Consider the following 247,164-nt stretch of genomic DNA (forward strand, 5'->3'; position numbering starts at 1 on the left):
TTTAGTTCAGAAAGACTGACCTGCTCAGAAAGGGGGAAAGGCTGGAAATAAAATGACATTAAAACTTTGTCTCACATCTCATTGAGGAATGCCTTTTGATTGCAAGCTTGCTTGAGCTCTTGAGAATTGTGGTGTTCATGATACATCTTACCGGGACCTCAAAACTGTGGCATATACTTCACTGAATTTCCAAATTCAGACCAAGTTTCTTTTCCATCCGTGTGCTATTTTGAATGCTTGGTTCAGCTGCATGTAGCTATTTTCTGTTTTCTGCCTGTGTGGGTTTATCCACGAGAAAGTCATCTTAGGCCTTGAATTTGTGACAGATTACCTACACTTCACTAACAAATCAAGCAAGTAAAGAATGGGAATAGTCTGTAAGCTTTGCACAAATACACTTCCAAGAAGCTTACCAAAATGTCCATGTGCCTCATTTTGCAGGAAAAGAAGGAATTTGGCACATATGAGACAAAGTGGGGGGCTTTTTCTTATTTTTTTATTATAATCAATCAAGAAGGGAGCAGGTAAGTGAATCCTGTGCTTGCTTTGAAAGTATTCTGAGAATTCTAGAAGCCTTCTACTAACTGAAAAAAATATTTTTAACATTGAAATTAATTATATCACTTTAATTCATAGGCCAGTCTGTCTATAGCTATGGTAGAACACATGGCTCATCTGATGGAGTCACACAGGGAATATCCTATCACCTTGATACCACACAAAATGCAGTGAAATGCAGAAAATCTTTTCTAGAAAACATATCTCCACAAGGTTTCACATTGGTGATAACGAGAGCGGGTTATGTAAGTTAGCTGTTGCCCCAGTTGCAGTGTCTTCCTCCTGCTTCCCTTTACTGATAGCCTAATTTAATTTCCTTGGTAACGAAACTGAGTGACTCATTCACTACAAATCATTTACAACAACTACCTCATCTTCACTTACTCACTATCACTTTAGATTTGTTCAGTTTTCAAAATTACCTGGGTCTTTGCTTTTGGTGTTTGGGACTTGGTTGTTCAGAAAATAAGGACAGTAACTTTCCAGTTTAGGCAACTGCAGTTTTCTGCACATATTTAACATACCATTACTATGCAATCTATTCTAATTAATAATGACTGACACTTATAATAGTGTTTTCCTAGTCCTGAACCAGGACTGAACTGCAGAAAATACAACACAGACAAATGCAACAAAATGATTCTTACCTGTATCAACTCGCTGATTTCTACCAGCTGTCATTATCAACTCTGTTAAAGACTTTCAGATTCAGTGGGAAAAAAAGGAAGACTTCAAAAGAGTTCAAGATCCACAGCCAGTTACTTAAAAGTTAACTGTACATCTTTATAAAAGCTAGTCTCGAAGTCATTGGTTCTTATTAAAGGTAAATCAATATGTTTGCATTGCAAGTAAAATATCCATTATAGGAAATCAGTACTTCTGGATATTTTAAGGGATTTTCACGTGGCTTGATTTGGTGCACACCAAAGAGTTAATTTCTAGCAGAAAGCAATGAACAGGCTCAGGAGAATGAAAGTAGATGTTTACTGTATGTGTAAGCTTTCACACATTGCAATCATTTGTATTATCACTCATATATTCCACCATAAAAATAATCTGAGTCCATGTATTGTCATAGTACATGCGTAGAAAGACAGGAAGGAAGCATAAGCCATCCTGAAAGAAAAGAGCAGAAGTTCCCATTGAAGTAGTTTCAGTGTGAAGAGCTCTTTACTATTCCAACTTGCAGACACTAAGCTGTTTACCTAGCTGTAAATCACCAGTTTTCTTTTATTCATAGACAAATATTTGATCCATGCTTGACAATACCTAGTTAGAAAAGAAACATTTCTCTTCAGATTATGTGGCATTTTTACATGTCATTTAATGCTCTGACATCTTGAAGTGCCCCTGCCAAATGTAATAGAAAACATTTACAGTCTTAAAAGTAAGTGGCCTTGATGGTTTAATGAGTCACAGCCTTGTGTGTACAGATATCAGGGTCATCAGCATGCTAGAAGGGAAAAACAGAAATGCCAAGCTAAATTTCTGGTTTATTTCCAAACTCTAATTTGAAACAAGGCAACTCTACCAGATAAACCAGCCAAACAGCTTTAATTGTGAAACTTTTTCCTGACATGTCCCTGTACAAGTGACAAATGCATGCTATTTCTGCCACTTCACTCTGAAAGCCAAAGGACAAGTCTGGAAATGCCACAGCAGCTCAACATCTTTACTACGAATTTTGCAATACAGGATGTTCTCTCAAAACCCCACCTTTTGGAGTCACGTGAATAGGTTTCCAGACAGGAAGAAGACATCAAAATCTGAATTTAAAAGAAAACAAAACCATCAGAAGCAAAGAAGGATGGGGAGAATTAAGCCATCACTCCATGTTTTTGTTTAAGGCATTCATGGTGTTTCTTTCTCTGCCTACATTGATGATAAGGACACAACAGTCAAAAGCAAAAGGAAGACATGAGATGTGATGCTTCTCTCTTGGATATGGAATGAAAGATAAATTTCATTTCTATATGGCAAAAATGTATTGCCTGGAAGGCAACCAGGGAGCACCTCCTACTCTTCCCCCTAAGGGGCTGAATGGGAGCAGCAAGCCCCTTCCCTTGTATGTGTAAGAATCTGGTCCCTTGACTGTATGAAATTCTTAAATGCTTTGTTCTCCCCATTTAAATCCCCTTCCTGCAGACTTTGTATAGCTATTGTAGGTAAGCTCTCAGTTTAAAAGGAGTGAGGTTCTCTCTTCCGCCTAAGAGAGATGGGGGAATGAGCTCACAATCAGCATCACTTGGTTTGATATTTGACAAAAACTTGACAAAAAAACAGTACAGTGACAAGAAAGTCAAGGAAAAGCAGCATAAAATGAGGAGGGAGTCACATATCTCCACATCTAGGCAGATGCTTCACAGAATTGAACCTACCTGGCCCAAAATGAGTGCATTTAACCTCATTTAACCAAATATTCTGATAAACTTCTTTAATCACAAACCTGGGCTGAATGTGTCAACTACACCTGGATGCCTCTGTGATAGAAGTTTGAGTCTCTAACACTTCAGCCAAAGGGAGAAAGTTTAACTAGTTTGAAGTATGCTGAGCTTCCTGAAGATCAGTTCTTATAAAAGAAGAATGTTTCATGGGTTGCAATGCTCCCAATACACATTTCGGTCTAAGTAACAAACTGAAAATAACGAGAAACATCCACATAGAGGAACTCCACATTCCATAAAGGAAAGGCTTTGAAATTTCCATTCCCCTTCACCATCTGTTACCTTTGAGGAAACAGGAACCTGCATGAAAATACATCAAATAAATTCTCGATTGAAATGGAAACTTGAAACTGTGATAACAAGCTGTAATTTCCAGCTACTGCAAATGTTCCCCTCCCCTTTCTCAAAAAGACCTTATTCCATCCAGTAATTCAATCTTATATGCAAAGAGAGGCGTGAAAGAGAAACTGTGTAGTGCAAATATTTTCCTTCAAATAAGCTTCAAAAAAAATGCACAGTGTTAAAAAAAAAGAGCAATATCATAAACTCATCTAATTTCTCCTTCTCTGTCTGTAGAGCTTTTGCATTCATGCTTTTTTTCCAGATACCGCTCAGAGCAGTGTTGTCAGTTTAGAAATTCTGGAGGTCTTACAGAAAGAAAGAAGACCCAGAAAACAAAATCTCAGTTATGATTTGATCTTTTCTAAAAGGATTTAGTAGTTCTGTATTCTAGCTCCGGGGATTTTGAAAGAGATAGACATCTACTGCTTCACTAAGGTCATTAGCTTGCTTATAGCTCTAAGGCTGTTGTCACACTACTGTGAGCAATAGTAGCCTTCATACCCACAAATAGATAGGAGAGACTAAGCCACTGCCTACTGTACCTACTCATATTTAGCTTCCAGAAACTGGTAGCAAACACAAACCCAAAATGCAACTATTTATAAAAGAATAACATTTTTTTAATCTACATAACACTAGCAAGGCAAAGCAAACTGCCTGGACAAGAATAACCTTGCAAAGCATTATCCTCCTGGTGTGCTTGTGCTGACAAATCTGAGAGACTAGATTTCAAAAAAGAAAAAACCCAAACAACAACCCCCCCTTCCTAGCATGTCAATATGCTCTAGGTTTATCAAGACTTACATGGTAAATATTTAGCAAGGCAAGCAATCCTACATTGCCTAGACAGAGGAACAAATAGTTGCAAATCCTACCAATACTACATCTACTCATAGGGGTGTGACAGTCCTAGAAACCACACAATTCTTGCTCACTGAGAGAATTCCTATTCTATATAAGAAGCTTTTCTTAAGGGCAGAAGAAGAAAGTTTGATCTTGCCATCGATGAAATATTTCCTGGATATATTTAACTAATTATCCTATCCACAAAACTCACGGCAAACAACCCTTCATCTTCTTATATAAATATCTATATACATATAAACAAATGCAAATTTTGGTTTTATACCATATGGGATGGAACTGTGCCCTAGACATGTTCTGATAAAGCTAATCAGATCAACTATGCCCTTTAAAAAAAAAAGATTTGAGAAGCTCCTGGCTCAGTGGTAGAGACAGTTCTTTGGGCACAACAAGTACTAGTCCCATGTTCTCTTGAAATTAGAGGTTCCTATCCATCCCACAGGAATGACCAGCTGATGAATCACTGCTGTCTTAATTATCTGTATCTCTTCTCCTCTTGGTTACAAAAACACTGAAAACACCAGAATCACAGAAACCAACCAAGGAAAGTACCTCCTAGCTAGCAGCTCCTACCCTTCTTTGATTTGCCATTTTCTTTAAAAATACTCCAAAAAAACCCATTAAAGTGTGGTAAAATAGGCTTTCTTGTTTTAGTCCTTCTTTACAAATCCCTGAGAAATTAATAATGGATTCTCATTGTTCCCTGGTTCTGAGGCTAAACATCATTCTGTTTCCAGTCAAATTCTCCAACATTCAACTTCTGAACTAGATGCCAAGTGCTTGCTGATAACCAATAAAGAATTGGAGAGTGCTCCTTTTATTGCATTACTTTAAACAAAGTCTAAAAAAACAATTAACTGTTTTCTCCTAACTTTTTTTCTAACACTTTGCTGTGGAATACCAGTCCTAAAAGTGAAGCAAAAGCCTGGGAAAGATGTTCCCCACCGAGGTAGAGCTAATCCTTAGGACCCTGGCCTAGCCCATCATCTGAGAAACAAGAGAGTACTTCACATTCACCATACCATTTTCTGCAATTTGATTCACTGAAGTCCTACCCAAATTAAACATTTGTTATGTTATTGCTTCACATGGTGGAAACTCACTAATAGACCCCTCTTTTCTGTGCCAGTAGAATGAGGATAATCTGCTATTTTTCTTCTTTTTTCTAGCCAAATAATTTCATACATTTATTTAGTCTCTCTCTCCCCCTCATAGTATTAGGTGGTGAAATGCCAGCATCAAAAATATTTTTAACTGTACATAATACCAAATTATTCATCAACATAATTGCACTAATTACAAGCACTATTCTTGTGTTCCAATGTAGCTCACTGTCATGTCAGATGAATATCTTTACTCTATATCCACCAATAATGCCTGATCAGTTAAGATGACCCAATATCAGAAGATTAATAAAGTGGTATTCAACACACTGAAATTGCTCACTGTGGGCCAAAAAATCCACAGTCTTGCAAACATACAAATGAGTCATTTCGTTTGGCAGAGTATAGCATGGCTGAATGAGACCTTTCCTTCATCGACTTCATCTTACATAGCCAGTGACTAGATAAATGTAGCCATTCCCTGCAGTCTTAGCTGGTGTAGTGATTGATCAGCTTCCTCGTGATATGAATAATAAAGCTTTGCTAGCTGAGATTAACGGCCTAGAAATCGGCAAAGTTGGGTATTTTGTAACCACCTTTAAAAGACAATGTAGGTTACAAGTGAGACAAACTAGCTAATGATTATCGCTCGGACTAATTTGGCGCCTTCATTCTGTACCAAGAGAATTGTATGTTAATTCAAACAACTTAATCTGAAAACAACTGGTGTTTGATAGAGTTATCAAGATTCATATGCATTTATTATCTATGAGTTTGTGATAATAACATAAAAGAAGCATCTATAAGTGGGGTAGTGAAATATTAATGGTGTTTTCAGTGGTATCTTAGGTGAAGGTTTTCATCCAAGCCCTTCCAGATACATTTAACTAATTCCCCAAATACATTTTTGATTCTCTAGTAATGTTTCTTTTTTCCATCTCGGATGAGACTATCTCCTCAGTATTTGGGAAGGAAATTCAAGTAGACAAAGACTTTCACAAGCTGAGCATGAAAGAGACTTGTCTAAATGTTTTTTAATCTTCCCTTTGTCTACACCTGCAGCTGTAAACAAAGGTAAGCACTAATTCAGTTAGAAAAACAAACAGCTGATAACCAATTGCCAGAAGGAACCTAGCTGCTAATGTCAACATGGCTGAAATCTAAGCATATTACCTAAGAACTTATTGAGGAAAGTTCTTGGGCATCCCTTCTTATCAGCTTTCCTTAGACTCAGGTCAAAGATTTCTCTTCTGTCATAAATTAACATCTTCAATGTACATTGTAGGTGTTTTACTTAATTGCACACCCTCTATTGTCCATATTACCATTTCTTCCATCCTTAATAAACTGTAATTTTTTTAAGGCTAGATTGCCATAATTGTGGATGAATCAGTGCTGATGTATTATCTATTTCTCCATCAACAGTTTCTTTAGCACGTAAGTCACATTCTCTGTCTACAATCCTTCATATGTTGGCATGGTTTCCAATTTTAAGAACATAAGCATTTGATATCAGGAAAGATAGCACACGATGCTATTTTTCTGACCACTTGTAACAGTAACTTGCTTCTGGATGGGTTTTTTTGTGTGTTTTGTTGTTTTGGCTTTTTTTTTTTTAAATGTATGACCTATAAGAAATTCTTTCATCTGGGCACCACTTTGTCTCATATTCTTATAGTTTGTCCACTTTGTGTCCCAGTGTGCACTTTAAGCTATACAAATTTCCCATAAATGCTAACATTCAGATTAAATATTAAGATAATGCATATCAGGTTAGTTTATAACTCTTATAACAAGATAACTTTGTTTAAATATACTTTATTGCAGGTTATCTGCATTATTTTCTATTTTTCAGGACCTAAGAGCCCCCACAAACTTTCTGCAGTTCAGCTCACAAGTTGCAACCTGCATCCAAATCCCGATCAACATTTTGCAGACAAAGAAACTTAACCTTCATTAAATGTATTCCAAACAGCTACTACTGTGTACTGATTTCTTGAAGTTGCCTGAGCAACTTGCTTTCTGAATAATTAATGGTCAATGTGAGCAAAGTTGGGCAATTTCATAGCTCATGTCCTACATAAAGGAAAGCACAAAACTTCTTGACTTTCATATAAACGTTTCACTCACACTCCCAAAGTTTTGCAATTTTTACTCTTAAAAACATAGAACCAATGCAATCTGAACAATATGCTCACACCTTTCAGCTTCTGGTTCAGACTCCAATTCTCCATTTCACTAACTTGAAACAATAAAATGTTAAAAGCAGATCTTATCCTGAAACTGGGCAAATATTCTCTAGCAGTTATTTATCCCTTCAACACTTCCTTCCAAAATCCATGACTCCAGCCTACCTTTTATCTGAGTGAAGTGGGCTGTTTCAGTGAGTTTACACTTCAATTTAACTGTTTTCCAACTAGATAAACACATGGCAGCAAACAAAATATTTCAAACACTGACAAGATTGGCACAATACCCTTTAAATGTGGTCAAAAGACTTGATGTTTGCTGCAAGGAAGGACTGAAATTCACAATGGTGCCTGAAACAGGAAGAACGTCCCCCTCAATTTTATTTCCTGTAGTCTTTACTCTTATCTCACCTAGATGGTAATTGTTTCAGAGTAGGCACTGTCTTTATTCTGAATTTTGCATGATAATAGCTAGAGTGTAGAAGCTCAATGATTAACGGACTCTGTTAAAGAGAACTCTCAGCAGAAGGCATGCAGGGCTGCAAAGGCTGGACTTTAATGAGGCCTACATGAAACTTTGGACATACTCTACCACTTGTTACCTACAAATTCCCATTTTAAGCAAGAACATACAAAAGATGAACACAAATGTAGCACATTTACACATACGAAGTGTAAGAGTCCTTGTCAAACGAGTATAACAAAACTCCTCTATCTTTAAGAAGCTGTAGTAAGTACACTGCTTATAGCTATATGGGTTTTTTCCCCCACAGATGCATAACGATAGATTTTTCCTAAGGAACCCTATAAAGGCAGCGCCACCTCGTGGTACCAAAACCCCAGTGGAGAGTTTTCAGTTGTTTCCTTGGAGAAAATGACTGTTGAAAACCACGGAAGAAACTCTCGGATGAAATTCAAATACTCAAAATCTACATGTTTTCTTTTTTAATTCAGCACAAACGTGAATAAATATTTGCAAGCTCTGGGTATACATTTACGTATTACTTTATTAATACCCTTTGAAAAGGAAAAAGGTATGTGAATGTATGTATTAATCACAGAACAGTTTAGGCTTGAAAAGAGCTTTAACATCATCAAGCCCAACTGTTAATCTAGCACTTCCAAAACACTGCTAAGCCAAGTCTCCAAGTGCCACATCTACATGTGTTTTAAATACCCCCTGCGATGGTGACTCAATCCCTTCATTGGGCAGCCTGTGTAATGCTTGACAACTCTTTGGTAAAGGAATTTTTCCTAATATCTAATCTAAACCTCCCCTGGCACAGCTTGATGCTGTTTCCTCTTGTCCTATTGCTGGCAGCCTGGGAGAAGACAGACATAATCATAGAGGATAAAATATGTTTCTATTTTTGTGCATGGCTACATATAGACATAATTTTTTAGAAATTGCATTAAAATAGTTACTACTCACACCTTCCCATCTAACTTTATTATTTACTACTTCTAGTGTAAAATTTCGATTAAAATCTAGATATGAACAGGAAATATCAGCAACTTCTGTCTTCTTCCCTAATATTTTACAACACCCATTCCACTGAACCACAGACTGTGACACAGAGGACCACTTCAAAAAAATCAGAAGAGTCCAATGTGTTGGACTGGTCTTCTCTAGTGACTATGTTGGCATATATATTTATATCTGTCCTAAGCAGCTATACAGTGCTATGACTACAACTTGGTGGCATTTTAAATCTTAGCATATGCTTTTCCTATGACTCCGTAAATCCTCTGCTGACAATTCAGGAAGTGAAAAAAACCCCAATGCACCTGCCTCCATAGGAGCCTGCTAGTGCAAATGAACATTGTCCTGGAACACTGAAAATTAGTGAGTCATTATATCCCTTCAGAGTCTTTCTCTGAGCACACATAGGGGAAGTCTGGCATTACCAAAGATGTAAATCTTCACTAATTATATGATAGTATTTTTCTAAGTTATGAACATTATGTGGCAACATAATATAGGAAGGAAAAACCTCAATGGTCAAAACCAGTAGTAGCCTTTTTCTTTGATCTATGGTACAAATAGTACACACCAAGTGCCCAAACTGCTCTTGCCTTATCCCATTTCTCTCATCCTCCCTCATCCTACAACACAGACCACAGTTCACATCCCCAGTTCCTTAACCTTGATCTCAAGTGTGCTTCTGCAGATTATCTGATATACTGTGTAGCTCTCTTACTCCCTTTCCCTAGTCCTGTGTATGACAGCACAACTCTTTAGTTTCTAGCTCCAAAACACACCTCCAGTGCCTACTTCTCTCACATTTACAGCTGCCAGGCACGCTACTCTCCATCTCTGCAGCCACATCTATACTAGAGAATTTAAGGAGCTCCTAAGTTGCATCCACCACTGGTATACAATTTTGCTGGAGTTGTGACTGCTTCCCCATTGATCTCGTAGATTCCTCCCATGTCCATGTACCTACAACAGAGTAAGAAAAACAGAGAATGGATTGACTGAATACAGTGATTACAGCTAAACAATCCCTTTCTAGAATTCAAGTATTGCCCTTTACCTTAAGGAGTAAACAGCTTAACTTGAAGGTAGTTTTAGAAAACATTTATCTCCTCTCAATATTCACTTTTCTAGACTATGTGAATATTTTTGAGGATACATTTAGTCTCTTGCAGACATCTATGTCTCCACTACCTGCTACCTAATGTAACTGGAATGAGCATAATCAAGTCAGCACAGTTTTGGGTCCAAAGAAACAAGTTCTCCTAAGCACATGGTTACATAGCTTCCAGATATGTCAGGGCTAGATCTGCAAACTTGTGGTCTTCTTCAACCACAGGGAGGCAAAGCAAAATGTACTGTAGTTCAAACTTTTCTCCACTCACTGAAACTTTATTAACTGGATAATCTTAGTAGCTGCCTTACCTGTTCAAATCAAACTCCACCTTCCTTGAACACATAACCACACCGTATGTAGCACTACAGATGCAGTCTCATGTATTCTTCCCCAGTCTCTACCAAAGATTCTTTTTCTCATACATTTTAGACTCGTTTTTCATTATTTCAACACACATGCAATTTCTAGTCATCTGTGACTACCTGTGATTACATATTCCATTTCCAGCTGGTGATCTCTTAAAACAAATTCCTTTTATTCCCTAGATACATGTATCTTCCTATTAAGTTCCATCTCACTTCTACTACATTTCCAGCTCTGTTTTTTCATGTTCGGGGTATTTTTTTAATACTTTACCCCTTCAGTTTTTATATCATCAATACTATATATTAAACAATTATCATTAATAAAAACATTATATTAGGATCAGCCCTAGGGTGTTTCTTGAGTAACTTCGCCAGTAACTTTCCTCCAGAATGACAGTACTGTTAAAATAATATTCTCTCTCCTTCAGCCACACCTAAAATTCTCGTACAAGTCCCCATCATCTCTAGCTGAACTAGTAACTTCCCATGCAGCTGCGGATCTTCTAGTTCTACCCAGTAAGTTAAAAACTTTAAGACACTAAAGAAAAATGAATTATAAATAACAATTAAAATGAGAGCCAGGTCTTGCAAATTATGTATAAATATTTTATTATGTATAAAAGACAACATACATGGATAGATGCTCTATTAAAACAAATCCCAGGCTTTCTGTTTTCCTGAAAAAGATTCAAATGCTTTAAAGAGCACTTTAGAATCTCTCTTCTACAGCGATGTCTTTCTTAGGGACTGACACCACGTAGCAAATGCACTGCAACATATCAATGGCTGGTGTTTCCAATGATTCTAAGACAATGCAAAAGGAGGTCGCCATCCAGAATCCAAATTTGGATTTAAGGCTTGTCCATTTTGGTCCCCATGTCAACAAAAACAGGCAGAGTTATGGAATTAAATACTCAGTCCACAGACTTTTAAACAGACCTTTGCGAAACATCTCCTTTGGGATGTCAGCTGGCTCTGGCAAATATGACTTTCTTCATTCTATTTAAGATCGAGACAACTGGAAATCATAGTGGGAAAGGAGAAAAAAGGGAGTAATGTGAAGCCTTGGAAAAGAGTGCCAGAGGGCAAGCCCACTCAAGGAAAAAACTCTCAAGAGGTTACCTGTTTTTCTTGTAGTACATACATATGCTCGATACAGGATTAACACTTTAAAGTAAAAACATTTAATGTAAACATTTAATCTTCTCACAGATCAGATCATTTTTTTTAGTGTTGTTATTTTATATATGAGGTCCACACAAAGGAGATAAGTCTCTCCCTTCTGTCAAAACCTTGACAAGGCACTACAAAAAGTAGCCAAAATACTACAGTGTGGCAGTAGTAGTTAGCTATACAGAATGACATGTACACCAACCCCATTTGGACTTTTCATAGCTGGTTGTGCAAAGAAAACATCATTTTAAAACTGAGGTGCACAACTTTTTTCTAGTTGCATATGTCTGAAAAGTTTACAATTATCAGTGTGTAAACCACCGCACAAACAATAGTCACAGCCTGACATGTAAACAGACAGCTACATATAATTACACAGTTAATTTTCTATTAGGATATGCAGGTTTGAGCATGGTTCAAGGCATAGCACGATCCCAAGGTTTACAAGTTTTCTCTCAAAAGTGAGAACACAAGGTTAGTGCAGTGGTACTACAGTTACCTAAATTCTATAGTCTCCTGCAAGAGAGACTTTTCTGTTAGGAAAAATAAAACAACAATAAAAAAAACCTCCTTTCAGGTGTCCACTCTTTGCACTAAACACTAGATAGTAAAATAATCTCCAAATACTACAGTAGTCACGTTTCCATCCTACAGAAGGCAACTGTGCACCCTGCCTATGGGTCCAGCATGTTACAATGGGAAGTTTCCAGTTTTTACTATTGGAGAGCTGTGCAGACAGTCAAGAGTAGCATTTTAATTAACAGATAAAAATGTACCAGCAACTTCATTTTTATTGTTTACATTTGGTTTTGGCATAATATTAGCTAGAATAGTGAAAGTGGCTTGTGCTATTCCACTCGGGTTATGCTTTGGTGAAGAGGACAATGTTTTGGGTCAGAACTATACAATGTGACATCTAAACTTTTAAGGTTTTTGGATTTTTTTTTACAACTATATAGAAATGTTTTCTGGGAATTATTTTTGGGGTTTTTTTCTCTATTTCAAATCTAAAAAAAGTGATGTAAATTGGGGTTTTTCTTTGCTTACTGTATTCATTTTTTAACACATGTAGAGTGAATGTTTTTACAGACAAGACAAAAATTATCTCATAATTTCAATGTTAGTTGGAAACTTACAAAAAAACACTGTAAGACAAGAAACAGGAAAACACAAACTCATAAATGCAGCTTATTTTCACGTATTATCTAGTAATCCCCTTGTTCTCAAATAGACTCACTGAGTAGTTGACTTTTATGACAAAGCAGCGTAATGAAACCACTGAATAATACCAACATGTCTGAAGTTAATTTGGGTTTTTTTATAATGCATGTGTTGTTATTACTGGAAATCTTTCCAGCTAAAGGGAGATTCCCAGTACAAGAAGGAACTTTTGTGGTATATATTTTCATATATTTAATTATCTATTATAGGAGAGGTAATTTCTCTTATGTACCAGTAGAATAAAGGCATAATACTTGGTTGTTTTGCCAAATACCCACAAACCAGAGAAGCATGATTAAACATCCATAAGATGCAAGTCTGTTCCCATGAAAACCACATAAGTATTTAAAAAAATACTTCAGTCAGAAGTATTTTTCTGTCTTCTGTCAGAAGATCTTCCTGTCAGAAAATCTCACATTGATGGAGTTCCCAGGAGTCAAAAGTCCATGGGTTTTGGCATGAACTGGTTCAGTTTTGGGAGAAACTTTGATCTCAAAACTCTGAAGTAACTGTGAAGAAAAACAGGGCAAGTATTAGAAAAGCTGCAAAATTACAGATGAAGATTAGACTCTGGAAAAAAGAACGCAACAGCCTGTCAAACACAACAATTTCTGTTGCAAATTTTATGGAGTCTAAGTGATATGATGCCCACACAGGAAAGTAAAAATAGTTGTTACAAGGTGAAGATTGTAGTTAAAAATCTTTCTCCTCTGACTGAGTGAAGACTGAGCCAGTACTTTCTGAAGAAATTTCCATGCAGTTAGATTAAACAGTATGATTTAACAAAGAAACTAAGGTATCTTTCAAAACTTTCTACGTGTTTTTTATTTCACTTCCTTTAATAAAAATCAATATGTGCAATTATAAAACAAAGCAATAAAAGTGGCTCAATCTCATCACACACATTCCTCTTCCTGGGCAGAAGGAAAGGAAACAAAACAAACATGAGACAGTAGCTGTCCAGTGCTAAACTGAAGAGATTTCTCTGACTTATTTTGAAGCTGAACATAGAATAACTCAGCCATGTATTTTAAACTTTCTAGAAGGAAATACTGCAACATTCTCAACTTTTCCCAGTATTAAATCTCAAATGCTTTTTCCTATAAACCAAGAAAATCTCTCTTATACTTCTCCTAATAAGCATGATGAACAATGCATTGTTTTCCTACATTTAACTACCATTTCAGTGTTAGATGTTTGATCAAATTTTCACCTCAACTCTTTTTCAAACCTCTCCTTGGTGCTCTCCCTGTCACTCGAATTTCCTCCAGTTTGACTATACTGTCACATGGAGTCAGTTGTGTATCCTTGTCTAGCTGAGGATTTGCCAGTGTTTGGTAAGACTGAATGATTTAGCTCTTCTTCCTAATATACAACACACTTGTTAATTCACCCAAGAATTACACTACCTTGTCAGAATTAGCATCATTATTACTGTTGACTGACTTTTTTACTATACCCCTTCGGTCTGTTTCTAGAGTGGTAACTACTCAGCCAGTTGCTCAGCAATTTCTATGTATGCATTTGATTTCTTCTCAAGAGCAGTTAACTTGCAACTGTCTTTGGTGGACAATTTTGTGTTGACTGTGGAACATTTCTCCATATTTTCACAGTGCTATGCTCACATTCTCTGATTTTAACTTAATTCATACCAGCTTGCTATCTTATGCAAACCCTAAAGGTATTCTGTAATCCAGCATTTACACTGTTAATGAAAATACCAACCTAAATCAAATGCAGGACAGACTCTTATAGAATTTTAATGAAATGTTTTCCCAGTTCAACAGCAAACATTTGACAGCTATTGCCTCCAGCTATTTCTTTTTTCCAACAAGTTGTGCATGCATTTTATAGGTACCTCCATCTGGAACAAGCTTTATTCATTTAATTGTGGGAACAATGTATAGGACACGAAAATACTTCTTGAAGTCAGAATATATGATTTATTTTATATCCATCACATGAGCTAAGTGATTGAGTCAAAGAAAGAAATCAAGCTGTTCTGATACGATTTCTCATTGGTCAGCTATATGCTTCATATGTTTTTATTTCCAAATCACTTAAATACCATCTTGATTCTTGTAAATAGGTTGTGTGCTATTTTGTTCTAGTTTGTTTCCAGAAAACAAAAGCAGGCTCTCTATTACTTCCCTTATCCTCCTTTTTAAAAAGTTGCAAATGTGTGTGTTTGTTTTATCCAGCCTTTTAAGAGTCATCTCACTCTTTGAGACAGATGCTAATTGTTCAGAGATTGCTCTAGGAGTTTACTTAAGGAAATTCTAAGGCAAATGTAATCAAGCTTTGCTCTGAATACATATAATGGGTCTAAACATTTTTATAGTTAAGTAACTATAAATAGTTTCCAAACCTTTGAGTTTCCATTGCACAATCTGATCTCAGTATTTGAGTTAAAGAGTGTCTGGTAAATGACAACAACGGTAGCAGCTGTTGGAAAAGCTTTCTTTACAAAATAAAGCAATAGAAAACAATATAATGTCAATATGTACTAACTACTTGTGTAACTATAAACTACGTATAAGTGATAATAAAGATAGAAGAAAGAGCAAAGCAGGATGGAAAACCACAGAACACAGAAAAATCCTACTATTTGTTGTAACACTATGGACAGTATAAAACCTATTTTAACTCTTTGCAAGTACTGAACTCCGAAGTACCATAACTGAGCAAGTAACTAATCTAACATACATTAAGAAAGACTTCTAATTGGCTTACAAAAGCCTTCTGTACTAAATCCATATATTTCCTTAACAATCTTACCTTTAATTTTACTTCATTTGTACTATAAAGATCTTTTTCTTCTGCATTGTAGTTTAACTGGTATGGTACTATTCAAGCATGATTATTTTAAATTTTTTAAGCCATTACAGGATGAGTATGCTGGACAACATTCCAAAACAGAGGGTTTGAGCACTGAAAAGTATCCAGAAATGGTATACATAGGAAAGAATCATATCAATATATTTTTCTTCTTGTAATGTTGTCACATATTTCTAACCTGAATCAGTGCAAGATGAATTTCCAGCTCAGCAATTCTTTTTCCTATACAACTTCGAATGCCATAACCAAAGGGGATGGAACCAAAATTGTCTACTCTGTCCAAATTATCTTTCCTCAGCCAGCGTTCAGGTCGGAACTCATTTGCCATGGAGAAATTTTCTTCACTGTATGAAGTAGTATAATGACAGAGTGCCAGCTGAGTCTGAGGAAACAAATCACATTTATATTTATCTAACTCCATAAAAAAGCATTTGTAATTACTGTAGTTTCTGCAATATGAAGCGATAAAGATTAGTTTTCTTTGAATAACTCTAGAAGAAAAAAGGATACCTAGAATGTCAGATCCTTTCCTCAACTGGTCAAATGAAACAATCTTCAATTTGTTTTAAATGTTGCTGGATATATTAGAGAAGATGCAGTGGGGAAGGAGATAAAAACAAAAGTCACAAGTATTTGGACCTGTCTCAAAAAGATAGTGTGAGAGGCAGGGAGAAGAGAGATAGAAGACAACGGGAGAGGAGAAAATGAGGATGGGAAGGGAAAAACAAACCAGCAATTATCAATGTGATGATATTTCCAAATAAATGCAGGGCAGGGTTGGGCGGGAGGGTCACAGAGAAAGTGTGTGGAATAATATTTAAATAAGTGTATTAAGAATTAAGCATTCTGACTGTTTTAAAGCTACATTGCTCTAACACAGAAGAGCTGTAATTTAAGAGAGAGCTATACAGATCTACCATGATGTCTGGGTAATCTGGGCATAGTATAAAGAAAAGGTTCATAATTTTTAAAGGAAATTAAAATTCTTTCTATAAAGGAAATTAACAGGTAAAGAATTAGGAAATTGCAAGAATGATGAAATTCATGCTTTTAAAAATTGAACTGTAACACCATGCAAAGGCTCTATCCTCAAGAATATTAAGAACAAGTCATGATTGTGAATTTGATTGGCAGATGAGGAACTAAATCTAAAAACCAAAACAGCAACAAGTCAATTACAAAATCCGGTTTTGTCATATAAATGGGTATTATTGAAATACTTTCTTCTTAATGCTCTAACTCAGTGAAAACTCTCAAAGCAAAAGTTAAACTGTGTTCTCTGCAAGAACTGCAATAGAACCTACCCCTTTAGGTATCAAGTATCCTCCAACGATCAAGTCTTTTTGTGTCACTCTTCCATTTCCTGGCAATACTGGATATAACCTAGAGACAAATATTTGTGAGAAGTTCAGTGGAGATAACTGATACAACTTAAAAAATTTCGATTCCAGTTTGTATTCACAAGTACACAATATGAATGCAATATGCATTCTGAGCAAAAAGGAGTTTCAAAAGCACAGAACACCCGGGAGAACCGCAAACCGTGAATCATCTGTCAGAATATCATTAATACCTATAAAAGTTTCTTACTAGTAACTGGAGATTGAGCTATATGGTCTACATGTTCATTTGTTTTATACATGTACAAACATGCATTCATTTGGTCAAGCTGCAGATGTATTGGTACTACTGGAATCTGGAAAAGCTTTGTTGATGCCTTCTCTAAAATCCTCTTACTTCTCTCACCTCACTATGAATGTTTGGTATAAACACATAAAAAAAGCATGTCACGTGCCTTCAATTCAAAAATGATTGTAGTGGCACTGCAAAGTACCAGCGTGAGACAGAAGGTTGTTACAGTCCATCATATAGACTAAAACTGTATGGGTAAAAGCCAAGCTTTCAATTACCTACCTTAACAGACAAGTCCTATCTATATATGTGATACTACTTCAACCACACTTAAAAATATTAAATGTTTTATATTGTATCATATTTCATTGCTTAGGCATCCTTGGACATAATACTACTACAATACATAAAAGCAGAAGCAGCAAGCAGCAGTGACAACAACTAAATATAAATGTTAGCATGGACTCAAAATCCATTACAACTACACAGAATTAATTATTTTAATCAATAATTGCATTTATCTGCTACTTGCCTCAAAGTTTCTTTAAGCACAGCTCTAATCAAAGGCAATTTCGGGACATCGTGAGCACCAGGAATTTGGTCTTTCCCCAGCTTATTGACAATTTCCTCATAAACACGTTGCTGAACCTCAGGGTGCCTTGCCAACAAGTATGTTGCCCAGGACAAAGTAAAAGAAGTCTAAGGAAGAAACCACAACCATCATCAAAGTCTGACAAGATTAGATCAAAACCAGTTTCAAGCCAAGAAGAACAATTGGTTTTCACCTATGTGTTTTATATGATTAAAGTTAAAAAACAGAATGGCAACAGTTCACGTCAGGATTTAATGGGATATTGTCAGACTTCTCCATCCCTTTTCCATCTGAAAATCTCCCAGCTACATAAAAAAACATGCTGATATTTTCCCAGTGAATTATAAAAAGCAATTAAAAACCCAAAAGCAAATAAAACTACATAAACAATGTTGAAACATAATTCATTCCTGTTTAGAATGTTTAAGTTAACAATTAAGTTTTCAATATGTGTTTGACCTTTCTTCCCAACAAAAATATTTCACAGGAAACAAGAGAATACTACTCATTATCAACCTCACCAACCCCTTTTAAGCATATGGTAGTCTCCTCATAGCATCAACACAACAGAACTGATATTATCACTGCTGAAATTCTACTTTATCCTTTGGTAAAGAAACACAGCATAATTGGCACTTTCTACTTTGTAAAAATTCCCACTTGACTGCAATTCAAGATCCTATTGAAAGCTCTCTTAAGGAAGCTTGAAGAGGCACTTACATATTTCAGGTGGGTATCATATTTCATCAAAGACCCCAGAAAAAAGGTACTGTATGAAAAATCATTAAGAAATGTTTTGTACAATGCAACAAAAGGAACACAAGGCAGGAGACAGTTCAACTTGGAGCCTAAGATGATTTAAAGGAATCCATCATCTAATCTTCTTTCACCTCAGTTGGAAAAATTGCATTTCAATGCACATTTGTGTTGAGCGCACGCTCTGAGAGAACAAACTCACTCCATCAGTACTAACATAGAACTAAGTAGATTATTTCAACTCTTTAAGGTTTTATAATCCGATATTTGTCATTCATTCAATTAACAACGAATCCCTTCACTTAAACTACCTGGATTTTAAGACCTATCCCATTCGGATGCTAGACAGACTCAGCCGATTTGGTTGTACTGTCAGCTCTACCCAAGACATTAATGTCAAGCAAATGGCCTTACCTGGGCCCTTTTCTCTCACAATCATCACTGAAGACAGAAAGTTTACCATGAAAAACATATTTTAAGTGTTCCCGAGTAAGAATGACAGAGAAAGTGGCAACACAATCGTTCTGTTCCTTACCTGTGTTGTTCTTAGTACCTCACGGTATTTAAGAGAGAAAAAATGTAAGCCCTACCCTAATTTTCTTGAATTATTTTAAAATATTTTACTTTCAACTTATATAATGAAGACAGACAACCTGTTTCACTTTCTATGCAGGAAACAGTTTTGTTTTCAGCTTCTCACTCATCATCACAACAAAGCTTAAGGTTATAAGCAATGTATGGGTAAAAAACACAGCTTCTGGAAGCGTCTTTTCTTGGGCATACATTTAAGTTCGATTTAGATTGCAAATCCATCATTATGGTGGCCTTTTATGTTTTGTCCTCAAACTGGGGTATAAGACTAAAAGTATAATTCTCAGAACCTTTCTTTTTTGATTCCTGTAATATTGAGTGGCTGTCCCTTGCTAAAATGCAACTCTGTTCTATCTCTCTCAGAGTTCAGAGGAGCTGGCAACTGTGCCAGCTGTATACAGAACTACTCTGATATAAACAGCTTTTTCCCAGCTTCCCAGCTCCTTCATAACCTCTTAAAAATTTAGCACTGTTCCAGGGACAGCCAAAATGCTTTGTAGCCAAAAACTGCCTTAGAATTTTGTTGAAAGCTTTTATAGTCCTCTAAACCTCTTTTGGTTTCTATAACAAAATGAAATCTGAAGTGAAAGCTGTAAGAGGGAAAAAATTTCCCTCAATTTCTGTCTTTTATTTGGAAATGAAGAAATCAGAAGTACCATCCTCTTGAAAAAAGACTGTGGCTGAGAAAGCTGAGTCAGAAAGAGAAACCCTTGTTGGCATGAACTTGAACATTGCCATTTTAGTTTAATGAAAACTCTGTCACACACTAAAAATGGAAAATTAATGTTCTGAATGGTCAGAAAATGAATGGTGTGAATAACTGTGCTGTAGTTAAGAATCAAACATCAAAAAGCTCTCCAAATGCATATGCCCTTGGGATGTTTAACCCAATGGCAAAATCTTCATTCCATAAATAATCTTTACATATGCTCCTTATTTTAGAATTGAAAACTATTATTGTTGGGGTTTTTTTTTTTTTTGTCTTTAGAAACCATGCAAACTTCCTTAAATTAAAAAAAAAAAAAAATTCAATTATCCAGAGAAGGGGTTTTTTTATAGTTTTTTTTTACTTATTTCAGTCTTCTCCACCGCAAGGCAATCGCAAAGCACAGCCCTACTTAGCACTTCCTTCATCAAATTCATACAGTTTTCTTCTCAAAAAATCCATGCAGTTACAATCATTTACAATAATGGTGTGTGTGGGTATTCTAAATAACTCCACATATGTTGTATATACAATACAAAATGTCATTTATATATTTTCTTATTCTTCTGATTGTCATGCTGCGGTCGATACTGAGCTACACTGATTTCATATACTAACAATGAGGGGAGGGGAAGATATATGCATGACCTTAATGTTTCTTCAAATGCTCCAAATAACAATTCAGAAGAATTAGGAAAGATGGTCACTTAAAAACACTTCACTAGGTGTTAAATTGTTGTACGTGCTAGCCTCAATACTATTGAGCCCCACTGCTACAGCTCTTGGCCTCAGACTGACTGTATGTTGCCAGCACAAGTGTGGGTAGAGTGAATTTATGCCTTACCCAGATTAGTGTTGGCATAACAGATTTCTCCTTCAGCAGAAACCAAGTATCTGATTCAGAATGCATGTCCCTGTTGATTTAACTAGTCATATGTGAAAAACCTTTATTAAATTCTACGTATCAATTTATTGATCAAATTTTTTAACACCAACTTTCACAGCAGCCTTTTCTATTATGATCTACCTAAAGAAGTAAAAATAACAACCTGCTATTCAAAATGATGGGTTCCTCTAAACCACAGCTAGAACAGAACACTGACTTCATTCCAGTAGAGAGATTACACAGGGCTGTAAGTATTTTCTATTGCTTTAAAAATGTCATGACTTAAATGTGCCAGAAACTACGTCCTTATAAACACCACAATCCCCCTGAACGTAACTGCAATTGGTACTAGTTTACAGAAATAACTGTACACAAGAAAAATGATAACAAGCTTACTGTGTCCACTCCTGCCAGAAGCATTTCAGTCATATTGGCATAGATCTCTTCCAAAGTAAGTTCCTTACTGACTAGGAGGTATGTAAGTAGCCCACCATTCACTTCTTCTCCTTGGTCCATCTGAGACTGAATAGCCTTCAATTTGTTGTCAACGTGGATTTGACCTTTTGGATTCAAAAAACATTGTTGAGCTTCCATTATTATTTTTTCTGATGGTTCCATTCAGAAATGACTTTTCTCCCTTACACTGCACTACATAGTAAAAAGCCCCAAACCTGAGTCTATTTTCTTAGGGAAAAGATAATTATGTGTTGGTGGATGTCCTCAGGTACTCAAGGTATGGAAAGACTGAGCTGGCTGAGCTTTGAGAGCTCATGGCATAAGAATGCTGAGTATAAAGAAAGGCCACAAGAAACTATGGTTTCTCACAGGCAGCAGAGGAAGCTCAAGGTCAAGTTTTTACGCCCACCTGGCATGTTTTCTGATGACTCCGCAAGAAATTGTGAACTCTGCAGAGCATGCTGCAACTCAGCAAACAAATGCTGCTACTAGATGTTAGCAGCAACCAGGAGGTGGAAGTCACAGAGGAGGAGCATCAAGTGATAACAATAACTGAAAAATTTCAGTGACATTTTGAGCAGTTCCACCCCTAGTCCCATTTATACTTTAGTGACAACAAACAGCATCTTTAGCAAAACAAGGGCTTTAAAAAGGAGAAAACTCCTCAGCAAATTAATGCCTCACAGAATGACCTTACAAAAAATGAACTGGAATCAATATGAAACCTACATGTCCTTCATGAAACCTACATTCTATCATGGGAAATACTTTAAAATTAGTAGTGTAAAAAAGTATGTGTTTCAGAGAAAACATACTTGTATCAACATTATATGGATTCCCTAATGCCTGCTACAGGTACAGATCAATATAGATGAAAAATCAAGCATATTAGGTGTATTAAAAGTTAAGAACTTAAGGGATCTACCTTCAAGAAGACATGCACAGACCTACCTAGACAAGCAGTGCTAATAAATTAAATTTTAAAATGCATGCATCTCTCCCATTAGAGAGGAAAAGAATATTAAATATATATATATATATATTGCAAAGACAAGTCCTCCCTCTTACTGACATGAAAACCGATTCATAAAGGAGCCTAGAATGGTTTATTTACCAAAAAAAAAAAGTAGTACAGCAGTGTACTTCTAAGTCAATTTATCTGCTTGTATGTGTATGTAAAAACTTCACAAAGAGTTTAATTAATTGCTAGAGTCTATTTTTTTTAACTTTCTAGTCAGTTTTAGTGGTATTTGTCAGAGTGCCTGACTGAAAACTTGCTGAATTCAACAAAAGCACCCTCATTAAAATTTAAGTGGCTTAAGACAGCCTTGGCAAAGAACTTGGACCTGAAATGAGGACTGGGTGCTGAAACAGATGCAGACTAACAAAGAAACAACGGTATAAAACAGAGGAATATTTAAAGTGTACTGGTAAAATTCTTCTTCAATAAGACTATTTTTTAAAACAGTTCCCTTGGCCAGTCTGTGTGTTATACAAAACTTACTTCTGCCACAATGTCTTTTCATTTCAGAAGGGAGAAGTTGCAAATCCTATCCAAGCACACACAGAATCTGCAGAAATACAGGTGAACTTTTCTACTACTGAATCTTACTAAATTTGAAGAGTCCATCCCAGGATCTGCAGAACTCTCTCCAGGGTTTTGGAATAAGTGGACGAAGCCATTTGGGAATAGCACCTGCATACATAGTGGTCTTAAACATACTAAACATCAACTCCAGAGCCTCAATATATTCAACAGTCTGTTGTGGGATGTTGTTTTCCAGGCAGCCCAACCGGCATTCATACAGAATAGTTGCCACACCTGCACATAGGAAATAAAAGAATTTGCAGTACACATGGATATACACATATTAATAATGTAAGGAATTAAAATGCTAACATAATGGAACTACCTTCCAAAAGTGTTCAGTTATTGCTACTGCAGTTGAGAGAAAATAGACATTTAAAACACAGTAAAAAAACCCAGCTAAACGTTGTTGTGAGACAGGAGGAGAAGACAGACAGGAACTGCAACAGCAGCAGAGCAGCTCTCCAGCACGTTTTGCTGTATTTTGTGTTGCATCAGAAATCCTCGGTCTGTTATGTATGTCCCTCTGGTCACACAGGGACATACAAGTCCAAAGACACTTCTGGTAACTGGTGTTAACACTGGAGTTTCTAGCAGTGGCTATGCCTTTCTTCATCATAAGCTGGTAGCAAATGAATAATGACTATATATAAATGGATAAAGAGTTGGAACTCTAACCAGGGATTTTACTGCACACAATATACTCCATGTGACCCTGAAAAAGAGTAAGTGTATGACACTGTTGCAAGTGACAATATTGACTGGTCTCTTGTTCTTGGCTTGCTATAATTTACTCAGATGGTTTGTTTCAGTACTGCAGTGATCCCTACCAGAAATATAATTCCCTTATATCTCAAAGAACACGACATTATATATGTTTCTATTAAATTCTTATTATTCTTCTCGGGACCATTTCTTCCATTTATCAAGTTAATTCTTACCCATGTGTTAGCACTCCTGCAATATCTCAGCTTGGTTTTTATACACATACCCAAATTAGTAAATACCTAAGACAGAACTCAGCAGAAACTGTTCTCCTGGAATTAGCCAAAATATTCTTCCAGTTTGGCAGAAAAGCATTTTTTAATTACTTCCTGAACATAGGTTTTTAGAAATTTTTCCTCCCAATTTGCAAAATCTAGACCATATTACACAGTTTATTTATGAAAATCTCGCATTGCATGGTCTAAAAAGTACTCCTGTTACCAAAATAATCTTATTTAATGATTTACCTACAATCCAGTGGGGCAGTTAGGCAATTTAAAAAGGCATTTAGATAATTTGATTTGATGCAAGTGGCTTTGAGAATTGTTTAAAATAAATCTTGTGCTTTTAAAATCATTCCTGAATCGTTTGTCTACATCTTTCCAGGAAATATTAGAACAATTGTTAACTAGATAATTAGAGTAACGGGTCTATTAACATTCCAGTCTCTTTTTTATCTGCTTTTTGTACTAAAACCAGATATAACAGATAACAATGTTTAACCTTGATCTTGCCATCAAACACTCAAAAAATTCTCAAGTACATATTTTTGTCAGAATATTTTCTTTTTTCTTGTTCTTTGCTTTATATTTCTTCTTTATTGACAAAACAATTTTAATATCTGCCTATTTTCAACTTTTTCTTCTTTCCCTGATTTTCCTCCCTGGGAAGATATTTTCCAGTGCCTTTTATTTCTCTTGTGTCTGTTTTGGCAACTGCTAGTTCTTAAGCATTCTTTTGCTCATTACATGGTCCTTTCAAAAGTCTTACACGTTGGTTCCTTGAACAGTTGACAGTGTAAATTAATTAAAACTGCAATTCATAAAGGAAACAAGTGTGTGCCAGGCACAAGTTATAAATGAAAAGCTAAAAGAATGTGAGGAATCTAAACTAACTCACCAGTTTAAGTGAACCTGTAAGCTCAGAGTTTAAAATTCCATAAAATGGGTAACTCTTGGTTTAATGTCATTTTTAGATACTATTAATGTAGAACAGACTCAGACTAGTTTACCAAACCAGGCAGCCAGCAATTTGATACAGCATCTTCAGAGGTGAGCAATTTGGAAGATCTTGCAAAACTCCAATGATTCAGCTGCCCATCAACAAAGCGTAGCAGTGTTTTTAAAAGGCACTACATAGAACAAGAGCAGGTTGTGTGCTGTCACTGAGAGGAATGCATGAAATATGAATCACCATCAGGTTTCTGTAAGAATAACACAGGAAATGCCATACTAGCTCAGGCTGCAGGTCCATTCAGTGTTTCCTTGCTAAAGGTAGCCAGTGGCAGATGATTTTAAGGTAAGCATAACAATCCCACATTTGGCATATGTAGGCAGGGGAAAGCTGTCGCTTTCCCATGTGAAGCTATGAACAGGATTTAGGTACATCACAGAGTGATTCCCCACCTAGAATTTGGTCAGTAGTATTTTTGAACTAACAGGTCTTAGAAGGTTGACATCCTTACTCTTGAGAAATTAATACAGAAATACGGAATTAATACCAAAACTGCTCAGGGTCTTGACTACACATTTTACCCACACAAATTGTCTCTTAATACATGATATCATCTCTTTGGACTCTACAAAGGAATTCTACTGATACCTACTGCACTAAGAAGGAAGACACACAAATACAGAATATCAAACTTCCCATTTCAGATTAATCACCCTGGGGCACTAGCCATTAGACAAAAACTCCTAAAAACAGGCACACTGCTTTACATCCATATTCTTTACAGGTGTTATACAGCCTGGGCTTACCTTCCATTGAATACTTGAAGAAAAGGTTGTTAACATTGGTCACCGTTTCCCCATCATTCTCTTGACTTCTGAGGGTGTAGATCCTTTTAATTAAGTCTGTGATAACTTCATTGACTCCTTCAGAGTAAATAGCCACATCTTTGGGTTTCAGAATTTTTTGCCTCAGGACGCTTCTCATTTTTAGCCATTGTTCTCCCTCCCTAAAAGAAATCATTAATAATATCTATAGACAAGTTTCCTTAACAATCATCAGCCTGGTGAGATCTCCACAATGAAACTGTTTATGATTTTTCATGTCAGATGGAAGCAAGTGGTGAAATGAAAATTATGATAATGTGTATTTGGTATTATGCTCCTGCATTTTTATTCTGCATTTCTTTCATATCCTCATTAAATTTCAGTGTTGCAACATGCATAAGTCAATCTCTGGTTTGACTGACAGAACTTGTTCACTCACTGTTCTGTCAAGTGCCTCTATATTAGTATTTTAGTAGTAGCTAACAGAAGATACTAGCAAAACTCTCTCATTAAAACTACTTTAAATAATTGGTCTTAAAAATTGCTTTTACTTAGAATTGCTGCCTAATTACCAAAGGTATTACATGCAGACCTGACAAATCAATAATCTGAACAAGTACCATAATTCCACTAGCAATAAATCACTTGCAGTTACCCTAATTCTAAACCTACAAAGTAACAGGATAGCAGACCTAGCTATAGAGCAACAGCTTACAGATAGATTCTGTTTTAACTGAGCTATGTTTGTAAATCTTTGTGCTGAAGACTAAAAACCTGAATTGTAGCATCTGCATGAGCAGAGTATTTGAGAACAGGGGTTCCAGGGATACCTTTCAATTCCTTCTGAAGACAATTGTCTTTTATGGATTTGTTGAAAATGTATTGCCCATCATATTTCTCACCTACAGCAATGCTGCCGTAAGCAAGGTACAGAAACTTAATTGGCCAGCAAAGAATTTAATGTCTTTAACAGACATTTTCTGGCTATCTCTTAAGATCTCATTCCACAAAATATCAAGAAACTGATAGTTTGACTCTGAACTGCAGTTTGTTTTGAGTCTGCAGTGCAACACACAACGCCTTTTGCCATCACAACAGAAATAGTCTGTCCACGACTCAGGAAATGAGTTTCCCTCTAAATAAACATCCTATGTCAGTTGGGACTGTGAGTGGTTCCCAGTGGTAATTAACCACACCCACGTGCAGTGCCAGTTTATGCAAGCTTTTAAGAAGGATAACTCTTCTAGAATCAGCCACTCACAAAAATATCTGCATCGGGGATGCACTACGCTGTGAATTTGTCACACACTGACTTCTTTGCGTTAGTCTACTGAGGGGGCATTTTGGTGAACAGCAAAGCTCAAACCAACCTGAGCCAACAAAGTCCACACAGTATGCTGCCAACTGGACGCCACAGTCCAGATCTGAAGCAATAAAACCACATTTGCACAGTGCTTCGCCGAAGTCACTAAGCCTTACTCTGCAACACTGTGCTTCCAGGTGCGCCAGTCAGCTCAGACAACTCTAGCTGATACACATTCCCCAAGAATGCTTTTACACAAGTTAGCTTACTGCACATTCAAACTCTGCATCATTACTATCCCTTAGAAAATCTGCAGAACAGATAATTCACCATGAATTCCCACCATCTTCCCCTCCCAGACACGTGAATATCCACATACAGAAAAATCTGAACTCCCAGATGACTAATACAATCCTGCAGAAAATCACTGAACTTTTACGAAAGCAAATGAAGGAGCAACAACACTTACGCAGAAATAAGTCCCGTGGCTCTCCCTCGTAAGTCTCTGTACTCCTGCCAGGATTCCATGTTAGCTCTTTGTGGTGCTCTACCTTCTGCTCTGAGGACTTGAGCAACCATATCTCGATCTGCAATGGATACAACAAACTGGGGACCAAAGTGAGACTTGAAGATCTTTCCGTATTCCTGAGTGTGTTTTTGCTACAATATCATCAACCAAGAGAAAGAGAAGTAAAGTATTACTAAGGAAGAATATCACAAAAGGAAACTGACAATTTATCATACAGTGAATCAATGTATCACATCCAGAACTCAGTTCCCAGCCTTCCAGTCAAGGAATGCTTTGAAATGTCAGGAGAAAGCATCTAAGCACTACTGTGAAATATTCACAAGGAAAACAGAGAGGTCACACTGTTCAGGACCTCTGACTGAAAAGACACACAAAGTGTGAATGAAACCAAATACTGGGAAGATGAAAGGAAATGGAGCACTTAAAAACACATCCCTTCTGATCAAACAGGTTAGAAAGAATTTCTGAAAAGATGAAAAACATAGAGGTAAAAAAGGTGAAATCCACAGTGTAATACAAAGATTAAATAATTTACTTTTGATGTCTTTTGTAAATACTTTCTCTAACATTTTATTATTTACAAAAAACTACTGATAATTGTCTTACACCTGAGATGACCACAGTATAGCAGTCTAGTGAAAAAGTGCACTTTGGGACAGCCTCATCAGCAGTGAACTTTAGAAAGACATGCAGTAATTCTGCAAAAGGAAGGAAAAGCTGAAGTCTTCCTGCAGCAGTGTTTATTTAGTGGTTGATCCACAAGTTGTATGATTCAAGCTGGATTGGAAAACATTAAATTATGTACGGAAAAAAACCCCAAAAGTTTTCCAGTAAGATTACATTGTCACTATACTATGAAATTTTACTGATTATTTCAAAATTTCATTCTGACATGGTCATGGAACACCCAACTCCCACAAATTCACTTGAAGTAGAGGTATGTCATCATTTCAGGGAAAAAAAAAAAAATCCCAAAAATACTAAAACCAAAACTGCAAAGGAGTTGGTAAATATTGGGACTTTAAACTTAAAAATTTAAGACTTTAAATTTAAAAGCTTTTATTTCAGGTTTAAATAGCAACACAAGTTAAACTGACCTGCATCTAATTCAGACGTGCTTGCAGAGTTACGTTCATAATAAATCAAAGATGTTTGATACAACTGCACTAGTGAAAGTCTAGCATGGACCCATGAGTAACTCATAAGAAATATTTTTTTTCATCAGTCTTGGCTACAGAGATGAATTGTTTAATTGCCAACAATAAGTTTACAACACATGAATCATTCTTCAGCATATGGTACCAAGTGCTTATAAAAAAAAAAGTAACTCTTTTTGCCTGGCTTCCAAGTAAAACAAGAGTTATGCAACTGCGGTCTCTGCCAGTCTCCTCTTAACTACTTTTGGAACACAATGACCGATTTTGGTCAAGTTTAACAGAGACTTAAAGGTCTCCTATATTCTTACCATTTTCAAAACTCAGCATCTGGATTCAAAGAAGACACACACATTAGTCAAGCTGATGAGAGAACTCAATTGTTGTCATTTCTGCTTGGTCTACTGCTAACCAAACACCACATGCAGACCAGGTAGGAAGATGCACTCCCAAAACCCAAAGTATCTCTTCTTGCCTTGGAGGTATTTTAGGGATATTGAAACTGAACTTGGAGACAACGGAGAGCATGAGTCTTTAAAAGAAAGCCTCGGTTGGGAGATAAGTGCTGCAAGGAAAAGGTAGTGGAGGGAGGGAGATACAGGTCACCAGTCACAGAAAAACAGGTACAAGAGATGTTGCTATTTATGGATCAGCTTGCTTTTATCACCAATGGTGAGGTTTACATGGCAGGATAAACTTCAACAGAAAATAAATCAAGTGTCAAACCATCTAATCAAATAAATTAAATAGTAGTTTTAAACCACAATCAGGCAATGACAAAGTATTTGGACATCTCCTGCCTTCAACAGAATGATGTTCAGAGCATCAATTTCATGTTTAAAGAAATGCTCTGAATTTCTTTTCCATATTTTCTGTCACAACATAGGATTTTTCCCTTGTTGAAAACCTTGAAAATATTACACTTTAATGTCTTCCATATCACTCTCACATCAGACATTCTTTCACACATCATAAATTTGATCTGCCAACATCCAAGTCTCCCCCTTTACCTTTCTTTTTGTTATACTTGCATAGAGATCTAACTCCATCAAATTAAAAATACTTTCCCTTTGTCATAATTGCTGTAGGCATTACTGCTTTGGCCAAGACTAACTGGAATCATGTTACTGAGAACAAAACTTCCTTTGTGACAAAGTGCTCAGCTTCCCCACCCCTTCTGCATATAGCAAAGAAATATTTGTGTGCGCTGAAGGACATCGTTTTAGTAGCTGTGCTGGTTACCAAAGGGTTTCTGATTAATTCATTCCTGATGTTCACTGTATTGCTAAATTTAACAGACTGTTGTTGATCCAGTTAATGCCTATTTGCATCCAGCATGTACGCAAACAGGGCATCCATGACTTGTAAAGCGATTTTTGAGATTCAGCATAAAAACTAGAATCATCTTACAACCCCTTATTCTTCCTCATGCTTTCCTTTCTACGAATAACATTAAAGACAAAAGTATCTGTATCAGCTAGAGACAGGGAAAAGCCTATACTATTTAGATTGTCTCATATCCCTGTTAACACTTCGAACAATTTTTCACTGTTTTGACAGCAAAAGAACTTGAATTCGATGGTAGTATTTATGTGTGTGTGTGGGGTACAAGAACCTCTCAAATTCTATACACCATTGTGGAGAAAGAGAAAAAATGAAATATAATGCAACAAAAAGCTTTAGCTATCACGAAGGTTCATCTGCTTGTGTCTTGGTTAGCAAGCAACCCAGTTGAATAATTCATCCTTAGCAGTCGAGTTTGACTGACATTAAACACAGCATACACTGAGGAGTCTAACATCTCCTTTTAGAAACGGTAAATACAACAAAGCTAGACAAAGCCAAGCAACTTAAGTGTTTAGGGTTTCTTTCCCCCCCTGTTCTTGCCTCTTCCTGATGTTTTTAGGTACTTTGTAAATCCTAACTTTTGAATTTTGATCCTCATTTAAAGTTCAGTCCAGTTCTGTTTGGTTTCCCTTTTTTGGTTTTACTTCCTATTTATTTATTTATTTATTTCAGGGATTTTTCAGGCAGTGAACCTCTTGGGGTTGTCTGTGAATCTCTTCCTAAAAGCACAATAATGAATGCCACATTTCAGGTAATCCCAAAGAAATCTGTACATGAAGCATCATGAATACACAATCACAAAAGAGTGAAAACCACCGCCGTACTCCCTCAGACACAAGTGCTCACTTTAGAATCACTTGGACTACACGGGGAAAGGGCCCCTGAAGATGCACTGTGACTTTTTAGGAATGAAACCCACATGTTTGGCCAAGCAACCAAAACAATTCCTCTTTGGGTAGAGACAGCCGTACAGCGAGACGGTTGCCCACATCAACACCACAGCAGAGGAAGGATATTCCTTCACCCGAGCCCTGCTGTCCCAAGCACAGATAACTGTGCTTCACCCACCTTCGCCGCGTGCGACAGAGGAACGGGACACCCCGCAGACTGCGGAGCACCACAGAAGCGGAGCTGCCTGAACCGGAGAAGGCAGTTCTCGACACCCCCCTCCCCCGGATTCGGATTTATTTCAGCACCTCCCACCCCGCCGCGTACTCCAGAGCTGCCAGACGCCAGGTGACAGGAGCCGCTCACCGCCCCCTCCCTCCTCTCGCTCCGCCGCCATCAGGCCCCGCTTCCCGCCGCCTGCCTCCCCTCCCCCTCAGCCGCGAGCCAGCGGGGCGGGCAGGGCCGGGCGGGCGCGAAGGAGACCCGCGCGGGCAGCGCCCGCCGCCCCCCCGCCCGGGGAAGGTTTCAAACCGCCCGCCTCCGGCTGAGGGGAGCGCGGTGGCAGCCGTGGGCCGGCCGGCGCTGACGGCAGCGGGGCCTGGCGCAACTACCGCCCCCTCAGGGGACCTATATAGACGAAGCGTGTTTATGTAAGAGGAGGCCAGGGTGGACGCGAGGATTGGCGAGACAAAATGGTCTCTGCCCAGAGGCGCGGGGCGGCGGGCTGAGCTCTGAAGGCAGGAGGGCGGCGGGAGTGGCTCCGCACCGCAGCCGGCCGTAGCTGAGGAGGCTTCGCGAGTGCCGGCGCGGCCTCACCTTGAGGCTGGGTGCGGCGGTGAGGGATGCGAGGAAAGCCCACGTTTTCCCAGCCCTGCCCGCCAAAATACACCCTCCCCAAGTTCGCGGAACAGCCCGCTTCAAAAAGATGGGATTTTTTATCAGCCTAAAGGCATCTACCTAAAAGTTCAAAACACGCACCAGGATGAAAAGGGGGAGAGCTCAAGGAGCCGGGGGTGCCGGCGAGGCGGCCGCCGCGCGTCCCGGGGCCGGGGCAGCCGCGGGAGCAGGCTGCCCGACCGCGGAGCGTAGGCTCGTCACCGAAACTAAACTGCTAAAACCTTCGAAAGGGCTGCGGGAGACGGAGATTGAATGAGGGGAACCTCTGACCCCCGGCTCCTCAAAACAGCGGGAAGGCGGCGGCCAGCTGCGGTGCCGGTAGCGCGGTGGGTGAGCAAGGCGCTTTGTGAGGGGCGAAAAGGAAAGGTTTTCAGTAATCCTGGCGTGAATAAAACACTGAATAGCCGAGTAAGCTGTACCTGGATTTCATGAATACGGCCGAAGCCGTCCTTCCAGAAGAACTCGTAGAGGTTGTAGAGGGTGTTGGGTCCAGGCATTTCTTGGAGGCTCTTCACCCTGCCCAGATGGTGTGGGGTGGGCTTCAGCAGGTCCCCTGCGCGCCCCGGATCTCCCACCATCTCCTCGCCTTTGTTCTCTGCCGCTGCTGACGAGTTATTCTGCACCTCCAGAGACTGGCTGCTGGAAAGTTTGGGTAGTTGGTGAAACCTGACAAAAATCGCTTGGTAAAAGTAAGTTCTCTCCGATTCAAGCGTTTGCTTGCATTTCATTGCCAAAACTCTCGTGAAGAAAGACATGTCTTAATTTCAGAAAGGTCCACTTTGCTCTTGTGGCTGCTTTTTATTTGGTTGCTCTTTCTTCACTGCCTGCTTTAACTTGTACAAGCAGCACTTCTCCAAACTCTTACTGCATGAGCATCAGTTTACACAGACCATTATTTAACGCTCCCTCCCCTAGGGCTGGAAAAGGGGGGTGGGTCTGGGATGAGACTTGAGTAGAAGGAACCTATTATTTTGTATAATTCAAATCAGATAAATTTACCCATTAAGCATGCAACCAAAGTTTACTTTTTCCCCCACTTTCCCCCATTGGTTTGGCAAAAAAGCTCAAGTAAGGATTATCCCGTCTTTCATTACAAAGGTGGGTTTAGGGCCACTTCTTCTGTGGCATTAGTTAATTTCTGTAAGTTAGAAAAGAATTTATTTTCTGCAAGCAGTTCTCTGAGTACCTATCTCCTGTAACATATGTGGAAAACATTTCTACATCTACACACAAATAGCAATGGTTTTACAACAGTAACCTTATAAACAGCAGTAATAAACAATTGTAATTGTCAATTACAATATCCAGAGATGTTGATTTGTACAGCAAAATGATTTCTCCTACTCCATAAGCAGCTTGTGTCAACTTCTGTAGAAAATAACCAGCATCCTGTAAACTCCACAGCATTCCACCACGTTTTTCCTCAATTCAGTGGCATTGATTTATAATGGCACACAGAGAACTTGAGGTCCAGCCTGTATATCAGTTTGTTTTCAGCAGTTTCAGAAGTGTTTGTGCTGTCTTCGTGTTTATTTCTGTATAATTCCAAAGATGTTAGTGATAATCTGTAAAATGTTGATTAGTTTCACAAATTACAGGGAAGACAGGCATCACCTTGGTTTCAACTGAATCAGAAGCTGGGGTGAAACTTGAGGACAGGGGAAATGCTCAAGGAAGAGCCATACTTCCAGAACTTAGTTATGAATAAACTGTTGGAAAAGTAAGTCTTGTAAGAGTGTGAAAATTATTTGCTTTTGTTTCCCTTCCATTTATTTTTCTATATGTATAGTTGAGGCCACAGTCCAACTAAGATTTGTGTACATTTGTGCTAACTCTTACTGCTGATTATCTCCACTGAAATAAATTTACCTCTGAAGCAGACATGTGCATCAGTCTCTGTAGCTGTAGCAGTAAATAATCACAGGAATAAAAGGCAGATGGTAAACAGTCTTAGAATCTATAAAGTACATACTGATTTAAGCAAATGTTTTGAAAATCGGCTTCTTCATACTTGAAATGGTCCCCAGAACAGCAACAGGAAACAAAATAGAAGTTTTTAAAAAATGTCATAAGCAGAAGGTTGAATTATTTCATCTGAGAAAGATGACTGCCAGGAGCATGACAACAGCCTACAGATCTATGCATCTTCTGTTACAAAAAGAGATGCCAACAAAAAGAAGAAAATAATGGGCTTAGTTTGCAACAACAATTTTCTTGGTTAGATTTTCAGGTAGTCTTGTTATCTCAGATCCTTTGGGGAAATCTCAGATAGCTAAGGAATCTCAGGAGGTTATGTAACTGCTATCACTGAACTTTATAACAACAGGTTTGAGAAACACCTGTCAGGCACATCTGGGTATATCATGGTCTAAGTCACCTCTGGAATTTCCCTCTTCCTCCTACATGGTTTAGCTATGTTATTGCTTTAATATTTATCTGAAGATAATTCAAGAGATGCAGTTACTCACAAAATAAATACTTACAGGGGCAAACATTAAAACCAGCTAGTGAGTGTGAAATTCAGAACAAGTTTATCACCATAAGTAAATGAAAGGCTAATTTCATACCTCTCTCTGGGACAGTGGAGGACAAAAACAAGGGATATCTCCCAGAGCAAGTAGATGCACTATGAGATGGCTGCAGGAAGGTTTAAAAGCAGAACATTTCTTTCTTTGACAGGAAAGACAGACACAAGTCCTAGAACATGCAAAGAACAACCCAAACTATTTAAATTATGCACAGTCTAGATCTGCCATATTCTACAAATGATAACCACACAAATTTAGAAGTGTTGAACAACAGATGTCTCTACATCAAAGTTAACAAATAAAATGGAGAGAACAGGAATTCCATTTACAATGAACACCAATATAATCCCTCAGCTATAAATAGTAAAGATATATTTTAAAAAATACATATTACTCTCAGTACTAATACTTTGAAAACTACTTTTTCCTCAAAATTTATGCAGCTTTAAAAGTGCATAAAGTGCTTCTCCAGCTTTAAAAGTGATTCACACTATAATTTCTAGGTTGACAGAGGGAATATATGCACCCTTCCTAAAAAGAGCTGCTCACAGTTATCAACATGGTAGTGTTTTAAAAATCAATTTAAAGTCATACACCATTAAGATACTGTAAAGCATCACCGTCTGCCTCTGTTAATATGAAAGGCTATTAGTTTTGCAGCTGGCAGTAGCTTTCTCAGTTTGTACATTGTTGTAGTTCATGCCACATTTGGACAGTCACACTTTTCCCACCATTACCTCTTTTCTATTAAAATCATTGCAGGACATTGCCCCGCTACTTGACAAAGGGTTTCAGAAGTTTTGCCTTGTAAATTCTTCACCAAACAGTACCTGTTTTCCCTCTGAGGAATTTCTGGAGGTGGCAGTATTCCCAGCATAGGAACTGTGTTGTATAACCCCACTTTCCCTCAGTCCTGCAGGCAGTTCACTTGTTATACTTTTCCTTGTTTGTTTGTGCTAAAATGGTCTGAAAACCAGATTCCATTTAAAATGAGGAGACAAATACCCAGAGAACATGCAATTTCAGTAAAACTGGGAGCTAAAGGCAGCACTAATTATGCTATTTACTTGAAGAGACACTAAGCCAGATCTTATGCACAACATGCAAGGCAGAATACAGGACAGAGCCGGTGCTGTGTTGGGATTTTATTATTGTAAGAGAGACACGCTTTGCCTGTAATTGCAGCCAAGGCAGTCTTGCTTCTTCCCATCCATAGTGTCTCTGGAGGATTATTCATTACAGAATTCCTACCTTGCCAAGCTGTTATTAAATGATTACCTTCCTCACTGATGCACCATCCCATGAAACAGCTACCTGTACACATTTATAGATATTCTCTACTAGCTCACCTGGTGTGGCATCTAAAACAGCTGCAGACATTCAGATCTCATTATTGGCAGTCCTCAGCAAATCTTTAATATTAGTCAAACATTCTGTAATTACCAGATATCAAGTTAATATGTGCAGCTTACACAATCACAGTCAAGCCAAGTTCAGGGGGGAAAAAAAAAAAGCCTAGCTATCCATTGTGCTAAGTCTCTTGATGAATTCGATGCTGTCTGGGCAGACTTTGTTCTTGTTTTTTAAGACAGCACTCACCAATGGAAAGCCTAAGATAGTTTCTCCCATTATTCACATTTATTAACATTAATATATTTTAAATTATCTACAATCATTTATTACTGAAAAATAAAACCCCACAAAAATTACAGGAGGACCTCAAAGGGCACCATTGTCTTTGAGTAATGCTTTAGACTTACCGTCTGTCTGCTTTTAAAGAAAAGGTGTAATATGTGTGCCATTTGAGAAGAGTCCTAACAAGGCAGTTCCTATGAGATCCCTCCGTTACTGCTTACCATCTTACATTTTTATCAAAGTGCCAGCAGTGTTTTACAGACAAAACCAAAGTCATCCTATCCTGAAGAATTCCCAGAGTAGGTTAGGGGCAAAGCTGAGTGTAACAGGAAAATAAACGAAGAAAGCACAACATAGCAACACAATAATGATGAAAATCGCCGAAGTTGTTGGATGTTACAGAAGGATTTTAAGGGGATTAAGGAAGCCATTCTGCAAATCTTTACAAAATCCAGTATACCCCTTGTACAAAAGGAGATATCGATGGATTGACATCCACAGAAACAATTTTTATGTAGTCCAGGTGGTAGCCCAGTAGCAGATCTGAGGACCAGTGAGCCTTAAAGGCTGACATACTGTAGTTGCTTAGAAGTAAATAACAAATGACAGAAGGGTCACAAAGTAAGTTATCAAGTAAGCCTGTTTTAACACTCCAAAATATCGATAAATAACAGGTATTTCTAGGTTAGAGGAGGTAAAATGCAGAGCCACTAATAGATGCAGGCTCAGGTACACTAATATACCATAATTATCAGTAATACTGAAGCAACCTGTCAGTGCAGATGCAAGTTTGCTTTGCTATGTACAATATAGAAAAAGAATACTCCAGACAATAGCCAAATTGTATGGTGGTTAATAGCCAAATACAGGAAGGGAACATTTATGAATGTAAATGAATACATGTGGGCTACCACAACACAGAACATGTAATTAAAGTATTTGCTTCTCTTTGCTGTGCCATAATTGCGTGGTTCTGTTTGAGATTCAACTAAGAATTTTTAATGGCTGTATGTGCCACTAATGTTGCTGCTTTACTGACACACTGAGCAGCCATGGAATCTGAATTGGAGATCAAACCTGCAAACTGCAGCACATTAAGTAATCAGCATTATGAGTAAACCCCCAAATTTATGCTACAAGACAGAGATGAAACTGAAGTAACAGTTTCCTGGAGTAGACTTGAACAAGAGTAAGGAGATTGAAGGAAAGAAACTGACAAACGTTCGAAAGAGTAGCAGTGGGTTTTACATAGTGAAAGGTTTAACTGAAACTGGTAAAGGGATCAGCATTGCCATTGTCCTCCCAAATATCACAGAATCACAGACTTCTTTCAGTCCAGTGGCATTGCCATGGAATTCCCAGGAATAATGGTGAGTTTAGTAGCCATGATATAAAACCTCCTTCCAATCCACATAAATCCACCAAACCCTAAAGAAGGGAGAAGTTATGCCATCTGCACTAGCCAACTAAAACATTGGATGGGACTTGAAAGATAAATATTTTCTCCCACTTGTACAATCTTCCAGCATGTGTATTTATCAGATGTCTTAACACCGACTCAAAAACCACACTCGCAGTTCTTTAAACAAAGACGTTTGTCCCAGCCTGTCAGCCTGCCGAGTTTGAAAAATTGTTTTATGTAACTAGTCAGTTTGGACCTTTGTTATTTCAAACAAGTCAGAACACATGCCTCTTCAGAGTAGAAGCACTGCAGTTTTAGTTACCTTGTGGCCAGTAACGGGATCACAATATAAACTACACTTGGCTATCGATAATTTAGGTGATGTGGGTTTTTTTGGATGAGAATTTGTCTCCAAATCCACAGGCATACCATTCTCTCAGCCCAGATCCCCTAATGCGGTCATATTAACTGTACCTTGTTACCTTCACTTACTTGTTTCTAAATCCAATTTAAACTTGCCCTCCTCTTTGCGTGAAATCTGACAAAGTTCAAGTGAAGCTTGCTTTGTGGCCTAATAACATCAGAGGCAATGGTTACATTATCATCTTACCAGGAATTCTGTTTCCTTAGAATTATTCTCACTTTTTATAGTCTTGGTTCTATCTGGCTTGTAATTACTTGAATATTATTTTATGCTATACAGTGCAATAAATGTTATACTGTATGTTTTACATAGTTAATACATCTACAAGTACAACTTGTGAAAGCAAAACAGATTTGAACAGAGGCATTTAACTTTGCCCAAGTAGTGCTTTGAGCTAAGACTGAACAGGTAAGATGAAAAACTGTTGAAATGTTACAAATATAAACAAAAATGTGCAGTTTGAAACACTTCTTCACTGGAAAAGCCACACAGTTAAGACACAGTTTTTCCCTTTTCTAACTGTCCTTAAACCCATCTTACAAAAGATTTTGACAAGTTGTAAAGTTACTTGAGTTTTAAATTCTTTCTAAATTGCCACGCTTCTTCCTGAGAAAGGGACAAATTTGAACTTCACAGGCTACGAGGTGAGAATAGAGCTTACAGGTAATGTACTACCGAAGCAGCTTTAGTTTACAAGAAAAATGAAAACTGCTGCTTTCATTTTCTGGTTGAATCTACCATGTAACAATTAAAATCCTCACTAAATATTGTATAAAAAGAATATATTTCAATCAGAACAAGCCAGTCCCAGGTGTTGGTAGCATTGTGCACAATTTACTGGCCAGTGCTTAACAAAATCCCCATGGATCAACTGCAAGAAATAAAGAATTCAGCTCTGCTTGTAGATTTTTTGTAACAGGTTTAGATCCTTTCCTGTGCTTCTTATTGTGTGCCATATAAAATTACCTTCAGAACCACTTGCTTTGAAGTCTCAAGATTTAAAACATACTAGCAGAAAAAGGTGCTACTAAAAATTTTGACCATCAGGAGGACATAAGGAACCAGAGAAGTAGAAATTGGGTGTAGTTTAGTGCTTTGCTGAGCTGTAATACTGCTGAAATTGCCACTCCAATGTCACTGTGCTCTCTTAGTCTAGAAGGTCATCTTAATGAATAACAATACCCTTCAAGCATTAATCCCTTCACAGCTAGTTGCTGGTTTGCCATGATGATATGGAACACATAATCACAAGCTTCACTATTGCAGCCTATCATAAACACAAAGAACTATTAAAAAAATGTCATTTTCGCAAGAAGATTAAGTCTCCTCAGTACAGAATTCAGCCTAACTTGGATGCAGCCAGGGAGCAGAGTAAAAAATTTCAGCAAAGAAACCTGAATTATGTTTGAGAAAATTGCCCCTCCTCTGTCCGTGAGGTTCCAAGAACTAATGTACTTACCCCAAAGTTCACCTGCCTCAGACCACTTGTGGGCTGAAACAGTTTTGCCACACCAATCTGTTGTTTTGGTCCCAGTTTAGTGAGAGCCCTCCAGCAAACAAATCCTTTCATCAACTGGCTCTCACTGTTCATTCACAAGTCACTTGGGTCCATGACCTGTGCTGCACCTTGCTGCTGCCAGGAAAGTGCTCCCGCAGAGATACAAGCAGTATCTCGAGGTACTTGTGCAGCAGTCCCACGACAGACAGCAACAAATTATTCACATGCACCATTTTCAAAGCAAACATGGAGCTCTCAGCCATTCTGTTTTCCACAGCCTCCTTACCAAGGGATCTCATTAGCCCTTAAGAGAAGCAGTGGCCAACTGTGATAAACCACATGAGGATCTGACTGCACTCCAAGAGAGCCAAGGTCCCGTGTTCTTGGGATGTGGGCCACAGGGCAGTGAGAGCCCAGCACAGCAGTCTGGTGCCAGTGAGGTATTAGGTTGCAGTCTACAGTGCTGCTTCAAGGCAACACACCCACCTGACAAAACACAGCGCTTGGTTTTGTGGCTGAACAAGACAATTTAGTTTCCTAGAGAGCTGGGATTCCAGAGCAGCCTACTGTGACTGCTGCTGGACTGTTGGAGCACCTTTGAGCACTGCTGGACTGTGAGAGTAGTAAAAGTCCAGTATAGCAAGAGCCCCAGGAATAACTAGCATCACTCAGCAACTGATCCCTGCTTGGAAAGAACTGACTGAGCATGTTCCAGTACAGATGCTACCATGCACAGCAGCAACTGCCTTGTAGTGAGTAAATGCCACTCACAGTTACAGTCTGGAGTAATAACAGGCAGTAATTACTGCAGCAATCATATCAAAGTAATTAAATCTCAAGTTTGAATGCCAACAAACTATTATTGAAGCATGAAGTCATTATTTTCTCGTAAAATTACACTTTACTTGGTACTGAAAGTACTGCATTCTGTACAGACCCATTTCTTAGGAGAGCAATATCATTAGTCATCAGTCAAGATTTACTATGTTAAGACCTAGAGCACTGCCCTAAATCCAGCTACTACTAGTGCCACAGTTACAAAACTCAGTGCTACTATGAAGCCATTTCCACATTTAGTAGGTTTTTTTTCCAAGTTTATGAAGTGTGGAGAATAGTTCCAAAGCAATTCCTAAAGCATGTTAACAGAGAATTGTGCAAAGGGACACACGCTGACTTGCTCAGTTATTCCATTGTCACAGACTCCTCGCATGACACTAAATTAGCACTTTTCTACTAACTGTTGCCACAAAAGCTGTTCCAAACTACTATTAGGAGTAAATAATGCTTTAAAACTGGGGAAAGGAAATGGGCACCAGAATACTGCACGTTAATCTCTTCCATATTAGCCACCCCAGCACTGCCATGGTTGGTGCCAGTTTGTGAGGCACACAACTCAGAACCATGTGTTCCAGGGTACGGCTCAGAGACTGAACAAAGTTTAAACTGAACCAGATCACTTCCACTTTCAAAATTACCTGAGTTTCATACCGAAAACAAGCACTGTGTGTCCTGAAGTAGGCTTCCAATATTTTTACACTTGCAATTTATGCTTGTAAAAAACAGAATCAATATTTTTCGGGAGCACTTTTGTCATATAACCAGGACAGCTCTACCATACAAACTCCTTCCAGTATGGTAAAGATTTTCACTAACCTACTTTGAAGCAGCAGATTAAGATGAATGTTATTTCACTGATTGTTCCTAAAGCTCTACAAACTCTCAACAAAAAAAAGAGGTCTCATAATACCAATAAATACAATAACAAGCAACATAATTGTTACAATATTAAGCATTGTTTAAAAAATTGGTTTTCTGACAGAAACCACCACCACCTCTCCTCACATTTTCCAGAAATATGCTGCAGTCTTTACTAAGAAAAAAACCTCCAAACTCGGGGATCTCTCCTCAACACCTCTGCTTGCAACTCACCTTATGACAAGTTAAAAGACTTTTTGATTCAGTAACTTCTGTAGTGATATTGCACTGTTTAGCAGTTACAATGGTTAATAAATAGAGCGCAAATGATGGGAAATAACTTTTATTTCAGCAACTTCTCAAGAGTAACAAGACAAATGAGGAAAACAGAGCACAGAATTCATTTATAGTTACTAATGCCTTCCTTGAGTTTACTTTGAAGACGGGGTCATCTTCAAACATCAAAATATTTCCAGACAATTTTTTAGAATTCTAAGACAGGCCAAGATGCAAGTATAAATTAGCTCCCAGTTCAAAAATATTATGTAAAGTGCTCCTAGGATCTGTGACTAAAAAAAAAAAAAATTAATGAATGATTTTTATTTAAGGATTTAAAAAAAACGGTATTTTGTTGAGCAGACACAATAATTTGATAAATAATATTTCAAACATCAGTAGAAACTTCATTTACAAAACCTTTCCAGAATTCTTCTGAAAAAGGGTCTTCAGCTGACAAAAATAAATTCTATTAATTACCCTGAAAACTAGACAGGTATAACCAGAATCCAGTCACTGGATAATATCTTTCCTGTGGTAGGACTTAGCTCCATTTTTCCTTTCACGTTCACCCACGAAAGCACAAACATTGTAAAGTAAATATGTGGCTATACAGATGCATACAAAAAAAAGTCTTCTAAAGGATCTGTCAAGACATTTCAACTCCATACTTTCGGTTATGAACGCAGGTACATGGATCCATGGCTGTAACAAGCTGCAGAGATGAAGGGCATCATTTCCGGAAGCGTTTGAACAGGGGGTGGATGTGTTTATTTGCAGATGCCTTACTCCGTGAAGTGTGGTATTCCATGTAAACCGTATCATCTGCCCCTGACATGGAGCTCATGGTGCCCGTACGACGTGACACCTGCAAGTAAGAGCAGAAAAAACCCCATGTGTTTTCTGTGTGATTAGACAGATCCAACTGTAACCTACTGATGCACACCTGCCACTGAGCAGCACTGTTCCTTTATTGACCTTGATGCCAAAACCTCTTTCAAGTTTTTTTCTCTTAAGAATTTCTATGAATAAAGTCATGGTAAGTATATAAACATATCTCAGGTTTAATATGGAGAGATATCTTAAAATGGAAATTCCTAATGGATTTCAGTACATTGCCATTTAGCTAAAAATTAACCCTAAAAAAATAATTACCACATTGTAGCTTGATTTTAACTTATTGATCAATAAATGTTTCAGGCTATTTATCTTTCTTACATCTGGTGCTGAAAATGTCAAACTACTTCCAACACCAACAGCACAGCACTTCTCTTGAAAATGAACAGAAGTGTCTCATGCTTTTGCCCTCTGGTTGGAAAAGACCTTTAAGATCAAGTCCAACCACAAAAAAGGATCATTTCCTGTAGCATACCCATGTTCCTCAGAAAATTCCCACCCAAATATTATTGCAGTTTCAAGCCTTGTGTTTGAAAGATTCAGAGTGTAAGACAGGATACCAATAGCTTACTAATTAGCCTTTTTGAAAAAGCCATCCTGTAGCCAAGAGGTTGTACATAAAACATAGATAACCCCCTTCTTTATGCTACATTGAGTGTAGCTGTCTGGAAGGGCGGCTAATGGGAAGCAATTAGGAATTTTACTAGATTGAAAGAGAAGTAAAAATTCTTCACTTACAGCAGTGATTATCTGGGTTCTGTTGTGAGCGATTTCATAGAGAATAGTAACAGGGAAGGAATCAAAAGGGCATGCTGGGCAAGCCTCTACTTTCCATTTACTTTGATTCCCATAATGAATTCCATACATAAACCCAGTTAAGTTGGGACATGGGGCATTCCCTGACCTAACAGGACTTCCACCTGTACAGAAGAAAGGGGCCTTTTCAAGACATTTGTTAGAACTCAGTACAAAGCTGGATACACTCATGTTTCAGTACACAGTAGTACTGCCAAAAATATTTTTCAGGGAATTTTGCAAAAAGATAACAGAAATCACACTTGTTCCAAGATTAACTTGGCATGAATCAAGGAGTACAGTGCCACCACAAAAGAATATGTGCTGTGACATATGTGAATCTTAAAAATGTTTAAAAATATTTTCATTCCTTGCGACTTGGAAGATTTACTTCAAAATCTGTAACAATAGATCTGTTGTCATCTCCCTCAAACCCAATGGAGAAGGATATGAATTCCATGTCTCACTTCTCCACTAGCTAGGTGCTAATGCAGCTTAAAAAAAATATACCTCTTCTCCAATGTTTCACAAAGATACTAAGGTATCAATGATGGCATCACATTTGGAATTAAAATGCAATGGTCCAGTCCTGACACATCTGTGGTCACACTTTTCAAAGTATTCTTCATTACCTGAGCTGACTTTGAACCATATTCTCCAGCAACTACTTCCTCCTCAGCATCCAGGTCAGATGCTTGCAGGACTTTCTGGAGAAGCTGCTGCTGCTCTTCTTTGGTTGAAAATGAAAGTTCTTCTTCTTCCATGCCTGCAAGCTTCGTTATTACCTAAGAGATAGAGCACAGTACAAGATAAGGGCTCTTGCTCCCTTCCATCAGCTATTTAAAACCAAGACAAGACTATTCCATACCCTGTTGGAACTGCCTTCAACTTTTATTAACTATCTGGACAGCTTAACACTACAGACAGCACAGATACATAAAAACACTCTTGCTAAGTGCTTTATATATAGACATGCATACTCTCCCCTCCTTGTATCCTAGCTGAAAATGCAAACTTTATGGGAGAAAAAAAGAAGAGAGAAGGAAAGAAGAGGGAAAGTGTTTTGGACAGACCATGTCAGCCAGACCCTGCCCATACAAGCTTGACCAAGACACTGAGAAAGCGTGCAATAAAAATGGAGGGGAAAAAAAATCCTAACAAATCGAAATGTATGATTAGTTGTTGAGAATCAGTGCAGCAACCTGCAACAAAGCATTTCAACGTTTGTGTACTTGGACACAAGGTAACCACGGATGCGGGGCACATGCCATCTACTGGCAAGGTACTGCCAATACTCCATCAACTGACAAACCTCTTCCCAAGACTGGAAAAGTGCTCAAAGTTCTGTTACAGAGCTTTGCAAAACTTCTGTTATACAGCTTTGCAATAGGCAGTTTACTTTCTTGGAGATATTTTGAAAAGTTCACCCTAATTTTTCCTGCAGTTAAATACATTCTGGTAAACAAGTCTATACATGAGAATCTCAGTTCTCATACTATGTTTTGAACCACGAATGTAGCGTTTCCCCTCATCAACTTCCTTTTGCAGCTCATCTCTTGAGTCCACGCAATTAGACACTAACTACCTCAATAATCTGGGCTGGATCTGATCGCAAAAACTGATAAAGAAAGATGGATCCAACAGAAGGTAAACCAAATCCACATTAGACACAAAGTAGCAACTTTGAAAACACCAGAGAACACAGTGAAAGACTAGAACCAATAATCCTTGTTGTGGGCTGTAGTCAATGGCAATTTCTAATTAGAAATAGGTGTCCGAGAAACATCCTAGTGTTAAGAATCCATTCAGTGAAGCAACCTGCCCTGCTGTATGGCTCAGCAATACTATGATGCCTCTCCCTATTTATTTAGAATGGCATGTGCTACAATCATCTCAAAAATAAAGACAAAGGAGTCAAGAAAAGCACTTTACATTAGCCTGCTTCCAGTTGTGGTTGTGCTAACGTGACTCACAGAATGGAAAGAATTCCTACTGCATCATCCCTATTTTTTTTAAGCTGTTCAATAGATGTCAAGTTTAAAGTTATCCCCAGTTCTTTGATATTGTGAGTTCCTCCATTATTGGTTTAAAATTTATATTCAGCCTATAAATAACTAACTGAACTATGGTTAGCTAACAAAAAAAACTTAACTTTACTAACTAATTTTCACGACAAGACTCTTATTTAAGAAGGAAAGACAAAATATGTGATGTAGAAAAAAAAATGTTATTCCAGTCCTGTTTTTGATGAAAGGTAAAGAAGTGAGCTACTGAGAGGTGGCAAGCAGTCCTAGAAAAGAAAGTAAAAATTATTGCCCTTTTAAAGGAGTGATTAATTTTTACTAATTAGGAACAAAAATTCTGAAGGAGAGGACATCAGCACTGAAATAATTACATAAACATGAGGCAGAGTCTCTATATTTGGAAGAGTAAGAAGGCAAACATCTGCTAAGGGTGACATACACATAGCTGATCCTGGCTTGAAATGAAGAAACACAATAGGTTGTTTCTTGGAAGTTTCTTCCAGTCCCATTACTCTTTGATGCCAGCTATGTCCAAGGCTTAAAGCTTGGCAAACGAAGAAAATATATATTCTAATATTCTTCTCCTAAACTGCAAATAAAGAACATTCCAGTACTGGTCAGCTAAAATGTTGCTCTACATACTGGGCTGTGACTTGAGCTGCTTTTCTTTCTGTATTACACCAAAGCTCCCAGGACTTGGCCTTCCTTGCAAAATAAAATCCCTCTAATTTAACCTCTTCCATAGTTCTAACATCCAAGGCATTCAGATATAAGTAAAGGGATTTCTCTAATCTTCTTGGCTACAGCCACACAGATGATTTGCTGTAATTAGTTGCAGCTTAGTACTGATCTACAATTTTATCCAAATCCATTGACTACAAAGCAAAACAAGGATATTACATATAAAGACTGTGGCATGTCTTTCGGTGCAAGAACTCCCTTAAAACTCTCTTTAATGGGCCACTGATTACAGAGCAATTGCTTCCTTCTGCACAGCTACAACTGAGAGAGGCTGGGGATAGGGATGCCCTGTACTGTAGGTAAAGCTCTGAAACAGCCACACTAAAGCCCAATCCAGCAGTGGCCGCTTGCCCACGCACCTCATGCCACCCTTGCATGATTCTCAAGGCCATAACCTTGTTCCCTAGAGGCAGATAAATGAGCCTTACCTTTAGTCTTTCTAGTAATGTTTCTTACTGGGAAGGCTTCTAACCACAGCAGTAAACTCCAGTTTTGTAAAAGAATAATCTACCTAAAAGCAAGAGCTATCATGACACTGTTACCTTTAACAGTGTATGGGGCAGCCCATGGATTACAATAAATGAGACACACCATGAAATCAATAAAGTAGAGGGGCTTTGGTGAAACAAGATCTTAGGTTTGGAAGAAGGTAACATATACAGATACATAAAAGCATGATTAATTTTCAAGTATGTCTGAAGAAGTGAGATGGCATTCAGTCCTTCATCAAAGGGACTGTAGTGGAAACTTCTTTCACATCATGGCCCTTACACTGACAACACTGAAAATGTTCTCTGTTTTGAGGTGTATGTTTTAGTTGTAGGTAGGAAGATTTCTGCTCTGAAGTGACAGTCTTTTCCTGCAGTAAATTCCATCATTTTTAACATTCAAAGTGGTGACTTTCGGGACATACTTCATTTCAGGCAGAGAAAATCTCAAGAGGAAGGTCAGACTGTTGGTGGAAGCTAAATGAGCACAGTGTGAAGACCTCCATTAGCCAGAACAGTTTCTGCTAACACAGAGCCAACCATATCAACATGTTTGCATCCTGACTGATTTTCTGTGCCACTGCAGGCTTTGGACAGCACTGTGCAAATGGTGTACAAGATTAGTGTGTGGACAAAGATCCCTGAAAGGTACTTATTTTCAAGTGGGTTGCTAGACACTTGTGACAGCTAACTTCATGATTCCCAGAGTTAGATGTATGAATATAGGATGGATGAATCCTGCCCACAGTATGCTGTCTTTAGTCACACAAAAACATTTTCTCTCCACGGTGAAATACTGGTCTGAGACCGGAGTTCTTTGGTAATTACTTATGATGCTCTGGAAGTTTTCTGTATTGCTGCTGGCCACTACAACACAAACACCTCCCAACAATGCACAACCAGTATGATAACACATAACAGGAGGCCTGCATGGATGGGCAATTGAAGAGCGTGAACATAAACCCACCAAGCAAGTAACATTCTGCTTCACTCCTTGATGCGAGCTTGGTTTGAAGTTACATTACTTATGTGTCCAGAAGCTGCACTAAGCTACTTTTATCTGCTCTCACAACAATACAGATAATAAAACAATACTGGAACAGCTCTTGCTTGGGAGCAAACCCTTCATTAATACATTCCACAACTGGAGTTCTCAAGTGTTTGACACAAGACTAACATGAAAGGATATGACAGTTATATGCTTAGGCCACAAGTATAATAATTAGAAGGGACAAGTTACCTTGAAGCTATAACCTTGATCTACAAGAAACCGTTGTCGCTTTGTTGAATATGCCATTTCCTGAGTGTCTTGGGATACAAGAGAATAAAAAAAGGCATTGTATTCCTCTGCAACCATCCCTAGGAGACAAAGACACCAAGTGATTAGTTCCACTTGGAACACTGAAAGGGAGAACAAAACAGGTGTTTAAATAAGATGTCTCTCTACAAACGCAATCTGCAAAGTTTAGATGTACCCAGATCTCTCACAAACTGACTGACCAAGTACAGAGCATGGAAATTCCTACTCCTCTTCTTAATAACTTAAGAATGGGTGAAAAGGAAAAAAAATGAAAGGAAACTCAGACTAACACAATTACACTGGTGCTCTTAAAAGAAGCTGCTGCTCTATTATGGAAGAGCAAGGTGAAAGATAAAATTTATTTTTGAGTCTATCATGTAGAGAAGTCAAGAGCAAGGACCGCAGCACACATCACATCCAAAAAGTCCCATGGAAACAGATAAAAGGAAACTTTTGTCAACAGAAACCAGAGCTTGCAGTTAAAGGTGAGACAAAGATTGTTAGTTAGTAATTCATAGGGCTACTTGAAGCTCAGGATGTACCAGAATGTATACAATTTATTATTTTAAACTTGCAGTCCTTGATATCTATTGCCCAAAAAGTACTGGGTTCTCTTTTAAAACCCAAAGTGTTGCTAAGACTTTGTTAATTCAGTAACATAGGGTTTGTATGCATTTTCAAACAAAGCCTCACCTGTCACAAGCACAAACTGCACGTAAGTATACGCAGAACTGAAGTGCCAATAGAACATGTTTTAATAATCATTCTTCTAAACAAAAGGCTCATCAGTTACGTGTTTTTTGCAAAAAACACAACTAGTTGGAAATGAAATCCCATTTTTAAAACAGAGTCATCTGCACTATCAAAACTGTGCTTCCTAGAGACTTGACTTTTAGACTTATACTGTGATTTTAAAAAAAAATTACTTCACATTGAGGAAATTATCAAGGAACGAGAAAATGAAAGAATCACCAAAGATCAAAAGATTTATTTTCTTTCAGCTTTTTTGTCTTTTGGAATTTTCCTCAACAGAAAGCTTTACTGAGCCAGAAAACACTTTGTTTTCATTCACTGGTACAGGACTAAAACATAATCCAAGGACAATATAAAGAAGTATCACGAACGCCCAGTTTCTCTGTGGTTCTACAATACTAAGGCTCAAGGCCCAGAGCCTAACCACCATCTCATTTACCTTTTTTGGCTCTCAGCACTCGTCCCAGCCTCTGAGCCTCCTGTCTTCGAGACCCACCGTGGGACGAAATCTGAATCAGAACATTGGCTTCTGGCAGATCGAAGGACGTGTCACCTACCTACAACACAGAATCAGCCTCTGAGTAGCATCTTATTTTCATGTACCATCAACAAAGGCTTAATACAAAGTACATCTCTGAGCCAAGATGCAAAGATGCCCAACGCACACATGTGCAAACGCTTGTTGTATGACTCAACTCTTTGAAAAGTTCACTTTGCAGGTACAAGGACACACTAAATGCCCTCATTTACCTTGGAAATGAAAATAGTGTTGATTTTTGGATTGTGCTTGAAGTTTTGCAGAATTTGCATTCTTTCTCCTTGTGCAGTAGGACCATATATGTAGGGTCTGAAAAGAAATGGACAAATTGAATCAATTCAAGACTTCTCACTCATTTCTTACAAAGTACTAAGATATCATGTCAGGGAGTGCAGTACCCATTTGAACTGATATAAAACCAAAACAGAATTGGTGCAGCTTGTTTGGCTTGTTATGGCAGCTACCCAGTTGTTTGTGGAACCTTCTGCAGCAACCCAGTCTGCCAGAAATAAATTCTGACAGTTAAGTGTTTTGCAGTTATATGCACCAATGAAGCAGTCTGTCAACAGAATGAATACATTTGCTAAGCCTACATGAAAGATTGAAGGCAGCTGTTAAAATAAGAGATTTTTTCCCCCCCCCTCAGATCTACTGAGTTTGCACATTGACAGCTGCAACCTTTGCTTCCTATATAAACACTTGAAAATCCAGGCTCCTCAATCAACAATATGCTGAGTGTCACGAGCTGGCTGCTGGATATTCTTCTGGGAAAATTAGTTCTTTGCTTTTGAAGCAAGACCTCTTGCCCTTCCCTAATGCTTTTAGGATATGCTGAAATGAGAACAAGGTCCCAAACATTCCATGGCCATTAACAGCTCACAGAGGCATTTCACCTAAGATTTCTAATGTTAGATGATGAATCACCTGCAACATTTAACACCTCAGTCCAAAGAAGTCTCACATAAACCCACAGATTTCATGAGTAACCTGTGATGCTAGGAATTTTCCAAGATTCTCTTTAGAGTCTGGCTGTTTTCTTCCTTCTAAGTAAATTAGAAAAAAACAGAAAACAGAAAAAGCTAGAAACAGCAAAGCTCACCTGAAAAAAACCAGAGGCATGCAGGAGTGCATAGCCACTGCCTTTTCATCTGCTGCATTACTTCTCCAAATGCTCATTAACAACCATCTCCAAGTAACAGGAAACCAGTTCTAAAAACACACACGTAATCTCAAGGGTTGGAAGGGACCTCAAAAGATCATCCAGTCCAATCCCCCTGCCAGAGCAGCACTACCTAGAGTAGGTCACATAGAAGCTTGTCCAGGTAGGTTCTGAATATCCACAGGAGACTCCACAACCCATCTCGGCAGCCTGTGCCAGTGCTCCCTCACCCTCAGAGTAGAGAAATTCTTCCTTGTATTCTTTGGAACCTCTTATGTTCCAGTTTGTACCCACTGCCCCTTGTCCTATCGTTGGACATCACTGAGAACAGCCTGGCTCCACTCTCCTGACACTTTACGTATTTGTAAACATTAATGAGGTCACCCCTCAGTCTCCCCTTCTCCAAGCTGAAGAGCCCCAACTCCCTCAGTCTTTCATCATAAGAGAGATGCTCCACTCTATCATCTTTGTGGCCCTGCACTGAACTCTCTCCAGCAGCTCCCTGTCCTTCTTGAACTGAGGGGCCCAGAACTGGACACAATATTCCAGATGTGGTCTCACGAGGGCAGAGTAGAGGAAGGAGGAGAACCTCTCTTGACCTACTGCCCACAGCCCTTCTAATACATTACAGGATGCCATTGGACTTCTTGGCCAAGACTGCACATTGCTGGCTCATGGTCATCCTGCTGCCCACCAAGACCCCCAGATTCCTTTTCCCTACACTGCTCTCTATGACTTCATTCCCCAACGTACATGGGGTTATTCTTCCCCAGATGCAAGACTCTGCACTTGCCCTTGTTGAATTTCATTAGATTTCTCCCCACTCAACATTCTGTAGACTGGTTTCTTGTATAAGAAATAATCTCCAAAGTTTCATTTCACTTTTAACATTTAACATTCCACAGGGATGATAGTTGAACATAAAGATGCAGTGCACACTACTAAGATTTTCTATTGTTACCAACCAATTCCTGTGCATTGGCTCCTCTTGCTTTCTGTACTACAAATTTTACTCTAGCTTATCTCTTGCCAAACAATTCTAGTCATTACTAATCTAATTGTTCTATTTAGTGTATTTAACCACATTTTTAGAAAAACACAGCTAAAAAATGAATGTGGAAAATGAGTCAACTTTGAAATAACGCTGTTATTATTCAATTAGTAGCATTCAGTAATATTTCAAGTCTTACTTGAAATATCATCTAATATTTAAATTGCAATTATTTTTGGATTATTTTCCTGTTTAAGGCCACCAAGAAGGGATTCAAACATATTTTTTTATTAAGAATAGAATAATCTAGAACACCAGCCTATCAATCCTCCATTTTAATGCTCTCCAGTTCCTACTCGACGATTCATTAACACAAATCTGAGCACCTTCCCGAACCTGGAAGAATATCCAACTGCCTTTTCCCCATTGCAAAAAGATATTTCAAGGATTTGCAAAAACACACCTCTCTCAGTAATTGATATAACCATCAAAACCACAGAGGCACAGCCCTTCAGAAACAGTGATTTAAACACACTGATAACACTAGTAAAAACCAGTCAGCACACGAGCTGTACAGCACTGGGGGAGAGTCTCCTATCAGAATCTAAGCTGGCTAAGCAAATCTGAATTCTCTGGCGCCAAAAATTGTTGTCAAAATAATTCCTGTCATGTGCACCGTCTTTCCCTGCCAGGGGCAAGGGAAAGGGGAGCAAGGGAGGACCCAGCACAACAGACAGACGCTGGCTGTCTCCCTGCAGCCAGAAGCCTATTCTGCCTATGTGCTTGAGTCGGGTCAGGAGAACTGGAGTGGGCACTATGCTGCTGGGCCAGCACAGGCCAGGCAAGCAACCTCAGCCACTATTGCCACTGTTGTGCTGTTCTCTCCTCCTCACACATACAATTCCTGCTGCATCCATTCCAATAGATCCCATTATTTCAGCATGTGCACAGCAAACCCTGGTAGGAGATCCTCTGGTTACCTTTACCAGCACCACAAGCCTCCTTTCTTTTGGACACTCATGTAACCTGGAGCTCTGTACATAATGTGAAGAATCCACTCAAGAACATGAAAAGCAAGCACCGAATATTTCTTTAGCTGGCTTTCCTGCCATGCTTCTATTCCACTTAACAACTGCTGTGCTACTAATTTAGCAAAAGCAGCATTGACTTTTTCTGTGGTGCAGTGACTACTAGAGACATTCCAGAGGCATCATTACAGCTAATCTCTCTGTCCAGACAGATTACAAAAAAAGAAGAAAGAGACCATGGGTGCTGGAATTCATCCAGCATCTCTAGCTCAGTTTAATATTTGATGTCACAGCAAGCCAGCACAACATGGCTGTTAAACTACAGTCAAAACTGATCTCAAATTCTGAAAAGCATTAAGGCTTGTTTGCAGTTCTGCTAAGAAGCACTGCTGAAATTGCTTGTCATGAAATTATACACAGACAGAACACCCCACAGCTTCCGGCGTGCAAGCTGTTATACTAGCTTGTCAAAGAAAGGATGAGGACAGCTTCTATCCTTATTTTCCCTAATAACTGCTCTAGGCCTGATCTTGGCAAGCACTATCCCTGACCATCCCTCTCCAAACCCCACAAGCACACTGATGCTAACCCCTCATTACACTATTTGTACAACATTCTGTTACTGCACTCAAGAGTTATTTAAGACAGCAAAGGAGCTCATGGCAGCAATATCCTTTTGCTTTATGAAATGATTACGGTAGTTCTAGGCAGCGCATTGGTACAACATAGATCCTCAAAAAGCTCATCTTCAATTTTTTAGACAAGGTTAAGACCTTTCGAGAATGTGAAGAGGAATGCCCTGGGGCCCAACCAATCTTGAAAGATGCAGAGAGTATATATTTCAAAACCCTTTGTCTTAAAAGAGATAGGGGAAGCTACCATCCATTGTTCTACTGATATTTTTAAAAGCCCCTCATTTTTCCACCGGCTTTTAATAATAAAATGGATGGACAAATACTAATAGTCTTTCATGGAAATCTTGGATGAAAAGTTCTCTGAGGCAAGTGCTAAACAGATTCTTTTCAAACAGTTCTACACTGAAATAATGTTGCAGTGCCAATGAAATTCAGCTTTTTTATATGGGAGGATTGGTGTTAAATCAAAGTGTTACGAGAAATATCTAAAGACTACTGAAAGCTGCAATATTACAAGGCTATTTTCCAGAAAGGAGGGAAAAAAAACCAGTGCCATTGTTGGTTGTGAACACTTACTTCCCAAGTCTAACTGCATACTCCTTCAGTGCAAACACGTTGTCAGCAAATACAATGATTTTATCATTCCGCCGCTCATGAAACTTAATCAGGAACTGGCAGGCTCTGAATTTATTTGGGTTCATGGTGTACAGCAGTATCCGTTTCTTTGTTTTGATGGCTACGTATTCTCTATAAAATTCAGGTGACATTGGGCACCAAACCTAGAATTGGAAAACATACACACACACACAGATACACACAAAGATTAACTCTCCATTATTCATTTTATTCCAGTGAGAACTCAAAACTTCTTGGGGGGATGTTAATGCATTATGACTTTCTGTATAGCACAGGCCATAGATTTTAACACAGCTGTTTCTGTACCAAAATTAAAGCTACTGGTTAGTGCAGTTTCCAGCACTGGCAAACTCTGCTTCATCTCATTAATATCCTGGCCTTCCAAAATGATTGGGCAGTGAGATCCATGACACAAATAGGCAGCCGGATTAGAAAGGACTAGAAGATATCTCCTTTAACTTTCATATTTAATAATTTTACTGACTGCTGCTACTACTTTTTACAGAGCAATAATTAAAGGAATGAACTGTGTAATCTCCCTGTCACAGCAGCCAAAGCTTTTTCCATAAAAAATAATTTTCACCCGTATTCTGAATGCGAGGAGACCCATTTAGTCTTCACTAGAGAACAAATTTACCGCTCCTTCTTTCATATACTCACAAAGGAGTATATGAACAAAGGACCTTTATTTTAACAGTTATTAAGTCTACAACTCTAAAAACACTAGGACTAATTAGAAGTTTTCAATGTTCCCCACAACAATTATTTTATTATCTAAATACATGTCATTGTTCAGCTAAGGAAGTTATGTGACAATTTACAGGAATTTATTTAAACAACCTGAGTTGTTCTGTACACTTAAAAACTATCATATTGTTTCAAAATATTTTTTTTTCCAGTGAGTTAAATGCTAGATGAAGCTTTTTTTAATCCCTGACTATATTAACACTAAATTTCTGCATTGAATAGGCTCTGTTGTTACTGTATCTTGTCTATATAAAAGTTTTAAACTTCTCAAATCAGAAGAGGATATTTCAAAGTGAGAATGAGATATGAATCCTGATAGTAGTGAACTAACTCACCTATTGCTCAGTGCCTCTGACTGCATGACAAACTGAATAGATTTTGGTATGTATTTTCACTCTGTACTGGAGTTGGAAATGGATAATATCTACTTCTCTCCTCAATGATCTTTTTTCATTTTTTATATTTTACAAAATATGCAACCCAAGCCAAAAACTTAGGGTGGCAGCTGGGAAAGGTATTATTTGTTACCTATTTTTTCAGAGTCTTGTAGTTTAAGAACAGGCTTATTATCTTCTTTTTTTTTAATATTGAACTTTTAAAACTTTTCTAAGTGTGCTGCTCGTTCTGTTTTAGAGCAGTGAAAGAGTGATACCTGCAGTACTATGGTCTGCCTTATTGGACAGCAGCACTGCTCTCTCTTGAACCAGACGTCTTTCTTGGCTATGAAGAATACAGGAAGTTCATTAAAGATGCTACTTCTCAACAACACGTCAAGAAAATCCCAACAAATATGCAGTGGAATTGGGTAAGTATTAGACTTGTTATCTATCAGCCCTCAACACCGATTCTTTTGATTCTTTGCTTTTGGTAGTCCTATCAACTGTTATTTCAAAACACTAGCCTGAAGAATGTGAAGTTGCAGAGTTTTCACATCATACAGAACAAAGGTAACCCATGCTTCACTTTTCAAAGTCTAAAGGGCAGTTCAAGGACTGAGAAGAATTATGCTCCTGAGGCAGAATAAACCACAGTGTCAAATAGTCAAATTTGAATTACAAGCTGCTTACTCTCCTTTCTACTTGGTTATTTCCTAGGTGCTCTTTATTTGCATTCTATTACTTCAAAATAGTTATGGGGTTTTTTTCCTTCTACAGCCTCCAGTTTGCACAAAGTTCAAAAGGAGAACAGCTGAGCTACCTGAATCTGCATTTTTCATTCTAGTGGCAGAGCTAGAAAGAACTGTATGAAACTAACAAGGTAGGTTAAAAAAAAACCACCCCACAACAACCAACAACAAAAAATAACACAAAACACCCCACAAACAACAACAACAAAGCAAAAAAGCCCCCCCGGAAATAGAGACAGCTGAGTTATGCAACTCTACCACAGCACACTGTAGCTACTAAAACTTTACTTCCATTCCGTGGGAGTCTGGACAAGTCCATGAAAAAGATACCCATTAATGGTTACACACAGAAACCATGTACAGCTCAAACAACTGAGGGCTTGGAGAAGCACCAGGAGAAATAACAGATGTATCAGCCCATTTTTTTATATGCTTCCCCAAGTATCTTCCCTGACAACTATCAGACAATATATCAAGGTATATTATATCTCCTTCAGTCTGACCCAGAAAGGTTACTTCAACATTCTATATGTGTAAAAGTGTTTCACTTCTCTGATACCAGGTATTCCTCTCATCCATATGCTGGAAAGAAGACAGGTCACACCATCATTTTGGGAAGAAACAGTAAGACCCAGTCCTATGTTTTCAGTTTTCACCCTTGTGCATTCAGGTTTGAAATAATCAGGTGTTTTCTTATGTTCTTTTTTTTTTTTTTTACAGCTTTCTACTATCCTCCTCTGATTTAAGAGTTACAAGAATTTTCCTCAAACTACAAACTGTCTAGCAGGTGAAGTCTCTAAAAAGTAGCTTCTAGCATACCACCTGATGTTATGCTGCTTATCACAGCATGATGTTATACTACAGTACAGAACTGAGCTTAAGACACAAGTTGAGTCAGTAACATGAATGTCAACTGCACCAAACTGGGTGTGCAATACTGCAGCCACTGTTCACGCTGCAAATGCTGACTGGGAGACAGCTCATCAAGCACCATGATCCAAAAGAGAAAATGCTAAAAGCACTCTCTAGAACATGTGGCTACTGGATTTGCCACATATTCACAATGAAAAGACACATCTCTGACTAAGTAAGTGAAACCATCTTAAGGGCACCTGTTTTTCCCCAGGTAAATGTTTTCAATTTTATATATCTTCCTTAAAAAAACAAGTTACAAGCATAACAGAGCATCACCTCAGCACACTGGACTTTAGCAATGTAGCCACTGTTCTGTAGCTCCATCCAGTTGGCTTCATAGAGCTTTGGTCCGATTAGGAAGTTCAGGTCAACAATTTTATCATCTTCTCTGACCAGGGTAGCAGTCAGTCCCAGTTTACAATGAGCTTGTACAATAGTGAGCACACGTCTGAACATTTTTGCTAAGAAATGCAAAACAAATTTTCTGTTTACTTTCCTGAATGGATTTAGAAGACAAATAATGCAAACTAAAAAAACATTTTAATCAACTCCTGAACACAAAAAGTAAGTAGCGGGAAACTTTATCTCACTTCACATACACTTCTAAGAAATCTGTGTTATAACTAAACCTCACACTGATTGCAGCCTCAGTTTACATCTGCAGTGTACTCTGAAAATCTCCCAGCATCTTTATTATTTTCCATTTACCAAGAGAAAATTAATATATTCAGAGTTTACTTGGCCTGTTAGGTCACATACTATTTCATAAAAAGAACTTTGATACAAGGAATCCTTGCTGACTGCCACATTCTGGACTTAGAGCATATGGCAGAATTACCCATCTTTAGTATTGCTAAAGGACATTCTATGCCCTATTTTTTAATTATGAAACCAAGAAAGAATGAAAGTGAAAGCACAGTGGCAGCAACAGGCTATTTTGATAAAATGGCAGTTAATTATCAAGGTCTACTTCTGAAATCCATAATTTCTGTCAATGCTAAACTATATTAAAACAAAATCATGACAACTAGGTAGAGCACCTAACAGAATCCTGGGTGGTATTTTTAGCCAGGATTATTCCACAGACACTTTAAAGCTACATTACTGGTTTCCAATAGTATAGATCTCAAATACACAGTAATTCCAAAGAAATAGCTGCTTCTAGAAAATAATTTCTATCAATCATTATGATTATTCATAGTTTGTTGAGTAGAAATAGATATTAACATGTGGCCTATAGTGCTATCACACCTCAAAAGAAAAGAAGACAAATAAACTCCTTTCCCATTCAAATTTGTCTACATCAAAATTACACAAATGTAATTCAGGTATCTTAAGAGCACTTCATCAATCTACATAGTGGGAGAATACACTTGTACGTTACACTGCTGTTACAGAAAACTAAAGGTCAGCTAAACTCTGTAGTATCAGGAGAAAAAAGAAGAAAAAACGTACAGAGTAGTTGACTTATCTGAAAACTCTAAGCCACCAGTCTTCAAAATGATCTCAAAACCCTACAGCCACTCACCATATTCATCATGAGCAAGACAGCAAAACCCTACCACTTCTAAAATATCAGAGTAACATTACCAGTATATATAACATGAAAGGTTTGCACACTGTTTCCTTACCAGGGATAGTATGCACTTCATCGAGTATCATAAGCCCCCACTCTTGACTTTTCAGCCACTCCATTACTCTTTCTGCTTCCCAGGATCTTTTTGTCGTGTGTCCCAACATGGAGTATGTGCTGATAGCAATGGAACAGCCAATGGGCTTGTCTTTGGCATCAGAAGTGAAGCGACAGATCTGACTGTCGTCGATGGTGGACCACATCTTGAACTGGGCTTTCCACTGCTCTACAGACACTGCAGAGTTACCAAGGACCAGACAACGCTTGCGCACGGTACAGGCGGCTGTCACTCCAACCAGAGACTTGCCAGCACCTGCAGGGAAGAAGAGTGATGTTCAGCTGTCATCTTAGACATGACTCCAGTAGGAGAGGGGAAATAAAAAGAATAAAGAGCAAAAAGAAAACAGAAACTCTGTGAGATGATACAAAACAATTTAAGAGAAAATTCTTGGTTCCTTTACTGCAGTAGTCTTAAGCAAACAGAGTGTTCACTTCTAAAAAACCATCTGGATTGTCTACTGGACACTTAACTATTTTCTGAAGAAAATGACTGGAAACAATGGCTTTAATAAATATAAGCATTTATTTTAATGCTTTCTCAATTTCAAAAGAATGTTAAATGCCATGTGGCTACAGAAAGCTTCCCCTAGAGGTGCTCCACCCCACTGCCCCCGCCAGCTATGTTCATTACCCAACATACCAAGCCCTTAAATGCTTCCAGTCCTCCTTCATGTTTCTTCCAGCATCCCTTACACAGTCTCAGGCACCCACTGCACCTTCCATGTGCCTCCTCCATTAACCAGGCTTTCCCTCACCATAGTCTTGCCATCCATTTGCCAGAAACCAACAGGACTCTGCAGACTGCTACCCAGAACAGTCCCTGTTACTATTTGAAATCTAAGCAGGTGTCATATTTGGAAGTTGCTTTACTACAGGTGAATCATAGAATGATAGGGACTTTTAGAGGTCATCTAGTCCAATCCCCCTGCAGAAGCAGGGTCATCTAGATCAGGTTGCATAGGAACATGTCCAGACGGGTCTTGAAGACCTCCAAGGAAGGAGACTCCACAACCCCTCTGGGAAGCCTGTTCCACTGCTCCCTCACCTGAACAGTCAAATAGTTTTTTCTTATATAAAGAATAAAGAACAAAACCTCTACATACCAATCCAGAAACTTACCACATGGCAAGACAATAACACCAGATCTGGCTCGTCCATTTCCAAACATCTTCCTTAGGCTCTTCTCTTGATAGGGTCTGAGGACTGCAGTAGGTTTCAGATCGATGTTAATATCAGGATTCACAGAATCATTTCTGAAATCATATTCTGCCAACAAGGGATACTCCAAATGGATACAACGCTTCTGAAGTTCTTCAATCATCTCCTGAACAGGAAACAAAGCTTCAGATGGTAAATTCTCCATGTCTGAATTAATTCTTTCTTTTTTTTTGCAGCCAACCAGATTATATACTACCATGTGAACGTACATTTAATTTTTATCCTCCTGAAGTCTGCAAGAGTTACAAGTTTATTCTCCCTTCGAACATTGTTAATGGCAGTTGATGTTGGGGAGGGTTATTTAGACAGACAGAACGTGAGGCATTTATTTCAGATGTGCTGTTTATCTAGTAGTGATTGAACAACACCCTGAAGTCCTGCAACTAAGCTCTTAGTAGCGGACAAAAGATTCTGTATGTTACTCAGAAGAAGCCCCCAAAGCTGCACATCTGTTGCCTGGAAAATCTCCATAGCCTGGTAACACAGTTATTCCACCACAACGACAGCCTGATTCAATTACCAAGAGGTTATTGCTTCAGTTGTTTTTTTTCAAATAAACAAAATAGCTATTAAGTTATCTTCTAATAATATTTTTTTCCCCAGTAAGACATCATTAGAATCAGAGAATCCAAAAACAACTAAAGAGATGCTACAAAAACCTCTCTGAATGTCAAGCTAAGACTGTGCGCCAACCTCCAGCTACCCTTCTCAAGCTACTAAGTCAGAAACACCAAGGAACATGAATCACAAAACAATAAAAAGCAAGAGCAAAACAAAACAAAAAAGCTCTGAAACCAACAGCAGATTTTCCCTCTACTGTCTTGCACAAAGCAACACTCAGCCACATGTGATGGGAAGCTCCCTTAGTCTTTAGAGCCTTTCACCAGTCTGTGGCACTACATCTTACTGGTAGAGAAGGAACAATACCCATCCTAGTCTGCTGCCCTCTGTACAGGAGAGGGACATTCTGTGAGTTTGAAAAGTAAAGAAATCTTAATGACTTCCTTCGATTTCCCCTGCCAAAGAGCCACAGTACTTTACATTAAGTTCTTGGGCTTACTTGCAAGTCCTGAGCACACTGCCCACTGCTACAGATGCAGAGAGTAAAATATTCCTACCTGTTTGACTTCAAAAGACACTGTCTGTGTTTCCTCCTCCTCCTCCTCATCTTTGTCCATCTGTTCATAAAACTCAAATAAGTCAGCTGGGACATCAGGCTTATTCTGAGCATCTGTTCCCTGTGATGTTGATGGACCAGAGCCACTTTCACTGGATTTGGAAATCTGGGAGAGATGAACAGGAATTTGCACCAAGGTTTTCATTAAAGACACACTTCTCCCACCCCCCACTTCATCCCACCCCACCCCACCCCAATCCATCCCAGTCTGGGCTCATTAAGGAGACACAGTTCATTTCTGACAGATCCGAAAGCAACTACTGATATGACAAACAAGCAACAACCTCTCCAAACCACACAACATGTTATCTGTTGTTAATTCAGTAACCTTAAAACGTGCCCAGACATACCGCTGATTTACTTGTGAATGTCTCTGTAATGAGCTCTGTTTCTTCACCCTCAGCATTTCTCAGGCGACAGTCTTTAATTACATGGTCTTGAAGAAGCTGCTGAATGACATCAGGGTGGGTACTTTCTACAAAATACCTAAAATTAAGAACAAAACTCCATTTTTTATGAACTAATCGACTAAGTAACTTGCAGAAAGAGTAGCACAGATACTTACAGCTATCCCAGATAGCTGTCCCAGCATCCAGTGTTAGGGGCGGTGATTTAAAACAGAGAAATTACAGCAATCAAAACTTTTTGATAGATGCCTCATACTAAAAGCCATTGAGTATTTTGCAGTTACACATTGTGATCCAAGCGTTCTCTAACACAACACAAGTCTGAAAACTCCTGCAGAACTGCCTAGATAGTGCTTATTTATTACATGTGACACCAGTCAAATTTGTCGAGACTGAAGAGAAGTAAGCCTCTGAACACTGGGTGTGGTGTTTTAAAGCCCTGCCTGCTGGACCAAAAAAAAAAGTGCCTAAAACAAAAACCCAAACCCTCCAAAACACAAACCATCTGAAAAGTTAAACTACTGCATCCTGAAATTGTAGCTCTCCCTGGAGATTCATCTATAACAACACAGGCTGGACACCACAGTTAAAATATGAACCAAGAGAGACAAGTTTTAAGTGGCATGGAAGAAATCTTTTTCTCAGGAACATCTAAGAGGATACAACTTGCTAGTGATACTACTGCTAGTCCTGTACAGGCAAGGTACAGATGTAGGCTCTGGTTTCCACTGTCTCTTTCACTTTCCTTAACACAGAATCATAGTTTTAGCTACAACTGGTCATCTCTAAACTAGCTGACCTCTCAAGGTCCTTTCCAATGTTATCTTTTATGTTTAAAAGAAATCAGGCTCAGCCCAGAGCCAAGTACACATCTCTGGACAGTGGATTTGCTCATTGTTCCTGAGAAACGCATTACAAGTCAGAATACTCAAGATTGGATAGCTGTACAGAAACTTGTTTGACAAGGGTTATCAAAGTTATGAAGCAATGAATGAAACAATTCTCTAAAAACAGAATCACAGGAAGGTAGGGGCTGGAAGGGAACTCTAATAAAGATCACTGAGTCCAATCCCCCTGCTAAAGCAGGTTCCCTTAGATCAGGTCACAGTTAATAACCTTAAGGACATATTGCAAGCCAAAGCAAGAAAGAAACAAGCTCAAATATCAAATTTACAACTTACTTTTAAAAAACGTAATGATAACCAGTCAGGACACCCAAATTGAATTAGCTACTGTCTTAAACACTTTCAGCAACAGAAAAACTGATCTTCCATTGACAGAGGCATCACTCAGCTAGGAGCTGTAAGGCTCAACAGCTATCAAGACCATTCAGTTATGCACAGCTGTGCATCCTGAAGACTTCTCTGCCACAGTAGTTAAGGAAGAAGCCACTTACCTGTTATGTTTCAATACCAGCTTCACCTTCCCATAGCTGACAGTACACAGCTAAAAATGAACAAGAGTAGTCATCAGGAATATGGCAAAGAGTTGGGACCAATGGCTGTAATACAGTTTAGGTCTTTGGGGAGAAGGATGGTGTCATAAAACATTTACTTACAATGTTGCTATGCTTATGAAACAGAAACACAGAATATCAAGGGTTGGAAGGGACCTTGAAAGATCATCCAGTCCAATCCCCCTGCCAGAGCAGGACCACCTAGAGTAGGTCACACAGAAACTCATCCAGGTGGGTTTTGAATGTCCCCAGAGAAGGAGACTCCACAACCCATCTGGGCAGCCTGTGCCAGTGCTTCACCACCCTCACAGTAAAGAAATTCTTCCTTGTATTTCTTTGGAACCTCTTATGTTCCAGCTTGTACCTATTGCCCCTTGTCCTATCATTGGCCATTACTGAGAACAGCCTGGCTCCATACTCCTGACATCCACCCTTTATGTATTTGTAAATATTAATAAGACCACCCCTCAGTCTCCTGTTCTCCAAGCTGAAGAGCCCCAGCTCCCTCAGCCTTTCATCTTCAGAAGACGCACACATCATCTCTGGCAGGAGATCAGTCACAAATGCTCAGTTTTGATACTTAATTCTAATCTGCTTTCAAGACAAGGTGGGCTGTGCTTTATAGCACCCAGCTGTTCCACGCTGCATTCTACATTCATAGTTTTCTTCTAGAGCAAACCTAAGGAAACTTTCCCCACATACAATTCACACTGGCCGAAAGTGTGCACACAGACACTTGGGTGTACTTTCTTGAAAAGGTACAAACCCAACATAGGATATATTGTGAAAATAGTGTGTGTGCAGCAATATAGTATAGAAACAATCAAAAAGAGGCTAAAGTCTTTGCTTCTTTGAAACAAGGACAGAAGAGAATAAGAAAACAGAAACACGAAATTATTAAAAACAATTAAATCAACTGAGCAGAGACAGAAGGAAAGGATTTCACTAGTAGCAGTACGTATATTTCCAGTGCCAATAAAATGGTCTTACCTTAATAAACTGAATTATTCCATCCGGGACACCAGTCTTGCTGAGTTTCTGTAAGTACTCTGTGATGTCGCTGGTCTGCAAGCCCACGCTGACGGCGGCGTACAGGGAGTAGGCAGTCAGCTTGTACTCGTGGATGTGGGTTGGCCTGCACACGGGCTCTGCGATCGCCACCAAGAAATCCTGCGCGTACTTGTACACTGGAGAGAAGGCTTCCAGAAAAATATGGCCATCAGGAGCCTACAGAAATAAAGCAAACTGCTGAGACACAGCAGTGCTAGCTGAACAGAATCAGCAGTTTCCTAAGAAGCTGTCATTAGCATATAGAGACAGTCCACTGTTTAGACAGTAATGCACTGGAAGGTTTGAATGCAAGTCTTTGTCCTAAGCAATGAAGCTACAAGAAAAGGACAGAAGGAGACACAAGAACACACAGCTTTCGTCTTCTGAAAAGGTCCAGACGTTGACCTGTCCATGTGCCTTCTATAGCACCAAGAATAAACCACACCCAGATCAATAAGCTTTTCCAGGCTGACTTGCTGAGGTACTTCTTCAACACTCAGCAAATTCCTCAGACAGAGGCAAGTTACCACCCTACGACCCTGAAACAAAACTCCTCATTCATTTCACACAGAATGAACAAGGGAGAAAAGCTGGCACTTGTGTGTCACAGCATTCAGTAACAGGCTCCCTGCAGGGCAACCACCCCTTCTCTATACACTTGTACTACAGACCAGGCCTTATACAGGTTTAATGGTGTTTCTTTGAGGGTGGAGAAAGCACTCCTGGAAACTGAGACCAGCCTGCATTAAGGCTATTTCATTCCAACATACAAACCTCTCTGCTGTGTCACTGCAACAACTGATCCCACTTGTGCCATCAGCCAACATAGCTACTTACATGAACCATTTTTATTTTCCTTCTGAAAAGATCAGCTCTTCCTAGACAATATCACCTTAGGTGTTCTGCTACCTTGTACTGTCCATGGCACCCTCACAGCAAGGGATGCCCGGCAGCACAGAACCTACGAGGAGGCTGCGGGGATGGAAGCAATTTCCCTGGGCTCTACACGAGACTCCCAGGCTGGGACTGGCGGCACAGACCAACGCGTCTCGGTCCGCTTCCCTTACAAAGCCGAGTGATAACAGACCTGTAGCTGCCTAGCCGCTCACCATGGGCTGCGGTAAACTCTATGACCAACCACAGCAAAGAGGAACCGCCCGCTCAACGAAGAGGCCCGTGAACCCCAACTGACCCCCGCGGCGGGGCCGCACGTACCACCCAGAGGGGCCGCGAGGCGTGGTCGACCTTCAGGGGCATCTGCTGCCTGTAGTCCTTCGCCCCATACTCGTCCACTTTAGTGCCGCTGTCCTCCACCTGCTTCCCCGCGGCCGACGGCACCGCTTCCTGCGACTCCTTACCGGGGGCTTCGTCTTCATCATCGTCGTCCTCATCGTAATGGCGCTTCTTAGACTTCTTCTTATCTGGGAGCAGAGCCGCAGCCGTGAGGCGCCGGCCCGACCGGCCCTCCCCGTGCGCGCGGAAGCCCGGAGCGGGGCCCCTGCCGGTGCCCCCCGACCCCGCCTCGCCCCTCGCCCGCCCCGGAGCCCCGCTCACCGCGCTCCTTCCTGCCCATGGCCGCCGCGACCCGCCGCGTCACACCCCGCCCGCCGCTGCGTCACTTCCGCCGCGCGGGAGGGGACGAGGCACAGAGCCCGCGAGCCGCGCCCCGCGGTGCCGGGGCCACGCCCGCCGCGGGGGCCAGGCCCGGGAGCAGCCACCAGCCGGGGCCGGGCGGGGAGGGAGCCCAGGCGGGAAGGACGCGGAGGGAGGGCGTTGGGGGTGGTTGTTATAAGAATTAACAATCTAGGCTTCCGCAAAGCCCAATTTAAATACCAGTAGTTAAAAAAAACCACGTTAGAAATTCAGGTGCGCGACTGACATTCCCCCTTGTTCCGAAGTACAAAATTCTTAAAAGAGAAGGCACACTGTTGTCCCTACAGAGTGTTTTAATATATTTCTAAGTACAATTCGTGTCTGATTTTGGAAATACAAATACATTTTGAATGGTTAAAAACAAAAATTAAAAAAATATTTTGAACATCAGCCAGCTGAAAATATATTTATCTAGTAAATCATCTCTCAAAGCTTTTATATATTTAATTATTCTAACTAAACATAGTACCCTTAAAAAACAAGTTCATAAAAATGTAGAAATGAAATTGTGGAATAAGATTACTGGGATATATATACACACACACATTCAATGCATACACAGAATTACAAGGGGGCGGGGGGTGGGTGGGTCGCTTTGTTTGCTTGTTTTTAAGTTTGGAAAGTTAGACAAACAGAACCAGTACATGATGCTCAACTTCCAAGTCCTTCAACCAAGATAACCGTGGGCTAGGTTTTTTTAAATTGTTTTCATTTTTTTTTTTAATATACACAAGATATTTCATGTAAAGCAGCAACGGCAGTGCAGTTACTGGTAGCAACATTTCCAAAGTAATTAAAAAACCCCATACATCCAGACAGTAGTACATTGCACACACACGTGATTCTCATACACCCATCGACAGTTGGTCAGAGTATTAAATCAGTGTACAAATTAAATATTTTCAAAAATGTGCAAAAAAGTCAACGTTGATAGAAAAAAACACCTTTGTGTACATACATTACAAACTGTGCCCAGCATTCAACTGAGAGTAAAAACATTTACAGTGAGAAACTGATAGATTAAATAGAGAATTTAATGGCTACATAAAAATGTACATTAGATTAAGAGGAAATTTACAAATTTTTATTCATAGCTTCATGAAAACTAAAAGCCTACCTTCCAATTCATCTACATCTCCTCCATGTATTTACAGTGAGACTCCATTATACCACTCCTGCGAGGTCTGAGATGACAGACACTATGCTTTAAACAAACCGTTCCCAGTTAAGGATGACACCACCTTTTTGTACTGATGTTAACAAGAAACAAACACTAGGGAACCAACAATCTCACGCCTGTGCTGAGAAGAAAATGCAATCCTTGTTTTTAAATCCACGCTATGTAACCTCTGGGGAAAAGGATCGTCTGTTTTGGGTGTTAAAGACATATAAAACCTTTGCAGTGTTTCCCATGAACATTCACGCTGGAGTTAAGAGTATCCTTCTCCTTACTCTTGCCAGACGACCCTGACCTCCAATCCTCAGCGGTTGACCCAACCTAAGGGCTGAACTGTGAGATAACCATTTTCACGTGTTTTAATCCAGTTCCTCCCCCTTTAAAGTAAGTCTATGAAAACTAAAGCCAAGCCAAAGCGTGACTGCTAGCATTGGCGCTTTGGAACGGCAGAAACTTCATTTCCTCCATCCCATCAACCCCTCAAATATGCACTTGTATATATTGCTAGAGAAAACCCACGGGTTGCTCCAGTGAGTGAGGAGCTGCAGCATCCCGGGGGCCCTGGTATAACGCTGTACATGAACTTGTACCTCATTCAGGAGCTATCAGTGGCCACTACCTATGCAGTATTTAAGTTACACCAACTGCAAATGAAAATAAACCATGCAGGCCAAGCAGGGGAAATAAAACAGAAAGGAGCTCCTTCGTTTGTGTGATCAAGTGCTTGGCTTCAGAAAGCCAGGGCTGGTAGCAGTCCTGTCTGCCACTTTTGTGGCCCCTCCACACCCCTCTGCTGTCCCTCCAAGCAGACTGCTTCCCGCAGCTCTGAAATGTCCTCACCACGGTGCACTGAGCAGTTCAGGCCACAAATCTACTTCTCTTCATGGTGCTCCTTAAATGTCCCAAAGCTCAAACCTGGATATACAAGTGACTAGAGTTTTAGTCACCAAGCTTATGCATTAATTTTAGAATGACAACAGTAAGATTAAGTTAAAGAGAGTTTTGAAAAGCAAACTCTTCATTTTAATGCTGGCATGAATTTTGCACATCAAAACAGCAACTATGAACACCCATATCTCTTAAATATGGGCAGTGCCTATTGTTCTGTACTAATACCTGCTTTATTCAGTTAGCAATAGCTTACTGATGGATATATATGTACCTAGAAGTAACAGTACTAATCCAGTAAAACGTCACTTTTGGCTATATGTATACAGAGATAGAAAAGCTTTGGTAATTGTATGTGGTTTTACACTGTGGACTTGTCATTAACACAAGACAGCAAGTTACCAGCAAGAGGAAATGATACTGGCAGTAATACCTTTGCTTTTCCAGAAACACCATAGGGACTTACATTCAAGCAGACAAATTATGCTTTTCTATATGCATGACAAAGACTTTCAAGATTAAGAAAAGTAAGAAATTGGTTATAAATAACTGTAGATCTGACAAATTTGCTCAAGTCTCTGAAGCTGCAGTTCGATGTTGCTCTGTGTTATCTGAAAGAATGGCTTGCTGTACTGTGCTGTACCCACAGGTGCTACACGGTTTTCAGTCAAGACAACGGCAGGATGAGGCTTACCCAAAAGGCACAGGGAAGAATTTAATGGGCACGGTGCTAGCTTAACTGAGAACTTGATTGGCTTAACTACACCAAATTCCTGTGTACTGAAAGTAAACAACTTCTAAATACAGTATCATGTTTACAAACATACCAACTATCATTTCAAGTCCATTAAAGACTCTGCTGTGGTCCCTACAGTAAATCCAGAGTCAGCGAAGTACCCAGAGCCAGGAAGCTAAATCTAAACTCTTAACAGCAGTTCTGTGAGCGCAGAAAAGTCCTTTTTCTGCTACGTGAATCAGTGTCAAATCTCAGCCATCAGGAAGTGCTCCAAACTCCACTTTTAAAATATGTGAATTTAAATATTTGCTGCAAATTAAAACCAAAGTGTACTTTTCAGTGTAGTTAAGTGAATGCTGGTTTGGGCACTTTGAAACAACCCATACTCTTAAGACTCCTTTGGTGACATAGAATTGTATGATATATAGTTCAATATGGTGTTCAAATATTAACAAAATTAAGGCATACAGATAAAAAGGCACTAGCTGAAAAAAAAATCCAACCAAGTAAATGTTTAGCTACAAATTGAATTGCAAATCAAGTTAAAATTTTAAGATTATATTTAAACTGTCAAGAAAAAAAAAAAAGGTCTGTGTAGATTTAACTTTGCCATTCTTAGATCCATGCTTTTTAAGTCCATGCATGGATATTTCTATATACTCTAATTAAAAATATACAACTTGCTCCAACACAACTGAAACTTTCAGTCATGCTCTAATAGAACTGTTAGCTACACCATTAAAGCTGGTACTACAGAAGTCACTTGGCTTTTGTTACTTAAGTGCAACATAATAAAATTCATTAGTAGATAGGCCTTTTGAAAATATGCATACTCACTGTGAGCCTTGCTCCTTGGGTTTTTTTGAGAGCATAGCTTCCTTGTGACATTTACAGAAAATCAAAACAACTCTGGAAAAGTACCATTTTCATTGGCTTTTTCTAGTAACTGGATTCAACAATTAAGACTAATTCACAATTCTCAAATGCTGGTATCTTTGTTAGTAAGACAGGAGAAGCTGTGAGCAGGGCTTTTGGCTCTGTAACCCTCCTCCAATGGAGTTTTACGTGTGCAATTATGACAGTACCCTCTCAAATTCCAGAACTAAGGTTTGTTCATTGTCACGCCCGGTGGTCAACATCAGTGTTCTACAGACACTGGATACAGAGGTATCATGCTACTTAATGTGGTTTGGTTTGCTACATTACCCCAGTGGGGGATAAATATTGGCTAATCTTCTGGTAAAGATCTGATTCAGCTTCATAATCATTTCTATCTCAAAATATACACTAAAATATATGGTTATTAACACGTAAGTTGTTTAAGTCAGTAGACAAATGCTCTAATGGCTGAAAAAACCCAAACCAGCTTGAACTTCAGCTTGGTTAAATTAATAAAGTTTCACTGGAGTCAGTGGAACTGGCAAATGTCATTGCATGTAAGCCCCGTCTTTACATTGGCAGCTTTCTGAGATGTCAAAGTAATGAAGGAAAGTGCTTTCTTCAAATTCTCTTTCCTGGCTCCAAAATGCTTACCGTTGTCATGACTGAACGCCATGCTTTAGAAAAGGCACAAAAGCAGCAAACTTGATTATTCAATAATTTAAAATCACAACAAGGAAGTGATTGCAATATACACGAGCCAGCACTCTCACAAAAAGGATACATTATAAGAAAACTAGATTCTGAAAAATTTCAAGCTTCAGAGAGTGCAGTTTCTTTTTAGAAGAGTATATTTAAATGTTATGAATGCTACAGATAAACCTGGTTACGTTTTTCCCTTTAATGTCCTTTTTTGGTAATATAAAATGTTCTTACCTTTTCAGGTATCGCTGTCCACTATTGATTTCTATATACATTTTCACCTTGGTTTTGGTACCATCTCAATCTGTTTGAAATCAGTAATTTCCACTATATGATCTTTAATTTACCTACATAAACTATTAGGCTCTACGTTTACCTTCACATCCCTGCTGTCACTAAATTTTGCTTATAAAGCAAAGGTCCTTTACAGCAAAGCACATACAATTCTTCTTAAAGGCTGCTTTCGTAGCTTTTATCTAGTGACAGAGAAGCAAGAGACAAGTCAGGCAGTACAAGCTGACTTTCAGCCTTCTAAGCTTTCCCTGGTCTGACTAGATCTTCCCGTACTCAGAAAACCCTGCAGAGTTGTGTACCCTGACTAAGAAAATTATAAGCTGGATAAAATACTCACATAAACCAAAGAAGCCACCAATCTGAGTCTCAGGAGAGATGGCCTCAAAAAAATCCATTCTTACTCTACTACAGCTAAACTGATTAGGATAGATTCATGCATCTGTTTATGTTCTGGTACAAAATTTGGAAGGCAGCGGAATAAATTCAGAAATCTCATGAGTAAACCACCATGGAAATGGGTAAGCTTATTGTTCTGTTCCCATGCACTTCATAGCTCTGATAGTCCTCTAAAGATGCAAAACAAGTAGTGCTTGTGGATGAGGTTCACAGTACCAGCCCGCTCTGCCTTTATGAAACAACAAACGCAAGCAACAAATCATCTCAAACAGTATATGTGATTTCAGTTCTGTAGACCAATAGTTTATTTCCAAGTGCCCTTTTAAATTATTCATTTTGTGTTCTACAAAAAAATGAGTTTGACTTTTCTGTTGTGAAAAGTCAGTTATTCACTACACCTGATCAGTACCTGCACTCCTCAATTGAGAAGCAGTATTTCAATTTTGCTTCTACTGTTTTATTACACTCTTTCAGAAATAGAACAGTGATTAAGTTATGTTTTATGTCAGTTGGAAGTCTGACAAACACCAATCATCTGGATTATCAGGCAGGAGTAATCATGCTCATGTTATGTAATTACTGTCTGTCTTTGCACTTTTGGCTTCATGCAATCTTTTGTGCTATGCCTCCTTGTTCATGTGGATTCATCATAGCTTCCTTATTAAAGTACAACTGGAGTCTTATCTTTCTCAGTGACTTATTCCTGGTGTTAAAAGATGTTTAACTTTATTTCAGGAATTTTCAACACATCCTAGATGACTGAACTGTGTTACAAAAGTGAATTTTTAGTGCATAATGGGAAGAATATTATATTATTATTCAGGCACTTGATGTTGACATACATTCCATCCTAGCGCCTCTTGACAGCTTTGAAAACACCTCTTATAGCTCATTCTGAATCAAGTAACGCATATACTGCCACAAGGATTAGTCACTCCCTTTTCTCCTCCAGCCATTCATGGGATTGTGGAAGAGAACTGACTCTCAGTGTCACTGTTTTTTCTATCCAAGATAACCGTCTTCCTCTAAGCTTATGCAACAGAGGTTCTCTTTGGCAGATACAGCAGGAGGCATTCTCCTAACTATTTACATCAAACAGCTGACCTTTGTCTATTACGGAAGTTTCCTCCTTGCAGTATAGTAGTTTCTAGGATTCTGGGTCCATAATCTCTTTACCTGTAATTATTTTCCTGTTAAGATAATACAATAGTTCTACATCAACCCCCCCTAACTTGTACATCAGTGTTGAGTTCTTTTTTGTTATTTTCTTTTGGTCACAAAGAAGTACCGGTTAAACACGCTGCTGTACAAAGAGTTCCAAGTTCTCCCAACTTTATCATTAGCTGTCAGAACCACCGTTCCAGCTTAAACCATAAAATCCAGAAACTGATTAAAGATAACAAGAACTTAAAACTCTCTGCTGCAAGTACCTACAACACAAAGAAGAATCACGGAGAAGTAACCTTCTTGTCCATTAGCTGCATGTCTGTTTTTCCCTGCACCCTGAGTAGGTCAGCGGTGTCAGAAAAGGTCACACAGTTCCTGACTGTCCAAGCATTTGTCTTTTTTTTCCCTTTAAATAAGGAACAAATATGTACTAAAGTGCTTTATCTACATGAACCACATCAGTACATTATAGAAACAAAAAGTTCTAGTCCTGGTGGGAGCAGAGGAGAGAATATTCTCATTTTAGATACAAAATTTAGATTGTTTACAATCTAAGCGAAATAAAGGTTCAAGAGAATATTCTCTCTCTTGTCTTTTTTCCTCCTTTTTCTTTAAAAAATAAAAAAAAGTGCAGTCAAATAGAAAATAAATGCAGTAGATGCAAGCTGAGTTGAGGCAGGCTGTTAGTGATAGTGTGCAAACGTGTGTCTTAGCAGTTCATCTGCAAATGGTCGCAGCTTGGCCTCGATAAAAATCCGTTTCAAGAAATCCCGAGCGTGGTCGGAGACATGAGGTGGTAGCTGGGGGTTGGTTGGCTGAGTGGCAATTTTAAAGATGGCAGCCATTGCTTCAAACTCTGCCCATGGGGGCTTCTCAGTGAGCATTTCTACCACTGTACAACCTACGCTCCTGAAACAGAGGCAGAAGTGAAACAGCAGGTTACAACAGAGTCATGCTCTTCCAGGAAAACAAGAAATAGCAGAGAGCTAGTAAAATACCACAAATAACTAACATCCACTTGACTCTACATAGCAATTTTAGCAGAAAACAGGTGTTTAAAAAACCCTGCATGTAGAGTTTTGTTTTATCTCAGTTACACAAATCCATCTTCACTTTATTACTTCCCTGGGCCAAAAGCTTCTACCTCAGTGAAGAGAAGATGAAATGTTTATCTAGGCAATACCAACTGTGTTACAGCACTATGCTGTTCAGTGCTCAGCAAAACCCTCATCTCCCAGCCCTACAGACACTTGCAGGATCTGAACGCACTTGGAAGCTTTCCTGCTCATTAGGGCCTAACAGAAATGCAAAGCCACAGGAACGCTTGAGCTTTTTGGTGTATATTTTTAGCCCATCCAAAATGCACAAGTTACCACCAATGAATAATGTACAAACTTAACACGGCAGTTGAAAAGCTTGAAACCACACTCAAGTGGTATCTTCCTCTTTTAGCTAAGGATACTGGAAAGTATAGATTGCCAAATAGAATTCTAACACCCTAAACCATCCTTGTATCCAAAGCTTAGGTTTAAAAGGATTTAGGAGGGCAGAAAGACATGCATATGGCCAGGAAAACTTTGTTTCATAAGTCCTGCAAGATCAGCCTCCTCCAGTAAAAGCAAATGATGCTGCAAAATGGATAGGCTGGAGTAATTTCCCATTTTTCAGCAAGTTTTAAGGTTTTTTGAAGATGCTTGCAAGAAGTTTTATGGTTAGACAGAAGTACATTTCTTTACACAATAAGGATTTAGTGACTGACAGAAGTCAAACTTCAGTATTTTTTTCTTAGTTTCAACCAGGATTTTCTATATCAAAATATATATATTAGTCTTGTTACAAGTCAAAGTTGAACAAGTCAACTGCTTCAAGTCTACAACGCTATTCTATTATTCAAGTATAGCAGAATAATTATCAAGTCATCTGAAGCAGCCTAAATTAACCTGCCCGACATAAAAAGAATTGCCATTGGTTGGATATAAAGTGGTTCCTTTTCCAACATACAAAGCGTTACTATTCCTGCATATTTACTGCTGCCTGTCTATCATTCTGTGTGTTCACAGATCACCTGCAGTGCAAGGAATCTAATCACTGAAGTCACCTGCCCATGAGGCTGGAGCTACGTTAGACTATATCTTATTACCCAATGTATCACAAACATTCACTTTTGAAATTTACCTTTCTCTCTTTATTCTTCAACATTTAACAGCAGCTTAAACCAAACAAATTTCCATCTGGCTAATTCCTGCTTATGTGCTCATCTTTTGAAGGAGCAGTATTTCATTTTCTGCCTTGTGCCAAAGGTACTTCAGTGGTAAGGTTTCCTTACAGGACTTAACTAATTCTTCAAAGCTTCACATGTTTCTTTCACTCAGTACCTCCCCAGGATTTACAGTCTGGTAATACTAACTTCATGTTACACTCTCCAAATGTAACTGTCAGTGCTCACACTTGCTACCTTCTTCAGCTTAAGATCTAGCATGAAACACTCCAACTTCAGATAACAAACACACTCTCTTGAAAGAGAGCCCATTCTGACATTACACTTTTCAGTAGAGAAGGGGTTTTTTTGTAACATACCATATATCTGCTTTTCTGCCGTACCCTTCTCCACTAATAACTTCTGGACTCATCCAGTATGGAGTTCCTGTCACAGACTTCATTCCTGTACCAGACAGACATATCGTCTGCAGGCGTTTGCTGGCACCGAAGTCTCCGAGCTTCACATTGCCTGCTGAATCTCGCAGAATATTTGCTCCTGCAAGAAAGGGAATGAATGCAGTGTTACAGTCATGAAAGGTCAAGTTTGGAGAGCAGTAACAAAAGATTGGATTTGGTGAGACTAAATTCTCAAGCCAGAGAATTTCATTTTTCTGCTCGGTCTCATTATTTTATTCCAAGGTTTGGCAAAAAACAAGTTGTACACATTGTTTTGCATCCTGGGCCTTATCTGGGAAGTCCCAATAACTTTGTAAAGTCTTCCTGACAAAATACAGAATATGCCATACCAGGGAAATAAAAAGAAACAGGAAAGAAGTTACCACACAATGGAAAATGTCTTCATACTACATTAAAGCAAAATCTCATACTGTGTTATGGATTGGTTAAAAACTCTTATCTGCATAAGCATGTACAAAAATCCCAGGCTTGTGTGGAACAAACCACTATTGATGCAAAACAACAGGAAAATTGTCAGTGTTAGGGAATGCAACATCTATTTTGCACATCATCATCTCCCTAGAGTTTTCATATGTGCTTATGCAGCACTCACAGGTCACATGTATCTTTCTGCAAAAAATAAATGTTTCCTCAGGTTTCCTGGCAGTAAAATAGAAGTCTGAGTCATTTCATCAGGCAAATCACCTCTGCCAGTCACTTCTTGTACCAGTGAAGCACTGCGTAATTTCTATGTAATTGACAGAAACAAAACTCTGTAAAAATAAACTTTTGAGTGATGGTGCTTTCCACTGCACATTCTGTCTATTTATAATGACATCATGCTTTGACATATTCAAAACAATTAATATTATAGTAAAATCAGAAATAAATTTGTCATGACTGTTTTGCAGAAAGAGACTATGGAAAGCTTTTCAGAAGTCTGCTAGAACATCACAACAATGCTTATTTTTAACCCCCTCAAGCTACAGCAGTGACAGGAATAAATGATGGAAAGCAATCTCATTGATTTTAATTCAGTATTTTGGCAATTCAAAATTACATTTTAGTACTTGATAAGACTAGAATTTGTAGTAAAAAGCACTGAATTGTGCACAGAAATATCATTACCTTTAATATCTCGATGGACAATCATATTACTGTGCAAATAGTGAACTCCCTCCAAAATCTGCCGTGTGTATTTACGAGTCACATTCTCTGTGAGTGCTCCATATGATTTCAATTGGTCTTTGATGGAACCCTACGGCAAACAAGAAGTATAAAGCACTGTAACATTTTTAGAATCACAAGGGGGCTAGTAATACAGCTGAACTTCAATGAGTCTATGCCTGAAATGTAGACATTTAAAGTTGCAATACTTCTCTAAGTCAACTTAAAAACACAGATACCATTTTTTTCTCAGTAAAGGTGAAACTAAATTTGACAAAAAAGAGGCTGGACAGAGAAGTTGCGTAGTGAAGTGTTATTAACTTACTAAGGACTGTCAAGCAGCAGTAGTTCCAGTGTGATGCATAGCAAAAAACCATAACTTCTAAGATTACTTCTGTCCCACTGGCCTCCAAATCTCAGAAATGTCCAACAAGCCCCGCAAAACAAAGCTCAAAACTCATATAGAACAAATCAAAAAACCACCACCACCACCTCCACCAAGTTACCCCACACATTGTTTTTCTTCTCTGGACTCACAGTAAAGTAGAATGCTGTAACTATTCAGAAATACAGAGCCTATGTTTTTTATACAAGCACATTTTATTAAGCTCTGCTGACTCTACTTGGTGAGAAAATGAAAATCTATGGTTTTCTGACTTTACAATATTAAGAAAACAGTAGGAACAGAAGAACAGTTCAGCATGTATTTGTCACATAAACAAGCACTGAGAATATTTGCTGTACCCACACATCCATCTTTGCTGTTTTTTGTTTTCCTGAAATAATTGAGCAGTTGAGATGGTGACCACACAAGAGCCCAAGCTGAAGTGCACAAAAAGGAAACATTAAGATTCATAAAGATCCAAGAGGTTACTACTTAATATTATCTTTTCAATGATACTGCCAGGCACTTCTTATGCCAAAATAAAATGCAAACAACTTCCACACAAACTAATTCTGAAATCTCAAACAAGCAATGGAGAAGACAGGCTCCTGTAAGCATTTGTCAGTAGCCATCTTCGGCTACTGTATTTAACTTGGACATTTCTTTAATATCTATGTGCAATTCTGCAAAAGCTGTCTACTTGGGTGATTGTCATATTGGGTAGAAATAATGGCTGAAGTGGACAGACTTCTCTTACTTACCCCTGGCATATATTCCATGAATATAGAGAGTGTTCTCTCTGGTGGATCTCTCAAGAAGCCATAATACTGAACAATTCTTTCATGCAGCAGATTTTTCAGCAGCTGAATCTCACATTCAAGTGCATTTACTTCCTAAAGGAAAAAGAACCAATGGACAAGACTTACCATGCTTGATGTAGCAATAATAATGTTTTCATTGGGATTTTTTAAAAGCAGGACAGTATGTATGTATTGAAGGGTTATGCAAACTAAGTAACAAAATACTCTTGTAGCTTATGTAAAGTGTACACATTTCATAATGAGTATCATGATTAGGTTGAAGGAAGTAAAAAAACCCATGTTTTTTCTATAAATTGACTTTGGGATGATTTTGCTGTTATTTCACTGTCTCTTATTTTGAAGTGATGCTTGCCTCAGAGCACAGCATGTAATCAATATGCGTATGAAGTCAGCAATCAATGCAACATGTCACAAGCCTGTAGTTGGGTAAAAAATAAAATCTTTCAATCTTGGTAGTGGATTAATTAGCATTAATTTTTAAGCTTTCCACGATGACAGACTACACTTAAAAAATGCAATTAAGGAGCACTTAACATTTTAATAATGAAATGTAAAAGAAAAACATTAACAGATATAGTGCTTTCTGTAGACCTATCAGAAATACTAAAAATTTTGCTAACAAAGATATTTTGACAACAACTGTACAGTAACATGCTGGAAAAATAAAAACTCACATATTCAAACTTGACTGGATTCCAAATTTCACCTAGAAGCCTTTCCTCACAACTTACTTTTTCACCATCACAGACTATTACTGATACCCTCACACTTATGACATTAGAAGGAAAATAGATTTTTTGACACCATTTGACACACATTGCAAAATGCTATGGCAGCAAATGAAGTCACAAAATTGTTGCTACAGGAGAGACTACATTATTTATATTTAACATATTTTAAGCATAATCAGTTGTTTTGTTACATTTTGAAGAAGTAGAGACAACTAATACACAAGAGATCTACAGCATAACTGATTGTTGGCTTTTTTCCTTGATCCTACATCACTAGTAGCAGCAACTATAACTCATAGTCACTCAATTCTGCAATTATGCTTACACTCATTTCCCCAGTCTTGCTCCCCACAGTGCAGAATGTAGTCCTAATGCAGGAAAAACAGTAATTCTTTTTCTATTCTGCAAAAAGCAGCATGAATGCTCTGGGAAAAAAAGAAACATAAGATCGGTGCTACTTTTAAATGCTTTCTCTCCTCAAGTGTCCAGTATTTACAGAATGACAAGTTCCATTTTGGAGAGAATAAATTTTTGCTGGTTAGAGAGAAATGCAGTGAATAACAGTAGCTAGTCCTGATGTCCAAAACCTTACAAGTCCTTCCTTAGATTGAGATTATCTTTTTTTAAAAAAATATTTGTCTTCAGAGCCAAACAAAATACCCTCAGGAATTTATTTTCAGGAACACTTAAATTAGTTCAGATTTTCCTGTTTATAAATGGAACTTGTTCTAATTCCTGTAAGTATAAATAGTTATCTATTCCAGAGCACATTTCATAGTGGATTGTTTAATTTTAGAGACTGAGACAGCAACAAATTAAGCTCTGTACGTACACTGCATAAGAATATGTCTGAAAACTGATAAAAAAAGGGAAGTAATACTAAAATCAGGTAACCAAACTAAGTGTCTGAGGAACTAACAAAACAGGATTCCTAACAAGGACATGAAAACACAATGTGTTTTAAAATGTCATCCTGTTCAAGGAAAGGAACATCAGTGTAGTGTAGAACACACCACTTCAGTATAAACTCTCGCTCTGGTATCACTTACCTTGCTAGTTTCTGGACTATCAGGATCAAACTGAACTTGTTTAACAGCCAGTTCTCTTCCGGTATCAGCATCGTAGCACAGATATACTCTGCCAAATGCACCTTGACCCAGCAGTTTACCAAGTCTCCAGTTAGTTGGAGCTCGTGGTGCTGAAAATATAAGTATGTTTTGGTTTTCAAATGAGTTTGTTATTCAGCTGATCGAGAAAAACTGAAATACACAGAAAACAATTTTTAAAAAGACTACGGTTTTCAGCACAGAGACTGTGTGTCCTAAACCTCCCCATATCAGCCAAAATCAATGAGACTTCCTGTAAGATGAAAAATATGAGCTATTTACATTTATTTATAGAATAATCTAGACACAGAGACATTTTAAACAACTAGTAACAGCTAATCTGAAAACTAAAAAAAGTATGTTAAACAAATTCAGTAACATTAAAAAAAGAAATCAAGGCATGATTAAAATGTACCAACTACTGAAGTAGTAACAGGGTGTATTTTGCTCATGAAATGCCACCACAGATATAAAATAGTATGAACTTGGGAGTCTACAATTTATCAAAAAACTTTACCAACTATTGCAAAAATACATAGCAATTTCAACCTACATAACCTTGCTCAGGTCTTCAAGACTCTAACAAAACATAAAAAAAATATTTTTACAGTTTTTTATCATCATAGACACAAATTCCATGTGAAAATCTACATGAAGAGTGGCACAGTAAGCAATACAAAAAAAAAAAAAGATGAGCATAAGTCTTCACTTCTTCGTATTAGAGAGATAACACCACAACATTCAGTTGTATGCTTTCTAATGACATGCTTAGTTTTGACATGATATACTTGAAAGGCAAGAGCTGTATTCACAAAATGCCTCAACTTACAGCGACTGGGTGGGCTGATGTCCATGACTGACAAGGTTGGATTGTCGATGTCACTTCCTCTCCTCCTCATTCGGTTGTCTTCATATTCCGGCGTAAAGACACTGCTTCCACTACTGGTGCTCAGTGAGTGATCAGTGGGGCTGAAACTAACTGGTGACCGGAAGCTGTTCCCCTGAGTCCTTCTGGCTCTTGGAAAAGTTTTACGACCTTCAATAACATACAAAGAACACTCATGTTACATATATTGCTAAAAAACCCACTGCTGTGCAATATGCGTATGCACATACTTCACTAATTCCACATGGCATACTTAAAACCTTCCACAGCATATCATGTGATGTAATAATCATGAAACTTATTGGTTTCATTTTCGTCTAGAAGAAAACAAACATTCACAGATTTATGTAAGCATCAGAGAAAAAAAACTGGTTTACATTTAAGTGAATAAAACTGAGACCAAATTCTGGAACTGTTCTGAAATGTAATCGACATGCTTCAGAAGGCTGGAGATCTGAGAGAAGGGAAAGGAAAACATCCTGACTTTATTTGTAGGGCTCTACTAAGGAGTAAATATCACATTTCTGATAAATAGCTGAGAGTTATGTTTATATTCCAATGGTGCCAATGCTGGCATCTTCATCCTGTAAAATAATAAGAATTGAATGGAAATAAAGGTCTATATATGGAATCATCAAGACCACAGAAAACTCTGAAAAAATTAAAATAATCACAAATAATGCATAATTCAGAGACAACTACAGCATTAGAAAGAAAAAAACGTGCTGATATTCAAAAAGGTTAATTACAGATGAATGACTAACACAATTCATGTTAATATATTCAGATAACAAACATTTTCAGGTCAGCATAGCTTGATGAAGTTTCACTCTATAGAACTCATAGAAATAGCTGATAGCTAAAGAGCTGGTCTCTGACTCATCAGGTATTACATTCCCAGGGGAATGAAGAAGGCATATAAAATATCTCTGAAAAAGTGATTTGTATACTAGTTTGGCCAACTGAAATTCCAAGAAAGGTATGCAAACAAATTATTAAGGAGTATTATAAACCACAGAGAAGATAAACAGGTGATAAAGCTGCCATAATTGGTTTGTCGCATGTATTTAATCGAATTTCCCCGTTTCAATGTTTCATTTTTGTAAACTAAGTAGTGAATTGTGGCATAAAGCTAACTAGTGAAGTGTAGCATAGATGAACTTAATATGTACAGTATGCTCTAAACAGATTCACAGAGGTTATCAGTGATTTCTCGAAGGGGAAGATAATTTAAGTGGACACGCACAGCAGTTTACCTTCAATCCATTTCTATACACTGTTTTAACTGACCACGTATAGACAATGAAACATAGTACACTGACATATTACAGATGACAACATGTTAAGTGTGGCTGGATTTCCATTTAAAGACAACAACCAAAATCTACAGTGATATTAGTAAGTTGGAGATGATTCAGAAATCAACAAGATGAAATTCAGTAAGGAAGTACAACATACATACTTACAGAGAAATCAAATGCAGAAACCACAAAGTGTAAAATAATTGGTTGACTAAGTCACGAAGAAAAGGATACAGGAACTAAAACAGACCACAGACTGAACAGCAGTCAGTATGGTGAATATGAAAGAAAAGTGTCATTCTGAAATGCATTAACATGACTGCTACAAACCAAGTTACGGTTATTTCTTACGTTGTATGTAAAGTGGCCATGAGAAAAGCCTCAGCTAGAATACTGTATCAAGTTTTGGTCACTACAAAAATGGAAAAGAGACCACAAAAAAACCCCAAAACAACCCACAAAAATGAACATCATCAAAAAAAAAAAAAACCAGCTTGCAAAAATGTGTGAGGAGAGGAAACAGATGTGTGTAATGTAGTGTTATATACAGGCAGTGACCATTTATTCACTGTGTTAGAACAGAGTAATAGATACTAGTTTCATTTACAGGAAAATTTATAAGACACAGAAAGGTGAATTATAAGTTATCTTCAAAGTTAGTATGTAAAGAAAATTAGTATCTATTCTCTCTTAAAGTCAATTTAGAGTTTACTTAAAAGTCACTGTGGCAGATCTTTGCCTCTTTAATCTTGCCTTAGAGCAAGGGACCGAACCAGAGCTGCCTTGTAGTCCTTCAATTTGGTATTTCTGTGATTTCTCTAACAGAAATCATAGAATCATAGGGGTTGGAAGAGACCTTTAGAGATCATCTAGTCCAACTCCACTGCAGAAGCAGGTCCACCTAGATCAGGTCGCATAGGAATGTGTCCAGGTGGGGAATTCGTTTATTGTTGTGCTCATTCCATACTGCAAATGAAACCAGATGATCTTTGGAGAAGTTTCTTCTTAACACTTCTGAACTACTGCTTGACATACCCTCAAGTAAGACAATCCTTCAACTGCTCCTCTTTCCTCCCTTTGGAAATTTAATGTGTTACATTTACATTAATATTACAATGTTACTACTATCCAAATCAGTTCTGTGGCCACATCAACAGGCGTTGTCTTGCATTCCAATAGTTGATTTCACCAGCTAACTGTTAACTGTCAGTTTAAATCACCGCTCTTCAATTTTGCTTAGTCTTTTAATCTGAGATACTATTAATAGGAATTGTTACATTTGTTGTTTGGTTTTGGTTTTTGGGGTTTTTTTTAAGCAAAACAGGAATGACGAACTAACTGACATATCTACTTTGGACAGCAAAGGGTCACAAAGGTCAAAAGCTTACACTGGATGACTTGTGCACAGTCAAAGATAGAGAACATTTTCATAGCTGTGCATATGAGTCATGAATCCTGTAATCCATCACTTTACCAGAGGTAGGACTGCTCAGCAGCTCTATCAATCAGGAGAAGTTTGGCAAGTGAGTTTGGGTAAATAAGTTAAGCTTCCAATTTCTTCAACATTTACTTTCATTAAGGTTTCAAAATCCAAATTTACTTCTATACTTTTTAACAAGAGAATAACAGATTAATTACGTAGAACTCTTGCAGTATTCACACTTACCGTCATTGTACTCTTGTTGATGATATGAAATATGATATCTTCGGGGATAAGTCCCCCCCTTTCCAAACTTCTCAAATACTGGGATATCATACTCTACTAAAAAAATAAAAAGATACATTTCAAAATTTAACATGTGACAGAAGCACATTAAATTCATCAGTTTGGTATAAGCTTAAATGTGGGGGAGCATATCAGAGAATATGTTTCAAGTTGAAGCATCAGAGTAAAAAAGATTATAGAACAAAAGCCACAAATCTAACAAAGGACTTTGAGCTGAAAGTTCCAAAGGATCAAAAATTCAATAGCTCAAGTGGTTTGTAACCTCTTGCTTAAAAGAATGTCAGAGGACTGCAGCATGCCTAATGACTCTAGTTTTAAAAATAGTTTCTAGAGGAATTCTGAGAAACTACAGTTCACCAGAAAAATTGGCAGAATCTACTAGAAAGAATTAAACTTAAAGATGCGTAAATATGAAAAACTGGCAAATGAGGCAACGTAGCTTGAATTACTAAAACACAGCCAAACATGTTCTAAAAATTATTAAAGGGGAAAAGTATTAAAGGAAAAGTCCCTCATGCATGAATAAATGGTTAGAAGTACATAAGATGAGGCTAAATGGCAAACAATTCCATAGGAATCTGGGCTACAACTCATGCAGTTTAATTATGCATGAATTCTCTGGACAGAACAATGAAGAGTGAGGTGACAAAATCATTTGGAGAAATAAAGCTGACAGAAGAATTACAGAAAGCCCTTAAGAATCTACGTGACTGGATGTTAAAATGGCAGATGAAATTCAATATAGGCTAGTGTAAAGGACGGTGATAGAAAGTTCCAATAAAGCAGCAGCTGAACTCTCTGTATTGGCCAAGAGGCAAATTAAAAGCTATAAATCATGAAGATACACTGAATAAAGTTTTGGTCTACTCCATTTCCAAAGATTTAGTAAAATTGGAAAAGATATAAAAGTACAGAGATGATCAAAGATACAAAATTGCATCTCCATAAGGAATATAGGCCTCTATAGACTAGAAAAGTAACAGCTCTAAGAGGTGTATATATAGTAAAAACAGGGCATACTTTCTCATAAAACACTGTAAGTTGCACAACTTCTCGCAACATACTGTAGATACTGAAAAAGAGACTGGAAAAATTTGTGTAAGGAAAAAACCAAATCCATCAGATCACAGAAGAGCATCTTCTACTTGCAGAACCTCTATGTAATACATGACTAGGAATTAGGCTGAAGAAGGAATAGTACACGTTACTCTACAGAAGTCTGGTACTGGTTTTGAGAGAAGACTAGGCCTGATGGTCATTTTTTCTGACTGTATGTACAACTCTGGTTTTGCTGCACATCAAATTATGAAAATAAATATTGATTATTGAATTATTATCTAGCCCATTGTTAAAATACCAGAGCATCCCACAGCAAAGAAAAACAAAACAAAGAAAAAAAAGGTATTGCAAGATCATCTTATTAGAAAAGTAATTGTAATACATAAGCACAAGTAAACTAGATCAAGATTATTTTAAGGCAAACTAATTTCTAACATTTCCAACATCTTTGGCCTTTATTACTGGCATCTAAATGCTTCTTAGACATAGTTTTATTTTCATTTAAAAGTGGTACAATCTGTTAAGCGCTCTAGAATCCTTAAAGAAAAAACTCACTATCAAAGAGTTTATCTAGGTAAAACTTCATAAACAAAGTAAAAAGAAGCCTTAAAGTATATAATAGACCAAAAATCACAAAACAGTCCAGATTCACTGTAAGCTTAACTATTGTTCAAAAGCTAAAGTCTGTAGTGAGGCACATCCAAGAAAGAGATATCAAAGCAGTTACCATGTTACCCATTGCACTTTGTATCCTGGACCAAGCATAATTTGGATGCAATCCAGAGTATCACATGAAATCATCAGTGCTGATGATTAATTTATAGGCCCAGCACACAGTTCTCCTTCATCCTTTCACTTTGCAGTGCTTTCAATTGCGCAAGTCATGAGCACTTTGAAGTGATCCTCATCTCACAAAGGAGAAAACGAAGGCTCCATATACTGGTTTTGATAGCTTGTACGGTGCTACGTATTGGATTTGGGACCAAAGCAGTGCTGACAGTAGCAGGGATATTTTAGTTATTGTCAAACAGCATTTACACAGCATCAAGGCTTTTTTGTTGTTTTTTCCTCACACTGCCTCACCTATGATGAGTAGGTTGGGAGTGCACAAGAAGTTGGAAGGGGACTCAGCTGGGATGAGCACCTGACAGAAGGAATATCCCATACCATAAGAGGCTGTGCTCAGCTATAAAAGCTGGGAGAATGGAGGAGAAAAGGGATATGTTTGGAGTTACCGCATTCACCTTCCCTGGTAACTGCTGGGTGTGAAATCATCCTGCTTTCCTAGAAATGGCTAAACATCTGTCAGTGAATGAATTCCTTATTTTGCTTTCCTTGCCTGTGTAGCTTTTCAGTTTTCTCACTTTTACCTTTCTGATCCTCTTCCCCATCCCACTGTGGAGGAATAAGCAAGCGGCTGCAAGGTGCTTAGTTGCCTACTGAGGTTAAATCACAATAGTCCAACGTTAGATAAATTAACCAAGCTTATGTGCCAAATCAGTTATGGACGTTACAGTTCAGTTCAGCAAACTGTTGTATGCCTCTATCCATTACATTACTTGCACTTTTCACAGAGGTAGGTATGTTATACTAAGCACACTAACACTGTGTTACATGCAATCTGCAAGAAAACTTTTGGAAGATTTTGTATTTCATTGTATCTTTTACTGTGTGCATTTGGGTTGGATTTTGTTGGTTTGTTTTTTCCTACCATACTAAGTTTGTGTAATGTAATATCTCTCAAAGTGAGCTTCTCTTCTAAGCCCTATAATTTGCAAAGGGAAGAGTTCTGGAAAAGTAGGATGTCTAGTGATTTTTGCCTACCTGAGAATTCCTGATGATTATCTGGATAGCTCTGTGCTCTTGGCATCCGTGATCGGGTATAGTTGTCTCTGGAAGTGTAAAAACATAAAGCATCTAAAATCTGCTGCTAATCTAGCACTTAAACATTTCATCTTAGTTGCTCATGATTCTGTTGAAAAATTACTGCTACACAAGTTGCTGCACCTGTTACGTGGAACCTAATTTTGAAAGTAAAATCTAATAGGCATAAAAGGTAAGATCATTAACAATGGAAAAGCTTGCTTATTGAGCTTAATGTAGTAAGAAAGCAATAGACTGTGTTAATGAGCCATGGTATTAGTAAACACATCAATTATCACAAGTAAAGCCACAAAGGAGCACTATTTAACACCTCTATGGCCAAACAAGTTTATAGACTGGCAAAAATTCTTGAGGAAATTTAACCAAAGAAATGCAGAACCTTTTAACGTTTCAAAATGTTTCCTCTTCTCTCCATAAAAGTCATAAGATAAAGACAGTAATTTTATCGAGTTACAGAATGATGAAGAATTTTGTGGTTCTTACATGATCACATTGTTTCTTACCTACAGTTGGTATGTAACTCCCAGCCACCAAAAGGAATGGATGGGATTGCCAGTCAGAGCAACCGATTACAGTATATTTCCATAAACATACCAAAACAATGTCCTCCTTTTTCTGGTAAGAATTTCTCTAATGGGTAACAGAAGCTAAATGGAGACACAAAACCTACACTTTGTGGGAAATATTTGAATGAAAAGAAAAAAAAAAAAAAAAGAAAACAAACTAAGTAGAAGTGACAAATGAAGTAATAAACAAGCAAAAGAAGTTTTGAAAAAGAAACTAAGTCAAATCAAGATTGCTTTGTTTTCCTCTCTTCCATTTACCCACACCCAAACAAAATCTAAAAATACAGCAATTTGGTAGAATTTCCATCCTATGTAGCTACATTAAACTCTGTGTGTGTGTGTGTGTGTGTGTATAACCTGTCACATTCCAACCACAAAATACTTTTCACATCTATTTTTTTCTTGCTTGTGAGATGTAGACTCATTATTTAAATGAAAAGTTTGTTAGACAAAATGTGTTTATGTCCTTAAACCACATTCTCAAACGAAATGGTATTATGGAATACTATAGGTCTCATTAACTGCCACAGGTAAGGATTTCCAACTTGTAACCTAAATATGAAGTTAAATATTTAATTAGAAGTATTATTTGTGTATCTGTTCTAAATAAACAAGTAGCCAACCTGCACAAGATACGTGGTTATTTGCCTGACTAACCATAGCCAAACAGAAGAATGTGCTGTTTGGCTTACTTTGTGGCTAAGAAATTGTGGACTCTCTTCCAAAACAGATGAATTTCCTAACAGGTCAATCAAACCAGATCTCCAGATCCATTACAGTACACACAGCCTCTTGCCAACTAAGACAGATAATGGGAATAAGGGGAGAGGAATAGATAGCAACTGCAAAGAAAAGAAGGCGATTGTCTGTTGGAGTCTTGAAATGTTTCTACACTATTCCTTGACCTGAGTACCCTCTGCCTTGGAAAAAGGAAGTTTACTTCATATAGCAGTACCTAAGGAATGTTCATTTAATGGGGGATCTCACTGCCAGGGAACGTTCTTCACAATGTTCTTTACCAATACAAGATTGGTAAAATTTAGTAAAAATCTGTGGTACATTTTTGTAGAAGACAAAGTGTAAATTTTTCTGTTTCAAATGCAAATTATTAAAAAAAAACCCTACTTCTGTTTTCTGTGCATTAGTAAGCAATTAAGTTTCAATAAGCTTTTACAAATGTTCTGTAATTTACAGAGGAATTTCTGGAAGAAGTGCAGCAATAGCTGTCACTAGAGAGTTATTGTATGTTACAACTGATACATTATGCAATGTAATAAAGACAAATTAAGAATTTAAACAATTTTTACCCATCTAAAGGGCTGTCAAGTGAGGGACAGCTTCCCGAGCCAGAGTTTTCAGGACTGCTCAAAGATAATGGATCCAGCATCTAATAAGTAACAGAGAAAGACCAACAAGTTCAAGTTCCTGTTTGTTTGTTTGTTTTTTAAAAACATGCATGAAAGTTTCTGTTTTGAATCATCTAATAAAAAACAGAAGAAAAATTACTGATTACCAGAGAAAAAGTTAACTGCCATAGTCGAACCTGCATTGCATTCTGCAATCCTGAAAGCACATCATCACTTTCCTCACAACTAAACCTAAGTGGCAGTGCTACATTCTCCCTGCATATGCCATTGTCAATACTAGAGCAGTATCTGCAGGACAGCAAATTAACAGAATAACAAAAATAAAGTCTCTATAGGATAAAAAGCTGAGACAGTTTAAAAAAAAAAGAAATATTGATTTTTTTAGCAAAGAAAAAAATTCTCAAATATACGACAGATTATGATACATACAATTTATACAATCTCTGTAGTTGCTTAAGTTTGGCTAACTAGCAGTCACAGAAAACAGCTGAAATAAAATACTATACAAGGTTTTTAAGTATTCATCTCTAGTTAGGACTCCAAGTGAGTTATGCAGATTTTTAAATAGAACCAAAGAGAAAACGGAAGAGGGAAGAGAGAGAATGAACAAAATGTATGAACACTCTCCCTTTTCACCCAAACCTTGTTTCACATAAAATAAGCCTTCATGTGAAACTGTAGTTCACAAAAACACCGAAGACAGATTATGTATTTCCCTAAAACCTTTTGATGACCTACTAATCAAAGCTCATGAGATGTATGAAATCTGTCAGGTTATCAGTCTGAAGAAGTCATAAAGCAGACTATCTAGGCCACAGGTATTACATAATGAAAACAATCATCACTTTCTCTGTGTCTCAAATTCTAATCCAGGGGAAAAAAAACAAAAACCAAAAACCAAAAGGAATCTCAGCCTGGAGAAATAGGATGCTCTTGATTATCTCACACTACTACCCTTAGAGCCTTAAATTTAATGACAGGCAAGCATCACTCTCTTCTCTTTCATAGTAAAGACATTTGAAACAGTTTAATTTTTCAGAGGAAGTGGAAAGAATGTAAATTTTGAATTACTGAATGTGCCAATTTTACCAGCTCGCCTCTCAAAAACAGATGGAAAAGCTCATCTGTTGTCTTAAAACGAGTTCCTTCTCAAAATAAAGTTTGTATTGGTATATTTTGTAACATCTATTATTTTCTATTAATTGGACAGCAGTCTTGTACTGCAAATTAAGTAGTTACCCCTCCAATTTTTATGGCTTGTGCTGCATCTTAAAGGGTCGGTGCACATATTTTGCCAAGAACCAATTAAGGACCAATTAAGTGTCCAGAAAGTGAGTTTGCAGCAAACTCAGACACTCAAATGAACCCTGTATCAAGCAGGGCAACATTTACCAGAGGTTTAGCAATTATATTCCTCTTGTCTCCAGCTGAACAGTGAGCCCTGAAAGGCAAAAAAATCCCTCTGCTGCCATATTAATTACCTATATAACTTAATGCATTATGGTCCGACTGGCAGACCATGGTACACATATCCAACTCATCATCTCTTTTGTAGAGAATGCATGGCATCTGCTGTTAGGATGTGAATAGCTGTGCTCAGGCACATCAACAGGAGAGCAAAGCAAAACCCCCAATGCCTACATTCCTCTCTTGTCTTTGTGGGTCAGGCTATGACAAACGTACGTAGCTTGGCCAACACTCACCAAAGTGATAGGGAAACTTAAGAGGAAAGGGAATAAACAGAGGTTGTGAGTTCCCAACACTCCAATATGGCTCTTGCTTGGTTAGTTCACTCTAAGCTGCCTCATCATAGGAAAGAAAAATTCCTGGTTTTAAATCCTGCTGACAGCTTACACAGCAATGTATACCTAACAGATAACCTGGTTTTTTTTAATACTCTACAGTGAAAGAACACCCCGGGCCTCAGAGATCATCTTTCTGACCAGTCAATGACCAAATATCACTACATCCTGGCCAAAAGTAACTATTTCATTGAATGAATCCAGGTTTGGGCTAGATCTGAACATGTGGCTGACAATGAACAGCACCCTGATGTGGAAATTAGGAGATTTAGTCTCTATTCCCAGCTCAACCATTAAAAGTGCGCAACAAATTACACAATCTCTTTGCCTCTATTTTTATTCTATCATCTGTGTCTCATTTAGTCAGCTCATAAAAACCATTGCCTCTTGCCATTTGTGAATGCAGTGCCAATGTCAACAAGAACTTGAAATGATTCGGGTACACAGCGTAGTTTTTCTTCATCCTTAAAATATCTCTTTCTCCATTGCCAATTCCGTGAGCCGTGACATTCCTCCATCTTTTCCTGCTGCTTTTAAGGGCAATTTTGATATTCAGAAAGCAGCATTTTTATTCATGCTAAGTGTGTTGATATCCCACACCAAGAAAGCAGATGAATAAAAGGAGAACAAAATAGCATACATTGATGATCCTCATACAAAAACATGACCATGGAAAGTATTTCAGAGCTTATTTATATCAGGCCCACTGCCATCACCTTGCTCCAAACAACATCACCCAACTCCAAATAATTTTGACAGAGCCAAACTCTTCCTTAAAACGTCCTTTAATTACCTGAGAAATGTGTAAAACTGTTCTTGCTTACATACTCTTCTCATTAAAATAGTGCTTTCTAATGTAGACATGTCTTGCTGTAATTATCTATCTCATTTATCTATCAGGTAATATTCTTAATTTCCATTTCTCCTTGTAGCAACATATTTAAATGATTGAAGGAAATTTACAGAGAAAAAAAAAACCAGGTTCTGCAAGACTGAACAAACACAATTCTTTTAGCCTTCTATCAGATCGTTTTCTAGCTGGTTTTTTAGCTGTTCTAACAATTCCATATCCTTCTTGAACAGCAGTATTTCAAATAAATTAACCTAACAAAAACTTTAGTTTTAATAAATCACACACATACCTGATCCATACTTTCTGGAATGAATTCACCTTCACTGTTGATACTGGTGAAGGACCCATTTCGGGCCACCTGATGCAGTTCATCTGGAATGTATCCTGGGGGAGGTGAACTCCTATCACGAGTATTAGAACCTTTTAAAAGAAAAGGGCTGGTCAGAGTCTCTTCACAAAACCAGAATCCAGAATTATAACCCAGAATTATTCAAATGCTTCACAGGCACTAAGCCTGCCTGGATCACTTCTTGCTTTAGAAACCTTCCTAAAGCCCTAAGACCTACGCAATACAAGGCTTATGTATAGCATTTAATCTCTGTGATCCAAGAAGTATGAAAAATTTGCAGCAGGGTTGCCTCAATGGCATTAAAAAGAATTGTCCTTACATAGGAAGACATGTAATTTGCCCACACATTTAGCTGGGTAAATGTATTCTTTAGAAACAAAATTAAAATCCAAACCCTTCCACCCATGTCAACTAATCCTTTTATACTCTTAAGAATTTCAGTTTTCCTTTGTAGCATATTATGCCTGAAAGAACATGAAAACCTCAATTCAAATAAAGGCATAATAAATTAAATTGCATTAAAAAATGTTCATTAAACACTCTAGTTTCATAATTAAATTTGGAAGTTAACATCACACCAACTTTAAAACATGAATAAGCAAAAAGGTTATATCAAAGCAAGTATCTCAAACAAATGTTCACCAATTAAGATTAAAAAAACATATGGGAGCCCTAAATCGGGCAAGGAAACACACTGCCATCTACATAAACAGATTTTTCAGTAATTCATTCCTGTATCTGAAAATAAAGCAGATTACTAATGTCAGTTTTGTAGGATAAGTTACCTCTGATAATGCTACGTAAGTTTATTTTCCTGTGATTTTTTCTGTTAATTTTCTGTATCATATTTATTTAAGTCACCTTTTACTTAAAAGTCAAAGTCTCCTTTCCCAATTGAAAACTCTGTAGGAGTCATTAATGAGTATGAGATATTCAAACACTCTGTGTTGAGAGCAAGAGAATATTACAAAAGAAACACTTTTACAGGTAAAGCTATTTAAAAATGTAGCTTACCTATTACAGACAGTCGACTTTTTCTGTCTCGCACACCAAACACTGTATTATCTAAATCTTCCAGTGAGGGCAAGGGTTCCACATTATTTACACTGGGTGACTGAAAATGCATACATATTACAAACTGCAGTTATTACTTTTCACTCCTGACAATTAAAACATTTTGCAAACTTTCTAAGCTTTGTGCATCACAATCCTTCTTTTCAAGTAGTCAGAAAGGAGCTAGCCAATTTAACACAAAATTAATCTATTTTAGTAGCTTATGCTTAATATTTAAAAGTCATTCTCGATATGTACTAGAATCACAGCATCATTTTGGTTGGAAAAGACATTTAAGTTCATCAAGTCCAACCACTAACCTCACACTGCCAAGCCCACCCCTAAGCCACATCCCCCAGCACCTCAACTACGAGGCTTTTAAATATCTCCAGGGATGGGGACTCCACCACCTCCCTGGGCAAGAAGACAAGTATACAAATCCTATACATATCCTATATCAAGGCCATGACGTGTTAGGTAATACCAAATTAACTCAGTATTTAGGCTATAGTCCACTGCTGTTTTCTACAAAAATACTGAACTAGCCACCAAGGAGAGTCACCAACATATGACTTAAAGAAAGGTTTCAAATAGCTACAGTTACTTAAATTCTATGCACTTCTCAAATTTGTAACTCATCATCATCCTATTTAGGAACATTTTTGCACCACTGTAGGGAGGGAAAACAGAGAAGAACAGGATCTAGGAAGAACTTAAAACTGAGTCAATACAAAATGCTAATAAATGCTTAAAGTCAATTGAAGAAGGAATTAGTAGTATTTTCAATTGGAAACACATTACCTTTAAAAATAGATACAAAGTATACTTCCATACCAAAACTGAGGAAAAAGACATTTAGTATGTCAACTGATACCTGTGTATTTCCATGTATTACAAGCAATATCTTGAGACTCTTCATATGAACACTACGGTCAAGCAGCTCAACAGCTTTGTCCAGGTCATCTTGTGTGGTTAATGGAATTACAAGCTACAAAAAACCCAGGAAAAATTATTAATTAAAAAAGATGTCTTAAAAAATGGCACAAGAAAGAAGCGAGGAAGAGAAACAAACTTATGCTCTCTTTCCTTTAACTCCAAACAACTTGAAACTGACGCCTCAAATTAGCACCAAAATGTATGAAGTTCAGTCCTTCAGATGCTTTTAATAGGTACAGCATGGTGAAACATGTCTTCAGAACAAAGGTGCAACAGATGACACAGTTCAATGTCTTTACCATGGACTACATTAACTCAAGTCTATAAGATAAAATAAGCCCTATTTCATAGAGCATAAAGCACTTTTTTTTTTAAACAATACTACAACTATATCCCAAGTTGCATCACTAACAGAATTTCTCCATTGAAAAATAGACTTTGTTAAGGATGTGTATCAGATAAGATATGATCCACGTGGAACAACTGTAGTCCTCACTACAATTGCGCTTGTATCTAATTAATTAGAACTAACTTGGTATACATATATCTTTAGAACAGAAAATATTATGCCATTGAAATGCACTTGGGATCTGAGTTCTATGATGATTAAAATTTGGCTTATATTTAAGGAGTTCAACTTAAAACTTCTGCTTGTAACAAAACACAATATAGTTTTTAAAAAGCTCAATTCTACTTCTAAACAGTCTCAGTCACTGATGCTCAAACACATCAGATGAAATACTTTCATACAAAAAGAAATGGGAATAAGGAAGGAAGGTCTTGATAACAAATGAGCATACTCTTCACTTGAATTTTCAGTTTTAATGCTAATGACAGGTTATTACCATCACATTTCTACAAGGCAATGAGATGATTTGCTAACCAGTGCGGAAGCTGACAAGCAGAAAACCTGTTCAAATGCCTAAAAATCTATCAGAGGAAGAAGCTGAGGCTAAAGTATCGTGAACGACCACTTCTTCTGACCTTCCTGATCCCCAAAAGCCTTCTGCTGGAGTTCTTCATTTTGCGGATGTTTCAGAAAAGTGCCTAGCAAGGTAACAAGTAACCACCAAACAGCAGTTACAAGTGATTATGTTGTGTATGCACTCCTCCATGCAATTTGCTGACTCAAGACAAAATTCAGAAGTAACTCCTAAGAATGGATCTTGAATCTGTAAATATATTTCCTATTAGTAATTCCACCTCTACTTCTAAATAAATGCTGGAAGTAATATCGACCAGTTATAAGTGGCTTGATGGCACTAGCACTGTTGCCAGGAAGACTTTGTAACCCAGTCACTTTAAGCAAAGCAACAGCTAAGCCTAGTTCTCCAATCTAAACATTACTAAATGCAGCATTCTAGAGACTACCTAACAAATTAATCCTTAAAAAAATAAAATTATGAAAGAAAGTGTAAAAAGTAATTTAAAATTTATGAACACAACAAAGCTTTCCCAAAGTCACACCACAGGACTGTGGCAGAGCAGAAAGACAACTTACCCATTCCAAATCAAGTCCAAGACATAATTCATTAAGATACAATTCTCCTCATAGTCAATGTACAAGTCACTGAGAATTTAGAAGACACAGAATATTACCTCATTATTGCTGTAATGTAAATCCATAGTCTGTCCAAAAGCAACTTTAGCTTTGGCTGCCAGATCTTCAAGTTTAACAGGCCTTGGTAATTGCAGGATCCTGAAACACAATTTAAGTTACAAAGAATTTTTATCCATTACTTGAGTAATGAGTTGCCAGATTTTCATAAGAACAATCTTAGAAATTAGTTTATTACTAAAAAAAACCCTGTAAGAGGCTATGCTTTATTTACTGTCCTTCACATGGAGTCATTAGAAAAAGAGATAAAAGCAGTAAAAAAGTTTAAAAGGATAACCATGCATAAAATTAGACTTTATTATGTTATTTTACTTGCTTGCATACGACTTTTTTGTTCACTTAATGCTTTGCATGCCCCCATTCCAGAGGCAAATTCTAAGAAACTTCTAAAATTTTCTACTTCAGAAAATTAAGACAATGGAATAGCACAGGCTGATAAGCATAAGCACCAGAAAAGATGCTAGTGTCCCCATTTTTAAGTCCTCCTCTTAACTGAGGGAGGTACCTAAATGTCACCATCTTTTACCATCATGAATTACACACTTAAACTGCTGAGTCCATCTCTAACTGTGCTTTAGGCATGCTTCTGTAAGAATGGTGCAGTTGTAGGGCAACAATTCAGACTTTCTTTTAACTCAATGTCTTACCAAACCAAATAGCTCAAAATTCCTGTAAATGACCTTTTACTACAGAAACCCAGAGTATTATTCAAGACACACCATCATTAAACAAAAATAGTTTTTAGAAGTGACTAAGCTAGTGAGGTATATTCAATTCACATTCAAAAAACAAATAACACTCAAATTCTGTGAAGCAGAAAAATTATCACAGGGTAACGGCCCCTTTCTCCACTGTTTCAGTTGGTACACTGGTTAGAGAACAATATTTCTGAGCAAAATGAGGATAGAAGTCAGGCCACTTCCAATTAAGAAGTATTAAAAAAACCAAAACAACAACAACTTGAAAAAACCACAACACAACACCACTTCTCACTGTAGTTAATTTGTTTAGTAAGACTGGAACTCTGCCCATCACACAGCACATTCCTTGGTATATATATGAGTGAAACATTCACTACTGAAAGAAACTCTGGAATTACTTCTGTTTTCCACTTCCTCTTTTAAAAAACACTGAGAAAGCCATTGCATAACTTATTTTTCTTGCATAATTTCATTATTTCGTCTTTAGATACACATGCTCAGACAACAAAAGTCTCATAACTCACGCTGAGCAATCAGCCTGGGCTGCCCAGTACCTCTAGGTAAGCAGGTTCAAGTTACTTGGGACAATCCAAAACAGAGCCAAGCCCATCAGCATAAAAGCTTGGGAAAGGTATGCTTCCACACACTTACTTTATGCTTGTATTCATATTGAACTGATCAGTCTACTGTGAAAGTGAATTATGATAAACTGCAAAACTGCACTATCTGAGCAGAATGGTAGTGAGTAAACAGTTGTGTTTTAAATTCATGTTTCCGTTTATTGCACAAGAAATTGCGAGGTACAGGAGTTCTCAATTTTCAAAGCTTTTACAAAGTCTTATTTCCTCCAAATTATTTATAGCACTCGACCATTACTGATGTGCTGTTACATGTCACGTTCAGGATAGCGACAGAAAGAACCTGAAAAACGTTAATACCTAGGGAACTTACTGCTATTTTACTACCCCATATAAAGAGAAGACACATAGTGCAAACAGCGTGGACACACATTGATCTATTGTACGTCACCCTAAAGACAGGCCAGAAGTAGCACAGGTTTCCTTCTGCAGCTATCTTTACTTCAGGAATTTACCATTTCTATTGGCAAATTGGACATTATCTCCTTTTTCACTGAGTATTTTCAAAGATCTTATTCTATAACTATTTCTCTGTAGTACAATGAAGGTTTATGCTTTCAAGAGATTGACAAAATGAGTTGTCCACAAACCATTTGTGCATGGAGCTATATGCTGACTTCTGTAAAACTTTTGAGCAGCCAGGAGAGCAGAGACAGACAAGTGTTTGTATATACTTTAAGCATGTACATATTCACCTCATACTCAAAATGAAAACAAACTGATTATCCCAAATTATCAGTGAAAACAAAAAAATTATAAAGTCTAATAAACTTTCTCACTACAGTTCTCAGATTGGTTCCTCCAAAGTACAATCCTATATTGGACTTCAAAATCTAGGCTTCTTCCTCTGTCTGTTACAGTAACAATGTATTACTATGTATTTGTGACACACATGATGTCTAATTATTAAGAAATTATTTGCTGGTCTACTCACATTTCAGATCTATGCTAATGATCCAAGTAAAAGTTCTGGGCTACTGACATCTACCTGAAGAGTAACTAAATGAAGGATGTTCCACAGAACCTAGCTACTGCAAAATACTTCTGCATTTATGTGTATCTTAGTGACCACCACTTCAACAGATTAATTCTCAAATTATGTTCATATAAAAATTAAGCTTAAGCTCAAACCAAATACACTTAGATATCCAAAACATTTTGATCACTAAGTTTTATGATAGGAGCCCAATAAAATTCTAAGAATAATTAAAACACAACACTACCATTTTCCCACCTTACCTTTTTTCACCTCGATGTTCAAATTTGACTCTAACATCATTCTGTCAGAAAAGAGATAAAAGAATCACTATTAATTCATTACTACCTCCTTCAATGAAGACCACGAAAGTCCATTCAGTAGTCCTATACCTGAAGTACCTTTAGTCCTTATTAATTTTCTGTCCTTTCTGATAGACCAAGCATCCTAACAAGCTATTTCTGCTGAGCTGATAGAGGCTTAAATGTGTCAAAAATTAAAAAAAAAAATATTTCTGAAGTACAATGAATGCTTCTGTAAGTAAACACATTATTTCTTTATCAATTTTAATGTTTAACAGACTGATGATTTCAAATTCAGTGTGGAACTAATTACCAATAAATTGTCTAACACAAACAGGCAGGTAGATTTAGCTACTCTAACAGATTTTTATGCACACTTCAGAGCTGAGCATTTCAGGTTTAAGAAACATACCTCGTTTCATAAGCATTACCATAGAAACCCACACATGTAATTAAGCCAGCATTCAACCCAATAACAAAGAGAACTGTAAATATCTGCAGTTACAGGGAAATAAAATTGTTTTACAAAACTATAATTTTAAGAATCAAATCTTATTAGCAACTGTCGTAGAGAAAAAAAAAACAAACACAGAGATTATATCCAAACAACAGTGTTGTATCTTCCACAAAAACTACTTGATTCACAACTGATTACTTTCAAATTTCACAAATATAAACAGAATGAAAAACGTGTATTTCCCATTCACCACCACCAAATCAAAATTCAGAAACAGATCAGCCATTTCTCTTCTAACTTTCTAAATATGTATGATATTCAAATCATTTTGGATCATATATACCCATTACTAGAAGTCACAGCTTAGAACTGAGTTGTAAGATCCTAGCAAAACACTGTTGCATTATATACTGAGCTCTTACAGCTTTTAAAGCACAGAATGAAAAAGACATAGCCATCAGATTTTTACTGTTTAAAGAGTCAAATATATTAGAATATTCAACTTCGAACTTTAACAGCTTATAACAAAGACTGCACAAACTGAAGATTCATGAAATATTGCACTGTCATTTAAGGATCAAATCAAACATACAGTTAACTCAATAGGGCTATTACAACAACTTGGGCAAAAGTCTATATACCCTCTCTTCTCCTAATCTGTATAGTAATTCAAACTTATCAACTAAGTATGTGCTACTTCTCCATCTGTGCTCAGTATCTGCAGAAAAAGATACATCTGAAAAGAAGTCAAATTTCCAGCACATGAACAAACAAAAAATTGAAGTCAAAGATGCAGCAAAGGAGTTTAAGTATGTTTCTGTTGCTGTACTATTATTTAGTATGTTTTAGCAAGATAAAAATAATTCTAAAGCAGCATTTCTTACAAGAGATTCTAGGATACCTCGATATTTTAAAGTAGTAACAATCAAATAATAATAACAATACCATCAATCCACATACAGTGTCAAAATACACCTATAATCTTTAATTTATCAGAATCAGAATCATTTAAGCATACACTATGATCTGGTCTGAAATGCCACCATTTCATTTTGCTGCTAATTTAAAAATACGAATAAAGAAAATGGCAGCACACGTGGGAGACTAATAGCTCATTCTGGTATGCTCACTGGTGTGGCAAGAAAAATAATTGTAGAAGTCACAGCAGGATATTCTGTGTTCAATAAGTTAGTAAGGACATAAAAGATTACCTGTTTTTTAGGAGAAGATGACTTTGGTTTTCCTGTTTCTTGCTGGGGTAATACAGGACGACTGGCCTTATGAAGTACAGCCAAATCCTGCATGATCGAATTCAAAGCTTGCTGCTCATCTGCTCAGAGAAAAAGACCAGATAAGAGAAGCGTAAATGACTGTTACATCTGAAGTGCATTACTGTCTCATTTCAATTAGGCAGGCATTATTCTAAAATCTAAAAGTCTGTACTATCCTTCAATACATAATTGCCAAATTAAAAAAACAATTATTGCCATGTTGCAAAGATTTTTATTTTATTTATCATCAACAGTGCTTAAAGGAAACAAACATCTCAATCAGTAAACACATTTAAATGGCAGATTTTAAAACCTGAAGTCACAGCAAAGACAGACAGCTCTATAGAACTGCAGGCTCTGTTAATAATAGAAGGACAAAGGAAGCAAAAAGGTTTATCTACTTTATTTCAACTAATGTCTATGGATGAGACATTAACTAGAAATTATACTTTTTGCTTCCCCCATCAGCTTCATAAAATAGAGTAAGTACTTTTGAACCATTTTTCCTGTCCTGAACAGGTATGGTCATGCATATAGGAAGCATAAACAAACTCCCAGAGGAATACATCCACTGTCTAAGCATCTGCTAATGGCCCACACAGGAATTAAAAAAAACCAAAAAACAAAAAACCAAAAAAGGCTTACAGGAGTAATTCACATGGAGAAAGAGAAGCACTGAATCCAGGAAACAATTTAGGAGTAGGACTGCTATGCAGCTCAGATTTCGAGTTCACAGAAAGGCCTAAATCCTGATTATCTGCAGCCATGCTAGACAAGGTTTGCTCTAGAACTGGGGCTCTCCTTTAGACAGGAAAGCACTCACGAGGCTCAAAAGCCTGTATGTCCATCACTCAGGGAAATTTATTTGTTATTAGTATTTTGTATTAATTCCTTGACACAGCAACAGTACTATACTCCACATGCATCTAGAATGCAGGATAACAAGATTTATCTACAAAGGTATTGATTCTATGCCTTCTCATTACTTCACAGGGGATATGTTTGCTGAAGAACTCATGGCTAAAGTGCTATGATTTACAAAGAACAGTATTGCTCAAACATAAGAAAAACTCAGCATTAAAGTCAGCAAGCAAGCAGTCCAGATATTCAGCAACTATGAGAATTCCTTCATGCTCTATTCAAATATAAGCAAATATATTTATCAGGAAGTCATGCAATTTTAATGTTGTCATTTCATAGACTCCTAATAGGCCAGAAAGTTGGTCAGAAAATAAGTAGCTTTGATCATCACTCATGATGTCACTATGTATAACTCTACTAAGATACGCAGATCTACCATAAGTTTTACTAGCTATATTTAATGGCAGAATTGAAGCAGCTTGCAGCTCAGTTAAACACGCCACAATTTAAAAAGTCAATCTATTACAGCCTATTCGAATGTGTTGTGATTAAAAAAATAAAACTGTTCTTTTAGCAGTGTGTTGGAGGACATTTAATACTCCGTGGTCACTAAGTAGTTTTTTTCATACAAAGGAAACCAGAGCATCTGAAGTTTACTGGATATACAACATGAGAGTCGTCATTTCTCACAAAAATATTGGAGAATATCAGAAATATAGAGTGTTGTGTTCCTAGATCCTGCTGCTTTATTATTAAGTGTGAGGTCTGGAAAAAAATATAGCATAACAATAAAAGATGAACAGAAGTTAAAAAAAAAGTGTGTTTTGGTTGGTTGGTTTCTTGGGATTTTTTTGAGAATGAGCACAAATAAGTGATACAATAACAATATGATCAACTCACTAAAAAGCATAGACAACTAATACAAATGTGGTATATATTAGAAAAAAAAATAGAGCATCTACACAGTCCTGGCTTTGCATTGCAATGACAAGACGGTATGATACAATTCTTTAATACAGTCTTTGTGGTTTGTCTTTTTTCTGCAATACCCATTACCGTTTAAAGCATAGAAAATATTGCATGGTACCCTAATACCATGAATCTCAATTTCCTATAGTTGGGTTTTTAAGTTACAGTCATAGAATTGTTTTGGTTGGAAAAAACCTTTAAAGATCATTGGGTCTGACCACTCACCTGACACTGCCAAGTCAATCACTCACCCATGTCCCTCAGCACCTCATCTACACAATTTTTCAATATCTCTAGGGATGAGGACTTCACCACCTCCCTGGGCAGCCTGTGTCTAACAACCCTCTCAGTGAACAAGCTCTTTCTAACGTCCAATCTAAATGTCTTCTGGCCACTTGAGGTCATTTACTCTCATTTTATCACTTTTTACTTGAGAGAAGAGACTGACCCCCCCCCGCCACCTCACTACAATCTCCTTTCAGGTAGTCGTAAAGAGTGACCATGTCTCCTCTCAACTTCCTCTTCTCCAGGTTAAACCACTGTAGTTCCCTCAGCCGCTCATCACACTTATCCTCTAGATACTTAAAAAACTTCCTTGCCTGTCTCTGGACACACTCCAGCACCTCAATACCTTCCTGTTACTGGGGCCCAAAACAGAACATAGCACTTGAGATGCAGCCTCACCAGTGCTGAGTTCAGAAGGACAATCACTTGACTAGTCCTGTTAGCCACACCATATGTGACACAAGCCAGGATGCCACTGGCCTTCTTGGCCACCTGGGCACACTGCTGGCTGAACATTGCCACATAGACATTACATTGAACTACACAACCAAAGGACACATCTCCTAGGAACGGTACTACATTAATGTTCTTGGTATTCAGCAGAAATGTGAAGTGTCCAAATTAAATTTTTATATTCCTGACACACAAGACTTACCCATAATGGCAGTGAATCTGAAAACTTGAACTTCAGGGAAATGGTTGCTTCATTAGCATTATTTTATCTCCTAAAATGCAAATCCAAAAATACACAATTATCAGTCAACTCTTCATTATTTACAGGCAGTTCTTCTAAAACCGCACATATAAAATATGCAGATTAATGACAAATGAGATTGTAAATGGCAATATGATGGGGAGAAAACGGACATTGTCCTCAAAAGCCTCACTGAAATCTTAGCAACAGATACAGGCTTTGAGAAGAAACAAAGATTGAATTAAATATACTTCTAGACTTAATCCAGTTTTTGTCTCTGTCTATAGCCTGAAACAATGCTTAATAGCTTAACTAGCCATAACACTCAGCTACATGTGATACACACTACTACAGATCATTGTGGGTCAACATCAGGATCTAACATACCGTTACTGATGTTTAAGTTCTGTTTTCAGAACTATATTTATATATCAGTCATATACATTAATAAATGTGAAACATTACAAATCAAAAGGCATCAATATCTACTGATTATATTCAGTAGAATACTTCAATTGCTGAAGTTTTTTAATCATAATGCAAGAACATTACACAGGTATTGCAACACCCCTAAAAGCAAATGCCTCTGGAAGACAGCAGGTTATTAACTTTTATTATACAATATACAAATTATTTATAAGAGCAGAAACATAGCAGGCACATTTATGCCTGAACCCTGTCTATCATATAATCTTGAACATTAGCTAACTGAAAAACCTCCAATAACTAAGGACCAAATAGAATAACCTTTCTATGAGATGCTTATCAAATCACACAATGGTAGGTGTTGGAAGGGACCTTTAGGGATCATCTAGTCCAAACTCCCTGTTGAAGCAGGTCCACCTAGATCAGGCTGCATAGGAACAGGTGGGTCTTGAAGACCTCCAGGGAAGGAGACTCCACACCCTCCCTGGGCAGCCTGTGCCAGGGCTCCCTCATCTGAGCAGTAAAATAGTTTTTTCTTATGTTTAAATGGAACTTTTTGTGTTCCAGCTTCATCCCATTACCCCTTGTCCTGTTGCTAGATACAATAGAAAAAAGGGATGTCCCAAGCTCCTGATACCCACCATTTAGATATTTGTAAATGTTAATGAGATCTCCCTTCAGTCTCCTCTTCTCTACACTAAACAGCCCCAGTTCCCCCAGCCTTTCCTCATAAGGAAGATGCTCCAATCCCCTGATCATCTTGGTGGCCCTGTGCTGGATTCTCTCCAGAGGTTGTCTGTTCCTCTTGAGCTGAGGAGCCCAGACCTAGACACAGGACTCCAGATGAGGCCTCACCAGGGCAGAGCAAAAGGGGAGGAGAACCTCTCTCAACCTGCTGTCCATACTCTTCTTGATGCATCCCAGAATGCCATTGGCCTTTTTGGTCATGAGGGCACATTGCTGGCTCATGGTTAGTTTATTATCAACCAGCACTCACAGGTCTCTCTCCAGACAGCTGCTCTCCAGAGCTGCTTCTCTATTATGGAACTTAAGAGCAAAAAGATGAATATATATGCCTAAATAGACAATGAGATTTGTTGCAATACGGGCTACCACACAAAGAACACAGATTTTTTTAATAAAAGATCATAGACGAAAACTCTCATTTCTTAAGCAGACACTGTAAGCAAATAAGGAGAGCCTATTCCCGCCTTCCTTTTCCTGGCTGCAGTGGACCATCCATTTAACTCAGAGCGAAGAGATCTACCCTACTTTGACAAAACATGATTTCCCTGCAAATTGTTCAAGGAGCTACATTGACAGACTATGACTTTTATTTTGTTTAAATAGAATTTTTTTTCTCATGATTTAGCTCCTTACCCACATCAAATGACAGCTGATGCCAGCACAGGGCCACCTGTGGATGCATATGGCTAAGAACAGAAGGGAGGTGGGCCAGCTCCTTCAGCACCTGCCAGTCAGGCTTCCTTGCTTGTATATTCTGCTAATTTTTTAGCTAACAAGTTAAACACAATTTTTGATTTCTGAGCATCTTCAATTAGGCATCTAAATGTTTGTGGCATTGTGCCTCTTTCATACTTCTTTAATGGAAACAGTGTTTTTAAGCAGCTTTCATTTCACCAGTGGAATTAGAAAGCTTCAAGTACTCCTGGCATATTTTTCAGAAAGACACTTGGACTTGAGAGGCATATAAAGGTCCCTGCTGTATGCTGCTTTTTACCCACGTTATCAGATGACTCATCTACTATTGTCTATTTCAAGCTCGCTCCATGATAACCAAGAAGAGATCAAGCTTTTAAAGAAAATCCAGAGGTCCCACTCTGCCAACAGGAATCAGTTCAGTTGAGAGAGCATGCAAGAGAGCACATTAGAACTAAAATAAGGCTAAAAATAAGATTTAAGTGTATTCAGCTACATATTCCCAAGTCTATGGACAGCCTCAAAACAGTACCTGAAACAGCTCTGAAATGTTGTGGGAAAGAAACTCCTGCCTAATGCCTTTTAAAGTACTCAAGCTTGCAAGAGCGAGATGTATATTTGGCATAGGCTGCCCATAGTCTCAAGACACAATCCCAATTTTTACTACTAACATGGCCTCCAGCTTCTTGATGCCATCACAGGGTAAGACATAAAAATCTGCTTAAAAAGAAAAGGCTAAGAAAAATCTTTGTTTCCTCCACAACAGAAAAGGTAAATGGTGAAGACACAAAAGAAAGGAATTCATACTAATCTGCAGAGAGGAAAACGGGGGCTGAATTTTCACTTATTTGCTAAATGATCACTGAAAATTGGACCTTGACCTCACATAAGATGCCAGATCTGGCTTACTTAGTGAATTGGGATTACCTTTACAGTCTTAAAATATTACAGCTAGCTTTTCCGTGACTGATTCTCTGTGTCTTTAGCATCCCTAAAATTCAAAAGCGCAAAACAGAACATTCATTCAATTATTTCCTATGCTATGTTTTTTTGTATCAACAGTAGTCTTGGGGGATCTTCCAAAATATTAGTCACAAAAGTGCTTATAAAGCTTTTTTTAGTCCTGTATTTGATCCAGCTGTCTTAAAATGAGAGCTAGTGTCCTTTTCATAAAATTTCTGATATAATTAGCTGTCTTAACAAATTAAACATAAAAATTGTGTTTCATGATTTTGGATGAAGAACTTTCGTAATACTTCCTTGTAAGCATTTCAAAGAAATAAAAAAGTTCCATGAGTCATTTTACATCATCTGCCACACTTTATGAAAACAAGAACAAGTTATACCTCCGAACAAAACCACTTCAGATATTCTTCCTCAACCTAGCCAAAATAACCCAACTTGGAAGCTCAAGACACTTGAGCTATGGAGTTCATACAGGGCAGCAAGCTGAAGAAGAAACATCTTAAGAAATATCTCCTACAAGTTTCTCCAGCTACAAGAACTAATTCTTTAGTATGAATCTATGGCATCTCTCATCATCTGAAGCTACATAAGCAAATATCAATTTCATTTCCCTTCCACTTCCTTCTTATTCCTTAAAAGAAAAACAACAAACAAACCCTGAATAACTTGGAGACTTCTCACTTTATCATCTTTAATTAAAATTGTGTTAAAATCTTAAGTGTAGTTATTTACCAACTAAACATCTTAAACTTTTTTTTTTCATTTAATATGTCACTTCGAAAATAAGCTAACAATATTTAAATGTCAATCAAGCAGGTGACCCAGATCAGACTTAATGAAGACTTCAACCTTTGCAAATTGAGAAAATGCTTCTGGTTTTAACTGCTCATTTTCACACCGAGCTATGATAACAGAATGAGAGAGTAAAGACAACCTGACCAAAGCCAACATTCTTAAAACTAAAACACATACATTCAATAGAATGGAAAAAAAGTATAATGTCATCCACAATTACAAGGTAGCATTAACAAAACACGCACACAGGACAAATACAGGATAAAAAGGAAGTGAAACACAAAACTGGAACTTAGAGAAAGGTTCAGGAGAAGCAAAGGCAGCAAAACACAAATGCAGATACAAAGATAGAATAAGAAGATGCCAAAGTCTCTTAGAGAAACACAAGCAGCTTGAATTTGAATGTGATTAAAGAAAAAATGACAGAGAGTGAATTTCAAAAAGCTGATGATGTGATAAGTAACAAACAAAGAAGAATATCCTAGCAACAGCATTTTGGATATAAGAGTGGAGAGATGCTGATTCATATTCATGATTCACTTTCCATCAGCAACCTTCCACAGAGCCTGGAAGTCTTTCAGAATCTGAGAAAGGCATTAAAGGAAGAAAACAGCCAGGTGACTTTTGGAAATTGTTTTTAGCTTTCTCATGGCAAATGAAACAAAGCCTGAGGGGAAATAAGTCATAAGGATGATAAACTAGCTGTTCAAACACTCTGTGCTAATTATCAAGATGCATACACTTTGCCTATAATAAACACAAGGTTAAGCTGCCACTTGGTTACTGAGAAATAAAAGTACACAAGCATGAGATTACTTATTATATTGCTCCACATGACTGACTTTGTCACATTCGAAAACTTGTATGCCAGAAAAAAACAAAAGCCTTACCCTCACACAGTAGAGGAAGAAAACATGCAGATACTGTATGAGGTGAATATTTAAGTGAGCTACAAAGGGTGGTTTAGTTCTGTGGAATATGAAGATATACAATGTGCAGAAATGAAACGGTTTCTGCAGCACCCAATTTCGTAACAGAAATACGACACTTAAGGAGTGGAATTATCAATGGCTACATACATTAATCATATGAGAATAGCAAAGGAAGTATATAATAAGAGTTTAAGAATATAAGCCAGCTTTCATGCTGTCTTGTAGGTTAAAAATGAAGAAAAAAAAAAAGTGAAGCAAGCAAACTACTTTAGCCTGCCTCTGTAAGGAATTCAGGCTTATACAGTACTGACCTACATAGAAAGGTGCATCACACCTTTGGAGCCCATATCTGTTCCAACAGTGGGGCAGGAATCTCAAGGACATCAGTTTCCTATACATTTTCACTAAAATAAATCAGTCCCTATTCTTGCAACAAAGCAAAATGACATAGCATCAAGTCAAAAGAAGAAAGATGCACTATAATTACTGGAAACATAAAGATTAAATTGGAGATTACACTGTGTTAGGCATAAGCAAGCTAAATCAAAATGACAAGAAAACAAAATTTCTTAGCATTGCTATTCAGAGACTTGTCTATAAGAAAACCAAACAGATGACACCAAGAGCCACCTAATCACTAAAAGTGTGCATTCACAGGTCATTTTTCAGATTGTAGAATAAATCATCAGAATATAAAGTCAGATTATAAAAAGTAATTTCATAGCAAAAAAAGAAAAAAGAGCCAGATAAAATTATTTTACCCCCAAAATGTTACATTTAAACAATCAAATGCTTGGTCTCACACAACCTCTTATAAATCACAGTAAACAAGGCTAAAAAAAATTAAGTCCAACACATCTACTTAATCTTTAACTAAAATACTATGCAGGACTGCTCATCATGTATTTTTTTTTTAATTTAAAATCAAGTAAAAATACTGTCTGTAAACAAGACACCAAACAGTGATATCTGATTCTGAACTTCTAAATAAGAATTTTTCACAGCTTAAAGCAATCCTTGGCATAAATGACAGAAGCTTACATAGTGTGGCAATCACAGAAGCAAATTCAGTATTGTTAGCAAATCAGCAAATACCTAACAGAAGGTAACACCACAGAAATGAATGTAAAGAACAGAGTTATGTACAGACATATAAAATAAATACTGGACAAAAGCCACCCTTTTCAAAGAATATGAAAGCAACAGCAGCAACACAAAATCATGAAGGATAGAGAAAAGAGAAGCAAAGAGCAATCAAGAACAATATTTAAGATGGTATCTGAAAGGCCTATTAATAATTTGATCCTAATAATAACACAGCAGATTTAAGAATTTTTTTCAAACTGATCTCATCTTTAACATATTGTAATAATATGTAAGAAAAAGTATTCACATGGAATACAGAGACAGAGGAGAAAAAAATAAATCCATTTGAATCAAAGGCCAATTACACATTGATAAATTTAGGCAATATTTGGAAAACAAAACAAAATCCAGGACTTGGTGGGTCAAATTTGGAACATTAGAAATTAAAGTAAAAGAAATATTCTTCCTGTCACAGAACTACAGGATATTTTAAAATTAAAAGTTATTAGAGGGGAATAAATTAATAAAAGTTTCTTAGGAAAAAAAAAAAAGTGTGTTAAAATATTTGATTCCGGCCTTCTTTTGCACACCTCAAGAAATCTTATGGTCTGAAAGCTGCCAGGGAGAACTCCTTAGTTCTTTCTCTGTCATGTACTCTGTTCTGTTCTCAAGGGCTTTCTTCCCCCCTTAATTTATCACAATAGTGAGTTGAATAACAATGGACAGGATACACTGAGAGAGTCATCTAGTTCTGCTGTGCAAGGAAAGACTAGCAAAACAGCAGAACCAATTCAGCTCTGTCAGCTGATGCCTTAAAGCTAGGGAGAGAGACACAACCTAGAGTACCATCTCTTAATCAGCACAGTAATTCAGGACTGCACTCAGCATCAGACTGAAACTGTATTCCCTTTAGTTTTATCCCTTACTGCTTGCTTTCCATAGTTACTATCATTCAACTATTCTACCCCAAACAGCTGAACTATGACTGACACAGTAAGAGATACAAACTTATCAAATCTTCCTTTGCAGAAAGAGTGTTTCTGGTTTTATTTCCTCTAGAGGTACCGGGGTTTGTTTTCAAAATATTTTAAGCCGTGTTCTGATTGTAGGTACCTCAGTCAGTATACTTCTAAACTTTGCCTTCAACTTCCCGCTCTCTTGTAATTAAAGCAGCTTACTCAGGAGCCCAAGCTACATGAACCTCTTGTACAGAGTCAAAACAATCTTACACACAAAGTATCATGAGCTAACCGCCTCTGTAAGTGTATCAAGCTTCATAAAACGACAGCATCCAAATCAAAGGTAAGACTTCTTAAAACAATGAAATATTTTGAAATATTTTAATGAAATACATCACAGGGGAAAAAATCCTCAGATACATGTGCTTTACCGAATTAACATGGTAAAATAGCCAGTGGTGATGAAAACCAGGAAGAAATAGCTGGAAGCCATTTTTTGCTCTGCTTTTGAAAAAAAATCAAAAGTATGCATCCAAAACACAGCACAGTGTTATTGAAACGGAAATGTCACCGTCCACAACGACAAAGAGATACAGAGAACCATGTGTAATATACTTCAGATCAAACATTTTAAATTAAAGATCCAGGGTCTTATAAGAGCCTAAGACTCTTCACAATATTGGTGGTTGAGTTTTCTAGACCATTTTTGCAAATATTTGGAAATATCTGGAAAACAGGAATATTTTAGTGGATTGTAAATATTGTATTAATAACTGAGAAGGATAAAGAGAAGGGTCAAAGATTCGTTGATTATTTACCTCTGCATCAAGAGTAAAAGAATGTAATAATTCGTTTCCTTTCTACCATAGAATTAGAACCAAAACCACATTAATGCCTTGATTTCAAGCATTATTACTGCCAAGCAAAATACGTTTTCTTGAATTGACTACAGATTAGCTAACAGAACTAACCACAGCAATTACCCTACTTACATTCTTCCAATATACTTGGCTAAATATCACATAACATTTTAATTATTTCCTTTAAAGTCTCAATTAACTAAACAGTAAACTCAGCTGACAGACTAAAATACTTTGAGATCCATATTCCTATTTAGCAGAAAACATCGATGAACATGATTCCTAGTGCAACCTCCTACAGACTAGTAATGATCAGGCAGGCACAATGACATACACAATTTATGGCTTAAACAAATTACCTGAATCATATTTAAAAACAGTAAGAGTCCAACAAAATATATTTAAACACAGACGAATATTTTAAATACATATAATAATTCATAGTGGCTTCCACTCCATTTAATATTAGATTTTATTGTGCTTAATAATTGCTTTTTAAAGAGATGAGTTATATTTATGGTGATAAAATTGACAGGATTGCTTTTTGAACTTCTGTCGTCCCTGAAACCAAGGGGTCATCATCCATAATTAGAAGTTTTGCTTTACGTAAGTCTAAATATTGTGTTTTGTTACATTTATTCAATAATGGTTTTGCACTGAATGTATTTTGACATACAATCATTTAGGAAATGATTTTTTTGAAAAAAAATTGCAGCTGTAAGCTTGGATAGTCTCAGCAAGAAAACTCAGAAGAATTAAGTCACAATGTATAATCATCTAACATCAGTACAATATCAAATTAAAGAGGTTTAATGCAATCTTTACGTGTACAAAAATGCAGTGTATGCAGAAGCCATCTTGCTTCTGTACACAACCTACAGATATACCTCTCAGTACAGAATATCAGAAAGACTGCAGACAGCAAGAGAGGGATGGCTGAAGCATCAGCACCTTTACTGTTGTTAAATATATATCAGATCTCTCTACAATGTGTAGATCTGAAATTTCTTAAACTGAAGACTTTTAAAATCTTCCTGGCAAGCAAAAAAAAATTGTCTAATTTAGCACACAGGACCACACAGACTTACTTCACCTGTACAGATACAGGCATGATTTGCTATGTTTTCTAAAAAGAATGGTTACTAGCTGTATTCCTTCCAAAGTTCAATTAAAAAAAAAAAAAAATCAAAAGAAAAGACAAAAGAAAAAACACACTTGCATAAAACACGACTTCTAATTAAGGATGGTGCCCTCCCAGTTATAGGAAGGATAAAACTTTGAAAGGCAATCCTGTCAGTTCTAGCACCATAAATGCAGGTCACCTTTCAAAGTACTTTTGACAGACTTCAGGATGAACCAGAATATCCAACATGCTCCAGTGACCAAAGTAAAACTTAATCCTACTTGGCTTAAATCTTCAGTTCCTACTATTCTATAAACTGTGACTTGACAGATTCACATAACATTTATCAGCATTATGAGCAATGCTCTTCTCTTGAAAAAGTGAAAATGTGCTGGAAGGTATCAGAAATGCAAGGATAGCTTTTAGAGGACTGTTCTCATAAAAATGCAAACTAGTAGATAATTTAGTTCAAGATGAGTTTATAGCAAAATTACACTTTTGAGATAAATATCTTAACACTTACAGCAATATTCACAAAGAGTAACTGTAGTCTAGGAAAGCTAATCTCCTTACACTTCCTTTACAGTTGATAGGGGGAGATAAGCATATTTAGAGAGTTTGAAGGCACTTAAATACAAGTTTCCTGCTCTGAATGAACCTCTTCTTTCCAAATGGTATCAAGAGCCTCTACTGGCTAACCCTTCATAAGCCTACTCCACTTCAAGTACACAAAAAAAGATAAGACTTTAATTGGCCTTTAACAGAAAAGCATCTACTTTTCTCATCAAGATCTCTTTCTTCACCTAATTTAAGTTTTACAGAACTTCTCCATTTCTTGTATCTGTTATTGCCTCAGCAGCAGCCAAAGTACTTCAATAGCTCATTTCTCGACCTAACTGAAGAATGGCTTTGCTGATACATCAAGCAAATCCACCTTGAAAATCATGATCCTTTAAGATCTGTTCATGATTCCACAAAAAAAACAAACAACAACCCACAACACAATTATGAAACACACGTTCATTTTAAATTGAGGAAGGGTCACAACAGCTGAAACTTGCAGATAGATGCCACAGTGACACTCTGCAAAATATTTCCGTGTCATCATTATGCAACAGAAGGTATTTGCTAGAGATCAACTGCTGTTACTCCTCTACCCTTATCCAAGATCAGATTTTGTCACAAAAGTATGTTAAAAAGCAATAGACACAGTTCACTGGGCTACAAAGAACTGCATCACTGACTCCAAATCACTCTGGCTTCTTAGGAATCTATCACCACCACCATGGCTGAAAGTCTCAGAGCATCACAACACTAAAAAGAACAAATGCCTTACTATTAACTAAGCTATATGCTACACAAACTGATGAATGCTATTCACATCATAAAAACACTGAAAGATTACTCAGTATTTTAAGGTAACATTATAGTGGCCACAAATACACTGATTGAAACACTTGTGTGATGTTTGTAGGTTTTTCTTCATTTATTATCTTACACAAACTGAGTAGCCTCATAAAAGGCTTCTCAAACAAGACAGGTGTATGAAATCTTAATCCATACAATCTCATGAAACATGTACTACAGCAAACATCATAATCAGATTTAGGTGCTTCTGTTTCGCCTTCCAAAAATCTTGGTGCTTTCAGCTCAGCAGCTGCCACTGACATTTAGAGGCCTTCTGCTGAAGCTGTCATGAGTGCTATCAATGTTCGTTTTCCTCCAACCTTAGGAACAACAAGTCAAAATATTTGTGAAGAAAGGCTAAAAGTGTTAGGATTAAAACATTCCTACTACAAATGTAACAACATATCCCCTATCCCAAAATCCTAGTGGAGTAAACTACTTTTTTGTGATATCACAGACCATTCAGAGCATGTACCTGAAAAGAATACAATATCTCTCTTGTTCTTGTGGGCAAATTCAAGATCATAGTCAGCAAACTTACCAATCGGCACTACTATTATTGGTCATTCCTGCAATCTTCATGACTAAGAAGGGAAGACTGTGCTACAATCAGCAATTAATTAAGAATAACTATTTACTAGAAAAATAAACCTATCACAAACCACTTACCTATGAACATTATTCTTTAAGCAATAATGAAGTACATGAGGAAAAAAAGCAAGCTTTCAGCAGAAACTGAGTATTGCAAACAAGTGAAGCATTAATTAATGTATGAGAGCAATTACATACAAATCATCAGTCAGATTTTGCTTTTGAGAATATAGAGAAGAAAGCATATCCTTAAACTCTAGATCTATCCTTTTCAGGTCATCTTCCAGTACTGTGACCATGATGGGTTGAAAGACAATTATTTTTTTACATACGCCAGAGAAATAAACCCATTCTCCCTTTCTACAGCTAGTTTTAATACTTATCTTCAGGTGATGTAACTAAGAAATTTTGTTTTTCTTCAAGACAACCACCACATTTGACAGCACCTCCCATTCAGCGCAAAACTCACTGGTTTCACAGTTGCAGCATTTGTGAGTTTTAATCATGGCTGCAAATCACTCCACTGTCATTTCAAATCAAGTACCAAAAAAACCAAACGCAACATGAACTTTATTGATTAACATGATCTGCCTGGCACTTTGCTGTGACACCAGCAAGGACAGAATCTAACTCTCTAGGGTCATTTTTTGTCTTCACTGTGAGAATATCTGTCTCATTTGCTGTAAATCTTTTAAATTTTGCAACAAATCAAGAAGGCATCCTCCTCAATGAACAGCCTTTGTTACATTCTATCTTACTCATTCCTCAAGGTGCTGTTCTTCCAGCACACTACATGCAGACTGAGGAAATCCAGACTATGGTAATAGAACTACAAATTTTATCGTCTTCTCCTGCTATCTTGACATCAAGTTTTTCGACCCCATTAACACACACCATCACCTGGAGCTTCTGCCTAAAATGCCCTTCCAATCTGTCTCGTTCAATACTCCATGTGCTCTCTCCCCATTGTAACTCAAATTCATTCTGTATATTCAGTCAGACATTGTTTCAGTTATTTCTATTCTCAAAATAAAAACACAAGATGCAAAAGAATCTCATAATATGCTAAAGTGGAATATTTAAGTAGGGTAAGATATTCATGAGCCATACAGATTTCCAACACAGCACAGAAAAAACACAACTGCATCAGTCTCCAATTCAAGATCAAAAACATTCAACAATGACAACAGTGAAGAGTAATAAATTTAACCAAGGAGCCAAGGGTATGGATAGACTTAGACTTTTCACATTTGGAACTGTATGGAGGGCTCGATAATACCACTGAGAAGATGGGTAAGGGTGTACTTAATGCACGCTAATGAAAGCTGAGAATATCTTTTGTGCATGCATGGGTAATACATACTATGCAAAGCCAAGAGATTTTTTTTTTACCACACAATATGATTGTGCAGGTCTTTTATAGCCAGTAGGTCTCACTGAGCAGGTCTACATGCATAAACTTTCAACTTTTTAAACTGGGTGACCCACATAGGCCATAAGACATTGCAAAGCTATCAAATATACAAAATCTCTTTCACTTTGTGCCTTGGTAACAATCTTCAGCTCCCTATGAACCACAAAAAAAACCCCACCCTAATTCAGCTCAAACCCTCAGAACATTTAAACCAAAGCATATCAATAAGAAATTAACTTTACCAAAACACTCTAGAATCAACTGCAAAACCACAAAGATAGCATATCCTTACATAAGGTTTCCTACTTGCATCTCCCATAGCGTGCCCCTTAGCAGTAGGCACTAAATTATTGCAATGACATTTCACAGAATCATAGAATGGTAGGGGTCAGAAGGGACCTCTAGAGATCATCTAGTCCAACCGCCTTGCTCAAGCAGGTTCACCTAGATCAGGTCACATAAGAACATGTCCAAGCGGGTCTTGAAGACCTCCAAGGAAGGAGACTCCACAACCCCTCTGGGCAGCCTGTGCCAGGGCTCCCTCACCTGAACAGTGAAATAGTTTTTTTCTTACATTTAAGTGGAACTTTTTGTGTTCCAGCTTCATCCCATTACCCTTTGTCCTGTTGCTAGCTACTATAGAAAAAAGGGATGTCCCAACCTCCTGACACCCACCATTTAGATATTTGTAAATGTTAATAAGATCTCCTCTCAGTCTCCTCCAGCCTAAACAGCTCCAGTTCCTGCAGCCTTTCCTTGTATGAAAGATGTTCCAGTCCCCTGATCATCTTGGTGGCCCTGCGCTGGACTCTATTCAGAAGTTCTCTGTCCCTCTTGAGCTGAGGAGCACAGAACTGGACACAGGACTCCAGATGAGGCCTCACCAGGGCAGAGTAGAGGGGGAGAAGAACATTATGATGCTACCTAATTATACTTTTCCCTCCAGTAATAAAAGTGTAAGAGCAGTCATAAATACGGCTAATAAGGTAAACTAACTACAGACTCAACATTTCCCGAAGGAGGATTTCTATGTCTATGCCGACACCTAACCGTCATCTTTAAGATTACAGTTCCACCACTAAGGTTGTATTTCTATCAAGGGAATAGTCCTGCTTGTCCAACGTCCCTGCTGCTTTCCAGCTGAACTCCAATGACAAGCAGGAGACTCAGAGTAAACCAATAACCCATTGTAAAAGACATATTTTACATTTTAATTAAACATCAGCATATCTAACTGATCTTACATTGCTACAGCAGGAACATCAACACAAAGATATGAGCAAGTACTCACATTGGAACTGCCCCTCTTGGCCACTGTACAGGTGTGGATCTTTTTAAAAGACAGCATGTGTAATGCAGGGACTCAAGGGAACTACAAAGTTAAGCGTGATCTACAAAAAAAACCCCTAGAAATAATGGACATATGGATATTTTTTATGATTGACTATGATTATGACAGAGTAAAGAAAAATAGATATGGCTGCTCCAAAAAAAAAAAAAAAAGATCCTTGCTTTCAAATCTCTTGGTGCACTCTGAACATGTGTATATAGAGCTGAACTCAGTCATCGTCATTGTCTACTTGGACCTCTAGTACCAGAAAAGTCTGGCCAAAGGCTTTATTGCAACGGCAGCATAAGAAAGAAGAAAGAACCCTGCATGAATAAATTGGTTAAAACATAGAAAACACCAGACAGAGAGCTGGTGTTCTCACAAGAAAGGAGGATACCAGTGGAGTTCCATAAGAGTCTGTGGCATTCAACATATTCTACATTATCCAAGAAACAAGAGCAATCGTGCCTATCAATATTATGTTATTCCGGAGATGAAAGGGTTGACTACAGTAAAAGTGGTGGTCTTTATCCGACTAGAGAACTGAGCAATAAAGCAGATGATAGCACAGATAAATGAAAGTGATGCAAGTTGAGGGGTGGGGAGAGAAGCACATTACAAGCCAATGGCCTTTGAACTGAATACTGTTAGCACTCAGAATTGAAGCCAATGCTAGGAACTAATATGAAGACAATCAGTTCAAAATAGATCACTGTCTGACCACCTTGAATATCATTAGCAGTCCTGGGGCTTTCAGTTCCAGAAGAGGATGTAGCAGAATACTGTAGTTCAAGAGGGCAAAAGGTATGATTGGAGGCACAGAATGGGTTCTATACAGGAAAATAGGCAAGTTAGGAGAAAGTGATAAAGGGCTACAAAATCATACAAGGAACAGAGAAACGGATTGTTCACTCTCTTCCAAAAGAAACGTGGCACCAAAGGAAACTGGCACAAGATAAGTTGGAGGAGAAAATGGTAGATTTTTACATAACAAATAGCATACCTGTAATATTTCTTACAGAAGGGTATTTGGATGACATTTAGCTACATTAAAAAAAAAAAAAGACTGGCCAAGTTTGAGCACAAAAATCTAAAAGTCACTAGTTACACAAAAATCACATCAGATTTTAAGTAAATCTTTCCTGAAAATAGTTAGGGATTGAAAGAATGTTAAAGCTAAGTATTATATATGATTACTTCGTTCTCACTCTTCCATATGCACTTATTCATGTTTACCATTGGAGGAAGAACACGGGATCATCCTTCATTTCATTATGGATTAAGATTTTACCTAAAACTTGCCAGACACTTCACCTGTAACATCTAAATTTTCATTTGGAAGTCTCATTTAGCATTTTTGATACTGTCAATACCACAAACATAGAGCCTTAATAGATATTCTCCAAAGGAACTTGCTGCAGCAGCTTAAAAAGTCATTCACTACACCACCCATCTCATCCATGCCTGAAGTTACAGCACTTACTGGCACCAGCAGTGCAAGAAACTTTTCTACATACTTACCGACATGGTTTGACGTAGTTTGACAGCTAGCTGCTGTGCTAGCTGGGCCAAACCACGACACTCACTTATTCCTACTCAGTTATCATCAAGCCATTACAGAAGAAACAAAACAGCATTTGAAGATCCTGGGGTTTGCCATTACAACAGAGTTTTTGTTTGGTTTTTCTTTTTTTTTTTTTTAAAAATCTCATGTTGTAGTTAAAACAACTGTGACACCACTAAAAATACAGACAGTGTGACAGAACAACTAAATACAAGTTGAACTTCAACAATTAGTTTTCAGCAGTTAGATAAAAAAAGTTATTTCACAGAACCACGGAATCTTAAGGGCTGGAAAGGTAAGATGATAGTTCCCACTGTTATTGTTTTGGTAACACAGCACTCAAACTGTTGGCATTTATAGAACTCTCCTTGTCTAAATTATTTTACAATAATTTTGGGATACATAAGTGGTAATCAACTCTTGACTATTAGAATACTTATACTTTGTTAGTGACACACAGCTGGATTGAGTGCACCCTCATCAAATTTGCTGATGACACCAAGCTGTGTGGTGTGGTGTGGTCACTGGAGGAAAGAGATGTCACCCAGAGGGACCTGGTAAGGCTTGAGATGTAGGTGTCTGCAAACTTCATAAAGTTCAACAAGGCCAAGTACAGGGTCCTGCACATGAGTTGGGACAATGCCAAGCACCAATACAGACTGGGAGATAAGAAGACTGAGACTAATCCTGCAAAAGGTATTGGTAGTTGAAAAACTGAATGAGCCACCAATGTGTGTTTGCAGCCCAGAAAGCCAACTACATCCCAGGCTGCATCAAAAGTGTGGCCTGCAGGTCGAGGGGGGTGATTCTGCCCCTCTACTCCACTTTCGCGAGAACCCACCTGTGTTCATCCCTGGAGCTCTCAACATAAGGAAATAGACCCGTTGGAGCAAGTCCAGAGGAGGCCAACAAAGATGATCAGAGGGCTGGAGCACCTCTTGTCCAAAGACAGACTAAGAGTTGTGATTGTTCATTCTTGAGAAGGCTCTAGGGAGATCCACTAGCAGCCCTTCAGTACCTAAAGGAGAGCCTACAAGAAAGCTGGAGAGAGACTTTTTACAAGGACATAGAGTGACAGGACAAAGGGTAATGGCTTCAAACCGATTTATCATAGAATGATAGAATGGTAGGGGTTAGAAGGGACCTTTAGAGATCATCCAGTCCAACCCTCCTGCTCAAGTAGGTCCACCTAGATCAGGTCACACAGGAAGGCATCCAGGCAGGTTTTGAAGACCTCCAGAGAAAGAGACTCCACACCTACCTGGGCAGCCAGTTCCAGTGCTCCATCCTCCTCACAGTAAAACAGTTTTTCTTGACATTTAAATGGAGCTTTTTGTGTTCCAGCTTCTTCCCATTACCTCTTGTCCTGTTGCTAGATACAACAGAAAAAAAGTGATGCCCCAACCTCTTGATATCCATAATTTAGATAATTGTAAATATTAATGAGATGCCCCTGCTATCTCCTCTTATTCAGACTAAACAGCCCCAGTTCCTTGTGAGGGTGGTGAGGCATTGGTACAGGTTGCCCAGAAAAGTTGTCTAAAAGTTGTCCCTAAAAGTGTCCAAGGGCAGGTTGGATGGGGCTTCCAGCAACCTGGTCTAGTGAAAGGTGTCCCTGCCCATGGCAAGGGCTTGGAATTAGATGATCTTTAAGGTCCCTTCCAACCCAAACCACATTCTATGATTCTTCCTGCAAGAAACTAAACAATCATTATTGGGTTTTTTTGTGAAGACAGCACTGCTGAGAAAGTCATCCAATTTGTCTCATCTGTGATCTATACTCAAAATTATGAATAAAATAATTTACAGATAAAATGGAGTAAAGCCGGGGAACATCTGTTCATAGCTGGCTCTGCAATTCTTCCAATAAAGCACGCCTATAGGATAAAAATTTCTTCTACTACGTCACTGGCCTGTATGACATCTCAAAACTGAAAAAAACTTGCTCAGTTACACCGACAAAGTTATCTTAGCAATACAACTTACTTCAAGAGATAGAATATGTATAAAATAGACTGGTAAAGACACATTTTTTTCCAACAGAAGCTGTATCCGACCCTAGGAGAACTTGTTCTCAATCAAGTTTCCTGTTGTAGAGCAGGCTTATGTTCAAAAGCCACAAGGATTGCATATGCTGGGAAATTATGTGGAAGAGCAGAAACTGCATGCTTTCCTGTAGAATAACTTCTTGAACATTGATCCTCTTGAGTCTAGAAACTCTTAATGTAAGAAAACTAATGTGAAATAAAGACTTCATTCAATATGAGTTTACATTGCTTGGAAAGATTACTCAGATTCATATATTTAAAGAAAGAGATAACCTGATTTAACAAACCCCAGTCATACCTGAATGCACACACACCCTAGAATGACATTTTAATAAGGCTGTCGTGTTAGTTCTGCTGCAACTTAGACTGTAAGTTAATTATTCTATTGTTTTAAGACTTTGTTTGGGGAACTTTGAAAAAGATACAGACAAATCAGAGTCCACTGAGAGTTAACATCAAAAATCCTGACAAAATGTGACGTGTGAAGAAAAAGCCTGCTTGCAGTTTTGTAAGAAGTCTGAAATAAAAGGAGACAGAGGAATAGTCTTCACATACACGAACAGTTGGTGCAAAGAGTACAGAAATCATCCTGCATGAGTAATAATAGTTGGACAAGTGCTAACTGGCTTAACTAGCACTATGACAGAGACTTCAGTTAAATATTAAGGAAAGCCTCCTAACTATTATGTACTAGCTATAAATAGACCAGTGAAGAGGTGTGGTATTCCCATTCTGTTAGAAATGACTTCAGTGTATTTGCTTCTGCCTCAGCATAGGGACTATCTCATGGAATTCCTTCCTTTCTTAAACAGTTCTCATTTAGATAAGTGAAGAAATGAAAGATGTGTATCAATGTTACCATACCTGAGCTTCAGAAGTAGACAAACGATTGAATGGAAATACAGAAGAGGAGCAAGTAAAGAAAAAATAGTGAAGGATTCAACAAAAAAAAAAAAAGGCTGAAAAGAAAGCTACAGCAAAGAAAAAAACTTTGGCCTCAAGAAAATAATTTTCCTCTCATATGAAAAGTTAAGTTTGACAGTATTATTTAAAAATACACAATAGTCTGAGATGCAGAAGTAAAAACTGCAAACAGACAGAAAGAAATCACATCTGTATTGACCTCCCTACATCACCAATTCCTGACTCTCAGTCATTAAAGCATGCTGCAGATACCCCTGCTTTGGCCTTGCTCAAGTAAGCTCAACTTTAAACGACCTCATTAAGCTAGGCTCTAAACTATGCCATAAATGTATTTGTGGGTCAAGCGTCTCTAGAGTAGTAGTTCCCAGAGATGGAAATCAGTGCAATATCCTAAGACAGATCTTCATCTCTGTTCCTACATGTCATCAAATCTTCTGCAGCTTCTCAAAACTTAAGTGTGTAAGGTGAAAGTATTGAAAATCTCAGAAAAAAACCTGCATAATTAGTCTAAGAAATCAGGTAAATATATAGCTATAACTTGCACTTGTTATTACTGTATTAGTAAATCAACATCTCATGCCAAGATCCAGAAGTGAGAATCATGACTAACACACTGCATTCTGAACATGCTCCCATTACCCAACTATAAATTTACAATGTTATTCTGCAAGACACATGCAATCGTAGCAGTATGCACGATCTATTTTGACCTATTCCTTAGCACTACAAAATACTGCACTGCTATTTTAATACTCTGGTATCTATTCTTTAAAAAAAAAAAAAAATAGTGTGCTTACTAGAATTCACTGACCTAAAAAAATTATTATTATTTTAAAATTTAATATTGTGTGAGATCTACTTCAGAATTTTTAAAGCTAAAATTTAGAAATTAAACTTTTAGGACATCAAACTTAATTGTTTGCTAATTAGACCAACCTAGATAGAATTACAAGTCAACATACATATTTACATCAGTTTGTCATCTGAAGCTCTGTGAAAGTAGCAAAATGTACTTAATTACATTGACCAGTCCCATTTTCATCATTCATTTCTTTTTCTCTAAGTAGTAGTCTCAACAGAGAATAGCACTACTTTCTGAATAATAACAGCAAAGATCTAAAAAGCAATTATAAGAAAATAAAGTTCAATACTCCAAACCAATGGTGTACCCCTCAATAGATAAAAACACATTTGCCTGTGTATCTGCTGGGAGAAGGGGGAAAAAAAAACCAACAATGAAGTAAATCACTTTGTTACCATTATCAGGTTTCATTTTTAAAAAATAATATTATTTTCAGTTCAGGAAATGCTCAGAGAGACAGGCCTTGAACTATCTATCACAAACATAATTGACATACTATTTGCTACTTTTAAGTTTGCTGATGTCAGAAGTCAGCCTGCAGTAAAGACAATAGAGATGAAAGACAAAAAAATTTAACTTCAGAATGCTAACATGTAAAGCTTTTTTCAACAGGTTATCCATAAATATTTACTGGCTTTTAAAATCTTGTAACTATTAATAATTCTGATGTGTATCTAAATATTAACACTGTATTACAGGAAACTGTAAAATAAAATCCCTACTAAAAATGTGAATTAAATGTACAGCATGACCAACTTTCTTGCTTTCTCCATAAGAAAACTTTGTAATGAAGCAATGTCTTCTGCATTTAACCACAATCAGTTTTAAATTCCACAAGTCTGCACACTGACTACCTTTCCTAAGAACCACAGCAAAGAACAATTTTGACCAAATTTGAAAGGTTATTTACTTCTACCATAAGTTACCTAGAATTTTCTCAACATATAGAAGAAAAAAAAATTAAAAGCTTCCCTACCATGATATTTAAACAGCAAGATAATGCTCGTTACGCTACGTTAATAAATCCTACCTTTCACAGATATTTCCCTACTCACATATACTATGAAAGCTCTCAAAATTACCAACGGCCACAGCTATCTTAGAAACAGTTTCCTCTGACCATTTAAAAATATCAGCAACCCAAGACCAGCAATTCAGAAATACGTATTTTCTTCACCATCGTCTTCCATTAGTGCCAGGTAAACCAAGACAAATGTCTCCAGTAACAAGTCAATTTGACAAATGTTACTTTGCTATTCTGCTTTACCAAGGTACAGCAAAACCTTGCAAAAACAAATAAACAAAAAAAATCAAATATACAGCCTCATTATCTCAATCAATATTCTGGTTCAGTACATTTCAGTAGCAATCATAGCAGAACAAAAAGTGTAAAAAACCCACGAGAATTAGAGTAAGTTTTCATTTTTAATACAAAAGCATACACAAAAGTAAAATCTCCTCATACACTATTTCTGTTATTTTCAAATAACAGTGAAGAATTTAGTTACAGGATAGGGGGAAAAGAAAAGAACAAACCTAATCCAAGAAAATTCTTCTAAGATTTTTCTGTGTGGCATATGTATAAGCTCATAGCTGCCTATTCCCTTGAAGCTATCCTTAAGGGAATTCCATAGAAAAGAACACTTTCTAGGGTATTCTGCTACTGAGTGCTATGCCACAAGACAATCCAAGATGTTGCGCAAGACAAGCATGTAGACATTCATTCTGCAAATACTATGTCCTTGCCATATACATAGCAACACATTTCTGAAGGCCTCTTACACTCTGCAACGTGCTGCATTGTTTCAAGAGAAGAAGTGTTAGCTATAGCTGAGAAACATTTTCTGCATGGTCTCGAAATTCCCCTTCTTTCAAGGCAGATTTCTATTATCTTTTACCATCCTCTTAGAAGATACTTCATGATATAATACAGCTTAGAAATGCTCCGTTTATTTAATGCTTTGATCTTCAGTAATTCCACATCCAAAAAATCAAATTTATGAAGCAAGAGAAGCCAGGAAAAAAAAAAAATCCCACACAACAGCCTGGTGCGTGCTGCATTTCAAAGTAATAAGGAGAAAAAAAACCCCAAACCAATCTGAGATTCACTTTTTCCCTCAACAAAAATCTGTCACAGAATCTGACCTACATACCCAATTCATGGCACTGCTATCAATGCAGAGCAATTTGAAGACAAGAGACCACAGCATCAGAATGCAATCTCAGGGAGGCTCACAGTGACATATAAATATCCATATAGCTCGTAAAATCCTTAAGGTTCTGCAATTGTAACGTAAATAAGTAGCATCTCGTGTCTCCCCTGCACCTCAAAGCACCTACATCGCCGCGTACCTCCATCCACGCAGGGACGGTGCCCCCGGTGGCTCCCAACAGTGAGGTTCCTGCTTCCCCCGCCCCCAGCCTGGGCACCTCCGGGATGCCGAAGCTGCCCCACGCGTCCCCCACACCGGCGGCCCCCTCCGACGCGCAATGACGAGCCCGTTCCCGACACACACACACATTCGGGCAGCCAAGAGCTGCCGCGCCGCCACCCGGCCTTTCCCAAAGCCGCCCCCCTCCCTGCCCTGCCGGTACCGACCTGTGTCACAGCAGAGGCCGGGCAGCCGCCAGGGAACCCCCGCGCTGCCCGGCGGCGGCGGGCGCAGGCCCGGCTGGGCAGGCGGCACGGAGGGAGCGGCCAGGTTTCCGGAGAGGAGCCCACCCCCCCCCGGAGGAGGGGGGAAGGGGCCCGGGGCCTGCCCGCGCCGAGGCACGGCGGGCAGGGTGACAGGAGGCACCGAGAACGGCGCGGAGAAAGCCGCGCGCCAAGACAGGCCCGTGAGGAGAAAAGCGGGGAAGGTGCTCCCGGAGCGCTGGCACCGAGACGGGGCCGAGCCGGGCCGGGCAGGTGTGGGAGTTCGTCCCGTCAGGCGTGAGGCGCCGGCGGCCGCCGCCGCTTCTGCTGCCAACCGAAAGCTCCGCCTCCCCCTCCGCCGAAACTCGTGACGTCGGCCGCGCCGCTGGCGGGAGGCGGGGCACGAGACGTCAGCGCGGCCCGGCGTCAGGGCGCACGGGCGGCAACAGAGCAACGGCCCGGCCCCGCGCTCGCGGTGGTGGCGGCAGGGGGAAGCCCACACCGAAGGACGTTGAGGCGCACGCGCGTCACGCTTCTCCCCCGCTCCGAGCCTCTTCCCCGGCCCGCGGGGCCGGGAACCGGGGGTGCGCGAGGCGCCTTTCCGTGAGATGGCCCGGGTCGGGGCCTGGTTCCACTTGCGGCTGCGAAAAGCGTAGCCCCTAGGGGAGAGGGGAAGCCGGGGCCCCGGCGGCTGCCTGCTCTGGGACTCTCCGCGGCACCTAGCGGCGGGAGAGGCAAACATCGCCGGGGGAGCGCGGCTCCTCGTCGAGTGCGGCGCTGTAAGCCAGCGCACGATGGAGCAGCCGCTGGGCTTTTGTCAGGCCAGGTTTAGCTGGGAACAGCCACGTGCTTCTCAGTGGTTCTCTGATCTCGGTTCTTCAAGGACAAGACGTGAACATTCACCTCGCTACAGTCAGGTTTCCTCCCCCAAACCCTTGCCCCCGCCCAGCCCACAGCGGCAGTGCTGCGGTAAGACAAAACGGCTTGACTCTGGCAAGCTGGACACGTTTTTGGACAACTCAAAATGGTGCTCTGCTGCCTTCGGGCTGCTGATTTCTCCCAGCACTGACTGGCCTGTCCCTGCAGGTGCCGCCTTCTTCCCTCAGGAAGTCAATACATGGCTAGGAAGAATGCTACCCTACCTGAATCAGCGAGGAAGCACTCTAGTACATAGCAGGACAGCTATTACCACTGCCCTCGAAGGCTAAGTAGCAGATGACTGTATATATGACTACAGCACTGAAATTATTTTAGTACTGCTGTAAAAATAAGCTTACAGGCATGAATCGTTGTGTACATGATGCACAAATGAACTGCAGGTGTTTAGCAAACCCCCTTCTGTGATGTGCTGACAGGCCATGGGTGCTGTACCGAGGCAGCAGTGATGGTGCTGCTGCACCTGACTCTACAGTACATTAATCCTCACCAAACTGCCACTCACTGGCTAGGGGGATAGAGGTATTTAACCTTTAAAACAATTAGAGGTTTGTAAAGCCTTATCAAACCTTCAAAATCTACCCAAAACAAGGGTTGGGACCATTGTTTTGGCCACTTTAAACAAACCAGGGAAAACCTTGAATGGAAGTTTAAGACTTGCATAGTTCTTACAGGTAAACATAATTATGGAGGGAAGCACTTTCAAACAGACAAGTCATCAGTGGGACTGGATTCTGAGCTGCAGAACTAGGCAAGTAAACTTTCAGTGGGAACCAGAGATGAAACTAAAACAGTGCACATCAAGGCCCACCACCTGAGTGTTTTGAGACCTTCCAGTAAAATATGCTGCAGAAAGAAGATAAAAGACCATCTGATGAAGCATATCCAAGGAAGGAACAAGGCTCTCAATCCTGCTCATTAATAAAAACTCCAGAGCCAACTTGAAGGAGTCATGTCATCCCTCAAAGTTAAGGCACTTTGTTCCACAGTTTGCAAAATTGTTGGCCACTTTCATGAGACACACATGACCAAGAGTCTTTAACTAGAAAGTTTAAAAGGTGACCTTTTCTGTTAAATGATAGGGAAAGAGCCAAGAAAAATGCTGACGTAGTGTGATGCTACTGCACCGTCAAGCAAGATCAATGAGCCACAGCTGCTTACACAGCTTTGGAAACATATTCAGTGTTTCCCTTGCCTTAATGTTCCAGTTCATGGCCATTTGTCAGTTTCAGCATCTTGCAAATGGATTTCAATGATGGGGGATTGGTTAGTGAACAGAAGGTTTGGAAGTCTTAAGTTCCTTCACTAAAGAAAAAGCTACCAAGGGTTGTGAAAATCATCCCACATTCCACTGCCCACATGGTCTTTTGCATCTCTGCACAAGGGCCACGTATTACCAAGCACTCAGACTGCACTGCATGCACCATCTCAAGAGTGCTTTGCAGAGGTGATGTACATCCTAACAGACACTGGCACTCCTGTGCCATAAACTCCTCAAACAGCATCTTCAGTATCAAGAGCAGGATAAATAGCTAAAAATTGACTTTGACATTTAAAAAAAACCAAACCAACAAATCTAACAATATCAGTGATTAGCACTTCTATGCTGGCTCACACTGAGCTCAGCCCACACTGAGCTCAGCCCACACCCTGGGGCATGGTTCTGGGATAATGTGTCATGCTACTGGAGCAAAATAAAGCCTATAGCAACAGTAAAATTGCTGATATGGAAGAGTATAAAAATAGATTACAGAAGTTGTAATAAAGTGTATTAGTTATTTACACATGCAGTACAAGCCCTATACAGGTGATGGAAAATGGGAGGAGCAGAGGTGGAAATTACTGGGTAAGCCCACCTTGGGACAGTCTACTCCAGCAATTCACTGAAATCTGTCAGTATAGCTCTCCCTGGATTCAAGAATCAATACCTAATTGCAATAAGAAGTTCTCACCTTATAGACACATTGTTTGAGGCTAACACGTGCCTGTATCAGTTAACACTAAAGCCATAGCTTCTAAATACTTTAAATAGAAAGAAACTAACCCCTTTCCACAGCCAAGCCATCATCCTCCTTTTCCTCCCCAAGTTGCTTTGCCTCCCATCATTCCTTCATATAGCTGGCACCATGTTATCATGTTACCACATTTTGAACTACATCCAGAAAAATTATCTAGTTAAATTGGTGATAATTTATAATAATCACTTATATAATAAGACCTGTCTGCTATGCTCATCTGCCTTTCCATGTAGGAAGGAAACACGTGCATGCATCTCAGTCATTCCAATTCCTCCCAATACAAATGTGTCATCACCATGAGCATGATGCCAAAAGAGAAGAACAGCAAATAGCTTGGGGAGCACAGTCCTAAACCACTGCTGGAAGATTGGTAAGAGGCTACATCTTCCTCCTGTAGCAATTGTATTTCTTACCCAGACTGAGATCTATCATAGTTTGTATTTTGCATTTCAGGATGCATTCCCGCTGCCCAAGACATTTAAGTTTTGCTCCAGAACAAACTAAACGAGGAGCAGCCAGGTCCTGACTTGTCTGTAATCCCTGAAACAGACCAAAGTATGCGAAAAATACAGTGGTCATCCAGGTATGGAGTTGCTTCTCAGCCTTACTACCAGAAAAGCAATAGGCTGAGCCCAACTGAAAAATCACCTGACAGACTACAAATCAGATTGGGCAGCAGTAAGTTTGTCTGCTCCATCACTGAAGTTTATGAAGAAACTCATTTACCTTTAGTACTCAGCCATATTAAGTAATCCAGAACACAGGCCTTTTTGACTTTACTAATAAGATTATTCCCTCCCATTATAATGTCTATATTATCCAGCCATTCAACACAAGTCTGCTATTGAAGATGGCAAGAGTAAACTAGGACATGCCGATCAGAAGTATCTGAAATTACGTTGCCTGTCAAAAGGTATGCAGGATATTCTATAGAACTATTCAGAAGAGCAAACATAGCTATAAAAGCCTGTAACAAGCAACTGGTGCCTTTGGAGAATAAAGATTTTATACAACACAGACTTACACTAAGTAAAACTCCTGAATAATCAAACTTCTTTTAACACTAAATACATACCCTTAACAATCAATATTCTGCTTAAAACAAGAGTAGCTAAAAAACATGGTAAATACAATTGATGAAAATTCTCCTTTGTGGAATTATATTGCTTTCATAAACATACAGTTCCATGACATATACTGAGGTACAATACCAGACAGTAGAGCAAAGTAGCAGTTGATAAGCACTCATTTATCAGCTGAATGAATATCTGATAAGGGATAGGCTGAAGAGGTACAGGCTTAAGTAAATATTAAAGCAACTGAAAAGAGATTTCTAACAGAATGGTAAATGTAACTGTCATTTTAACATGTCTTTGCTTAATACAACTGTACAGTGCAGGAAACGTTTTAAGTTTCAGTGTCTGGTCAATAAATCTCCTTGATTCCTCTTAAGATTCCTTAGCCCTTTTCGCACAGCTGCATTCACCTCTTGTAAAATACATAAATAAAACAAAATCAAGCCCTGTTCTCTGAACCTCAGATACCCAAATCTTAGACAGGTCAAGGATGTTTTTCTTACCACACCCTTTTTTTTTTTTAATGTCTCAATGCCCTTTGATCCAGGGCTGTTGTTACAACAGCATAGGAAGAGCTGTGCTACAGCTGATATTATCTGCAGCACTCAGAGCAGAAACCTGAAACATTCATGCTGCCAGCTGACACAACACTGCCTTTCTGCAAGGCACTGCAAAACTTGTGTTTCAACTTCTTGCCAGGGGAAAAAGAAGCCACAGTAATAGCCTCCTCTAAAGAACTTAGCTTAGATCTTCCTAATACACCCGCTGCTCTGATGGACCTTGAAGAAGGCATGGCCAAATAAAAATTCTTTGTATTCACTGCAAGCAGAAATGCTTGTTGAAGTTAATTGTGGAGGAGTTTGCTAACTGCAGACTGAACACATCTCCCCAACAGGAGAATGCTCACCTTTCTAACGTTCCATTTCACCGAGATGAGTGATGCACTTCAACATTCCCCTCCTTATGAACACTCAGACACCAACAAAGTTGAAGAGGAAATTTGCCACAGCATACAATCATTATTTCCATGTTTATGTTCAAATCCTGTAGAGAACATTGCTGGGATATAATGAAAGTAATTTAGTTTTATCAAATCACTTCCATTTCATATAAAATCTACAGTGCACACATATCACAGAAGCTCAAAGATAAACACGAAGAGAAAGTAAAATCAGCAAGTCTCAAGCCTGTTCATTTCTAACTTTCTTTTACAGAAAGATGTTAAGAATGTAGAAATAATCTATTAACAAATGAAATAATTTCACTTAAATGCAACAGGCTGGGCTCCTAGAGTTGTTATCCAATACATATTCTCTTCCAAGAATTCTCTTGCTGTGTACCCTGAATTAATATTTTCAATAACAAAAATATACCTTGTACAAGAAGCTTGTAGAAAGCTGATTTTATCTCAGTAGAAGTTTCTCTCAACCACATAAATGACCACCTAGTTACTAAGGGAAGAGAATGTATCAGAAGGAAAAAGCATTTTGGCTCAATTCCCTCTTCCCCCACAAAAAAGGGCATTCAGTTTTTCATGAAAAAGCAATTTACATGTGCCTATGTAAGTTTCCATATTTTAATGAAAGACACAAGTGAAACATCTTGGTGAAGAACAAATGACTCTTGCATTCAATCCAAAATGAAGTGTTGAAGAGGTTGCTTCTATAGAAGCAGCTTGCTTCCACAGATTTCAGTTGTTACAGCAAAACAGTAATCACTTATTTTTTATATTTTAATTAGAGTTATCAGACATGGGAAAACCTGCTTTAAAGTGAATTTTAAAAACTGAGTAACAAAAAATATAGTCTCTGAGTGATATACTGCAAGATTTCTGGGTTTTAAATGGAGTTTCTGCACTCATCATAAAAATCACACCTATTTTACAGACACAGATGAACAAAATTGTGTTAACATAGTAAGACAACACAGTATGGATAGAAAGCATTTTAATTGGTACAGGAAGGATTCCAAGTTTCTCTTTTAACAGTGTAGCATACTGCAGAAAGCACTACAATATCACCACAGCTTTTGCTTCAAGATTTTGCACGTGAGATTGTTGAATCGATACTGTTTTCCATCAATGCATGTTAAAGGTTGTTTATTATCTGATTTTTATAAAATGTGAGTTGCAGCCAGCTTAACACCATTGTCATATCTGCAAACAATGCAAAACATTCCAAATACAATACACCGCTATTAGTTTAAAATATTAATAACAGTATTCTGTCTTATTTCTAATTATTTTCAGAGAAACACTTATGTACTTGATATTTAAAATCACTATTGAACATTCAGTACATGGCTGAACATAGTGTAAACAGCTACCTCAAGGGTTACTGATGCAACTAATAGTAACATAGATTTAAATTACCATCTCCTCAAGTTCATCCAGAAGAGAAGATTCTGAAACCTTACCTCTATGCCCCTTCACTTCAAAAAAGAGTATTTTTGGATTCACTTCCCACTGAGATTCTTCATTACTTAATGCCTGTGCAAATGAAGAATTTGTCTTTCATCCCTTCCCAAGAGACTAAATGTTTTCAGCACAGTGAGTGTTTTCAGAGATGAAATTTACTCTGTAGAGCCTTTCAAGTTTTAAATAGAAATCAATGAAAATCAAGGCACTCAAGGTAGCTACCTACAAGCAAAAAAATTGTATTACTGAGAATAATAAGCCTAAATCACAAAGTGAGATTATCAGCAAGTGTGCAACTGGGAATAAGGCAAAATCTCATTCTTTTACAGCTTTGGCTTGAACTCGCCAGAAAGAAGCTTTTTAAGCATTTCAGAATTTTTTCCTTCTGGTAGTGAGGGCCATCTGTTGTGATCTGAGGAAAACAAAACAACATACTTAGCTGACTGAGAAACCAGGCATTTTTACTTTATGTCTACCCATAGCTCAACTTCAATCACTTGAAGGGCATTATTTTGTAACCCATTTCTTACCAGGTACTTCTAAGGGACTGCTATACAAATTTTGGCCACCATCCACAACCAGGGTTATCCCAGTTATGTAAGAAGCAGCTGGAGACAGTAGGAAACACACTGCAGGAGAGATCTAACAAAAGACTGACAATGTAAATCTTAAACTGCTGGGAACTGCTCATGTCAAAGAAGCTTGTAAAAATGTTTACAGGCAAGACACAGCAACATTTTCTACTCAGTAATGAAAACTGTCAGTCCTAAAGCCATCTTTCCAGCCACAAACATCAAGTACCTAACAGGTTAAAAACCAGTACACTCTCAAAGATCAGCCTCGGATGCTAAAAACCTAACAAAAAATGTGACCAGTTTATCAAAGATGCACATTCTTCATAGAGGAGAGCTAAGGACTTAACAATACACTATTTTCACATTAATATTCATTCTTGCAGGCTTCCCTGCTGGAAGTCAACCTTTTCAGGAACTAATGTCTACTATGAAACATTTCGGCTGTAATAGGCATCTAAATTAAACTGACAGTCTTAACAGTGATTACTGGTTAACTCTTCCACTTGGCACTGCTACACCTAATTACAAGCTTTTTGCTCTTTCAATGTTCCATCACTATGCAAAATTAAGTCTTTTTTTGCTCTCCATTTAATAAAGTGGCTTCAAAATAAAGCCACAGAAGTAGAAATATCACAAATGTTCTGAAATACATTACCTCCTCAGGAACTGCTGATCTCTTGGCAGGAATCTTTGGTATGAGCTGCAACAACATCATTGTACCTTGTTCTCCATAGTTTGCAACAGCGGTTTCAGAGAATACCATCCCCTGTTTTAAAACAGCACAGTGAAAATGAAGTTATTTTGCATATATTTAAGCTGTGATCATTGTAAAACAGTGAATTTGTCATTACTGGGATTTTCTGTGGTATTAATCTATCCAAACTGTACTTGAATGCAAGTTTTTAAATTTAATGGAATGGTACAATTTATACAAGAGAGTAACTTGGCTGTTAGCCACATCTGTACTCAAGTGCAATAATTCATATTATTCCAATTCTCAACTGTCACTTCAATAACTATAAGGTGGAAAGCAATAAAGAAGAAACTCGGACTGTTTTGAAATTAAAAGCATTTCATATTAGCTTACAGCAGAAAACTATGAAGCCCCAAGAACAAGCTCTCAACAGTTTTTTGTAACCTGTAAGAAAATTAGATTGATTTTGTTGTGAATTATGGAAGCAGATCCAGAATTCAGACTCTCCCTACTTAGCTGCTACAGAAATAAAAAAAGGTGACTGCTTTTGTTCTGATGATTATACAATCCAGTTTAGACCTGAGAAAAAAGATGAAAACTACAGCAATGGGAACACAGGGTTACATAGATTAGTTATGACAGGGCCTTTGGCACTCAAGTTTAAATAAAAAAATTTGAATTAATCCATGGAGTACATACTAAGATTTCTAAGATATCTGTGAAATGTGACTATATTTTGTGAGCTAGGGAGATAACTCATATGAAACCATTTATTTTAGAATGCATGTTTACCTCTCTATGTACTCATTCTCTACATGTTACTCTGCTCCTATAAAGCAGTAACAGTTTTTATGGTTACCATAGTCCTAGTGCAACCATAAAGCTGACAAAAAGATACAATGCATTACTGGAACTACAACATGCATTTTTGTTACCAGCACAGTAGCAAAAGCTAGCAAACACTTTAGAAAGAGCCAAGCCACTGAAGTGTTTGCTTGTCAAAAACTTCTTTTGACACGTGCTATGAAGTATAATTAGTATGATTCATTAGGTAATTAGCATGCCTGAAAAATATATTCATATAATAATGCTGCCTTAATTACTTACTTCCCCAAGACTTGATAAATCAGAAAAAACAAGTCAACGGGAAAAACAAGCCAGTAGATCTTACTATTCAACAAGTCTCCAATTAGTTGGGCCTTGTTAGTTGTTTTAGGACAAGAGGCAGGACAGATTATACATATGTCCTACAAAGACAGCAGAAAGATCTTTCTAGGGACCCATTAAACAAATCCGACACTTAACGATACCGTCAGGTAAGATAAGTTCTGAATGTAGAAGTACAAAATTTACCTTCCCTTTTTTGTTTTCAAGGGAGTAAAATCACAAAATAAATTGTGGTTGAGAGTCAAGATTACACAAATCACAACAGATCACACATGCTCAAATGCCAAAGCTAGGCTTCTATATAACCTCAGTATCTGCAGCACCACACTGCAGAGAATACAGCTGCTCTTACCATACAGTTATTTAAAGCAAATGCTACATGCTACCTACTTCCTTAGAAATGTGGCTGGCATATTTAGCTGACCTGTATAGTGGTTTCCTGTCTGCATTTATTTGATAAGAAAAAAAAAAAATCAGAACACATATTTTTACATATAATTTCTCTGAGAGAAGGCCCATTCCAAATGCAGCCTTTTTATGCCTCAAACTAACCTAACTTAACATGTGGAAGACAAAGTAAAAAGCATTATGTGACACATTCAGAGGTTCTCAAAATGACTCTGTAAACACAGATGGAAACCATCAGTATATCTGACCTGAAATAGAAAAGGGTTTGTGAACTCAGAAGTAATGTAATCATTACTGAAACACAAAACATTTGGTAATTTTACATCAGGTTTGTAAGACAGGTCACTAACTCCTCCCAGGTATCATTTCATTAAGGTGGAAAAAAACCACAAGAGTGCCAAATCAAAGCAGAAACAATTTTATCCCACATCCCTGGCTCATCATCCAAACAGTACAACACACTTTCAAATGACCTGAAGAACATAGATGATGGAATTATAAATACATACATAACCCATAAACAGTTACAAGCTATAGATTTTTAAGTCTCTTTTGGTCTGAAAGTTTTAACCATGAACATGTATGATGGCTAAGTTTAATCAGATCACTTGCAAATACTCACAGGAGCAACGCTGTTGATTCTTACTCCACTGTGGGCCCATTCTAAAGCTAAAGTCTTGGTTAGGTTGTTGACTGCAGCTCTTGCAGCTGCTGTATGCCTATTAAGAAAAGAAAGCAAAGGAAGCATCTGTTCCCTCAGCTAGCAGTGTCCAATGTGAATTCTCTAGGGTACTCAGAGTACCTTCCCATGGCTGGACCAACCATCTGAGAAAAAGATGTTTTCTCATTTATAAATTTGAGCATAGCTTCACAGTTTAAACAAGCTATGCTATAATTTCCTGTCAGTTCTAGAAATAGAATCTCTTCCCCAATGTGACTGAGGTCAGCTACATTCTACAACAGAAGCAGGCTTATAAAATGAAAAACAACTGGAGGCAAAGATCGAACTGTGTAAAAGTATGAAAGGTAGCATGCACAGGTAAAGCAACACTTGGAAGGACAACTATCTGAAAAATAGTTTAGATCTTCTGATAAAAGTGATTAAAATAAGCCACTATTCAAGAACTACGGTAGGTGCACAGAGATAGAGATGACCATAGGCAGAATGATCTCCTGCATCTTGCTGCTATAGGAAACTAGGCTGAAATTATTACAAGTGTAAACAAATGCAGACAAAATTACTTCAGTGATGAATAGCTCAGCTTATGTACTCAGCTCTGGTGAGGCCGCACTTCGAATAGTGTGTCCAGTTTGGGGCCCCTCTCTACAAAAAGGACATTGAGGTGCTGGAGAGGATCCAGAGGTGGGCTACCAAGCTAGTAAAGGATTTGGAGCATGTCTCATATGAGGAATGGCTGAGGGATCTGGGGCTGTTGAGCCTGGAGAAAAGAAGGCTCGGAGGAGACCTTATTGCTGTCTACAACTACCTGAAAGGAAGTTGTAGTGAGGTGGGGGGGTCGGTCTGTTCTCCCTAGTAACAAGCAAAAGAACAAGAGGAAATGACCTTGAGTGGCACCAGGGGAGGTTCAGGCTGGATATGAGGAGGAATTTCTTTACTGAAAGGGTTGTCAGGCATTAGAACGGGCTGCCCAGAGAGGTGGTGGAGTCACTGTCCCTGGAGGTGTTTAAGAGGTGGTTGGATGTTGCGCTTCGGGAGATAGTCTAGTGGTTGATAGGGCTAGGTAAAAGGCTGGAATTTATGATCTTAAAGGTCTCTTCCAGCTTAAATAATTCTATGACTCTGTAATAGCTGAGCTTCATAGAAAGACAGAACAGTAGGGGTTGGAAGGGAGCTCTAGAGATCACCTAGTCCAACGAACCTGCTAAAGCAGGTTCACCTTGATCAGGTTGCACAGGAACGTGTCCAGGCGGGTTTTGAAAACCTCCGGAGGAGATTCCACACCCTCCCTGGGCAGCCTGTGCCAGGGCTCACTCACTCTCACAGTAAAGAAATGTTTCCTTGTGTTTAAGTGCAACTTTCTGTGTTCCAGCTTGTGTCCCTTACCGTTAGTCCCATCACTGGACACTACAAAGTGTCATCCCATCTTTTTGACATCCACCCTTCAGATATTTGTAAGTGTTGATGAGGTCTCTCCTCAGTCTTTTCTTCTCCAGGCTAAAACAGCCCAAGGTCCTGCAGCCTTTCTAGTCACCTGATCACTATGGAACTGTTAAGTTCCCTTAGCCTAGCAAAGTAGACTTAGAGAAGACAGATACAATAGCTTCTCAAATATCAGAAAAGGAATATAAAAAACTGAAGGAAAACAAACATGTCTAACTTTATGTTCAAAATGAACTCTTAAGAAAAATAGTATCTTTCTAAAACAAGTAACAATTACATGGGAATTTAATTTGAAAGTAGTTTTTATCTGTCCTCCTACATCTACACACACAAGTTACTTGGGAAGCTTTTTTTTCCCCACTGTTATTCAGAATTAGATTTTTATCTCTCTTGGTTCAACTCTTAAATATACCTTCAGGTTCTATGCCATGACAATTCAACCAGACTTAACCAGAGTGGAGAAACTCAGATGAGTGTAGCTTCAGCACCACCCTGTGGATCTCTAAATTTATTTTGTACTGCCAAGAAAGAGCTAGTGGAACTGTTCCATAAATATCTAAAATTTTGAAAACTTTCAACCCTGAATCAGGACAAAGAGAGGAAATGTAACATTTACCTAAATGCTATTTTTATGTTTTCCTCAACAGAAATTCAATTTCAAAGTTAAAGAAAAAAAAGTAGTCTCAAAGAAGAAATTCAGATTTTTTTTCAATTAATAAACCATCAAAATGCAGCATTTTGACAACTTCAAAATTTCCCTTGAAAAGGAAATAATGGAAACAATTAATTTCCTGAGTACCATTTCTCTTTCAACGAATTTATCTGTTTTGGCGGAAAACTCTCAAATCAGAAGACTCCTGCTCACCTCCATTTTGAAGGTAAAGAAATTTGAACAAATATAGTACACATATGGTTATCGAGAGGATGCTGCATTTTTGTGTAGGCAGATGTGATTTTATGTGTCACTATAGAAGAAATAAGGAGCCTCTCCCAGTCAAGACAGGAGCAAATAGAACTGATTCTGTGCATCAGAGACCTTCTCCAAGAAAGGTGATCCAAAGTGAAGGTAAAAAGGAAAATGGCAAAGGCAGGCATTACGTGACCCAAAGGACAAAACCAAAACCTGGTAACTTATTTAAAAATGTTTCTCTTACTCCCACAGTCCAACTCATATAACTCATTACACCATTAAGATCTGTAAACTCCCAGCAGAACAATGACAAGTGCCAAATTCTTGCAAGTCCTCCAGAAATTTGGAGAGAGAACAAGTCAAGGTTACATTTCATTGCAACTAGTCCCACAGGCATACCATTTCCAGTTAAAGCTTCACTGGCAAGTCTTGTATCATAATTTCTTACAAACAAATCAACAGAGACAGAGACCAGTGTCATTCCTGTAGTCTCTACTGAATTACTGAGACCCACATACATGCAGCTAAGTGATACCATTGGTCTCTCTTGGCCTAGCTACTGTATTTCTATACTCTGCTGCTCCTCAGTGCACACATTGCTAAGAATAACTATTTAGAAACAATTAGTACTTCTAGATTAAAAACATAGGAAAATGTAAAAATAAAACATATATTACGACATTCCAGGAAACCCATTTCTCATGGAAGCAGTAATGTTGACAATGACTCCTCCATGCTCCTGCATCCAGGCATTGTACACTGTATGAAGGAGGAAGATAACCTATAAATATCAGAAGTGCATACAAATGAACTTGCCAATTGGAAGATGCATTTGAAGTCTTAACTCCAGTTACACTACACATATCCTAGGCAGATTTGGACAAATCTGCTCTTTCTACCACAGCCTTACCACTGGGTTGGTGAGATCCTAAGAATGGTCTAGGTAAGGCTCAATGTTTGTCACTGAGCATTTTGGTAGAAATCAAGCTTTCACACTTTCATATAATTTACTTTCATTTCCACATCCCCAGTGCTGAGAATTATGTATCCTACTTAAATATAACTTTAGGTTTACATCTCTGATGGGTTACCAATCTTTTCCTGTGTTACAAATAGTGAATACAGGCCACAGAATTAGTTTTCCTATAGTCTTTTCAGTGAGTATCCAAGCCAACCGACTCCTCAAAACTGGCCTTAATCAGAAGATCATACTTGCCTAATTGTATGTTTGTGTATGTGAACAAATGTATTGTACAGTTTAATGTAAAGCTTTGTATGAGACTTATGAAAACAAATATCCACTGTCAGGTAAGTGTGTGAAAAAACAAGGCAGAGAAACGTCACATTTCTTGTCCTCTGGTATTGCTGTAAAAAAACTACATAAATAAAGAAAAGCTTAATGTTCAATCTTTACCTGCTTTGCAGCAGTAGAAGGTCCCTGTCAGATTTGTGTCTATCACAGCATTCCAGCCTTTTGCTTTGATATTTTCAGAAAGACTTGTGAATTGGCCTCCTCCATTATTCACCAGGAAGTCAATCTTCCCATGCAGACTCAACGTAGACTTCACCAAAGCTTCCACCTGAAACAATATTTGTTAGTCTGATACGCTGTCTAAGCTACATACCCAATTTCATTCTCAGTATTTTCTCTCTTTCTCACAGTTAAAGAGGAGATAGTAGCCTTCAGAGAAGTTGGAAAAGCAGTATGATAGGTTTAGTCAGCTGAGAAGAATCTGTGTTTACTTAGGAAATCTTACTGGTATAATGCAGGTCATACATAAAATACCAGCACTGAAGGAAGAAGGGGATTTAAGCTGCTGAAGGTCTGAAAAAACTAACAAACGCAAAAGCCCACTACTTAAGATCTACTAAGAATCTCCTGATATTTTTCCCAAGGGTGGGGGGTGTTCTCATCAGATGCTGGAAAAGTTCCACATAAGGAAACTACTGATCTGACTCGTATATCCGAACATTTTAAATGGAAAACATAAGAATGTTAACACTTCACAGGATGGCTTATCTACAACTGTTGAACATTCACTCTGCCATAGGAGTTGGCAACAGCCAGTCATCTTCTGCAGACCAAGGTTAGTTTGTTACCCTACAAAACAGGAACTCTAAAAGTGATGGAAATACTATGAGTTGTCTTCCTCAGTAAAAGAAAGGTGAATATTTGATTAAGCAGGTACCTTATCTCTGTAAGCAGGATGAATACTTAAGAGCACTGTCTGACACTGTTTACCTCAGTGTACCTCTGAGAAGGTATTAACAGCAAACAGATATTTTATTCAGTTAAAGAGCTGTCTGTGCGGAAAAGGAGATGCTTAAGTTCATATGGAAGGAAAGAGATTTTGAGAATCTAAACTGAGCTCTAATAGTGACCTAATCTGAGCTACAAACTGTAAGCTAAGCCTTTTACATTGTCTTCTGCTTTGAAAGTACAGGAGCTTCACCACACACTCACACTAAACACACAGAACTTCTGGAGGGGAATGCATTTCAAGGCCTTCAAAGATTTTACAGATACCAAAGCTAATGTATTTTTTTTCTATAGCAATATAGTAATAAGAACTCTGTAGCAACTGTTTAATAACTTAACCTTTATCTCAAGAAACAGGGGAAATGGGACATTACTTTTTCCTGATTAAATTACCTACCATAACCAGATATCATGCATTAATCTAGCATCTATGGTCAAAGAAAATAAAGACCAAAAAAATCTCCAAAACCAAACAGCAGGAGTGCTGCTGCTGTTGCTGCAACAGATCTGACTAGGGGAAGGATATCAATCAACCCTCTTCTGTATTGAGTTAGCAGTAGAAAACATCAGGAATAAAAGAACAAGCAATGCATTTTCAGTACAAGGAATATTTGAACAGACTAACACTATTCAGGCTGGGGAAGGGGTGGGAAAGAGAGAAAGAGGAAAATACTATGAATCTTAACTTCAACTGAAGTCCAATTAACAGAAGAAATATCTACTGAGAAGAAACAGGTGGATAAAATCTGCTATCATGTATCAACTCAAAATATTTCACACATTGTATCTTAAGAAACTCCGGTTGTTCCTGTCACACCACATTCACAGGGTGATGAGGCAAAAAAAAAGCACCAAACGCCTATGAGTTCCACTTTCCAAAAGCTAGCAAGGCCAGCAGGCTCTTCATTGACAGTACATGTGGCTCCAACTGTAGCAATCTTCACAATACCTTTTGTGTTGTAGAGAAAGCACCATTGCAGTCCATCTCCCAGTTACAGTAAACATAGTGACAGCAGCCACCAGCACAGTGAGAAAGAGAGTCTGGTAGAACACATTTAAATTACGGTGAGAACTGAACAAGATTCCTTTCTATTTCTAAATATTGTAAATCCACACGGAAAGAACTTAATAAAAAAACAACTAAAGACTCTCTGGAAGTAAAGTAAAACTGCATGAGGTAGAGCTAATAGTTTAGGATGTTCTGAAAAAGACTGAGAAGAACAAAATCAGGCATTTCAAACATAACCAGAAAACCTGAGTCCTTCAATAAGGCCCTTTCTTATGTGACTGCAACTCAGAACTATTAGGCAGTAGCACACTTTCACAGATAACTGAGATGTTAGTACTCGCTGAACACAGAGAAAAGGGACAAATGTCCACCTGCAATGACAGGCCACCTTGAACTTGAGTAATACTTAACAGGCAAATTATCCACTGCAGTGTTAAGAGATTTGCTCTTTGTGGACTAGAACTAGTAGGCATTCTTGAACAGTGATAACAGGTATTTTTACTTTGTGCTATTGCTGTGTTATTTTAAACTATGTCAACAGAAACCTCTTATGCTCAGCTCCCCACCATGCCACAGTCTTCCACTACAGGCTTCACATAGATAGGGATTAAGTATTTAGAAACCAGCTGAGACAATGCTAAGGTATAAAGCTTATTGGAAAAGAAAAGCTACTTGTGAACTGTGACACAAGGTAAATGCTAAATAGTACTATACAGAGTCCACCTCAAAGAGTCTTGTTTGTCACATATCCAAGTGATAGGTTTTACCCTTGGGGTCTGGTTCAGCTGCTGAAGCTGAAGGATGAAAAAGGTACTTACGTGCACAGAATTCTGAATTGCTGATTTCAGGAAGAACAGTGGCCTACTAGAAGTACAAAGCTTTCTTTTCCACTTACCTAGATACATCTTCCACTTATCTAGATGCCAGTTAATGAAATGTTTGTACAGAGCATATAGCACAAAGGCTTTACATGTGTAAAAAGTTCCTCATGTCTTTTTTTCCCCTGTCAATACATTTGTTCTAACTCAACATTTAAGACAGGCAAACACATGTTTCTCTTTTCCAATATCTTCTCAAGATAAGCAGAAAACTCTTTTAACAACGGAAAAAGCATGGGGTCTCTCTCCTCTGCTTAGACAATCACTACATCGAGGCACTGGAATTAATTAGATCTAGCAAACTGATCTTCTCTTTCTATATTCAATACATTATGTGGGTAGTGCTAGAAAATATCCAAATAATTAAAATCACTTCAGTTTTGCAATCATGAAGAAGCAATATTGATCACTGCATACATTCCAGACCACAAGGTAAGGGACAGGTGCACAATCACCTTCAGGATAAGGCCTCATGAAAACAGAACAAAGCAACCTCAGGTGCTCTTAACAGCATCTCAGAACCCTCTAATCTTCCATCTTTAAAAACAAAACAGGTTTGTTATCCATTAAAAAAAAATAAAAGGAAAAGTAGCCAAAAACAGCTGCAGCAAACTTGTGACAGAAATAAGCCTGGCAGGTTAAAAATACTCAATCATGCAAGATTACTTCTTGCACATTAAACAAAAGGTAAGTTTTGCCAGAAAGGAAAAGGGTTCTGAGGATGAAGATTAAAAGACTTAAAAATGTGAATTCATTAAGCTATTCCCCATGATATCTGGCATCAAGCTTCTGCAGCCCTTCTTTGACTCCTCTTAGGCCAGAAAGTGCTCTAACAGACTTATTGCACTATATGATGAGGAATGAATCTTCTAATGCTTGAATTTCACAGATCCAAACTAGGGCACACAAGAGGAATGAGCTGTGTTGTCCTTAAAGCATGTCAGTTACTTCAAGATTTGCAATAGGAAGCAAAAAAAAAAAAAAAAAACAACAAAATCACCTGGCAATTCTGACACTTTTATCTTTCTTAGATCTCCTCTATTCAAAGTCTTTCCCTCCAGTTTGCCTGATTATAAAACTAAACCCAGGACAAAATACATGGTGTTTTTTTTTTTTTTCTTCGACAGAAAGAAGAGCGGTTGGAGAACTGTAAGAGAAGATTTCAAGACCAGAGTTTAATCTACTTATTCCTCTGAAACTTCTCCTCAATAGACATGGGTGTGAAATTATAATGGTCTTCGACTGGTAGGAGACGCCTGATAGAGGCTTCTCCAGTATCATATGAAAAGTTCTGGTGTGTGTGTGTAAATAAGTAGAGCTCAAAACTGAACTGGAAACAAGAAAATTCAGTAATGAAACTGCAAGGTAATAGCAAAGATAGAAGTTTCTACAAGGTTCAGTAGGGTTATCAGTAACACAGAACCCCTTACACAGCACTATGTTTCCAAAGCCATCTAAGACCACTTTGTCAAATACGTATTTAGCCACACTTAATAAACTGGAAACTAAGAAGGAATAGTAATTTGTTTAGTGAACATTACCTCATTTCACCATCCATGCCCTCTACCATCTCACAGAATGCTGCAGTTCCCACAAAATCATTTTTAAACTGATGCAGAAGATTCACATGCAGGTTATTAAGCATGCCAGAGTACTTTCTGTCAGAATAGTGATGGGAAAAAAGGCTTAAGCCTTTTCTCTCTCTTTACCTCTTTTCTTTCCTGTAGCTTTAATCGTATAAGTTGCCCTCTGACATCTGTCATAACCTATTATATCACACTACTGATGCTAGTAAATAGAAACCTAAAATTCACTGGTAGGTGAAGTGACATACTACACAGCCCCAGGGTTCATCTTCTTCAGGAGAGGAAGTCAAAGTATAGCACTATAAATATTTTATGGCACGAGCTGTTCCATGTGGGAAGAATTTTATATTTGCTTTATGGCTGTGTATTAGGATATTTCCAGAATCTACAGAGCTACTGAAGGTCATTATCATTTCTTGAAGTTATGCTAAAATTTAACAGAGGCTTCTGAAAGGTTAAGAAAAATGTACCAATCAGTGGTTACTGGAATATTTTCCAGCTGTCTTCAATAAGTTACAAGTTCAACCTGATGCTGGACTTGTAAATGTTTAATTACAAAGATTATAAAATGAGGAGGTGAATACAGACTTCTGAAGAACCTGGATTAAATATTTTTGCTCTTGATCTTCCAAGTTTTGTATTATGAAGGAAAAAGAAAAAAAATAACTAGGATAATAATAGAGTTTTAATGGAGTACACCTCAAATTGTAACCCAGATTTGAAGCATGGCTAAAACTAGTAATATCTATAGGGTTTTTTTGCCGTAACACAAGCAAAATTGGCAACGCAGAGCACTCATGTCAAATCACAAGCACTAACATTCCATGCTGTCACTTCCTCTTTGAAGGAACTATTCTGAGGTCTCCATCTTCACAAGTTAACACCTCTGCACTGCTGTCACAGAAGTGTGACGCATGCAAAGTGGGCTCCAGCTCAGCTGTAGAACATGCCACTTCCAAGGTCTGCTTTTCCCAGAAACATCTGAAATACGTATGCATTGTCAGAAAAATATTTGCAATTAGAAATGCTTTCCTGCTTAAGGGACTAACAAATGGTCTTCCCTTGGAAAGCTCAATTTAACAGTGCTTTACTGCACCTGTCTCCTGATTTAAACCACTTTTGAGAGGGCCAGAGAAGACCTTTGGAGATCTGGGAATTTATTTATACAATATACTTTTGACATGTTAAGCTCCAGAATAAGATCACTAATCTTTACCTCATCTTCTTTGCGGATGTTGCACTGTATGGGAGTCACTTTGGCAGGACTCATGGAAGAAAACGTATTATTCAGTTCTTCTGCAGCAGCTTTTAATCGGTCATATTTACGAGATGCAATAACAACACTGCAACCTACAGAGACAAAATGAAATATCCTTCAGCTAACATAGTTAAAATTACAGTTATGCCTGTTTTTTAATAACATCATGGATGTATCTTGTAGAATGTCCATTTATTAGTCAGACTAGAAAACAGTGTTGAAGTTCTTGCAAGAGAGAGAAATGACTAACGTCAGGTGCTTCTTAGCAACAAGATCCAACTGTGCCAGAAAAAGAACAATCAAAAAAATGTCCACAAGGTTCCCACTCCTTCCTGCAGAAGGGAAGGTAGCCCATGAGTTGAAGAGTCAGCAAAGGAGCTTTCAGACACTACTTTTGCTGCCTCTGCCCACAGCTGCCTCACCTATCAATTTTGCAATTTAAAGATGTTTCAGCAGGTCTTGATTACAAAAAAAAAATGCTTGCTCCTAAAACCACAGAAATAATCTGGCTGTAATTTTGACTAGTGATGAGCAAATGTAATCCTCTGCTTTTTAACCCTGCAGAATCTGAAGGAAAGGATGACAGCCTCATGAGATTAATTACTATCAGCAGACTACAGACAGAAGGAACAGAGGCTTCAATGTGGTACTACCACAAACTGTATAATCTTAGCTCAGAATAGAGAAGAAAAAACTAGGTAGGAGCTCAAGCCTTCTGGGTTTTTTTCAGCATCTGGAGACAGGACTCCTTCTACAGAGAAAAACAATGCAGGTGCCAAATTAATGGCAAGCACTCACACTACAACCAGTCTGGTTTCTTCTGTTACTCCAGCAGGCTCAGGACAGCTTTAGGGCTTCAGCAATTGCTACTGCACAGAACAAACCACACCAAATTAATTCCTAGTGCAAATCCAGTAGGCATGCAATTTCATGTTATGGATAAGCCATTTGCTAGCTGCCACTGACCAGCGGGCATGGAGGCCTTACTCTTAGTTCCCTCCTTCCAACATCTCAGCATCCCTGGTGAAGCCATCCTTTCTTCACATCAGCTCTGCTGTTCATCTGCTTTACCATAATCCAACACCCTTAACCAGCCAAAAAAAGTTCACATCTTGCCAGGTGTAATTTTTTTAGTTTCTTGCTATTTTACTAAGTGGAATTAGGTCGCTCATGTAATCAAACAATCACCAGAATCAACTCAAAATAACGTGTGGGAGTAAAGAGCAGCAAGCTGTTCATTTAGCTCAAAAGAGCCTGGGAAACTATACATAAAACTTCTTTTTTTAAAAAAAAAGAAAGGTGTTGAATTCTTCCACAAAGTGCAAGCTGAAGTTGTACTTCAACTCAGGACACTTCTGTCACAAGCACTGAGAGCGAAGCACCATTTCTCTAAGCTTAACTGTGTGGACGGCAGTTCAAAACCATACTACTCTCAAAGACAATTCAACCACCAGTCAAATCCTTCACTTAAGCAGGACGAAAACTCACTTTAGAGACAGAAAGGGTCCAGATTTGATATAACCCTACTTCGACCGCTGTGTTTAAAATAGCGGATCTTTTCATTACCAGTGGGTCAAAAGACATAGCGTCACACCAAGCTCACCTCGTTTTCCATGCCATTCGCCGACTCCTGTCACAACATCCCACAGAAACTCCTCAAGCCTGCCCACAACTCACCACAGCCCCCGCGCACCCCCTCCCCGCCCCCACAAACTCCGTCCCTTGCCTTCGCCTCACGCCTAGCTCTACTCCTCCAACGCCCACCGTGCCACAGAGTGTGACACCCCCCTCCCCGACCACCACCACTCCCCCCGCGCCCACCTAGCGCCAGCAAGTCGGCGGCGATGGCCTTGCCGATGCCGGTGCCGCCGCCGGTGACGATGGCCACCCTCCCGCGGAACAGCCCCGCCGCCAGCAGCCCGCGCACCGCCGCCATCTTCCCCCCCGACACACAGCCCCACACACACAGGGACACAGACACACACACGGAGCGCGCCACCACCCGCGTCACGTGGCAGCGGCCCCGCCCGCCCGCGCCGGGGCCGGCCAGCAGACGGAGGCGGAGCGCGGCCGGCGTGGCCCGGGGCTCTGGCGGGGCGGGTGGCTCCAGTGTCCTTAGGCACGGCACAACGCGGCACCGGTGCCCTGCGGGCCGAGCCAGCGGGCGGCAGGTAAGGGAGGAGGTTATCTACGGGTCTGTAATGCGTGGGTCTTCCCTGCGGTGCACGTTCAGCGCCTCGGTAGGATCAGTCCCTCAGGGGCCGCCTCTGCCTGCCGGGGCTTCGCAGCAAACCTACCGACCCCTCATCCGTGGTCTCGTCTGCTTTAAAGGGGGGAGGGAGGGGATGTTTCTGTAGCGTTTCAGGTCACCTTCCACAGCGGCGCGCGAAGACGCGCTTAGGAGCACGGAGCCTCAGCCAGAAGTCAGATTAATGCTCTAAAGGTGTCATAAATAGCGGAGAAAGCGGCTGGTGTTCTACCAGGGACCCGCAGACAGAGGATCCTCTCTCTAGGCATGGACTTTGTCGGGAAGAGGCCGTGAAGGCTGAGGTGATACCATTTACCATGTCCCTAATATAGCCATTTTGTGTTAAAATGCCTTTATGGTTTAAAAAAAATATTGTTCACTTAAAATCACCCCCAATAAGCTCAGTATTAATTATTCAGTTGACACAGAGGACAGCCAACATAATTCTCCTTTCTGTCCCACAGGGAAGTGACAGAGCATCTTTGTCCACTGCAGGTGATTCTAACCAGCGCTAACGTGCCCAGGACTGTGTGTGTGCATGTTCAGTGTCTTTTTAGGCATCTCCTCTGTCCCTTTCAATAACAAAGATATTTGAAGGTCTGTCTCAATTTTGTCCTGCTATTTTTGCCTTAGGGGAGATGGCTAATTTGAGAAGAGTGAGAGAGAAAAAAAAAATCAAAAGACACATAGAAGTGCAGTAGATGAATCATTGAACCTGTTTTGTTTTTCTCATTTGTTAAACAAATTTATTTACTTTTCCCCAAACATGTCCTAAGGTTTAGTACTTTAAATCAGAGACAATTTTGAGGTAACATCTTTATCCTGAAGTCCAGTGTATACCTTCCTTTTACATGCAGGGAAGAGGCGAGGTGTGGAGAAGTTAACAATTTATTCAGTCTTACTCAGCAAAGGATGACAAGACAGCAATGGGCTTCTGCATGGTGACTTAGGCCAGTGAGCCAACTGTTAGACAAAGTTGCCTTCTGGGAGGGTTAATGTTTGCGGAATACTTCAGTATTTTAAAGCACAATATTACTTTCTGGAGGCAAAACATGAAGTGCTGTGGATGACACTGCAACCCTCTTTAATTATCTTCCACAATCTGTAGACTGCACAGATCCCCATTAACTGTCTCTGGCTGCCCTACATATGTGAGGCAGGTCATATCAGAGTGATCATTAATTAATCCCAGGGAGAAGCACTCATCTGTTCTAGTGAACTAAATCTTCACATTCCTACCTGCCTGCCATCCCACCTGAGCCACAGGCCACCAAGGAAAATCCAGAGGGCCTCTCTGCTGACTCACTTGATTTCAGTGTTTTTCTTGGAGAATACTAGCAAGTGATTTTTTTCTTTCATATCAGGATAAATTGCTTGGTGTTTTGGAATTTCTCTATAGGTGTAGATATGACATAAATAAGAGGCTGAGTTAAGGTTCTGTGAGTGATGGGTGGGAGGACAAAGAGGAAAGGCGTAAAGTCTGGAGAGAAAGGTGAGAAAAGGAGACATCCATTCCTTTGAATTCAATGGAGAGTAGCATCTTTTGGTATAAAATCTATCCACAAAGAGCAGAGTTGAGATAACCAGTGCTCACAGATGTTTTCAGGAAGGCAATGGCTTCTATTCACTGTCATGTGGGTTGCCACAAGGATTCAAAATGTACCTTTGTGTGAATCAGTTTTACTCCAGGGGCTGAAATTCAAAATTATTTAAGCTGAAAAGAAGAAAATCTTATTAACTGAAATCAATTTTAATCTTCCCCTTTCTTATTCACAAAGGAATGTTCATTTTCTTTTATTGGGAGCATTAAAACATGTTGGTCTCACTGCATGCAGCCAGAGTGGTGAATTCAGTAAGCAGAAGGCTCTTCTTCCATATTTATGTTATTCTGTAAACTTAATGTTGAGATTCTTAATGTTTATGTGTTAGAAAATAGTGTCTGATTAGACAGCTGATTTTTCTTCTTTTTTTTTTCTTTTCCATATGTGTCATCTTGCATTTGTAAGAAAATAAATCTGCATTTAAAGCCTGAAAGTCTTCATTTTCATTTATGAAAGTTTAAAACCATCTGACTTTGTTTTTCCTTGGTAAATGTATCACTTAAAACATTAACCATTCAAAAATCAACATGACACATTTAGGAAAAAGAATTCATCAATAGTTTTTTTTTCCAGTTGTCAGCTCCTTCAGAGTTGTGGGATTAGCACGTGTCATTCATCTACTTTGTTATTTATAGATTGAAGAGGAAAAAACTACATTTCCTGTTTTTACAGCTCTCAGATTACGTCTTGGCTTTGAATGAACTCGTTCAATTTGTTGAGATGAATAGGAAACTGCATTTTCAGAAAGGGCTACTTTTGTCAAGAACAGATTGTGTGCTTTGCCAGGCTGTGGCTCAGCTATTCAGCTGATGACATCTGCCAGTCCAGTATGCTGCCATGCTTTAAAAATCCTGGCAGTGATATGTGCTGCCCTAAAGATTCCTTATAGCCCGCTGTCCTTCAGGGGTTTTGTGCCCTCCCATAGCTTGTAATCCATATAGGCATGGAGGAAGGTCTCAAAGTTGTTAAATACCAACCTGCTGTGAGAGGAAAAGAGAGGGCTTCAGACTGGAGAGAAACCTCCATGGAATCCAAAGCCACAGACAGCAGTCTCACAAAGAGGTGAGAGCAGAGGAGATTTAATGAAAAATGTCTTGGTGCCTAAAATAAAACTTTTAAGTTCAAAGAGGATTTCTGACAGAGGGCTTCTGCTAGTGAGCCTTCAGAAAAAAATCAAGCTTGCACTTCAGCAGCCTCAGCTTTCCCAGAACCTTACAATCATGGATGCTCTAGGTTCAAATCTTTCTTCTCCTAGGACACCAAATTGCACAAAGTGTAACAATAATTTCTTCTGCTCCCCATACATATTACAATGGATGCCTGGATTGAGCTGAAACCATATGAAATCCAGTATGAGTTTCTCTTTCCTTACCTCTTGGGACCTTTTTGTGAGATTATGCAGAAGACCTCTTTGGAAGTCTCTACTACTTTCACGTCTCTGTGCATCCTCTCCCGTGGCTTATTTTCCTTCCATTATCTCTCACTGGCAAGCCTCTCTCACTGAGAGCCTTTCTGTTTTGTAGCTTCTGGTTTCCATGTCAGAACACCTCCTGGTCAGGATCAGCTGATGGTTAGGCTTTCTGGTTGATTCATCTCTTTAGAGAGTTTACCCCTGGAAAGGTACTTAACTCTCAGTGGTATTTTGGAGGATATCAGTCTAACTAGGAGATGATAAGGATTTTACAACCTTTCATCATTATCCCTAGGAATTTCATTTCAGTGATTAAAAAAAATACCAACAACATCAAAGGCAGATACCCTACTCAAAGCAGAGTTCTTAGTGGCACAAGACATAGAGTATCAGCATCAAACTGTTTGAAACTGTTACATAGACAGATTTTTTAAGTAATTGCACCCCCCACTAATACCACACTAATGGTAGTGAAGCATTCACTTGTCTGCAATTGGAAGTCTTGCATTTTTAATACCCTGGCATCATGGAACTGTATCTACACTTGTATCCAATCAAGAGTCTCCTGAGCCAAGTAATTCCTGCTGCTGGAGATACTGTCTAAATATCTTGGATTATATTTACTGTGCAATGCATTAAGCAATCCTGAATTACTCCCAGGGGAATCTTCCAGTTCTCCCTCTGTGCAGTATGGCTCTTCAGCACTCCCTGGGCTGAAGTCAGGTGTAACTTGGAGAAAGGTCTGATTTGAAGCCCCCAAATATCTTACCTAAATAAGAACCACGGGCTGTAATTCAATGTCAGTATTTTTCAGATAATCCTTTCCAGACTGGATTTATAATTGTGTTTTCCATTGGGCTGCATGGCTGCAACTTCTTGCTGTCTAATTGCAGGTATTTTTATGTGTGGTCTCTCTCATTTTGTCATGAGTAAAGCACTGGAGATAATCAGGATTTTTCATCATTATCCCTAGGAATTTCATTTCATCAATCCTGCTTGATCTTGCCAGCATAAAGCAGGGCACGAAAGGAGAGGAGATTGAGACAGTCAGGGATCTAAGTAGGAGGGGAAGGAAAAAGTGCCTGAGGTCTCAACGTGGGATCCTAGTTTTTAGTTATTGTAAAGGTCAGGCAAGAGTCCAACATGCATTAAAACCTCCCGATGAGAGCACTGCATGGTTTCCTAAGGAAAGGAACCGCAGTCAGTGAAAGGCCTCTGCTTGGATGCCTACAGGAGGTACAGCACTGATTTGATGTGTGGAGCAAGCTCCTAGGGCATCTTCTAATCCCATTTAATATCAAGCCTTCAAACTCAGGTTCGATCAGGTGTTATACCAATAAAAAAAAGATACTATGTCTAGTCCCATCCTAAGGGCACTGCTGTGGAGGCAGAATGCTGAGCTCGAGTTGGTGAGCCTGACTTCATTTAGCTGTTCCTATGGTAATGAGACAGGAATAATGATGAGCGACCTGGTAATGAGGTAGGTAATGAGGAATTACCATGGGCATCTGCTGTTTCAAGGGGCAGGATGGCCTGTCTTGCAAATGCAGAACCGAGCGGTAGAGCAGGGGAACAGAGAGAGCATGTCTCTACTTTATCATTGATTTTTTTTTTTGTCCTGCAAGATCTAGGGACTTCTGTTGAGTTTATTTAAGATTCAGGTCTAATCCACTTGATTTGCTGTGAAGATTTCAAAGCAACCTCCATTTCCAAGTCATTCTCGTTTTAAAGCCCTGGTTCTCTTTAAAGGCTAATGTATACGTGTCCTTCGTTGACTTTTTTTTAGCATAGTATAATAAACACAAAGAAACAGATCTCATCCCTATGGAGGCAGTGAGAAGCTTTGAGTCCTTTGTCTCAATAGCTCTTATTTCTAGCAATCTGGACAAAGAAGTGGGGAGAAAAGGGAAAGACAGCACTTCAGGCTTTCGCTTTAAAAAAAAACCAATGCAGTTGGGGGATTTTGAAAAGGTTGGTGTGACAGAAATATTATTAGGCATTTCACTTAATATACAATAAAAATGCTCTGCAGTTCTTGGATGCTGTTTTCCAGCCTTCAGTAATGCTGATGTACATAGCAGTTACTATTCTGTGACAACTGGAGAAGTTATGAAACAGTAGAGGAAAACAAAAAGAACTGAATCATAAAGCAGATACTCTGTAAAATGTCCTTGACTTTTAAAAAAATCCTTTGTAAATGTCATCCAGAAACAATTTAATGATACTTTGGAAGGCCTCTCTCCACTACTTTTTTGTTGTCGTTTTGGCTGTATCCACAGAATCCATCAGCAAGCATTTGAGTGTCTCACAGAAGGGTGATGGGGAGAGCAAGGGGCACCTGAGCTGCCCAGCATGGCACTGGGAGCCAGTGAGCCCTTAATCCACACCCAAGCAAGTCTCGTCTTGCTGCAGCTTCAGTGATAGTCAACCCATACTGGCCAATGCCATCTGGCTCCTGGTGCCAGCAGGATTGGTCCAGAAGCTGCTCCGCAGTGTGAGGCAGTGCTGGCACTAATGCCACCCATTGACAAGCTGTGTGCGGGTGATAAACCTGAAGGACTGGGGAATCTTGGGTCAGTTGGTACTTGCCTACAGAAACTGTTTTGCTTGCTTACTCCTCACTTTGCTTTCAGCTTCAGCTTTTAGCACCCTATGCTCTTGGGGGAAAGGCACAAGGCAGGGCAATCCATTAGCAAAGACCCATAAAATTTTCGGTGGTATGAATCATCTTGCTGTGTTTTCCCCCTCTGCTCTGGTGGTAAGTGCCATCCTCTGCTGTCGGCAGTCCAGCTTGAGGTCTGCTCCTGTTCATATGCACACCCACGGCATGGTCATTTTTCTTATCTCTCCCTCAGAGAAATGAAAGTGCTTTGAAGCTTGTGGATTTAGCGGGAGGCGGGGGGGGGGGGTGGATGGGAAGATGGCTGTGATCGATGAGCTTTGCTGTTTGCTTTCTCGTGCCTTGCTGGGAAGGCACAGGCTGATACTTCTCTTTGTGCCTCTTGCTATTGTGATACATTCAATGCTGCCTTGCAATGAGCCGCTGCTGCGAGTGATAGTTTGTCTTCCCTTCCTTAGACATTCTTTCCTCTAGAGGTAGCTGTGTGGTGAACCTGAGGAGGGAATCTGGCAGAAACTAACCTTTTATTTTCTTTTAACATGCAGAAAGTATATTTTCAGTGAGATGAACCCTCCTGTCGAGCTCAATACAAGCTGCACAGACACTAGTACTGATGAGAAGGGGCTGTTTTTGCCTTGCTCTGTAATGTGTCATTCATCACAGCCTTGAGTATTTGCTAGATTCAAGTAACTGTAATCCAGTTTGAGCTATTTCACCGTGAAATGGAGACAGAACAGACATTGTCCTTTTTCAGCTGGGTATGGTAAGGTTGCATATGTGGAAGTCAATGAGGTATTTAAACTAGATCCAGAGTTGTTGAGGGAGTCATGTCATTTGTCCCTCTCCCAGCACAGAGTGTCAATTAATTGTGCTTTCTTACATAGGTCTCGGCACATGTTTTTATATGACCTGGGGCTGCATGTCCTGCATTAGACAAGTGCATTTTGTCATAATGTGATTGACTGATGACAAACAGATCTGTCCTGAACAGCTGGATGCATCTGATACCACATATTTTTTCATGTCTACAATCTGACAGCAGATAACCCCTCTAAAAATACCAAGGATTGGAAATAATCCTTTGAGTAACATGCATCCTTAGAAACACACACATGCACATGCACAAAATCACAGGTGGGGTTGGGTGGAGACAGGATTGGGGATGGGGAGGCTATGGAGTAAAAAGAGAAGGCAAAGGAGAATCTGTGGCTGGGCAGCTCTCATCAATGTGTGTCTCTGAGGTAAATTTCCCCTTATCTCTTCCCCATCTTGGGTATCTCACAGCACAGGTTGTTTTTTATTTCTACAGATAACCCCTACACGATGTGAGTGAAGACACAGTGTCAGTTCTTCTTATGTGTTATACATTTTTATGTGACTATAAAAATAAAAATTAATGCTCCTCACTGCTTACCATCTACATTTTTTCCTCTCATGTCTGCTCTGAGCAGTCATAAAAAGATTACTTGTGCTGTACCAGGGATTTAAGATCAAGGATTTTATTAGCTTGCGGGAAGGCTCTTCCTTCCTGTCTGCATTCAAGCTAGATAATTTCTCTTCAGTTAGCAGCAGTATCAAGCCCTGAAAACCAATTGAAGAAGCTTCCTTTGACCTAAATGGTGCAAGGCCAAGCTTTTAGGCTTCTGTTTTGTGTGTCAAAGACTAATACTGTCATGGGAAGTATGAGCACCAGTAGCTTTCCTGCATAGTAACAGAAGATTGTGCTTCTAAAAATTCCTCTACAATGTTTTTGCAGAGCTGCCTCCCTGGGGTTCTCCATCTGCTTTCACATGAAGATTAATAACAAATTGTTTAGCTAATAAACTGCTCCCCGCTATCTCTAAAATTTGACCATTTCTTTTCCTTGTCTCCCATGGACAATTATTAGATTCCTGTTTGCCCCTGTGCTCCCACATGGGAGACATCACTAATATTGCACAGCAATTGTCATGCTTCAGCTACACAGTAAGGCTTTTAAGGGGTGATGATCTCGGAGTAAAAATAGGAAGAGAGAAAATAACCCTTTGTATACAATACTGTGATTTCTGCAAGAGCCTTTTTTTTTTTTTCTGTGTGTGTGACTATAGACAAAATATTTCCAGGAAAAATGGGCCTGGGGTGCGAAACTGTTTGATTCACCAGCATCCCTGCAGGATGTGGGGCTGATGGTGGTATTTCACAAGGTCTGGACCAGGTAGCAGAGGGTATTCCAGCTGCTCTGTTGGCAGAAACAGATGAGGAAAAAAAAAAAACCCATCTGTTGTGAAAACAGACTTGAGGTCAGGAGGGATCTTTTCAATATGACTGCTCCCTTATGCAAGTCAGAGGACCTCTCCACAGTAACGCCTCTTCTGGTCTTGTACTGGTTATCAAAGTGCTGCCACGATCAGCCCAGATTTGGAAATTCCCATGATGGGACAACTCTCCACAGCCGTCCGTGATACATCAAGTAGCAAGTGACACCTACTCACTTGGTTAAAACACCTACCTAACATCTACCCCATATTTATGTCTTTCAGCTTTTTATCTTACTGCATCCTCCTTTGTTGAATCAGAGGGATCTCCTTCACCATGCTTTTTTTTCTGAGGTAGACTGACCTCAGATTTTATGTCCATGTGCCTTAAACAGAATAATCTGGGCTCCTTCACTTACTTATCTCAAGGACTGTGGCCCAGCCACACCAATGGTGCTTCTTAGGGGCTTGTTTCACATTGCCCATTCCCTCCCCTCTTCTCAGCTCAGGAGCAAGAGAAGAAACTGAGATGCCCCCTCTGGTTTTGAGGTGTATTTTTCTAGTCCTTGTTGTATTTTACAGTGGCAGTAGCCGCTGTAGGAGGGGTGGGAATGTCAGACATAGCAAAATAATTTGGGGGTTGTAGGTATCTTCTGGGCATCGAACAGCATCCCACCTGATCAGTGAGCACAGAAAATGGACACAGTACATCTCTGAGAGATGCACAAATGACATCACTTTGCTCATCCTCACATAGTCAAAGCTGACATCGCTCTTCAGGCTTTGGCATCACACCAAGAACTGATGCTGTCTTATCATCTACAGTGAATTTAACCAAGATCACAGCTGGATAAAATTTAATTTTAAAAAGCCCAACCACAAGTCTTTGCTTTGTGTTATTTTTAATTTTACAGGCAAGTAATCCCCTTTTCAAGGCAGTAGGGTCTGAGTGTGGAGCTACAGCCAGAAATTTTAGGAATCTAATCCCAAGTCAACTTTGGTGTCTCCAGACTTTTAGTACATGATCCCAGCAGTGATGCTTTTGGCTCCTCTGTGACTCCAGGCCTGTTTTCTTTTCACCACCTCTGGGAGGGGAATATCATTGTTATTTCAGGTCCTCATTAGGTTAAATCAAGTGATTTTCTGATTTCATAGATGCAAAACATAAAGATTTATTGCTGATTGTTAGAGAAAAATGTACTTCTTGGATGAATTTACTACAAAAGGTGAGTTTATTGCATATAATAAATTTATTCCATTTCACTGTAAGGACATTTTTAAAGTGAAGAGATCTTGGAGTCCTGCCAATGATAACACATTAAGAGACACAGCTTGCTGTCTTTGAAGTAACTGGTTGGTTTACTTTGGAGTTAAAAGGGGGAAGTGGAAAGCAAAGTGTTAGATTTCACTGTGAAGTTTCTTGCATATCCCATTCCTCTTTATATTATGGTATGTGGAAAACTGCCTGTCTGCACACTGCTTCCAAACAGATGTAAAGGCCACATTCCTCAGGCAGGCAAGGTGTAAGAACTGCATTGAGGAATTGCTTCTAATAGCTCATTTCTGGGTTTTTTGGGGGGGTGGAGGTGATGAGATGCTTTTCTGAGAGACCCAAAGGTCTCTGGGAAAAAATCCTGTCTTTTTTTGTTTTAGTTTTTGTTTCATTCCCTGTTGAGGTTGAACTTTGGAATGGGAGGAGAATGAACAGGCAGCCATCTCAAACAGCCCTTACACTGTAACATGCTTATTTGGTACACCAGACAAGGGCATTCATCATCACCGCCCCTCTTTGTTCTCGCCTCCTTCGATCAACAGTGGAATATTTAAACTGAGTTGCTTCTAGATTGTTCTAAAGTGCAACATTTGACACTGCAGTGAGAGGAGAGTATTTGCAGTAAATTTAGTGTTTTATAAAGCTGTTTTCCAGTATGTCTGCAAATTTAGGCATGCAGGTGAGATGGCAATTAAACAGACTGTTCTCAGCCACACTGCAGAGCTAGCTGAGATATTCCCTGTCCAGTAGTCTGACTTCTGGGGTATGCTGAATCTTGATTTTTTAATTCCATTTTATGTTTCTTCTTATCATCAGGGAAAATTTATTTTCTATATTGCAAAAAGTACTCTAAATTGTTCTTCAAAACCATATGGAGCCAACTGACCACAGTCTTAGGTGTTACATACAATTAAAAGTTGTGTGTGTGTGTGTATGAGGCATAAATAGTTGATCTATTCCCTGTCTACTCTGCCCTGGTGAGGCCTCATCTGGAGTCCTGTGTCCAGTTCTGGGCACCCCAGCTAAAGAGGGATGGGGAACTGCTGGAGAGAGTCCAGCACAGGGCCACCAAGATGATCAGGGGACTGGAGTGTCTTCTTTATGAGGAAAGGCTGTGGGAACTGGGACTATATAGCCTGGAGAAGAAAAAACTGAGGGGGGACCTCATCAGCACTTACTTACAAGTATTTAAAAGGTGGATGTCAAGAGGATGGGGTAGCACTTTTTTGTTGTCTCCAGTGACAAAACAAGGGGTAATGGACACAAGATGAAACACAAGAAGTCCCACTTACACACAAGGCAAAACTTCTTTCCTGTTCAGGTGAGAGAGCCCTGGCACAGGCTGCCCAGGGAGGGTGTGGAGTCTCTTTCTCTAGATGCTTTCAAAGCCTACCCGGATACATTCCTGTGTGACCTGATTGAGGGGAACCTGCTTTAGCAGGGGATTGGACTGGATGATCCTTAGAGGTCTCTTCCTACCATTCTGTGGTTCTGTGATATAAAGTTCTGCAAAAATTTCAAAACAAACCAGAAAAATCTTTTATCTGTGGGAAGACTAGAAACATACTGCCAAATCTAAAAATGCTCAACTTTTTTGTAGCATCTGTTAAAGTAAAACAATTTCCCCAGCAGTGTGTGGGCTGTAAATTATGTTAAGTGTGTTTCTTAGTTTCCTGTTAAAGAGATGACTCAGATACTAGGTAGGAGCTTACTTATTAGTCATGTGAATTCTTCCAAATATAAATATTCATGTAAATGTTCAACAGAGCTCTTCAGAGTTGTTAAAACGTTATTCAGCGTATCCAGATTTGTACCTAAATACTTCATGAATACTTGGCACAGTCAGTTTCTTAAACATTATGAAATCTGAGAACCATTATTCCGGTGTCTTCCATGTTCATGGACCAGGATTTGTCTGCCTTGATGCATATTTAATTATATAGTCTTTTATTTAAGCAGCTTTCCCATAATAACAGTATCACTTGATACTGTTTTTAAGTTTTGCTTGAATGAGGAGTAAAAAACTGAGCCCTTATATTTATTACAAAGATTTGTAAAGATGTGGGTTGTTTTCCCTGCATAATCAGATATTGCTGTGGTTTCTGATTCCCTCACCGGTGAAGTCATCTTCATAGTAATTTTGTTTTAAATTCCACATATACACTGTATTTTTAAGATTCAACAGCACTACATAATGCTGAATTGGTAAGGTTTGAAACATCCTTCATTTTGACATAATTTGGTTACTTTTTGTAATAACTTTGCAATGGGCAGTAAATTAGAAGACTCAAAATGAGAAAGGCTGGCCCCAGTATAGCTGTTGTAATGCCTGATGAGCACAGTGTTCCTGCTGCAGTTGTCTCTAATCTAGGCCAGTCCCTTAAATCAGTGAACTTCTTTTTCATCTGTGGTTTAATTTCTTCATTCTCATGCATGTGGGACAGAACAATTGTCTTCTCTTTGCTTCCAGAATTGCAGAGGAATGCTAAATTCACCCAGTAAGCTGTGCTGTTTAATCGCTTCTTATAAACGTTAATACTCCTTCCTTTTCCAGTAGTTTTGGTTTGTTATATTTAAAATTGGAACCTGAGAATCAGGATTAGGTAATATTAGAAAACATGTATCTTTGTAATAAAATTGCTGTTCAGGACAGTAATACAGATCTTCAGATGGCATTTAAATCAGAAAAAAAGTAACACTTTTTTAGGAAAAATCTAGCATTTTTTTCTGCTTGGTAAGAAAAAGATGCTTTTTCAGCCTTCTTTCTCGTTTTAGGCTGGGAATGGAGTACATAGTTTGGATGTCAGCAGTGGGACATATTACCAAAACAAAATATCCATGGGACCATTGTCTAATCAATGACTTGTAAATTCAGGAGCTGTTAAATTGAAAACAAGCGCTGGAAGATGTCAAGTGAGGTGCTTGAGAGCAGCAGTGGGATGGAGGAGACTGTGCAGAAAGAGAGTAAGGCTGGAAGCCAGAGTCCTCACCGTGGCTCCATGAGAAGGGCTGTGGCAACCACTGTCACCTTTGATGGGGAAGCCACTATGGACCGCAGGAAAAAGAAGAAGAAGGAGTCCCGTCCTGAGTCAATAATAGTGTATCGATCTGAGAATGAGAATAAGGTGGAAGAAGAACAGGCAGATGAAGAAGGAGGGGAGAGGAACTCTGAGGAAGGCTCCAAGTTCCTGGGTCAGTCTGTGGCAGATGGTATGTATTCCTGGGAACACCCACTTTCCATAAACTTTTTTTGATGCCAACATGCACTAAGGTCAAATGGAATTGACTGTGGGACCAGCCCTCTCCAAAACTGTAGGCAAGGAGAGCTTGAGTTCATCCGTGAAAATGCTCTGAAACAAAAAACCTTACAGGATGATTTGAGGTGTCTCCTGCAAGTCTTTGCAGAGGTTGATTGTTGCCATACTCTTAGTTATAAATGTATATGCTGGTTGGGATTGATCCAGAAAAATGCTGAGCATGCTTTAATGCAATAGTGCTGTGATGAAGCAATTGTCTGTTAAGTGAAAGGATGGAAGCAGGTGGATTTAGTGTCTCTACCTGTGACAGGGAGTTTTACTTATTATCTAGGATTTGCTGTTGCCTTCTGTTTGCCTATTCTCAGCACAGCTTCCTCTGTAAGAGTGATTGTTTGGCAAGGTCATCGTGGGGCATCTTGGAGCCACTTTCACTTCTGATGTCTGTTCTGGATATCCTTGCAGGGAAGAAGTGTGAGAAGCAGGTCCTATGGCTAATCGTCTTGTGAGTCAGCATTGCAGGCTGAGAGGGACTTAAATGTAAATACATGCTCCTGGTCTACCAGCTATACCAGATTCCCCCATGATCCTAACTCCTGTCCTTGTGGCTTATCTTCTGTCTTATTTTGTGGGCCACTTCAAACTGCTCAGCCTCCTTTCAAGAGCCTGTGAAGACTTCCTTCCAAACTAGTCAGAATTAACCAGGAGAAATTGTAATTTTTAGAGGAGAAAGCATAATTTTTAGCCTCATAGAATAGTTTACAGCCCGTACTGCTGCAGGGATCACCGTAAACCAGTGTCACTTGGAAGGTAAGGCAGTCTGTGACTCCAGCCACTTCCCTACTTGGTGCTTTTGTTGATCCTTTAAAATGCAAATAAAATTAAATGAGAGTTTTTTTTAAACTTTGAGAATTAATTTAAATTGAGATACAGTGCAAATGTGAAGTGAAATATTATCTGTTCACATATAAGTTCATGTGTGGATGTGCTTATTCTAGAACAACAGACTTTGTCATATTTAGCTAATTCATTCCATGTCTCCACACTGTTCAGGAATAAATCTATGAGAGTACCAGGGAAGATAAGCATACAATTTTTCATTTAGTTGCTTTATCTCATCTCTTTCTCATATAATCCAGCATTATTTTCCCTTCCCATAACATCACCAGTGCAGATGCTTGAGTCTTCTCCCAGGAGATTTGTGTCATCTAGAATTCCTATGTTCTCCCTCTTTAGCTCTACTTCCATTTTCTTCTATGATAATGTTCTTTATACTACATTGCTTCTTGCATTCCATCTTTTTTTCTTTAATTCAACTGTAACTCCATATACACCATGCAATTGTGTTTGGGGTCTCTGGGGATTTACACAAAATACTCTGTACAGGAAATAAATCTAATGTAAGTGAATTTATCTGTGTTTGTAGGTGTCTGGAACATGCCTTTAGACAGCCGATATGTCACCTTGACTGGAACAATCACCAGGGGAAAGAAGAAGGGTCAGATGGTGGATATCCATGTCTCATTAACGGACAAAGAGCTGCAAGAACTGGCTAAGTCAAAGGAACCTCCTAAAGAGGACTTACCTGAGAAGAAGAAATGTGATGTTGGGCTGGACAAAGGACCTCACATTGTCCTCTGGACCATCATCTGCCTCCCCATTATTTTTGTGGTGTCCTTCGTGGTTTCATTCTACTATGGAACCATTACATGGTACAACATCTTCTTAGTGTACAATGAAGAGAGGACCTTCTGGCACAAAATCACCTTTTGTCCCTTTTTAATCATCTTCTACCCAATTATAATTATGGTTGTGTCTTTTTCTCTAGGCCTGTACTCAGCCCTTGCCCAGGTAACATGGTCCTTTGGCTACTGGTGGCATGCTGTCAGGGATATGGAGAAGGGCTTCTGTGGCTGGCTCTGCAGCAAGCTGGGTTTGGAAGATTGTTCTCCCTATAGCATTGTTGAGCTGCTAGATTCTGACAATATCTCAGGTAGTCTCTCTGGCAAGAGCTCTGCACAAGGGGTTGAGACCTCAGCAGTCTGAGCCTTTGCCGTGGTTGACTATTTTGGTCATATGTAGGTGGTTTTCACCTAGAAAAGAACACACTGATTTTTTTTACATATATATACATTTAAACACAAAACAATGAATAGAATATTGGGCTGGGAGTCTTCTTTACCTGTCACAGAATGCAAGTGTGCTAGCTTCATGTGTTCTGAGTGGGGAGATGCATGGCTCTCCAAGGATTTGTCATCTGGTTTAGCTAATTACAACTCTGGGAATGGTAAGAAACCCTGGTCTGTGGAGCTTACACCATCTTCAGAGTGGCAGAGATATATGCCGAACAGTTAGGCTTTACTTTTAGGGGATGGAACATAACGGTGACCTGTTGATTCAGTGAAAAGAACTCCACTAATGAGATTAATTTCAAGAGATAGGAACCCATTCAGAGGTAAAGGTTAAATGGCAAAATATGTGATGTTCCTGCAGTTTTCCTAGAAAGGGCCCTTTTCCAGTCCTTCCAATAAGTGCAGCAAACTTTCCACCTAGCAGAGTCTGAGAAACAGAGCACAGTTGTGTCCAGCCTTTCACTGGGAGAAGACAGCATAGCCTCCAGCAAAAGCAGGTGGGCTTTACACTGACCTGCAAGGTGCCCGTCCCAGGACAGATGGCAGGGCTTAATCTGTAGGGTGCTGTGTGGGGAGCTGAGGAGGCTTTCACCAGGCACCCTCAGGTGACTGCAGGTGCACAGATAAGTGCTGAGGACACATGTTCATTTGGTCTCTTCCTCTGTGCACTGCTAGGAAGGAATGGGCTATGGGGGCCATTCTCAGTGTGCAGTGCAAGCAGTTGTGTTACAGGGAAGAAACACCTGCTCTGAGAAAGCGTGATCAGTTCACATGTCACTGCAATGCAGGTGTGGGCCAGTAACACCTGTGTTTAGGAAGTGGAGTTGAAGATGCTTTGGATGGGAAGGTCTCAATGAAATAGTAATTCTGTGTTTAAATTGCTCTTATGGAATTGCTGCTGGACCTGCCCTTTCAGAGTGGGGGCATCCCTGAGCCTGTGTCTGTTAGTGCCAGTGCAAATTGCATTAGTGCCTCAGCTCTGGAAATCTGCAGCCCACCTTGACAGTTCCTGGTTAACTATATGGAAGAGCAATGGATTATACATCCTCCTCTCATGTCCCATTTTCACAACTGATTTCCCTCCTTTTGTGGCTTTGCATGGCATCTTAGTGGTCTTTCCGATCAGGCTGAGGTGGCCACCGTAGGCTGAAGGAACTTTAAGCAAATCTTTAAAAATACAACTAGCAGAAAAGTTCTTTTTCTGGATGGACTGTTGAGGACTCTTAATGGGGACCAAGTTACACATCTGAAGCATGATTAACTTTTTGAATGCTCTAGTTCAGCTGGTGCTGCTAGAAAGTCTGGCTCAGCCCAACCCAGAGGAGCCCACCATTTGCATGCATGTAGGTAGATAATCCTAGTGTGCAGTCAGTCTGCACAGTCACTCATGTCTGTTTAGGTGTTTTACTTCCCCAGTCTCCCTACCAGAGGGGGTGCTGCTCTAGTTTTAGGATGGTAAAGAGAAGCATTCAGAGGCTGGATTTCACAGGAGGTAATGCTTTGTGTTGCATTTCAAGGATGAGCTCAAAAATACTCTCTGAGAAACAGTGGTTTCTAAATGAGTCCATCTGATCCTGTAAGCCTGACACTGAGAAATAAGTAAAGTCCCTGCTGCATCCTTGGTCTCTTCTTCTGGGATGTGGAGCCAAAGCAGCCTCTTAGCACTGTCTTGAGGATTAACTGCATGAATACTGTACAAGCCAAATATCAAGAGCAGTCTTGGCCCCACACGTTACTGAGAGGGCAAAAGTTTCGCCTCCTGGGCACAGGTACAGCCAGGCTGAGTTTGATGCTTCCTGATGCACAGCTTTCAGTTTTTATGAGCTAAGTCTTTAAAGGCAATGATCAACTTTCAGCCAGAAAAATAAAATAGACCTCAACCTGTGAGGCAATGTCAAATAATCCATTGGGGTTCAAAGAGGTTAACATATGCCTGGTACTGGTTCAAGCAGTGAAATGCCTTTCACAGGGCTGTTTCAATCAGGGCATTTGATATGTCTCTGAATTAATGCAGAAACTGAGGGTAAGTCATGCCAATGCTGGCAGTCTGTAAGGACCCAGCACAGCCACTCTGCTTAATACTTTTCCACATGGAAATCGTAGGCTCCCACATGGCTGGAGGGTGGGAAGAAGTGATGATTAACAAGCATTAATGGGAAGAAAGGCTCACTGGCAAGTGTTCTCACGCTTTGCCTAGAGGGACACTGCTGGCATGAAAGGAGTGGATTGTGTATCTTGGCCCCAACATGCATCAAACAAGTGGGTCTGGGGGAAGGATGGCTGGCAAGTGTGCATTGCTGCAGAGGGAGAAAACCCAATTCAGCTGTCACTGCCAAACAGCAGCTGTTCAAGGCCAGACGAAAGGCTGAGGTCAGCAGCATAAAGAGCCTTCAGCTTACAGGAGGGCTTGAATGATAAATACTAGTTCATTACAGAACACAGCCATGGCTGTTGAGCTGCAGGATTTGCTTTCTGGATTGCAAACAGCCTGCCAGAGGGGAAACAAAACCAAATCTGTGCCTCTTACTGCTATGTAGACACAAAGGAGCGTCAGATAAGTCATAGTACCCTCCTCCTGCCATGGCAGCTATTCTTCTGGGTTGGGAGGCCACCTTCTTGGGCATATACTGGAACAATCCATTGTGCATTTTCTACTTCTTTACACTTAACCAAGCTTTCCTTTGGTCCTGCCAAAATCAGGGTGTTCTGCTATTGATTTTGGTAGAGGCTAGTTTAAGCTTGGGGTTAATTCTGGTGCTATTTATAAGTTTTATTCATACTTTTCTCAGAACAACTCTGGATAGCTTTCTCTCTTGCCCAGCATCCCCAGGAATGGTTTGCCTGCTACAAAATATATAATCATTATCAATTGTTGTAATAGAGAAAAGCACAAGTTTTTGTCTTGTTCTGCCCTTGCTTTCAGAAACTCACAAATAATTTCCGCTTATGTGCCACTGTCAAACTGCAGGGAATTACAGTTACTCTGATTGCTGAGTATGTTTCTGGCTGCTCTAGTCTGGATGTTTTTTTAAAGTAGAGATAGTGTGTGTTTGCTGATTGTTATTTTTAATTGCATTCCCTTTTCCCATCCTTGCTGGCCTGGGTGGAGAATAAAGATGTACGTGGCTTTAGAAGAATGTTGTTTTCATGCTTCTGCTTGACTTTGTGTTTAAAAACAGTGCCATGGGATGGACTCAGTCATTCTGTGCTCATAATCTATTACAAATTATTATCTTTGAAGACCTCATTTTAAATGTGTCTGAAATGGGTCTCAGTTTTACCTCTTGTTAACCTAGGCCTATCCAGAGCTGTCAGATCTCTGGGTTCTTCACTGTTTTTACTTCATAGCACAGAAATGAAAACTTTTTATTGGATTTCAATCATTGGGTATCTGTTTGGCTTTAGCCCCAAGAATCTGTAGGAAGGGACATGCTTCCATACCAAAATAGGAAGTACGTTTAACTCTACAAATATGGTCTGTGTGTCTGTGTCCTGGAGCTGTTATTTACAACTGTGCTGGGAAGATTCCTTACAACCCCCAAGTATTCCAGATATATCTCCAATAAATCAAAGCAGAATACACTAATACAGTTCTTTGAGGTGTCTGATGACACCCTCAGTGCTCTCCCACAGTCTTACTACAGCCCTTCCCTCCTGCTAGCACAGGCAAAACACTTATTTGACATTTTCTTTCTTCTAAGGAGATATGAATCTTTGGAAAATCAGTGAAATTCCTAACCAAGGGTCTAGTACAGCTTCGGTGTGACAGCTTTTGAAGCCAAAAGGCTACCTGCAGGTGCTTTCCTCAGATGGGCAGTACTATGTCCAACACGTCTGGAAATACCAGAAATGTCTTTTTGGTGTGATGTCTACTGAAAACATTGCCAAGGGAACAGGATTCCCTGCATGGCAGATGTATGTTGAGGAGTTCTCATCTCTGGTGAAGAACCTGGTGAAGGACATTTGGCTTCCTGCTGTGCCAGGTGGGATTGGGGTAGTGGGCCCAGAGCCTTTGCAGTTCTCATCTTTGAAGTACAAACTAATAATTTCATAAGATAATGGTTAGCAGTGAGAGAGACTCCTATTGAAGACCTTTGCACCAGGCAAAATACACCTGCATGACTGTACTGTGCATTTCACGAGGGGAAGAGAATGTGCTACTTCTGCCCGCTGACTTACCCATCCCGTTCAGTTTCTTTGAGAGTTGAAACATTCACAGTATGAACTGTGTTTTAACCACAATTACTCTCTTGAATTTGCCTTTCTAATTCCTTGGGCTAGTGCTTTGAATCCTGAGGCTGGGATCCTACAATTTCTCACTGTGAGATTATCAGCAGGGGTGATTCTGTGGATGCGTGGGGCCACCCCCATGGATACCTTTTTGAAGCTGCAACCACTAGGTAAGTAAAACTACTCCAGTCTGCTCTACACTGAAGTAGTATGCAATTACACTAGTAAGAAAGAGAGAAAATAAGGATACCCAGCCCATGTTCCTGCACTATGATGGACACAATTTTGTTAAAAATTTATGTAAGCACTTTTTGTCTCAGGCAGTGAATTATCTGTGGGACCAGCACCTTTCTTGCTTCTTTCCAAAGACTTGTCGATGTGGAGGCAGACAGATTCATCTGGATTCATTTCTGAGTAGATTAGTCCATCCAAATTTATTTCCTGTATGTATTTGCTGTATTTAAAGTGTGTTCTTGCTTTTAGGGTGCTAGAACATAAAACCTTTCCCCAAAAATAGAGCAACAAAAATCTCATGAATTTGACCTGTAAGATACAAAGTTGCTGCCCAGGTGTCATCTCCCTACCTTAGGACTCCTTTTCCCAACTATGTCTTTCAGTTAGAAATTCAACTTCACAAGATAAAAAAGGATAACTATTGAAGCCATAGGATGTTCTGCCTGGCAAATAGGGTAAAAACCCACCTCCCAGACAACATTCTCCCCAGGGCTTGGTTTATTACAGGTTCTGCCATCAATAACATATATTAAGACCAGTATATTTCAAGGTGCCTTTGACTATCTTCATATGTATGCCAAATTCCTTCTTCTCCTACAGTCATAAGGTAAATGACTCAAATATAACAACTACAAAATAACAGCAAACTGTCTCATTGTGATATAACACAAGTCTAATTTAATTTATTCTAGCCTGGTTATCTGAATCACCTGCAGTTGCCATCCTAACCACTCCAAATATTGAAAGTAAACTGAATGGCTTTTGCAGTGCTAATGCTGGGCACAAGTCCAATGGCTCCTAGGGTAGTCAGCCTGAGGGCAGCCTTTTATTCAACCTTTCTTTCTAAAATACATTAATTGTCCTAAGCTATATAAGTGTCAACTTCTAATATCTTTTATTATGATGTATCTAAATGTATTTGAAGTGAGCTGCCCTTATAATTACAGGCAATTACCAGAATATCTGTCCATCATAATGGAGATTTTCTTCAACACTTTAACCATGTAAAACTTGCATGCAGAATTAATAAACACAAGCAATTTTGACTCTCATTAATTTATGCAAGTGAGCTCCCCTGTGACTTAGAAATAAACAGATATTATTCCTATGATCTGCATGTAATAAAAAAAGAGAAATATTTTGTATATTAATGAGTAGGACCTGCTAGATGGACCTACTTTGGTAGGGAGTTTGGACTAGATGATCTCTAAAGGTCCCTTCCAACCCTACCATTCTGTGATTCTATGAGTATCTCCCAGGGCACATGGTTTATTACAGTTTCTGCCATCAGTAACATATATTAAGACCAGTATATTTCAAGGTGCCTTTGACTATCTTCATATGTATGCAAAATTTCTTGCTAAATTATAGAATTGTTTCAGCTGGAAGAGATTTTAAGATCAAGTCCAGCTTTTGTCCCAGCCCTATCAACCAGTAGACCATTTCCCTAAGTGCAACATCCAAGTATCACTTAAACACCTCCAGGGACAGTGACTCTACCAGCTCCCTGGGCAGACTGTTTCAAAGCCTGACAACCCTTGGTAGAACTCCCTTTGGAAGCAACAATACCAACTCCTCTACAACGTGATTACACACTACTGAAACAACAAACTTATATTGCAACAGGCTTTAAGGCAAAAGTTTCATGTGGTGGTGGGTGCCTTCAGCCTGCCCCACATATACAGCAGGATTGCTCTGAGGCTCTAATTCTAGCCTAAAATCCCATCTCTTTTGATGGCTAAATTTGCCATTTAATTCAATAGAAAATTACAAACATTTGAATAACTACCTTGTCTGGTACAAAAAACCTGCAGAAATCAATTGCCATCTTGATGACTTCCTTCACTCTGAGGAATTCCTGAAAAAAAAAAAAAACACGTGAAATTAATTATTGTTCTTCTGCCTCTACATCTGACACTGTCAAAGGACATGCTGGTGTCATGGGTTAGCACCTATTCATACAAATAAAATCCAAACTTAAACCCTTCTTCTTTTCTCTCAAATAGCAGCTCCCTTCTTCATGATGCTGCTTTGGTCCCTCAAAACTGTACAAACTCGGAACTCTCAAGAATTAAAAGCTTTAAAACACAACATCCCTTCCTCCACATTGCAGTGCTCCATTTTCAAGTGCATAGAGGCTGATATTTCTTGAAAAATCCAGACTTCCATTCTTACAGTGTGATTTCAATCTGCTTCCAGGTGCAGGCAAACAAACAGGAATTTAAAATGCAAGCCTCTCTCCCAGCTCAGAGCAAGCCTTGTTTAGCCACTGAATTCTCTCCTGATCCTCTTCCGCAGGACAGTTGGATGGATAAGGAACAAATCCTGTGCTATGAGGATTAACATGGACCACTAGCCAGTGTGTGTGGGTGTGTGCATGTATACGTGCATGATCCTAGTGGGGGGAGGATACTAAAGCCTTATCTTTGCGCTTCTGCAAAGCAAATCCTTCACACAGTATTATCCTAGCTATCCTAGCTAGCTTGTCTAGAACAACCCTGCTGCATGAAAGCACTTTCTAGAGATGCCAAAAACGGCTGGATTGCTAATGGCTTTAAACAAAGGCTTACAACACAGAGAGAGATGAGACAGAAAAAGGTTGTGAAACAACGAGCATGTGGAGAACAAGATGGATGAAGTTCTGTTTTTGTGATACCAAATCTGAAACAGTAGCAGCCAATACAGGACTTCTGGACAAAATGTTGTTTTCTTGTATCCTAGATCACAGTCTGCATTATCTCCCAGTTTCTAAGGTGCTGTTTCACTTTCTTAGATTTACTTTTTACCTCTTCCTAAAACACTGCCTTTAACTTTTTTTCAAACACTATTTGACACTTGCTGAGCTGTTCTTTCCCCAAAGTGAGCACATCTGACTTCAATTCTCTAGTCCTCTCCAGAAACCCAGGTGGTCTGGAGTTCAGTTGAGCTAAACTATTTACAATAATTTTAAAGAAAATCCAACTCTACAGTGCTGATAGTTCTCAAAAATGGTATTTAAAAATCATCTGCTGTAACAGATTTAACAACTAACCCAGAATAATCTGCTAGAGTTACTTCAAGAGTAGAAACAGGTGTCAAGTTTTCAGTTAGTTAGCAGTGGGAAATGTTTCACCTCTCATGATACCAGGCAGAGTGTCTCTCATTGCCTCCTTCAGAAATCCTTTGGCTAATCCATGAGTTCTTTCTAAATGGATGGCAAATCCATATAGAACTCGTGAAAACATCATCCTAAACAGAAACCCAGACTTTAGATGTAGGAAGATACTTTCAAATCTACCTTCCAAAAAAAGTACAGTGTAAAAGTGTGTGTGTGTGTGTGTATTACTGTTTACTTTTTGCCATACCTGTATACAGGAACTCCTCTGCAGTTTGGTGCTGCTTTTTCTGCGTGCATGCTGCCGAATCCTGCGGGCTGTAGTGCTTCCACTGCCTAGGTGTCTGGGATCATGTGGCCCTCTAGTGGCTAAATTGGAAAACGGGGGTGAAAAACTCAACTGCAGTATTTTTTTTCTGCCTTGGAAACGCATCTAAAGAAGCCTACATACCGTGAAAGTGCAATGCCAAATACTAAGAAGTTATATCAGGCCAATGTTTAATATATTAATATGAAATTAATGTCTCTCTCCCTGTTCCCCTTATAGGTATGCTAGCTGAAGAAATCTTCAATCATAAGAGTTCCTGCTATTCTTTCTCTGGCATGGGGCATGGGAAAGCATTCAATGAGACACAATCCAACATTTTATTTTGCCCCCTTATATTTCAAAGTGTGGCCAAAACCCACTTGCACAGATTGCAACCTCAATAACACATGCCACTGTAGCATGTAAGTACTTCACAGAAATACTTTTAAAATTTTTTGTGAAAGTACATGGCATAAATGCTGATAAACTTATGTGTGGCAACAAAGACAGAAGGATTTCACAAACTGAAAATGTCAATGAAGTCTCAGTGCCCCTCTGAGATGCCTTGCAGATAATTTTTTTCATAATATTTAGCATAATAAGACTTTTTTTGTGTTAAAAGTGAAGTTCGTTTCATGAACACCTATGAGTGCTCAGCACTTATATATATCTAACCATACCTCAAACTGAGTAGTAAGAAAATGTAAGTTACATAACCAGTGCGTACTGGTTAGAAACTTGAGTTCAAGTGATGTGTAAATCAGACCACAAGCAACCTGCTAAAGAACACCAGAGAATTCAATTCTTGAAATGTCATTCAGTTACAATAATCATATTAATTTCCTTTTTCACTCTATGTCTTCCAGTTTTTGCAATGCATGAGGCAAGACTTATGACTCCTTTAGTGCATAACCTTAATTTTATTTCATTATGTATTGAAACAGACTATGGCATTGAGGGACAAAAAAGTACCTACTCCTGTAGTTGAATCTGTATGGACACAAAGTAATTGGCTAAGGTTGCAAGAGAAACTTTAATGTCAGAATTTCATTGCATTTTGGTGCTAGACTGTTACAACTTCAAAATTCTTTCTATTTGAAGAAATGTTAATGTTCCTTCTATAATTAAGAAATAAAGTGAATTCCATTATATAGACCCCTCCCGACAGCCACATGGGTTTCAGCTGGGCTGAAACCTTTGGATGCACAGTATATGCATCTGCCTTTTAAGCTAATTAAATAATTGACAGCTGTGGAATACTGTCCATTTACAAAGGTCACCTGCAATCAGGCAGCAACACAATTAACACCAGCAGCAAAATGTGATTCTTGATAAAACAGGAATGCTTAAATAGTAAAGATGCTTTCAAGTCAGTTGAGCTAAGTGAATTTTATCCCAGCCAAATACAAAACTGGCTAAAGAAGGTTGGGATTATTAATGATTTTCCTTGGAGAGAAGCATAAGATTATAAATATAATGTTTACATTTAAAAAGGGCTAAGGGAATGCAAAGATGTCAGGGAGGTAGAGACTATATATGTTACTGAAAGCTAGCTTAGCAAGTAAGTAAATAATTTATGTCTAATCAGAAGATAATAAGTAAAAGGGAAATGAGGGGGTTTTTTTAAGGAGCAAATGGAGTTAACTTGTTTTTTGTGAGAAATAAACAGGCTTTCTATATAGCATTTTCTTACCTTGATTTTAATAAGGCTTTGATGCTGTTTTAGATGACATTCTCATAACCAAGTGAGGAAGTTGTTGCATGTTTTGATATATATAGAACTATATCTCATGGTCACTCCCAAGGTGGCTATCTCAGGCTGAGCATTTCATGACTTGGCTGAAATCAACATGTGCTTATGAAATCTAAAAATGACGTCAAACTGAGAGGGATGGCAAGCACAATGGCTGAGAAGATTGGAAGTACAAAATCATTATTACAAACTTCATAAATAGTCTGAAATGAAAAAAAAAACCAGGATGCAACTTCTTAGACAAATGTGCTGTTCTGCTCATTGGAAATAACAAAGAGCAGGCAGAAGAGCTACTGGACGGGAAGAAATTCTGCAAGATAGTATGGGCATACTAAGGAAGAGGATGATTCTCAATATGACTGCAAAAGTCCAGTGAAAAAGGTAAATACCTCATGGGGAAAAGGGGTTGACATGTGACCTCACGCTTTCTCTCTCTGTGGTACTTAATAAGACCTCTGCTGGTGTATCACAGCTGGTGGAAATTTTTACTCTCCCTGAAAAATATGCCGTAACTGGAAGGCCTGAAGGAAAGGACTTTTTGGAGGGAAAGAGGCATCCGTAAACTTAGCAGCTGAGTGGAGGGCAGCAAGTAGAAAAAAATAACAATGACACTGTCTTTTGGAAGAGGAATTACAAATATGGAGTCTCAGAGTCCCTCAGTTCCATGTAGGATTTGTGGAGTCATTTCTGAAGTACACCCTGACTTCTCTGTGGGATGGGGAGTTATGGGTGCGCTGCTTTGAAGTAGTTTGTGTATCACCAATGATCCACCCATTTGTCACAGTTCAGGAGTCCCTGAGCTAGAATGTGCCTAGCAAGACACACTCCAAGTCCCGTATACTCTTGTATCTCATTATCTTACCATGATTGGGTTTTTTTTTTTCCTGTGTTTTCAGGCAAGGTTGGATGGGTGTGGTATAATCCTTATTTAGCTTTCTAATTTTCTTACCATACTAATTTCCTTATTTTTTCTAGGAGACTCATTTTGTCACATTGCTTGAACTAAACTGAAAATGGACAGAGCAGGTAGACCAACAGATGGGAAGTTAAATCCCCAGAAAGGTTAAAACCCCCTTATTTTTCGGATTATTAAAGGCACAGTTTTGCAACAGGCCAAGTATCCATGAGTTGTACATAGACAACTAGAGGACAAGCCCAGTGAACTTACAGCCAATCCTGAAAGTCAAAGACCAGTTTTGCTTTAGAGAGTAAACCCAAGATATGTTTTCACTGCAAGCAGATTCTATGGGAGCAACTAAGCAATGGCTATGTGTTAGGCTTGCATCTCTTGGGAAGGACCATCGGGAATCACTCAACAGAAAATTAAATAGTGGTGGTGTTCTGCACCACAGTTTTGGCATGTGCTTGAAAGCAGATGTTTGGAAAGACCTCTTGGGAGGAGATAACTGAAGCCCAAAGCAAGAAGATGCTAACAGATGTGTTTCTAAGCTCTCCTTGCTTTGGGTGCCAACTTCTTGTCTACTTCATCTTCCAGCTTGCTGCCAAGCTTGCACTGGTAGAAATAACAAAGCTGATTTGTGTCACAGTGTCCTTGCCCTGATTCATTTATCTCTGTAGCAAATTCAGTTCATAATGTGTCAGTTTCCAGTTAGTGCCTGCTTCTATAGGTGAACCCATGTGAAAAATAGGTAATGACTGCAACGTTAATTCTTCTATGGAAAGGTTCTGCTTCATGTATCAATTTCAATAAAACTATTGGGATGGATCCCAGATGGCTGTGGTACTCCTCTTCCTACCAGGAAATTATCCAGAGATTTACCCTGTGGGCAATTGCTCCAAGAGGAAGAAAGGCCAACTCCTCTTTCTACTTTTATATTGAAGCCATCCATATTTGCTTAGAGCAGCCATAAGCAGCTGGGTCCCAGCTGCAACTCTATGGATAGGTCATTCCTTCTTGTAACAAAACAGGGAAACCATTTTCCTTGCTGCCTTGTGAAGGCAGTGAAGCTAAACACAAGGCAGGCCCACCATTGCTACTTCCCAGAAGCATGCTTATTTAATCTAGGCTTAGTTTTTTCAGGGGAAGAATACCCAAAAAAGGAGAAGAGTGATGAGTGAGAACCTCACTGGGACTGAGGCCTGACTCACTTTATTGTAAAAGAGATTACAGTTGATCACCCTGGATGCTGAGTCTTTTGAGACATCATGTGTTTATTATTTATATGCAAAATAGAAAGAGCCAATTAATGACAAACATCTTTTGGCAAGAATTTACAAAAACCTTCAAGTCTTAATCCAGGCTCAAAAAGCCCCAGTGCCTCAGATGGAGTTGATTACCTTTGATTTGATTTGATGATTATCTATAAGGGAGTTCAGTGCAGACTTGCAAAGGAAAAGGGGATTCAAGTATGTTTCAGAAATCATTAGCCAGTTTTCCTTTGAATGGTGTACATAGCTCTGAGGAAATTTAGCAGTATAAAGGGGGAATGTTTGGTTTTATTGCTTTTGTATTTTGTCAAGAGATTTATAAGAGCTCCATTTATGCCAGATTGAGAGCTAAAAGATAAGAGTCACAGATGATTATAAGTGTTTTTAGTTTCACTCAGATTTTGTATGGGAGGAGAGTGCTGTACCTGGACTAGGCACACCAACCTTCCTGCAGATGTTCCCAGATCATACCCAAATTGGGTTTCTCTGAGTAGTGTTTACAATTACTGTCCTACCTATTAGAGTTTGGGCAAAAGCCTTGGACTCAGCTTTTATGTCAAATCTAGGATTCAGAGAGGACTACGAAGGGTTTTGTGTCGCTATTCTGGGACAGAAGTCAGGGCTGAGGGGGTTTTTTTCTAACTCTGGCATAAAAATAACATGTTCATTGATGATGATGAAAGGTAAAATGCTTTTCTGCTGGTGTGTGAACAGCCCTTGCTGATGAAGTCAGTCATTTCTTGTTTCTTTGCTTTTCCCATTTGTGTGTGTGTCTTATGCCTAGACTGTAAGCTGTGTTGGAACTCAGCTGGGGTGGGGGACTGACTGATTGGTCCCCAAGGGGGAGCTTTTGGTCTGTGTCGAGCACTCCCAGGGACTAATATAACATCAGGAATAATAATAATAATAGTAAACAGACCTGATTTCCTTGGCTGATTAGTCTGAAATCTCCTTAGAGACATTCAGGAAGATAACACATAACTTTCTCTTGCAGTTGCTGACTGGGGTTTTTTTGTCTACAGGTTTCCCATTAAAATGTTTGTCACGTGTCCAAGCTGCTCTGTTCCTTTGATATGCAAAGTGCTTTGAAGAGAGAATCCCTCCATTACCAATATGCCCAAAGTGTGGACACGTAGTGAGGAGGGAAAGGATATTTTTGTCTTCAGACATCACTCAGTATAAAAAGGAAACACTTGTTTGCAGGGTCAGTCTTCTAGTATACGGTTTTTGAAGTGTTCATGTGAGATTTACTCTTTTGTAGCTATACTAATGTTACCACTTGGCACTCTGTTTTGAGAATAATTCTAGATAATAACATTTTTGAGACGATGAGAATAGACACTGGTAATGACATTCTCAAAAGATACAGGGAAGGTAATGCAGAACAAGAAGTGCTCAATATATTTGATGAAATATTTGCCATCCTCTATACATTTCTGCTGCTGATTTAATATCCAACAGGTGCCATGATGTATGAAATACAGCATCTATTATAAAATCAGCAGGCTTCAGTTTCATCTGGATGTAATTTGGATGAAAAATGCTCTCTTGTTGCTAATGTTGGGAGAAAGCTAGTATTGTGCCAATATTTAAATAAATCAATCAATCCTGTCCCACTGGTGATACATGGACAGAATACAAATGAGACAATTCCATCCAGCTCAAAGCCTTATCCTGGTGGGGAAGGGCTGCTCCCTCAGCAGGTGTCCAGTGGGACACAGGAGGAGATGGGAGAGTCCGATGGGGTGGGTGACAGACTGGCTGATGCAGAAGGTGCTCAGAGGCGGGAGGAGACAAGAGGGCCAGAGATTTGCCCTGCTGCTGCCTCTCCTCAGATTTGAGCTAACTCCACCCAAACCAGGCTCGTTCTTGGCTACACAGTGCTCATCCACCACCCCGAATCAGAGTCACGCCTGTGAAACGTGGTATCCTGAAGGGGGCTGGGGGATGACCTGAGGAGACAGATGAAGTGGACACCCCACATCTCACCCAGCTGTGCCATACCCATCCCACCAGCCTCCCCAGCCAGCCGCCGCCCAACTCCGGCCCCTCCCTGCCGCATCAGCCCTCTCTACCTCCGCAGATGCGGTGGGAGGACGCGTCCCCTTCCCTCCGCTGGGCATGGGGCAAAGCCAGGACGGGCCCCTCACGGCCCTGGCCCCTCCCCTCAGCGCCCCTCGCCTTCCCTTTGTCTCGGTGCCGCCGCTGGGCGGCGCTGCCCGTCCCACGGAACGCGAGGCGCAGCCGCCATGTTCCCGGGGGGACGGGGAGCTGACAGGACACATCGCCGGCCGGAGCGCTGAGGGCGGCGCACCCCGTCCCGGAACGAGAGAGATGGCGCGCGGCGGCAAGGTGAGGGGCGGCCTTCGGGCCCCCCATGCGCTGCGTCTGCCGGGCCCGGCCCGGCTCGGCGGGGTGGGGGGTCAGGGAGCGTCGGAGGGGGGGCGGTGGGATGCTGCCCGCTTGGGCTCGGCCGCGGCTGACTGGGTGACCGAGGCGACGCGTCTCTTCTCCGCGGGCCGCAGCCGCCGTTGCCCCCGTAAGCCGAGCGCTGTTAATCTTTGGCCCGGGCGGTCACCTGCGGCAGTGGGTATTTACAGGAGTCCATGCTGTCCGTGGGGCCTTCTGACGGCACCGCGGGGTCGTGCCTTAAGGTCTGTGAGCTGAACACGGACGGTCCGCTCATGCTCACCTGAGGGAATCGTCTTCGCTGCCGTTATGCGGCCTGTCGGCACAGCGGTCAGCATGGAGCGGCACTGGCCCGGCTTGCCTCCGGTGAGCTGACTTCGGCATGAGCAGCCAACTGCACAACAGCCAGGACCGCGAAACCCGTCAGGGAAACTGAGTAACCCCTCCCTGTGCCGGCCGCCGAGTTGCCGCTGGTACAAAGCTGTCGAATTCAAAGGGACTTGAGAATTCCTGTTTCGGGGGCAGCTGTGGTTTTGAGCACAGTGCAGCTATCACAGTAGCAATTGCCAATACTTTTGCTAAAACAACATATTTCGTCCAGTTAAAAAGGTAGTTTGTCTGATATGTTTAAGGAATTATGCTTGTGGAAGCTGCATTAAGGTTTCTTCTGGTACAGAGTAGTTTGTTATCCATTAAACACAAGTTTTCTCTATGCTGCAGGCTAAAGCAGTCCTGTAGCCAAATCTGTCATAGTTTTATTATAACTGGCTTAAGCACTGAAAATTTAAAGATAAAGGCTGGCTCATTCCATTTTCACTCTTATCAATACTTGAGCAAAGCAGATTGATATTAGCTCAGGTGTGACAATGTTGTGCTGCAATCACACATGCTGAGAATCTTAAAAGTGTTGCTTAGTATACTGCACCTGAAAATGGCAGTACTGGATGCCCAGAGGTGAGATGCACAGAGGTTAATAACAGTTGAAGAGACACACAGAAGAGGATTGCCAAAAGACAGAGCTGCCCTCTTCCTAAAGGAGGATTCCACATACCCGAATAGGCAGCTGAGCTTGGAGTTTACTGCCTTTCAGAACAGCATATTAGCACTTGAGACTAGATCCCTTTTTCTGAAGCAAACCAGCAGCTCTTCACTGCTGCACTCATTCGGTTTCTTTGCTGTCATGTTGCCAGCTATGAAGAGCACATTTTACCTGATTTGGACAACAGGATTAATTCAGCTGCCAGCCATTGTGTGTCTTGAGGCAGGACAGCAACAAGCTGAGAGTCTGCAGTTGCTGATGTTGGTAGAGTAATTCCTCAGGCTGGCAGGTTTGCAGTAACAAGGCTCTTGAGAGAACCTAGCACAATTTCAATTACTGCCTGTATTCCACTCTAAGCTTCTACAGACCTACCAGATGGAGAGGCATTAATTCCTTGCTCCTAGGCAGGCCACCAGTGAGAGCAGAGTGAGAAGTAGAGTGCTGAGACTAAGTATAACCTGCTGGACATCTTGTGGAGTCCTGCTACTTGGCCTTCTTTCTCTCCTCTTCTTGCCCTATCCTGGGAGGATGCAGACGGTTAAACTAATGCTTGTTAAAATCACAGGGGAGGTGCGTGATATATTCTGTGAAAAGAAGGAGGATGTTGAAAGAAGTTTGAGAGCTGCTAATACACAGCATTGGACAGCTAATCTGGACAAGTCATTCTTACTAACTTGATACTAAAAATTGTGTATTCAGGTGACAAAAAGGATCACGTTCTTTTAAAAGGTGCCTGGAGGTATCTGCACAGCCATTTGCCAAGAAGCTTAGACCAATGCCTTTCCTGGTCATCCCTTCTGTTTTGCAAAAGCAGACTATGCATCTTGTGTCACTTGGCAGTCTTTTGATTTATTGCTCGCCTCCTCTTGACAGTTTCACTTCTTACAGAACTGGATAGATTTTGTATTTTAAGACAAGATGACTGGCTCTAAACCTGGGTAATACCCAATTTTGTGTGTCCTGGCAAACAATGAATTTCTGCAGGTAGTGTAATTTAAGATACTGTTGTAGTGGTTTTGCCTGGGCCAGGTTTTGGTAGTGGCGGGCTACAGTCCAGTAGGCAAGATTTTGATGTATATTTAAAGAACCTTGGTTTAACCAATGACAATAAATTTGAGCTAGCCTTTCATCAGTGTCCTTGGAGATGCAGGGCATAATTTTGCAGAATTCCTCTTGAAGCTTTGTTCATCTAGATAGTAAAATTACTCAGGCTAATCAAAGTAAGTAGAGTCTGGAAGAACTTTAGAGCAAGAGAACTTTTTAGCAAAAGCTGAACAGGAGAAATTACAGGAAGCAATTTTATGTGTATGCTAGTTTAGAAGTCAATTAAGGAGAAGACTTGGAAAGTGTTAGATATAGACTAGTTAAAGGAATGATCATAAATGCAAATACATTTTCTAGTTTCTGTGATTTAAGCCCATAAATTGAAATTGGAATTAATTCTAAGAGATTAAAAGCATGGTTGCACACTGCAGACACCTCCAATAGCGTGAGTGTTCTGTTTCCCCTGGAAGCTGTGAGTACTGTCATTCTTACTGTTCTTAGGTTGAATCTAAGAGTGTTTTTTTACAGCTGTGATGAGCTACTGCAGGGGTAGCTGTAGAGTTCAGAGAAAAAGCCTCTATCTCTGTTGTGCAGTTATACTGTATTGTGTTGTACCAGTAATTGTAACTAAAATATCTCTGGTTTATTTCCTAGTGTAGAATAATCCTTAGATCCTTGATACATTCACAGGGTTGTACAAAAATGGTGCCTCTTGACAGATTTTTGTGTAGCATAGAATGGTTTGTATTTTCCACTGAGATGCCTGGAGCAGGATTAAATGTTTCTCAGTTCAGTACACTAGTACTGGTTCTGTCCAGCATTTTATCTTATTAACAGCTACTGTAAAAGAAACCAGTAGTGATGTAGTTAGATTTTTAAGTTTTATATGCACCCTTTAAAGTAGTTATGCTTATGCTGACTCTTTTGCATTCTTAGTCTTGTTTTCGCTTTCCAGGCAGCCATAGTGCTGTGCCTGGATGTAGGCTTTACAATGAGCAGTTCTGCCCCTGGTGAGGAATCTTCACTTGAGCAAGCCAAGAAGATTATGACAAAGTTTGTGCAGCGGCAGGTATGTGTGATTTTACATGTGATAAAAAACTGTTAAAAAGGGAAAGGAAGCAATGACATTGGTGAAACATTTTCATCATTTACTAATACTCAAAATAAATGGGAAATGGGTAGAATTAGTCTGTTTTATGCAGGTGTAATAGTGCTCTTTGCTTCAGCTGTACTTTTGTGGATGAGATGTGACAGTTGTTGGAATAGTCACTTTTTTTTCTCAGGGTGGCAGAAAATTTTAGGGAAAACAAGTGCTTTTCTTTTCTCTGAAATGTTTCAACATTCCTAACATTTTCTACCTTGAAGACTCGTTTCAAGGACTGAGTCAGCCAATTTTACTTGGGTTATCCCAGATATCCTCATGTCAATCTGTTAGTTTATCTAAATTAGTGACAGAGAACTTCTGGAGAGAGTCCAACAGAGGGCTACGAAGATGATTAGGGGGCTGAAGCATCTCTCTTAAGAGTAAAAGTTGAGACCTGAGGCTGTTTAGCCTGGAGAAGACTTGAGGGAGGATCTCATTAACACTTTAAAATAGCTGAAGGGCAGGTGTCAAGAAGATGGGACTGATCTTTTTTCTGTAGCGCCAAGTGGCAGGACAAGGAGTAACAGGCACAAGCTATAACACAGGAAGTTCCACCTGAATATGAGGAGAAACTTCTTTCCTGTTCAGGTGAGGGAGCCCTGGCACAGGCTGCCCAGGGAGGGTGTGGAGTTTCCTTCTCTGGAGGCTTTCAAACACACCTGGACGTATTCCTGTGAGACCTAATTGACGGGAACCTGCTTTAGCAATGGTTGGACTGTATGTTCTCTAGTCATCCCTTCCATTCCCTACCATTCTGTGATTCTGTGATAGTCAACCCTCTGTAAGATTACATTTTGGTAGTATAGCACTGGAAAAGTAAGAAAAAGTAAACCCACAGTACTTGACATTGTTTCAAAGTTCGTTTGTCTTGCTGATGTCTGCCTAACATAGTCGTGTATGAATCTACCTGTTTTTATACCTTGTCTCTACTTCCAGGTTTTTGCTGAGAGTAAAGATGAGGTTGCTGTAGTCTTGTTTGGCACTGATGGTACTAGGAATGACCTTGCCAGTGAGGATCAGTACCAAAACATTACAGTACATAGGTCACTAAGGCTACCAGATTTTGATCTGCTGGAGGACATTCAAGATGTGATTAAACCAGGCTCTGAACAAGCAGACTGTATCCTTTCATAGTAAAGCATCTACTGAACTGATTCAGCTACACAGGAGGCAGGTAGTTGTGAAATAGGCTTAGGTTTGCCTCCACAGTTTTAACTGCTACCTGAGTCCAGCTAATTTGTGGTTGTAAGTTTGTTGAAATGCCGATTATCTGCTTTTGACGTTCTTTTAGGCTAGCAGATGGCGTCTTGGCCTTCTCATTGCTTTTATGAAGTGTGCTGTTAATTAAAGAGAAAAAACATAGCAATAACATTTTTAGGCCTCAAGGCATGTGTTTTTAAAAAGTGTTGCAGAACTTGGTTTATGCTTTTTCATCAAATAAAATGTTATTTATGAAATATATCAGTAGAAGTACCAGAAGCCAAACAAAGCAGAATAGAGGTTTCTTATCTTGATTTCTATACAGAATATTTCTAATATGGCCAGATGTCACTTGCTAGTTGAATGTTGCTCTTGTATTCTGCTGTTAGTTGCACATGGTGGAGAGTTTTAGAAGAAGGCTATCTGTATCGTGTTCCTTTGCGTGATTCATTGACATGCAGTTCAGCTCCTGTGTTGTTTTCCCTCTTTCTGGCCATAAAATGATTGTGAGCTCTATTCAGACTGTCAGAGCTTTTCAAGAGAAGTGTGCAGCCAGTCAGCTCTTTCTTAGCAGAAGCAGTTGTGTTACTTTGACGGGTGGGCAGGTTTTTGCACATTGATAAAAATATGTTCCCAATGAAAACTCTAATGAGGAAGAAACTATCAAGAGATTGGCAGGTGCAGGTGTTTTAAAGGAAAACTTGCATTGTAAAAATGGTGTCATGTATTGAAAATAGAAATAAATTCTGTTTGTGGATTCTAAGTAACACTGTAAAGATTAGATTGCTCTTTCACTGGACTTGAACTTCCTCACAGGCAGTTTTAAGATGGGTCCCTGAAGCAATCTTTTTAGTGTTCCATCAGATAAATGCAGAAGAGAGAAGATCTCAAAACAGATAAGTTACACAATACACAGTACACAGACTACTTATTGCAAAAAATTGTTTATTTGTTAAATACAATGCATATTTGCCACTACTGTGCAAACAGAAGATTTTTTTTAATGGGAAAAACACTTCTGTGACATGATTCATGTTCTAAATGAGATTTTTCTTAAATTTACTCAGTTCTGGATGCAATTATTGTGTGTATGGACTTGCTTCAGAAGGAAACAATGTGAGTATGTAACTTTTATAAGCCTTTTATAGAATTCTGACCTTGCACTATGGAGCTGATCTGGTTTATTGTCAGTATTACATTTCCAGTATTGTGTAAATATGGAAAATGCTTTTCAAAATAATAATTTTTTAAAAAGCAACCTGCTACAAGAGTCTGACCTGGAGGAATCCCCAGGAGACAACTAGCTTCTCCAGGCAAAATAAGAGTTTTCTGATGCAACTGGGAACTTTGCAGTAGATTCATTGAAAAAGTTGGGCTTTAAATTAATGGATTTTAATTATATGGACTTCAAATTTGGAGAGCAGCTCTGTGGAGAGGGACCTGGGAGTCTTGCTTGTCAACAAACTAAATATGAGTCAGCAGTGTACTCTTGTGACCAAGAAGGCCAATGGCATTTAATTGCAGTGTATTAAGAAGACTGTGTCCAGCAAGTTGAGGGAGGTTCTGCTCCCCCTCTACTCTGCCCTCGTGAGACCTCCTCTAGAGTCCCATGTCCAGATCTGGGCTCCCCAGCTAAAGAGGGACAGGGAACTGCTGGAGAGACTTCAGCACAGAGCCACCAAGATGACCAGGGGAATTCAGGATTCTATGACATTAATATGCTAAGAAGTACCAATAAACCTCAAAGTTGTGTTAGCCATAGAACAAAATGTAGTTAAACTGATAACAGTTTTAATATGGATATTCAAACATAAAGGGGATTTTCTTGAATTTTTACCTGATAGTATTTTCTCAACTGAAGGTGAACTCTGGCGAAGTTTGGTGCACACAAGCAACTTACACACAAAAGCAGTTGCTCTGTATGTATTCAAAGTTATACTGCCATAAATTCATCATTTTAATTTGTGAATTGGATTTAACCATTAAATTGATGTATCTTTCCATCCTAATTAGACTTTATTAATAAAACTATAAATTGCACCACTAAATCTAGTTGTCTGCATTCACAATTAGATCATATAGCCTCTAACAACATGTTTAGTCTCTGTTTTGAGAGGAAGGAAGGTTATTTTCCTTTCCCTGCGTCATCAGTTAATTGTTAGAAATGGTCATATTTCCAGCTTAGGATCCCCACTAGCAACAATAATTTAAAATACGTTCTCTGTTTTCACAAGGACAGACTTAAAGCTACAAAGCAAATATGCAGTATAATCAGTGAACAACCTGACACTTTATTAGCATTTTACCTACATTGGTGAAAGTTGGCAGAATTCCATTCATGTAGATGTTATTAGTGGTTTATACAGTTACAGGGCTAGAGCCCTCAATTTTAGGGAGTAAGTGTGAGTAGTGGGAATCACAGGAAGAGAAAACCTTACCATAAATAATATGACCAATGATAGAACAACTTCTGCCAAGTAGGTTTGTTTGCTTGTTGTTTTTTGGTTTTTTTTCACAAGTCTATTACTTTGGCAAAGCTTCGATTTTGTAAGGAAAGAATTAGAAAAAGTCCTTACAATATTTCTCATATATAAAAATATTCATTTGTATTTTAAGAGGAAAGAAATACGAGAAGAGACACATTGAACTGTTTACAGACCTTAATAGTCCTGTCAGTGAGGATCAGCTGGGAATTATCATTGCTAACTTGAAGAAAACAGGAATTTCACTTCAGTTCTTGTAAGTATGGAATTGATTGTTACACATTATGCCATTTTTTAAAGGGAAGACATTATTCTTTGGTGATAATGATCTTGAAGGAGCTAGTAATCTGTTGATGTGTTGCTTCCTTAGAAGTGTACCGGGATGTAATTGGATTGTTTTAAGTACTTCTTTTAATTACACAGGCCATGAATTCCAGTTATAAACCAAGTCCTCTGGATTAAGTGATGTTCAAAGACATGTGAAGATGATGGCTTCTTCTTCAGTTAAGCTTATAGCTTAGAGACAGAGTCTAAAATGAGAGATTAAAGATCCACATGAGCAGAGAATTGGGAAACAGCCAGAAATAGCCTCAGAAACAGTGGTTTTGTCACAGCAGCAGCCAAGATGCTTTTAGGTAAGGGACTTACTGGGAAGAAATAGTGAGATAGTGTTGCAGATGTTTATAACCTGGTTCTGGTGTCATTAGGAAAGCAAGTGTGAAAAGAAGGGTTATATTCACAGTGATGGGCTTGGAAAATAGAAGCCATGTCTTAACTGTTATGACAGAAATCCCGTGTCTGTCTTGGTATAGGCACTGATCTGAGGAATCAGTGGTGGTGCTGAAATGTGTATTAGTTGCTGGATGTGATGATAACATAGGAAGCCATAGGCCTTATACTAGTAATTTAAGACACAAAAAAAGTTTTACTTTTAAATAATGTTTGCTGGTCATAACAAATAATTTCACAGGAGAAAGTTAAAGCCACAGGTTTACTTCTAATCATGTTAATATTTACTTTTGCCTAGATCCAGCATTCTGTAAGGAGCAATGTTGTGAACCTAAATTAATTTAAGCCATTTGCAGATTCACTTGCAAGATAACTGAGGGTGTAGGTAGGAGAGTGTGACTGGAAGTCATGGGCTGATCCTCCACAAAAAAAACCCCTTTTTTGCATGTTCTTGGGAGAGTCTGAATGTAAAAATGTCAGCCTACTCTCAGGCTCTGTCTACACAGCAAAGGAAGGTATGCTTGTAATGTGCCTTGACATGCCCCTTCTAGCTTATTTGAACTATTGTTGGTACTGGGGGCAGTGGAGAGACAGCATCATGAACCTCAGTATATGCTGCCAGCTTGCCCGACATACAACTTTTGGAGACCTAGTATTTAGCCCCTGCTGCTTAGTCTCCATACCTGTAGTTTGCTGTGCAGACTAGCACAGATGCTACCGCCACAAGTTAACGTTGCAGTTTTATTCTGTGAGTTTTCCGATCCCTCTTGACATCTTTGTCTGTGTTGTGGCAAAGGAAAAGCCTCATGGCTAATAGAAACACTAGGGAAATGTTGTGGTTGCAGCATTAACTTCAGATTTACACTTTGTCTTCCAGCTACAGGAGCAAAGGATACTTTGAGAAATACATATACAAATGTAAAATACTCAAGATACTGGTTAAAAAATAATTTCTCGTCCTTTTGTTATAGCCAACGCTTCTATCTCTTATGCCCTATTTATTCATTAGATTATAACTTGTGGCAGATAGTTGGGTTTTCCTCCCTGTTATCAAGTGCCAAACACATGCTGAGCATTGCTTAGCTTTGGATATTATACAGTTCTCATCCCAGTAGACCCTAATATAATGAAATTAATCTTTTATCTATCAGAGGTTTGAAGCTTTTTGCTGTTGTAACAGCTTTAAAATGATTTCTCTATTTGTCAATGGATGCTGCTTCATAAAAAGGTACCAAACACTTTGCTAAGCTTGATCTTTAATTCTGGTGTATGTAACATTGTTGTCTGTATTGTTAACTCTGCTTATGATATCTTGCTCCACAGTTAAGTGAGGACTAATGAGGTGAATGTAAGGTAGAGATCTGTAGGCTGCTTTTTTAAAAATATAATGCAGTGCTAAAATTCTTTTACTTTGTGGAAATGTGGTAAAAGGTATCATGTGGTTCATTCAAAATTGGATCAGATGAAAGGTTTAAAAAATCTCTAGGCGTCGACAGGAGCACAGAGTAGAGAATCTTACGCATCTCTCTTCTGTAGTTATTATACTTACTTAACTCTGTTATATTTTGAAGAGCAGCAAAATCATTTTATCTAAAACCTCTGGCTAAATTTTTAAATCTGATTCTTGAAGCGCAGGAAAATGTGTCATCTTCAGTCAGAAACTCACCTAGTGCTGTAAGCTATTAAAATCTCAAAGAGTAACATTTATTCCAGAAATACCTAATAGCTCCACTGCAGAGAAAGTCCTATTTGCTGGCATTTGGAGCTGATACAGAATCACAGGCCTGGAAGGGCCTTTAACAGGTCATCTAGAGCAATCTCGTGCTTCAGATTGGGTCAGCTATATGTATGTATGTCATTGCTGAGTGGTGGTGTTTGTCTAATCTTTTTATTAAGATTTCCAGTGATGGAGACTCTTCTGTCTCCTCAGGCAGTTGATTTTAGAGATTGTGGTTTGAAATGCCTTTATCAGTTGTTTTTTAATGTCTGACCTGACTCCATGATATGATTTGAGTGTCGGCTGAATATGGAAAACTAGTTGTTCCCTTCCTCTCTGCAACAGACTTTTATATAAAAGATTTCCTTGCGCTCTGACTTCCTTGTCTACAGGCTTTATTTTGTTCAATCTTTTTTTCATAGACCTTGCTTTCTAATCAGAATTGTCTTTACTCCCTAATCCCTTCCTGTATGTGAGTATTTCTGTTGATGTGTGATGCCCAGAACTGGTGCAAGATGTTGCTGTTATCAAGTAAACCTGAAATACTACTTGGTGTGTTTGGCAAGCTATGTGGCTCTATACATCTTACTGCAGCTAGACAGAAATTGTTGATCCTGATACAATTTATGTGAGGGGGCTTTTTGTTGCTTATTTTAATTAAGGAGAAAGTCAAAATAACTGCTTCTGCTTGTGTTTGTAGTCTGCCATTTCCAGTGGGTGTTGATGATGGAAGCGGAGATGCAAGTGCCACTATACGTTCTCATATGCACAGAAACTCTTTTCCAAGCAAGGATTTAACTGAGCAACAGAAGGAAGGTGTTGATGTGGTGAGGAAACTGATGTACACTTTGGATGAAGAAGGAGGGCTGGAAGACATTTATACTTTCAGGTAAACTTGGATAATCCTCTTTATCATACTGTAAATGTTCTTCCTGATTTCTTCACCAAAAGATGAAATGAGTTAAGTAATTAGTCACTAGGCTTCCAGTTTTACTGAAGTCAGTAAATTTTTTAACATTGTACACTTATCAATCCCTTTCAGCTTCTTCAGTGGCTTTAGAATAGGTAGAAAATCTCACAATTGTCAGTGGGAAATGAATTTCTTGTTTCTGTAAAGAGAAAAAAAATCAGTTTTCTTCCATCTTTGGTGTTGATGGAGATTAGAGGGAATGTTTCTATAACTGATATGTTTTGGAAAGAGTCAAAATTTGTGACATAGTGCAGGTAGAATATTTATATTTAATGATAGCCTTTTGTTCCTTGTCTTTTAGCTCACTAGTTTATCAAACACCCACAAATGTTGTGAGGAATGTTGTTCATTGAATCCTACTTTTGAATCACAGACTACTATGCCATTGTACCAAACAATATACTTTTTTAGTAGCATTCCTTATGCAAGGATTGAAAGATGATTTTTCACTTCATGTTTCCCTAGTGAAAGAATAAAAGTAGATATCTATCTCTTAAAAACTGTAGCTAGTGGTATATCCAAGACTTCTCCACATAGGTGTTATCTCAGTTAGGAAACGAGCAAAATGCATCAATGTGTCTATGCATCTTACAACAGTCTGATGTTACTGTCTTAGTAGTTCTGTTCTACAATTATGAAGTATGTTCTGGAGATTGACAGATGGTTCCACAACCAGGGTATCAGCCTCCACTGAAACTAAAATGCCTTGGACCCGGTAACAAAAAAAAGCAGGGCTCCCCTTCATAAGCCTACTTTCAATGTGCCAATCAAAAATAAATTTGAGGCATTAATGGTGGTGAACATAGATGAGCAAGGTCCAGAAGGGGAAAGCTCAGTGAACAATTCACCATCAGCTGCTCCAGCAGCAACAGTAGGCACTGAAAGAAGCGAGGGATGCTCGTTGTGGGTGACCCACTGTTATGAGGCACCGAGAGACCCGTCTGTAGATAGGACAAGGAGTGGGGACAGGTGCTGTCTGCCAGGGGCCAAGATCCCAGACGTGGCTGAGAGATGGCTGTGTCTTTTCAGGGATGTGGCCTGCTATCCCCTACTTCTCTTGCACATGAGGATGAATGACATAATGAGACATATTACCAGAATCAAGAAGCATTACAAAACCCTGGGGGAACAAGTGAAGGGTAGGGGGCACAAGTTATTTTCTCTTCCATCCTATCCACCAGAGGAAAAGGGGACAGTCAGTAATGCAAAAATTACACAACTTAACTCCTGGCTAAGAGGTTGCTGCTGACAAGAAGGTTTCGGTTTTTATGACAATGGAACCTTCTTTGGTGACTGAAACTTGATAGGGCAGGATGGAATACGCCTGTCTCACAAGGGCACTGGACTATTTGGGAATAGGCTGGCCAACCTCATCATCAGGGCTTTAAACTGAAGGACTTTAGTGGGAGGCAAAATGGCAAAGAATGAGATATCCCATCTAACAGGGAAACAGGGCAGGGCAGAAAACGCAATGATGAGTGCTCTTCAGCCTCACACCAAGATGAGATGCAGAAGGCTGACCACTCTGAGGGAGTATCAAATCAGAAAAGATCCTCTCGCATCCATCCAGGGAAACTTGTGTGTTTGACCCTTGTGTTGCCTGTACACCAATGTATGCACAGCCTAGGGAATAAGCAGGAGGAGCTGGAGGTGTGGGTGTGGATACAGGGTCATGATCTCACTGCAATTACAGAGACATGGTGGGACAGCTAACATTGTCAGCAGGAGCAGGGAGGTGATCATTCCCCGTACTTGGCTTTGGTGAGACTGCACCTCAAATACTCTTTAGGGAGATTAGGGAGATTGTGGGCCTGCTGCTGAACACAGAGGTATCCTTGTGACAGAGGATGCAGAGGAGGCTGAACTACTGAATGCCTTCTTTGTTTCAGTCTTTACAGCCAAGGCTGGCCCTCGGGAAGCCCAGTCCAGCAAGGATAATAGGATGGCCTAGACAGCAGACAACTTTCACTTGATGGTTGAGGAAGAGGTTAAAGACTTGTTGAGCAAGCTCAACACTCATAAGTCAATGGGACCTGAGAGGATGCATCCAAGAGTGCTGAGGGAGCTGACTGATGTGGTTGCTAAGCCATTCTCCATCTTTTTTGAACATTCATGGAGGACAGGTGAGGTGCCTGAGGACTGGAGAAAGGCCAGTGTCACTCCAGTCTTCAAAAAGGGCAGGAGGGATGACCTGGGAAACTACAGGCCAGTCAGCCTCACCTCCATCCCTGCTAAGGTGATGGAACAACTCGTCTTCAATATTGTCACTAAACATATGAAGGAAAAGATGGTTATCAGGGGGAGTCAACATGGATTCACCAAGGGGAAATCCTTTTTGACCAACCTGATAACCTTCTACAAGGGTATAACTGGCTGGCTAGATGAGGGGAGAGCAGCAGATGTCATCTCCCTTGATTTCAGCAAGGCTTTTGACACTGTCTCCCATGACATCTTCATCAGAAAGCTCAGGCAGTGTGGCTTGGATGAGTGGACAGTGAGGTGGATTGAGAGCTGGCTGGATGACAGAGCCCAGAGGGTGGTGATCAGTGGCACAGAATCGAGTTAGAGGCCTGTGTCTAGAGGAGTTCTATAGGGATCAGTTTTGAGGCCAATCTTATTCAACATCTTCATCAACGACCTGGATAAGGGGACAGAGTGTACCCTCAGCAAGTTCCCTGATGACACCAAACTGGGAGGACTGGCTGATTCTGCAGAAGGCTGTGCTGCCATTCAGCGGGATCTCAACTGGCTTGAGAATTGGGCAGAGAGGAACCTCCTGAGGTTCAACAAGGGCACGTGCAGAGTCCTGCATCTGGGAAGGAACAATGTCATGCACCAGTACAGGCTGAGGACTGATCTGCTGGAGAGCAGCTCTATGGAGAGGGACCTGGGAGTTCTGGTTGATAATAAACTAACCATGAGCCAGCAATGTGCCCTTGCGGCCAAGAAGGCCAATGGCATCCTGGGATGCATCAAGAAGAGTGTGGCCAGCAGGTCGAGGGAGATTCTTCTCCCTCTCTACTCTGCCCTGGTGAGGCCTCGTCTAGAGTCCTGTGTCCAGTTCTGGGCTCCTCAGCTCAAGAGGGACAGGAAACTTTTGGAGAGAGTCCAGCACAGGGCCACCAAGAGGATCAGGGGACTGGAGCATCTTCCTTATGAGGAAAGGCTGTGGGAACTGGGGCTGTTTAGTCTGGAGGAGACCAAGGGGGGATCTCAATATTTACAAATAACTCAATGGTGGATGTTAGGAGGTAGGGGCATCAGTTTTTTCTGTTGTATCTAGTAATAGGACAAGGGCTAATGGAAAGAAGTTGAAACACAAAAAGTTCCATTTAAACATAAGGAAAAACTATTTCACTTTTCAGATGAGGGAGCCCTGGCACAGGCTGCCCAGGGAGAGTGTGGAATTTCCCTATCTGGTGGTCCTCAGCCTGCCTGGATATGTTCCTGTGTGACCTGATCTCGGTGGACCTGCTTGAGCAGGGGGATTGGATCTCTAAAGGTCCCTTCCAACCCTACAATTCTGTGATTCTTGTAAACAATGTGTTTTTCACAAAGTTTAGTAAACCATAGCTGCAATGTGATTATCATGTGTAATTTTTAGATGAGGCTGGCATCCGTAGGTTTGTATGTTGTTATTCCTCATTTTGTTTGCAGGGTTTCCTTCCCTTACCCTGCCCAACTGCTCTGCCTTGCACGTCAGCAACTTGTTAAGCAGTTCCTTGAGCATTAGGATGGATTAGTGAGGAAACATGTATCAGTATGTATGTATTCCATACTAGTCAACAGAGCAGTCTGAATGTCTAGAAAAAAAAAGACTGTCTTTGCTTCAAAAGACTGCACAGAAAAGCAGTACCTTTCTGTGCCCTTTATCCTTTAGGATAATCCATATGCATGAAGCTACTATGGGATTTGACCCCTTCTTCCTATTTTTTAATCACAGGCTCTTGCTGTTTTGTAAACTGTCTGTACCAGTCTTTCGGGGAAAAGCCGAGATCTTTGGATAAAGAGGCATTTGGCTAATAGATTAAAGCTTTATTTGTTCATTTTGTTTAAGAGCATGTGAGGTTTTAGATGCAGTTAAGTTGCTAATCAAGCTTTAAAAAGTCAGCCTTGCAGATCTTGTCATGATAATTTGCTAACTCAGATACACTCTCTATTTTCCTATATTCATTACTCCTACTGGTAAAATTATTTCAACTCTTGTAAAAATAAATTAGTCATGCCAGGAAAGTAAGTGAGAAAATGTTGTAGTATCAAATCCTAAAGATCAGATGGGATGTACTTCTGCTGCCTCTGGGTTTTGAAAGAAGAGATTGAAGAGCAGAGAAGAGACGTGTTTTTAAAATACAAGTTGAAATGTGCATTTACTAGGGTTTTGCTGTCTGAGTCGTCTTTGATAACAGAGAGCATTTTTCATATATATATATACACACACAATTTCGTTTATATATAGATTTTTTTAATATATAAGAAATTAAAAGATAGAGATAATAAATGGAGCTTCAATGACATTTTTTGACATTTAACACTTAGATATTAGATTTTCACATTCATCCTTGAATGTATATGTTGCAGTACTTTTAATTGTGCTGTAACAATAGGATTTTAAAGAATCTTATATTGATGTGGTTGTGCCAGAAAAAAATAATCTTTCCTCGCTTCCATCCTTTCCCCAAGGCAAAAAAAAATAGATGGAATATTTCTCTCCTTATAAAAATCCCAGTGCATTTTTTCCTTTCGTTGTGCCTCTGTTAGAATTTAAAAAAAAACCCTGCTCACAATAAGAAACTTGAAAGTAGAATACCAAGTTGAATTCTGTATGAACCTTTTTAGGAGTTGATCTTATCTGGAAGAAATTAAGTGCTTTAATCAAGAGAGAGGTAGAGATTTTGAGTTTTATTGTCATGTGAAAATGGTGAGGTCAGCACAGTCTTATCTTTGTTTCATTGTGTAATAAAAACCTCTTTTGAGTGCTTTCCCTGCATTGGAGTTTTACAGCCAAGTAGCTGATGGAGTTTGTATTAGCTGAAAGCTGTTCTGAGGTGCAAGCCTATTTGATTTCACAAGAATGTAAATTACTTTTACTGTAAATTTTTTAATTTTTGGACTAGATTGCTGAAAGTTGTGCAATTAACACTTTTTAGTATAAAATCATTATGGTTCCTTTTTTGTGTGTGTTTTGCGAACTTGTGTATATGTTGTTTAGGCTAAAAATAGTCAATGTTGTTTCAATCTAACAGAATGTCCTGAAAATGATGAGTTCATTAGTACTGGATTAAAAAAAAAGCGTCAGAAGTTAATTACCACACAAACAAAATCCTGTAAATTGAAACTGATTTTTTTATTTCTGCAGAAAACATTTTACCATTTAGAGACCCTTTTCTAATTCAGGTTGTTCAGCTAAGTACATGCCCTATTTGGGTGAGCACAGATAAACGTAAAATGCTTATTAAACAATTATGTGGTTTCATCACAATAACTAACATACTGTCTTTAAGCCACTCTACCATCATAAAAGCTCGAGATTGGAATAATCTTCTGTATCACCTCTTTTTTTAATCTCCTTTTCTGACAATAGTTAATGATAAGATTATTCATACAGTTTATTTTCTAATGCTTTCTACGGTCTAAACTAAAACAATTGGACTCCTGCATGTACTTGAAGAGAGTGTATTGTCTGTAATGTTTTATTACAATTCACCAGAGTTCATTTCTGTTTTCCTGATTCCTTCATTTAGAGAGAGCCTGGAGCGTCTTTCAATGTTTAAGAAAATAGAAAGAAGACCTATGGCTTGGCCCTGCCAGCTCACTATTGGTTCTAATTTGTCTATAAGGATTGTGGCCTACAAATCAGTAAGTTTATAAAATGGTATGTTTTAGTATACATTTGGCAGCAGGTTAAGTGCAGCTGCGTGTTTTTTTCTTAAAGCTAAGAAAATAAAAGATAAAACAACATCCAAAATAATTATAGTAGGAATTTTATGTGCTTAGAAGCCAGTACATCTGAAACTGTGGTTCCCACAGCAACTCTTAACTTCACCATATTGTACACATATGTTAAAGAACTAAAATTCAAGATGTACAGAAATAGAAGTAATTGCTATCTGTGCTGTGACACTTAATTTGAAGTATTGAAGCTGATGAACCTGATTAAGAATGCTGCAATTGTGTGAAGCTTTCCATTTGGCATCACTGATATGTCTCCAGTTCAGTAGGGCTTAATATGTATTTCTTAAGCCATAGGCATGAGAAGAATTATGCACATGTGTATGTGTAATGGTGGGTGTAAATGTTTTACCAGCTATTGTTTCGAATTGCATCTATTGTTATTTCAGACTTGGGGAAAAAAGGTGTATTTTTTCAGCTTGTTTGCTTTATACTATTTGTCACAGTCTGTTTCCGTTACAGTTTATATGGGTCCTTCACAGAGTTCTGGGAGGAAGTAGCACAGAAAATGTGCAAAATTCCAGAACAACTGAATAATTAAAAGGTAACTGTATAGTGTGGCAGCATTGATGGATCTGATGAGGTGGAGTTTAATTGGTCTTAACCCAAAACTAGAATCTGGGCAATATTGCAAAGTTTCAAGAAGATGTTTTATCAAATTGAAACATATCTGATTTCTAAGAGATAGGCAACCTAGCCTTGAAAGACATTATCTGCTGCCAACTTTCTATTTATGTGTCCTTTTTTAATCCCAGACCTGTACAAATATGCAGTGAGCCCCCTTTCAAAGGTGTTTACACACAAAATAAATTAACCTTGGGAGAGTAAGCATTGTGAACTGAGTGACTCGCTCGAGGTCATATAGCAGCTGGATCAGAGCTAGGAATAGACTTGTGATATCTTCTAGTGTATTCTATTCTGTCTTTTCTGTTTTTTTCCCAGTTCTCCATTTTTCTTCTCCTTCACTAACTATACCATCAATTTTACTTAAGCAGAGAGAAAAGAAAGTATTTTTATTTCCCTGTAGTTGAGAAACATTCAGTCAATACAGAGATTTATTCTTTTTTTCACCTTTTAGTTTTGTAGTGCAACTGGGATCTCTTTCAGCCTTTTGGGGAGGTTACAGTAAATAGGGTATTTTTATCCTGTAGTGTTGTAAGCCTGATGCAAAATTTGGCCAAACAAGCTGAATAAGCACCAAGTCTTCTTGTATCTTTGACATACATATTAATGCTTTGTCAAAAGTGTTTATATAGGTAAGGGAAGTAAAATACATAAATAAGAAAGTTACATTTTTATCCTATGACTAAAAGGCTTCCACAAATGACTTAGCCCATGACTTTAATGAATAACCAAGATAAGCATACAGTCAATATGATATAGTTTTGGTGGTAGGTCTCATATAGATGAAACCTTGTGCTGAAAGCATTGTGTTAGCAGATAGAAATGCATATTTGAGACTGTCATTGTTTAGTCCCTTATTGGCAAAATAATGCAGAACTTGATCTGAGAGATTTTAGCATGTTCCGGTAAGCACTCTGGGTCCCACTGAAGTGTTAAACGTACCTTTTCTTTGAATTCTGATATAAAGGTCACAGAAGAGAGGGTGAAAAAAGTTTGGACAGTTGTGGATGCTAAAACCCTGAAAAAAGATGATGTGCAAAAAGAAACTGTTTACTGCTTGAATGATGATGATGAGACAGAAGTCCAGAAAGATGACACTATTCAAGGTATGACTTCTTTATGTGCACTCTTAAGACAAACTGAAGATGTTGGCTTGTACTCTTAAATTCCTTAAGTGCCTTTTTAGTTTTAGACTTTGAAGCCTAGCTGTGATCTTATAATACAAGCTCTGTAAGCTGATGGAACACAGAGACTATTATGTGAGAATCTTTACCTTTGCATATTTAAAAAATTCTTACTATTGACAGTAATAGGAAGAATAGTAATATCAGCAGGTGAAACTTGGAAGGCACTGCAGCTTCCTAATGTATGTTGTGAAGGACTTTATCTCAGTTCTGCTACTTCTATTCCATTTTCAAATCTCAGTTATAGTAATGACATGAGTACTTTCAAACCAGGTTTTTTTCTAGATAAACAACTGCTCTAGATATTCTGCAGTTGGGAAGGTGAAACCATCAAAGGAAGGTTTAGTCTTCAAGAGTCTGTTAGCTTTGCTGTTTAAACTCCATAATAGGTTCAATCTGAAACAGTGGTATGCAGAACACTTTTTTTACAACCTTCAGCTTTTTTCTGAGTAGATAAGTTCCTTGGAAGATTAAAGGCCCTAGGAACAGTGTGAAATTGTCTACTTTTAAAAAATTGAGCTAAGCAAATATGTTTACTTTTTTGCCACACCATAGATGTATATTGTTGCTAATCTTTTTCTTTCCTTTCCTGTTTCAATCCCACACAAGCAGGGCAAATGGATGGAAGAACTATTCAGTTAACAGTACAAAAAGTGCTGTCACATTAATAAAATAAATTGAAAAATTACGATACATACTACATTTTTAATTTATCATCTTTCAATTGTAGCTATTCTAGGTGTTTTGTAGCACTAGCAAAGATGTCCCGATGACAATGTGATTTTTTTTTTTTTAAGCAGAAATTATAGCTAAAAGCTAGTGGTCTGTCTTATAACTTCAAAGTTTTAGTAAAATAATAATTTTAAAAAATGCCACTTTTTATAATCAATATATTTTGAAGCATTTGTGACCATTCTCTGATGTCCTGACTGCCTAAGTTGGTGAGTAGGTGTGGAATAAATGTAAAAAGAAGTGGAGAACAAAAGAGACTAAAAATTTCTCTATGGGTGTTGTGATTTTTTTTACAGTTTGAGATGCTCATGTCTCATCAACTTTTGTGGATCTTTTTAGAAATGTCATAATAAACAATATTTTTCATTTGAAGCACACTGAAATTTCTTTTATTCTGTGTGTCTGCTTTTCAGTTTCCAGAAAAACTGTATCTGCATAAAGGTTTTGCATCCAGGGACTTAACTGTGTTCCTTCTGCTTTTTTCACACCTGAAGATATTGTTCTTAGTCTGTGGCAGTATAACAGTGATGATGTTACAGGGAGCATATTGGAGTTTGAGGAGGGGGAAATAAGCAGTTGGAACAGATGATACCTCTGAGAAACTAACAACTTCTTATTTTGCAGCGGTATTCCTGTAATGAAAGGCATGGGAAGTAGACCACAAATATTTGGAAAGACCATTTCTACATACAAGAATGTTTTGGTTTTCCACTGAGTGTGAAAGTGTATCTCAGTGCCACTGTTAATGTGTTTTGTTCTCCCTTCTGGTGTAATTTCCTGTCCATGATTTGTGTGTTTTGAGGTTTTTTTATTATGCTTACAGGGAGCGTTGTGGTTTATTTGCTGAAATCTATTCTGATTTGCTTAAGTCCATTCTGTGAGCATAGCTTTGTTGGACAAGGTGTTCAGTTATCTTATTTTCCTTCCTACTCTCTATGAAGGTAGCAGTGTTACATAAAACAATGTACAAGGAGTGTGACTGCTGTTTGTGAAGTGCAAAATGTGTCTATGGGTTGTGTTGTTTTTTTCTTAACAGGCAAAGTAATTTGATGAGCATGTGTGGAGTGTAGCTGTGGGGCATGCATGCATTGTTAAAATATTCAGGGAGATTATTTCAGTGTTGGAATTGTAGGCCCATATGCTTACCAGATGCTCTACTCTTGTTCTCCAGGATTTCGCTATGGGAGTGATATAGTTCCTTTTTCTAAGGAAGATGAAGAGCAAATGAAATACAAAACAGAAGCAAAATGTTTTTCTGTTTTGGGATTCAGCAGGTCCTCTCAGGTACAGCACTAAACTTCTTCCCTTTCAATACAGATGTCACGGAGACCCCCCTGCACGTTGCTAGATATGCTTTTAGAGTGATGCAGTATGGTGGTCCAAAGTGTATTATTAACTGAGGAGTAAGTTAATTGATGTATTTAAATGAGATTTAAATTTAAATTTAAATTTAACATTGATTTATTGAAATGAGAAGCCAGCCTCAATGAGAACTGTAACTTGGTTGCCCCTTGGGGACGTTCAGAACTTTAGTTCTGTTAGTAATGCAGGAGCTTGTGTACTGAAAGTGATTGATCAAGGAAACATATAATACTTGAGCTTATATGCCCTAAATTGGCCAGAGCAGAGAGATGTTAGAGACTGATAAATCCTGTACCAGAAACTGGATCTAACAAGTGAAATGTGTCTGAATGCAATGTTTCAATGAGACAATTTCTTGCACCTTTTCCTGGGCTATTAACCTACAGCTAAGTCTTACTGTTGCCATTTAATTCTGTAAGATATATTTCACCATGTGCGGTGTTTTCTTATGCTGGAGACTGGCCTCTTATTTCCACTTGAAGTCTGACTTTTATTGAAAACAGGAACTGAAGAGGAAAACAGATGAGAAGATTCATGCTCCTGTGAGCGAGCTGTTATTTCACGTGTATATTTTCCCCACCATTGGTCAGATAGTGTGGTAATACCTTCAAATACATAGTTGAAAACTAACTGTAGGAATATTTTTGATTGATATAAATATGCCTCAGAGTTAACAAATTGGTTTTGTGTTTTTTTAATGCATAAAATATTTGTTGCTTTTGATAGTTTTGATGATGTGTTTCTCTTGTCTATGGATTTCATAACAAATAGGAATTGTATCTTAAATACAGTTTGCTCTGGTCCTGTAACTAGCAGTCTGAATCACTATTCCTATTGGTAGTTGCATAGACCTCAGTGAAAAAAAATTATTCAGAAGTGACTGCAGGATTAAAATGACACTATGTAGATAATGATATCAGGAAGCTTTAAACTATAACTGAAATTGTTAAGACTTGTGCTTTCCTTATGTTTTAACTACTGCATTTTTTTTTTAAATCGTAATACTGACACTGTTCACATGTATGTTTTATATTAAATTGTTTCTTTTTAAAACTTTGCAGAAAAGGTAATTTATTATTAACTAGAGAAACTGGAACAGCTCCAAATACATAATTAAAGAAGGACTAGAGCCACCTTATATTATTTTCTGAGTTATTCACATCCCTCAGGAAAGAAGATCAGAGGCCACTTAAACTTTGATTTTTAATTTATAAGCAATGCCACGTGAATCAAGCAGTAATACATGAAAATATTTAAAAGGGACTTTTTTTTTTTTTGCAAACAAAAAAGGTGTAGTGATATATATATCTAGTTACTTATACTATACTGAGTATAAAATTTCCTGAGCTTCTGAAGACAAAGCAGCAAAGAATAGTTGCAGGTGGAATAATCTGAGTTGAAGAACCATGCATTGAACAGATCTGTTCTGGTGCAACTTGTCACTGACTTCAACAGCATTATGGTAACTTGATAAATAATGAAACTACAGGTTTAATTTGGAGACAGTGCAATTTTGAAGAAACTTTAACAAAGAAAGGTAATTTAAAGCAGTGTTCATAGCAGTGTGCAGTCTTTGTGACAGGTTTTTTGCTATTGCAGTGTTTATCTGGGTGTGTCTCACAGCTCTAGCTCCAGCACTTCCAGCAATGCCCCTGGTGAAACTGGGGATTTTTTGGGTCAGCCATGAACAGCATAAACTCTAACAGAAATACTTCTTTGCCAGCACAGCTGTATATATTCCAGGTGGCTGTTGAATTTGCTTTATTAATTAAGAGTGACTTTTTTCAGCTCCTTTTTGACATATCTTTGCTAGGAAAATTTAATAGCATAGTTGTGGTGTCAGGTTTAAATCTTTTGTTAACTATTGCCATTTTTCACACTGACTTTTCAATTACCATATTATTATTCAGAGCAGTAACAGCTGCAAGTACCATACTCTTTCATTCTGGCCCAGCAATAAGAAGGTATGAAAATATCCTGATGAATAGCACTGAATATCCGTATTGAGTGATAAATGGAGATAAAGAACGTATGTAGGGCATTAACTTCTATGCAGTGTAATTAAATTTTGGCTTCTTGCTTGGCTAGTGTGTTAGTTGTTTGACAATTTAATGGGCCCAGTTGCTTTAATGACATTTTCTTTAGATGAAACTAACTCTTGACATTTGAATCTGTAGATCCAGAGACATTACTACATGGGTAACCACGTTCTGAAGGTCTTTGCAGCGAAAGATGATGAGGTAAGGTGAAGAGAAGTTTAACGCTGAAGGTGTTTTACTGTGGAACAGAAAAGAATAGCAGTGACACCTGAGTTTGCCCTGTCTTTATGTGCTAATAAACCAAGTATTTTTAATACAGCTTACAGAAGTCTTACTCCATTTCCTTCTAGGATGAAGAAAAGTTGGATTAGATATCCAAATCAACACCATATGTAATGAATAATGAGAAACTGGGGAATATTATGTTTGTACAAGGGCATGGGGAACCTGGAATTGGTGCTTAAGTCTGTTCTCATGTAGAGCAACAGTGTGCCTTGTCGCTGTTATTTAGAACAGACCTCCAAATTATTTAAAATTAGAGGTAAAAACCTCACTGTATTGCTCCGTTGTGTTCCTTTAAAGGTTTGACTTCCCTCCCTTTCTCTCTCTTGTAATACTTCTGAGAGCTCTTCACACCTAGTGGAAAAGACATGCTGCATCTAAAGTTTTCTCAGCTTTGAATGGAACCACTATCATGATGAGATTTGACCTTTCTGCTGCTTCGTTTTTTGAACGTGACAGATGCTTGTGTTGAAGTTATAGCTGAAATGGGAACTAGTCTTGACTAAATCAGTGCTGTTGAATTCACTGTGAAAGATGTATTTCAGCAGCCCGGTGAGAACTTGCATGACTCTGGATGTTTTTTTTCTTTTCCTCCCAGAATGCAGCAGTTGCTTTTTCTGCCCTCGTTCATGCATTGGATGAGTTGAAAGTGGTAGCTATAGTGCGTTATGCTTATGATAGAAGATGCAACCCACAAGTTGGAGCAGCTTTTCCATATATTAAGGATGCATACGAGGTAATTTTTCACTTTCACCTTTCTGCAGAGATCCCCTATATGGATGCTACAAATACCAATTAATAAATGATCATATTTGAACCATATGAATTTGCAGTGTTGTGTAATACCAGAAAAAGCTAATGTGACCTTTCAGATTGCTTGTAGGATCTAGTACCAAATCTTAGGACAAGGAGGTAATAAATAAATTCCCTACCAAAAAATAGATGGGATAATAATGCCATATGTTTCTGTTAGTATCCTCTATATTACAGATTTAAATAATACTGATTTTTATTTCAGTAACATAGTAATAATTTAATTTTTTTATCTTGGAAATATCTTTTTTCTTTGGTATCTAGAAACAGTGTAATCACATAGTTATGTTACCCCTGCTTTCTTCTTGTTACTACCTACCTCTCTGGTTGCAATCTTGAGTTGCACTAGATTCTTTCATATTCTTAAATTCATAGGGAGAATTAAGAGGACAGTAGTATTTTTATTTACTTAATGAAGTTATTTTAAAAAACAGAAGGAGAAAAAAAGTCTGTTTCTTAAGGGAAAAAAAGTTCTGTACACAGCTAAATTATATTTGAAATAATTAAGAAAACATTCTGAGACCCAAAAGCAACACAGTATGTCAGAATTTTGGTAGCATATTTTTCAACTGATCTTACTTATAAGAGCCTATTGAAAGAGCTAAATGTGTGTAGCATGGCTAGGCAGTGGCGGAGGTGGGGGCGGACATAACAATCTTCAGGCTTTTGAAGGGAATAAACATAAAGAATGGAAAGGAATTATGTAGGGTGGTGTAAACTGGAGGAGGTGAATAAAGGAGAAGGTAGGCTGAGAAAGTTTTGGTTTTTTAACAAACTTTTGACTTTTCTCATAGTTTACTGTGTTTCAAACCTCCCAAAGTGCTAATACATGGATTATTTAAAGCTTGTCTGGTTGGGACAAGAATAAGGGACCAAATGACCTCTGAGGTCTTTATTCCACCAGGAGAAAAATGAGTATAGCCATCACTGTGTTACAAAATAATGCTGTGGTTTGTTCTGCTTAAAATTGTGTTGCTCTGTAGATATTGAAGTATTTTGATATGCACAGATAGTGTATATTCTATTTTTCTTATGTTTATATTGCCCTAATAGGGCACTCTGGCTCAATTGTTTGTTTTTCTTTTGTCACAGTGTCTCATCTATGTGCAGCTACCCTTTATGGAAGACTTAAGACAGTACCTATTTTCTTCCTTGAAAAACAATAAAAAGTGCATTCCTACAGGTAAGAGAATAATTTCTGGGCCAGTGGACAGAGTAACCTATGTGTCTTTCTTTAAGACTCTTAAAAGAGTTAAACCATTTGGCTTTCCAATGAAAATATAAGCTTTGTCATTTTTTTGGCTTAGGGAAAAAACCCCAGCCTTTTGGGAATATATTATGGTGATGTCATCTTGAAATATAAAGCGTATATCAAAACTCTGCCAGCTTAGTTGCAGGCTGAGCAGACCTGAGGTTTGCAGGCAGTCTTTTAAAACTGTCGTGTTAAATGACTTTTTTCTTGGGTTGTGTGATTGTTAGTTTTACAGGATCTCTGAGATTTAATCCTCCATATCCTTTGATTTTTGAACGCAATTGTGAGACTGAGTGATGAAACCTTCTTGTGGGAGCTACGATATGCAATTAGATAACTAGAATTAGAATAGAAGCATCAGCTGCATTTATACGAAGCTGATCCTGTAGCCAGCTGCAGTATGGCCTGTTAATATAATATACAAAGGCAAAGACTGTTTTCTGTGGCATGTGGTTTTTTAAAGCACGGTCTTATGGAGTCCAGACTCAGATGGAAAGCATCTTTGGAGAGCCATAGAACATGCAGCTATACAAAGCTTGACTCACTGTTCTGAGAATTTTGCACAGCAATGAGCGTAAATGGATGTAGTTGAAAATCCATTCCTGTTTCTTTAATTTGTTATGAAATCCATTGAATGGGCATCTGCACATTGGGGTATATGAAGCATGCTGGGTTGTTTCAGAAACCAGTTTCTGTTTTCTTGCCTGTAACCAGTAGTTTGAGGACAAATCTAAAACCTATCTTACCCAAGCAATAGGTGACTATTGTGAACTGTGTTAATTTGCAATCATAACTTTTAAAACTTACGTTATACCATTTAGTTTTTCAAACCAACCATTCTCTTTATTTTTTAAGTGGCCTATAAACCTTCTGTTGCAAATAAAAACATCTCAAAAAAGAAGAAAAATGGAAGCAGAAAGGCAGTAGTAATTGAGGTCTTGGGGGGGAAAAAAAACAAAAGGCTTTATGACTTTACATTGTACTCCTTAAATAAAGCCAGGGGTTTACTACTGTGTCCATTATCCATATTTTTTATTGGCATATCTCTGCAGTGCATTCTGTGGCATGTAGTGACTTGATCAAAATCTCACATTGTGAACTGAAGCTTCATGTATAAATTGTTTCAAGAAGTGCATCCATCTGCAATTGTATTTATTTGTCTCTATGTAATTGCTGCCTTAGTGGATCAGTTATCTGCTGTTGACTCCTTGATTGATTCTATGAATTTGATTTATGAAAGTGATGATGGAGAAACTTTTGAGGACCTGTTTAAGCCCAGCAAAATCGCAAACCCTCAGTTTCAGAGGTTATATCAGGTGAGACGAACTATATGGCATTTTTTTTTTTTCATTTAAGACTTTTAACCTTTCTGTCTTTCTCTGTTTCACATTGAAAAGAATTGTATTGTGAAGATGGGAACTCTTTTGCAGTTAAATATGGGGTAGCCAATGATTTCTGTGTTGTCCCCGAGATAGATTTTATTCTTAAAATTTCCAGTTTTCAGGGAGCAAGGGAAATTAGACCTATCTGAGGTGTCTGCAGTAGCATCAGTGATATCACAAGCACTTAAACTAGACAAGTTAAAACTTGCTTGAGTATCTGAACATTGTACTGCAACAGTCATGGTGGGGTTATAGATTCAGTCTTCAGCTTTAGGGCAAAGAGAGAGATCGACTGAGAATCAGGGATCCCTTTAGCTTCTTATTCTGTGTTCCATCAACATGTGAGCAGAGCCACTTTTCTGTGTATTGTTGCATCTAGCAGTGGCTCCAAAACAGGTCAGTCTGAGGTGAACTTTATCAGGAGTAAATATTTAACATTGGAGACATTTAAAATATTCCATTTGGGTGTCTTAGCTGATGCATTTTATAGGTGAACAGAACAGTTCACACTTCTTGCAGTTACTGTATCAAGCTGTCTACATTTTGATTTACATTTCTTTCATATTATGGAGACTTTTCATTGCAAGTATGAGGATGAGAGACTTAATAATATACTGGAATTCAAATGTTCAAAAAAATTACACAGCAAATTCAAAAATAAGAAAGATTACATTGCAATTTATGCAGCTGCAGAGTTGTGCTGTATACAGAACCATGGAGATACATTTTGACTCCACTCTGAAAATTGGCCAAAAATGGTATTAAAACAACCACATTTGTCGTATCTTGATAATTCCAAGTGAAGTTTTTTCAGTTTACAAGTGGGAAGAAGATGCTTCTTTAAATTACAGAAACTTACCTTAGTTTTGAAAAGCTGTGCTACCTCAGTCTTGTCAAAAAGAAAGGATCTGAAGGTCGTATGCGTGTTTCAGAAACACATGTAAGCCCACCTTCTTAAAATCCTACTCTGAGACCCACAGAAGTCAGTGTTCCCTTCAAATTCTGCCCGTCATACTCACAAGACTGGATGTAACCGAATGCAAGATTTGGTCAGTAGAAGGTTATTGCTGGACAAGAGCTTAAAATTGATTGACTTCTGCATAACTCATATTTTACAAGAATTGTAAAGCTTGAGTATTACAAAACAAACATGATTTTGCTTGTAAATGAAGCACATAGGGAATACAGTTTCCTCTGTTGTGTTACTAGATACAATTTTGCATTCTTTTGGTTCAGTGGATGTTGCCCAGCAATGAAAGATGGTGTTTTCAGGTGTGCCATTGTCTTCTGAAACAGTGTGATGGTGCTGTCTCCACAGTTGAATCAAGTGCTGTTAGAAGAGAGTAACTGTGTAACTCAGCAATTTGCTTAGCGAACAGTATTTTGTAAAGATGAATGCTATTGATGGAAAAAGTATTTATTGACTCTTACAGTGTACTGGGTAGTATGCAGTTCTTGTCCACAGTGCTTGCTGTTCATAAAGCCCTAAATTATCTGCCCTTTTATTGCTTTCTTTTGGCCACATGCAGCCTCATTGTTTTTGTCTTACTGTTAATCTGTATAAGTTGCAGAAAGATTGTTCTCTCCTTTGCTGCAAACGTGTTCCAGGTTCTTAATATTTTGCAGTTAGACCAAGTGAAGCTGCTGGTTCTTTAAGAACTATGAAGAAAAGTTATTCATCATCTTTTGAAAGAGGCCAGTAAATTCATTGGGCTGAACAGGAACTATAAATGGTTTGGAAAAATATCTCTGAAAGAGAGGATGAACTTCCCCTTCATTTCCTTGTGCTGTTGCCTAGTAAAGATATCTGGAATTATAAGTGACAAGCCAGAATTTGAACAGAAACGTCAAGCTATGTCATGTCCCTGGAAGTAGTGGTAGATATCAGGAAATGACAGTGGGTGGAAAGGAGTGGAAGATGGAAGAATATCTTATATCCAGAGTTTCGACTTGTATTCCTTGCTTCCAGAAAAGCCTTAAGTGAACTTCCATAGCTTTTGTGATGGTAGACTTCCAACGTTATTGAATTGTTCCTCCTTAAATAGAGGGATTTGAAACACAAAAGATGTGGGGAATGCAGTACATTTTATTTGATAACCAAATAAACAAATTGCTCAGCAATAATTGTTCTGTACTAAGGCAGACCTGGGTGGAAGGTTTGTGGGGATCATGGCCTGCAGCATTGCATAGTTCATGGGATCCAGCTGCAGAGTCTGCATCTAAATATGCTGTAATGGCACTTATTAGACCATGTATGAGTGACCTTAGACAGAGCTAGTTTATAAGTGGTTGGATTGAATGGTTGTGTTCTTTCAAAAGGCAGAGCAGCAGAGAGATACGGAAGTTTGTAAGGACTTCCAGCAACAGGTCTTGTGTCTGGTTGAATGTAGTGGATCTATTGGAAAGTCATTTTGAAACCATCACAAAGTAGGTATAAACTGAAGCCTCTAGTGACAGGACAAGGGGTAATGGGAAGCTGGAACACAAAAAGCTCCATTTAAGCATAAGGAACAACTATTTTACTGTGAGGAGGATGGAGCACTGGAACAGGCTGCCCAGGGGCATTGTGGAGTCTCCTTCCTTGGAAGCCTTCAAAACTTGCCTGGATGTGCTCCTGTGTGACCTGATCTAGGTGGACCTGCTTGAGCAGGGGGTTGGACTAGATGATCTCTAAAAGTCCCTTCCAACCCCTACAATTCTGTTATTCTCAGACGACTTTTGGGGCGATTCAATTCACACAGGTTTAACCATGCAAAACTATCTAACTAATGTAAGCTGAGTTGTTCAAGTCTGTTCCATAAGCCATGAAAAAAGAACCATAGGAAAGTAATTAACCCTTCTTGTTTCAGAGATCATAATAAGTACGTGACAGTTGTGGTTGTGTAGTGGGAGTATGTGACTGATATAAACTGAATGCTTCTCTTGTAGGTAGCTGAATTTATCTCCCATGTACTAAGGTTTTAAATGTTATCAGATCCCGATAAGATTTATAGATGTGCTTAAATATGTTCTTACAAAAGTGTTTTCCTAGATGCTGTGTGGAAATGTATGGTGTACGATGCTTTCTTACCATAAATTCCTGTCTACTCAAGCATTTATCCCATTACTTATCATGGAATTAATTATGTGAAAAGCCCACTTCATACATTTGAATGCTGTTCCTCTGAAAGCTGGCTACATCTCTAGGTTGCAAATGAGGAAGACCAAGGGGGAGCTAATATGTTGCTGACACGAAGCATGAATAGGATAGTGAGTCTAGAAGCCAGTGACAGTGTGGATTGCCTCCTAGTGAGTGAAGGTAGGAGTGGTTCTTACTGGGCACAGAATGAAATGGAAGCAAGGCCAAAAGGGACTGTTTGGGATTAGAAGCTCAAGACTAACCTGTTCAGCTCCATTTGCATTTAGCATCTGAGTTTTAGTGGTGTTTCCCACCTCAAGTTTCAGAGGTCAGCATCTCTGGAAACAGAAACAAGTGCAGGCAGTAGCTACTCAAGTCAGCTGAGCTCTTGAGCACACGTAGGGAGTTCAGGCAAAAGCCTGAAAAACAAATTCACAAAAGGGGACAGAGTTTATTTGCCTTCTTAGTTTAATTCAGTTCCATAACGTTGTTTCAATGTGGGGTTTTTTTCTATCACAAAAACCATTACTGCAGCTTCCAGCAACATTTTTACTCTCTTTCAAAGTAATTATGCATTAAATCATTACAAGTGTTTCCAAATCAGTAGCCTTGTATGACTGCCTCCTTTTGAAAGTATGCTCTAATATGGATTGGAATCTTAATGGCAGCATGAAAGCACGTCAGTATTGATGTGTAGCATATGGTCTGGATTTTCTTTATTGGCAGCTTTTCAGCATGAATAGAGAGTTTTGTTTTCTTTGATTTTGTTTCTTAAATTAATGTCATGTCTGAGAGCCAACAGGGGAGGAAAACTCTGCTGTATTCATAGTTTACTGAGTAGTTACCTTCACACTTTTGTCTAATTCTCCCAGTATATAATGGGCTTGGAAAAAAATTTCTCCTGTATACATCATGTGTTTTGTATGTATGTGCATACACTGGTATATGCATATCTATATCTATATAGCTATGCATATATATATTTGCACAAACATGCATCTCTACTGCATTCCCATCCTTCACAACTACTTTGTTTTTAAAATTCTCAATGGAATTTCTGTAGTCTGCCTCATTAACCTCATCTCTCTCCCTCTGCTTGGCTCCTTGTATGTGTGCACTGTCTCCACACTTTGGTGAAAAAGCCTTCTCCTCTGTAGCTTCTACCATCTGTCCCAACTTTGATGTACATCTGTCATGCCCCTTCATTCTCTCACTCTTTTCAAAGCTAATTTGCAAACATACCTATATTGTGTGCCTCATCTGTGCACATTTAACTTCTCTCTTTCCATTCACTCTTAAACTGGTGAAAATTTATCTTGTATGCTTACTGAGCTTTATTGACCAAGAAAATATATTTTCTTTGAAGGACAACAAATTGTGACAGTAACCAGAATAAATGGTTGGGATATATATCTTGTCTAATTTTGGAATGTATATCTTTCCCATGTGACTGTTCTACAATAGAACTAAATTTTAAAGGTAAAGTGAAGTTAAAAAGCTGAGTAAATCCAGCTTGTTCTTGGGATTTACCTAGTAATTTTCATAGAACTTATCCCAGTGAGTGTGATAATCTGCACCAGTATTCTTGTCTGATCATATGACTTTTAATCCACTTGTGATCTGGAATACTTGTCAGCCGTATCAAGGTAGTTTTTTTAATATGGAAGATACTTGGCATGTACCGTATGATGTCAGGCATACAGGTGTTATATTAAAGCACATAAAATAAAAGTTGTAAATTGTTTCTTGCAGTGTTTGCAACATAAGGTTTTTCACCCCAATGAGCCATTGCCACCAATTGAACAGCACCTTTCAGACATGCTGGAGATGCCCTGTGTAATAAAAGAAAGGTGTCAGGCTCCTCTTGAAAAAGTAAAAGCACTTTTCCCTCTAAAGGAAGTTGGCAAGAAAAAAGAAGAGAAGACTGCTCAAGACATCTTCAAAGACAAGTAAGTTAGAGATGTATTATGGATGCTTTGAAACTTTTTTACACTTCAGATTGTTTTTGCTAGATGAAACAGGCTTGGAATCTTGAACATGGGTGGAAAATATCATGGTACCACAGTATGTCTGGAGTATTTTGTGACTAGTGGTGGTCTTGCTATTATGGGGCAAGACACTCCAGGAACCAGACTGTAGCTTCCTCATGTCTCTGTTGCTGCGGAATCCATCAGGTTGGAAGGGAGCTCAGGAGATTTCTTGTTCAACCTGTTGCTCAAAGCAGGGTAGCCTCTGGGATCTAATTGGCTAACTCAGAGCTTCATCCAGACTGGTTTTGAAGACATCCAGATATGGAGACTGCACATCCTCTCTAGGTAACCTGTTGCTTTGCTTCCTGTCGCATGGTCAAACAATTTGTCCTATTGGTAGCTATAAAATAGTTCAAATAAGAATAAGGGAGAGTCTAATTTAGTTTAGAATAAATGCTGCACAGCTTTAAATTAGCTTTGTCATCACGCTCAATTTAGGTTGTTCTGTAGCTTTCATTTTGAATACCAAATCAAAAGAAAAACAACTTCATTATTATCTGCTGTGCAATAAATATGGATGTCTTGAAAAATCAAAGTGTTATGGACGCTTCCTGGAACATCTATTGTCTGAACAGCTTTTAAGGTTTTTTTTTCCTTTTTGTTATTAAATATACTGTGTTTACTTTATTTGTGCTGCAAATATGAGGAATAAATCCTTAAGTGCTTCTGCATGGGTACTGTCACCCCAGCCAAATCAACTTGCTGAAACAAAATCTTCTTCTTAGTGCTTAATTTATCAAATGCCTGTAATAAAACTAGTGGGTTCCCTGCAATGTTGGAAAGTTCTTAGTTAGCTCCTTCTCCTTCCATTTTGTCATTTTTAGCTCGGTCCTTTAAGCACTAGGAACAAAATCTTTGAGGCATTTTGAGGACTTGCTTAGCTGAGGTGTCATATGCTTTACCTTGGGCTGTCTAGAGCTTCCTCAGCATGTTTTCTTTGGGAAGACATGACACAGGACTTCTCACATTACTGCTCTGGAATAATGACCACATCTCTGTATACAGACTGGGAAGTACCTTGCGTTTTATTTTGTTCATTACTCTGTGTGCCTGTCCTGCCTTGGTGTGTCTGTGAATTCATACTGACTAAATTCTCTTATCCTTGTTCTGAGTCTCAGTTTCTCTATGTGTATGTAGGCATACATGCATTTATATTTCTATTTTAAAAAGTGATAGAACCAGTTGAAAAAGGAAAAAAAAGTAAACCTTGAGTTCAAACAAACTAGGGAGAGAACTTGAAGAAAAAACAGTGACCTATTATCAGTAGTTGCTTAAAAACATATTGCCTCAAAGGCATCAATTTGAGAGGTAAGAAGGAAAGCTATTTTGTTAAAAGAATAGTTACCTTTAGAGGGATAATGAAAGCAGCTATAAGATGGAAATTGCTGTAAGGCATTAAAATGATTTTAAAAAAAACCTGTAAGGGAAAAAAAGGATGCAGACTGCTATGCAGTGAAGAATGAATGGTGATAGAATAAAAAAAAAATGTTAAAAAATAACATTGCTGTAGTAATGACTGGGAACAGCAGCATTGTCATTACCACAGAAGTGTTAACTGTATGGTTTTGTTCTGTGCTTGGGGAAAAGCTGAGTGATGTAATTAAATCACTTCATAAAGTACATCACTGCTACAATGACTAAGGGAAAATGTTAAACAACACATAAAACACGTAACATTTGACTTATTAAAACTGTCAGATCTAGATAGTTTGTACTAAAATGTTTTCAAAAAGTTGGTTAAAAGCTCTCTTGACCATTGTTTTTATTTTCTAAAACTGATCTGAGTCTCTTATAATCATATTGACCAGATTAATCTCTGCTTAAGGTCTAATGGGATTAAGGCAGCAGCAATGTAAGCATATCTTAATACAGATTTTAATATTCAGCATTCATTTTTCTAGGCTCTGTGTAGTTAGGAAAAAAATCCAGTAAAACGAAAGTATTTTGCTTTTTCCTTCTTAGGTTGGCTTTGGAGAGGCTTTTACCTCATCCATCTTTGCAGTATGTGAGAGGCTTCTACAGAAATGTAGAAATGGGTGTTTTAAATGAATCTTGTATTTTATTAATTTATTAGTTGCATGTTTTACAGTTTAAAAATACTGCCAATCAGTGCAGTATCAGTAACAGATTTGAAATTCCAGATCCTTGACTGGTATAAATAGTTGCGGATTCATTAGTTTCTGCTGTACTGCCCTATCAGTATAGGTTTGGTCCTAGGCAGTTAAGTGCAGCAGCATTGTTTATGTTTTCCTCTTTCTTCCAATCCCAAAGCACTTCAAATCATTAAAAATAATGCAGGAGGAAAAAGGTTTGAGGGCATTGCAAATGATTGCCAAACACCTTTGGAGAAAAATATTCTAAAAGAGAATTTTCATTTTTCTTTGCGCCTTTCATTAAACCATGTCAATATACAAGAGTTTTGGTTCAAGTAGAAGTTCTAAACTCACTGGTGTTATCTAATTATCAGTTTCTTCAGTTTACAGACAGGCATATTGGCTGTCTAAAACAATTGAGCAATTTGTTCAAGGTCAACCAGAAATTCTGCAGAGTTGAGAATGAAGCAAGGTGTCCTATCCTTGTCCTGAGGGCATAACCGAACTTGTCATTTCTCTCAGAGTGATAAGTGAGGTTATGTTGGATGACAGGAGTTGCTGAGGAGAAGGGGTTTCATTTCAGTAGTGACAAAATTGAGTAAAGGACAGAGAAGATTACTGAAGCAAAATTGGATAGATAAAGATTAGTGGGGAGGAGTGTGCTATAGAAAGTAAAAAGGAAGACTATGCAAGTTCTTTCTAATCATATTGCTCCTCAAACATGCAATGCAATTTTTAAAATCAGTCCTAACCTTGGAAAATGCGAAACAGCACTTAGTCCAGGGTCTCTGGCTTTGTCCCTGCATCATCAAACAGTTTCTTCTGTTCACTGCAGTAGTAGAATTTTTGAGGGGAAAAAAAGAAACTTTCTTCTTTTTAGTATTCCTTGAACACAAATGCTGCTGTTTATGTCACTGAGAAGCTCCCAGTCATGATTCTTAAACTGAAATAGTTTCTTCTGCATCAGTAGCCTGTCATATTAAGTGACACAGGACACAGTGTCTGTTTTATTCCCCTTTTGTGATTACCTGGACTTTGTTTTCTTGCCAAGGTGCGCTTTAAAGCTTGGCACAATAGATGTTACGGTTAAGTTCTCAGTTTGAATGTGTTCCTTGATATGTGTTATCTGTGAGGACAAAGCCAGAAAGCAGCCTAAAATCAAAGCTTTTTTTAAAGTAACAAATAGTCTTTTTGAAAGCATTTTAAGATGTATCTTAAAAATTCATAAGAGAGTCCTTATATATTTAATTGGGGTTTGTCTAGCAGGTTTTTACTGATGTAAGTGGAAGTTTGTAAGTGTTTGTGTGCTGATGGAGAATATGGGTCATTAGACTTGAAAGCCACTGTGTAAACAGGGTTGTAGTGACTATTAATTCCAAGACAGGAGTTAGCAGGTAATTTTTTAAGAGTAAATGAATTTCTTACTGAAGTTTTCATTTTCATTTCATTTAGATTTAGAACAAATCTGGTGGGAATACCAAATGTCATGTACCATAAATCAGTAAATCGTATATGGTAAATGAATGAGGTTAACTCAATACACAGTTTACAAATAAAGTGACTGGGGAAATTCTGTATTTAGAAAGGTGGAGAAGGTGTGTTTAAGTAAATTTACTGCTGAAATAAGCATGAATAATCTTGTATCTTCAACAAGCGGTACCTTTGCTTCATGCCAAGATAAAGTTTGATCTCTATTTTTTTCGATCTGCTTTGTGAAGCCTGTGGGACTGAATGAGACATGTATTAATTTTTTGGTTTTAGTGTTAATTTTGGAGCAGTTATATAATGCAATTCTTTCTAGTGTATATTTCATTCATTTACTGACTCCCTGCTGAGTAGACAGGACAGTTTACTTAAGTGTTTATTTTTGTCCTTCCCATTTGCAGCAGTGAAGATGGACCCAATGCAAAGAAACCAAAAATTGAAGATGAGGAAGGAAGCTTTAGCATCCTAAAACTTGCTGAAGGCAATGTCACCTCTGTAAGTGTATTTTTACAAATGTGTGTACTATAGTGAATATACAGAATTCCTGATGAGAGTTTCTAGCTGAAACGTTTGGAACTCCTGTCTATCTATATGTTTGAGACTCTGCTAGAGATAGTAAAGATAGTCAACTTAGGTGTATCGTAGCACAAATTTTCATCAGTCTTGGATATTTTACGACAGAATTATCCCCCTGGGTCTAGAAATCTAAAAGGCAAACCTGAGGATCTGAAGAAAACCAAATCTCAGAATTGAGATGTAGTACTTGAATTTTGTTCTTGCTATCTTTCATATCATCTGCATCATAGAAGTTGCCTCTAAATGTTTAATCAAAGGTGTTGTTCTGATTTTAGAGACTCCTCTGCATTGGTTGCAGTTCTAAATCACAACTTTGGCTTTAACTTGCTGCTAGATCTAACTTAATTCCAGTTGTTTTGTACATGAGTAGATGAAGCCTGTATCAAAACTGCACCTTCCTTTACGTGATATTTTCCTATTACAGAAAAAAAGTGATTTATATTGCGGTAACTTCACTTGTTTTCAAATGTGCAAGCTTTTAATTTTGAGCTTCCCATTGGAGTGGCAAACCAATGATTCTGCACCCACACGCCTCGGAGCTCCCTTTCTTCATTAAGTGTCTGTCAAGATGCGAGTGGGAGGTCTGGACTGCAAAGAGTCTCAAAGCTGAACTAGCAGATAACCTGAATTACTGTGTGTCTGACTCCAGAGAATATGGCTGGCCTCTAACAGTGAAAAATGAAAGCAAGCTCCTTATATTCTTTATGTAAAAATGAACTACCCACCTACCCATTACACATGCCATTGAGGATGATGTTTAACATTATTTGAGTGGAGAGTTGAGGAGCATAGTCATATATGTTTAGCATGTACCCTTTTTAGCTCATATCAGTTTTAGAGGTGTCAAAGGTGTGTTAACTGTAATATTAATTTCATGGTTAATGAAGCAGTTATCCAACTTTGGGCACTGTGACCTTGCTGAAACTTTTGAAGTTGTTTGTCTGCTCAGTCTTGTGGTCTATAGCCAAAACATATCTCTCTTGCCACCTTAGACTCCTTCCTTCAGCTGCTTCTCAAGCTGATTTCAAAGGCCTTACACTCGCTCTAAGGTGTCCATACAACAGATAAGGGGGCTCTGACGCTTTTAAATAATTTTAACCTTTTGCTTGCAATTCTTTCATCAGTCGCCATGCAACTTGAAGTCTGAAACATGCTTGTATGAAATAGTAAATGAGGATAGGGATTTGGGGGGGATCTGTAAATGAGGAGGGGTAGAAATGTAAAGAATCTGAGGAGGGAGACTATAAATGAGAAATCTGTGGAGTCTGGTATCAGTGTCATAACTAACCTTTGCTAGGAGTTGTGCGTGTTAACACACATTGTAAGACTTGCTTTTGCCAAATCTACATGCAGGCAAGTGTAGAGCTTCTGTTTCCATATTAAAATACACAGGAAATTAAAGATTCTTGTTGCATTGCAAGAGAAAGAAGTGGATGTTGGCAGGCAATTGTATCATTTTTGGACCTTTTGTAGGTTGGCAGTGTTAACCCAGCAGAAGACTTCCGAATTCTGGTGAGGCAGAAAAATGCTGACTTCAAAGATGGTAAATGACTTTTATCTATCTTAATTATATTTAATAGCATCTTCAGGATTCAGTAAATGCAATCCACTTGTCTAAACACGTTTCTGGTGCTATGTGAGATGCTCTGTTTACTGACTAGCTGCTAGTGCCACTCAGCAGAGAAAGGTGTCACATGTAATTCCCATGTCAGTACTTACTTTCCCCTTTTAAAAGTCCTAGGTACCTTTGTTTCTGTAAGATGGCACTTCACAGCTACACTGAGCCATCTGAGCAACCCCTCAGATGTTTCTAGCAGAAGATCCATTGGTACTGACTGACTGCTGCATTCAGACTAGGCATCAGCTTCTCATCTGGCTTCATGGAATCTTTCTGGCTTGGAGAGCTGTTGGCTGTGCACAGTGTGATAAACCTGTGTTCTGCAGTCTACTTATTCTGTTCTACGAAGAAAAAAGAATCTGATGCTTGGGATTTAAATCTTTACACGCAAGGATCATGTCTTACTGCTTGTTTTGAGCAAAAAAAATCAAGACTGAATTTAGAGTAGTAGTATGTGACTCTTAAAGATGAGAGGAGGCTCTGTGCACTGAATCTATTCTCAGTGTACAGCAGGACAGGGTTTTGATGCAGAGGCAAGGAAGAATACAAAGCACAGTTCAACCACTGTCTGGCATGCCCTAAGTATGAAAATGCAATGGAATTGTAATATATTTGTATAATATTTCTCTACTGGAACAACTGTACAGACACATATACAGTCCAAAAGTATCCTTAAAAGAATGCACAAGATGAATGGGTTCTTTTTTTTTTTTTAAAAGGTGATTTGAAGGTAGTGGCAATCCAGATAAAACTTGTCTGCCGAATAGCCACTAATGTGGCAAAGAAAAGGATTTGCAGAGGTGCTGGAGTAAGGTACCTGGTATTTCAACAAGGCCTTTGCTCCTTTTGGACATAGTTTGAGGAAGGTGTTGAGTAGTGTGATACAGTGTGTTAAAGCCTACATAACTATATCTCTTCTAAACTTCCAGACCTGTAAGCCAGCTAGCCAGTTTTTTTTTAATAGGGATTTTGCATTAGATCCACAAGAAATTGTTGAAAAAATACTTGGAATTGTGTTCTCAAAACTGAGATGATCAGTATGGAGTAAAAAAGCATTGTACAATATTTTAGAATACACAAACTGTGAAGCAGTTGACTGCTTTGTTACAGTAATTATTTTTATCATGTAGGAAAGCTTTAAGGCAGAGTTAAGTATAGTGATTACCCTTGAAGATGGTTTAACTAAAGAGTGCTTAAATATGTCCACTTGGTAGCTGTGCTGGAGATAACTGCAGTGCGTGATTGGATGGCTTCTGAAATTTTGAGCAATCTGCTTTTATTTTATGTGTAATCTGCTCTGTAATTATGAGGTGCAGTTAGACAGAATGTAGTGCAGCCACCCATTTAAAGGAGAGACAGAATCCGTCATAAATAAAAACATACTCTACATATTATCTTTTTCTTCTGTGCAATCCTTTTTCTGCTTTAGAGCGTTTTTGGTGGCTTAATACATAAAACATTACAGGCATGTTTTTAATGGCTTGCTCTGTTGCATTCTGGTTATGTAAATGGTAAATTCAGCCTTAAAACTATTCAGTGGTTCTAAGGAGGTTTTTTAGAATAATTTTATATCATGATTAATGATAAGATCTTTTCTTTTTCCTCTCCTGGAACATGTGAAACGTAAAATGTCTTTGCAGGAAGGATAATCTGTGGCATTCTAGTAGTTTATTGGAAGAAAAAAATAAATTACATTTTATGTGTCAGGTTGCAGGCAGGAGAACTACCAGGTTGCATCCTGTTTTGTTTCTTGCTTGTGTAAAAGGGCATCCAGTGTAGTCTTCCAAACTAAACAGAGCCCACGTTCTCATTTCAAAACAAAATAGCAAGAGTCCCTCCATAGGGATGAGAAAGACCTTTCAACGTTTTTATTGGGTGTGGGATTTTGGTAGACAGAGAGGTTGTAGCAGTAGAAAGAGCTGTACTTTAAATACTGACAGTACAGTGGCTTCTTAATTAAGCTTGCAGGTTAATGGCAGACACGCTCTTCTGCAGTAGTCCACAGTGAGTCTCATGAAAATTATGAAGTTACCAAGGCCAAAGGGTGGCAAGGGGAATGTTAAATTGTATTTTTTAAACAGCTTGTAGGACATCCTGAAGAAAGTGAATACCAATGCATCTCCTGCAGTGGCCTCACTGGGATTTGATGACCAGGGTTTGTGCTGTTCATAGGAGGAGCCAAAGTGCAAGTTACACAGCCTATGTCTGATGCTATGTCTTGCAGCAGACCAGAGCAGGAGAAAAGATACATTCACTGTTAGTGAAAGCTGGGTCACTAATGTGTAAATAGGTGTTTTTAGAAAATCCAAGAGTTTCAAATTGGTAAGGGTCCTAGGGATAGATTTTTTTTTTAAGAATGGCAACTCAGTTTCTGCAACAGTAATCAACTTTGGTTTTCATTAACATCTATGTAGTTTATTACAGTAGGGACCCACTTACAACTTACATGATGACTTATGTGTGATGGTGTCAACTTACAGGTTAATGTTGATTGTTCATGTAACTAGTATTGTGTTTCCCCACCAGATAGCTTTACTGTCTTATTTGTATTCACGGCCAGAGAGATGTCATTTCATGCAGGTCTTATTTTGAGCAGGCTACAAGTGCTCAGTCATCACAAAGAGCCATCTTCTGATAAGAGCTTCTGACATTTTTGTCAATGAATGCAAATAACATAGATTAGTTTGCCTGAGTAGAATCTAATTGCTACTCCCAAGGGTGTACAATGAGTTTCTTCATTGCTGTGGCTTTAGAGAAGATTCTCAAACGCAGGGAGTGCTCGCCATCTTTGTAATGCCAAAGGAGCAGCTACATGACTACCAGTTCATCCTGTGAGACTATTCACAGGTTTCCATCCATTTCTGGAGAGCTGAAGGTGTCTGATACGGTATTTTGTGTTTTTATACGCTTCTGTAGAAGGTAGGATGTATTAATGATGAGTAAAAAACAATACTGATGCCTGAATAGTATTTTCTGTTTGAGTTTATAGGCCAGATTTCGTTGCATCTTACAGAACTTCTGCCTGAGAACATGATGTCTGAAGTCCTGTAATGGAAAGGGCTTTTTTTATATTTTACTGGTTGTCAGTGAAGAGAAAAATTTGCAATGATGACTGTACAGCTTATGGATATAATAAAAAATGTCCAGAAACAAATTGTACCAAACTCTCATTTTTATATTTATAGCAAATTTGTTACTATTTTTATTCCTGGCATTTCCTTGCAAAAATAAATTTAACAGCCAGTAATTCCACATGTAGACTTCAGAAATATTCTGTTATGCCTGAGGTGTCACTCTTTTGCCATGGCATATAGCTAACTTCTTAAATGTAAAACATGGATTTTTTTTGCAGTGGATGCTTTGTATGCATAAAGGAATTGTGTCATTCAAGAATTGTGTGTAAGAGGTTCGCAGTGAGAATTTATTAGATGGTTGCAACAAGGGTGGTATTTTATTGCAAGATTTTCTGTAGGAATGTGTATAGTTAACTAGCTTTCTAGACCTAAGATAGTTTTTTGAAAAAACAGTATTTCCTCTCAGTTTTTGTTGGCATATGTCTTTGCAGTTCATCTACATTTTTATCTTACTGGATGTTTTTCTGTATTTTTTGGAGATTATTCATTTTCTGCTGCTAGGTAGGCCAAATGCTGGTTTGATGAAAATGATTCAGTCATTAGAGGAGTATTTGCAAACCAAATACTTGAGTATATAAAATCACTTTGAAGTTTTCTGAATGTCTGCTTCACAGAGAAGATGAAGCCAGATTCGTCTTTGAAGGGCATAGCGATCGGCTGAGATGCAAAGCTATGAGTTGCAACAAACAGAATTTGAATTAGATGTTATAGGGGGAAAAAATTCCCAATGAATGGGAGTCAAACACAGAAGGAAAACCCGGAGTGTTTGGAATCTCTCCATCTTTGGAGCTACTTCAAACTCAAGTCTGTGGAGCACTGACCCACAGCAACCCTGGTTTGAGTAAGCATTTGGGCCATGTGTCCTTCAGACATCTAGCCTGAATCATTCTGATCTGTACTCACAGGCCATTTGGAGAGACCATTTCAAAATTGAACAGTACCTCATAAGACACTGGAGTATTTCAGCAGCTTTTGATAGTAAAGATCTTATTTCTTGGCTTAAAGATGAAGGAAGTCCTTAAAAATCAGGACAGTTTTCAATTTAGAATCTCTTTGGTTACAAAAAGTTGATACTTAAGAGCAGGAGTTTAAAATTAATTATCACGTTGTTTAACTGACTTGTCAGTGACTCTTCAAGCACTCTTTATGAATACAAATCATTATCACTATCAGTGGATAAACCAAAAGATGACAAGAAGAGTCTTTTGTCTACAGAAACAACTATTTTTTTTAACCTGACTACTTTTTTTAGGGGAAAAACAATCCCTAAGGAATGGAACTTGGATTATAAGACAGTTTTGTCTATTATTCTATAATTTTGTTAACATAGTAATCAAGACTAAGAATTGAACTGAACAAACATGAAAATAAAACTGCACTGTTAAACTATAGCTATTCAGAGATAGCAAATTAATATAATTGTTCTTGGCATATTTCACAAGAAGTAGCAGTACTCGTTAATATATTTGAGAGTAGGAAAATTATCTGAATGCCAGGGGGGAAGGGATTAAATGAAAATGTTTTCTTTTTTTCTTTTTGCATGTAGTTCTCCAGCCTTTAATTACTGTATTTGTTATCTGACCAGTCAAGTACAGTAGGAGGAAGCAGAAACTAAAATGTCCTGGGATGTTCTGCAGAACATGATGGGTATTAGAAGTGCTCGAATTCTAGTTTATGCAAAATGTTCATTAGTTCACTTCCTTAAATGTGTGTGGGACATGAGGAAAGTTGGGAGACAAGAAAAAAAAGTTGTTACTACACAGTAGTGGCTTAAATAGGGTGTCAGTTTGTAACTAGAATCTGCTCTTTGAAACCCCAATGTGTCTGGAATTCATATGAGTTAATGCTAATATTCACAGCACAGTTAAGTAGGCATCTTTATGCAGAATGTGCCTTTCTCCAGAAATAAGATCTCTTTTTTTTGTAGCACCCAAACCCAAAGATTTGCACTAATGGAAAAACAGATGATGGGCAGTAGGAAATCAATGAAGTTCTCAGACCTAGAAGTGTTAAGGAAAAGTCCATTTTGGAGAACTTCCAGTTACAGTCCTTGTCTGCCACCTCTGCTATTGAGTTGCTCCCCTAACGTAATTTGGTAGTCTAATCAGGACACAGGAATTTTATCTGTTTTAGATTCATCATTTATTGGCCTGTCATTTAAGGGAGACCCAGTGGACAGACCCAACTTTAGCCAAAATGGTTCAAGATGTTAGAAGAATCTGAATTAAAATATTGTTGCCATATGACCTGTTCCCTGCATATATTACTATCTTTCAGTGCCTAGTAAAACATTGTAGGGTTTTTTTGGTCCCTCATCACACATTTCAAAAGGAGGGAGCTCACAGTCAGTAACAAGAAAAAGTCTTTCTTCTGAGGTCTGCCAGTGCAATCAAATGGAAAGGGATTTAAAAAAATGCAAAAGAAATAGTAGAGTGTCTGCTTATTTCAAACAGTATGCTGAAATCATTCTGACAATAAAGATTTTTATTGCACCCTGATAGTGCCTGGGGTTTTAATTTAACACATCAATGAAAAGGCAGTGTTTTAAAAAATACACCACCACCACTGAAAACACCAGCAGGACTTGCTTTTATTACTGCAATTTGTAAGGAATTAGAACATTTAATGAGAAAGCCGTTAACCATCAAAAAAATGGACCGACTTAACTTGGGGAGCTTAAGTAGTGAGACTTCAATTTAATTTGTCAACTACTTGTAAAATAAATAAAAAGAGTGAGCTGATCAGGCACTTTAGCACGCTTCCTTGTGTGATAGCTGCTGTTGGACACAACTATTATCTGCCTCCTTTACTAGAAACTCTGTACAGTCAAAAGCCAGTGAGAGAATATCAAACGTTACCTTTTTTCACTCTTTTCAGAGATGCAATCCTTCAGATTGAGTTCAATTAGGCATTTTATAGAACATAAATGTAACAGCTAGAACTATGTCTGCTTCCAGTGAGCAGGGTGGAATATATTATTTAAACAGTGTCTGCTTCTCGATATTTACTTATCCTTGTCTCTTCCATCACTCTGGCAGATGATTTTCTATGTTGATGTTTCCATGACTGAAATTCTTGCAGTGACATCTATGACTATAACATCTGAACTTAGGAAGGACTATAGGTCAGGCCAAAGTTTCTGCTAATCCAGTAACCTGTCTTTAACAGTACAAGAAGAGGACAGGTAGATGCTATGACTTGTCCAGAATGCTTTCCTGCATTTTTTTTCTTACAGTATCCCAAAGCAGCCTACGGTAAAGAGGTTTGAAGAAGTACTTTGTTTGAAGACATACTTTATTTTTGTTTGTTCTTAACCCAACTCCTTGACGTTGATTTGAGAGAGACAGTGGATTGTCCCTCCCTGTTCATCCTTTTCACAGTGCTTCTGAGTTTATACATCACTGTTGTAACCTCCTCACCCTTGTCTTTTCCCAGGATAAGGTGTCTGACAGAAGGTAGAATCAGACAGTTCCTCACTCTTAATTAAACATCAGAAATCAGATATCAATAGGATTAGGGAAGTACTTTCTCCACTTTATTTACTGCTCGTGAGGCCGCATCTTGAGTGCTGTTGTGTTCCGTTTTGAGCCCCTCGCTACAACAAGGACATTCAGATGTCCAGAGACAGCAAAGTTGATGAAGGGTCTGGAGCTCAAGTCCTGTGAGGAGTGGCTGAGGGAGCTAGGAGATGTTTAGCCTGTAGAAGAGGAGGCTGAGGGGAGACCTTATCACTCTCTACAACTACCTGAAAGGAGATTGTAGCAAGCTGGGTATTGGTCTCTTCTACAAAGCAGTAGGCAATATGACAGGAGGAAACAGCCTCAAGTTGTGCCAGGGGAGGTTTAGAGTTTATTAGGAAAAGTTTCTTAACTGAAGGGGTTGTCAAGTCCTGGAACAGGTTGCCTAAGGAAGGGGTTGAGTCACCATCTGTGGAGATATTTAAAAAATTAATAGATGTGGTGCTGAGGGACATAGGCAGTGTTAGGTTAATTGTCAGACTTGATGATCTTAAAGGTCTTTTCCAATCTCAGCATTTTTGTGAAAAAAATAAAGTACTAAAATCCATCAGAATTACTTGAGCTTCCACAGCCTTGATGACATTTTAACTTGTCATGTTTGCAGTGTGTTACATCCAACTACCTTGAGGAGCTCAACACTGAAGATGAAACTGTGTTTCCTTTCTTGTTGGTACAAATCTCATTGTTTCCTCTGCCTCTCTCTGTAAGGCATGCATGATTTACAGTAATTATCTCCATAATCGTAAACAGCATTGCCCTGATGAAAAATCATCAGACTACCTGTACAGAGTGAAGATATACTCTGATGTCAGAAACAATAAGGTAATCTTTTAACTGCAATCACCCGAGCAGATGTTGTTTTGACATTATTACACCCTCATTGTAAATTTAACACTTTTATTGAAATATGCATATATTTCAAAGGATGTTTAGGGGATGTGCTTGTGTTGTAGAACATAACCTCTGTCAGCTTTAGGATCTTAATTGGCCTGATTTTACTTTCTATCAAACAAGCTAGCCCAGTGCTTTTTTTCTTGGCTTTCAGGGAAAGACTTTTGCCAGGTCTATGCATGAGTTTTTTCCTAGTATATCTAGCTTTGCCAGAGAGGCTGAAGTAATTGTCAGTACCTTAGATAACAATTATCATCTTGAGTAGCTTGAGGCAGTACAAGGATGATTAACTCTTCTGATGCCTCTGGAAAAGAGAGATGTAAAGGAAAAAAAGAAATCTTGAAACTGTGTATTCTTAGATTTATTTTTCTTTATCTTTCAGTGAGTCAGCAGCTGATAAACCGCATTGATCAATTCCTGGAAAATAAAGGTTCACAGTACATAAAAGGGATCAATTGTATCAGAGTTTTCAGAGAGGAGGCCGTGAAGGTAATGTTAATCTGTGAAACCTCTCATCTCCTTTAAATGAAAGACATGATGGGCCTGTTTGCTGTATTAGAAACTTGATAATTTATTGCTACAGCAAAAAGAATAGATAAATAGATTAAAATCAGTTATGCTGTTTGAAAGTTTAGAAATATATTCGCATTTTATATTTCTTTATTCTTACTGAAATGGGAACTACTCTGATGTTATTGGCTGTTGTTCATTTTCTTTTAACATAAAAACAGAAGGCCTATGACCTGATGCTTGTAAAAGAAAAATAAACAGTCCTCTACATTTCTTCTTTAATAAAGCTGGTTACAAGAAAGTCTTTCTACCTTTCTGAAAGGCAACTTTTGTGGCTTACTTTTCCTTACAACTCTTGGGTTTAATAGAGATGAAAACCAAAATCTGTAGTGACTTTTCCTGGTCACCATGTTAGGTGACTTCATGAAGAATTGAGCTTGCAGTGCTCTTTATTTTTAATATTTCTTGTTTATCATTGCTGTTATTTTTTTTCAGCTGTCCAAGGTGCAGTGCTTTAATGATTTTCTACAGGCCTTGAAATCAAAGGTGGAAGATAAAGCCTTATCTGATTTCTGGGAGATCGTGATACAAGGTAGGATGACATTTAAAGAAAAAAACCCCAAAAACTCAAACCAAAAACTCAAACCAAAAGCATTCTAGTTGTATTATCTTATTATGTAAAAGAAAAGAGCCACCTCAAAGCAGCATTTTGATAAGGCTCATTCCTGCAGCCTGTTTAAAAAACAAACCTCAAAAATTTTCACATTGAAGCTTCCTTTTTTGCACTGCTAGTTTAGTATCAGCAATATTTGTAAAGCCTTGCCAAGTCTTATTGAAATGGTAAATTAATTGTGGAAGAAGAGAGACAAATTAAATGTTACAGGGCAAGAAGACATGATTTCAGCTGAATTAAAAAACAAATGGAAAAAACTCATGCAGCAGAGATATAAAAAGATTCTTCCAAATTAAGCTTCAAAAAGCCATAGATAGCATTGAAAAATGTCACTGATCGTTTTGTATTTAAGCAACCTGAAGGACAAGACACGTGGTGAGATGACACCTACCTATGATTAAACTGGGAGACACCAGACAGTGCAATTTTAAAAGCCATTCAGAGACTACGCAAGTGATAAATAAAGGAATGTTTTCACAAATGTGAAACATGGTGCACTAAAAAAATCTTTTACGTCATCTTCTTGTTTTTGATTGGAACCAGTGCTGAGAAAATCTGTGAAGTGCCCAGCTCTATCTCGCAAGGATTCATGCTATAAAATGCATTTATATGCTTTTGTATTGCACCTTTCAAAGCAACAAACTCCAAACACTATGTAATATCTACTTTGGCCAACTTTTTTCAAAATACAAGGTGAGAATTTGTTTAGCAACATAAAACAACAGCACAAGACAAGACTGAAAGAATATTATATTGAGCAGTGTTGTAGGAAACCTTCTCTGAAGAAATTTGAAAATAAGAAACCAACAAACTTTGAAAGTAAAAGACCTGTATCTTCCAAAGCCATGCTAGAATAATTTATAGTTGATGCAAAACAGAGTTTTTGATGAACGAGAGTATGTTTTTAAGGAAAAAACCCACAAATACAAGGATGATATTTTTGTACAAAGTAGATTATCTTCTTGTGAGAAGATGATAAAATCATGGTGCTTTATGTCTAATCTAGCTGTTCTCACTAGGTGGGTGAAATTGCTTTTCTCTTGATGCTGCTAAAAGCAGAAGTCCTGTTTTCCTCACTTCTTGCCACATGAGCAATGCTCTTTTTTCAAACCAAATTATAAGGGCCATGCCTCGGTCCTTGTCATGCGCAACTGGAGTCACCAAAAGAGGATGAATGTGAGTTAATGGCTCAGGTCTGACAAGTTGACTTGTCTCTTGAAACCCTCCCAGTATTTCTGTGGGTGTAAACATTATGGTGGCATTACACTTCTGCTGAAACCTTTATGAATCTACTGTTCTTTGCTGTCATACACACAGCTTCTTTATTAAGGAATAAGCGTTCCTGTAGCCAAATGATGAGTTAGACTGGAAAAACTATTGGGGTAAAACATAATGGAGATTTTAAAATATTTGCAGGGAGGAGGGACAGTACTGCACAGGATGGTGATGCAAACAGCCAAGGGACAGGACCAGCACTTTGGTAGTCAGACTGTAGGTAATCACTGCTAAGTGTTTGTACATTAGGAGTTCATTTTTCTAAGGACTGAAGAGCATGCTGTGAATAACTGAAAGTGTAATTTCTAATAGAGTTTCAGCATATTCATATGTGGTCTATGATTTCAGTGTCTCATTAGTTTGATTGTCATAATATTAGCAGTTTCATAAATGGATACTTCCACAAGCTTCTGAATATGCTCATTAATATATTTTTATATCATGGTTTATATCATGGTTGACTCATTTATGCAACTCACATTTGCCTTTGAGCAATATTTTTTTTATTTTTGCTGGTAATGATGACACATCCAGAAGTTGGAATTCAGCGGACTTTTTTCATTTCTAACATGAAGTGTGTTTTTGGGAAGCCTTCTAATGATATTTTTATATCTCTCATTTTTTTTTTAGACAGAATTTCTTTGATCACTAAAGATGAAGCAGAGGGAAGTTCGGTGACGAGTGAAGAGGCTGAAAAGGTATCGTTTTATTAATGAGCGTCTTGTATAGAGCCCTTGTCATGGAATGGAAGATTCTTTCTTATGTGGAGAAATCTTTAGGTGAATGAAATAGGAACCATGTGAAGGAAGAGGAGTGCCCTTTTGCCACACCATTGAAATTGCTCCAGTTAAGAGCAAAAATAATACCCTAGCATGTACCATAGTATTTTGCTTTATTGGTCTTTAGAATGTGGTGTGTGTTGATATCTGAAAATATCCTCTACAGTAGTAGATTATTTATATATGCACGATCACTACTTGAACTTCATAGAAAGCACTGTGATGTCATTGCTAGCACATGAGTTCAAGACTCGGGATTCCTTTTTGTCTAAAGGTGTTGTGAACTCCAGCAATATAAGGTTGCCAGGGCTAGTTTTTACCATATATGTGATGATGGTGGTATTTTCCACTTTATGTGGCACTTGTGGATTGATGGACATCATAGACTATGCTGCTGTTATTGGTGATCATATTAGATCCTTCTGGAAAGGAAAGTTTTGGAGTATTTGCAGGTATTATTTTTGCAGAAACATAACACTTCAGTAGCTGTGGTGATGAATGAAGGATGTCACAGTTACAGAGGAGTGAACTCTTAACAGGCAGAATGGTGCCTTCTGTTTGAAAGAAAGCAAAATACAGTTGCTGTCAAAAATTGTATTTTGTGTGGAGAAGGTAAGATGGGCATTCTTGTATCAGACTGCTAGCAGTGGTTTTAAATAGTTAGAGAGAGAAAGTCCTTGTACTACAGACCCCTGAAGGTAAACCTGTAGCTAAAATCACTAAGTACTTTGCAGTGAAGCCGCTCTTCTAAAAGATGCTACATTGATTTTTTTCAACTTCCAGGCCTTACATTAGCAATAACCAGAAGGGGGTAGAAGTAGAATCTCTATGAGTGAATTAATGAGCAGGTAAAAGGTTGTATTTTCGAAGCCGCTTTTTTCAACTGAAACAATTTACCTCAAGGTGAAGAAGGCACAGAAATGTCATGAAAGTGAAAAGCTAACAAAGAGTCCAGAAAGCTAAGCACATGTGCAGAGTACAAATGACGGACTATCATGGGGTTTTTTAAAATATGAAGGACCTACTATCTGTTTCACATCATACAAAATTGTACAGAGCAACTTTTTTCCTCAGTGGTGGTTTTAAAGAGTATCACATTTTGTTATATATTCAAAATGCTATGAATTTGCTTGGAAGCTTCCTAAGACCATATTTTCTTGAGAACTTACTTGCTAGTCAACTGCCATTGGTGCTCAAAATTTGCTAATGCTGGGTGAAATAGCCACTAAAAGATATCTCTACTAGCCATGAAGACCTTAGAGCATATTGTTTTCTTAACAGTGAGCTTGTAGTGGCTAAAAAATTCTGTGCCTGCCAAGAAATACAGCACAAATTACAGAATACCAAGAGCTAGATTTACAGCTGCCAAGCTGAGATGGAGCAAAGCATTTGTAGACTTGACTTAAAAATTACTTTTCTGTTTAGTATCATCCTACAGTCAGACAGGTGTTGCAGTACATGAAGTTCTTTTGTGATAGATTGAAGGTCCTGCAACAGACATAACTTTGCTTTAAAATAGGGGAATAAGAGAGATTGTGTGAAATCAGCTATGCAGCAGAGCTCTCTAATGTGACAGTTAATGGATTGCCTCTCTTTGCTAACTAGCAGTTAGCAGTCTCACTTATTCAGTAGATAACCACCTCCCTCCTCACTCTCCAGATTCAAAGCCAGAACCCTGATTTGACTTTATCTGTTGAGAGTTTATATGACTTTTTAGTAAAGAAAATGAAAGACTGCGTGTTCTTGGAGTAAAGTCTACAGGAATAAAAAAATTTTATCTTGAGGTTATGAGGCTGATCTAAAATCAAATTTTTCTCAGTCCAGTTAAACCCAGCCACAGGTTTCTTGTTTGGTACAAAGCCAGCATTTGCCTAGGTCTGCAGTAAATTGCAAAAAATGGTTCATTTGTTTTCTATACTGAAGATGATACCCTTCACTAAAGGGTTATTTTGCATCTTTTACACAACAGAGTAAGATGCAAGTTTTCTTCACCTCTGTAGCACATCACATGCAAGCATGTAGGTCTGGGAGTTGTCTGTCAGTGTGTTCCTGTGTGACACAAAAGCATTTTCTTATATACGGAGATCACTAGCTGATTGCAGTTTCAGGACTGTTTTGGATATAAGATTTCAGAATTATAGGGTTGCTGTTTGAAGGTGAAAGGGAAACTTAAAGGCCACTTATTAGAGTAGTAACATGTAAAACCTTCCTTTGTCTTTTTGTTTAAGCTAGGCTATTCATGCATATTTTTCTATAACTGAGAAAAAGTATTTCAGGAAGATTTTTTTCCTTAATAATGGAGATACTCTGTTTAGAGCGTGAGGATGATGGGTTAAAGGAGCAGAAACGTCAAGTGCTTTTTTTTCCTGGTTTCTGTGGGGAAGATAATGGATTTCAGCACAACTATTATATGTAATTTGCTTTTGCATAAATGTAAAACAGGTTTTGGAAAAAAAAATCCAACTTGGAAGGTTCAGAATTTGATGGCAACTTCAAGATTCAATTTATTACAAATTCTCAGCCTACATTTTTTTAGCTTTTAGCTTGCTTTACCTAATTTAGTGTGGGAAAGCTAATTTTAAAAATTTTGAAAAGTGTACTTCTTTCAGAAATACTATTTGACTCAATTTACTGCATAAAAGGAAATCTGACACAAAAAGCCTTTCAGAGCTGACACTCATTAGCTTTAAGTTTCATAGTATGTGCTTTGTATTACTACTAGATTGAGAACTTGGGCAGCAAAAAAAAGATACACAGACATACAGCACCTTGAAATTCAGTTCCTTCTGGCCCCATTACCTTGCCTTTTTTTTTTTTTCCCCCACAAAATCTATGTGATAAGTTGAGCTCAGATGTCAAAACAGGAGTGTTATTTGTGGAGTAAGCTTTCTGCATTCTTCTTGGATGTTGCTGTTTAGGTCGTAGGAAAGATCTAACCTTTGTGTAGTGAGACAATTACACAAAGCATGTCTCTCTCCTCTGTCTTTGGTGTTAACCAAAACCAGTATATATGCTTTTTATCCGGGTGGATATGGTATCTGATACCATCTCACAAATGGGATGCAGCAGGTAATTACTCAGTGTTTTACTTCTTGCCTGTTGCTCTAGAGAAGGATCAGAACATTTTATTTATGTGAAATAACATTTAAGCTTTTTACAGTATAAGTACAATGTCTCGGAGGTTGGTAGTGCTCTGATAGGGATCCCACGGTCTTTTACACAGAGTTTGAGATTGTTGCAGTTAAGTCCTCAGGTGAAGAACAGTAGCTTGCTCTCAGGAGCTAGCTGTTTGCACAAGAGTTACATAAATTCTAAGTAGATGTTTATCCCTGTTTAATATGGTTATTTTCTAGCTAGCTGTTCTCTTTCATCATCTAGAGTTATAGTGAAGTCGTTTCTGAATTAAGGATGATGGAACTCAGTCATGGAATGTGGCTTTTCTTTCTCCTCAGCTTCTACAGCCATCTGTTTACTTGGGGCAAGGTTGTTCCTGGCTCTTTATACTTGTTCTGGTACATTTTAGTAAGAAAAACTATGATTTTATAGTAAGAATATTGGTAAAGAGTCTGCAAGTAAAATTTCTAAACAACTTGATACTTTTAAGAGTCAAGTATTTGTATTTTTTTCAGTCATCCTAGCTAAATTATTCTTTTTTTCACTATGTTAGGCTAAGAGAAGACTAACTCAGAGGTGGCAGCTCTCCAGATATTGACTGTAGGCTTGATTTTGGTTGTTATAGGAGTATATGAGTAGCTTACCTGTATCTTCTTGTGTGTGGATGCCATGCTTGAAGGGTATGTGGTGAGCCGTATCAGCAGCCACGGCAAGAGAATTTTACGTAATGAATTCCTATTTTTGAAGACTGGCATTCTAACCATCTTGTGTGCTTGAGGGGTTTTTAAAAATTCATGTCTTTGTTCATTTGTTAAATGTTAATTGAATTAAGTGGGAAACTTCCAAGTTCCACACAGAATTAGTATGTCACACATAGGAAATTTGCAAAGCAAGCCATTGCTCAGCTTACGTAGGTATTCACATGGAGCAGGGGGGAGGTTTGCTGTCCTTTAGCATTTCGTAGCTACACACAATATTACTTTTTAAATTATCTTTTTTAAGAAGATAAACATGGCCATACTATGATGGACAAAATATCTGTCTGGCCCAGAATCCTATGTTTGACAGTGGGCAATAAGAGACAGCTAGGGAAAAGTGATCAGCCCCAGGTTCCAGCTACTGATGCCTCAAGTGTTCCCTGTGCTTGAGATTGGTTCTGTGGACTTGGTAGACTGTAAAGGATTTCTCTTCTATGAACTTTCCCCAGTATCTAGGGAGCAAATACTAGGAACTAGTATTTGCAGCATCCTTATTACAGGGTGTTTTACAGCTTAACTGTTTGTTGTCTGAAGAACCATATGCTTTTGTCTCTTTTTCAACATACTTCACTATAAAATCCTTTAAAAGTAAGTCATATTAAATTTGCTGTAGTTTAAGATGATATTGGACATTGGAAACAAGAACAAACTTCCTTCATGATTTTTAATTACGGGTGGATTTGTTTTGATATATCTGATCTATAAAGGAAACATTACCTTAATTTAACATTAGGGGTCTGTGTTTTGTCAATATCGTATAAATACATTTGTATTTTCAGTTCTTGGATCTGAAAGAGAAGAAAAATGAAACTCTGCCTCCCGATGATGAAGGTGGTGATGTTGATGATTTGGTGAGTAGCATAAAGACATGGTGTGGCTTTAGAATTAAACTGTAACTGAAAGATGCAGTGAAAGAGAATACTTCTTAAAGCAGTAGGTTAGAGCACATGGCTTAGGAATTGAGTCAGAAAAGAACCACGTGGAATTACTTATTTGCTATTGTAAAACACAACCAGGTGTGTAATTTCATCATGGCAAATACTGTGTTATGTAGTAACACAGGTGTTTACATATGTTAAATGTGTCCTCTGGTGTGTTTCAAGAGAGGCAGAGGCTGCTCATTTGATAGCAGATCATTATATTGTATTGTAATAACATTTAACAAAGCTTGTAGATTTAGAACAGCTATTTATATGGGTTGAAAACTGAAAATAATTTTTAAAAGATGTTTTAATCTTCTCAACCTTTTCTAGATAGACTTACTGGAATTCAAGAATTTCAAGAGGTTTTTTAATAAATGTTGTAATGACTTTTTACAGAGTCATTACAAATCCATCTCCAAGGCTGAAGTTGATGATGTAGACAGTTTAACAGAAGCTTCAACAGCAGACAGTTACATACTTTTGGATTGTACTTTTAAAATTCTATAAATTGCACATGGTTATGTTCAGTCCATTTGCGTTACAAGATAAGGATTTCCAAATTTACTTTGTTTCCTATGTTACTTCTTCCAAATCTATTTCTTCTGTTTGCAGCTGGACATGATGTAACTGGGCGACATATGGTGACTGTATGAGCAAAGATTTGGAGGAGATCTCCCTGTGAGATGGGGCACAAACCAGGATGTTAATGAGAAGACAGTCTATCCATCTTTATTTTCTCGAATGAGAGCAGAGGTCCCAGAGACATTTCCAGTTGGTATAAATGTCATCTAACTTTTCAGTGCAGGAACAGCAGATTGAAATAATCTGAAGTATTTGCAAAATAATGATGCCTTTAAGGTATCTTTATTATTCTTTAGCACACTGAATCCAGCTTATTTTTGCTGTTGCTTTCAACTAAACACTACTAAATTTAATGAGAATCTGCGCTGGCGCCTGAAATTCTTGTTACATTGCCTGGGAAGGAAGACAAAAATGTTGCAGTGAGGGTACCAGGTAATGCTGAACCTTTAGTGGAGGTAACTCCATAACATTATTGTTACAGAAGGGAGAAGGTTTGTATTGTCATGCTTTTTTTTTTTCCTATTAAAAACAAAAAAAAAAAGACACAAAAACCCCATGAAAGTTTATGGGAAAGTATTCTAGGCCAGGGAGTCACAAAGTAATAATTTGAAATACACAACAAGATCTAAGACATACAGCAAAACCAAGAGTGCTGATTTTGCCACCCTGTAACCAAATCAGTAGTTATGGTCATCTCTGTCCTACAGTTTCTGTGTCCTGTCAGTTCAGCAGCAGCTCAACGGTCTCCGTCCCTTTCTGTTACACATTTTCCTGTTTCAGATGCTGGGATTTCTGATTTTTTTACACTTTTTAACTAGTACAGTTACTGTAGATACTCCTGATGCTAAAAGAAGAGTGAATCCGTTATATCCCCATTTCATACACTGCAGGTAACTGCTAACACAAAGCAGAAGAAACCCTGAAAGCCTTACACTGACACCTGTGATAGATAACTGATAATAGTTACCATTGGTAACCAAAATGGGGTTCTGTCTCTACAGAACAATCCAAAGTAGTCAAATACTGCTCAGAAAGAGATTCTCAAACTTGATTACAGATCTGGAAAGGCACTAGTGACACTTTCACAGATGCTAGTTTGTTACAACCAGATTAATTCCCTTAAGAGCTGTTATTTCATTATTGCAAATGTATTTTGCAATAATATGTTTGCATTATTGCAAACATATTGTGCAAATGGTATTAAGGTCTTAAAAAAAGGAAAAAAACAAACCATGATTTGTAGTTAAAATGTTTTGGAATATCTGCACTTAATATTGAACAACTGCTGCTGTGTGGGAAACAGCAGTTGCTTTTTGCCCCTACCTCCTTGCACAGTGACCTGCTCTCTCCTCTCTTATATCCTATCCTGCCTGAGTTCATGCAGACTTTAAAAGAGTTTCTCAAATGCAGATGTTAAGGGAAAAGCAATCTTTCCAGTACTTTTAGAGCGTTTGTGTCACCAGAAGATATTTTTCTGAACTGTAAATAAGGAATGTTTGATTGGTCCATTGTTTTGAATGTCTCTTAAGGCCAATTGAGGGAGTAAAACAGTGACTAGGGGTTTTTTATCTTCTGTTGATTTGATTAATAAAATATTTTTTAAAAAATTCATTTGTCTTCTTCAGAACCATGTTTGTAAAATAAAATTATTAACTGTCTGTGCAGTACCTAAGAGTGACTGTCAAAAGTCTCTTTTCTGGGTATACAATGCAAACACGATATCAAAATCCCTTTACAGAAGCTGAGTATATTTACTTGTTCTATTCTTTACAAATTTTAAACTTAATGACACCCCAATAACATAACTTCTACCATTTTGTAGCGATGAGAAGTTTTGGTCAAGACCAGACAGAGTATAGAATTACTTTGCAAATCAAAATAAGAATTAGGGTTTTCTTTTGAACCAATAGACCACATCTTTAGAGAGTATTGCTGCTGTGAAGCAATAGACATTTAATTAATGGAGTATTATTTCACAGACTTTCTTGTTACCTGTACTGCATATGTAGGCTCAGTATGGTAAGACTTGTTAGTACTGAAGAGGGGAATGGGCAGATTTGGACTCAAACAAGTGGAAGCAAATTCTTAGAGGGTGATTAAAGTGCCTTTTATTCTGCCAGCCTTCTTGGTATCAGTCATCAGAAGCTTGTGATATGTCTTACTGGAACTCTGGCAGATAGCAGTCTGACTTTACACTTGTTCTTTGGCAAAGAGACGGCTTTCAGGTTCTTATTAACTGACTGGCAGGGCTCTTTCATTTAGACTAAGCTGACATTTTTAGTTATAAAGTCTGTCCTAGTTATTAATTTTATTAAGGACACTTGTTCAGAATTGTAGCACTGGCCAGTCTTCAGAAGCAACAGAGCAGTTAGTTACCCACTTCAAAAGCAAACATGAAGGAAACACCATGCTAACTTATTTTCTTGCAAGTAGCAGAACATCCCTTGTTCTGAACTTCATGATCAGAGTGTGTCTAAAAAAAGAAAAAGTGATGGCTGTGATTTTCTTATATGTTACTGTTTTGGGTTTTTTTTTCTCCTGACATGCTTCTCTTGTAAACTCTTTGGGTGCTACTACTATGGGACAATAAACTTGGTTAGTGTTGTCTGCTGAGAGATAGAACTTGTTGTGTGTCTTTCTGTTAGTCTACTGCTCTGCTGCCTCTTCAACTCACTGGGCAGTATCAGCCAGCTTTGATGGAGGGACGGTGATTTCAGCATTGTGATTTAAAAGATTTTTATGAGAGTTGATGCTGGCAAAAAGGGAAAAGAATGAAGAGTTCAGCCTTTTTCCATCTTTGACTGCCCTGGCAGCAGAGAGTACCAGCCAGTAGGCTAATCATCATGTCACATCAGGAAAATTATGTGTTGCCTGGTCTGCAAGTACAAGTACCGCAGTGGATGCATAATGGAGCGCAGTGTGTGGCAGCATTAACAAAAGTAAGTATCCGATGTAGAAAACCTTCAAGTTTTCTCATCCCTCTTTTGAGATGCAGGTTACAAAGATTACTTTAAAAAGCATGTTGCCAGCACTAGCGAGGAACTGGAGGTCCACCTGGACCTGTGTTTCTAAATTCTTTGAAGAACTGCTGCATAGAATTATGGAATGGTTGGGATTGGAGAGACCTGGAGATCATCTAGTTACAACCCCCCTACGATGGGCATGGACAGCTTCCATTAGAGCAGGTTGCTCAAAGCCCCATCCAGCCTGGCCTTGAACACTTCTAGGGATGGGGTCATCCACAATCTCTGGGCAAGCTATTCCAGTGCCTCACCACTTCACTGGGAAGAACTTCCTAAATCTAATCTAGATCAGTTTAAGGCCATTACCCCTGGTGCTATCACTACCACCCATGTAAGAACAGAACAGCTTTCTTTGTAAGCCCCACCACTGAAAAGACGCTAGTAAATTAAGACAGCGGTGATTTCTGCAAGAGTTTGCTTGTCTTACTAGGTGGAGGAGTTTATGTGTATAGCGTTTCTGTGCACTATTTTGAAAGCAGCTTTGGAAGCAGCACTGCACAAGTTTGAACTCTTCTTATAACTGTTGAACCTGAACATTTTAAAGGAATAGATTACCACATACTAAGGAAAATAAATCAGAATAGACGAAGTTTTCTTTTGTAATGCTGTCATAATCTGATATGAAGAACTAAAATAGATACATTAAAAAAGTTGAGGTTGTGATTTTTATCCTCTTGTGTTTCACGGAGGATGAAAAGCCACATCGCACTGCATAAAAATTTGGCACAGAGGCACAGATACTCCTTGCTGTACAATCTGAACACATTGCAGCTTAGCTTAAAGTTGGACCATATTTTTCCATGCAGCAAGTTTTGATAAGTGGAAAGCTTACTGTCCGTCTTTATCTGCTCCCCTCTCCCCTCTTTTTGGAATAGTACTTGAATCTATGAAAACAAAACTAAACAAGAACCAGAAAACCTGTCCATTCCTCTAGTTTTTACAAACCAGACATAATTCTAGTGCACCTGTGAGCTAAGGATGCCTTAAAATAGGTACTTCACTCATCTTTCTCTCTGTGCATGCTTACTGTACATCAGAGTTTTAAGTTGGACAGAAATTGATCTGCTGCCTCTTCCCCATAACTTTCTGAAGTGAGAGTGGCTAAGACATAGGGAAATGGCCCTGTTCCTTCTGATGCCCCACCAGTACAGTTCTCAGCTTTTGACCATCAAAAGCACCACTTCTACCAGCAGGCTGAAGTACTCATAGTACTTGTTGCTGTTACTTTTAGAGCTATAAAAAAAATTATGGTACTTAAATTGGTTATTGGTAGTAATTCTTAGAAGCCCTCTCCATGCACTAAGTCAGCCTTATGGACTCCTGTGGGAGCTTGGGAAGTCTATAACAGAACTGGTAGGTTGACCATAGGAATGTATTTAATGTAGCGTTCAATGTATCAAACCAAAGGATTTGGATTGTTTCCTGGTTTTATTGAGTTTCAACCCTGTGTAATCCTTTCTTCCTATTTTGATGTGCAATACTGGGCAATAGTAACTGTCATTTCCTTTTCTTCCAGAAGGGAGTGAGTCTTAACAGTTCTCTCAGAAAACATAAATACCTCCAGTGTAGGGAAGAACTAGAAACATTTTCTCTCTGCTGTGTGAGACAATGCATAAAGGGAGCACAAACCCCTGAGGAGACCAACTGTAGTGCAGATATTTTTGCCTGAAGCATTTGGATCAGACATAATGATAGGTAAAGTAAGGTAAAATAGCTGTAGTATCTGATTGTTGGAGTCTTGGATGTATGAGAATTCCTTCTCCAACCTGCTAATGTGAGTAGCAAAACAACAGATATTCTTTCCTCATGGAATGAAGTACATCCACAGGGGGAAGAAAAGATATATGGCCCCCTGAACCTTGTTTTTTCAGAAGAGTTATAGCAGCTATATCAGAATGCTTAGGGACCCTTTACTGAAAAAAAGGGAGGTAGTGGTGGTGGAATTTTTTCTTTGATCACAAGCAAGGCAGCAGGGAAAGCCCTAATGTGAATGGGTATGAGAGTTGGCCAGCAGCTTTTCCCTGTTGTCCCTTAATACTATGCGTGAATCCCACGTGATCTTCATCTTCTAGCCCTCAGTCTTTCCTGAACGTTCAGGGAATGTCACTTTGACTACAAAGGATAAAAAGAACTCAGCAAAGATGAGGTGAGAATTACTATGACTTTTGTTTAGTGACTTGTGATGTAGGTTCTTCACCCTTACTCCTTGTGGACTTTCAGCAGTTACCAACCATGGTATCTCCGTGTTTCAGTTTGGCCCCTAGGTTTAGAAGGCTTTGTGCTCTCCAGGAAGAGCATGGCATAAGCAGTATTGATCCACCTTTCACAAAACTGTTGGATAGCTCACATATTTGTGTATCTTCTGAATCCCATCTTCGACTAACGTTCTGATCAACTAGAAGCTGAACATGCTTATTCACTTTGTTTTCATGAGAGAGAATTTATCAAAGATAAAATCAGCCAGCAGGTATATCCTTTTTTTCCCTGAAGAAAACAAGATAAAGGGAGTTTTGGAAGAAAATGTTTTTGGTGATACAGAAATTGTTGTACATCGTTTATAAGGGACCTGTGGATCTATCAAAAGGGATTATTCAAGACTTTGTGAGATCTGGTGGTTAGGCTTCTTGGGACATAAAGAGGGTACTCTAGATGAGGTGTGTTCTATAGCAGGTGGAATCTCTCAGTGATGTGCTAATACTAAATCAACCCGTAAGTTACAGAATCAGAGAAATGGGCTGTGTGCCCTGTAGCTTCATTTTAAAAAAAATCATTGTCTTATTTCATGAGAAAGCAAGAGAGGTAGTTTTCTGGTTCACTAGTGGAGGACAGCAACAGTAGGGTTTTTTTCTTAGCTCTCCTGAAGACAGTTGAGGCCACTTAATCTCTCTGTCTCTTGATTATTCTCCCTTTGCAACTGAGCAAAATTGTTTACTCATGGTGCCTTACAAAGAAGGCGGTTGAAAGACTTTTGAGGGACTTTGGTTGAATGAGACTTCATATAGAGAGGGTATGTAAATGCAAAAGTTTTATGGCAAAAGATTTGCAGGGGAGAGTAAATGCAGAGAAAAAGCAAGTTATTGCAATGTGCCCTGGGACGTGAGGAGAACATGATCATTAGTCTTGAGCAGAAGTGGAGAATGGGGAATTCCATTAAGTGTCTCACAGGCAGCAGGAATGTGAGAGAGGCAGACATTACACAGACAAAGTCCAAGGTATTCTGGAGAAATGGACAATCAGCTTAATGACTTTGAAAAGCAAGGAGAGGAAACTGAGGAGATTTCAAAACTTATTATTGGAAAGAACAGCCTTTCTGTATCTCTTTCACAATCCAGAAAGAATGAGCTGTTTTACATAATGAACATTTACTTTCTCTTCTCCCAGACACACACGCACTGACCTATTTAGACATGCAAATGGTCACAAAATTCCCTTCAGGCAGCAGTGACAAAATCAGCGTAGAAGGAATAGGGTTAGTCCAGCAAGACAATATGTAATTGGGTTGTAGTTTGTCTAGGAGAGATTTCTCTGCAGTCCTCAGGAGATGGGCTAAAGCAATAGAGGCTTTAGCTTTGGAATGACTCACAGCTCAAGGTTTACACATGAGATTGTGTATAATCCCCATTACCCCAAAGCTGGTGATGACTCAGATGTAGAGACTGCAGTGAGACAGAGGACATCTGAAAAAGAGTAAACACGAAGAGACAAAAACATGCAGGAATGACCTTTTCCTACAACAGGTCACTGTAACTTGAAACACAACAAGAGCATAAAAATACCCAGGAGACTGCTGGAAATCAAGGGAACCAAATCATTGCATACAGGTTACAGGGTGTGTGCTGGAAGGCAAGATCAACTTCACCTTCAGGGCAGCTGTATGGTCTTCAAGGGAAGATTAGTCTGCTGAATCTAGTTCCTCACAGAAATGCTGTGGGCAGTTTCAGAAATTTTCTTTGGGGTAAAGCAAATGGAAAGGCAAATGGCAGCTACATGGAGATGCATGTGTTAGGTACTTAAAGATGTGTTGGGTACTGAAAGCAAATAGTTTCCTTCTAAGTGTAACAGCTGAAGGTTTGTGCAGCAATCTCCATGTGATGGGATTTGGCCTTTAGGTTGCCAGTATCTGCTATTGAAAATTACGGCAGGCCAGGCTGCAAATGGTTTGAGACTGGTACAAAAATCATAGCATGAATGCACAAAATAAGCTTCTATGATTCACTTGATAGCTGCAGGAGGACCAGAATTGTTGGGGTGCAATTCTATATTTTTTACTTACTTTAAAGAAATTATCAACCCCACTTTGCAAATCCTAGAAGAGCAAATGAATCTGAAGATAATTCATCCATGTCTGGAGTCTTCATTGTACAAAGATTTCCTGAAGTCTCTGAAGATTTCCTGTGTGCTCTTAGAGATGGCATGAAAGCAGCCAATGGGGCAGAAGTTGATGTCTTCATCGCACCACAGTTATCTTGGGCAGCATCAGTTTTCCTCCAGATAGCAATGACTGCACAGAGTCAAAATCACCAGGTACTTCTAGAATTGTCAGCACAGTTGCTCAGGGTCAAAATGCTCTGGTGGCAGGGTGCAGGGAAGCATGTGAGACTGCTGCGAGTGCTGTTCCTCAGCACTTGTTAGGGGATTTGGTGGGTACCCAACAAGCCAGCCCTGTCTGTGGAGAACGAATTGCTTCCTGCATGAGCTAAAGACACCAAGGGAACAGAGAGGAGAAGGGAAAAGTAACTCAAAACAGGTATGTACAGTTCAGGATCAGAGATGTCTCTAACATCAAGACAAAGAGGGAGGAAATCCAATAGATGAGGGCATCATATGTATTCTGAGAAGTGAGCAAATAATGTCATCAAGAGCATTCCCTTTGGATTCATTTAAATGGACACAAGAAGGCCCTAAGGAGCACAGTACTGCAGACTTGGCATGACGTTTGTCATCAGCTCAAAATGCTACCTGGTGACAGAGAGTTCTTGTAACTGCTATGCTTGGGGCTTGTCAATGTTTGTAATGTATAAACTAGTGTGTATTAATGCATGTTATCTGTTTGTAGATGACACTTATATGTCCTAGAGCTGCAATCCCTTAATGGGATGCTTTTAATAATGATTACCCAGGCTGCCATTGCTTACTGAAAGCACTTTGCAAAACCAAAAATGACAGTATAGAGTTATACAATTTCTCTAATATATTGCACCTTTCATAAGCAGTCATGCTGTCTGGACCAGACAGCTCCCTTCTCTTGCACTTATTCAGTTGGCCAATTTAAGTCAAGCTTGTGACTTTTGCTAACATTGCTGTAGAAGCCTTAAAAAGTGCATTCTGGCCTCTTGTTCATCCTTCAAGCCTGTCTCTGCAGCCATTCTTGGGAGGCTGAACTTACTGTAAGACTAACATATAAAAAAAGCTTTATCAGAATGATGATGTAAACAGCCTTTGCTCCCTGTGCAGTTGTTTTTTCTGAGTTTGAGTTCAACATGGTGGGAGTATTTTTGGTGAGCTGTAGCTGAGTTCTCAGCTTCTTCATTTGCTTTGGGAAAGGTTGCCTCTGTGGTGGTGATGCCAAACATGTGAACACACAGGCACACATGACAGATGTTCCCATCCAAGCACGCAGCTCCACAGCAGCACAGAACAGAAACACTCGTATCCCCAAATTTGATTTTTAAAATGTGAAATGTACGGGTTATGCCCTTCTCCCTGTCTTTGCATGCTGTTGTAATCTGGGGCAAGAAGCAGTGAGTGGTTTATGAGGTGCCATAGGCTGAGTGTATGATTTTTAATTTTTACTACTGCCCTGAGATCATTAACAGGCTTGTTTGCTGCCCAGCTGACTGTTAATACCCTGGGAGGAAATGCATCTTTTATATTTACTAACAGAACTCCGAGGTACAGCCTCACTTACCTCAAGTTCAGAGGCCTTCGGGGACAAAATGTGCTCGTGTACTTTGCCTCTTGTGCGTGGAATGATCAACAAAGCAACCTCTTCAACTGAGTGATACTCCTCTGTGAGATTTTAAAAGAAAAGCAACGTGTTGAGTGACAGGGGCTTTTTTAGTTGGTGTTTGGGCAGCTCCAGGCTTTACTGCTTTAATGTGAAGAGACGGGGAAATGCCATCACTCTGAACTAGCAGAGATGGGATGGGAGAGGCTGGCCTGGCTCTGTGTGCTGAGTCTCTAACATCTTCTCTTTTCTCCATTAGCATTGCCACGAGTCTGCCATGTATCTGTTAGGGTTAGCACGTTAGCTCCCCTGTACAACTGCTGTCACACTGCTTTTGCATGTACATTTGAGGATGCAGACATCCACTAACTGTAATTTGGAATGAGAAGTTGGCTACCAGCTGCTGTAGGCTGAGGGTGTGGAGGCTGTCACTGTTACCATCATAACCTGGTTGGGTCAGCAGGAAGCAAAGGAGGTTTCTGAGAAGGGTTCTGACTCCACATGGAAGCACTGTAACTTTTACTGTCTCCTGTGCGCTGCACCTTCTCAGTGTGTTCCACTGGCTCCATGTGCCACATGTGCTGCCTTTTGAACTTGGCTAGGAGTTTTTGGCCATCCTTTCAGCTTTGCTCGCTTACTCTTTTGTCTTTTTTGATTGTTTCAGCTCCAATTATATGACTGTTCCCTTCAGCCTGTTTTGCTGCTGTGCTTCATTCTCAGCTCTTACCTCAGCTGAAATCAGTGCTCTGTGCTGCACTTCCAGATTTGGGAGTGTGGTAGTTTGACCCTGGCTGGATGCCAGGTGCCCACCACACCGCTCTATCCCCCACAACCTCAGCAAGCCAGGGAAGGGGAGAAAATAAGATGGGAGTCTCATGGGTTGAGATAAAAACAGCTTAATAAAGAAACAGCAAAGCCGTGCACGGGAAGTGAAGCAAAAGCAGATGAGCTGTTACTCTCTGCTTCCCATCAGCAGCGCTGTCCGGCCACCTCCCGAGAAGCAGGGCTGCGGTACGTGTAGCGGTTGCTTTGGGAAGGCCAGAAATGAATCTTGTCTCCCCTTCCTGCTCTTCTCCCCCAGTTTATATTACTGAGCTGACGTCATATGGTATGGAATATCTCCTTGGTTAGTCTGGGTCAGCTGTTCTGGCCGTGGTCTCTCCCAAGAATGTGCTCACCCACAGCTATTGGTGAAGGTGGGGGAAGGAATGCTGGAGGAACAGCCCTGATGCTGTGCGAGCAGTAGTCATAATATTGATATCAACAGTAAGCACAGCACTGCAAGAGCTGCCGTGGAAAATCACTGCCATCCCAGATCCACTACATGTAGGCAAAACCACTGTTTGCAGGAATTTGGCACCTGACTCTGACTTCCAGGGGCAGGAGCGAGACACCTCAAATCCTTCTGCCTTGACAGCTTTTCACAATTCAGTTCTCCAGGAGGGTACCAAGAGCCTTCACACCACCATTCTTTGGAGTCATGGCTATTTCTCCAGAGCTGTGTGGTAGACCTCTTGCCAATTTGTCATATGTAGTGCTAAAGTGTTCCAACATAGTTTTTCATCTTGTTCCTGCTGTACAACTAATCTCTGCTTTCTGGAGCTGGTGTCAACCTGGTGACTTCTAATTATCTCTCAGTTTTCTTGTGATCAGTGGTTCTGAAATATCATTTGGGCCAGTAAGGTGAGAACTTCCATATGGTGCTGTTATATGAGCACTTCTGATAAAAACATTTGTTTTTAATTCATTACCAGGAATTTTTATCAATGATGAATGAAGGATTCAGGTTTTCCTGTGCTGCTGAGTTTCTAGCATGTACAGGTGGTTGGCTTTTTAATCAGTGAGAATCTGCTAAAAAGATTTTGGGACTTTATGTGTTATTCATACACTTAGTGGCACATAGAATGCTGTAGTAGCTTACTTTCACCCTGAGATTTTCAGAACTCTAAGTGTTGCTTCTGTTTTTCAGCTAATTGACTTATAATGTAGACAGGCAATATCTACACAGAAGGATCAGTATTGGTAGAAATACAAATATTGGCAAGGCAAGGTCATTTCTGTGGAGGATTTTGAAGTTGTCTCTTTTGGATTAGGACACAATCATTGGCAAAGGCTGTGCTCTGCCTGCATATTCTGTGTGCTTGCTCAAATGTCCCAAGGCTGTTTTGCTTTCCTTGCAGAATTAACAAAGAAAATGTTCTTCACCCGCAGGCCTGAGGGTAGGTGTCCTCAGATGGTATCTATGAAAATAGGTTAGATCTGAAAAAAAAATCTAGTGGAGACAGGCTGATTGTGCTCTTCCCTTGCTCCCCTTATTGCCTGTCTTAGTCGAGAGTCTTAAAGCATTTTCTAGCCATGTTGGAGTCCCAGATTCGTATCTTTCCTCTACCTGATTCCTCTTGGCTGTTAATCCTGAATCTCAGTCTTTACTGCTGAAGATGTGCTCTTTTGTATGATATTTACCAGGTGACCAGCTGGAAGCTACATCAGTCAGGTGACTGTTAAGTACCAACCTAGAGCTGCATTTGCTCAGATATCCTCAGCCTCCTTTGCTGACAACATCCCCTCTGGGCCACCAGCTACTTAGAAAAGAGCCACTTTGCTCTGAGGACAGTGCCTGACTGCACTATAAATAAACAAACCCTGTATTTTGTGTTTCAGGAGGGATATGATGGAGGAGTTGGACTGAAAAGAAAAAAAGACAGAATTTTACAGTACAAGGGAGCTAGACTGTGTTCTGGGTTTTGCCACAGATACCCTACACCTTACATTCAGTGTACTCCTCATTTTCAATTCCTTTTACTTGATTGCAGAGTGACCATTACCTGCGCCGTGAATGAGTGTTGAGCAGAGATGAGTGTCCTTCCTGGAGTCAGCTAGGTGGCTCAAAATTGCTGCTGCTGCTTTGTTACGGGGCTGCTGCTCTGCTGGAGGCTTGTCCTTCCACCAGCAGCTCTGTGGTACAAAAGATACAGGAGGTGCAACCTAGCTCATTTCTTTCCAAAGCCAGCGAGGCTGGTTCAATCACTTCTGCTGGCTGGCTTTGAGGGATGCCTATGTTCCTGTCCCATCAACTCAAGCATAAGGCAGGCAGCAGTGTCTTAAGCAAGAGCCTAAATAGTGCCAAGGTACTGACTGAGTTAAGGCCCTAAGTAGAAAGCTAACTGGGACTCAGAGCATGGTGCCTGTAGCTCCATCTAAATAATGGTGGAAGTTCTGCATTTACTTGGTGACAGCTCCTCTTTCAGCTGCTCTTTGGAGCTGAACTCTGCTCCCTGGGCTAAAGCAAGTCATCCAGCTTTGCACTTTTCACCATACAGTGTCTATGACAAAGGGGTGATTTTTTATAGCTTAAATAAGATTAAACATAGATGCTCTTTTAATGAAGTGATCTTTGTGCCTGATTGTATTAACATCACAGGGAGACAAATGTACTTCAGCTGTGAAGAGCCCCCTGCAGCCATAATTAGATGAATAAAGAGGTTCATATTGATCTGTAGATCAGCAGGAGGAAGGAAAGAGAATCACCACTGTAAGCTTTCAAGACTGAAAGCAAGTGCAGGCTGCAGAGAAGCCAACTTAGGATCTTGCTTGTAAAGCTAAAGCTCCAGGCACTCGATCTGATTCAGGCTCCACCTGCTCTGCAAAAGAGATGGCTCTGAGCTGAGCCCATGCCAGTGGGCTTTTGGGGTCACTGTGTTGCCTGGAAGCAGCTGTGTCAGAGTTTGTGCAACTAAGAGAGCACCTGAACTTGGTCAATCAAGCAATGAGTGAGGTTGTGGTCTGGTATCCTAATCTGGTATCCTGGTAAACCTTGTGCAGAACTCTGTTGGCACCAAGTTGGCCTTTGCACAACTCGGTGTTACAAAGGACAGCTGGGGATCTGAGAGATCACAAGTTCAGCACTGCCATCCTGTGCAACTCTTACTCCAGTTGTGCCTGTTAGAGGAAGGAAATGCAGTCCTCGGATAGGGCTCTGGGCTGGCACTGAGGAGTCACGTCCCTGCCACAGACCTCTGGACTGGCTCTTGCACACTTGAGCTGGGCAAATCAAAGCCAGTGGGGAAGTGACGTTGGTGACAAGTCCTCCCTTGTGCCATTGTTGCCGTCATACCTGGCTCAGCATCAAATGTGGAAACAAAAGCCCCAAGTGTCTTTTAAAGGTGTGTTTGGACTGTAAAAGACAAGCAACTGGCCTATTTCTGGAAGCCTTTCTCTGGGGTCATGCTGCTTAGCAGTGAGCTTTACCAGCAAAAGCTTTTCAACATTCTTTTCTCAATGGAAAGTTGCAGAAAGGGACAACGGGAAAACTTCGTGCCCTCAGGGCTGCAAATGATGCAAAAATACAGATTTTATCTGCATTGCAGGGTGGGAGAAAAGGTAGAGAGTGTGGGAGGCTGAAGAGGAGCATAACAAGACATGCTACAAGGCAGATTCTGAATACTCTTCCTGCTCCTGTTAGCAGAATATGTCTCAGTAGGTTCAAAATGTGCCTGTGTTGAGACTAGCATTGTCCTGTCATCTCCTGTCAAAATCCAGCCCTCAATAACTCTCCAGTCTAATCTTATTAAGACAAATATAAGCCAAACGTTTCTACCAACTCATCTTATTGCTGATATCTAAGCAGCTATAGTGAGGGTGGCACAGCAAATTCTTATGAAATGCATTTTGAAAGTAGGAATGCTGCCTCCCCTGTTAAATGTAGGCTGAAACTGTGAGTCAGCTGACATAGCCAGAGAAATTTTGATTTTAAGCACATGTGTTTGTCAGTAGTAACACTCTAAAGTTTTGATTCACTTTGCAGACAGTGCCTTAACTCTAGGCAATCTGCTTTTAGTCAACAACATGTTTCTTGTGACGATGATGCTTCATTTTGGTGGACTGAAGTTGATGTTGCTCTCTGCCTGGCAAATCAAAGCATATGAAAGCAGACTGAAGATCTTACATGCCAGCAGCCATGTTTTCTGTGCTGGTATTTACTTGGTGATATCTGTGATTAAGGCTTATGGGTTCTACTTTTAGTTTTGCTGGAAGTTCTCCCTCTACACCCAGGGACAAGTGGTTCAGGTCAATTGTCTGAGCAGAGCTTTGAGCAGGACTTAAACTGCAGGTTTTAGTGCTGCTCAGCTTGTTCATCATTGCCAATACATCCTTCCTCTCCTACATTTTTTGTGCAAGAGTGTATACTGTAGTTTCTTCCTTTCAGTGCTCACTTGTTTGAGTGTAACTTAGTGGTCAATTCTTGAGCTCTTTAATAGATTCAACACATCTTTTACACTTTCTTGAACAGGTATCCTTCCCATTTCTATGCTTCAGAAGGAATATTTGGCTCAGAGGCCACCTATGAAGGAGCTGTGAAAATGCAGTGTTAAGTACATGAGATGGAGAGGTGTGAGAGAAGTGTAATAATTCTTTAGAGCAGAAGTTATTAAAAGATGTTCCATGTACATGTGTGAGGGGAAAACCGGTTCAACTCAGAATTGAGCCTAAATCAAAAATATTAGCTCTAATTCCTTCAAACCTAGATAGTGTTTTTGTCATTTTTGTCTCTTAAGTGGAGCTCTTATCAGCTGAATTGGACCAAACTGCATGCTCAACCCCAGACACGAAGTACTTTGAAATATCATGTGTGAATGGAGATCTTAGACCAAGGTAAAAATTCTGACAGCGATGTGTTGCATTTTGATTTTATTTTTGCTGGTTTACATACCAATGCAGTTTCATTGACTTCAGCAGAGATGCTTATTTTGTCTATTCGTGTGGATAAAATCAGTCCATCTGCATAGCCAGATGCATACATTGGTCTGTGACAAAAATAAGGCTGCAATGCTGCAGTAGGCTGTTAGCTGACTCAAGAACTGCATAGCATCAGAGAAGAGTTGGTTCTGTTTTCTCCTCCTCTTCTCACAGCTTCTAAAGGTACAAATGAGACTCTCCTGACACTGAGAACTGAGAATGTAATTAACAAGTGTCTAATGTGCCAGTCTAATTAGTGCTTCTCTTGACTGTCTGTGACAATAATACTATGTAAGTGGAGGTATTAGTTGGTTTATGAAATGGGAATTAGAAAGCTACACATTTTTTTTGGTTTACACTTCTACTACAAGCTTGTTTGTGGAGGAATGGGACAGAAGTGTAGTAAAGAATTGCTAATACAATATGACACTTGTTTTGTGGTGTGTCAGGTTACACCAAGTACTTTTGTAGCACCTGGTCTACACAGTGGGTAAAAATAACTTTGAGGCTTACCTTGAACTGTTAGTGGTAAGAAAGAAATACAAAGCTAAAGTTATACCCACATCCCTGTCTTTCTCTGTAATGGCCAAATCCTGCAGGAGCTTGGATAATAATTCTTGTAGTATGTTGAAAATTTTTAATGTTGTTAAAAAAAGAGTGTTTCTTCTAACTTGATTTTTTTTGAGAGAACTATGACTTTAACATAAAAGTCAACATGTGAAATGGGCTTAAACCTGAAAATGGGGCTAAAAAAAATCCCTGCCCTTGAAGAGTGGTTTCTCAGTTCCCTTCTTGAATGTGCAGTCTTTTGGGCATGGGCAACAGGGAAAGGGCTATTGGAGAATAAGAGGAGTTAATTGTGTGATATTTGGAAAGAACAGAAAGCAAAAAGCCAAGCCCCCTACCCCATCCTTGTCCCTGGGGTTTTTTTGAGTTGCAAGTGGAGTCAGAAAATCTGACCCAAATCGTAGGTTGGACCATGGATTCACTCCACAGTGGATGCACATGTCTGTACATATCTGTCTCAACACCTGATCTGTAGAGACGTGCCACATTATCTGCTTCCTGAACAGGGCTTAAAATGCTGAAGAGATACTTGCATGGCTCTGACCTTGCTGGCGTGTTGGAGATGCCTAGGGCATATCTGCATGCTTCTGTACTGTGTGATATAGACATACCTCAAGGCAGCTGGAGCTCACCTGAGCAATAACAGCTCCTTGTATGTTTCAATTGCTCTTCAAAAATTTTAATTCTTGAACATCTGGTCTGTCCTAATTTCTCTTCCATTCTCCTCCTGGGAAATCTAGGTATGTATGTGGCATCTGTCTCTCACCCTCCTTTGTTTAGATGGAGACAAAAGAGTCTCCATCTATTTGCAAATGACCAGTTCATCTGTTGGAAAGCTCCTTCCTAACATCCCTGTTTCAGGTCCATTTCTTTTCTTGTCTAGTTTCATCTTCTGTAACTGGAAAATGGATCTGTTGTTCACTATACTTGCATGTTAAATGTTCCTTCCCACACTTCACCCTTTTGCAACACCTAAGAGACAGCTTCTGTAATCTGAAACAGGAGCCCTGAAAGTAAACTGTTTTTTGTTGTCCTCTGCTTACTTACTCCTGTTTTACCCTTTCATACCTGGTTTCTTTGCAATTATTGAACTAAAGACCCATCAGTAATCAAGAACCATGCACCCAGGATATAATTATCCTCTCTCTAATGTGATCATAGACCAATGATCTCTAAACTCACTGCTTCGTCGCCCATTCCAGCATGGAAAGTTGCAGCCTGCGTCATACTCAGTGGAGCTGCTGCAGCAGAAAGGATTCTCTTCTCCTCAGGAGCCAGGCAGTGTTTAATGAGAAGAGTTGTCATCCTTTAACGCACTGATGCCTGCAACTGACTGGCAGGCAGTGGGATTGTTGTTGTTATGGTCGTATTAACTAATCACCACTGATAATTGCTATTAATCGTTGTCTTGGATCTGTAGTATGAAGAAGCTTTAATTCTTCATTTGTAACTGTTTGAGGTGAAAGGCAAGAGCTGCTTGACAATGCATAAGTAGGCTAAAAATGAAAGGAAAGGCTTTTTTCCCACCATGTCTCTGAAAAAGCAACACCTCGTAGTGCAAGGTGACCAAACTATGTGTTTGAGCTGCACTGGTTTTGAAGATAATCTGGTGTCCACTAGCCATGTTTGCTGTGACAGAAAGAGGCCTTTCATGGTGTTCCTTCAAAATCCCATTGTGTCCAAGATAAGCTTAGTTTGCAAGACTGATGTTCACTGTAGACAGGGCCAAAAAGTGAGAGTCCTGCACTCTCTGCTGTCTCTGGCCATTTTCCCCTGCAGTACATTGCCAACATTTTTTTTTCTTAAATGGTTATTCACTAGGGCTTTCCCCTTTTGCCTACCTTGGGAAGAGGTTCTGGACTCCAGAATTTCTCACAGTAGAAAGTCATCCGCTTCATCTCCTGTCCCTCATGCCCTGTCTTTGCTTCTGACTCCCATGATCCGTGTCTGGTTCCAGAGTCTTTTCTTGACCTACCCATAGTGGGATTTGATTTGCCACAACCTATTGGGAAACTCTTGTTTCTTTTTGTCATTCTTTGAATCATAATCAGGGAAAGTACTGGAAGAATTTGGTTTCCAATTGCATTTCCAAAATCTCTCTTTGTCAGGACTGGTTACAACTGCTCCAAGGAGAACAGGTATTCAAGAGCAAAAATTTGACCTGTTCATTACCATTTAGAGAGTCCAGGCAAAAGGCAAAAAGGGCCAGTGTCACTTTAGTATCTCCTCAGCAGTTTGTGTCCTTTACTGGGGCTATCCCTTCCTCTGATCTTGAGAGGAATGAGAGAAAGTGGAGACAAAAGGATGTTGAGTGAGAAGTGTAAATTGCTAGCTCTCAGTGTTACATCAGAAGATTAATGCACCACGTTGGGGATGCATCAGACTCCATAATCTGCTTTGCTGCCTCTGTTCTGAGGCTGTTCAAAGTGGCCTCTTCTGCCAGTTCAGTCAGTGATGCTGATAGATTTATTGAGGACTTTGGCAATTAATTGCTTTCAGACCTGAGAAGGGCCTCATTGTTGTCCGTTGGAGCTTTAATTAATCAAAGCGGCAGATGGGTAGTATCAGCCTCAAATGCTGGGGTAATTAACTCATTCATTATCATGTTCTCTTGCTCTGTGACGGTTTATAAAGGACATATTTAATCTATCTGCCATTGTACTGTCCCCATAGCAGGAGTTAAATGATTTTCATCAGCCTTTACCATAATTATTCTGTATCCAGGATACCATTAGGGAAAATGCTAATTTTTGCTAATAAATATGTAGGCCCTCCTTGGCTTCAGAAAGGTGCATTGAGTTTGACCTGCAAAGATGAGCACAGCTGCTAAGATTAAAAGTTCTCTTTGAAAGTATCTGGAATTCCTTTACAACTCACCCAGTACCTACAGAAACATCCCATCCTGAACGGTTCGGTCTCCTGGCCCTTCATGCTGTGTCAAGGCAGAAATGTGATAATTATCACATGTTTCATAGATCAAAACAGCTTTCTTATCTTGGGGAAATAAAAAGAAAACACCTTTTTAGGCCCTCAAACCTGGGTGTGCAAATTGCTGCAGAACAGTTTTGCTTGCAGCTGACCAAGTCCTTGCTGGGGAATAGTGTCACTTTGCAGGGAGTTTCTTTCTCAATATGCCCTACAAGAGTGGTTTGAGACATCCTCTATCATGGATGGAGGCCCAGGAAACACTCCCAGGCAGTGGAGTTGTCTTAGTAAGTTGTTAGCATAGCTTTTGATATGTTTTTGGCCCAGTCTGTCTATATGAGAGGACCCAGCGTGGTTCAGGAGTTAACACAGGACAGAAGCAATAGACATTTGGATGTGGCCACCCTTTGGCCTTTTTTGTCAAAGGACTTGGTTGAATCTGTACCAATCGGCATCAGCACCAGAGAAAAATCCTGAGCACAATGAGCATGTGAAGATAGGTGTTGCCATAGATACTTATCACACATGAAATGAGGAGTTTGAAGTAAAACCAGAAGCAAAAGAACAAAGAATTTAAATGTCATGTCTCTGAAGTATACCCAATATTCCTCCTAAATCTTGATATGGTACCCAGGAGGGCCCATGACAGCTGCTTCAGGAACTTCAGAGTGACCTGTGCAACTGTTCATAGCTAAATGGCTGCTCAGAGCTTAATATGGGTGCTGGCAAGCTGCCTTTGCTTCCACATGGTATTTCCAGGATTGCTTGAAAGAGATGTGAAAGCAAGAACTGTAGCCTTCTGGGGAAACCTTTCATCCTGGATGCTCTTCCTGAGAAGGGGAGGGAGGATCCCAGCCTTACCTCAACTGTTGCCTCTTAACATGAGGCAGAGGGTAACCTCTCCATGGCACTGTCCATCCAAGCTGTGAAGCCAGTGCTTCTCCCTAGCACCGAGGTCATCCTGAATAAGGAGATCACTCATCTTTAATGTGGTGTCAAGAAGGTGAAGTAAAGAGTTTACATCTCTGACTGATGCTTGAAGACTCTACTGCTCCCTGCATGATTGCTTTAAAAACGTTTGGTAGGAACACAAATCCCATTAAAATTTAGATAAAAATCCTCAGCCAAACCAATACTATGGCTTTATTAATCAGAAGGTTTGGGAAAAGAACAGCTTTGCTTTTCTTAATTAAGATTGTCTTTCCCTGGCAGATTAATTACCCAGAATTCATTGCAAATCTCTGGCTCCATGGATGTTATTGATCCAGTCAGGCTGCTCGTTTGTGCTTGCAGGGATCTGTCTGTGATCCTCCTTCTGTGGGAATTTGGGGAGGGAGGGAAGGAGGGAGCTGGTTGCCAGTTATTAATAGAAGTTGGAACAGGGATTTTTTTCCCCCTAGCTGATTAAATCAAAATGTTAGATAGTTGCATAATCTTGTGTATCTCAATAACAGCAGCAAATACCACCTCCAGCAGCACAAGCCCAGACAAAAGTGTGGAAGAAGTGTGGAGACAGATGTCAAAGGCAAGGGTGGATTTTTTTCTGGAGAGGTGAATTCATGGCATTGTTTTACACATGTTCAGAAACTATGCTTAGAGATGTACTGTGAATGTTTCAAATGCCTCCTGATCTGTAGTGTTAGTGTAACATGACGGTTTCAAATCAAGCCCAGGACAAGGAACAGCATGGCTGGTCTCCTTTGATGATGTTCCTGTGAAGTATGGAGGTGATTGTACCATAGCTGCTGGTGCTTGTGAGCCTCACTTGCTGGTGGGGATAGAGTGCTGATGGGAAGCCAGTGACATCTGCCCCTGTTCTGCGGAAGAACAGCAAGCCTTGGCTTTCCAAAGGGGAGACTGAGCCAGGCTGCAGGTCAAGCAATGGGAGAGGAGCACTGCTGTTTGGGTAGCTGAGAAAGGCAGTCCAAGGAATTTCTCCTGTGTGTGAAGTTCTCCCTGTACAACATCAATTCATGTGTGGGGTCATGAGCGATTCCCTTTCAAGAATTGTTACTTTGGGAAATAGAATGGGCACCAACAGCTTTGGCTTGTTGAGCCTCTGATCTCCTTCAGCCTTGCAAATAGAGTTTTAAAGTATGTTGCTTCTTGTTTGCTTTGACTGTCAGGCAAATGCCTTAGTTAAACATCTTCAGCAATGATTTCTAATCCAGGGGCTGTCCTTTAGCGCCAGGCTATGCTTTCCACCAGGCCAGCTTGTTGACTCTGGTGGCTGTAGTCAGTCCACTCTGCCTGGCTACTCAGCCTTTCTCTACCTTCTCTTTTCTGTGTTCTAAGGATTCCCACTCCCTCTACCCCTGCAGTCTTTGAACAAGAAAACAAACAATTCCCCAAAGTTCTTGGAAGATGGTTCTGCTACAAGATGCACTGAAATGATGAGAGCTCTCTGCAGCATCACGAGACACAGGCCTTGCTGCTTAGAGAATAGCTTTTTGCCAGGCTTCATTCATAGGCTTGCAGAGTTTGCTGTTAAGAAAACACTCGTTTTCCTCCTAGAGTTTAGAAATTCAGGCCTGAATTTTCAGGAGGTAGCAGTAATTTGAAGGCCCTACATTTGCCTAGAAAGTGGGTTTTTTTTTACCTTTAGGAAAAGTTGAACAGTATTCTTTCAGGATTCCACTTTAAAAATACCCTGAATTGAACACTCTGAATCACTTAATAATTTCTGTGAATTCAGAACGAAAGCTGAAGAGACAGGATGCAAGCAAGATGTAACGAGCTGTAGACCATAAGCACAACAAACTGCAGGGCTAAGATGTTTGGTGGTGACTGTGGATGGTAGGAAAACCTCACAAATGCCTTAGGTTCCTTCATACTTTCTCAGTGAGATAAGTAAAGAAATCGCTGTTTCAGGGGTCACATTTTGTATTCCGCTTGGGCAGCCCAACCTTCTTCCTTTGATGAATAAAGCCAGGGGGAAAGATGGCTGATTTGACTGCTGACTACCCAGTACGTGCAAAAGAGGAGTGGGGGCTTTTTTCCTAACTTTAGAGATGGGCGTCAGTTTAAAGCTGAGACACTGGAGGCCATTCAAGCATTTCAAATTGTACTAGACAACTGTGTAGGCAGTTTGGTGCTGAATACAATTGGGATGAATAATTCCTAGGAGGTACCTACTTTTCTCTGATGATTGCTAAGGCAACTTAGAATTTGACAAGTGGCCTTTAGATGTATAAAGTTGTGTGAGCTGTAGCTGTAGATGCCTACTTTAAATACATACAAAGGCAAGTTGAAATGTTTGGCATTAAGCATCCATCAGCTTATAGAGGTGGTTACTGGAGATGCAGGATGGACGTAGCTTCCAGGGTCACTCCATGTACTGTGAACAGAAACAGCTCCAGATCTGTCCCTTTCACCACTATGAAACCTCATCTGAGTGGAAAGGACAAACACATGGATTGCATGCAAAAGTAGGAATCTAGTGGGAATCAGCCTCCCTTTACTTATAGCCTTGAAAATGATCTATTATGCTCTGAGCTGAGACAGCTCCAAAGTTCGATAAGGCTTTAGGGATGCAATAAAGCTCACAGCATTCACAAACTAGAGAACGCTATGGGCAGTTAAAAGTTATATAAAAGGATTGAGTTTATGAAGGTCTGTTGTTATTCCGTGCATTAAAATAACAGAGCACTGTTTATATTATATGCTTGTTGCTCTCAGCTAAATCCAAACCGAGAGGGAGAGGAATACTTTATTTATTCTATATAAGATGCACAGCTCTGTGGCTGTCTTGCCCAGGTGCATGGGGCTACTGTTGGCTGTTTTTGAGGATGTTAGTCATTGTTTAGAGATGTATGAGTGATCTCAGTAATGAACTCACAGTGTTTCAGCTGATTGACCACAAGTTCCTGTGAACAGGTTATTTTTCTGTGCAGATTCAAGGTAACTAACTGCATTTCCACTTTGGCTGATACCAGTTTATCAGGTGGTAAGACCATCACATCACGTCAGGAGTTATCAC

At 38.9% G+C, this 247,164-nt stretch overlaps 6 protein-coding genes across 13 annotated transcripts; 2 read left to right on the forward strand and 4 right to left on the reverse strand.

The window, feature by feature from the left end:
* Positions 1–13,239: 13,239 nt before the first annotated feature.
* Positions 13,240–32,533, reverse strand: LOC104560750 (cytochrome P450 27C1). The gene is made up of 9 exons (XM_062005164.1): positions 32,198–32,533; positions 27,433–27,623; positions 25,643–25,842; positions 22,923–23,132; positions 21,251–21,414; positions 17,856–18,022; positions 16,996–17,074; positions 15,870–16,073; positions 13,240–13,362 (listed from the first exon to the last, which is right to left on the reverse strand). Exons 1-9 carry the CDS (start codon positions 32,531–32,533, stop codon positions 13,240–13,242), a joined length of 1,674 nt encoding a protein of 557 aa, XP_061861148.1.
* An 8,754-nt stretch (positions 32,534–41,287) lies between these two features.
* Positions 41,288–64,612, reverse strand: ERCC3 (ERCC excision repair 3, TFIIH core complex helicase subunit). The gene is made up of 15 exons (XM_062005106.1): positions 64,565–64,612; positions 64,226–64,431; positions 62,951–63,187; positions 61,901–61,950; positions 60,448–60,583; positions 60,039–60,203; positions 58,822–59,026; positions 57,641–57,955; positions 56,286–56,470; positions 53,162–53,364; positions 48,985–49,081; positions 48,674–48,791; positions 47,422–47,540; positions 43,561–43,713; positions 41,288–42,104 (listed from the first exon to the last, which is right to left on the reverse strand). The coding sequence occupies exons 1-15, from the start codon at positions 64,581–64,583 to the stop codon at positions 41,970–41,972; spliced, it is 2,343 nt and encodes a 780-aa protein (XP_061861090.1). The 5' UTR covers positions 64,584–64,612; the 3' UTR covers positions 41,288–41,969.
* A 460-nt stretch (positions 64,613–65,072) lies between these two features.
* On the reverse strand, positions 65,073–126,657 carry MAP3K2 (mitogen-activated protein kinase kinase kinase 2). Of its 5 annotated transcripts, XM_062004684.1 has the most exons (18): positions 121,648–122,023; positions 116,476–116,586; positions 100,283–100,352; positions 97,453–97,571; positions 95,746–95,786; positions 93,149–93,248; positions 91,488–91,601; positions 90,575–90,674; positions 89,501–89,631; positions 86,497–86,576; positions 84,564–84,631; positions 81,621–81,716; positions 78,597–78,803; positions 77,711–77,859; positions 75,871–76,002; positions 74,686–74,815; positions 73,480–73,657; positions 65,073–71,811 (listed from the first exon to the last, which is right to left on the reverse strand). In XM_062004684.1, exons 3-18 carry the CDS (start codon positions 100,284–100,286, stop codon positions 71,586–71,588), a joined length of 1,875 nt encoding a protein of 624 aa, XP_061860668.1. In that variant the 5' UTR covers positions 100,287–100,352; positions 116,476–116,586; positions 121,648–122,023; the 3' UTR covers positions 65,073–71,585. The 5 variants fall into 5 exon arrangements, with proteins under 5 accessions (XP_061860668.1, XP_061860670.1, XP_061860671.1 ...); XM_062004686.1 differs by lacking the exons at positions 116,476–116,586; positions 121,648–122,023 and adding an exon at positions 126,621–126,657; XM_062004687.1 differs by lacking the exon at positions 116,476–116,586 and having other exon boundaries at positions 81,621–81,713.
* A 987-nt stretch (positions 126,658–127,644) lies between these two features.
* PECR (peroxisomal trans-2-enoyl-CoA reductase) lies at positions 127,645–142,934 on the reverse strand. 2 transcript variants are annotated; one of them, XM_062004890.1, is made up of 8 exons: positions 142,818–142,934; positions 140,955–141,088; positions 135,420–135,585; positions 134,683–134,764; positions 131,596–131,692; positions 129,360–129,470; positions 128,660–128,771; positions 128,375–128,541 (listed from the first exon to the last, which is right to left on the reverse strand). In XM_062004890.1, the coding sequence occupies exons 1-8, from the start codon at positions 142,930–142,932 to the stop codon at positions 128,453–128,455; spliced, it is 906 nt and encodes a 301-aa protein (XP_061860874.1). In that variant the 5' UTR covers positions 142,933–142,934; the 3' UTR covers positions 128,375–128,452. The 2 variants fall into 2 exon arrangements, with proteins under 2 accessions (XP_061860875.1, XP_061860874.1); XM_062004891.1 differs by lacking the exon at positions 128,660–128,771 and having other exon boundaries at positions 127,645–128,541.
* A 171-nt stretch (positions 142,935–143,105) lies between these two features.
* Positions 143,106–157,737, forward strand: TMEM169 (transmembrane protein 169). 2 transcript variants are annotated; one of them, XM_062005046.1, is made up of 3 exons: positions 143,106–143,167; positions 155,259–155,593; positions 157,064–157,737. In XM_062005046.1, exons 2-3 carry the CDS (start codon positions 155,290–155,292, stop codon positions 157,681–157,683), a joined length of 924 nt encoding a protein of 307 aa, XP_061861030.1. In that variant the 5' UTR covers positions 143,106–143,167; positions 155,259–155,289; the 3' UTR covers positions 157,684–157,737. The 2 variants fall into 2 exon arrangements, with proteins under 2 accessions (XP_061861030.1, XP_010208733.1); XM_010210431.2 differs by lacking the exon at positions 143,106–143,167 and having other exon boundaries at positions 155,168–155,593.
* A 14,089-nt stretch (positions 157,738–171,826) lies between these two features.
* Positions 171,827–226,616, forward strand: XRCC5 (X-ray repair cross complementing 5). 2 transcript variants are annotated; one of them, XM_062004964.1, is made up of 21 exons: positions 171,827–171,908; positions 175,004–175,117; positions 176,129–176,312; positions 177,460–177,508; positions 179,009–179,131; positions 182,022–182,210; positions 188,033–188,147; positions 189,832–189,970; positions 191,952–192,064; positions 194,320–194,382; positions 195,062–195,199; positions 196,369–196,459; positions 197,711–197,844; positions 202,781–202,977; positions 207,038–207,131; positions 208,686–208,755; positions 216,756–216,862; positions 217,379–217,475; positions 219,462–219,529; positions 224,262–224,333; positions 225,018–226,616. In XM_062004964.1, the coding sequence occupies exons 1-21, from the start codon at positions 171,891–171,893 to the stop codon at positions 225,030–225,032; spliced, it is 2,190 nt and encodes a 729-aa protein (XP_061860948.1). In that variant the 5' UTR covers positions 171,827–171,890; the 3' UTR covers positions 225,033–226,616. The 2 variants fall into 2 exon arrangements, with proteins under 2 accessions (XP_061860948.1, XP_061860949.1); XM_062004965.1 differs by lacking the exons at positions 216,756–216,862; positions 217,379–217,475; positions 219,462–219,529; positions 224,262–224,333; positions 225,018–226,616 and adding an exon at positions 208,948–210,318.
* Positions 226,617–247,164: the final 20,548 nt, after the last annotated feature.

The sequence above is a fragment of the Colius striatus genome, chromosome 11, assembly GCF_028858725.1.
Source record: "Colius striatus isolate bColStr4 chromosome 11, bColStr4.1.hap1, whole genome shotgun sequence".
Taxonomy (NCBI): Eukaryota; Metazoa; Chordata; class Aves; order Coliiformes; family Coliidae; genus Colius; species Colius striatus.

Excerpts from the sequence above, each read along its gene's own strand:
- PECR (XM_062004890.1), bottom strand. The coding sequence starts at position 142,932 with ATGGCGGCGGTGCGCGGGCTGCTGGCGGCGGGGCTGTTCCGCGGGAGG. Across the intron at positions 141,089-142,817 it reads CGCCGACTTGCTGGCGCTAG|GTTGCAGTGTTGTTATTGCA; the intron begins GTGGGCGCGGGG and ends TTGTCTCTGTAG. Across the intron at positions 128,542-128,659 it reads CAGTCCCTTAGAAGTACCTG|ATCACAACAGATGGCCCTCA; the intron begins GTAAGAAATGGG and ends TGTTTTCCTCAG.
- ERCC3 (XM_062005106.1), bottom strand. Across the intron at positions 60,204-60,447 it reads CATTCACAAGTAAATCAGCG|ATTTCCAAATCCAGTGAAAG; the intron begins GTATGTCTGGGC and ends CATCTCTCCCAG. Across the intron at positions 43,714-47,421 it reads ATCAAGGTTATAGCTTCAAG|GTAATAACGAAGCTTGCAGG; the intron begins GTAACTTGTCCC and ends TCTATCTCTTAG.
- XRCC5 (XM_062004964.1), top strand. Across the intron at positions 177,509-179,008 it reads TTGCTTCAGAAGGAAACAAT|AGGAAAGAAATACGAGAAGA; the intron begins GTGAGTATGTAA and ends TTGTATTTTAAG. Across the intron at positions 189,971-191,951 it reads GAAAGATGACACTATTCAAG|GATTTCGCTATGGGAGTGAT; the intron begins GTATGACTTCTT and ends CTTGTTCTCCAG.
- LOC104560750 (XM_062005164.1), bottom strand. The coding sequence starts at position 32,533 with ATGTCTTTCTTCACGAGAGTTTTGGCAATGAAATGCAAGCAAACGCTT. Across the intron at positions 21,415-22,922 it reads GGATGGACTCTTCAAATTTA|GTCAAATCCACGTTGACAAC; the intron begins GTAAGATTCAGT and ends TGAATCCAAAAG. Across the intron at positions 16,074-16,995 it reads GATACTTGATACCTAAAGGG|ACTCAGCTGGCACTCTGTCA; the intron begins GTAGGTTCTATT and ends TTGTTTCCTCAG.
- MAP3K2 (XM_062004686.1), bottom strand. Across the intron at positions 91,602-93,148 it reads TACATTACAGCAATAATGAG|CTTGTAATTCCATTAACCAC; the intron begins GTAATATTCTGT and ends GGTTTTTTGTAG. Across the intron at positions 84,632-86,496 it reads CTTGACAGCCCTTTAGATGG|AGACAACTATACCCGATCAC; the intron begins GTAAAAATTGTT and ends TTACACTTCCAG.
- TMEM169 (XM_062005046.1), top strand. The coding sequence starts at position 155,290 with ATGTCAAGTGAGGTGCTTGAGAGCAGCAGTGGGATGGAGGAGACTGTG. Across the intron at positions 155,594-157,063 it reads GGGTCAGTCTGTGGCAGATG|GTGTCTGGAACATGCCTTTA; the intron begins GTATGTATTCCT and ends CTGTGTTTGTAG.